Source organism: Sturnira hondurensis, unplaced genomic scaffold (genome assembly GCF_014824575.4).
Source record: "Sturnira hondurensis isolate 20B ecotype Veracruz unplaced genomic scaffold, ASM1482457v3 Scaffold0008196, whole genome shotgun sequence".
In the NCBI taxonomy this organism is placed as follows: domain Eukaryota; kingdom Metazoa; phylum Chordata; class Mammalia; order Chiroptera; family Phyllostomidae; genus Sturnira; species Sturnira hondurensis.
The window spans coordinates 3,036,484-3,324,841 of NW_028080827.1; the positions used below are offsets into that span (position 1 = coordinate 3,036,484).

Consider the following 288,358-nt stretch of genomic DNA (forward strand, 5'->3'; position numbering starts at 1 on the left):
GCATCAGTTTTTTAAATGTTGGTTGGTAGGCACAGGCTGTTAAAGGAAGATCAGTGACTTCCTTAGCATGTGTTTGTGTTTCAGTAATTGAGGTTTGTCATTTGTCAGGGGAGAAAAAGATTTTCCCCATGACAGATTATTTCTCTTTGCTCCACTCCACCCACCGCTGCTAAAGCCACACAAGACTGGTTATTCACTTAGTTATAGTGGGTAGGCCACCAACATGGAAAATTCTAAACACATATCTCAGATCCTGGGGCCTGTGCCCTGGATGTTTGGATGTGTCATTTCTAAGAAACAGGCTCTGGTGGCAAGGGTTTGTTGCCAGTTTATCCTGGGACAGTGAGTCATCCAAGAGTCAGATTCTTGCTGTCCAGGGGGGAGACCATGCCCCCCAGGTGATCAGGGGTTCGTTATATTAGGGATGCTCAAGCCTTGGAGAGGCGGGTTCTGCATAGATAACGTGCATTTGCCTTGATGTCCACTGGTACTGGGTTTGTATCCTGGCTCCCGCTTACTAGCCAAGTAACCTTGAGCAAATTATTTAGCCTCTTTTTCTGAAGTTTTCTCACCTGTAAAATGCTGATAAACCACACCTAACTTATAGCATTATTGTAAGAATCAAATCAGATCATGTAAACCACTCAACTAGCCCAGGCATATGATAAGCACAATATAAATAGTAGTTATTCTCATTACATTAATAGCCTTGTCCCTTTATTCCAACTTTTTTGTCAAAATCCACAAATGAGGGACCACTCTGCTTTGTTAACCATATTTAGTTATGACTACACATTTGTGTTTGAGTTGAAGGTTGTGGCAAAGTTCTGTTTCTTTTAAATATTTCAGTTTTCTTTAGAGGTACCTGGTAGAAAGCCCATGTTTGTATTTACATACAAGCCCATTCAGATACCATGTTTTATCCCTTGACTTCCGACTTAAAGTAGAAAATATGAATACAATGCAATATTTGATGGGATACAAGTAATGACAGAAGAAATTACTTAACTGAGAAATTCTCTCTTCCTTGAGGAAAAAGGACGGTATGACATGGTGTATTGGGAGACACCGGGACAGCGCCTCTGCCTGTGGCAGAGAAGTGCAGAGTTCTCGGTCCTGAGATGCGCAGGGGGCTTTGGCTGCGAACTAAGACTTTTTCTGAGGGACAGGGGAAGGGAGGGAAGGAGTATTTATTGAACACTTACTAAGTGCCGGAATCAAGGAACGTCTCATCCTTTCCTCGTTTAATGTTCACAGAGTTATTCCTGTGATATTTGTTATCATCATCTCTATTTCACAAGTGTGGTACATGAGGCTGACTAATTTGTTCATGGATATATCACAAGTAAATAGCAGAACCGGGGTTTGAATGCAGGTGTGCTAGCTTTCCAGGGCACGCCCCCTAGAGGATAGGTCTCAGCTCACAGACCTGAGGCAAGCTGCAGAACTCATTATGCAAATCTGATAATTCCGGCACAAAGACAAAAGCTATCTTGATTCTTGATTCTATATGCCTTAGATGGAACAAAGAAGGCAGGAGACATATTTTTTTTTCCTCAGGATAAGTCTATAACTAGCTAGATCATGAAGGCTCTTCTTTGATGACAAGCTGACATGAATTCTAAACTCCATACAAAGAGAGCGTATCACAATACTTGGGGAAGTTTTTTTTTCAAAACAGTAGAGACTGAATTCTGTTTTTAAAAATCCTGATTTTTCCCACCCAGAGGACTCAAATGTACTATTGGGCAATGAACCGGAGATTCCTGGGAGGGGGAAATCTTCTTCAAGGCAGATCAAGGTCTGATCAGGCCTTGAAGCCATACAAGGTTCATCTGAAGGCAGCCCCAGGGGAGGACACCTGAGCTGCCATTGGTCCGAGGGCAACATTTGCCTCAGACCATCACGAGAGCATCGCCAGTGCTCCTCAGTAGTGACCAAAGCTTGACCTGAGGCTTTTCTGGTCAGGCCTTCAGCTCAGACCTCACCCCTATACACGGTCCACCTCGGTGCTGCTGGCCAGCCTTTGTCTTCCTGCAACCGGGAGGTGTGGTACAGCCCTCATTGTTGGAGGTCCTTAACCTTCTCACCAACTGCATGCTGAGTAGGAAGAAAAGAAGTCACTCACCAAAAAGGTGACAATGGATTCTAAATTAGGGGAAAGATTTAGAGGGGTTGGAGTGGGGCTGAGTGATTTGATGTTTTGCCAAAAAAAAATCTGCAGGCCGTCCAGAATGTGGATCACTTCCAACAGATTCTCAACCATCTTTGAAGCATTTGTGCCACACTTGTATTTGTGCTACATTCATCACTTCATCTGTGAAAGCCTCTGAATCATCCAAATAGTTTCTGTGAAGAAATGTTGAAGTTTAATGCAAAATCTGATGCAGATCCATTGCTCTACATGCTGTCGTTTTGAATGCAATGGCCACACAGTGCACATGCTCACTCAATGGCGTCTACCACCCCCACTGACTGGTACAGTGAAGCCGTCATTGTTTCCAAGGAGAGTCCACTCTCCTTGGCTGCCAGGTCACACTGATGATGTGCAAACCATTTTCATTATATTAATAATGGCTGGATTTTTTCCAGAGAGACCTCATATGGTTCCTTCATTCTTTCCGAAAAACTAAATTTTTTATTCGGTGATTCTCCTTTTAGGCAAATTATTGGAGTAGTTTTTTATCACTCCAGGTAAAGCTCCTCCATTCTTCCAGCAGAAATTTCTAGAAGCTTCAGTATGCTGGGCACTGTTCTTAGTGCCGCCCACTGACTGCTGAACAGACAGATGAGATTCTGTCCTCATGGAGCTTTCCAAGTGGTGAGCAAGACCAAGTATTGCAAATACTAGAGAAAGGAAGTACAAGGTGTTGTGATGTGGCAGAATAAAATGAGGAGTTAGGGGAAGGTTGTTGGAAGGAGTGTTCACAATGAATTGAAAAATATTTTTTACTGTTTTCCTAGTCTGCTCGTTAGTAAGTCGTTTAGCTAACAACATGAAGCTGTAACAAACACACTGTTTTTCATGGTAGTACTATATGTGCTGACATGCATATATGCATGTAGAGAGAGGGGGCAGGGGAAGAGGGCAAATAAACACGTTTATAAACTTTGGCCACATTATCTCAAGCTAATGAAATAAAAATGAATGTAAATTAATGAGAGAATATTTCAGCTGAAGCAGATAAAACCACTGAGACTTACTGTAATGATTGTGACATATAAAAGTGCGTACTGCTTGGTGACTTTAGGTACTTCACTGCTCAGCCTCTTTCCTTCTTCTGTATCTCTTTTAATTCCCTTTTATTAAGTGTTTCCTTTAAGAATGACCCTCAGACCCACCTCAGAATTCACTTGAGTGGTTGCTAAAAATGCGGTTTCTTGGCTTTTACCACATGCCTACAGAACCCAGATTATTTAAGGAAGGGACTGTCTGTGCTTTTAACAAGATCCCAAGACATTTCTCCTGCATACTAAAGTTTGAGAAACAATGCTTTAGAGTCATATCATTCTATTGTTGACTCATCAACGTGGGCATCACTGCCTCCATCAGCTGATAAAGATGCTGTTTGAGAACTGTGCACTGTCATTCTGACCAGCCTTATGCCTCCGGGTTGCCTACTTGGTAAAGTGACAGATTAAAAGAAAATAGAGCTATGCAGCAAATGCTTCACTGCCTCTATTTATAATTAGTAACTGATGGCTTGGTGACTGATCAAATATTTCTCCCTCTGTCTCCCACCCAGGGACTCATCTCTCACAAAACCTTCGTGATTTCTCATTACGCTTTCATTTTAGATTCTGCTTTTCCTATTTTATTCTTTTTTTCTACCTTTTGATATCACCTGGGACTGGCCATGTGGATTTTGCATGCAGCTATAGAAATGAGCGGTCTCTCTATCTGTGCTTGTCCACATATGGGCAGGTGTGTGTGTGATGTGTGCACGATGTAGGTGGCTACAGCCCATTGATAACCAATCCATTGTTTTTACCACAGCATGAGACATCCCAGGCAGTGTACTCTCTCATGAAAAGGATCATTAAGTTGGACAGAGACCCAGGGGATTGGCCCGCAATGGTGACAGTGACCAGAGTCACTGGTTGATGGGTGAGACTAGTATGATTGAGAGGCCAGGCACTAAAGTGAAAATCTCTGCTTTTATATTTTCCATGTTCTAAACCTGGCTGAGGAGACTGCCGGGGTTGTATACAGGTGAGTGAACTGTAATTCATGTTATTAATATCAGTCCCTATCACTATCTCTTAATTCAGCCAACATTTATCACATCCATACTATATACCAGAATCTACAGACCTACAATGATGAATAAGACATTGTTTATGTCTTTATGGATTATTGTTTGAGTGTAACCTGCACACACAAGCAAATAATTCTTTCTCAATACCTAATGTTATGGGGTCTCAGAGTTAGCCACAGCTTTTGGAAAGGACAGTGGAGACTTCTCACAGGAAATGACTTAAAGGCAGGCTTGGACGTGTGCGTTGTAAATTCCAGGTGGACAGGACAGGGAGAATTTCCAGTTACAGGATGTCGAATGTGGACACATGCAAGGGCATGTGTATGAAGATACATATGTGTATCAAGGATGCCACTTAAATATGGATGTGAGAGAATTGTGTGTCATGCTTGGACCTGTGGTCCCTCTTTCATGTCGCACAGCCTTGTTTCTGTTGCCCAATCTTAGTCCTCAGCTGTGGCAACAGCATTAGGATCAGAATAGTCCAAGTCATAACTTTAATTCTGATCGAATCCCAAATTTCATTGACAAATTCTACTTGCCTTTAATTTCATAATGCAATTATGTTTGAGGCCACAGTGAAAAAAGATCACCATAGGAAAATCTGGATGTCTCTTGGAACAGTCCAACTCTTGGCCTTATTATTTTTGTATTTTAATTTCCTCACACTAATACTCATGTGCATTGACCTTATCAATGATCATATATTTTTCTGTGCTTTAAAAGCACAGGCTAGAGAGAGGTAATTCCATTTGTGTGCCAAAGTATATGCAGAAGGATATTTGATGCAGCATGTGATACAGAAGAGGGATATTTGATGCAATATCATTTATAATAGTGAAATATTGGAAACTAGTTAAATTTAAACAATTTACTTACACAAATCTTGTACATTCATATGCTGGCTATGATGCAATCATTAAATCATATTTCCATCTTAAATATAGGGAAAATGTTTATTGTATATCTTGGAAAAATACAAAACTAAATATTTTTAATGTACCTAGCTTTTGTAAAAAAAAAATAATGCATGGACATATGTCTAAACATGTGTGTGTTGAGGCAGGATTATATGGGAAATGCAACAAAGCAGAATAACGGTATAGCTGCAGATGGTGTGATCACAGGTAATTATTATTACCTGCCCTCTCTTTACTTCTCTACATTGTCCTATTTCCTATATCTGAAATAGTATTTAAAAATAAAACACAAGGGGGTAAATAAAAACAGAAGATCTAGAGTAAACATTTCTGTCCTTTGCCGTTCTGAGGAGAGACCACGTGAGTAAACACACGAACAGCAATAACCCTCGTTTTAGTCACTTGCTGCAGTTCCAGTTCCCATAGGGCAGCAGCAGCAGCAGCCTGACCACGTACTGAGGACTGAGGCAGTTACAGCCTTGGAACTGGAGCTCAGTGAAACAGCCCTGCCTTTGCTCTAGAACTACAGCACAACTTTGGCAAGAAGCTCACCTCTCAATGTGATAGGGTTTCAGATGAGAAGTTCCCAACTTAACGTCTGTTTCTAATTAGCTTACTTATCTGAAGAATGAGTGTGAATGGCATCAGTGCACCTAACAAGACATCTTCAGTAGTTCTATTTTCCTTAGCTAACAACACTTACAGCATGTCTCAGTGCCAACAAACACTTCCCCTTTGTTTACATACTAACTGAGCTTTAATTGTTCTGTACATATTTATGTGACCTTGAGTGGAGGTCATGTGTACAAGATTGTAGGAACTCCTGGGTTCCTTCCCCAGCCGTGGCCATAGCAGCCCTGAGAGGGCACCACTGGAAAGGCAGGCCGCTGACATGCTGAGTCTGAGCAGTGAGTCCTGAAGGAAATGGGTCCTGGCCGTGACAGTTTATTTTTAAGTTCAAGGCTTTCACTGAATTGTCTGTTCTTGACATCGCTGCCCTGGTTAACCATAACCAGAAGGAACTTGGGAGTATGCTCCTGGGTGGCACAAAAAAGGAGAGAAGGCAGTTTTTCTTTTATCACTCAAGTTGTGTTTCTCCCCCTTTGGGATTCAACTCAAGATAATTTTCTGAGTCCACTTAGGTTTTAATCAAGAGCAGAGCTCTCTGGCTGGAACCTAGCTGTGGCTGTGGGGTCATTCATTCTTAAGGAGTGATGTGGGTGAGAAAGACATGCCTATACACAGCCTTGGGCTGCCAGGTTAGGTCCCAGAGATGCCCACAAGTTAATCATTCTTCCTGGATGAGAGACTGTGACAGCAGATTAAAGTCATATGTAGGATGGGTCCTGAATCACAAAACAGATTTGCATGCACAATATAATATCCTAAACATAGGCACCAATCAGCTATATACAGAGGTTACCAGCCATTTGCACTGTGTTGCCCCTCCAATGACTACTGCCCATCTACTTAGCTGTGTTACCAAAAGGAGCCAGTTAAAGTCTCATGTTCAAACAAATGTTTATTGTAACCTAAGATAATTAGGTGATAGTAAGATAGGAACTCTGTACATGGAAGCTGTCACTTTTGTGGTTATTGCTTATAATTTTTATTGGAAGGAATTCCTAAGGGGGTGGGAGACTGGGTTTGGTGACTCATTGTTTCTTATGCATCTAACAGTTTAAAATAAACTCTAGCCACATCTACAGGGCTTTCTCCCGTTACACTAAGCTATGGTTGCATAAGACTTAGTGTTTTTGTTTAGAATAGTCTACATTATTGTTAAGTGTGTATCATAATGCAAAATAGAGTAATTGATAAAAACCTGAAGAAAAAATGTTTTTAAAACTTTACAAAATAATTTATAAACCATAATAGACAGCTGAGGCATGCAAATGTATTTCCCTTTTAGTGACACATAGCCGTAGGCAAGACTTCACTGTTCACTTTTTAACAGCTTATCTAAGAATCCATATGGAGAGCCTCACTAATATTTGACCCAGAAGTACTACCTAAAATTTGATGGCAAGTCTCATAACATGTGATGAAAAATTAGGAGGTTAATTCGATGCACACAGCATTTATTCACTCAGTCAGCAGATTCATGGAATACCTTGTTTTTTCCAGACATTACTCTAGTTGCTGGAGGTCATCAAGAGACAAAACAGACAAAACCCCTGCTGTCATATAAGTTACATTCTAATTGGGTGGGAAAAGGCAGATAATAAACAAATCAGTTAATGTATAGTATTCTAGACATTGTGATGTGCTCTAAAGAAAAATGAAGCAGGATAAGTGGGGTTAGCATTGGGATGAAGGAGGGAGGTTACTCTTTTTTACAGGGTGGACTTTAATAAGGTGACATTTGAGCAAAAACCTAAATAAAATGAAGAAGCAAGCCATGTGGCTATCTGAGAGGAAGATACTTTTTGTACCTCAAGGTACGAAGGCCCTGAGTTGCCAAAGGCCTGCTGTTTTGAAGAAAATCAGGAACATAGGGACAGAGAAAATAATAGTAGGAGATGGAGTCACAGAGCTGGGTGGGAGCCAGCTGATGAGTGACAAGCCATTGTTGGAGACGGAATTGCCTGGAAATTAAAGAGGAGAGAATGTTGGAGAGGAGGACAGATGAGTGGAGTAAGTGATGCCTCAGAACCAGCATGGGCTGTGAAGTAGGCAAACAAAAAAATAGACAACCCCCCCAGAAAACCTACCAAAGTACTAATCTAAAAAAAAGAAGAAAAAGAAAAGGAAAGAAAATCTAGAGAAATTTACTCGGGAGACTGCAGGATGGAGTGACCAATCCACTGCAACCGTCCCCAGGGAGAACGCAGGCTCCCTCGACCCTCTCTGGTTGGTCATGGATGGCCATCCACTTGCCATTCCCCCTATAGGAAACAGTAAACTCCTGCTGTAAGGACAAGATACTATATATCCACGGTGATTTCTACTCAAAATCATGCTTTCTAGAAAAGACTAACTTCTTTTTTTAGGGGTCAGATCTGGAAACCGTCAGCTAAATCCCTAGAGTCGGTTTCAGTTGATGGACAGAAACACGGTGTGGACGAAAAGCTACAGAGTTAAATCGGTTGTTAAGGCCATAGCCCCAGGCGTGAGATAAACAGTCCTAAGCACAAGAGAAGTGGGCAGTAAGGAAACACTGATTCACGTAGAAGCTGAAACACCTCTGAGTCCTCATTTATGTTCCTGGTGTTATTATTACTGAGATAATAACCGACATCTCATCCTGCTACTGGAATGGGAGAAGCTATTGGGAGGGTCAACTCCAGCTTAAAGGGTCATTTCAAAACTGTCCTGAGGAAGAAGAGCTTTTAAACACATTTTAGGTCTTAAAGTCTTGGACCTTTCACTTATTAAAAAAAGTCATTATATATGAAATCATTATAGGAGATTCAGAGGCCTTTCAAGTCTGCCCATCAATAGGGAACTGAATTAAAAGTAGCAGTACACATATACAACGGAATATTTCTTGGCTCCCCAAAAGAACAAAATCTTACCTTTTGCAACAGCGTGGATGGACCTAGAGGGTATCATGTTAAGTAAAATAAGTTCATTAGAGGAAGACAAATATATGATTTCACTTATATATGGAATCTAAAGAAAATATAAGTGTACAAACAAAACAGAAACAGACTCATAGGTACAGAAACAGACTCATAGGTACAGAAAATAGGCTGATGGTTGTCGGAGTGGAGCGGAGTCAAGGAGCTGGGTGAAAAGGCAAAAGGACTGAGCAGGACAGTTCGATAGTCACAAATAGTCATGGAGATACAAGGTACAGCATAGAAAATATAGTCAATAACATTGTGATAACCATGTATGGTGCCAGGTGGGCTCTGAAACTATCATGGAAAACACTTTGTAAAGTATATGATTGTTGAACCCTTATTCTGTACACATGAAGCGAATACTAATAATATTAAATGTAAACTGTAATTAATAAAAGTTACTTTTTACAATTAAAAAAACTTAAATGTATAAAAGAAAATTTTATAAACAGGAAATTTCAGTTTTCCAAATCTTTCTAAACATTTGGCATGATCAGTCTTTCAGTTTTAATTATTCAAAAAGGTGTGTAGTGGTATTTCGCTATGATTTTAATTTGCATTTCCCTAATGACTAATGATGAGCTTCTTTTATGTGCCAGTTTCTGAACTTTTGTATCTTCTTTGATGAAGCATCTGTTTAAATCTATAGCCTAACTTCTTATTAAAATTTTTGTTTTATTTTAATTGAGTTTGATAGTTCTTTTAAGTTCTGGATATGTGACCTTTATCAGATACATGATTTATCTTGTCTTTTCATTCCTTAAGCAGTGTCTGCTGAAGAGTGGAAGTTTTTAATTTTGATAAAATTTACTTTATCAATTGTTTCTTTTAGCGATCATATTATTGGCTTCTTATCCAAGAAATCTTTGGCTAATCCAAGGAAACAAGGTTTTTTATTATGTTTTTTCTTGAAATATTTTATTTTTGGGTATTACATTTAAGTCTGTGACCCAAAATGAAGTTAATTTTTTTGTATATGGTCCAGTCTTAATTTTTTGTGTATAGTATCAGACATGGATCAAAGCTCTTCTTTTTCTTTCTTTCTTTTTTTTTTTTACAAATGGCTGTCCATTTGTTCCAGCATTATTTGTTGAAAACACCATACTTCCTCTGTGGAACTGCGTCTGATCCTGTGCTGAAAATCAAGTGTCCACATGCAAGAGGATCCAGTTCTACCCTCTCTGTTCTGTTCCAATGTCCTATTTGTCTACCTTCACTTCAATACCTTATTGAAGGTATTGAATACAATCTCACAATCTTTTTTAAAACAGATTTTATTTATTTATTTATTTATGTATTTATTTAGAGGGGAAGGAGAAAGGGAAAGAAATATCAATGTATGAGAGAAACATCGATTGGTTGCCTCTCACACGTGCCACACGGGATCATACTGCAAACTAGGCATGTACCTGATGGGTAATTGAACCTGCGACCTTTCGCTTTGTGGAAAGATGCTCAACCGACTGAGCCACGCTGGTCAGGGCAACTCTCACAATCTGGTAGTCTTAGACCTCCAACTTTATCTTTTTCAAATTCGTTTTAGTATTTTACGGTTACTTGCTTTTTCATAGAAATTCTGGGATCTGTTTTCAATTTCTATAAAAATGCCTGCTGTAAGTTGGTTTGGAATTGGGTTGTGTCTAAAGAATAGGATGGAAGGAATTGACATCCTAACAATATCATGCCTTCCAACCCATAAACACAGTGTATCAATTTATTTATTTAGGCCTTCCTTAATCTCCTTTAGCACTCTTATAGTTATCAGTGTACAGACCATGCACATCTTTTTATGGATTTATCCCTAAATACTTCATATTTTTGGTGCTATTCTAAATGGCTTTGGCATTTTACTTCAATTAACATATGTTCACTGCTAATATATAAAATATAATTGATTTTTGTATATTAATCTTATATCCCATAACCTGCTAAACTCACATCTTAGTTTAAGTAGTTGTTTTGTAGATTCCACTGGATTTTTTCATAGATATTCATGTTACCTGCAAACAGAAGAATTTTACTTCATTTTCTTACCTAGATGGCTTTTATCTTCCATAATCTGCTGCCTAAAATTTCCAGTACAATATTGCACTGGTAAGTACTTAATTGAATCCTCAAGAGGGACACTGCAGACCTCCAGAGTTCTGTCCAATTTTCTCTGAGAACTATAGCCACCTAGGTCTTTGCACACTTTCAGCTTTGTGGCCTCAACTCGGCGGTGGGGTGAGGTGGGGAGTGTGTCATGCCCCCCTTTCATTCCCCTTCCTTGTGCTGTGGCCTGGAAACTCTCCAAAAGACTAAATTTGGCCAATTATAGGCCCTGCTTCATTTTTCCCATCTCTCAGGAGTCACTTTTTTTCATTGCCTGACATATAGTGTTTGCAAACTGTATCACATATATTTTATTTTGTTCTTGGTTTTTTTTTGGGGGGGTTGTTATTTCAGGCAGGAGTAAATCCATTCTTTGTTATTTCATCTTAATTGGAAGTGGATGTCATTATATATTTTTTAATGTACACTACAATATAACTGAGTTATACTGTAACAGAGTGTTGATATAGTTCCCTTTTAAACTACTTTAAGTAGAAAACTAGTCTATTTATTTTGAAAAGCATTATGTAATAATGCAGGTGAAACTGATATGGCAAAAACCTAAAGGCAGTACTAAAAGCGCTGAAGTTACAGAGTCCCACAGAAGCAAGTAAGTTCACAATCGAGGTGGGTGAGGGCTTGGATGGAAAGAAAATCAAGAAGATGCAGTGACTCTAAGGAAGCAAAAAGTCTGGAGGCCTTAAGAGTAGTTTGGACCTACTTGGTGTAGGGGTAAGAGGGCTTTACCCAGCGAAAGTTACTTTAGTAGTCGCTGTACTAAAGAACACTAGAACTTTAGCTCCTGATGATAACTTTAGATCAGTACAAGGTTGATCTGTGTTCTGAATACTAAGCTGAAGCAAGTAATCACAATACATTTTAGGAACAATTTAATAAATATTTGTTAAAATTTCTTGGCTTAAGTGGATGACTTAAATATTTCTAGATTTTATTTATGCAAAAATATTAATAGTGTTTTGTGAAAACTATAGAAGAACAAGATGTTATTGTTCATTACTTTTCAGATGATTGGGGTAAAGTCATTTGGTGTTCTGGGGTAAACAAGGAACAATTTAATTGAATTTAAAAGCTCTGAGTTGGAGCACTCCAAAAGTGTTCTGGCACTTGCAATGATCTTTCCAATCTTTAGGTGGACAGAGGGTGGGAAAAGAACAAAACATGGACTTATCATTAGGGCACTTAGTTTCCCAGATGTCACAATGCATATAGCATGAGCCTAAAAAGCAGTGCCCTCTGAAGTCCCATAAGAATAGCTTTTAATTTGTTTAAATCCTTCTGGAACTACAAGTGCCTCATTCAGGGATGCTTTAACTTCTTCAAAGCTGTTTAATAATAGAAGTAAATACTTTTGTTATACCTTTACAGTTAAAAAAGTACTTCATTGCATCTTATCTGAACTTTAATACCCAGAAAAATTACCAAATTATAATTACATCATCTAGGAAAAGGTTCCGAGAGAACGTGACTGGTGTCCAATCGCGCAGTCACTAGGCGGCGACACTGGAGATGAGCACAGGCCTCTCTCCCCCATGCTAGGGCTATTTTCAATGTGCAGAAATAAGTCTGGGTCTCGTTTTTAATTCCAGTTTTGATTCTCTGCTAGGGTTAAATGAAAACTAACCTGAATCCACTGGCATTCCAACCAACTTGGGTTGCTTCCATAGCTCAGCTATTGTAAATAATGCTGCAATGACTGTAGGGGTGCATATTCTTTTGAATTAGTATTTTGAGTTTCTTCAGATATTTGCCAAGGAGTGGTATTACTGGGTCACAAGGCACTTCCATTTTTAATTTTTTGAGGAAACTCCATACTGTTGGAAAATAGATTTTGATACTTTCCTCAGGGGAATGTAAAATGGAACAACCACTTGAGAATACTGTTTGTCATTTTCTTAAAAAAGTTAAATACATAGCCATTCTACACCTAGATATTCACCAAAGAGAAAAGATAGGGTATGTTCATACAAAGGCTTGTACATGAATGCTCATAGCAGCTTCATTTGTAATAGCCCCAAACTAGAAATGACTCCAATATCTGTCACGTGAAGGGATAAACACACGCGGTATATCCATACAATGGAGTTCCACTCTGCAGTTGTAAAGAATGCACTATTGATATGTGCTGCAATCGGAGGAGGCACAAAATGAAGCTGAGATCGAGAAGCCACACTCCCTAAAAACTTATATTTTATTATTACATTTAACAACAATCCTAGGAAATACAAACTAATCTGTTGGAACAGGAAATGAATCAGTAGTTACTTATGGATGGGGGGTTGGAGGAAATAGGAATGACAAATAGGAATATAAAATTTTTGAGAATATGAGTATATATATATATTCTTATATTGATTTTAATGAGTTTCATGGGTGTGTATATACAAGGTCTGTCAAAAAAGTATCCAGCCATGTGATAGAAAAATTAGAGACATTTACTGAATAACATATAACATATAAAAAACACTGTACATAGGACAATGATGCCTCGGTTCCCTTCAAAGTAGGTACCTTGCAACCTCATAGTTCTCCCAGTCACCATCAGTTGCCTCGTTGTACTTTCCTGAATCTTATCGACAGTCTGAAATCTCTTCCCTTTCAAAGATGATTTTAGTTTTGGGAAAAGTCAGAAGTCACAGGGCACCAAACCTGGCCTTTAGTGGGGCTGAGTCACCTGGGTCATTTGATGTTTTGCAAAAAAACTCTGCACGAGACATGATACATGAGCAGGTGTGTTGTTGTGATGGAGCTGCCAATCACCAGCTGCCCAGAGCTGCAGCCATTTTCATCTATTCCATCTATTAACTGACAAAGAACATTGAGGCAGTACTCCTTATTGTTGGGCCTGGAGGGGTGTGCTCATGATGGACAACACCATCCCAATCAAAAAACATAGATAACATGGTCTTGATATTGCTATGAATTTGCTGCACCTTCTTTGGGTGTGGAGAACCAGCCAACCTCCACTGGGACAACTGGACCTATGTTCTTGGATCACAGAGATAGACCCACAATTCATCTCTGGTTATGACCTCCTTGAAATCTGGATCATTGGCATTGGTTTGAAGCAAGTCATTAGCAACTATAGCATGTTGTTCCTTTTGCTCCGGTAGCAGAAGCCATGGAATAAAATTTTCCATATCATGTTTCATGCCAAGATCCTGTGTCAAAAATCTCGAACACAGTAGTTTTTGGAATTCTTAGATCAGTTTCTAGTTCTCCCGCTGTCAGTTGCCAATCTTTGTTCATTGCAACCCATATACGTTCAACACTCTCAGGTGGTCTGCTTGTTGCAGGCCTTCCAGAGTGTGGATCACTTTCAACAGATTCTCAACCAGTTTTGAAGCATTTGTGCCATATTTTTTTTTGTGCTATACTCATTGCATTATTTCCAAAAGACTTCTGAATCATCTGCATGGTTCTCACAGAGGAATGTTCAAGCCTATGATAAAATCTGATGCAGACTTATTGCTCTACTTGCATAGTCATTTTAAATGCAACAGCCATACAATACACATGCTCACTCAATGGTGTCTACTGCCCCCACTGACTAGTACAGTGAAGTCGCCATTGTTCACACATGTGCATGCCAATCCATACTCCTTGGCTACCAGGTTACATCAATGTCACACAAACCATTCAGATTATATTCACAAATGTCTGGACTTTTTCTGGATAGACCTCATCTATGTGTGTATGTCTGAACTTATCAGTTTGTGTATTTTAAATATGGGCATATCATTATATGGATTATATCCCATACAGCTATTAACAGTATTAAATACATAACCATTATAAAATGTAGATTCACTTATCATTCAAAATCATCTTGTATATACTACCATGAGGGAGTATATATTGCTACCTACTTCAGAAGTTAAAGTTGTCAAAGGGAGGATAGAACAAAAAGTTCAGTAATTTTGATTTTGCTAACTGTACTGCATCAGTGAGTTCTAACTGGTAGGGATGTCTATCTCTCCTAACACGTGCAGTGGAAGGATTCTAGGACACTAAATTTTTGTGTTGCTTAGGGTTTTCCTTTCAAAGGCAAATGGAGTTTTGGAAGGAAGTGGAATAGCATTAAAAGACCAAGGTCTTTTGGCCTAACACCTCCTGGATCCTTGCCTCCATTTGTTCCGTGTGTCTAAGAAAGTCATTTTACGTCTCTGAGCCACATTTGGAAAACAAGAAGCTTAAATTTAATCCCTAAAAGTTCTTCCATAACTGTTATTTTGCCTCCGGGTTGGACCTACATTCAGAAAAGCTGGGGTGACTGGGAGTTCAGCTACCAGATGATAACACGAGGTAGTGACAAAGAGTTAAATAGCTTTAAGTAAAAACCAAATAAAGCCTATTTAAATTTAGAAACAAAATAATTATAGTGATATTCTGTGGTGACATAGTAAGATTTGCTAAGTCCTTTCTCTATTTTTATAAAAATAGTTTTGGAAGTGCAATCTTCTCATCTAGGAAGTGTGCCAGGATTCTGTCTTCAGTGAATTTTTGTATTTTTTTCTTACAACATTAAAAAAGAAGTTAATACTGTCAGAGTCCTACCTAACTCCAGCAGAACTGGTATGTGTATAACTGGTGACAACTTGCAGTCCTACCACAGCTCTGATGGTTCCATTGAAATATATTTCTTAAAGCCAATTTACCTTGCAATGTTAGGGACAGCTTTAGAGTGGTACAAATTAAATATGCCCCCCCCCCACACACACACACACAGAGCTGGTATTTCTTCCAAAAACTGGAGACCTATTTCTAGCCAGGGTTGAAATTTAAGTGGAGCAGGCTATTCTAACAGGAAGTAGTTTTCTGGGGTTTTTCCCCCTCCAAATAACAATTGAGAATATTGACCAAAAGTCCTGCTTGTTTCAGACTACAACACTTGTTTGGTGCCCTGCTGGGCAGCCGTAATCACAGCGCAGACACTAGGGAGCTGGAACTAACTAGAGATACTTAAAAATTTATAGGTAACAATACAAGTGTCCAAAGTAACAGTGCTTTGCCCTATGTGTTTTCTTCTATAAAGCCAGTGGGAAATCTGCTCTTTCTTCCAAAAGGGTGAGTGCTTGCCAAATCCGAAAAGCTAGATAGGAGGCATTAGTCTTCTCTATGCCATTTTAGTTCCTCCGTAATCTCTCTTCCCCTTCACCAAATCTGTCCCTGGAAAACCGTTGCTCACACATCCCCTGTATTTCTCTTTAAAAAAATGGACCTAATAAATCACTAATATTTTGTGTCAATAAACTTGGTGTTTTATTTCCAGAAATTCAGCTATGCCTCTATGGTAGAAATGAAGAGCCTGTGGCTCTATGGGGAAAATGCTTTGGGATGGGAGACCTGCTGAGGCTCTTGCATCTTGCCTGCATGCCTAGGTATTGTATTTCCTAGCTGTCTCTGTTCTTTGCTCTCCTTTTCTCCATTAAAATCTAGTTATTTTGGTGTAGTTCAGTAGTATTTCTAAGTAAAATAATTTTACACTTGGCACTTTAAAGAACATACTTAGCACATATATTTAGGTATGCAGCTGTTTATTTGCTCTTTCTTTCCTTCACTGAACAAAACACTTATTGCATACCCCTAGCTCTAGAGCCATACTGCCCAGATTTAAGGAGAGCCACCGTGGGTTCCTAGCAGTGAGACTTTGGAACAGTTACCTAACATCTCCTCTATTTCTCGGTTCCCTCATCTGTAAAATGGTGATATTGGTGCTCCGTCATAGAGCCAGTATGAGAGTTACTGACTTACTATATAAAAATCTCTTAGAACAGCACCACATACATGAGAACTATATATTCTCTATATGAGCAATTACTACTCCCACAGCTGTCTCTTCCTTTAAGGGCACTAACCCCATCATGAGGGCTCCACTTTCATGCCTAATCACCTCTCCAAGGCCTTACCTTCAAATTCCATTTCATGAGGGACTGGGATTTCAACATATGAAATTTGGGAGGGACACAAACATTGAGTCTATAACTTATGTAATCTCATTATACTTCAAAGCAATCTATGAAAAAAGGAAAGATTTATAGATAAACAGAACAGCATTTCTGAGGTTTTAATTAACATGCCCAAGATCATTCAGCTGGGAACTGCCTCGGCCAGTATTCAAAGCCAGGCCTGTGTTACTCAGCAGTACACACACTCACACGTTATTTTTCCTGCTTTCCCACCAGTAAATAATTCTATGGAAGGACTCAGGGAAAACCTTTTAGAGGATTTGATGTTTAAGCAGTACTAAGAAGGACAAATGAGAGTTACTCGGGAGAGAATTCAAGAAGAGGCATTTGCCATGAAGGAAACAATAGGATTACAAAAATTAGAAATTTCAGATGGCCGGCCTTGTTCTTAGCCAAGCAGGTACTGTACTTAACCTGCACCTCTGCTTTTCAAGGGTATAGCATAGATAGGATGGCTGCAGAAAAGGACCAGGGCACCTGCAAAATCTACCAAGCCCCATTCATCCCGGCAACCCCAGAACAGATCTTGGGTGAAGTACTTCCCTCCATTTGTCTCTCCATGGTATGAATGCAGAGTGGTTCAGTTTGTCGTCATTTATCTAAGCCTGCTTAGATTTCCTTCCTCATACAGAAGGAAATCACATTCCTTAGGAACAATACTGCTAGGCATATTGATAACGGCTTCCTTCTGAAAAGCAAAAGGCACTTTTTTTGTGGATTTGATTTGATTCCCTCATCAGTCGATGTCATTTGAGATTTTGCAGGTGCAGCCTAACATCTCCAAGAGCCTGAGGCATTTTTTGTTTGCTCACCCTTCATGACTCTAGAGGGCTTGTTGGTGCATCTGGTTAAACCCACAGAAGAGACATTAGCAGGACTAAGCCTCACTATCATATCAGTGTGCCAAGATGTTTTGAATGTAAAGATGGGGAAACATTACCCAGTGGTTCTTCTGCTCCAAAGGCCTTTGATTGTGTGAATACTATTTGCATAAAAACTGTTGTGTGGGGCTATAGTATAAATAAGGTTTTACAATGGATTTTAACTGCTTTTAAATGGGGACAGCAAACTATCAAAAAATGCAGGAAAGAAAGGGGAACTGAGGTCATTATAAAAAAATTGGATCTAAAGATAAGACCTGATATAAAAACAAATTTTGGTAACTGCCTGGAATAAATTGAAATTTGGTCTCATGCTAATGTTGTAGAATACATTCAAGAATAAAATACTAGCTTGATCTTGGTTATTACTCCTTAGAGATAAACTTCTCAGCCGTGGAAAATGAAGTAACCCTTGAAGGTTCATGCTTTCCTCTATAATGCACAACAATAGCACGACAACAAATTAATGAAGTAGGGTCTATTATTGGAGAATGATGTTATGTCACCTTCAGAGCAGTTCACTCATTTTAGAAGTCAGTGTAATAAAAGAGCATTTTATTTTTTCAGCATCCTTAAGGAAGTTTATATGTGTGTTTTCACAAAAATGTGTTTTACAATAAGGCAGTAATATCTCTGTCACAAATCAAGAATCTAAGTTAATTTATCTTCATAAGAGATCATATAATTTCATAGGATAAGTATCAAAAACAATGACTGGAGATTAGTGTTAGTTAACTTCTAATCAAGCAGTCATTTACTGTTGTAAAACCTGTGTCGGCTCCTAAACCAGAGCAGTCACTGTGGAAGAAACCAAGCCAATAACAGGGGCTTAAATACACCATTATTTAAGTTTGGTAGATTCTTAAATATGTGTTACATATATACATATATATATATATATATATATATATATATGTATATATGTATATCACTACTAAATAAATGCTGGAACATTGAATTTTAAACAGTAAATTTGAACATGGTGTCCAAATGTTGCTTATCTTTGGGATCAAGTTATTCCGTGAGCAGGGCCTCATTTTCACACGGCCTCAGACTTTCAAGTGACAGCAGCAAACACACTCCCTTCTGAGTCATTTCCTTGTCTTTCCCCAGCAGCTGCCTCCACAGACCTGGCCCTTCCACTTACCCATAAATTTTGGTTTGTTTTTCCACATCACTTTCACAGACAGTGGTAGAGGGAGAAGGGAAAGACAAAAATGCACATATTTTCAATGCAAAGCTTGTATTCATCTTTATTATTTATAATGGTAATGCTTCATTGGCCTTTTTATTAAAATACCTAAAAGGATGTGGACAAATAATATTTAAAATTAAGCACTGTAGATGTTTCGGTTATTGCTGTTGAGCTTAGGAGGGATGTTGTGGACCCAAACTGTGTGTATTTTAGTGAAAATATAAATTTTAAATAAACTTTTCAAGAAAATGAGTTACCTTATTTATCTTATATCTTATATAAACAAGACATTCTGTTTACAAGGTTTTCTGTTCTAAGGTGGAAGTAGCATCATATAACATCTATGACTTAAATTATTTTGGTTCTATGATAACATTCATCCTCAAAACTCCTGAGTGCTCTACGGTTTCTACAAAATCAAGATCTGATTACTATGTCGGATGCATATTAGCGTTCCGCCTTGACTTCTCCCCTCACGTACCCTGCCCCACTGTCAAGCTAAGCAACCTCTTACTCCCATGCATACCTGATGTTTCCTTGGTTCTGTCTCTCAGTATATCCGCTTCCTTCTAAATAAAATGTTCTTTCCACTCATTTCCATGTGTTTATGTCTTATCTTCCCTGAAATATGTAACTCTAAAGTCAAAATTCTTTGAAGAATTTTCTGACTTTTCTCTTCCTCCCTCTCCCTCTCTCATTTATAAAATCGCTCATATATTACATTTCATTTTGTGATGCTTTTTTCTACTTTACCTATAACAGCAATAATGACAAATACTATACATGTTCTATAATATAAAAAATTGTTATGTACATTATCTCATGTAACCCACAAAAGAACCCTGTAATGTACATGCTCTTATTATTCCTAATTCACCTAAGAAGAAACCCTCAGAGCACAGTAATTATCCAAGGTCAAGTGAGTGGCTTTAGATCTGGATTTCTAGCCGATACACCTTATCCTTAACCAATAGGCAAGACTGCGCATCAGAGCCAATACCTTCTTTCATTTGTCATGTATCCCTTTCCACTTCATTGTGTAATTACCTACAATGGAATTACTGTAGCTGTTTTTCCTTGAAGGCTAAATTTATATTTGCTTTTTCCTGGTATTTTAAATATGACTCAACTCAATGTTTCACAAAAAAGTAAGTAAGGGTGGTCCAAAACTGTTTGGTCAACAACTGAAAAATTTAGAACCTTTCATATGTTCTTTTATAGCTCTGACATGGAAGATTTCTTGAGAGAGGAAAGTACTATGTTTAACTGTCATCAAAATAAAATGGAAAATACAGCTTTGACCAAAAGAAATGGCCTGTTCCAAAAGAATAAAATTAAAATGGCATTTTAAAATCCATTATCCAGTCAATCTGAAAATAAATGAGGACAACCCCTGATTGTAGGAGTAAAATGGCTTTAACCTTATAGTCAGTGTATAATACATATAAATGGGGTAGCTAGAAATCTACTTCCTACTGAAACAAAATGTATTTCCACAGAAACAAAAAAGGTTATGCTTAACTAAAAAATCATATTAATAAAATAATAGCTAATATTAATGTTATTTAATAAATATAAGTGAATAATACCATTTATTCTAGTTATATTTGTATCCTGCAGATGGATAATTGGCTGATTTTTATCAAGTTGTTCATCCTTGAATTGAAAAGGTGTTGAAGATACCTTATCTGAAGACTGATAACCTTTTTGTCTTCAACAAGCTATCTTATCTTTGTTACTCAGTTTAACAAGCTCAAGAGAGTGTCAGCCTTAAATAAACACTGCTGTTTCCATCATCACGATCTGACATGGATGCAGAGAAGGAATGTCCTATCCGAAGGATGGAATATAGTTCAGGCGTATGAGGTGGCAGGTAGACCTGTGAGGATCTCACCTTCTGGGGTTGAAGAACCTTATCTCAATCATCCTAACTCCACCCCCAATGGTACATTGAATGCTGAGAGTTGCTTAGACCTTCTTCAGCCATCTCCTGTTCCTGCTGTAAAAAGAGAGGGATGAAGGCATAAGTGACTGACAGTTTTGTTGTTGTATTCTCCAGGGTCTAATTGCATAGTATATCCTGCAAAGTTTCTTGAACATTAAGTGTATCTCCAATATTAGATATATTGTGCTATAATATGGCGCAGTCATCCAGAAAAATGTATTCTGATTACTTATTGCCCACACATATACATAATTAGTGTCGTGTACACACAATTAGGCTAATGGAATTTTCATAAAATAGTTGTTGGATATAGTAAATGGTTTGGATAGTGAACATTACTATCTCTATCTAGCAGTCTTCCATACAAAAGTTTGTTTAGCTCTCTACAGAGATTGTGAGGGGTACTTATAGAGTCTTGATTTGCTGCTTTTATTTTCTATTGAAAGTTTATTCATTTTATATGTATTATATATATACATATGTATTTATACATATACATGCATACATGTGTGTGTGTATATATATACTTATGTATATATATATGTACATATATATATACACACACATCCTACTCTCAGTCAAATTCCATTAATAAAAAATCTTTATGATTAACCTTTTCAAGCTACTTCAAGGGCCTTACAAAAGATGCTGAGTTTTACAATGGCAAATTGCACTGATATTTCCTAAAGAGCTGTGTGTTTCTGTCTTTATATTGGAAGCCTTAGATTGTTTTACACCTGCATTCCATTTAGGAGTACCTTAACCATAATAAGCAAGTTCACGATTTCCCAGAGTCAACCAAATAAAAACTAAATTCTTTTTTCTGGTATAAATGGTAGATCATGATTTCTTCCACTTCTCCCTGTACCTTATACTTCTAAAAAGGAGACACATCCCCAGTGTCCTTCACCTTGGATCTTGGTGCCTTTCCACATGTTCTCATTAGCAATGTGTCACACTAAGGTCATACACTACCTTCTCCACAAAGAGTTCTTTGATTTTGTCTAGTGGAATTGGTCTCTCCAACCTGTAAATTTATACTTCCTTTATCCTGTTATTTTAAATTTCATTACAAATTTGATCTTCCCAGCTTGAGAATAAATTATTCGAGGTTGGTGAAGTGTTAATCTTGTCTTTCAGTTTACCACAGCTCCTAGCACGATGCCTAAGAAAGGTAGAAAGCAGAAATTTGTCAGGAAAGAACAAGCAAAATGTCCTTTTCCTAAGGACAATAATGTAGCCAATTCTGTGTCATTTGTGTAAAATATTGGGTAAGGTTGTCCAGACTATTGCATGCAGAATCTCTTTTTTTAAGTTGAGGTCATTAACATAGATACAAGGTATGTGCTGACAATTATGAAGGATATATCTTAAGATAAATCGTGGCAGAGATTTTCAAGACTTTGAAAAATATGTTTCATAAGAAACCAGAATTTAAAATATTATTTAGTTCTTTTTTTGTGGGATTCTTAAATCATCTTCACTGATAAACTCTCTCTCTCTCTCTTACTCTTAGTTTCTAAAGTAACTTTTGACATAATTCTGTGGTCTTTCGTATGCCGTAACTTTTCTTAATAAGCCTTTTTTGAGGCTACACCTTTTCATGATTTAAGAATACAAGCAGATATAAACAGGGTCACCCCCCCCACTGAAAGTTATAACATCTTTCAACAGAGAAGTGGATTGCTCATGATTCTAGTAATCCCAATTTTTACTTTTCCCAGTGTAGAAAGACTATAGAGCCACAGATATTCTTCGTTTAGATTTAATCATACCATCTCATTATAATGTTTTTAATGAAATATTTTCTGAGTGATTTGATCCAGGTGTATATGTTAAATGGGAAGGAAATGCAAAGAATAAGATGAATGTGAGAGTTCAGGGATGGGCATAGAACAATAATTGAGATTTTACCATGGTAGCAAAGTATTTGTCAATATCTCATCTTGTGGTTTCTCTATCTTAGGAAAAGAAAAAATACTACCATGCTTCACTGAACGCTTATCTTGTTTCTTGCAATAACTGAAGATAGCCTGAATCTTTTTTATGGTTCTCTATTTTATTTTGAGCAACACACAGGAGAATGTGTGCTGTTCAAAGTGAATGTCATCAATAAAACCAGCAAACTCTAATCCTAGTTGGGTATCATACATTTTTTCCCTCCCTATTACTTACAACTTCTTGAACAAATGTAGCCATATCCTTTGCCAGAAAGAGGTTGACCGAAATCCTCAAGCATCTCTGATTACAAGAGGAATTTTCACTGGAACAAATAAGGGTAATGCTTTTACAAATTCTGTATGGCAAGAGTAAAATTTGGAAAATGCACATTCAAATACTATGCCCAAACTGTATCTACATGATACTTAAGTCACTGATTTTTGTGTATAAGTAGTAGAAATAAAGCATAAAGAAATAGTAATTGGATGTTATGAGAGCTGGAACAACTCTGTAAAGAAGAGCACATCTAAGTCTCTCATTTTGAAGATGAAAAGGCTGAAGTCCCAATGGTTTAACTGATTTAACTCAATATTATTTAGCCATGAAGTGACAAAGCAAGGGCTTCTGACTCCTGGCCCAGTGCTCCCTCCATCATACCATTAGATTCATAAAAGGAAGAAGTAGCTTCAGTAATTGGATTCCCTGGTGTTCATTCAGCCTTTTCCTGAATGAACTTAGAGGCTTTAAACTCCACCATGTCTTCCACCAAGATGCCCTATTCCATCACTGGGCAGGCTTGACTATCATGAACTTTCATCCAGTATTCTTTTTTTAAAAGATTTTATTTATTTATCTTTAGAGGTTAAGGGAAGGAGAGAGGGAGAGAAATATCAATGTATGGTTGCCTCGCATGCATCTTCTGCTGGGAACTGGCTTGCAACCCAGGCATGTGCCCTGACTGGGAATCGAACCGCGATCCTTTAGTTCCCAGGCTCGTGCTCAATCCACTGAGCTACACCAGCCAGAGCCCAATACTCTTAACATTCTCAAAAGCTAGCTTCCTGTGTCTTCCACTCACTGCACCTGGTTTTTCGTCTTGGGGCCACATGCATCAGACCTGTTCCCTCTTTCCAGCTGCAGTACTTCAGCCATTCAAAGACAGCTGAGGTTTTCTCATTCCCACATCCCAAGCCTTCCTATAATTTTCTTTTACAAGATAAGCATTCTCAGGTCCTTTAGCCCTTCACATAAAGAATTTTTTTTAAATTAAGGTTTTGTGGTTTTTTTGTCATTTTGTTTTGTTTTTTGCTTTGCTATCAGTTATTTGACTGGTTCCTTCATGATCTTTCAAGGTTGAAATTTAAGATTAGGAGTCTACTGTTACTTGGCAAAGGAAAAACAACATGAGATTTACCATGGAACCAGACTAAGTTCTTTCCGTGCAACGTTTCCGTCAGTGTGTCGCTTTCCAGTAAGAGGGGGTTAGGGTGAATTAGCGGGATGGTGCCAGTGTTGATACAGGCACACAGTCATGGTCAGAAGTGGCTGCTTGCCATTCTGCATAGAGGACACTTTTGTGGTCGGCAAAAGGCTTGCAGTCCACACTGTGTCTCACTTGCTGCAGCATAAGTACAGAGAGAAAAAAAGTGACAGAGTGTGTTTGTTTAACAGCTTTAAGCTGCCTAAAATGAGTGTGTCCAGCCCTAATGGACAAAATCATTTCATAATTTCTGAAACTGTTCCAATGAATTCATCTTTTTTTTCCAAAACATTTTAAACCAACTTAAGAGGAGATTTAAGGAGCCAGGGAGGTCTACTTGAATTCATGTGATTAAAGATGGCAAAGGTTTAGGGTTTCTCATCTGGGGCATCGGACTGTGAGCTTGTGTACCACAGTTCCACGTTTTCAGACCTTACACCCCGGAGAGGTGTAACTTGTGCTCAGGTTAGAGGAGGGAGAGGAAGAGCTTGATGGGGCTGTGAGAGGAAGTGGGAGCAGAAGGGAAGGAGGGTGTCACTGCACAATGCAAACAGCAGGCTGCAAGAATGATTGCAAAAACCGAATACAGGTAAGACAACCATGATACTTAAGTGTTAAAACAAAAATTATATTAAAAAGAAAATAGTGGATGCTGACAATTTTCTCTCCTCAAAAAATGTCCCATTGTAGCTGTTGTTTTTCCATTTGTTTCTAAATAAAAGTGAAAAGCTTTATGTTTTGTTTGCAACTGATGTTGCCTAAGAAAAATATTCAGGCATAAAAGAGTAGAGGTGGAAAATTACTCAGATTAAATAACCGCCAGAGTAAAGGCTGCATGCACAAGTATGTGTGTGAAGAGAATGTTTCAAAAGTGCATTTACTATGGACTGTATTCTTTTTGGAGACAGGTATCTGCTGTAGCCCCTTAGTTTTGCTCTGTTCTATAAACCACTTTTCCATATGCTTTTCCTCTCAGGACTGTCCTTAGTCAGTTAAATAGCTTCTAAGTCAGCTCTGAAAAGGAAAAATAAACCCAATACACTTGACTGCCTAGTTCAAGAACTACTCTGAAAGGTAACAGCAGCAGCTTCCTTGTGATTTACATTGCAGATCACCATGGATCAGACATTTGCTCTAGGAGGGCATGTAAATTAGAAGGCCATGTTTTCCCAATGCAAAAATTATAGTTACAGAAACAATTTTAGGGGCAACATTTTGCTGCTTTAAATTGCTCTTCTAAGATACTATGTACAGTGTTTCTGGTTAAACAAGACATTCTGCTCTGGATAGGACCTTGGAGGAAGAAAAGCCTTAGAATTTCAAATATCCAAATGGGGACAGTCTAACCCAGAGGGAAATTCTGAAAAAAATGGTGAGAATTGGCTACCTCTTTCATCCTTGGGTATTTGAGTATTCCTATTGCATTGAACCATCCTTTTTCCATCTCTCTCTCTCTCCCTTTTCTCCTCTATTCATCCTTTTAATGTTCATTTGAAAGAGGCAAGGAGAGAAGGATAAAAAGTTGGAATACTATGCAGCTGAAAGAAAGAAAGAAAAAGAAAGAAGGAAGGAAGGAAGAAAAGAAAGAGAGAAAGAAAGAAAGAAAGAAAGAAAGAAAGAAAGAAAGAAAGAAAGAAAGAAAGAAAGAAAGAAAGAAAGAAAGAGAAAGAAAGTCCTACCCTTCATGACAGCATGGATAGAACTGGAGAGCATTATGTTAAGTGAAATAAGTCAGGTGATGAGGGACAAATACCATATGATCTCACCTACAAGTGAAACCTAGTCAACAAAACAAACAAGCCAGCAAAGTAGAACCAGAAAAATGGAAATAAAGAACAAACTGACAGTGACCAGAGGGGAGTGGGGAGGGGGATAAGGCAGGAAAGAAGAGGAAGGGTCTATTCAAGGAACATGTATACAGGACCCATGGACATGGACAACAGGGTGGATGTTGACTGTAGGATCAGGAGGTCAGGGTGGGGTGGGTGGGGCAGGGGAGAGCAACAGGGAAAACATTGGGACAACTGTAATTGAACAACAATGATTTTTTTAAAGAAAAAAACCTAAATCCATAAAATAGAAGAAAAATTGATTCCAACAATTGTCATTAAGCACCTACTCAGTTTCTACCCAGTTCCAGAGAAATTAGACAAAATAGTCCCAAAAGAACAGAAGATCTCCACAGTCTAGAAGACTCTCAGTTCTCTGCTCGTTTGTAATGATACTTCAACCCATTTTACTTCATTGTATGTATGAAAGACGTTAAGGTTAAACCTCAGTTGTTTATGGTTATGTAGGAGAACAGAGACATTGACTGTATCAAATGGGCAGATAATCTTCAAATCCCCTCTACCTGAATGAACAGATTTTCATTTTTACATAAAGTGGGGGCCATGCTTGACATTTTGGTAACCTCTCCTCTCCAAAAAAAAAAAAAAAAGCTTGAAATGCCTAGTGAGCCACCCAATAGCAGACCCAAGGAACCTAACGAATGCTTAAACCTGTACATGACTCTCTGTTGCATCTACATAGTAACATCAGACACTAACCCTCCAGAGCTATTAGCAGCGTCATCAGTTGATCCAATTCAGAAGGTGGTTTTGGTGGGAAATCCTCTCCATAAATGTATCTTCCTTAATAAGAAGGTGTACCGTAACAACATTTTCTAATATATTGCAAACAGTAAATATATTTAAACTCAGTTTAGACAAAGTCCATATTTCTACAGACTTTGGGGATTTTTAGAGAACCATTTTCCCAGAGTCTCACCCTTTATTCTATGGCAAGTCTCTAAGTTATCCCTATAGGCAAATGATGCTGTTCTCCAAACTCTGTCTGCCTGTCCAAAGGTTGTATGACCGCTGCATGTGAAAGAGAGCCACCCATGTCTTAGGATGAAATGGTTGTAGTGACCTTGGGTGGTTAGTAGTTACTTTCCTGCAGAGAACGATCACTGTAACCCCTGGAAGACCAGCTGTGGATGCTGTCATAATCACCATTTATTTCTGGACCTTTCTTAAATTCACAATCTGCCCTTTTCTGCACAACAAATTTTGTTTCCCCTTCCCCTTCAGTTTGGTTATATAGAAATAGTGTTAAAGTACTAATAAAGTGGCAGAATCGAGATTTACCCATTTGCAGTAATTGCTTCCCAGTGATGATCCCCATATAAACAGGGGAGCTCACAATGGCCTCTCGCAGAGAAGTGAAAATAATGGACTGGGATAATAAAGAATACACTTCCTATTCCCTTACCCTTGGAAAGCTTTCTGAGTCATCTTTTTATGTTCCACTTTTCTGGTTTCTGAAATGGTAGGAGACCACTCGGCTGTAATTTATTTCCTAGGGCAGAAGTGGTAACGTGTGAATGGGGTTCTTTCAACACCCATGAGGGCAGAGGTCTGGAATTCATCAGTCTCGGAGAAAAAACACTATGGACACCATGAGGCAGGGCCCAACAGGGCATCATGGCACCAGACGTTTTATGCATAAGAACAGTAAAGTATTTTGTGAGAATATTTTCATGTTTTCAATATAAATGTACAGGGAGGGTGTCCATCTTTGGGGAGTACAGTCTTAACTCTGACCTGTAGTCCTCCCAGAGGTCAGAGAGAAGAAAATAATTTTCACTCATCTTAAAGAACAGCTTTTAGTTTTGACCATACTTGGTCTGCCATGATATCTTATATGTAATTTATCATGTCATCTCTTTGGGTCCTAGCCAGACACATGTCTCCTCACCTTTCTGGACCAAAAATAACTTCAGGGTAGGAACCATATACCCAATGACATGTAGCACAGTGGTAGGCATGTGTATACATGGCACCTGTTGATATTTATTGAGTAATCGTGCTCCTTGGCCTCTCTGTACCTCTGTTTCCTCATCTATAGTAGTGATTTCATAAGGGCTGTGGTGAAGATTAAATGAGCTAATGCATGTACACCTCTTAAAGCAGTTCCTGGTACACAGTGGGAAACTGGTAGTCACAGGGAATATGGAGAGTGGGAGAGAGAGAAGAGGGGGAGGGATTCCCATTTCTTCTGCTCTCCAAGAATGAAGCACAGTGAGTATCAAGAGTTAGGCTTCGGAGAGAAGATGCTATGTAATTGCAAGATGTATTGATTATATATTTTAATTACTGAAAGTTATTTTTAAAATTCAAATAATTAGATTATACCCACTAAAAAAATTTTGCAGCGATTAGTTCCTACTTGACAGAATGAAAATATAAAAGAGAAAACAAAAAAATGATGATCATTTTTTAGTTAGCTTATAACAGCTTTTCATTCAGAGATTCTTCTATAACATATGCTTCAGTCTTGTAACAAATTTACCAGGAGCACTGTGAAACAACATGGTTTGGAGGGGACCAAACAGCTGGAGAAGGAGGAAACAAAAGCTCTAAAGCAAACTGTAATGTGGTTAGCCTCAAAGACAGTGCGAAGCTGGATTGCATTCACATCCACAGGCAATGCACGGTGTGATTTGGATCTAAAGGAAATTTCAGAAATCCTCTGTGTTTGACATGGTCCTTCAGGCTAAGAGGTTGGTTTTTTTCTCTTCCTAGCCTTCTAAACAAAGATATAACTTTTGTATAATAATGGAACACAGCTAGCCATATCAGACAAGTGCATTCTGCTCATCAGTGAAGGGATTCTACAACTTAATGAATCCTTAAGTCCACTAATGATGTCTGGATGTTACTGAAGCTATTACCCTAGTTTGCTACCCTAGTTTGTGTCTTCATATCACAGTGCCAGCATTCTTCAGTTCCTCCTGGTACACGCTGAGCTTGCTTAACAGATAAGCATAGGTCTATGTGAAGAATTTACATTTACAGAACCTTTAAGACTTGTGCAATCCAATATGTTAGCCATCAGCCATGATGCGGCCATTTAAAATTGGCCGACGTTAAAAATCAGTTTCTCCATCATATTAGTCACATTTCAGGTGCTCAGTAGCCACATGGGTCTAGTGGCTACCATACTGGACAGCAGAAGTTTTAAACACATCCATTATTATACAAAGCTCTGTTGGATGGTACGGCATTAGACTATAGGCGTATGGCAAGAAAATTTAGCAATTGCTAATAGAAAGCTAGTGTGTCTATTTTTAGGAAAGCCCAAACTGTGAGAGTGCAGACTTACAAAAAGAATAATTCAGGAGGAGTTTATACTCCTCACATGACAGTTCAGAATAGGTTCTATTCAACCACCTCCACTGATTTATAAGTGTTATAGATCTTTCATTATACTTTGAGAGCAGTCAAAAAATAAAATAAATTTGTAATTATTAATCCCTTTCTCTTTTCCACCTAGCTCGCCAACCTGCCTCCCCTCTGGGTATCATTAGTTTGCTCTATCTACAAGTTTGTTTCGTTTTGTTTACTCATTTATTTATTTTTTAGATTTCCAATGTAAATGAAATCATATGGTATTTGTTTTTCTCTTTCTGACTTATTTTACCCTCTAGGTTCATCCATGTTGTCACAAATATTCTCTTTTATGAAGAGAAGTTTTGTTGTCACATTTCATTTCAATGGTACAGCATTAGACTATAGGTGTAAGGCAAGAAAATTGCTATTAGCAATTGCTAATTTTCATCTCATTTCATTCTCTTTTATGACCATGTGATATGGCCATGTAATATATGGCCATATGGCCATTGTATATATGCACTGCCTCTTCTTTATCTAATTGTCTATCAGTTGACACATAGGTTGCTTCCATATATTTGTTATTGTAAATAATGTTGCAATGAACATAGGGACACATATATCTGTTCAAATTAGTGTTTTGGATTTCTTCAGATAAATACCCAGAATTAAAATTGCTGGATCATATGGTAGTTGTATTTTTAAATTTTTGGAGCATCCTGCATACTGCCTTCCATAGTGGATGCACCAGTTTGCAATCCTACCAAAAGTACAAATTGATGGTTAAAAAATAGTTATAGGGATGTATAGTACAGCATAGGGAGTGTAACCAATAATATTATAATGACTATGTATGGTGCAGGATGGGTACTAGACTTACGGGGGGAAATCATAAGTTATATAAATCTCTAATCACTATGATACACACCTGAAACTAATATAATACTGATTAGCAACTGTAATTGAATTTTTAAAAAAATTTAAGGTAGATAAAATAACTATAGAATACAGTAATCTAAAATGTAAGGCTATAATAAAGCCCAAAGTTGTAGGAAACCATGCAACTGGAAAATTTTATCAGAGTGGTGAGCTGGATATTTGAAATATGTATTCATACATGTAAGGTCTGTTCAGAAAAATGTCCAGCCATGGTTAATATAACGAGAATAGTTTGTATGACATCAATGTAACCTGGCAGCTAGGGAGAGTGGACTGGAATGCACATGCATGAACAATGATGAGTTCACTGTACTGTCAGTGGAGGTACTAGATGCTGGTGAGTGAGCATGTGCACCGTGTGGCCATCACATTCAAAATGACTGAGAGAGTAGAGCAATGAATCTGCACCAGATTTTGCGTTAAGCTTGAACATTCCTTCATGGAAACTATTCAGATGATCAGAAGGCCACAGCTATGGGCAACTGGTGACTGGCAGCTTCCTTGCAAGAATGTGCCCACTCATGCATCATGTCTCCTGCAGAGTTTTTGGCAAAACATCAAATTGCCCAGGTGACTCAGCAGCCTTTCAACCCAGATTTGACACCCTATGACTTCTGGCTTTTCCCCAAACTAAAATTACCTTTGAAAAGGAAAAGACTTCAGACCACCAATGAGATTCAGGAAAATATGACAGGGCAGCTGATGGCTATTGGGAGAACTGTGTGAGGTCCCAAGGTGCCTACTTTGAAGGGAACTGAGGTTCGTTGTCCTATGTACAATGTTTCTTGTATCTTATATCTTCAATAAATGTCTCTATTTCTCATATTACATGGCTGGAGATCTTCTGGACAGATCTCATATATTTATATTTGAAACCAGCCAACCTAACTTTCCCTCTTGGCAACTTGTGACCCCCTTGGGCAAAAACAGGAAAAACTTAACCCACGAGATTGTCCTGAGGATTCTTTGTAGAAGCATATGTGTAATATAGGTGCTTGGTAACTATGAGGCCCTTTCCCAATTCCTCTCTTCTTCCTCACCTTTTATTCTGAAGTCTGAAGTCTGACACTTCCATAGTAGCTGCTTTGTTTCAGGATCTACTTGTGCTGGAGGGATGACCTCTCTTTCTCTCTGTGACATCCCCCTGACCAGTCACTTCTGCATGTCCCCTCAGAAAGGAACACCAGCAGTAGGAACCTCGTGTCCCATGGCAAACCACGGATGGAGAAATCTGAGGTAACATTTCAATATTCCTTGAGTCATATCAAAATGGGTAAAACAGCATTAAAGTAGAAATCAGGAAGTCTCACTGCTCACAGTGATTTCTGCCAATCCTGTACCTCATGGTATTCCTTTTATATAATGGGAAGATTGGGCTAGAGAGCCTTTCATTTCCCCTTTCCATTCAAACTTCAGTAAGAATCGCTTACTGCCTGTCTACCAGACTGGCCACTCTCTGAAGGCAGGAGGAACTCAGGCTGCCCTGCTCCCTAGCGTGACTCCCAAAATGCAGCACAGGGCCAGCCATTCAGCAGCTGCCCAGTGCGTATCTGCGGGATGAATGAATGAGGGGAGGAAACCTGCCTCCCTTGTACGTGCTTTTCCGCTGGACCCAGTGCCTCTATCACTCCCTTCACTCCACCCAACCTCTGGCTTCCACTGTTCCCAGTATCACCGCTACTGTACCTTTTCTTCTTAGAAAGTCCCAGAAGCTCTGTTGCATTACACCATTATCTCTGAGTTTTCACAAAGCTGGGGCTGGAAAACAAACTGTAGTCTATAATTATCCTTGTAACCCTCTCCAGAAGACTTCCAATTTCATTGAATTACCAAGATTTAAAGACATTAAAACAAAAATGAGCTTGTTAGAGTAAATTAGGTGTCATAAATATGTTCCCCCTTTATTAGAAAGCATTAATTTATGTGGTCCTTCTAAATTACTGAAATCTGAGTGCCCTGCCTTAATTGGCAAGGAGAAATGTCACAAGCAGCTGCTAGGAAAGCCAGGGAGTGAGTGTGTGGAGAGGAAGGAAAAAGGAAGGGGAAAGGGGGACAGAGCTGGCTGTAGGATCAACTGGAAATGATCACGAGGAGACAGACACACACCTGACTTGGTGAAGCTTTATTAAAATAATAAGATGAACATAAAATAATAATAAGTCAGAGAGAAAAGTGGATAAATAGAATGCTGGGTGCACTTATAGTGTACTTATAAATAAGGAACCTCTTTTTTCTTTTTTTTTTAAGGGTAGAAGTTCAATGGCAAGAAATACTGAAATTAAATGTTTTCAAGTTTATGATAATTTATGTACACACATGCATAGGTGTACATACACACAAAGTCATTTCCAGGAGCACAAAGACATGTGATTGTTAGGATGACTTGAAACAAAAATTAAATGAGAATATCTGTGGGGTTGAAGTAGTTTTTGTGACTTTGTGTAGATAGCTAATTGAAATTAAATCAGCATCAAATTTACATAGTTTTAATATGAGTAGAGGAGATGCTGGTAAGAAAGAAAAAGCAGTCACAGATTTTCCAGGGACCTTTTCTACAAGATTTTAATGTCAATCTAGGTAAGCATAACTCCTCTTTTATCCATTCATTCCTTTCATTCAGCTATGTATCTTTCTTCATATCACAAAAAGATTTCTACACTTCCCAGAAGAACTTGCTTTAAAAATTAAGGTTTTTTTTAAAATTCTTGTTCAAGTACAGTTTTCTGTCTTATATTCCCAGCCCTGCCCCCACCACAGTGCTCCCCACCTCCCTCCCATTTCCGCCCCCCACCTTAGTTATTGTCCATGTGTCCTTTATACTTATTCATGTGAGTCCATCCCCTTTTCCCCTGTGATTCTCTCCCCTCTCCCCCCTGGACCCTGTCAGCCTGTTCCATATTTCAGGTCTTTGGTCATATTTTGCTTGCTTGTTTGTTTTGTTGTTTAGATTCCTGTTAACGGTGATATCATATGGTATTTGTCTTTCACCACCTGGCTTATTTCACTCAGCATAATGCTTTCCAGTTCCATCCATGATGTTGCAAAGGGTAGGAGCTCCTTCTTCCTTTCTGCAGCATAGAATTCTATTGTGTAAATGTACGATAGCTTTTTGATCCAGTCATTTACCGATGGACATCTAGGTTGCTTCCAACTCTTGGCTATGGTAAATTGTGCTGCTATGAACATCGGGGTGCATAGGTTCTTTTGGATTGGTGTTTTAGGGTTCTTAGGATATACTCCTAACAGTGGAATTGCTGGGTCAAAAGGCACATTCATTTTTAGTTTTCTTAGAAAATTCCATACTGTTTTCCATAGTGGTTGTACCAGTCTGCAATCCCACCAACAATGAACTAGGGTCCCCTTTTCCCTCTTTATTCTATAGCCAGAATGGGAATTCTTGTTTTCCTGGGATGAACATCTTTATCAATAACCTTGACCTAACAGAACCATTCCAGTTCTTCCCCCTCACCAGTACGACTTTGATCTCTGGGCTCTCAGTGTCCCAATCTCACAGTCAGTGACGCCTGCTGTCCTACTCTGCACAGGGCACTTGTGTGGGTTTACCAGCCCCCAAACAATCTGCTTTAGACTCAGAGCTTCTTGGAGATCATAATAATCACTGGGGAGAAAGCAGACTGGCCCTCACTGGAGCCTTCTAACCACCAGTGTGGCGAGGAGAGCAGTGGCCTCAACCAACCATAATGAAGCCACCCAGGGGCTGGTCAGAGGAAGGGCAGCAAAACGGCAGCTGCAGGCCTCTGAGTTGCTGCTGTCAACACACAATCATTTTTCCCTCTTCAGGGAGGAGCCCCTGTTATGGGAGGGCTGGCCAAAAGACAGAGCTGAGTTTGTTGAATTAGGGCCAGTGGGAACTTCTAGAGGTGATGACCTCATGCTGCTCATTTGCTCTTGGGGAAAAATGAAGGTTCTTTCTGACCAATAACCAAATCCTTCAGAGCCTACTGAAGCTGTCTGACTTCTTCAGGAAACTGTGTGAACACTGCTCCCCTCCCATATCTGGATCAAATTCTATTAGAAAGGAGAGGTCTCCAGATAACAACAATAGTAATAGTGGCTAACACGTGGCATTTCTGTATTACATGCCAGGAAACATGTGAACTTTATGTGTGTTAAGTCAGTTTATCCTTACAAAAACCTATGAGACTGATGCTATTATTGTTCTGTTATGAAAATGAAGGTCACAGAGCTAGTAAGTGGCAGAGTCTGAAATCTGAACTTAAGCAGCTGGTTTCAGAGTCTGAACTACTAGCCACTATATTAAGGACACTTCCTCCAAATTAAACATTCATGAAACACCTATTATGGACCTAGCAGAAAGTAGGCCATATGGGGGGTGTCCATGAGTCTGAGTTCACTTTCTGAAGTGGGATAGGGTGGGGGAATGCACTCCCCAGTTCAGGACTGGATAAATAACTTGTGGAGTTGCCTTTTCAAAAATTATGAAGAATTTTCTGATGGTGACATTAAGCCACACTGCCTTGAACCAAGCACAGGATCCTTCTGAACAATGGTGCATGGAGCTGGACCTACCTCCATCACCCAGAAAAACAGAATGAGACCTGTAGTTCAAATCAAGTTGCAGAACATTTGTTAAAAGAAAGTGTAAGGAAAGTGTTGACAAGGGGTTGATTTAGTCGTTGGGAAGGCATCAAAGGAAAGCTGTGAGGAAGACAGCATGCAACCGAGTGGAGGGTGTGCCTGTGGACTCTAGGAAGGAAGGTCACAAAATTGAGACATTACTTCCCAGGCAGGAGCCAGGGTCAACAGAGCGAGCAAGATGGCTCAGCTACACTTGTTCTGAAATAAAAATTTCTTAAGGAGTCCTGGCCGAGTAGGAGTGGAACTCTTGTCATACTTTTGGAGCTACAGGTCAAAAGTAGTCGTGGGCAGCAGGAGCCAGTGGTATTATATTATCACGGCATGAAATAACCACAGCCCACACAACTGTTTGTCTCATAATCAGTCACTGGAAAGATGCAAGACACCAGAGAAGAAAAGTTCTAAAGGATATTTTTAGTTCAAATAAACTAGCTCCAGGGGCTTGCTCAGGGTCAACATGCAAGATGCTGGGGAAGGAGCAGCTTAGTTGCCATTATTTATAGCCCTGCACTGCAAAGGTGGACTTTTATACAGGAGCTGATATTTCTTTTCTACGTAACCAACATAAAATACATTCTGGACCCCTGCAGTATGTTGTTTAATGTGGAGAGTAGAACAGGCAGCAGGTCAACTCTCCACTGTAGGGCCTCCCCCCATTGTTTCCCTCCCAAAGTTTTCTCTGCCTTAAGCCTCACACCTACTTCTGTCCCCTCCATCCCTCACTCCCCGCTCTTGTTCTCCACCTAGGACAAAAATGATTCTGCCCATCACTTAAGAGTCTTGCTTGGTCTGTGTGTTCTGGGCTGCATCTCAGTAGAATCCGGGCACATCTGGCTACACAGCAGGAACGCCACACTACAAAGTGCAAAAATAAAACCTCAAAAGATCAAAAGAAAAGCGTCCTAGGCAAGAAATTACCCTGATCTTTATCTCCACAGAATCCATCAAGTACAAGCATCTGAGAGATTCTGGCAAGCAGCAAGATAACAAAAGGGAAGCAGGGAGGAAATTAAAAGCAGCCTCTAATCATTAGCCCTTGGGCTGGCCTGGAAGGGCCTTAAAAGGCTCAGGGAAGGTATCCCACAGATAGATCCTTCATTAGGAATGGACTTGAGCGAAATGGACAACCTGCTGATCATCAGGCCTTACGATGACAGCCAGGCGAAGCAAAGTTAAAGCAGGAAAGCTGCTTTTATTTATACGTTACACATCGTTCCATTGTTTTCTCTCCTGCTTAGGCTATGCACTGGTGCCTCACCTTTGGGTTTCACGTTTCGCTGGAAGTGTGGCTAATCTTCACCTTTCTGCCTACACCTGGGCCTAGGAACTCCTGCAGGTGAAAACCCCCGCTGAAGCCTAAAGAACTCCACCAGGGCAATATAACAGCTGTGAATAGCTCTTCTTTTAATAATAGCAACATGTTTCTAACATCAGCATCAAATCTCTCCTTTATGATAAAGCTAGTCGGCCCAGGCTTAAGCAAACGCAGTGTATGAGAAACAGAATCCACTGAGATTTTTCTGCGGTGTATTTTGTTCAGGAGGTGTTCACATTATGATCCGCGTCAATTATGAGCTGACCACACTCTTTCTAGTATCAGTGTTTTCTTCAAGCTGGGGTATAACTGGTCATAAATGACAAAGAAGGTTTGGACTGAAGGTCAGAATCCTGTCACTCCGATCTGTTACTTATATAGACGCTACGTGCTGCAACTCTTAGTCAGTCTGTACCATATGCATTCGCATTTTCACATACCTTATTGTTGGTGCCAGGCTGTGTGTTGTTTACATTTGTTCTGATTACATTTGTAATCTTTGTGGATGGTGCCCCCTGGAGTTGTGTGGTTTAAAATCTGCGTGGTCATATGCGACAGCTCTGGGCATGTCTGTTCTCCTACAGGGACAAAGGCAGTAATCTATTCAATAACACAAGTAAGAAAACAGAGGTGACAGGGCCATTTCTGCCTACCAAAAAGAACGTTGACAAAGGCAAATATGTAAAGACAGAAAAATTGCACTGAATACCCTACCACTCTATTTGTGGTTTAGAGGGCTGTTGGGAAACAGAGAAGAGAGTTATTAACTCTGCTTGAAGGAATCAAGGGAGACTTTGCAGAGGAGATGACATTAGACCTTGGTCTTGAGGGATAAGTAGGTATTACATAAAGTGAATGCAGAATTTCAGGCAGAGGAATCCCTGTGTAAGAAAGACATAAGGTAGTAAAGAGGATAGCTTGTAAAGGCAAGTGTTAGAAACCAGTGGAGCAGTGGGCACAGGCATGAAGGGGCGTAATGAAAAATCCAGATAGAAGGTGGGGTAGGGCCAGATCACAAAGGACCCTTGTTCAACTGTTTGGATTCCTAGGATAAATCTCATTAAGAAATAGATTTAATACTGACTGCTTGGCCAGTTAAGCTCCAGGCAGAAAAATGGCAGCCAGTAAGGCTCTGCCTGTCTTCCCGTGGAGGCGGTAAAGCAATAACAGCACGGGCTCTGGACTGGAAACGTATGTCATCCTTCATAATTATTTGACCTCTGTACCTTTCAGTTTCATTAGCTCTTTTTAAGTGTAATATATTTTATTGATTATGCTATTATAGTTGTCCCATTTTTCCCCCCTTTATTCCCCTCCACCCTATACCTGCCCTCCCACCATCATTTCTCCACCTTAGTTCATGTTTATGGGTCATAAATACAAGCTCTTTGGCTTCTCCATTTTCCATATTATTCTTAACCTCCCCCTGTCTATTTTGCACCTACCATTCATGCTTCTTATTGCCTGTATCTTTTTCCCCATTCTCTGCCCCTCCCCCACCTGATCCGATGCAGAGTTCAAAACACTGGTAATCAGGATGCGATGTGATCTCCATTTTTGTGATTCTGTTCCTAATCTAGTTGTTTGCTTAGTTTCTTTTTATTTTGTTTTTTTTTTTTTTAGGTTCAGTTGTTGACAGTTGTGAGTTTGCTGTCATTTTACTGTTTGTATTTTTTATCTTCTTTTTTTTAGATAAGTCCCTTGAACCTTTTGTATAATAAGGGCTTGGCGATGATGAAATCCTCTAACTGACCTTATCTGAGAAGCACTTTATCTGCCCTTCTATTCTAAATGAAAGCTTTGCTGGATAGAGCAATCTTGGATGTAGGTCCTTGCCTTTCATGACTTTGAAGACTTCTTTCCAGCCCCTTCTTGCCTGCAAGGTTTCTTTTGAGAAACCAGCTGATAGTCTAATGGGAACTCCTTGGTAGGAAACTCTCTTCTTTTTTCTTGCTGCTTTTAAGATTCTCTCCTTATCTTTAATCCTGGCTAATGTAATTATGATGTGCCTTAGTGTATGCTTCCTTAGTTCTAATTTTTGGGAGACTCTCTGAGTTTCCTGGACTTCCTAGAAGTCTATTTCCTTTGCCAGTTTAGGGAAGTTTTCCTTCATTATTTGTTCAAATATGTTTTCAATTTCTTGCTCTTTCTCTTTTCCTTCTGGCATCCCTATGATTTGGATGGTGGAATGTTTAAAGTTGTCCCAGAGATTCCTAAGCCTATCCTCATTATTTTGAATTCTTATTTCTTCATTCTGTTCTGGTTGAATGTTTATTTCTTCCTTCTGCTCCAAACCGTTGATTTGAGTCCTGTTTCCTTCCTATCACTGTTGGTTCCCTGTGTATTTTTCTTTATTTCATTCTTCATAGCCTTCACTTTTTCCTCTATTTTGTGACCATATTCAATAATTTCTGTGAGCATCCTGATTACCAGTGTTTTGAACTCTGCATCTGATAGGTTGGCTATCTCTTCATCACTTAGTTGTATTTTTTTCTGGATCTGTGATCTGTTCTTCCATTTGGGCTATTTTTTGTTTGTTTTGGTGTGACTGTGATGTAGCAAGGGGTGGAGCCTCAGGCATTCACTTGGGCGGGGCAACCCACTTGGCTGCGGTTGTGGAGCCATATGTCGGGGAGGGGTCTGAGAGGGAACCATGCTGCTCGCTCAGCTCTCCACCAGCTGTCAGTCACTTCCTCCGCTACCCACCAGCAAGCTGGACCCTTCTGGTGCTGATTCCCAGGTGGGCGAACCCTGTGGGTCTCTCCGAAGAACTTTCCTGTTCTTTGGGATGGGAGTTTCTCCTGCTGCTTCAACCCCTACAGGTTTTTTCAGTCAGAGGTTTTGAGGCTTTATTTCCCCACGCTAGAACCCTGGGTTGCACAGTCTATCTCATTCCCCATTTGTCCCTCCTGGCTTGTCCGCATGCAGATGTAGGACTGCCTGCTCTGCCCGTCTGGAGTCCTCTGCACCCCAGCTCCCAGTCTCCACCCCTCCTGCCGGTCTGGATGCGTGCTTCTTCTTTAACTCCTTGGTTGTCAGACTGCCACACAGTTTGATTTTCTGGCAGTTCTGGTGGTTATTTTTTCTCTTTAAATTTGTCATTGTCCTTCTTTTGGTTGTGCAAACAGGCAAAGTGTATCTATCTATACCATCTTGGAGGCTGGAAGTCCCGGTTTCATTAGCTCTTAAAGGAGCTTCACAGTAAATAGTACCTGTCTCTTAGAGTTGGTGTATTACATGAGATAGTCTATGACGTAATTCATTTGCTGCAGTGTCTGGTATTTTGTAATTGCACAATAGCCATCTGCTGATCTTATACTGCTGCTGCTTCTCTTTCTGCCTTCGTTCTCCTTCCTCCTTTTCTTACAATTATCATTATCACCATAACTGTCATCATAATCATCACAACTCCACAGAGCCCACAGTCCAGATTTTCTTCTTAATCCTATTTTGACTAGATTATAAATAAGGAGTCTAGTTTGGGTGGACAGGAAACCTCATCTGAATACCTACTTAGCACTGGCAGTGCTGAAAACAGATGAAAAACTAGATAAATCCCAAGTAGTTTGCCTTCGCACATCAAATAACACTTTTTTACGAAGCTCTGCTGCCTTCTGCCTTCTGGCATACTCAAGTATGGGGCATAGGAACTGTTTACTGTTCATTGCTTTACCGTAATTTTCTTTTATTACAAACCATAGCCAAAGTCAGTTTAAGCTATTTCAAAAGGAATTTCTGGGAAGGAGCACTGTTAATCTGGGATGTTGCTGCTAGTCTCCCCTTCACCTTGAGAGCAAGAGAGAGATTAATATAATTGACTTCTTTCCAAAGTACAACTATAACTCTTGTATTTAAACTGACGACACAGGCATCTCCCTTTAACATTTTCATGGAATAATGTTGGACCAAGCCCTTCTGCTTTTCTGATGACAAGCCTGGGCTCATACTCAAAAAACTCCCAGTTCAGCTTTGACAAGGTGAAGACACTTCTGAGAGTCCAAGGACCCCCTGTAGCTAACTGCTCCCTTTTACTTTTCATAAAAACATTTGGTATGTGACTAGAACGTAATGTTTGGGCCCATTATAAAATGGGAGAAGGACAAGGCTCTTACTGGGCTTTCAGATCTCTCTCCAAAAGTGCACTCAACATTTTATCTTTCTATTTAGATCCCAGTGTCCATAATCCTGAACCATTGCAAGAGTCACCTTTAATATCTGACAAGCCTATTGGCTTGTGCCAGGCTCCCCGGCTCTGACAGGCTCCAACGGTTAGTTGGCCACCCAGTGACTCAGGGAGGCAGCCAGTAGAAGGAGACAGAGAAGAAGATCAGCTGGTGATAAGAAATCCTCGAGTCTCAGCCATGGAATCATTCCAGAAGTCTCATTAAGGCAAACAAATAAAAATAAATAGGTTTGCCTGACTTTTTTTCAGCTTCCCTCCCATACCCACTGCACGCTCCTGGACTACCGTTTTGGGTATTCTCCCTTTTAACAGCCTTTATTGAACTACATACCAGACACCTAGAGAGGAGTTCTATAAGTGCAGCCCTGATCCTTGCATTAAATGCCAGACTCTTTCATTTCTATTTTTACAGACATATAACTGGAAGCTGGGAGTTTATACCAGAGCAATAGAGCAATAATTGGAGTCTAGATTAACCCAAACGAAACTCTGTACCCTTTGCTACATTTCAGCATTTAATTTTTTTTTTAAATTGCCCCTGGAGAGCGATGCAATCTCCCTTCAAGCTGTTTTTTAGTCAGTTCAGATTTTCAGAGATCACACTGAACAAATCAAATGATCTGTGGGCTTTTGACAGGAAAGCTACATTACAACTTTAATCTACAAGTAACTTGGGGGTTGTGCAATATGAATGAGTGTCGTAAACCGTGTGGAGGCAAAACAAATGGATGGTGTCAGAAATCAAGGTAGTGGTTTTTTCTGACAGTAGGAAATGAAAGGGACCCAAGGAGCATCCAGGGTTAATCAAAAATTAACTTTCAAAACCAAGTGAAGGTTAATCAAATCATATACTTAAGAAATGTGCACTTTTGGTGTTTGTATGTTCTAATCCAACAAGAAACAGTTTTAAAAGATGCATCAGGTTTAGAGCTCAAAGGATTTTGAAGCAACTTTTTTGAATTATCTGACACCTTTACAACGTGTTAAAATGTTCAGACAAAAAAAGGCAATAATAGTTTATAAAAGAAAAATATCTTAGAAAAAATTGCCCTCATATCTTTCCATTACTGCTGATGCTTCACCTACCCTGTTGGCCTTAGTGTGAAAATCTGACTCTCAATCTGCCATAGTTTTAGGTCCTCCCACTGAAATGCAAAAGTAACAATTCTCTTTTTTCTCCTACCATAGAATGCCAATTATGATGAAAGTGGTTCGATTTTAACCTTACTGATCATTATAGTAAGCATGGGTGTATTTTATCACACACATAAAAGGTTAGTACATTAGAATTGTGTTGGATTACATGTCCCTGCTAAAGTATACATTATTACTATAAGAACAAAAGTAGTTCTTACCCTTAAGGAAAATTTTCAAATAGTGAGACACTGTGACTCTGAATAGAGAACCTACAAACAAGGCAGTAAGCATTTACATCCTTTCTGGAGGCACTGCTATAATAAGTATGAAAATAGCCTGCATTAATTGGATGCTTATGATGTACCAAACACTGTTTCAGGCATATTGCATTGGATTGGCTCATATATCAACCCTGTGAAAGATGCCTCTTATTAACTTCAGTTTACAGATGAGGACACTAAGGCACACATATATTATGTAACTCAGCTAAGTGTCTGCAGCCAGTGAGAGACACAGACAAGATGTAAGTTTACTTAGTCTGGCTTCTGTCTTCTGGTAAAGGGAAAGTGGGCCATTCTCAAGGCTTCACTCCCTCACTCTCCAATACCTAGAAAAAGTCTGTTGGTATGTTAGAATATTTTAAATGGAATAATTGTAAGGGCTGGGAAACCTTGAAGTAAGAAAAGCGGGGAGACAATCTCACAAATTTAAGAGCAGTGACAGTTATATGAAGAAAGTATTGAGTTCATTTGATGGAGAGGATAGAATGCGGGATTATGCAAGAAGCAGGAAAAGTCCTTTGTGAAGGACTCTGGCACAGAAGGTTGGACTTGGGATGCAACTTACCATCAATTTGTGCCCACTGGGGAGGATCTGTTCATGGGTTCCAGTGCCAAATTAAACAATAGATAGCCAAATATTGCAGTCCACTCAAGGCACCCCTGGTCAGTGTGGGCCTTCATTTTCTTTTTCCTTTAGAGCCACGTTTTGTGAAAAGTCAGTATACATATGTTTCCTTAAATCAAGGTCTTAGCCTAGGAAGACATTCTGGACACTTTTTATTCTCCATTGTAATATGCATTCAACACAAAAATGCCCCCAAAGTCCAGCTTTCTGCCAGGTGGTGATGACACTGAGCTCCTCCTATCTCCATATCTTGCACATGGGCCAAAAACTCTTTTCAATGAAATAAATGAACTATTATGTGATAGATGAATTAAGCAAACAAATGAATCAAGGCAATGCATTTGGTAACCATCACACTTGAGAAATGTAACATGTGTTGGCTGTTCTCCACCCAAATGCCGAACCACTGTCATCATAATCGGCATTCTGTAGGACACAGGTGGCAAACGCAAGGCCCGCAGGCTGAATCCGGCCCTCCACCTTGTCCGATCTGGCCCGGCACCTTGTTTCTACCTGGCGGCAGTGCCGAGCTACTTGCCCCTAATTAAGGAGTAGTTACGTGTATACAGTCCTAAAGTTACATTCGGCCCTTTGAAGGCAACCATGGGCTTGATGTGGTGCTCGGTGAAAATGAGTTTGACACCCCTGCTATAGAAGGAAAAAAAGAGAATTGCTACCCTCCATTAGAATCCCACTCATCAGCGTTGGTTGAAAATCACCTGGGGCTCTGTCCGTGACCGTGGGTGAGATTGGGCACCCCCAGAGTCACCGGGGGCCTCAGCTCACTGCCCACTTGGTATAGGGAGGTGAAACCCAGGTCCCGACATGTGTCACCAAAAAAGGGGGACCCTGGCTGGTGTAGCTCAGTGGATTGAATGCAGGCCTGTGAACCAGAGGATCGCAGTTCGATTCTCAGTCAGGGCACAGCCCAGTTCCCAGAATGGGATGTACGAGAGGCAACCACACATGATATTTCTCTCCTTCTCTTCTTCCCTTCCCCTCTAAAGATAAATAAATAAAATCTTTAAAAAAAAAGAATTCCACTCAAATCAATAAAATCACATACTTCTTTTTAAAAAACCTTTTAAAAAGTGATGCAAATATTAGCAAGTTCAGGAAGAGTAGGAGGAAGACACTCTTCATACACAGGACCCTTAGATCCTGCTCCCTGCTCCTGCTGTGCAAGCGACCCGTTGAGCCTGTGTGCTGCTGTTGTTTTCAGGTGAACTAATCACCATGTAATTGGTGAACCAGTTAAAAGAATTATGAACATTCGAAACATTTGGAGGATAATGCTCGAGCCTCTACCACTTCAAGCTCCTATTTGTTGCTTCTTGCTCTATTTTGTGTTTGATGATCAGCAACATCGATGATATATATTGACTACTCAATTGCTTGTCAGGCATTGTATGGAGTGCTTACAAATATATTCTCAATAATGATAACAGTCCTATGAGGTAGGCAATAATACTTTCCTCCACTTATAGATGAGGAAATAGAAGCTTAGCAAGATCCAGTAATGTACTCAAGGCTGTACAAGTGTTAAGCGTTGGAGTCAATATTCAAGCCCACACCTTCCTGATCTCCAAACTGGCAACCACAGAATTATACCATATCTGCCTGAGGCAATCCCATGTTTTTTTTAATCCTCACCCAAGGTTTTTTTTATTGATTTGAGAGAGAGAAGAAGAGAGAGAGAGAGACATCCATCAGTTGCCTCCCACATGCACTCTGACCGGGAATTGAACCCACAACCTAGGTATGCGCCCTGACTGGGAATCAAACCTACAACCTTTTGGTGTGGGGGATGATGCTCCAGCCAACTGAGCAGTCTGGCCAGCGAGGCAATCTTATATCTTTTGTTCCCATCTCCAGTTCTCAGGTCTTCACATATTTGTGATAGTTAAAGCTTTGGCTTCAGCAGTTTGAACTTTAGAACTCTTGCTCTGTTACCACCCAGCCTTGGCTTTGTAACCATACACTACCTGACCAAACCCAGGCCTGGCACCCTAAGTTCTCTGGTGGCCACTACTTCCAGGACTCCCTTGCTCTTCAGGCAAGGTGGAGACCAGATATACCAGGTCTAGGATATGCCCTGTACCAAGAAATTCTAAAATTTCTGGAAATTCTAAAATGTTGGTACTGATGGATGGAATAACATAGAAATTGCTTCTTTCTCTTTATTTGCAAAGGTAGAGCTGGACTTGAAGAAATACATGGAAAGCAAAAACCGACTTCATATTTAGTTAGCCTCAAAACACACATGATCTGAGAGTTCCCTATTTAGCTCACCTCCCTGCTTTTGCTGCAAATGTTTGCTGATGCTACAGCTTACAAAGTACAAATCTGCAGGGGCCTCTGAGCCCCTTTGGTACACTCTTTCCTGTGATTAGGTAAATGTCAGTGGAAAATCACCATGTATTTAGTGTTTTAATAAAAACACAATATTGTTTATTTTGTGGCTTCAGGTTCCAAAAGGGAAAGAAACAGTCCCATTAAACTTCACCCCTAAAATTCCAGCAACTTCCTCCAGGATACTTATAAATGTTATTCTCCTGCCACCCGAGCTATGTTTTTACTAGAACATCATCCTCTGCTAATTCTGGTCGATAATCACAGGACTGGCCAGGGTCATTTTCAGGCTCGAGGAAAGAAATAGAATCCAGATTGTGTGTCACCAGAAACATAACTTTAATTCCTAACTTCCAACTCCTTGATGACAAGGTCACCAAATGCCAAACTTAGATCACGGAACAGTAATTCTGCCAAGAATACACAGGCATGAAATCCATCTCAGCTTCTATTTTCCTGCCGAGCCCTCAGAAGGCCTAATCAACACCTCCAACCTCCGTGTCAAGCACTGGCTTTGCGCACTGCCCTGTCGAGGCTAGTGACAAGAATCAAGGGGTGACTAACCCAGCTGTGCTTGACTTCCCAGTGCCCATCAGATCCAAGTGTCATTGCAGGTGCTAGTGATATAGCTGTCCACTTGTGTTTGTCACATGGACAGTAGGATTTTCTTGGGCCAGGAAGGTTCCTCTCTCAACTCCTTCTCACCTGTTTTCTAGTGCTTGTGTGTTTTAAAAGAAGCATGGACAAAATTATAGGTACCTTAAAATGTAAATATAGCCTATACTTGAAACAACACAATGATATACATTAATTCTCATATGATGTGAATTGACTGTGATGAGCATCTGTCCCGAGAATTCCTTTTTTAAGAGGGAAGAGAGAACTCAATGGCTTTAAACACTAGAGACCTGGTGTGAGAAGAAAGGGTTCTCACAGAAGATCAGAGACGCGGGGGGGTGGCGGGGGGCGGTGGAAAGGGCTCTCCTCCCTCATTTCTCTGACAGCCCTGCTCACACGCAGATGGAAACACGTTCGGTATAGCCGTTAAGAACGTTGTAAGGTCTCTACATGTATAATAAGTAAGTTGGGTTTCTCCCAACCATGAGACTAATATTACTATTTAATTTATCACTTAGTTATTGAACTATAATCATTCATGATGCCTCCTGTTAAGTTCCAGGATCTATTACATATAGTTGTGTGTTTGAATTTTTTAAGTGTTTACCAAAACCTGTGCTTTCTTTACTACAAAGGTGCCCCCGGCTTTTGAACAGAAGATTTAACTTTTGTTAAATAGTTAAACCCAACTTTTACTTGGATAAAGGTATATACTTGATGTCTCCCACTTTTTGTTATCCTTAACATGACCATGAGCAGGGGCATGGCATGGGTTCTTTCAGCAGAAAATAACTTGTCCACGTAATGGCTGAAGACTGGATCACACAGATATGAAGATGAGTGGCAGAAACAAATTTCATTTTGTGTGTGTGCTAGAGCAAAGAATGCTGAATACTAGCAAATCAAAAGGAAAACACTCATTGTAGCTACAAATATTCACTTGCTTCAAGGGTTACGGACATATAACTTATTCCCTAGATTATCCGGAATAGAGGGGAAGGGTAGTAATGCAAGGAACTGGAACATCCATGTGTAAGGAAAGAAATAGGATCAGAATTAGGGAAGTGGCTCATGGAAAAATCCCACGGAAGGACCAGGGATGGAGAGGGTAAGAAGTCCTCTAATCTCTGCTTACCCTTCCTGAGGCCTGCGAGAGAGAAGTGAACTGAGCCCCAAATGGTGGCAGAGCTCATTCTGGGGGTGAGGGCTGAGTCTTCTCCCTTCTTTTGGAGGAGTTTTTAGTCAGCAAGAATGGTAATGGGTCTGTCTTCGGTGTGCCAACTAAATACAAGCTGGCGAGACCCCTGTTAACCCTGCTGGACTCACACTCTCTTCTCTCCTTATGGGCTTCCCAAGGCAGAGCTGTCCTTTTCTCTGTCTGCGAGGCCCCTCCAAAGGTCAGCCATCAGTAGGTGTTAAAGCTTGATTTGGCTTTAACAGCAAAAGGTTAAGGCATGCATTATCAAATACAAGAATTTTCTATGTGATTGGTGAGACCTTTTATGCCTGTCCTAGGTCCAGGGTTATTGTGCAGAAATGAGCAGGCAGAGCAGCGGAGGTAAAACACAAATGTCTCCATCGTTGTGCCTGATGCTTTGTGCATCCTGCCTTCTCAGCACTCCAGTGCACCTGGGTATGGTACCTGAAGCTGAGTGGGAAAGGTGGGTAAAGACGGCCACAATGTCCTCCTTCCTCCTGGGCAGATTCGAGGCCAGTTTCTGCAGCTCTGTTGTATACCTGTCACAGAAGCCCGAGGGGGTAGTTTTCAGCAGCTGCTTGCTGTACTCTCCTGTTCCCCATAGGGCACTTCACAACTTTTCACCTCTGAGCTTATACACTATGTGTAGCCTCTGCCACTCTGCTTAGTATTTCTTAACTATATCTTGTCTGTATTGCTTCCTGTGAGATGTCTGAAAAAGCTAACTAACCACACTAGGAGGCTAACATTCGAGAAACCAGAATTCCCCAGGTGACACAGATGCTGTTAAAGGCAGAAACTACCTGGACCCAAAAATATGGGCCGGGAGGATGCTGGGAGCAGTGTGAGTATAAATCAGAGGGCCTAGCAAATTAAGAAATAACTCTGCTGCAGAACAGTTCTAAAGTCTTGAGTACAAAGTTTTTAGCTGCCCCTTTTTCAACCCTAGAACCTCACTCTAACTTTCCCCTTTCCTCCCCTTTCCCCTTTGCTTCTCTTCCTTCCCTCACTCTCCTCCTGCCCTTCCATCTCTCTATTTTCTCAAACTCTCCTTCTCTTCTTGCATATACCCCATCTGTTTTTATTTTCTTCAAAGAAAAGTGCTTTTTAAATTTTTTTTTGTTCCACATGACCACTGAATTATAATACTGGTGTGTATCTCAGTCACTTTAACTGGCTGATGAACAGGGAACATAACTTCATACAAGGCCAGGGAAGATTTTTTAGAAAAGGCAAATTCAGTTTCCCAACACTTCAGTAGAGAATTGGTCTATTGACCCAGTTATGATTCCAATTCTTAAAAGACAAAGAAAAGGATGTGGATTAACAGACTTACAGAAGTCTGTTAAAAACTAAATGAGCAGGGGTACATAGTAAATATAATTTATATAAGTATTCCACTTATAAAATGGGTGGACTAGGACTTGCAATTCTTTAAAAATACTTTAAGGGACAATAGACATTATGTATACATCTATGCTCTATTGTATTATGAGGAAAAATGAGTATGAATGAAATGCTAGTGTTTTGTACGTAGAAAAAAAGAAAAATTGAGTGCATGTCTAGAATGAGTTTGAATCCACCCATATTGCCTGTTCCCAGCCTTCAGTTCTGTGCCGTTTATATTAGTAATTGCAGGAGGTAACCCACGTAAAGAAGGCAAATTATTTAAAATGAAGCTAGCACCGTGTCCTCAAGGAGTGCACATCATTCAAATGAACTTAAAAGTTCTGCGAATCTTTTTCAGAAGCAAACATTTCTTAATCAGTTCTTCTCAGGGACAGAATTCCCGGGAAACAAGGGAAGGGATGAGCGCCACCCTGGCTGGTGGGCACTGGCCTTGCCGGCGTTCTTCCGCCTGGACGGTGGACCTCCACCTGCCCTTTCTCTGACAAGTCTGTCCTCTAAGTGGCGCTCGTTTTAACTCCATCTCTTCCTCACAACCTGCATTTGGCTATAACTAATTCAGCTGCTGCTTGGTGCTGAGCACAGCAAGAAATCCACATCAGCACCCCCTGCACAAACTGCCTCCTACTTTTACAAAAACAAATGCCAAACTGGTTTCACAATGGAGATGTTGAACACAAAAGTTGGCCGCGTCGTAATGTCCACCCGGTGGTTATGTGGATGGTTGTTTATAACTTGTGTTCAGCTTTCTAGCCAAGCGCTAGTGCCGCCTGAAATTGCTACTGTGAGAAAACCAAAATGCTATTTTGTGAGCCCAGACTGTTCATCTGAGTTTTGGAAAACTGCTCTTCTTTCTGCAGAGCTTGCTACAGGAAGATAAACAACTCTACCCAGACAATGGGCATCAGGGGCACAGTGGCTCTTTATTCCGTTACATGTTACTGTGGGGGCGGCAGGTATGTGTGTTCTAACACGGCTGCCTTGTTGTGGGGCACAGTATGTTAAACGTCAGCAGGCTTCACAGATCCCCGAGTTGACCTTCTGTGCATTTGTTGCTGAGAAATTGATCAGTCCCTTATTTTCCCATGATCACATCTGAAGTATAATTGGGTTATTAGCTATTGTTCTTATGTTTTAATGATAATTTTAACAACCCGTTTGGCTTAAAATAGTCAGCAATTCATGCCCGATAGCTGGTGATCAGTGTTCCTATTTCCTCCCATAATTATTTGTCAGACAACATCTTGACTTCTTAAGAAGCTATATATGGGGAATAATTGAATGCCTGAAGATATGCTAGGCTTGTGTCTCAGGACGGAATACAAGTTTAAATAATTTATTGGACCTGGCTAGAATTATTATATTTCAAATGAACAAATTAATAACAAAATCTGTGCAGGATGTTAGTAATAATCTAATCTTCCCATTTAGCCTGAATTTTGAATCAAACATATAATTTATTCAGTGATAATAAATTTGTGTCCTAATAATGTGAAATGATGTCAGGGATTGGCTGTCTCCTCTGACACCATCAGGAAACAGGTACAGTGGCCTCACAAGGAAACTCAGTGATTCCTATCAATGAGATAATATGGAAATAGTAACGTGTCTATCACTGCCACTGAGTTCCCCGTGGGCTACAGGGATGAGAAATAAAGGGTAGTTCTTGGGGAAAGAAAAATAAAAGCTGTTTTGTGGAGACTTAAGGATCAGAGCCTGTAAGTCCTTGCAGAGAAGTAGCAAAGGGTTTGTATAAATCAGGGCCTCGTGGTGTGAAGATCATTCCTTAATAGGCCAGAGGATCAGAAGTGGTCAAGAGATGTTCTACCACCCGAACTAGAATGGAGTGGATCCCAAAGTCAGGCAAGGCGGGGTGGCTGAGTCCGAAGCAGGAAAGTGCCTGGGAATCAAACTGTGAAAGTTATCTGGAGTCTAAGAAGTAAGTACAACCTTACAGGTGACCTCTAACCCCTTCCTTAAGAGTGTGAGAAGATGAAGGCGTTCATGCTGCTGAGGGGAGTAAAGTAGGTCACAAAGCTACTGCTTCTCAGTGTCTTCTGTCACCATGGTGTTGTCCTTACAGCCTGATGTTCGAGAATCCTGCCTGCTCGCTGAGATTCCTACATGTTTATAACGTGATGTTTAGATGAAAGTTTATACGTTATCTTCTGGGTAGTTTCAGTTAAATGTACTAACTGGAAATGCCCTTAAAGGGAGACATGCTTAAAAACATGTACTTCGGCCTTGAAAACATTTTAAAGCGTCTGTATAGGGTGATAATAGAAGCACAGTTCTCTCCTTTCTAGAAGCAGCATACCCGCAGCAAGGTGGCGGCCAGGAAAACTGGGCTTAAAATAAACACCGTTTTCCCTCCCATTTATTTATTTGTTTCTTTGTTTATTTATTTATCTTTTTACCTTTCTTTTGCAATCCTCACCTGAGGATATGTTTATTTTATATTGTTCTGTTTCAAATTTGTTTAAGTTATATTTTATTGAGTATGCTATTACAGTTGTCCCAATATTTCTCCCTTTGCTCCCCTCCCCACCCGGCACCCCCTAACCATTGTTCTCGTCCATGGCTCATGCGTATAGGTTCTTTGGCTACTCCATTTCCTCTGCTGTACTTTACATCCCCACGGCTATTCTGCAACTACCAGTTTGTACTTTTAATCCCCTCACCTCTTCCCCAGTTTCCCCACATCCCCCTGCCATGGGGAAACCATCACAACCCTCTCTGTATCCATCACCCTGTTTTTGCTCTTCTTGTTTGCTTAGTTTGTTTTTAGAGTCAATTGTTGATAGATACGCCTCCCTTTTTAAAATCAGACCCATGTTCTTAAAGATCAATCTTCCCGAGCAAATGTTTGGCCAACTCTTTGGCGTATTATCATTCGTATTATCAATTTGCACATCTTTTAAAATGTAAGTGAATCCAGTCTTTCCTGCCAATTTAAGATTTTTTATGATAATCTAAAAATTCCCTGAATAGTCTATGTGCCTCAAATGGGGTGTTCACTTCTAAGATGGCTTTCTCACTGCCTATTTGTTTCAGTTAAGACAATGCATTGGATAAAGCTGGCCGAGAAATGTTATTTTCCAATAGATGCTGCCATCTACTCCATTAATGTACGATCGCTTGGGAAGGAGATTCTACAAAATGAGCACTGACTTGACTTAATCAATTCTATAATCTGTGAAATGGGGTTAGTAGAAATGACAGAGAGGTCTAATCCTATCATACTCTGTTCTGACATCACAAAACTTAATGAGCTACAGACTGGACCAATTCCAGAATATCTATATTCTGTATATAAACAGAACTTTGTGAGAGCCACATTGACTGGAACAGTCAATATAAGCACCTTGTAACCATTGTGTGAGGGGGGCTGTCAGAAGACACACACTAGACTTTCTAATGGATTTCTTTCCCTCCTGCAACGAGAGACTTCGTTTCCAAACAGACAGAAAGGGTGGGATTATGTGGGAGATTATTCCTGCTCTATAACTGCTGTTGCCTGGAATACGATTTGCAGTTCAGCTATGGACATTTGAATTTATAAAGCCTTCACCGACACAGTTAATTGTAATTAAGAGCTTTTGTATTACATCGCTAATAAATTATCCAATTTTTAAACATTTTTCTGACCAAACTTCCAAGGCTTTTAGAATACAATAATATGCTTGGAGGGGCTGCTTAGGCCTTTTTTAAAAATGAGGTTTGCAAGGGAAAAAATGCCTCTGTATATGAAAGTATTTATTTAACCCATTCAATCAAATGTCTAAAATAATAGGTCAGTTAAGATATATTGAGTAACCTCCTTCTATAGAAAGTACTTCATAGATGATAAAGGAAATTTCAAAACAGAGAAGAAGCAGTCTTTACCTTGGAGAAATGTACATCTGTTTAGGGGAGCCAGCCTAACAGGTAAGAAAAGCATTTCATACTTGGCAGTAAAAAACAAAGAAGCAGTTGATGTGGGATAGAGTGAGCCCAGATGTGACAGAGATATAAAATAAAGGCGATTAAAAGATAGGTGAAATTAATCAGATAACCCTTTGTGGAAGAGGTGAATTTTGAATAGGATTTTGATAAAAGATTAGTGGAGAGACATTTTAAGTGAGACAAATAGCTTTCACAACTAGAAACATGAAAAGTCTTGAAGATAGGACAAGATTTTTCTTAGTTTGAATAAATACCACACTTGGAAATATAGTCAAGTCCTTTCGCTTGGCATATTTTGGTTGGCTAATCAAAAAAGAACATTAAAGAAGGGAATCATAAAATATGTAACTTACACACCTCAACCATTTTAACATAATGCCTCTGACTGTACACTCACTTTTTTAACAGAGCGACCGCGTGTTTTCTTGGAGCTGAATTCCGTTGATTCTTCTTTCTAGTGACTCTCTTACACCAACCACACTCACGTGTCCATGTTGCTCTCAGTTTTCAGATTCAATTTCTCAGAAGCAAGATTGGGACTCCAAGACGTTGGCTAACTGACATGAGCACAGCCTCCTGCCTGGGTTTTCATCCCCCTGAAATTGTTTGTAATGATCCCATCTACACAAAAATTGAAAGCTGACTTCCTGAGCATACCTTCGAAAAATCCTTTCCAAAACATCAGTGTAATTTCCCTAATAACAACAATTCTCTGTCTTTTCATATTCATATTTAATTAGCTAATTTATTTGTATTCAATTATATCAATGTTGTAATAAGAATAAGTATATTAGTGGGTTTAGAGACATACCTGAGTGACTACTGGAAGCAGTCAACTCACTATATGGGAGTGGAAATAATGGGCTAACTAATGATAACTTCTAAATGAGAGAATGCAGTGTGTACTCGTTATGTAGAGCTTAGAGGTGGAGGATTTGTTAAGTCAGTTAAGTAAAGAGAAGTTAACAGAGAGACATCCTACTGAAATAACTGTTGTAATACAAATTCCGCAGGCAGGTTCAGAGAGGAGCCTAGATCTAGGAGTCAATCCAAAGTCATTCTAGAACTTGCACTCCAGAAAGCTAGAGGTCATCATACTTCACCTAGAACTCCAGTCCCCAGTAATGGTAAATGAAATGCTAAAGAAAGTTAAAACAACTACAACCAAAGGACAAGTGACACATCTCTGTGGCCCAGAAACATAATAGAAGTGCTGAATTGTGAATTAAGCTAAGCCCAAGCGACCAGCCTGCTGGGCACAGGGCCAGACATTCTTCCAGCAGAGTTTACACACTGAGCATCTGGTTCAATGTTGCTGCAACAGGGAACTTGGGCTGTGTCTACACCGCAAACATCGCAGTGAATTATGGGGGATTTACAATCTTCAGAATATATCATTTTGGGGCAAATCCATGGCTTCCACCAAAAACCCGAGTACTCAAAGAAGTGGTATCCTATTCCTCAGCTTAGCTCATTACTGAAAACAGCCAAAAGGTACAATTTCCATTTTTGAGCAAGAGCTCGTCCACAAGTCACCCTGACTAAGGGCCTGGGTCTGTGGGATCATTGTTACCCAAATCTGTCCCTGGAGGGACTCCTATGAGAGAATTCCTGAAACCAACCCACTTCATGCCCCAGACTCAGGGACACAGAAATCACAGCTGTGGCCTTGAGGCTGCTCCAATCAAAGCTGTTGGGAAGGTGATTCTGCTCAAATAGGGTTGACCTGGGGGCTTTCTGGAAAGTTTCAAAGTGGTCTATCAAAGAGGGTGTTGTGGAGTTCATTGTAAACGAAAATGTTAGCAGAGGAAAGACAAAACAATAGTTGTGACTACACTTAAAAGATGAAATGGGCAATTATATGCAAATGAAAAGTAATGTGATATTAATATAAAATTAGGAGGAAATGAGTTGTAAACCTCAACATTTTATAATAAACTTGTAGCCATCACAAACAAAACCCCTGATGGGTAACTAATGAATCAGCGGGCTGGTGCCTCTTACGCATGGTTGTGGATAGCCTCTGTCCTACCTGGGCCTTCTCAGTTCAGTTGTTCACTGAAGAGGCGTGGAGTGTTTGCTCTGAGGCACAGCTTGTGCTTGGGTTTAGAGGAGGCAAAGGTAAATTAGACCCTGAGAATGAAATGTCCTGAGAATATTTTGTATTTCATTTTTCTTTGGTAACAAAATAGTTGATGAAATAAAGAGGAGAGGAGTTAGCAAATTGGTTTAAATAAAATATTAAAGAGACACAGGAATACTATTATCGTGTAAACTCTCTTACAAATAAACAGTTACAGGATGAATCAGGCCTTTTAAGAGGGGATCACTGAGGCATTTTTGTGCTAATGGAGATTTCTTTAAAAGTGCAAACCAAGTCAACAAGCATTTACAGAGCTGTTAGGAGACTCCAAGTGCTGTGTAAGTGCCCAGGTGTAACACAGACAAGGATAAGCCATGGTTTCTGCCTTCAGAGAGCCCATGGTCTGCTGGATGGAACAAGACAAAAGCATGAGATCAGGACAGCTCTCTGACTGTACTTAAAACTCTTGCTTGCTAATCTTGTAGCACTATTTGGTGAAGACAGGTGACATTTGCATGGTTCTCAATTGTGTGCATATAGTTTATTGTTTTATTGTATTTTTCCATTACCATTTATTCCCCTTATACCCTCTTCCACTTCCGCCCACCCCGGCAACCACCCAGCACACTGTTCTCAATGTCAGTGAGTGAATCCTTTTTCTTTTTTGCTTGATCCCCTCACCCCGCTCTAGGAGGTATCATGGTTACAAGTTTTCTCTCTCAAAATGATCCCAGGACTGCCCTCTCTGCCTGTTCTGAGGAAGACAGAATTTTTTCTCAGCTCCGTGGAGTCCTCTGCTCAAGTGGTCTTGGCTGATGCCCTATTTCCAAGGACATGGCGTATCACAGCTTCCCAAGGACAAAGAGGCAAGATCCTAGTCTCTTCCTGTAAGCCTCAGAGAAGAGTTGTGGGCAAAGGCTTCTAGCAGAGTTTCCGATTCATCCTGGTGACTCACGAGCTCAGATGGCACACATGGAAAGAATGGGAGGATGTCAGACGACAGTGCCTCCCGTGCAGAGGCAAACGGGCATCAGAGCTATGATTGGTCTCTGGCTCCTCCTACCCCCTGGCTACCAGTTGATTTTTAAAACCTCCAGCACTGATGCTTTTCCAGGGGCATAATCTTCCTCTCTGAGATCAAGCTTTCTTTATTTTCACACCTGGCACTGGCAGAGACTCGGAGCTCACAACACTAATGATAATTCGAGTGCTTCCCTTGTGTCAGAAAATGAGCCAAGGGCGTTCTTTACTTGCTTTGCCTCACAAGAACCCTATGAGTTTAACATTATAGTTATAGCCATCTCATGAGCTCATAAAAACTGAGGCACACAGAGGTTCACCACTCTTCGAGTTTACAGATCTAGGGATAAGTGTGGTACTTGAACTCCGCTCCGACTCTAGAGGCACGACTCCTAACCGCCAGGCTACACTGAACGATCTCCAGCATACTAAGAAATTTCAGCACGCGTTCCATTTTTCATAGCTTCTCACCTTTCTTCTCAGAAGCATCGCTATGTATCTCATGACCCAAGTTCAGTCTTCCACTCCCGAGAAGCACATACACAGACATATACACACTGGCACACATGGAGGATACTCCCACGGTCTCATTTGGAACAGGCTGAGTCATTTCTTATGCCCAATTTCACTTTTGGCTGGGCCTTTAAATGCTTTTGAAATGTTAAGACTTCAAGTAGCAGGATTTGTTTCCCCACAAATCAGAAAAAGCAACTAACTGCCAGCTTCCACACCCCCACCCCCACCACCCCCACCACCCGTGACAGCAGTTGTATCAAAAGAATAGAAAGGCCAAAACATTGTGCACGTGTTTAGCAGTATGTAAAGGGTGTTTTTTTTTAATTTTATTTATTTATCTTTAGAGGGGAAGGGAAGGAGAGAGGGAGAGAAATATCAGTGTATGGTTGCCTCTGTCGGGGACACACAATGTATCATGTGCCCCCTGCCAGGAATTGGCTTGCAACCCAGGCATGTGCCCTGACTGGGAATCGAACTGAGATCCTCTGGTTCGCAGGCCCGAGCTCAATCCACTGAGCTACACCAGCCAAGGCGTAAAGGGTGTTTTTAAACAGATTTGAAAAAAAGGGGCAAATTCAAGATATTTGCTGCCTTTCTAGTGTTCATTTACTAAATGTTCTCTGGTTTTGAGCTGGGGAGCTTGGTTCTTTCTCACTTCACCTCTCCTTACCCTGAAACATCTCTGTCAGCTTCCCACTCTTCCATTTGTTGGAAGTTCTTGTTTTCCTTTGAAATGACGTCTCAGCAAGCTGACCTCTGCAGATTTCATCAGCCGCACTTGCTTGCACATGCTGTGACGCATTTTCACTAATTTGTGCAATGAGCAGTCAGCAGAGGCCACAGAGAAGGTGTTGACTACAAAGGGCTAATCAGCTACCAGCTGTGGCAAAGAGGATGTCTGTGTGAGACCCTCCCCCGGCCTACCAAACCCATGCCTGGGAGCTCCTCCCCCTGGGTCTCCTCCCACTGAGTTTCCTCCTCCTTGGCTTGGTCTTGAATTAAGTGGTGTAACAGCAAACATCGCTAGCCCAGAGTCAGCCTCACACTGTCAAAAACATGCACAAGAGTGTACTGTTATGTTCCCACTTATCTACTTCAAAATTAACATTTGATTACTGAAGGTTTTTTTTAAGCAAAAAAAAGTATATATATACATATGTTTCCTCTAGTCCTGGCAGATCATTTGTTGTTTTTCTCACCCCTCCTGCTTCTCTTGGGTGTATTTGCGAACTGAGTGGAGGCTTATTTCTGGCTGAGATACTTCATGGCTTAGTTTCTCATCAAGATGATAAATCAGACTGGGTGCCTGAGTAATTACACTCATGGACATGGACTGTAATTTTTTACTGCAGAATTCATGAAGCAGTGTTCCGACTCATTATATACAACAGTTTTCATAACTCATGCAAATATTGCATCCAACTTTTGGATGGATACAGGGGTATTTTTAGGAATTTTCATCAATACTTAATAATGCAATTTGCAACACAAACAGAACATTGCAATAAAGAATTCAAGAGTGAATGAGTGCCATTAAGTCAAGTAAGGGGCTCCATAGACCTGGTTTCCATTTACAATACCTAGTCTCAAGGCGCATGAATATACATTTTGACGTAGTCACAGTAGACATTATGCTGTTCCTTTCTGCTATAAAGGCAACAAACGTGGTCTTTGCTCTGGGAACTGGCAGTACTGAACTCCATTTTAATTTTCATAACCAAATTGCTATGTGAATTTGTAAAAATTAATTTCTTTTTAACAGAGGAAAGCACCACCTGGCCTCTACTTTCTCTGAGATTCTTTTTTATAGCCTGCTATGGCTTTGTCAGAGAAGTGTATTTGTGTTTCTCTGCCTCTCGACTCACAGCATACAGACCGAGAGGCTCCTGCTTGCTGTTCATACTTTCCCTCTCCCCCACAGGAAAAGATTTACGTATGTTAGAACTACAGCAATATGGGGGGGGGGGGAGCAGAGAGAGAGAGAGAGAGAGAACTGTACAATTAAGGTGGAAGATAGGGAGCATCCTGAACCCCAAAGCAAAGGACATGTGCTACAACAGGGCATACAGGTTAGCCATCTGCTTCCTAGGAGCTAAGGTAAATAGGAAGAGCTGGGTAACACTCGTTATACTAGCAAAGGCTTTGGGCAGGGACTGAATGATAATTTGAGAATGGGATTTAGTCTACATGCTCAAAATCAGACTGAGATCTACTACTAACTAGTTTTGAAGCATTGAGAAAGTCATTTAATTTCTCCAGGCTTCAATTTTCTTCTCTATAAAGCAGAATTGATAACATATACCTCACAGGGTTGATAAGAATGAAATAGATATGTTACATATGTAAAGCCTATAGTACAATGTCTGGCATAGAGTGATATAATGTATCAAATAAGTTCTGATGCCATTATGTTCACTTGGCTCAGCATCTGGTGGAGGAGATAAAATATCTGCGTAGATAACCATAATGTATGTATCCTAAAAGAGGAAAAGCTAGGAGGCAACAGGAAAAGCTTCCAGCCGTGAATAGGGGCTTGGGGGAATCAGTTATTGCTCCACAGGAAGAGTTTGAAGAGTAGAATTAAGAGAAAGCTAAGCAACAAGAAATATTATAAATCATGTTTGTCTGCATCCTTCAAAAGCATTGGCCAATATGAGATTAAACATAGAAAGATTTTATTAAGGGAAATACCTATGAGTGGAAATGAAGAGACAGTGGGAAGGCTGGGTGAAATGTCAGACCTTGACCCAAGACTGGCCCCAGAGAGGTCTTTCCCTTCCTTCCCTCTCTCCTTTGTGCACTCTAAGGGAAGCTCAGCAGGGCATCCAGCAGTCCTGCAGCCAAAGCTGGTGGTGAGAGGAATCTGTCTCCTAGGCTGGGAGCTACCATAGAAGCCCTGCCTCCTCCGTCATTGACTGGCACTAGCTGGTAGGGAGCCTGACCACTGGGCAGCACGGCCTGGAGCTGGGTGTCAGGAGCAGCAGCTGAGGACCTTGGTCACTTACAGTCCCAGTAGTTGGAGGTCTGTTGGGTGTGTTCTTGTGACCACTCAGCAGCAATGGCTCAGAGGCCAGAGGTCCTAGGTTGTTTGATCTAGAATTAAACACCCTTCAGGGCAGCCAAGCTTGGGTATAGAAGCAGGAGCAGACCCCAGTAAGTCCGCAAGTCTGCCATTCAATAGTTCTGGAGCACTGGGCAAGAAATTCAACGTCCTGAAACCCGTTTCCTCATCTGCACTCTGTAGAATGACAGTAAGACCCTCACAGGGTTGTTGTGAAGAGTCGGGTAATTTGTTATAAAGCACTTAAAATGGTTCCTGTCCTAACTTCTACTTAGAACAGTAGTGAGCAGTCAATACATGTCATTATTATTATTTAAACTTTTGTAGTACTGTTTTAAACATTGTTATTATTCTGCGGTTGCGCTAGGCATCTCTGGGAACAACACAGAAAAGAAGGTTGGGAAGGGAAAACTCTTTCAGGTACCATTTTCTGATCAAGTTTATTAAATACACCACATTATAAAAGTGGAAGTGCTAGGGAATGTTAAAAACAAACAAACAATAAAGATGTATCAGGGAAATTTATCCTGCTGATTTTATAGATGTGCTTTTTTGTATTGATTTTGTTAAGGCATGCCTGGGTCTGCTACTTACTCTTTATATCTACCTTTGTTTCAAAAGGATTTAAGGAAGCTCATATAAGATATATAAAACCAACACTGGTATAAATTAAAAGTAGAAGTAAAGGAGAAAAGAAGAAAAGGTGGAAGCATCATAGGGACCAGGAATGAGGATAAAGATCTGGACACAAGTGCACCAAACGTCCAGACTTCTCCGGTAGAACCTAACTAGGTCCGAAGTCTCTCCAATAAAAATCTTCCTGTTGCTTAGGAGAAACACACCATTATTTGGTATCAAACCCATCCAGTAAAAATGGACTGTTTCCTTAGAATAAACGCTAGGATTATTTGATGCAACAGTGGGAAGCAGTTTCTTCTACAAGTCCAGCTAAGGCAGCTGCGGGGAAGTGTTGCAGTGTGACCCCACCCCACAGAGGGACTTCCACACAATTGTTTGTGTGGGTTCTTAGAGGCTCCTTATGTGGCATCTCTGCCTCCAATTCCTTACCTGTAAAGCGGGAGTCATATTACTACCTCCTTCGCAGAACTGTTGTGAGGAGGAGATCAGTCACTGTACATAAAGTGTCCAGAAAAACGCCTGGCACACTGGAAACACTTTATAAAGGTTTTCTATTGCAATTGCTATTACTAAGAACCCCGAGGAGGCTGTGACATTTCACCAAAGCAGAAGGTATTGCTCTTTCGTGAATGTGCACTTCTTCCATGCTCTACCCTTCACGTCCTACTTATGGGAAGGAATGGGACCTCTGGAGAAAAAAGAAGATGTCGCCAAAATTCTTCAACCCAGTTATTCCATTTCTAAGAATCTACCTGTCCATCCCCCACCCAATCTAAAATTTAGGAAAATGAACTTAGAGGTTAACTATTGAGTTTGGGATAAAAGGATAAAACTGGAAACAAACCAACATCCCACATAAAGTAACGATTAAATAACTTAAACTATGCTAACTGACTGTGCAGTCGTATTATCACTGTGAAACAAATAGCAGCATTAAAACTCTCTACCCATCTGGGAACCTGGGAGTCACCTTTAGTTCTTCACTTCCTTTCTCTCTGCAGATGACTCATTAGCAAGTATTACTGGTTCTGCCTCCAAGACTTATTCCAAATATATCTACTTTCCTTTTCTCCACTGCCACTGTGATCTCCAAATGGACTCTTCCAACTACGCCTCCTTTCTGGCCTTTTACAGCAGCCACAGTGAGCTCCAGTTAAACATAATTCATATCATATCACTCCCTCCTTAAAGTTCAAATATTTTCCCATGAGCTCTGTAAGATGATCCTTATATACGCTTATGTTGTAGACGGCTCTGTCTGGTTCTAGGAATTGTATCTTGACCCCTCGTGGCTAAGGGTGAGGGACAACCTCTGGAATGTGAGCCATGGGAGACAAAGCTTGTCCCTAGTAGCAAACACTGCCTCAGTTTCCTCCCCCTGCCCCCAAAGCTTGGTCATAAGTCAATGACAGTGGGGGGCAACCTAAGCCAGACTCGATCACTTGGGAGGCCTTCCTGGAAGGACTCAGGGGGGCTGCAACAAAGAGCAATGGACTCTTGCCCGCCCCCGCACTTTGACGTAGCCTGAGTCCCCATGTTCTCTGGGAGAAGCGCTTCCTGGCTCTAATTCCCTTAAGCCTGAATACCTGTTGGGAGAGGTGCAGCTCCTTGCCTTGCTAGAGCGTGTCCTGGGAAAAAATCTGGCACCACAAAGACTTGCTGATAAACCTGTGAAATCTGCTCTGCTAAGAATGCCTTCATTCATATGTTAAGAGTTCGAGCAAGAAACCCTAAAACTCTGTTCCTGACAGATTCTGACTCATAGTAAGCCCTCAGATTTCTTCGAAATATTATCTACTCTTTGATACTTGCCGCCCTGTATTCCTGTGTATTAGAGCCCAATAAAAGGCCCTGGAGGAGGGGGCTTGGGGCCTTTTTCTCCTCGGAGAAATTGGCCACTGCTCACTTCTCCTCCCCAAGCAGATCACATCATGTCTCAGTCATATTTACTCTCATCCGTGGCAGTCAGGGGAACTTGTGAGGGAAGTCACCCCCACACTCTTATCTATCAGCTATTTCCATAACAATGGTACTGTAAAACTCGGTGGCCTAAAACAGTGAATATTACTTAACCTTATTCAAGCATCTACAGGTCAGTCGGAGGTTGGCTGACCCAGGTAGCGCTCAGCTGGCCTTGACTCTGAACTGCATGTTGGATCCATGTCTGCCACAGGTATCTGTCACTGTACCAGTGGGCTATTCAAGACATGTTCTTTCAACACAGTGACAGCAGTGTACCTGAGCCAGCCCAATGATGCAAACAGATTTTAAGCCTCATTTCACATCATATATGTGAATGTCCCCTTGACTAGAGAAACAATATGCGAAGGCAAGGTTAAGGCAAAGCAAAATACAATCAGCCACAATGCTTTCAAGCAAGTCACATGGCCAAGCCCAACAACAGTGAAACAGGCCAGCATGCTTACCCACAGCAGAGTGTAGCAGGAAGGAAGTGAGTGACTGCGTAAGAGTCACCTACCACGTATACCATTGTAACCTTACCTCAGTTACTCACCTGGGACTAGCTTCACTGGTTTTCTCTTTCCCCATTTCTTCAAACAAGACAAGCTCTTTCCTGCTTCAAGACATTTTCAAATGTAATTCCCTCAAGCATTAAGTCTTCACAGGGCTATTCTTTCTAATTTTAGCTTAAATATCTATTCCTCAGAAAGGTCTTTCTTGGAGATGAAAGTAGGAGGTAACCTGTGATTCTCTCAAGTATCCTTCTCCCTTCATAGCATTTACATCAGTTTATCTTTCTTTTTTACCAGCTTTGAAATCTGTCTTTTCTACTAGACTGATTTTTCCTCCATTGCCTGCATTTTCTCAAGTGTTAGCTTTCCTTTGTAATCAATAACCAAGAGGTAGAAAATGGGAATAGGATTCAGAAGCAGAGAGTTGGACTCCCAAGGACGCCCATGAGGCTGAAAGGTGCACATGTAACCCAAGTCTGAGGGCTGTCGGCGGTCGCCTGAGCTTTCTGTCCTGAACGAGGCCCTTGCCTCTTCAGTTTACTGAACTCTGACAAATTAACCCCTTTTGCTTTGCTTCCTCTTATGAGTGTATTTCTTCTTAAGTTGTGAGATATTCCAAGTCCTCAACTAGACAGGAGATCCTGCTTCTCCTCATAAATGCTTCTCACAAATAAGCTGTCAGTAATCCCACTCAGCCAACTGGCTCTCCTCTGCCCTCTGACCTGCTTTGCACTCACGTACAAACTGGATACTGGCAGGGCCACAGCCACACCACTATGTCTGCTGTCTACCACTACAGGAGTTTTTCCAATGGTGGAAAACATTCTAGGTATTAGATTAGGTGGCCTAAAGTTCATATCAAAGACATCATCCTGCTCTAAATAAGTAGAGTACCAATAATAATGAGTCATCCAGTCTCCTCACCAGACATTGTGTGGTAGTTGTTAAGAATCAGTCCATCAGACAATGGCTCCTACTACTTTGTGAAAAACAATGTCAAGCAGACTGGGGAGAGGCGACTCTGGGCTAACTGGAGTGCTTCAGTTTCCAGCTGGCTGAATTGTGTATAAACTCACACGGACTGGAATAACCTATCAACACTAAATTGAAGTGTACATTTCACAAAGAGGCCCAAGATGAAATTTGGGGACAGAAACAGCAATTGATTTCTTTTCTTTATAAAAGGAGTGAAGCTAGCTATTGTATGATTTCTACACATACGCATTTTTGCTGAATAGTTCTTGTGGGAGTGCCCACTGAAGTATGCAAGGCTCATTATCATAAAGGCTGTTTGTTTGTTTTTTAAGAAAGAAAGACAACTCTGATAGCTGGCACATTTTTAGGAAATGTGGAGTTTGGGGCCACCAGCGGTTCATACTCACACTCGCTCCTACTCTTGTGGCCCCAATACCCCTCCTCTCTTCCGCAGATGTCGTTGCCGCCAGTGATGCATTCTAAAAGTACTACCATGTGCTTTCTGGGCCCGCACTCAACTTTCAATGCTTACCTCCTATAAGTCCTCAACCAATTTTAAAAATACTTAGTAAAACTACGGCCACTAAAAGTGTTTTATTGCTCTTTCATTTAAGGTCCCAACCAAGCCCTTTTCCACAATTAAAGTTCCTCATCTGAATTACAGGGAACAGAAAATGACTTGAGTGACAGTTTTCTCAGTTTTTCTGAGAATGATGCATAATTAGTACCATTCTAGTTGCATGAGAAATTAATTTATTACAAACAAGGGTGCCAGATCAGTGGCCTCTGCCCAAAGTTGTCCACTTTCTAATCTCTGTGACCTGTTACTGTACGGAGTAAAAGGGACTCTGCAGGTATGAGTGCTAAAGATCTTGAGGTAGGGAGATTATCCTAGATTACCTGGGTGAGCCAACAACCAAAGGGGTCCCTATAAATAAAAAGGCAGCAGGAGGATCAGGATAAGAGACAGTTGTGAAGCTGCTATGCTGATGGCCTTGGAGATGGTGGAAGGGAACAGGAACCAAGGAAGGCAGGCAGCCAGTTTGGTGGAAAAGACAAGGAGGTGGATTTCACCCTAGAGCCTCCAAAAGGACCACAGCTCTGCTGAACCCCTGGTTTTAGTCCAGGGAGGCCCATGTCAAAGTTCTACCTTCCAGAACTGTGAGAGAATCCATTTGTATTGTTTTAAGGTACTAATTTTGTGATAATTTGTTACAACAAAAACAAGAAACTAATACAAGTGCTTTAGGGCATTAGAGCTTAATTCTCTCCAGGAAACCCAGTTAAGATAGGGGGCCACCAGGGTAAGGAAAGGTTTATAATGAAAATAAGGGGCATTGCGTGTTCCCATTGCCATTCCTATGGCCACTGAGTATGTCTCTGGAGAGAAACTTCTTCCTGGAAGGTCTGTATTTTAATGCTATTTGATCATTCCATGTGGTACATTGAGAAGACTACTTTTATGAATTGATTGTAAGAAATCTTTGACTGATCTCTACAAATGTCTTCACAAGTCCCTAAGAATTTTCAGTAGAAAAAAACATCTTTCTCAAGAAAATGAGAAAACATATGTAGGCAGGGAAGAATTCTGGTATTTCATAAGTATTCATAGTTGACCCAGAATACACATTATTCTAACGCCACCATATCCTAGACTTGAAGCACATGCGTTGATGTCCAACACGTGAAATGGAAATATGCTGCTGTATCTACAAAGTGTTTTCTCGGACTCAGCTAAACAGTCAGGCCCATAGGATTACTGTAGGAGATATTCAACATCATATTCACTTAGAAGGACTTGGATGGGAAACCTAGCATCCCATCCAGGTGGCCCTGATGTTTCTCCTCTTCTCAGTGAAGCACGGGCCAGCTGCAGGAGACAGGGTGTTACTGGGCAGGAGCTCCACAGCCTTCTGCCACCAACAGCCAATATCTCTTGTAATAACAACAGTATAGGAATAATTTCCAGGGTCCCCAGATGGGACATGTCAGTGACAAACTCAGCACATTCAGGGAAGCCCACTTTTTGCCTCTTATCATTAATTTTATAGTTCATATATGCACCTTCCAATCCAGGTGTAATTTATCAATCATGGGCCACATCTTTCGGTAAACGACATCGGTTAGCAACATAGCTGACATGGTATCCTTAACTGATCAACCAAGCTTGCAAGTTAAAGGAATGCCAAATATTCATGCAGAATGGAAAAGGCTTTGTTAACTTTTGACCCATGGATTTGTTGGAAATGGTCCATTTCCCTGTGTAACACTGCATTATCATCACCATTACTGTTATTATTCATAGCTGCTATTTTTGAAGATGACATTTCTGAAAGCCTTTACTTTACATGCATTGGCTTGTTCAGTCACCATGTGAGCCCTATAAGGAAAGTATAATTAATGTTATCTTTTCATAAGAATGCTGATATTCAGAGAGGTTGAGAAAATTTCTTAATCAGCTTGCCATACCTGCATCCATCTTGTTGCCAAATCCAAGTCATGGCCCTTGTCCCAGACACCTGTGTGTGCATCCAGGAGAACTAGCACCTTTCCTGGTTTACTAGAGACCCATATGGCCACTGCATTAGCTAAGGAGGACATTCGCTGTGCAGCAAATGTGCCCATGAAACAAAGGATGAATGTGTGCATGCTTAGTTTCTCAAACTCAAGTATAGTATCTCAATGGTTGAAAAAAATGAAAGAAAAAAAAAAGAAAGAAAGGAGCTGAGGACGCATGGACCCTTCAGTGGTTTGCAATGGTCTTTTCTCGGTTTTATTCAACACTTGGTACAAGAGTGCAACTATCACACAGGCAGATCCTGAAGAGTGCTGGGTTTGTACCAAAGGGGGTGGAGAATTCGTTGGGGAGAACAGCTTTTAGCTTTGCATGTAAAGGGAAGCTTCAGTGTGGAGGTAGTGAGGGTCAGCGGCATTCACTTATCACTCCCCTCACGAAAGCGGCTGCCTTTAGCTCTTGCTGACATCAGTCGGGGATACAAAAATCCCTCCATACCATTTCAGCTGATCCCTTTCACAGCAGGATCACTACTGTTTCTCCTCACTTTTGAAATCCGTCAGTCTTTCCTAGCAGTTTGGTGGAGTTATAAATGATGTGTCTGTCTAAATCAACAAGTGGTAAATCTCTCTTAGTTATAATTTGATTTAAATTAGCTTACCTTGGGAAGCAGATCTCTGTGCATGCAAATTACCATAAACAGCAGCCTTCTTTGATGATTTACATAATTAAATGAGAGAATATTAAGACATTACTGTGAAGTGGCAACCTATGATGCCTTTTTCTTTTAAGTGAAGGAAAGTGTAATCATTTACCTCTTTCGTGTTGCCTTTGTATACCAGAGCAAACCTCATGAAGATTGCCATAGAGGGTACAGAGGGGATGAATTGTGGTGGAATGAGACTTGACTTGAGGTGGTGAACACAATACAATATACAGATGATGTATTATAGAATTGGGCACCCGAAATCTGTATAATTTTATTAATCAATTTCACACCAATACATTCAATAAAAAAGATAAAGAAATAAATGAAGGTGAAGTCTATAATACCTTGACATTTTTGCATCGGATTTTTCCTTGGAGCCTTTAAAACATAAAGAATGTGGAAAATAAAGGTACGTTAGAAATTCTGAGCCAGCAGACAGAAAGTTGTCTGAATTTTGCTCTTTCCATTCTAGCATTTTTTTTATATATAGACATTTACATTGCCCCTAATTTTTAATAGTTTTTAAGAAGAAATTGTAAGTTATCTCTGAATAAATGTAAAAGCCTCCCTTTACTTTCTTTTGTTTGTACTTTAGAAAAATGCTTCTCGGGATTTGAGCCCAATATGACTCTTCCTTCAGAAAGTAAACAAAAAAAGACTTTTGTGGATTTACAGATACACCTTCCTGAGAGGCCATACCCCAAATATATAACTTTCCTTGACATTTTTAAAAACTTAAAAAGGATGAAATTCCCAAATACACAAAGGTAAAGCATTCTAGTGTATCTGATTTATAAAATCACATACCTAATAGGTATTTTGAAATGTAGGAAACTAAGAAAGACAAAGTGCTCCCATTAGTTGTGCTTTGGAAAATGTATTATACGACATTGTTCCACTAAGCACTGTGAGAGAGAAGAGCTTTTCTTCAAAGAGTACTCTTGGGATTTCAAAAACGTTTCTTCTTTGGGAAGTGAGAGTTTTAAAATGTCATTGGAAAGGTGTGAAATTTAAGATGCAAAATCTTCATTGGCAATGACAATGGAGAAATCAAATGGAGTAGTCAAATCCTATGAAGCGAGCCTTGCTTTTCAAACCAGAAAGCTGTGAACAGAGGCACACTGTGCCTCTTTTTTATGTTTTAGTCTTTCCATGGTTGTCAGAAAGACATTTTGTTAATTGGCACATGGTATAAGAAAAAAGCGTTCTTTCGAAGGAATCAAAAACCATTTGGAAATCATCACCTGCTTTCCTGGAGAAGGCACGCAGGCTAGAAAAGCCCTGTCCAGAAGACAGTGCTATTATGTGTGGAAATGCCTGGGTGCAACTGCAGCCTCCAAATCCACTGTGGCTCAAGCTACCCCTGAGGTCACAGAACACCTAGGACAGAGTGCCAACGTGGGAGAAGGGCCACACTTGCTGAATCAAATTTGTGTGATGGTCGTACACAGGGGTGCCGACTCAATTTACAGGCCCCAGTACAAAATGAAAATCTGGGTCTCTTGTTCAAAAAGCAGGGAAGAATATACCATCAACAGTACTAAAATACCAGTGTTTTCTTTTCATTTTTGTATCTTCCCAAACACATGCATCATTACCTCATTGGACCTATCATACAAAACACAAGTTTAAAGACAAAATCATTAAGAATTTCAAGGGAGTCACAGGGAGTGTGGGCTCTTCTGGGTCTGTTTCTACATCCTGTCCATTTCTCCGTCACATCAGCTTTATTTTCTGATGGCCTTGAATAACTAATAGAGGTTGATAAAGGACTGAGGAGGAAATGGGAGAGATGGCCAGTTCTGATTCAGACACATTTATTTGGGCAGAACTCTTAGACTTCCGTGTAGGCAATCAATGGACCTACCTAGGCCTAGTTGGGTGCATGGGTCTCCTAGTCATAGTAGAAGCAAGGTCATCTCTAGATATCTGGAGAGTTCATCTCACATGTCTAGATATCATTTGGAGATTAGTCTACCTAATCTGTTGAGATTATTCAGAGCTATACACCAAATGAAATCACACAGATGCAGAGAGAAGAGAGAGTATAAAAGAGAAAAGACAGTTTGTTCTCCCCCTTAGGTTGCAAACTTCAGGGGTGAATCATGCGTTTTGATTTGTTTTTGCAATTCAAGCAATGAGCAAAGAGCCTTACACATAATAGGTGTTAGGTAAATGCTCAGAGAATGAATAAAGAGGTAAACAACAAATTACTCAAAGGTATTATTATTTTTCTCCTAGACTTTTCCCTCCTGTAATTTAGAGAGGACTAGTTTTATAGGAGAAATTATACATTGATATATTATATGCTTGCTTATTAGATAGAGGTGATTTTATTGTTTTATTTCTGTAAATAATCAACCTGTTTTCCATGTCTTCCACGTTACTAATTAAGAATATTTAGTATGGAATAACTCACTCAGGTGTAACTCCAGCATCCTCATTCTTCACCACTGTCTTCAAAGCCGCTGTAACATAACTGTGATATCACACACGCCTCATCTGCAGGAGGATCATAAGCAATTTCCAGTGGCTCTTCGCTTTACTGTTGAGATTATGTTTCTTTGAAAAAATTGCCACCCCTTTTTTTCAGTTCCTTTGCACAGTGAAAAAAAAGTAAAAACAGAACAGCAGTATTTTTCAAAAAGTGCTTTATGAACAAATATGCTTATAAAACCTGATTTCTCAAATTATTAGACAAATTATCAGGTCGTTGGCATTCACTCCATCACCCAGCCCTAGCAAAATCCGTAGCAGATTGTTTCTGCCTTATAAAAAGTCTTAATTCCAGCCATGGCATTTGTAACTTGGCTAATTACAAAGTACAATTAAAGGATGATTAAGAACTTTTCTCTTCTTAGCCAGAACTCAGGAAGTGTTCTCTTTGTTCTTACCTATTTAATCATCTTTGCAGTCATTTCCAATCTAGCTTTGCTCCTTTTGACATATCCCAAAATAGCCTTTTTAATTCTGGCCGGAGATGTTCTTTCTTCTTATCTGATCTGGCACTGCCTCTTGCTTTATTGGCTGCTATCAAATAAGATACCCTTTCAAACTGTTTAAAGTCATGGATGCCTCACTTCTGATGCTATAAATCCCTGAACTCCAGCTTGTCCAGAGTAGTTCTGAGGGTCCTAGAGTTTGCATCTATGCCAATAGAGTGGAGAGGTCTTTTGTTACTGTTGTTTTTATAATATCCTGAAATGCTAATGGAAAACATTCCAGTTTCTACTTCCCATGCCCCTGAGGCTTCAGCTGAGAGTTTTAAAGGAATGAAGATACATGGTTTGGCACGGAAGAGGGACGACATCATAGTGTTAGACCCATGGAAGGGCAAGCGTGAAGACCCAGAAGTGAGAACAGGAAGTGGTACTGCATGGTGCTGTGGCCATTGCTACAGAGGTCCTGGGGTGGAGCCCTCATCAGCCTCTCAGGAGCCAGCCAGGTCTTTGCCTTTGAAATTCAGATAAACCACAGTGACTGCTAGGGCCCTCACTGTAGGATTAGGAGCACTGGCTCAGGAGCCACACTGACTGGCTAAACTTACCAAGAGTATAACCTTGGCCAAGAGTCTTAACCTCTTTGTGCCTTAAAAATGGCCATTGGAGTACATCACTGAGAGACGGGGGGAGTGTGTTTCAGCCGACAGTTTTGGGCCACTAGGTCTCACCAAGCACTTTTCACAGTGATTCTCCACATATGAATAGTTTGTAAATTCAGAGGCCCTTAAATATATAAATCATTATACATTTTCTCAGTTAGAAAACCAAAAAAACCTCTTTGCAGTTTTATTATTTTCAATGATCTACATTTTAGTGATGAAAAAAAAACAACAGAGAATAAAAGGTGAAGTGGTTTGCTCAAGGTCACATAGCTGGTCATTCTAGGCCACAAACACGACATGAGATTTCTGGTCCAGTGAGATTCCTATGACCACCCAGCTCCCAACAATCTGCTTTTAATCAAGTGCCAAAGCAGCATGCAACTTCTTGATTCTGCTACCAGACACCATCCTGCTGAATCTGAAAAACTTTTACCAGACTCAGGGCTTAGAAACTGTATATTAGCCTCCTGACCACCTTCTTTTCCCAAACCCTGGCCTCCTAGACTTTAACTTCTCTGGCTTCCTGGCTGATGTCCTAAATCTGCTTCTTGATTTTACCAAATTTGTAGGACCAACAAAAGGGGATTTGCTTTGTTCACTCATGGTGACATTTCTCAGGCATTCTTGTGTCCTCTGTGCTGTCGGTAGACCGTGCCCACCTCTCAGGGTGAGTCCAGCTCCTGGTCTGTTGACGTTTCAGTCAGTGGTTAGAAGTAAACTTGGAGCAGTTCTGTGCATGGTTTTCCTCTGCAACGGCGAGCTCATTTGTCTTTTTGTTTTATTTTGATAGGGTTCTATTTCCTAGGAATACAAAATATAAATACATTTTGGAGAAAAAAGATTTGTTTTGCTGGTTTGAGAATGTGTGCTTCCAAAGTATCACTTGCCATTCTCAGCAGGGGAGCACAAGCCTCCTCGACCAGTGTTGGCACCCAGGCCAGGGTCTCCTGCTAAGGAAAGCATGGGGATGGGAGCTAGGCCCCTGGGGAGAGGCTGTGCTCTGGAGGAGTGCAGCAGACTGAAGGATGATTATATTACCTCACTCCTTAAAGTGGAAGTACATGAGGACAAACGTCAGACTGAAGGACAGAATATCGGAAGAAAGGATATTGGAAGAACGGATCTGAGAGATGAGGCCTTTAGTGAGGCCAATGGAAACATCAATGTGTTGGGCTCACCTGGGCTCAGATCTGAGCAAACACAGAGACATATTGGAAAATGTTGTGGAAATTGAGTCAGAGAAGGTTTTAAATAATAATTGGAGTTTAGATCATGGGCTGGAATGTCTTCGTTCCAAAGAATTTCATCTGTGATACCCAACTCTTCATTCTTAAGGTGTTTAAGAGCATTCAAGAGAGTGGTAGGAAAGGTTTTCCAGGACTCTGAGCATCCCGTATTGGAAGATGATGCTTTAATCAAAAGAACAAAACAGTGTAGCAGCAAAAGCTCCTTCTCAATAAACACCTTCAGTGTGCCATACGCAAGGGCAAAACCCTCTCTGTACAGTCTCTTATCTTGTATTTCTTGCCAACCTTCAAGGCACTCCCTAGCCCCGTTTTCATAACAAGCAGATTTTTATGAGAGGTTGTTACAGGTCCAGCATTGTTGAGGGTACTCTGGAATTATGGTCGAGTCTTGATTATCCAAGGAGATTTTGAACCTACCTTTCCAAAGATACACAATATATCAAGCAGTTGCCCTTTTCCGTCCAGATGACCCGCTGTGGAATATTTCTAGAGCAAACATACTGCCTTATTGGTCTTTATGTTGTGAGAATGTTGTTTTGAAAATCTGTACTTAAATAAAATTATTTTGAAGTCATGCTGTAGTGGGAAATAATTCAATACCGAATTGGGAAGATTTTTGTCTGACAATTTCTAACAAAGGCAGAACAGCCTGGCAGTTAAGGATGTAGATTCAAGAGCCAAAGATCTGGGTTTGAATCCCATGTTGTGACTTATTAGTAGTTTGACCAATTATTTAACTTCTTTGTGCCTTTGTTTCCTGATCTGTGAAAGGGAGATAGTAATGGTAGCCTACCTTGAAGGGTTGTTGAAAGAAATAAGTGAATTAGTTTATTTAAACACTTGGAGTCATGCCTGACGTGTAGGAAATACTCTAAATATTAGCTATTATTATTGTTGTCATTGACAAAGATAATTTTCATGTGTCTTATTTCACTACCCAACAAAATAATTTTATCCTTCTAGTCAAATCCTTTCATAATTTCACATTTCATATAGAATTAATTATCATCATTTTTATTTTTGCTTGTTTAACTAATGCCATGCACTATGACAACCACACGGTTTCATTCACCCCACACAACAATCACCGGAGGTTGGTGGTGTAATTACCGCCATTTTACAAATGAGAAAACTGAAATTTAAGCAGATTTTTTAAAGTTGCCAAGAATAATAAAGCTAGCAATGACAAATTAGAGTATAAACCCATTCTTTCCTATCACTTTAATGCTCTTCGTCACTGTGTTGCAATTTGTAACCTTCCTTCCTCCCACCACCTGTTCACCAACGTCCTTTAGTCATCGGGACACCTGCTTTACCAGCCTGTCCTCACCGGACTCCCCAAAAAGCTTACACTGCACCCCCGGAATACCGAGTGCCTTGCAAATTCTAAGCGACGCCTTGCTGCTGCACATGGTGTTCTCACCCACCCCGGTGCCCTTTCTATATAAATTAGGACAGTAGCTACTCGTTCTCCAGGAACGATGTTGCCACCTCTTCTTTGAGGTTTTCTCTGATTTTTTAATACAAGATTGACCTGTTTGGTCTGCCTGCCCTCACATCACCACTGCACAATGTCCATTTTTTTTTCCTTTTTAAAAACACGTGTTTTCCCCACCCGACCATGAGCCTTTCAAAAATGGGTAGCCTTTACTTTTATTCTTCACTTCCTCCACAACCCAGAAGTGGGTGTTTTACGAAGTAAGCAAGTCATAAAATCGTGAACTGAATGAATTGATGAACCAGACATTTAGGTTGTGTAGAACTTTCTGTAAAGGTGAAACTGTTCAATACTTTTTCGGTGTGGCAGCCACTGGTCACATGGGACTGTTGACATCGAGAACTGTGGCTGAGGCAACTGCCGGACTTTCATTTTAATCCTATTTAGTTTTAAGTAATCTAAATTTAAACAAGTGCGTGTGGCTAGTGGCCAATGGAGAGCACAGTTTTCGAGGTAAAGCTGGGACAGGATTTTACTGAAGTTTCTCCTTGAGTGATCCTTATCCACATTCCTCAGTTATATACTGTATCTTATATTGGTCAAAGGGAGGAAGTTACATATGTTGGAGAACAGAGATTTTAAGATGCTGCAATGATACAGCAATACTGTTCTCTTAACAGACACAAGTCCCTCTGTTAGAGGGTAATGGCTCGTCAGAGGAGAAAGTTAGGCTCTTGGAGCCACCCCGGTCGCTACAACAGCAATTTTTGTGACAGGATTAGCAGCCTTCTCCACAGTCTTTGAGTTCATGGGAGATATTTGGGGCCTGAGTAAAATGTCAGTGTTAGATGCTCTCAGGTTCTTTACAGAGCTAAGTGGGGAAAGACATCAGCCTTTCTTTATCTGCTTTCATGGGGCCCTGCTGGTATTATGCTCCTATATCTGTTTCCTGTTTGTCTTACTATACTGTCATTATTTGTCCACGTTCAGTTTTCTCCCCACTCTGGGTGACGTCATGGAGAGCCAGACTCTTTTTCCTATGCATCTTTATTCCCCCAGGACTTAGCACTTGATGTAAGGAAGAAGGTCAGTAAATGTTTGGTGAATGTCTGAATGAACATTGAATCCAGGAATGAGCCAACACTCCTGGGACTCCAAGAGAGCTAGCACATCCATCACAGGAAAATGAATAAACTAGAGAGACATTAGCATACAGCAGTGTCACCCACTAGAAAGGAGGCATGTGGGAACAGAGTCCTGTACTATTTGCAGGACAATTGCAAAAGGAAAGCAAGTACGCCTTCTAGGCCAGTCCAGGCAGCTCAACTGAGTGCAGTTTCAGTGGAGTTGGCAGTACCGTCTTGCAGTCCACCTGAGGGAATTTGGCTTTAGTGAGTAGGAAGCAACAAGGTGTTTTAACAAACAAAAAAATTTTCATAATCTCTGTGTTAGCTGGAGAGCTTGCCCAGCCCTGCTGTGTTCCAAAATGAACTTGACCAGTAGACATGCAGCAACTCTCTTTTATGCCCAGTCTTTGTCTGAGGAGGCCCTGGGGGGGGGGGGGGGAAGCAATGAGAAAACCCCAGTCATGCCTAATGCATGTGCACACACGCACACATCCAAGGAAGTGGCAGGAGCAAGTTCAATGCTTAAACAGAGCATGGACAGGGATTCATCTCTATTCAGTTTAATTCAGTTCAATAAAAATTTAGCACTGCCCTGGCTGGCGTAGCTTAGTGGATTGAGCTCGGGCCTGCGAACCAGATGATCTCGGTTCGATTCCCAGTCAGGGCACATGCCTGGGTTGCAGGCCGGTTCCTTGCAGGCTAACTACCAGCATGGGAGGCACAAAAGGCAACCATACATTGATGTTTCTCTCCCTCTCTCCTTCCCCTCTAAAAATAAATAAATAAATAAAATCTTTAAAAAAAATTTAGCACCTATCTACTTTATGGGGAGACACATGGATAATTAGGACAGTTTCTTCCTTTAAAGAATTTGTAATCTAGTACAGCAGTGAGAATTGTGAGTTAATAACTTGTAACAGTGTGATGAATGCAACAACAGAGGTCAGCTCGGTCCAGTGGTGGCACAAAGGAGGGGGCAGTGAGCTCTCCTTTCTTTCTGTCATGAACAATGCGTGCAAATTCTTTATCTGCATGTGTTGGGGAGGGACCGAGACAAGGAAGAGAAAAGGAGGGCCTTCCCATTGGAAGCAAGAGCACAGGCAAAGACAGACTTGTGTGGCAGAGACTGTAAGGGATGTTGGGGAGATGTGCCTGGTTCTGTCAGTGGGAGACGACCGAGGCGTTCATTTCCTCAGAAGATTCCTCTGCCTTTCTGGAGTTTGAGAGATGATTCTTGTTGTTATATATATAGGTCAGCTTGACAAGGGGGAAACCTCTAAATATGAAGGCTAGCTAAGAATCTATTATAGCAATTTTAAGGTGAAAGGTTTAGGGTCCCAGTTAGAATTATGGCTGTGAAAATACAGAACAAGAATTTCCAAGGTATATGCCAGAGAAGTGATTCTCAACCTCCTTTCTCTCTGGTAACTGCTGAGAAATAAAACATACTTCCATCAGTGATAGTGATAGTGTAGCAATTGTTTCTAGAAAAGAATGTGGAAATTTGGAAAATCACTCCAGATGATTCTGGTCTACAATCCACATTCTAATCATCCCAGAAGGGGCTATTCCTATTCTAAAGAAGAACAGAACTTTGTGAGGGCCAAAAAGTGGGAGAGAGTGAGGCTGAAGATGTAAACAAATAGATGTTATCATTTATTGAGGCCCCACAATGAGCCATGTTCTTGGCAGCCATGATTTAATCTGATCTTCATACAAAGTTTTGTAGGGTAGGGATCAGCACCCTCATTTTATCTAGTAGGGGCTTGAAATCCAGGTAGATTCTGAACCATACTCTAGCTTTCATTATTACTGGAGGCCATGCCTGGATTTGAGCCAAGGATCATTTGACTGAAAAACCAGAGATCTTCATAGCCCACAATACTCTTCTCTCTGGGACCTTCAGTGCTTTGGTCTGAGAAAAACCCTAACATCATAATAGAAGGGTGTCATTTATAATAAAGAAGAAATCGCCAAAAGGAACAGGTTTGGGGACAAAAATGTCTAGGCAGTACGTTGATCTTCTACCTGCTACAAGGCAGAAGATCCCTCTTCTGCCTTTTTCCCTCCAATATCACCACTAGAGTGTATCTAAGAATGATAAAAGATCGCATGCTAATTTTCTCCAAGTATATGGGAGGGAAATGAGGGAGCCATTCAGTCGTGTTTTTCCCTAAGCAATACATATATATTAGGCTAATATGTGTCAGGCACTTTGCTAAGTATGAAGGATAAAAAAGGTATATTTATAGGCATTGCTCCTGCCCTCCAGAAATATAGTTTTGTGCAGGTTAAAACATGTAAAATATAATTCTAGTGAAGGGCACTAAGTGTTCAAGTAGAGATGTAAGCTTATGTGCATGGCCCCCTTTTCCTCCAAAACCACATATTATTTGTGTGTGAAAAATAGAATTTATTTTTTAATACAAGTACACTTTGCATACAGTGAAATGAACAGATCTGGAATGTACAGTTTGATGAATTTTGAAGTGCTCACACCTGTGTGATTCACACCCTTGTCAAGACAGAAATCATTTTCACTACCCGGGCAGCTCCCGGCTGTCCCTTTCCTATCTATTACCGTGCCTCCCCTTCCCCATCCCAGCCCGCCACTTTTCTGATTTCTACTAGGAAAGCAGAATTAAAAAAATAAATAAAACAACTCCCACTGCTCACTGACCACCACTGCTCAACCTTTCAGCAGCTGGCGATGCCTCTGATTGTCCCTTTTGTTACACACCGTGCCTTGGGTTGAGTTTTTAAAAGGGATTTTAAAAATCAGTTACAGTTGAAATTCAATATTATATTAGTTCCATGTGTACAGCATAGTGGTCGGACATTTATGTAACTTGTACAGCGATCTCCCCAGCAAGTCTGGCACCATACATACCATAGTTATTACAGTATATGACTTTGACACAGTTACAATAAATGACTGTGATTTTGAGGCATGGCACTCCCATTACTCTCTCACCTGACTGACTGCTGCTTCTCTGTCTCCTTTGGTCTGTGCTCATCTTCACAATCTCTAATTGCAAAGGGTCAACACTTGGCCTCTCTCCTATTCCTTACCTGCACACTCTTTCCAGTGGTCCATACTTTTTTTAATTTGAACAGATAATTGACCGTGAGGAGTAACCTTTAAAAAAAAACTAGGTTTTCCTCAAGAAACTTCGTACTGGGGGAAAGTGGGCACTGTACCACAAAGAGAGCAAACCTGTTTGGAGCTGCACAAGAATCTTGTCCTGGGTTCGAAGTGACAAATTTAGCTGATGCTTATAACTGAGTTGCAGAAACAGGAAGAGGTAGAAGCAGATAGAGTGTCTTCCTTACCGTCATAAACCCAGAGAGTTTATGACCAAAGGGAATGACCAGCACCTTTCTCGAGTATGAGAAAGCCTTTACCTCATAAGTCATGTGGCAGTTGTTTCTTAGAGAATGAGTAGGAGATTTGCCCAGTGGAAAAGTGAGAAAGGTATTCCAGGAGGAGGGAATAGCAGGGCAAAGGCACAGTGAACTAAAGGTGTTTTAGAAGAAGCAAGAAGTTCCAAGTGGCAGAAGGTGAAAAGGCTGAAAGGGTTATAAAGGGCTTTGTTTTCTCTCCTAAGGAGTAGGAATGTCATCCCCGAGTGAGGTGTGGGTGGTGGTGTTGGCGAGAGGGGTTTGTAAGGAATTAGAGGGACATGGCATGAGCTCGGTGTTTCAGAAAAAAATAACTGAACACCAATGGGAAACATCCAACTGAAGGAGGATGATACCAGGAGAATAGAATCAGACCCTACAGTACCATCTCAGGCAGAGCCTGAGTCCATCCTAACTCTCCCCTTCCCCAAGCCACCCCCTAACACACCCACCCTCAGACATCATGTGTGGATGGAGGAACAGTTCTTCCCCACACTTGCTATCCTAAAGAATTCAAGGTTGAGTTCTGCACACCTGCCTATAAAATGAATAAAAAATCAGGGCCTTGCCCTGGCTGGTGTAGCTCAGTGGATTGAGCAGGGGCCTGCAAAGCAGACGATCATGGTTCAATTCCCAGTCAGGGCACATGCCTGGGTTGCAGGCCAGTTCCCAGTGGGGGACACATGAGAGGCAACCATACATTGATATTTCTCTCCCTCTCTTCTGTCCTTCCCCTCTAAAGATAAATAAATGAAAATTAAAAAAAATAAAAGTTTCTTTGTGTTTAAAAAAAATCAGGGCCTTCCCCATAGTGATAAAATTAGTCCTTGACATCTAAAAGTTTCTTGCTTCCTTTGATTTGCTTCGTATGTTGCTGGAGGGCTCTTCTTTTGACTTGCATAATTCCTCCATCAGGCTGGGGGCCTCATATAATCTCTGCAGCACCGCCAATTTTTCATTGCCACCTTCAGCTCTTCCACATCTTTCTCTCAACCGCTCTTTAGAACAGATGTCATCTGGAGGGGTTCTGCACCTTGCATAAATGAGTTATGAATCCTCATGATTTCAAGTGGTTACCCAGCCCCTTCCAAGCAGAACCAGGCATCTGGCAACTCCAGTGTGTGAAAAGGACATTATGCACATGCATGCCGAGACACACGCCCTTCTGTGTACGCCAAGTGCGTGCCCCATCTTCACTCACACGGGCACCATATGCAAGGGGACCTGAAATCTGCTCTCTGAAAGGAAAGGGTCTTCAACCTCTTCTCTTTACAATTCTTCGACTTTCTTTTAGTGAACCCATGGGAGGAACAAGGAACTGTTTGCCTGGATGTTCACAGTATGTGCTACACACAGCTTTACACATATGTAGTCAGGTAACCACCAGTAGCTTCAGGAAAAGGCGAGAAAAGCAACAAAGGGTTTCCAAAGTGGGAAACACATCTGGTAGTTAGATTACCCTGACCTAGGGCATTTTGCCTGAACAATGGTTATGAGAGTAATAGTAAAGAATTTTGACCAGAAATGTCTAATAACTTGAATTTTCCTATATTTCAAAGTGTGACACAGAGGTCACAGAATGTCAGAGAAAGGAAAGGCATGGCAGCCTAGGGGGTCTGGAAGCTAAGGCCATGAGGACACCTCTGGAAATTCTATTACTTTATTTAGGTTCAAGGTCAGATTTTGAGACTCTGGGCTTCGACTTTTAATAAATCTGGATTTGAATCCTACTTCTGGTACTATCTTGTTGTATAACTTTATGCTAGTCATTTTGCCCTTCTTAGTAACCTAGTCTCCACATTTGTTCAAATATGGTAATATCTGCTTCATGGAATGGTTATAAGGATTAAGTGAGCAAACATATAACCTTTGCAATGGTGTGTAACACATAGCAAGCCCTCCTTTATTGTTTTTACATTGTTAAACATCATCTCAGGTACTTCACTGAGTTTCATTTTCCTTATTTCTAAAATTGGGCTAATAATAGCTGTTCTGTTCACTTTTTATAGTTTTTGTGGATATGAAATAAGTGCATGGAAAGATACTTTGTGAAGTGAAAAAATGCAAATAGTCAGAAAGTGTGGTTATTGTCATTATTTGGAGACACTCAAGTTGTCATAGTTACAAGAACACTTGGAAAAGTCTGTTGAGAGTAGGTACAGACTGTTACTGGTCTGCGAAGGAAAAGCAGATGCATTCACCCATCAAACCCAATTCCTGTCCTCCTTTTGATATGAAAAGCTTCAAGTTGCCTCCTATGTGTATATAAGGTACATAGTATTTGGAAATAGACAAGGAGGTTCTCTCTTCTAACAGTGATATAGACAAGGTGGGTACCTGAAATTTTTTTCATTACAACTACCAGGAGAGATTGGTTGATTCTTGTATGTGCCTTGACCAGTGATCAAACTGTAACCTTGGTGTACTGGTATGATGCCCCAACCAACAGCTACCTGGCCAGGGCTGGAAAAATACATATTAATAACCAAAGTTTTTTATTTCCCCTCCTCTCCCCTCCCTCTCCCCTCCTCCCCTCCCCTAACTACTGAGTTATTCTTACTCATGGAGCTTAAAGATTTAACATGATCTCCAAAGCCCATCTGATTGATAACGAGCCAGAAGCTCAGATGCTTGCAGACTCTGCCAGTCTTCACTACTTTCTTTCCCTCAGAGCTGGTATTCTCAGATCCATCCCACCCTCTCTGCCCCTTGGGAGGGGAGGGGTGATGGCTCTCAGAAGTAGGCAGTAAGCCCATGACCAAGTTATCAGGGACCTCCTGTTTATCACTGGGGTTGTCCGAGTTCCCTTTCTCAGTGAATTTCAACACTTTTCTCATCCCTGTGACCCCATATGAAAGTGGAGAGGGTGAGGGGATAAGAGCTGCCATTGGCATTATCTGGCTTCCTCAGACAGGGCTGCGTTTGAACTCTGCGCTTACCAGCTATGCATGGAGCCATCTGACCTGGTTTAAATTATTTGCCCCTCTGAGACTTGTTTACTGTCTATGTAAATGGGGATAATAATCTATCTGCTGAGCACAATTTTTCTGAAAATTAGATGAAATCACGTACTTAAAATATCTTAAAGAACATGGCATAGAGCAAATGCTAAAAAAAATGTACTTTCCTGTTCTTTCCCTTTGATTTGTAAAAATTCACTAACAATTACTGTGCAACTTTATCCTTCTGAACTGCTCTTTCCTTCTCTAAAAAGTAAAGTTAAACGCAGTGATTTTTAATTCCTATTGGTCTAGAATTCCTATGTTTCAGGTTCAATAAATGGAATAAGTAGGTTGCTCTGTATATTGTGAGGTAGGTGGGACAAAGTCATACACAGAGATTGAGAAGTGGGGACTTGATCCAGATGTTATTGGATAAGCAGGACTTTGATAAGAAAACCAGGTTTTGATAAAATGAGGAAAGACACACTGTGTATAAGGCTTTATTAGGTTTCATGGAAGTTGTTTGGATAAACTGATTCACACTAAGACAATAGGGATTCTTGCGTGTGCTATGTTTGCAGATTGGAAAGACAGCAACTCAGAGGAAGCCCAATCTCCTCTCTTGGGGAGGCAGTCGCCCAGTGCAGAGCGCTCTCAGTGCACACAGGCAGGAACGCAGCAGACTTTCCAGGAGGCCATAGTTCCCCACTGGACAGCAGTCTGCACAAGAGCAAGGACTCAGCCCATTGTTGCCAGGCGTACTTGCTGAATGTTGAACTTCAGATGAGTAAATGAATATCACTCATGCACCTGAAATATTAATGTCTGAGTGTGGAGTAGGATCCAGGAAAAGAGAACCTAGTAATCTCTTTATAAAAGCAATTGTCTTGGAACACTTTCCCAAGATATCCCAGTGCACTTTTGCAAATGCTGATTATTTTTTAAGCCTGTAGACAGCTTTTCCTTGCCTGTCATGCAGCTGTGAGTGTGGGAGCACAATTCTCTAGGGACCTGAGCATATGTTCTCTCCCTGAGAAAATCTGGGAGAGATCCCCAAAGGACACATTGTATCCCTCTCCCAGCCAAAAAAGGAAAATTTTGTCTGAAAAACTCCCTCAATCAATGAGTAAGTCTGTAGGCTGAGAATAGAGCTTTATAAACATTTTGTGCGTTAGAATGTAGAGTGGATTAATGTATGAGTCATAAATCCTTTGTTCAATTTTTGATTTCTCTTTGTAAGTACAGTATCATAAAATCTCTGGGGTTCATTTTCTCCCCCATAAACAAGGAGACCTGGCCAATGGACATGGCAAGATACCTTCTAGCCAGATGCTCCCAGTTTATCAGTATATCTGAGGACTTTGGAGCTGGAAGAATATTTAGATGTTAAAATGAAACATTTTATGTGATAGAAATGTGTGCCCTCGAATTACAAAGGTCTTTTGGCTTAATAACTTCATTTGTATAGAAAGCATCTCAATACAACTGGAACAAGTTTGGGTTTATATCTGTTCTTCCAAATAAATCGTTTTACCTGTTTTGTTGATGGTAGTTTTTGATTTTTTGAAAGCAAGTTCTCCATTTAAAGATCACAGCTGTTGTTCCTCTAACTTCTGCTAAATTCAGTGATTGACTTATGTCAGCTGTAAGCCATGCAACAAAGGTTGGAGCTGGCTAAAACAGAAAATGTCTTCTCATTAACTGAATCTGGAGGTGGCCACCACTAGCTAGTTCTTGACCTCAGTCTTTGGGCTGGGTATATTCGGATGTTCTGCTCTCCTTGAAAATGCATAGTCCTGGAACCCATCCTAGACCTATTAGTTTAGAATCTTTAGAAAGCAGAGCCAAAGAATCTGTTTTTTAAATATATATATATATATAAATTCTCTAAGTACTCCTTATGTACACTCACATTTGGGAATTGCTTTCCTCAACATGTGCCCAAATATTTTCAGCCTTTAATAATATTAACCTAATAATAATTCAGTTCTAAATGACTCTTTGGACTATGAAATGTTAAGGCAATGCATAATTCAGAAAACACGTTTCAAAAGTATAACAGTACTATGCTAAAGGTTTCAGTCTTCCATTTTTCAACTATAATATTTTTTCCTCAATTGAAATGCAAGGAATCGAGGGGCTAGGTGAGGGTAGTATGTGGTAGGCATAGAGGCTCCTTCTCTGAGGCCTTTGTTTTGAGGAATATCCTTAGTAAATATTCTCATTTTCATATTTACAACTGCATATATTCTTGCCATCGAAGAATTGTCCTCATAGTTTTGTTTTTTAAGTATAAAAATAGCGACTGTATTATTCTAAAAAGTACGTTAGCCACTGGTGAATATAAAACTTGTATCAGCCTTCCAGCACCAAAGAAGCCAACACACACACTCGTATACTTGTAGAACAAAAACCCACATAAGAATTAGTAAGTCCGACATTTCAAACGTCTGAAATAAATAAGTAAATGAGCAAGTGAATGGCTGCTGTTGGATACCAACCTACTTGTGAAAGACCTGGAACCCAGAGTGCGTCTGAACAACGCCAATGCCGAGTCGGCTGAGTGCTGCAGGTCTGGGTTGAGCCCAATCAACTGTCTATTCCTGATCCAAGGGCTCTCTGGCTGTTTTCCAAGCAGCTTCAGGGAGCTCTTGGGGATAACCATTTAGCAGCTTCTCGCTTTCCTGTCTTCAGGTTTTGAAGTCTCAAGTTTCTCATTAGGCTCACATCCTTTGTGTGCCTGTATTGATGCTTCTGGGTTCAGACCCCTCTATTCCAGTAGCAAGATCAGTCCATTCCAGCCTCAAGCTTCACTTGGGTAGGAATATAAGGTGTTCTTGGGGTCCTGTGCTCACTCTGACGTGGCACTCAGTCAAAGCCCAGGAGCCTGGACTGTCTGATGCTTGGCCCATAGGATGCCTACAGATTTTTCAGTCATGTGAGCACGTGCTTCATTAAGACGGGATTTGTTCCTTTATTCTACAGAGACTATGTTCCTATTGCAGTTTATTAAAGCTGCCCATGCAGTGCACCATTATTCTTCCAGCTTATATTCATGAATGGCCTGTTCTCAATAGGACATTCAGGTGGAGATCAATAATCAGTCTCTTAGTTAGGGCTAGGGGAAAAAATCTATTGATGCCCTGCATTCAGCTGTTTTTAAGAGGTCTTATCATTAAAGCAGGAGCAGGCATTCATAAGCCAAGCTTGCTGGCAGTGCTGGACACACAGGATTAAAATAACCATCCATCAGGCTCTGTCTCATAAATGTTTTCCTTTGACTTTTGGCAGGATCTCCAACCTGAACATATGCCAGTTGACATGGGAACACTGAGGCCAGCCACTTAAGGATTTTCACATTTGCTTGCAGTGGTAAGATTTAAAGATATGACAATGAAGGACATTAAATATTACTGGGTTCTGACTTTTTCCAGTAGATAGGCAACTGAAGCTGCGTAGGTGTAACATTTTTTGATCCACACAGGCCTCTATTCATTTACCACATGAAACCATAGTAAACACAAGAGAAGTCTATAATCCATAAACAATTGAATTTAGTATTGTTGAGATTGCTAAAAATAGAGAAACTAAGTAATATCAAGATTTCTATATTTCTTCACTGTTGTATCAAATAGGGCAAATGGTTTCCATTTGAATAATTAAAGTTTTTCTATTCAGAAAAGGCATGACTATTAGAACACGAATGAGCACAAAGTTTAAGATTAATAGGAGAAGCAATTCTGTTTCCAATATTTTAAGGGACAGCCAGAGATTGGGTTTCTAAAAATAACCAAATCTTCCATCCATTAAGAAATTGCATAAAAATGAAGACTACCAGCTCTGTACAGTGTGGCGGTGCACTGGACACTTGTCACCATCGGAGGCAAAACCTTATGATGCTCCTTAAAAAGAGTCATAATGATGAACATGTTAGTAGATGGACAGCATGTTCCTGGAAGACTGTTTTGAAAAGGAAAGTTTTCTACTTCGTGTGTGTATTTCATTTAGAGTGGGGCAAAAGTTGAATTGCAGTTGTGAGTACCAAAAACACAGAATTTATCCTTGTATTACTATTTATTGATTATTGTATTATTTTCCATATGAACAACTGTAAACCAACTTTTGCCCCACCCTGTATACACGTATGTTCATACCTATTACATTTTAGACCAAGGCATATCATTGAATAAAGTAGTAATTAGCATTCTGTTTTCATGGAAGAGAATGGAGTCTCTGGACACATTTCCAATGCAAAGTAGAAAATGCTCCAGGGGATGGTTAACTGCAGACAAACCAGGGCACTGAGGCTTTAGGTACTTCTTTTTGCACCCTGAATTATTGAACTTAATAGGTTACATTCAGTAATAATACCTATTCCATTTCCAAATTCAAGCTGAACCAGATCTTCATAGGGTCAAACTGTACCAAGCACATTCAATTCTCTAAGGCCTATGATTTTAGTACATTTTGTACATATGCTTGCATGTACCCTGGTAGCAGATTCACGGTACATGGAATAAAATGTGACTTTTAGCCAACATAGTTTTCCATTTTTGTATACCAGGCATGGCTTTATACCTACGAATTTTCAAAGGATATATTTCGGCAATTCAGCATTCATTTTTAGTCTTCTAAGTGTATTCCTCCCAAATTGCCCAGATGCTCAATTCAGTTATATTATGGAGGCAACTTTTAGTTTAACAGCTTGTAGTCACATCATCTATTTATGAAACAATGGAAGAATGATTGTGCAATAGCCCGGAAGACGCATTACTTAAACTGACACCTGGAACCGACAGTACAACTTCACACTTTCATACATATAAAAGTAAATGAATGAACCATTATGTTTTCTTTTATCTGAATAGCACATTCCTCTTAAAAATAAATTACTTTGCACTTCAGTTTTATTTCATAATTTAGATGTGCTTTCTAGGAACTACCACTAAATCCTAGTTCCCACACAGAAGCCATGGCTTTTCATGTATGCATGAAACTCAAGATAACATCCTAATTAGAGAGTCCTTAAATTTCAGATATCAGAAGGACCACAGTTACACTGAAAAGGGCTTTTTAAAATCCACAAGGCTGAGCAATTCGAGGAGAAAATAAAGTAAGAGGAACATATGCATAATTGGTCTTAGTGAAACCACAAACCTCTATGGAAGTAGTCGATCTAATAAGTCACTTCTGGACCACAGAAGTCACAGTTTCATCTGAGCAGTGGATGTTAAATTAGGCTTTTTGTTATCAAGAGTAAAACCCTCCCAAAGAAATGCAATAGGTGATGCTAAACTGACTTGTGTCATTTGAGATCTGAAAAGGTTTTCCCGAAACTGGCCTTGACGCTCCAAATCTCTAGAGAATCAGTCAACACTGAATCCTCTGTCACTTCTGCCATATGAGAATATTCTGTTGACCAGCTAAGCTTCTTTGAGAAAAACTACATTGGTGCACAGTGGCATAACAGAAATAAGCACAAATGATTTAGGAGTCAACAGACCTAAATCCTAATCCCAACACCATAGTTGTTTAGTTAGAGAAGTTTGGAGAGAAGTTTTTGTTTGTTTTACTTCTGAGGTTTTAAACAGTCAGGTAACAGATTAATGGTTGGGTCTTGATTTTCAATCTGTAACATGAGGTTAATATCCACTGTACTCCTCTATATACTTATCTAAAGATAAAGTAATATATGGGAAAACTTTGAGGACCTCAAAAATCACTATGCAGAATTTACTACTACTAGAAATTTGATTTCTTATTAATAGCACTTGTCTCATTTGAAAGTTATGTCAGAAAAGCATCTTCATAGATGTTCATAGATGTCTATGAATTGAAAAAAAAAAGCTTAAAGTGCTCTGGGTTGTAATGTACTTGGTTTTTCTCACTGAATTATGGTAACATCAAAAGTTAATTGTTGTAGCTGCCTCTGACTTACTCTGACTTGTATTTGGACCTGTCTCTGGTGTTTACACTTCATGGATCCCAAATTCCAGTGTCCTAGAATTACCCCAGAAGGAGAGCATGGCAGAGAATGGAAGTAATGTTTGCAATACAATCCTTGTCAACAAGATGGGAGAGAAAGCGTCTCTTGGGTTGATCCTTGAGGTGAATCATCCTTTCTCAGACCTCCCTCCCTCTAAGACTTTTCAGACAGGCTTTTTACTAAACCAGATTCTCTGCTTATCTTTTTTTCCAACCCCTCCAGTCTCCTTTCTCCTCTCCTTCACACCTCAGACAGTCCTTTACTTGTTTACAATCCAATTTTTTTTTAGCTATTGACCCACAGCCCTCTGCTTCCATAAATCCTGCTTTAAGTGTTTGATCTCTAAGACAAATACATCCCCATAGCCCTGAGTTTACTCTCTGACTCTGTTTCATTACAAATGTTGTAGGCAATCAATATGAATTTGGAGGAGGGTAGGTTGTCTTGGTTCAAAAAAACAAAATTTGCTTGAGCACATTGTAGTCCTCCTCTCTATAAAGAACGGTGGATCACATGTCCTGTAAGAATAAAGCGCCATAATTGTTGGAAAATATTACCTAGATAATAAATAGGAAATTTCAACATGTTATAGAAAATCCTCCAGAGCTCCTAGTTCATGTACTAATGTTAGAAGCAATCAAGGACTATGAATAATGGATGAAGTTAAACATAGTGGTCCAAATTTTTATTCAGAGTGTTACAGAAGAACATTAACATAATGGCTATGGGTCAGAGAAATTGGCTGGCATGAAATACCACCCCAAAGTATCATCATTTGAGTTTTTGAAGGGATAAAATCTGAATGCCATCCAGAGTTCACCTCTGTGGAGATGCTTACCTATGTGCACTACCATTCTCTTCCTCAGTGCCAACATCCTGCACTATGTGGAAGCATCATTTGTGCCTTTTCTGACTAATAAAATCTGCCCTCACATCTATCGACTTATTCTCCCAAGGGAACAAAAGTAACTAACGGTCTCCTCAAGCCTGAGTATGGTACCTTTTGTCCTCTAGTTAGAACTTAGCTGAAACCTTCTTTAGGTCACAACATTCTGAGCTTTGACTGGGAGAGTAAACAAAAACAAACAAAAAATCAATGTGAGAATAGGTTAAACATAAAAAACATTATCCTAAAATACTCCATCCAGGTTCCCATGTGTTTATAACTGACCTATTAGCCTTAAAAATGGTAATTTTTACTCATCATAGCAGACCATACTACTAACAACTCAATGAGCCAATTTTTTTCTTGGGCTCAGGCTGATCTGGATATTTCTATTATGTCCAGTGTTCCCAGTTCAAAAAGTGATGTCTCTTTTAATCATTAGTGTCTGCTTCTCTGAAAGTCAAAATTGTGGTGTGATATAATCAGCAAAGAGGGTTCTTTAGGACTCTCCCCAGTAGTAGGATCCTGAAATGATGGAAACTGATAGAAACTGACGTAGGATATCTAAACTCTCAGCTACTTTCAACAACATCTCACTGGAGCTCCAGAAAACTATATGTATTTTGTATTCCAATCACCCACTATCACTTTGCAGCTGATCAAAATAACCCATAGCTAATAATAGGAACCAGAGAGCCACCATAGCAGCAATGGTCCCAAAATCAGAAATTTTTAGTATGATAAAGTCAAAAGTGAATTTTTAGGTTTTCAACTTTTGTGTTACTTTCAAGTTTTGCACCTAACAAAATGTCATTAGAACACTGTGACTTATGGAAAATTGGGATAGACTGAGAACCTCTGATAAAAGGTGATCTTTTTATTGCTAAGGATTTTACTGAATTGAGGGAGGATGGGAGAATTAGAATTTAATAATATGTTCTCTGGTGTCTTATCAACCATCTGCAAAAATTCCTAATTAATTAGGTAAATATATTTATAAAAATACATTGTAGCCCTGGTTAGTGTGGCTCAATGCATTGAATACCAGCTTGACAACCAACAGGTCATGGGTTACATTCCTGGCTGGGGCACATGATTGGGTTGCAGGCCAGGTCCCCAGCTGGGGGCATGTGAGAGGCAACCAATCAATGTATCTCTCACACACTGATGTTTCTGACACTCTCTTTCTTCTTCCCTTCCCAACCCTCTAAATCCTGTCTCTAAAAAAGTAAATAAAATCTTAAAAAAAATACATTGTAAGGGCACGAGTATCCTAGAAAATATTTAAAAGCTTAAACATATAAATTTTGTTTGGGAGTTTACAGGGCAAGGAGAGATGAGATACATAAGTTTGTGAGCACACTATGATTTCATCCTAATATAAGGCAAGAAGACATGCTCTGATAGCCTGTCCCCTTGGTCATATATGTCAGCTTTTAGACTTTACCTGCTTATATGGTGTGTGCTTTTGGGCAGATGACTGCCTGAGAGAGTAGGAAGTAAACATCATCAAAAATGAAACTTTTACAGGTACCTGAAAAAGCAAGATCAACCAAATATCTTTTTTTCAAGGAGTGACAATTATTTCTAAGATTAAATATGTTTACTTTAGAATTGTTCAAGGGTTTGTTTCAATTCTTGATGTTTCTGTGTTGCTCGATGAGCTGTATTGTTCTATTGTCATGACACCACCATGAAAATGATTGTATGAGGTCTGTCTGGAGAAAGCTTAACTGTCATTAATACAATGAGAACAGTTTCTGCAACACAGATGTAACCTGGAAGCCAAGGAGAGTGGGCTGGCATGTGCATGTGAGAACAATGATGACTTCACTGTACTAGTCAGTGGGGGCGGTAGATGCACTTGAGTGAGCATGTGAACTGTGTGGCCCTTGCATTCAAAATGACTGGTGAGTAGAGCAACAAATCTGTATCAAATATTATATTCAACTTGAACATTCCTCCCAAGATGCTATTCAGATGATTCAGAATGATGCAGCTATGGGCAACTAATGATTGGCAGCTTTGCCATGACAACACACTTGTTCATGCATCACATCTTATGCAAAATATTTTGGTGAAACACTAAATCACCCAGGTATCTCAGGCCCCCTACAACCAAGATTTGGCACCCTGTGACTTCTGGCTTTTCCCAAACCTAAAATCACCTTTGAAAGGGGATTCCAGACAGTCATTGAGACTCAGGAAAATACAATGGTCAGCTGACAGTGATTGGAAGAACTGTGTCAGGTCCCAAGATGCCTACTTTGAAGGAGACTGAAGCATCATTGTCCTGTGTACGATGTTTCTTGTATCTTCTTTAATAAATGGATGGATACTTTCTGGACAGACCTTGTATATTACAATCCCTCTGAAATCTTGATTTCATAAATAGGAGATCTCATAGTAAAAATAGACATCTCTAAATATTTTTTCATGTGAAAAATATAATTTTCTATTATTTCCTTAGTCATTCATAGGCCCATTTAATTGATTATCCATTCAATAAATTGTTCAGTTATTGAACAAATATTTATTTATCACCTACTAGGCATTGTTAATTATTATCTCTTCAATTATTTTGTTTACTGGGAATACTGAAGTAAATCTAACAGATACAAATTCTTGCCTTCATGGATCACCTTCTAGTGGAGGAGATGGGTAATAAGTAAGACAAAAATCTAAAATGTAAAATGCTTATGCCCCAACCTGGTGGTTAAGCTGGTGGGAGTATCCTCCCATACACTAAAAGGCTGCAGGTTTGATTCCCAGTCAAGGTACATACCAAGGGCACAGGTTCAATCCCCAGTTGGAGCACTGAGACATATTCTCATGTAAGGATAAAAATGAATAAGTAAAAATAAAACAAAATGTATAGTGTTTATACACTTTATACACCCATGTGCATTTTATGTGTATAGATGAGTGCTAAATAGGAAAAGAGATTGCGAAATTTCACAGAGTTGGGAGGTTGAATGTTTTATATTGGCCTAGTAAGTAAGGCTTTTCTATGTTGAGAACATTTGAAAAAAGACTTGCAGGAAATGAGGCAGCAAGCCATGCAGATACACCTGGAGGAAGAGTTTCCTAGGCTGTGAGAGCAGTAGGAGAGGTGGTGGGACATGAATCAGAGAAGTAGTGTGGAGCCAGATCACACAGAGCTCTGATGCCATAGGAAGCTTGGCTTCCACCCAGTGAGACGGGAAGCCCTTGAAGGTTTTGACTAGAAGAGTGGCAGGATTGGTGTCACATATTTTTACAGGGATCATTCTGAGTGCCATGTTGAGAGTGGACTCTGGGAGGTGTGAAGGGAAGGCGTAAGAGAAGAGACCACTTAGGAACATGCTGCAATAATTGTGGTAAGATGGAGAGGATAAAGTCTTCTGCCTGTACGGAGAGGTTGACCTTGACTATGAGCATGGAGAATTTATCCATAGTAACAGGAGAGGTATGGATAGTTGGGCATATATGACAGTGAAAGCATGTGGAAGTTCTCTTTTGATTCCCTGTGAATATCAGTTATATCAGGCTACATAAGTATAGGTATTGAGTGGCTGTTTGATTGAATTTAATGAGGGTTATGGTTTCACAAGAAAAGTTCACCAAAGTGAAACAGGAGCTAGGATATTATTATAACAACTCTCTATGAAACTTAAGGTAGAAAGGGAGCAAGAGAAGATATCATAGAGAGATACCTCAGGACACAGAGAGAGTGCATTTTAGATCTTGGTGGGGTTGTAGAATTGCAAGATTTGGGGTTAGGAGGAGTGAACAGGAAAGATAAGAAGTCATAATCAAAGAAAAAATATGGAATTGAGATTCCGCAGGGGCTGCAGTCGTTGGTAACAAGTGCATCAGGAAACAGATTATGGAAGTGAGTGTCTCAGGAATAATGGCTGATGAAATCTGGAAGAGAGGAAGGCCAGGAACTGAGAGGCCTAGATACTGGGAGGATCATCCCATTGGATATGGAAATGACCAGAAATTAAATAGGAGTAGTGTTAGAGTGGTTGTGAGCTAGGTGCCAAAATCTCCGATTAATGGAGGAGCAATGAACTGGAGAATAATGGAAGAAGTGCCCACAGGGGTGGAAGGTAGTGTTGCCTAATGATGTGGAAGTAAAAGATGGAATTTTATAGAGGAAGAAGGGAGAGAGGATTGGATTCCCTAATAAGGAGCAAAAAAGACATCTACCATACTGCGGGTCCCTGGTAATACCGATCAATGAGAGGAAAGCTGCCTCTTGAAGGGCTTCTGTAGAATCTTCATTAGAGAGATTCGTGGAGAATCTCCGTGGAGAACCAGGTTCCAAGTAATGCAAAAAGTGAAAAGGAAGTTTCCAAAGGAAGTTAAAAATGAGCAGACTTACTGGTGATTGACCCAAGGTCCCAGAGGGTTCATAGAGATGGTTTCAGTGGGTATGTGGCCAGGGTAGGAACAAGTAGTGAACAAAGTCCTATGGGAATAAGGAAGAACAAGAGGTGAGAGTGGCATGCAGAGACCTGGTGATAGCTGTCCAGCTGGTCCTACAGACGGTGGTGCTGAGGCTATGGGTGTTGAGGACAAGGAGAAGGTTGAGTGCAAGATTCAAGAACATGAAGCATTCTGAGGTTCCCACTGTTTTGATGAGGAGACAGTTATCCTTTTGTAGAGTGGTATGACTCAGAACACGCAGATCCAAACATTGGTTGTCAACAAGGTTGTCTGATACTGAGAGGGCTGGCTCACTCTGAACTCAACATTTCAGAACCTGATGGTTCATCTTCAATTGGGAGATCTCCCTGCCTCTTAAATTCCTGTATCAGCAGCTTGTACCCATTAGATACAGAGATACAGACTCAACTGTCAAACTCATTGCACTTTCATGGCCTTTTTCTGTGATCTTTGTTCTAAGACTTTCCCACCAACCCACTTGTAAGCGCTTCCTCCTTTCCCCGTTTTTCTCTCCCAGCCTATTCCATTTCTTGATGCAGTGGGTAAAGGAATATGTGTCCACAATACAACGTCCTATAGTTTTCAGAATTACTGTATTTTCATATTCCATGCATTCACTGAAGTACAGGGTCCCTCACAGTTTTGCTTCTCTTGCATGTCATGCATTCTGAACTGAGTGAAGGTACATGCTTTGCACATTCTAGGGACCCTCTCCTTTGTCCTGAACTTCTATCTTTGCACGACTGACTTGAAAACTACAGCTGTATCATAAATTACTTTTAACTTTTCATCTTTCCTTTGAAAATACTTCTAAAACCAACATTGTTCTGGAGGGGACAGTAATATCACACGGTTTTGGGAGGCACTATAGATGGTCAGTCTCTCTATGGGAGTAAAATGCAAGTTTTAATTAAACCAAAATCCTCGGGCCCCTATACCTGTAAAAAGTAAAGCTGTTTTCTGTTTTTGACCTTACGAATAGCTATTTAGTTCTCTAAAGAAATAAAACACATCACATAACCATTTCAATAGAATGGGATAGCAATTAGAGACACAGATCAATGGTAGCATTGGGGTTATTGGAAATTACAAAATTAATAATTTCTCTGTTTTTCCTACAATGTAGAAATAATCACAAGGATTTTAGAGTGTAATATTTTTGTACGTTTTTACAGGAAGCAAACGCTATGAGTCAGTGAGAACACATGATTTAAATGAATGAACTTTTCTTAACAGTTAAAATTATTCGTTATTCATTCTCACCTATACCACTGGTTATTTCTGTATCCCCACTCCAACGTAAGATTCAATCTTTTTGTTATATTCCTCAATCGCCCTTAATGCTTTCTACCGCCTGCACTTTCTGAGGCAGTGTGATAGAGAGAAGGGCATATAGTACATGGCATCAAAGGGCTGGTATTTAAATTCTGGCTTTGCTACTTACCAGCTGCACAATGTTGAGGAAATTATATAAGCACTGTGATCCTCTGTTCTTATCACAGAGTTTCAGTGTACACTGCTCTAAGATATTTGAAAGCGCTTAGCATACAACTTATAAATAGTAGGTCCTTAATAAATATGCATTGACAGTGCTTTGTTTATCATCTGTACCTTGGCTTCAGCCTCAGGTGCTTGGTTAGCTTTCCTGTTTTATGTTTCTCTGGCCCTCTCAGTTGTTCAGTCCTTTGTCTGCTTAAGCATTTTTGCCTTTGCACTCCACTTGACCTGTAAGTGTGTGCCCTTTAGGTTAGCTTTGTGTCTGGGAAAGGGATGTGTTAGGAGTCTCTCTTTGAGATAAGAGGAATCTAAAGGAGAGGTGTTAATGACATACAGGACAAAAGCAAGTATTTATGGGGAAGAAGGGAAAAATGCCATCATGGGAATCTGAATGTTGGCTGATGATATAAAATTTTTATAAACCAAACTTCTAGCAAGGCCTATAGTATATAGAACTACCAAAGGGTGAAAATTTACCAAAGAGCATGACTATCTTTTCTAGAAGCTGTCAGTCCATCAACTTAATAAAATAAAGTTTTATTATTTTATGTAATTATAGATATGTTTTATGATGTATATTTTGTTTCCTTAACATGTCTTCTTCAGCACACAGGCATGAAAGACTAAGAAAAATGTTCTAGAATGTTAAAGACCTGGGAAGATAGAAATTGATCCATGGGTACAGGAACTCAGTACCACAATGTTAAAGGGCATCAGTATTTTGATTCCTTTTTTTTTAGAGAGTGAAAAACAAAAAGCAGGTGATTTGAAATTAAAACTTTCCTGCTTGGACTTTTTTTGTGGTTGCAAACCTAGAAATCAGCTTCCTTAAGTGATGAACTAATGTACAATGAAACTCTAAACAGAAGAGATGGTTGAAACAGATATGTTTCCAAGCTCGGTTTCTTGATTGATACTGTCTTTTCAAAACAACTGGGTATTCCAAGTAATTGAAATAGCCAGGAGAAAAAGAGAATATATTCAGCCTGACTGTGTCTCTTTGGTCATCTTTTCACACTCCATTAGAGTCTTTATAGAACTTTTGTATTCAGAGTTTATTGTATTTTTCCACTGTTAGGAAAAACTTCAATGAGGACATGATGAATGTCCATATTGAATTGGATACCCCATCCCTTTTCAACTAAGTTCATTTAAATTTAATTTTGTAATTTTACTTCAGTAAACCATCTGACTCCAGGTGTTGGATGCACTTGTTCTTATTTCTTTTCCCACATAATTGTACCTCTAAAAGATTTATAGCCACAGGAGACATTTGGGAACCTTTTAGAACATTTTGGCATATGTTTCATGGATGACTGGTAACATGAGCAATTAACATCCCAAAATGTTGTTCTGTTCCCCAGAATATATTTAACAGGATGAGTTACTTTTATTAGCTTGAACTTTAAACAAATAATCATCTTAAAAGAAACATTATCATCAAAATAGCTCAGTTGAAACTGAAGACCATTCCCCAAAGGAAATTGGTAAGAGTGAGAATAAAAGACCCCTGAGTCAAAAGAGCCTTTAACAAAGACATATAAATGAAAGGTGAATATTTGGCTTTTTGCTCAAATAAGAGCCGTAGCAGAGTTCCTGTTCCTTCTGAGGGACCCTGAGTCACTGTAATGTGTGTGTCTCACTGCATGTATAACAGAATGTTGGGCCATACGTCTTAAGCTTGGGTAACATTGAAATCTGGCTTTCATTTAAATCTCACTCATAAAAGGGAACCACCCAAGCAGGTCCTACTTTGCAGGATGCCAAGGTTGGAGGTTCTCATTAGAGTGTTTGTATATTTAAGAAACATATAGCTACCTTGGGGCCTAGAATTCAGACGCACTCCACTGATAAACTATCTTTACCATCACCTCCTCTCAGGCTTTCTTAAAACAACAAAAAAAGATTACTCATAATTAGGTTTTTCTTGTTTCAAGAGTTATTTGAATGCTTACAATTGTTTTGAATATGACTTCTTGCTTTCTTAGTCAAAGCACATCTAATAACATACTTGATAGCTCACCAGGGACCTTTTCTAATGAAATTCCTAGTCTTCATCAGAATAACATATAGTACTACAACTAATCCCTTGGATGACACACTAAAGAAACATAGCAACTACAAATCCATGAGATAAAGGAATCAATTTTTTTCCTCCAGTGAGAAATTATATTTCATGTTTTTGACACACTATGGTGTGTCTTGATATACAAGAAATCGTCACCAACACAGTAACAAATTAGGTGGTAAATTAGGTGATGAATTTTCCTCCAGACTTAAGGGATCCAGCAAGTAAGCGCTAACTCTATTCTTTCACAGTCTCACCTTTCCAGGACAGGTATTTGCGTGTGCTCTCAGTATGGGAGTTGTGTAAAAATGAGTGGTCTTTGATGTTGCTATTTCTATGTGCTTTTGTTCTTTTGAGTACTGAATAAGCCTAAAATTACTTAAAAATTACACCAACCACTAGAACTGGGCAAAAGTTATTTGTAATTAAAAGACAAGGTACTCACAGTGTCTACAGGTTTCTATTATAACGAAAAGAGCTCATAGAATGATCTTGTGATTTACAGAATTTTTCACCTTTACTAAATTTTAAGTAGGAAATTATGAAGACCTAGATGGGGAAACAACATCTGAAGTAGCAAATGGCACTTGGAATGCAGAATATTATTAAATTAGGATATTAGTCAATGTATTTATTCAGAGAATAACTATATTAAGAAAGTACACTAAAAACACCCCATATAGAAGAGTGTTTAGTGACTATTTGCCAATACCTTTAATTCTTTTTGGGAATTAGAAATAGATGTCTGCCACGGAAATATAAACAGAAGAATTTAGAATGTAGATGGATCTTGAAAACAGAGAACGCACTTTAAGTGCTAGAGAAAAGAGAAATTAGTTTTAAAAACATGCATTGTGTTTTCAATTGTTCCTATAAATCAGTCATGATGAAACAGATCAAATTTTAATGAAATAAAATTTTTATCTCCCATAATTCCTGGTTAAATTAGAACCTATCAGTTTATAATTACATGGAAAGATACATTCAGAGTAAATGTCTAAGACAGTATCTCTTTCCTCTCTTCTATTTAAATTTATTTATTCTTGCATGCATTCACTGATCATATACTGAATACTACTTGGGGCAAGGCAAATAGTGGGGACTGAGAAACTGGAAGTGAAAATCAGATATGGAGTTACCGACAAAGAGCTTTCATTTGAATAGGAGAGAGGAGCTATAGTCATATAAGGGATGAATAAACCTTACAGAAGAGGTCAAGATGAAATGTTCCTCCTATGCAACCCAAGATGGTGGAGGAATAAGCGGAGGCTACACTAACCTCCTCCCAGGACCAATCTGGAATTGCAACTAAATTGTAGAGAAATCATCCTAAATAACTAACTGAACACTAGCTGAAGGAAAGCCTTATAGCCAAGTATAGAAGAAAGTGGAGAAGAAAGAAACCACTTCGCTACTATGTACCTGGTAGGGAGAGCAGAGGAGGCATGAGATGACTGGCTGGGTGGCAGCTGAAGTTCCAAAGGATATTTTGGTGGCCAGGGGTTCCCCCTGAGTAGTTTAGGGTATAAACCCCAAGCTGGCCCCCACACCGACAGCACCAGAGCTAGGAAAGAAACCCAGATAACACCCGGCTATGAAAAATAACAGGGTTTTTGTCTGCCAAAAAGAGATGCCTAGAGATGCAAAGAGACTCTTAAAGGGCCAATGCACAAAATTCCATTTGTAGCCACTACCCTGGGTTCTGACAGAAAGAGATCAGAATGGACTAGAGATTTGTGAAGAGAGTCTGGGACTGGTGGCTTTGGGGAGAAAACGGAAGGAACAGCCACCAATATCCCTGTGCTAGTCATTTTCTATACTGCAGAGGCCATCTTTCTCAGGAAGAGCACTCCTCTCCAAGTGGCATCACTCTGAGGGGAAGCAATAACCCGTCCACAGGAATTACTTTTCATCACCCAGTGGAGCTTAAGCTGGTCTGCTGTCTACAACTTGAACCTATATCATTGATTATATGTAACAACTAAGGCAGGTCTTTGGAAGCTCTGACTTTAGCTGACCCTCTCCCAGTCCCAGTCCTCCTAAAAGTCAAACTTCATATGTAACCCATATCTTTCTGCACACAAACAGGCCCGGCAGAGGGAACCACATGCTGTGGATCACTGATAGCTCCAAACAGGTTGCCCAGGGCCAGTCACAAGCTGCATGTGACAAAGGTCTACACCAGAGTCTTTGCAGATCTACCTAATACATAGAAACAATACAAAGAAGCAGCCAAAATAGGAAGACAAAGAAACAGACCCCAAATGAAAGAACAAGAGAATTCTCCAGAAGGAGAACTAGATGAAATGGAGGCAAGCAATTCATCAGATAGAGAGTTTAGAGTAATGATTATAAAGATACTCAACAGCATGAAAAAAGACAAAGAAACCATAATAAAGAACCAGTCAGAAAAAAAAGAATGCAATGTCTGAAATAAATAATACACTGGAAGGAGTAAACAGTGGGTTAGATGAAGCAGAGAACCAAATCAATGATTTAGTTGATTTTTTTCTACAAGGTAGAAGAAAACACCCAAGCAGAACAATAAAAATAAAAAAATAGATTTAAAAAAATGAGAAGAGCTTAAGAAACATTCTGGACAACATGAAACATGACAACATCTGCATCACAGGACTACCAGAAGGAAAAGAGTGCAAGAACCTATTTGAGGAATTAATGACTGAAAACTTCCCTAATCTTGTGAAAGGAAAAGGAAAAAGAACAAAAGTCCAGGAAGCCCAGAGAGTCCCACACAAGTTAGACACAAAGAGGCCTACAACAAGACCCATCATAATTAAGATGCCAAAGTTTAAAGACAAGGGGAGAATCCTAAAAGCTTCAAAAGAAAAGCAGGTAGTTACATACAAGGGAGCACCAATTAGATTGTCATCTGATTTCTCAATAGAAATATTTCAGCCCTGGCTGGTGTAGCTCAGTGGATTGAGCACAGGCCTGTGAACCAGAGGATCGCGGTTTGATTCCCAGTCTGGGCACATGCCTGGGTTGCAGGCTGGTTCCCTGCAGGCCAACTCCCAGCAGGGGACCCACAAAAGGCAACCATACATTAATGTTTCTCTCCTTCTCCTTCCCCTCTAAAGATAAATAAAATCTTAAAAAAAAAAAGAAAGAAATATTTCAGACCAGAGGGAGTGGTGTGAAATATTCAAAGTGATGAAAAGCAAGGACAACCAAGGCTACTTTACACAGCAGACTACCATTTAAAATTAAAGGAGAGCTAAGGAGCTTCCCAGACTAGAAAAAGCTAAAACAAACAAACAAACAAAAAACATTAACACCAAACCAGTACTGCAACAAATGTTAAAGGGCTTGCTTTAAGAAAAAGTAGAAGAGAAAGAAAAACTGGAAAGTAGTCTAACAATAAAATAGCACTAAATATTTTTTATCTATAATCACTTTAAATGTAAATGACTTAAGTGCTCCAACCAAAAGGCATAGGGTAGCTAAAATGAATAAGAAAACAGGATCCATAAACATGCTGCCTCCAAGAGTCCCACTTCAAATCCTAACAAAGAAGAACTAAATTGGATGAATCATGCTACCTAATATCAAACTATACTGTAAGCCCACAGTAATTAAAACAGCATGGTACTGGCATTAAAACAGACACATAGGTCAATGGAACACAACAGAGAGCCCAGAAATAAAACCACACCTTTATAGTCAATAAATATTTGACAGAGGAAGCAAGCACATACAATGGGCTAAAATGGTTTATTCAATAAATGGTGTTGGCAAAATTGGACAGATATGTGCAGAAAAATGAAACTAGATCACATTCTTATACGACACAAAAGAATAAATTCAAGATGAATTAAACACTTAAATGTTAGATCAAAAGCCATAAAAACCCTAGAAGAAAACATGGGCAGCAAAATCTCAGACATTGGTCATAATAATTTTTTATCAGATATATCTCTCCAAGCAAGGAAAATGAAAGAAAAATACACAAATTGGACTGTATCAAACTGAATAGTTTTTGCACAGCATAGAAAAACATCAAGAAAATAAAAAGACAACCCACAGAATGGGAGAATATATTTGTCGATATATCTGAAAGGGGTTAATATTCATAATTTATAAAGAACTTACAAAACTCAACATCGAAAAAAAAAACACAACAAACAATCCAATTAAAAGATGGGCAAAGAACCTGAATAGACACTTTTCCAAAGAGAAAATACAGAAGGTTAATAGACATATGAAAATATGCTCAATGTCACTAATCATAAATGCAAATTAAAACCACAATGAAATATTATCTCACACCTGTCAGAATGGCTATCATCAATAAATCAACAAACAAGTGCAGGTGAGGATGTGGAGAAAGGAGAACACTTTGGCACTGTTGGTGGGAATGCAGATTGGTGCAGCCACTGTGGAATTACAGTAGGGCGATGCCTCAAAAATTTAAAAATGGATCTGTGTTTTGACCCAGCAGTCCCACCCCTAAGACTATTTCCAAAGGAACCCAAAATGCTAATTCAAAAGAACATAAGCACCCCTATGTTTATTGCAGCATAGTTTACAATCACCAAGATATTGAAGCAGCCCAAGTGTCCATCAGTAGATGAGTGGATAAAACAACTATGGGACATTTACATAGTGGATACTACTCAGCCATAAAAAAAGAACGGTTTACCCTTGTGACAGTATGGATGGACCTGGAGAACATTAGGCTAAGTGAAATAGACCAGTCAGAGAAAGACAAATACCATATGATTTCACTCATATGTGCAATCTAATGAACTGAACTAACAAGCAAAATAGAGACAGGCTCATGGAGAGGCTGACAGCTGAAGTGCCGAGGGGAGGTTATGGGGTGGTGGGACTGAGCAAAAAGGAAAAAGGACTCATGGACATGGACAACAATATTGTGATTGCTGCGGGGAGGGTAGTGTAATGGGACTAAATGGTAATGGAACAAAAATACAAGAAGGCAGGAAGCCAGGAAAGAAGGAGGGGAGGAAGGAAGGGAGGAAGGGAGGGAGGGAGGGAGGGAGGGAGGGAGGGAGGAAATCATGTGTTTGTCCTTCTTCAATTTTTACTTAGACCAGTTTGTAAGTGAAAAGATTACTGTAAGCTAACTTTTTAGACTCAGCCTCTCATTTTTAAAAAACTGTTGCGTATGAGAGATGCACTGCAATAACATTGATTGATGCTAAACCTTCTCATACTTTGGAAATTAGTACTGAAGCTACATGATGTAGGTAGAATTAATGGAAATACGGTGCATGAATTCCATCTTTAACCTTGAAGTTGGCCTAGGAGGCTTATGTCTAATGCATGCCTCCCTTAAAATGAACACTAATTCTTTATACTGTGGTTTAAGTCCTTTTACTCTTTGGCATAGTTCTGGTGTGGTTTGATATCCCTCGCCATCTCCTTGAATGCAACCAGGAGTCACTTCACTGGACTTAAATAGTAAAGGGACCTTTTGCTTCCACTTCCAAGTTTTCACTGAATCCAAGGACACTTTGGGGGCTTCTCTTCAGTGTATAATCCAAAGTCTCCCTTCTAATTTCCCAGCCCAGTGAACATCTGTTCTAATTACTTTTAATCATTCTCTGCTGGAGATTTTTGTGTGATATTGGCTACAGGCAGGTGTTCCATAATAATCGGGGGAAATAACCTATTAGAGACTCCTTATTTGGGCTATTATATGCTAATAACTGCTACTTTGTCTGCTTGTCTCATACCTTGAAAGCCTTTGTGCAATTTGTTTCTGGGTCTCCAGACTGCAGAATAAGCACACTGATTTCGTGTTACCTAGGACCTAAGATAGCTTAGTGCAAGGCTTTTGTTTTGCTTTTTAAACATTTTATTTAATTTTAGAGAGGGAGAGGGAGGGAGAACGATGCAGAGAGAAACATCAATATGTGGTTACCTCTCACATGTCCCCTCCTGGGGACCTGGCCTGCAACCCAGACATGTGCCCTGACTGGGAATCCTTTCCTAATCTAGGGCACATGTCCCTTTGGTTCACAGGCTAGCACTCAATACACTAAGCCACACCAGCCAGGGCAATGCAAGGGTTTTAACTGTTATATTTTCTGTTTTATTTTGTATTTATGTCTAATGAATGTACCCCAATTTATACACAAACCTGCAGAGGGAAACACAATGGACTCAGTCTTGATAGTCAGTACCCTGCATAGAAGTATTTGGATTAATTGAACCAACTCTATTCTGATACTCTCACGTGGGACACATGAGAATGTGGTCTTTATATTCAGAAAGATAGAGCCGTAGGACCATTGCTGGTAAAATTTTTCCTCCTAAGGATTTCTAGTTAAAAGGCATGGAAATACAGAAGGAAATATTTGAAGATAGATTTTGGTCTTTTTATTAACATTTTCTTTAACATATAAAAGTACATCCCTGATGTGTACTTCCTACAGGGTATAGAAATTCAAATTCTTTCATTCACATACATATATAATACCAAATATCTTTTTCCAAGTAGAGCCCAAATCTTGCAAGGACTAGTTTCAAATTTGTTTTGTAATATCCTAAGGGCTGCTGTGATTCTTATTCTTGTTACCATTGTGGTAACAAACTATATAAATTACACAGTTTTTCTCTGGCAGATGCAAGTCATAAATCTGAAGGGAATATTTTCTGTTAAAAAGACATAACGCTCATTTTACTGATAGGGTTTAAATGGTAGAAATCACATGCTTCTTTATGTGGGTTAAGCTATTGTAAAAAGAAATTAGTAAGTCAGGTACCAAATGCAATTTCAAATGCCAGTGGGGTATAATAAGACATATTTGCATTTCCTTTTGTGGTCTTATTGAAGTGAGATCCATTTTCGGGGATAGCATCATTTTCTTTAATTTACAGACACGACAGTACAGGTATCTACGACGTGAGATACGGCAGTAGGGAGAAAAGAGGCATCGATGGAGACCAGTGGTGCCCAGAGTGAGCGTCCGGAGACACAAGTCTCAGGAGATGCTCAATATAATGATCCCTCTGTCCCATAAGTTTGAGAAACACTGCACACACCTGCTGCGTGCTGTATGCTGCATGTTCTAGTGAGTCTGGGAGATGCTGCACACTCAGTAAAGCCGCCATGCACGACAGCGCACGGTGGTGGGTCCAATGCTCTGAGGAACATGGCAGCTTAACGTTTTTAACCTAACAGTCCCCAAACTTACTGGACTCCTTTCCCTTCTGTCCCATTTGATAACTTGCCCTGGAATTATGATTCTGTGGAAAACACTTTGAAAAACATTTGTCTCAGTGATATTATCCTTTATGCATCATAAATGAATTTATTTTAAAAATAGAAGAAATATACAATTGAGAAAAGATGCTGGATGTGACATTAGAAAACCTATATTAGATTCCTGCCTGCTCTTTGCTAAATAATATGACCTTGGGGATATCAGTTAAGCTTGCTGTGAAATGGGGATAGTGCCGTAATCTCTAACTTACAGGGGACAATTGGATATGGATTCTAAAAGAGGTAGTGCTCTCATTGATGGCATTATTACCGTTCCCACCACCATCATCATCACCATCATCATCATTAACTCTAAGAGCTGTGTCTCAGAGCAATAAAGGGATTTGTCGTTATCCCACCGGAGTCCTATCTAATTTCCTAAACTTTCTAACACTCTCTGAAGAGATGTAGATTTTTTCAGCAGAGTATTTTTATTGAATTTATTGGAGTGACATTGGTTAATAAGACCATACAGGTTTTAAGTGTACAACTCAATAAAACATCACCTGCATACTGGGTCATGCACTCATCACCCCAAATCAAATATCTTTCTGTCATCATTTATCTCCCATTTGCTGACTCTCAGCTTCCCCCATCCCCCTTTCCTCCGGCTGTCTATCATCCTATCACCATACTGTTGCTCATGTCTATGTGTCTATATGATATATATATATATATATATATATATATATATATATATATTTGCTTAATCCCTTCAGCTTTATTCACCCAGCCTCCCAACCCCCTTCCCTCTGACAGCTGGCAGCCTGCTCTATGTTTCTATACTGCTGTTTCTATTTGGTTACATTGTTTTGTTGATTAGACTCCACATGTAAGTGAGATCGTATGGTATTTGTCTTCCTCTGACTAGCTTATTTCACTTAACATAATAATCTCCATGTCCATTCATGCTGTCACAAAAGGCAAAAGAACACTACTCACAAACTGGGCATTGACCAAAAGCACTTGGCTCTCCTGGAAACCACTGCCTGGGAAGGAATACAACAGGACAGATAGTACTCTACTGAATTAATTTTGTCCTATTGTGTGGTCAAGTCCACTGTGCTCTGTCTTGTCAAAGTTCATCAATAAAGAAAATGGTTCACAGGTGTTTTGAAGAGGATTTTTAAAAAGTTTCTATTTTTGTCCATGGGGGTTTTAACGCTCTGAGATCTTTGTGACCAAACTGGTTAACCTTCCCGGTGCTTAGAAAATTACAGTCTGGGGACTTGGTGATAACCGAGTGGATGGACATCCATGGAAAGTTTCTCTTTTTTGCACCTTTAAATGATGTAACACAGCCAAAGCATCTTGTATGTCAACTTGGAGCCCATCGCTCTCAGGGACCCATTCAGCTGTATCTGAAAGTGAGAGATTGCTACGGTGAGCTAATGTGATTTCCGACCTGATTTAGCAACCATTCCCGTGAGTGCCCCAAGGTGCCAGACTTTTATCAGAGTGAGAAAAACTAATAACAGCGCCGTGTGCCAGCTACTCTTTGATTTCAGCATGAAATCCTTATTCCTCCCTCTCTCCCACTTTACCCCATTTTCCAAGAAATCTCCTCCTTGGTAGGCCAAACAGTTCCCCCTGCTATAGAGAGAAGTCCTCTTTGCCAGCACAGGAACCTACAGCAAAGGAGGAGGGGACCCCCACTTTTGGGGGAGCTTCGTTGTGCTTACACAATTACCACAAACTATCGCTTCCTTGGGATGTGTTTACTTGTTGTCTGTGATCATTCTGGAAGCATTTTCTTCCTTTGGCTTCTCATCAGGTTAAGGGCTCATCTGAGAAAAGCAAGTTAATTGTGACTCCTTCAGTATAAAATATGTATGGTTTTAATGAGGGCAGATGGAAGGGCAGAAAGATGGAGCCAGAGACCCAGTGAGCTGGGTTTCCCATGTGGCCGGTCAAGTTGTTCGGTGTCTGTGCCTGGAAATCCTAAGGAAGAGCAGAGAGGCTGGAAGAAAACATGTAAAATGCTGGAAAAGAAAGAACGTACATTTTCTCTCAAAGTTCTAATTAGCTCCCCATCTCTGTTCCTATCCCAACTCTCACAGGCCTAAGACTAGGTCTCAAAGACCGGACTGACATGGATAAGATGTGAAGATTGCTACATACTTTCTCAGATATACATACAAGTTCTAGTTGTGTGTTGTCTATAAAACTGCAAAATTTTTAAGATAGAAAGAAAAGCATAGAAAAGTAGTGAATGATATCTCTTGGAGGGTTACCAAGAATCACCAAGTGCTGCCACCCCACCCCCCCTTCACCATCCCCTGACATTTCAGCAGTGTAGCCTCTTGGACGCGGTGGGGTCGGGGTACTGAGTTGCAGGAGCAAGCGGTCTTGCCTGGGAAGCCACAGTCACTGAGTCCTCATGTGAAGCAAATCAATGCTCTGGATCCTGAAGCAGCCAATGCTCTGGATCACAGACAGCAGTTATTTCTATAACTATTACAGAGTCAACGATCTCTAAATAGATTAGACTCTGTTTGGGGCTCAAAATATGATTTTCCCAGTCTTAGTTGAACCAAATTTCAACTTTTTTTTTTGAAGAATGTAGATGAAACTTGTAGGATAGTTTCTCTTACCTTTTTTTGGACCTTCAAATGAATAACACAGTGAAAGCATCCTGTATGTTGGCTTGGAGCCCATAGCACTGTATTTGAAATGAGAAGCCCCTATGATGTGAATACCTGGCAATAGCAACTTGCTGGTCTGAAAAGGTACCCAGGCCTATGGGGTTAAGGCATCATTTGTTCCACTACCTCATTCTAGGCTTCTCTTTTGATGATGGATGGCTGTTTATATGTGAGGCATTTTGTAATGTGAGTCTTCAGCCTCCTCTTCGAATTTTTTTTTATTTCTGAGGATTTTATCATATAGTTAGGTATTACTACTTCATTCTATTAAATTGAATGTAATAAAATAAATAATAAGCTAAAATTTTATTTGGAAAGATACCCTTCAAGTTAGTTAATTCAAAGCACAATCTGAGCTAACGCCAGTTGAAACACCATCTGCCTCCCCTTGTAATACTGCTTAGAGCCTAAAGGTTTCCAAATCCAAATCTCTGCCCCTTGCTGTATCCTCATTATGAACACAATGCTCTCTCTACGCCTCTTTCTGCTGCTCAACAAACTTACATCTTCCCACACTGGTGAGAGTGGTACCAGATTGCCTGCTAACCACACCTTTCTGGTTGCATGGATTGAGCTGTGGGCTGGACATAAGGCTGGCTGGCATCACTGTCACTGTGGACAGTCGGGACAGTTTTGTCATTGCCCCTTAAGGTCCAGCATGTGGCTGTGTGAATCAGCTTGCCCCAATTCCAAGGCCACCCACAAAACTTTCCTATGTGATCTGTTTTCTTTTCCTTTCTTTTGTTTTTTCTCTCTCCCTGTCTCTCTTTCTTTCTTTTTTTTAATTGTTGTTCAAATACAGTTGTCTCCATATCCCCCACACTACTCCCCCTACCCCTCTCATCCCCACCTCCCACCCTCAATCCTACCCCCTTTGGCTTTGTCTGTGTATCCTTTATACATGTTCCTTGATGACCCTTCCCCTGTTGCCCTCTGTTGATTCACGTGCACAAAAGAAATGGGCAGTTTAGACTTCAGATACAGTACAGTTGAAGAATGCCCCTGACATCAAGACATGTCTGGTGTAACTAAAAGATGCATCAGCATTTCTGTTGAAACAAAGATAATAATTATAAATATGCTTATAATTTATTTCATAAATCTTCTGTGCATGCACAAGGTATGGCACTCATTGGGATGATCTTGAAATGTCTTAAAAGTATAAATAAACATATAATTTAAATAAAAATAAATTAAATTAAATAAAAAAGAAATGTTAAAAGTATCGATGGCCTAATGTACTGTTTTAACTGTGTACTCTAGCCTCTGACATTGGATGACACATGGCTCAACTGGGGTGATGCTCCAGTGACTTGGCCAGTGCATGAGACTACTGGGCCTTAAAGATGTTCATGAAACATTGGGTTGCAGTGTTTGACAGAAAAAAAATCAGATAAAACAAAGCAAAAAACGCATGAAATGCAGTAATCACACAGCTATCTATGCTACTTTTATTAACATATAAATCCTAGTGTACTGAGAAAAAAATCATTACTTATTTTAGCTGGAAAAATTGACTGGATAATGAAAAGCCATGGAAGTCTCTGTTGTTTCATCATTTCAGTAAATTCTACAATCCCAACAAGTCCAGCTAAAAATGGAAATAGGAAAGCCAAGTATGAAACAATGACATCACTCTAGGTACGAAATGAAACATTGTTCATTTCGTAGGCCCAAGGCCTCAATGAAGATGGTGGTCTTGTTCATAGAAAGTGAGAAGTGTTGTGCGATAAAATTGGGCAGACCAATTAGGGATGGGGGCTGAAGGAGGAGGAGAGAACAAGATAAGTATATTCTCAAGTCTTGTGATGAGTATTGAAAAGATTGACAGAAGAGGTAAGTTTAGAGGAAGCAGTTTGGAGGAAGAGGGGTTTAACCCTTTTGAAATGAGCACATTCTGGATTGTCCAGACCAAAATATCCAACAGACTGACAGTGATGTGGACCTGGACCAGAGGGAGGAGGGTTCTGAATCCAAGTGTATCTGTTTTCCTCCTTTCATCTCCCATCCCTCTGTCTCTCTTTTTGATACGTGTCACCCTGACAATTTTTGGCTGTTTTCCTCTTTGTGATTTCCCCCATGGGTGGGGGTATATAAATGTAACTTCTCCCCCCTCAGTCTTCAGAATGGCTGATTAAGGGCAGACAATAGACTAGACTGAGGCCATTTCACGAGTCGGATGTGCGTTTGATCCAACTGTGTGTCTCACAAAGCACATGGTATACAGAATGTTTTCTACAGATGGATGACGTGGGGCACCACATAGCATAGTTCCCTCTGAAACATGTCTGAGGGCCATTGACTTACCTGGAATCAATCCAAGGTCAAGACCTACTGCACAAGAGGAATATGTGTGTTTGTATCAGTGTGCTCTTTCTTTATAAGAAATATGCCAGATGAGAAGAAAAGGGGTCCTTCCTCTGACCTTTACAAGGGACTGAACACAGCTGGTCATCAGCATCAACACACACATACACAGATCACAGTTCTTTGACAGCTTTATTTTGATCTCAAAGGAAGATAATAAATGTTAAAAAGAAGTCCCTGGACTGCAAGGTAGTAGAGAATGGCCAGATTTTAAATTTAACCATGTTGGAAACTACATTCACACTTTAGTCCCTTTTTATGTTACTTTGCTTTATTCTTCACAGATTTTATGGGTAGGAGTAGGGGGTGGGGAAGCTGGGCTTTTCTTGGAAGGTCAGACTTGAAAAGACCATTTTCCCAATTGAAGAAAGAACGACTCTGAACAACAGTGTGAAATTTCTGCGAGATAGCTACAGTCAAAGCAGCCTTGTTTGTGAGACATTGGTCCCTTTCTTTGATCCCCTGTTTCTTCAAACTATTAGCAACATAAAGTATCTTCTCTCTTTCCTCTGTATCCATCTCTCATGAAAACAATTGGCTTTCTGGAATGGTAGAAATTCTGTTTTACCTTGTGTGCTGAAGTATGTACTCCCAAAGGCCCTGCTGACCAACAAGGAGCTGCATGGGCGAGTCTGAGAGTGAGTGGTTCCCCCAGGCCAAGTGGGATGGGCTTCCTTCTGAGCACTTCAGCTGGGGGGGGGGGGGGGCTGAGGCCGCCAGGCCCTCAGAAGGCTCTGGCTCCATTTGGCCTACTCAGACCTGGCTCTTGAGAGAGGCAAGATTCACACTGGGCTCTCTCTGGGTAAAAGCACTGTTGACTGGAATAATTTGATTCTTTCATCTGACTTTTACTGAGAATTTAGGAGGTTTTCTAAAAATACTTTTCCACTGACTTCTGTATGTTTTAAAGAAGAGTCATCATACTCTGGGTGATTAAAACCCTATTCCCAAGTCGTATTATTGTGTTTTGTTTTCTTAAAAGTGAACAAGAAGATAATATAGAAAAGAAAAGGGTTCACCAAATATTTCTTGTATTTTCCAGTATCCCTGCCATTCAGTGTGATTAGCTCTGGCCTGTGGGCCTGGGGAGTGGCGGGAGTCCCCCTCAGGCTGAGGCAGTAAGAAACCCAAGCTCAGTGAACTGGCCTCTCACCCCCTGAGGAGGCTGAGAGTCTCAGCACGTTCATCTCTGAGTAATTCTAGAGAGCAGAGCCCCTGCATATTAGATACACAGGGTAAATAGAAATCAGGCTTCTTGTGTTAAAGCGCTGAGATTTGGGCGTTGTGTGTTACCACATCATTGTTAATCTGGCCTGACTAATACACATAATATTTGCTATGCTTTAATAGATTCTACATTATTAATATGTTTTAAATATTTATTTAGAGTGGAAATTTATTCTTTTGAATCCTGCAGTGTAAAGGAAAAATGCCATGGAAAAATGATTGCATGGACCCCGCATTAAAAATGAATCTTTGGATTGTCTGGTTTTCACTGACAAAGAGAGGGTTCCCTTTCTTACCCTAAAAAAAATAAGTTTCCAGTGTTCCCTTCAGCCAAACACCTAGTTACCAATTGCTTTCTTATGGCCATTCCACACTGTGCCATGCGCCCATTAAGATTATTGTAGGAACAGCCAGCCTTCTTAGTGGCTTGGAAAGCCCACCTCAAGCTTGGGGGCGAGGGTCATGTCTTTCTATGTACTTTACCCCCACCACCAATACAACCCCTAGCCCATAATAAGCAAGCAATAATAATTGTTTACTGTTGAATGAATCAATGCATTAACAATGATGCATCAGATACAAGCATGTTGGAAAAGTTTTATATACTCAGTTCCAGTCTAATGGAAAATAAATTGTATAAATTTCCTTCAGCACATTTGGTACACAATATTAATCCTATTTCTCCACCCAAGTCATTCCCCACCCTCAACAGTCTGAATTAGCGAAGGAACTAAGTCGTGTCTAATTAGTCTGAGAGTAAAAGGAAGCGATCTCTCGCCTCCCTCAAACACCAAACTCTTTGCGTGGCTGTTGATCACTTTCATTTCCTCTGACCAAAAGCGAACCCCCTTCAAGAGACTTTATAGCACTGATTTGTCTGAATCACAGGCCAATTCAGATGATTCGGCTCATGTACTATAATTAATTGAAGTTTTTATTTTGTGGAGATGAAACAAAATAAAGACCTTGGGACTAGTTTTTCGTCTAAAAAAAATAGACAACATTTTTATTCTATTCTTTGTTTTTTTTTAAAGATTTTATTTATTTATCTTAGAGGGGAAGGGAAGGAGAGAGAGAAATATCAATGTATGGTTGCCTCTCGTGCGTCCCCTGCCAGGAACCGGGAACTGGCCTGCAACCCAGGCATGTGCCCTGACTGGGAATCGAACCGAGATCCTGTGGTTCACAGGCCCGTGCTCAACCACTGAGCTACACCAACCAGGGCTCTATTCTTTGTTTTGAAAGCACCCAAAATAAGCTTCTACAAATTTCTTTAATTCATGAGCCAACTATAGAATTATTTCTCACTCTGTGCCCTTGCTGTGACTTGAACTTACAGCAAAAGTTGGGATGGGTGAAGCAGGCATGTCAAACTCATTTTCACCTGGGGCCACATCAGCCTCACAGTTGCCTTCAAAGGGCTAAATGGAATTGTAGGCCTGTATAAATGTAACTACTCCTTAAGAGGTAAGTGAGAGCTTGGTGCTGCTGCCGTGTAGAAACAAGGTGTCAGGCCACATAAAACAAGGGGAGGGCCAGATTCAGCCTGTAGGCCTGTGTTTGCCAGCTGTGAGTTAGGGGTGTCTTTCAAAAATAGTCTCATTCCTGGACTTCTAATATATAACTGCTAACAAGTTTGGATATGTAAATGACGTGTTGACTTTACATGTTCTGCAGGGGTGTCCAATCTTTTGGCATCTCTGGGCCACACTCTCAAAAAGGAAGAGTTTTCTTGGACCACACATCAAATACATTGCAACATGTAATCACAAAAAAAATCTCATCATGTTTTAAGTAAATTTACAATTTTGTGTTGGGCTGCATCATAGCCATCTGAGCAACATGTCCCAGAGGCTGCAGGTTGGAGTGCATTTCTTTATTTTTACCCCCAAATGTATTCAACTTGGAGCCTTCCCTATGTCAATCACACAAACTAAAACATATTGGAATTATCCTGGACTCTGCTCTTCTCTCACATCTCACAGATAATCTTTCAGAAAATCGAATCGACTCCTTATTCAAAACGTATTTATAGTCCTACGAATTCTCATCTCTTCCACTGTTACCATTCTGGTACGAGTAAGCTGCCCTCACCTCTTGACTGTGGTAGCCTCCTAAATGTTTTCTCTGCTTCTTCTCTTGATCCCCTAGAACCTACCTGAACAAAGCAGCCAGAGGGATCTTTTAAAATATAGGTTACATTTATCACTTCTCTGCTCAAAATTCCATAATAGACTTTCATCTCATACACAGAAAAAGCCAAGCTTCTGATAACAGCCTATTATGCCCTATGAAAATTGACTATTACTTGTCTCCTCTTCTCTCTAAAAATTCCCCATACCTGTTCAGTGTGCTCCTGCCACACGGGTCTCCTTGCCATTCCTGAAACCCTCCTGACATGCTCCTCACCCAGGACCTTTGCACTTGCTATTCTTCTGCCGAGTGTGTTTTTCTCCATGGATAGCTAAGTCTCTCACCCCCACCACATCTGCTCAAACCTCTTCTTCATATGACCCGTTCCCATTATTTGCCCTTGTCCTCCTCACCCTGGTATCTGTACTTCTACTTGTCCCTTAATTTTCACTTTCAATTCATTTATTGTTTATTGTCCCGCTCCAGAGTGTAAACTTCATGTGGGAGAAGGTTTTTGCTAAGTGGCTCACTAGTGCGTCCCATGCTTAGAACAGTCTTGGTGACAGAGTAGATGTTCGTCAGTATTTAGTGAATGAATGCATGTGAGACTGTGGTCTCTCCTAGCAGTCAATACACAAGAGGAGTATTGGGGTGACATTTCAGGAATAGCCGAGGAGAAAGAATGAAATCACTTGAAACTCTTAATTTAAAAAGAGAAACCAAAGAGTTATCTGAGAACCAGAGCTTTTGTGAATTTTTAATTTCTGATTTCTATGCCATGACAGAAGGGAATCGCCTTGTATTCTTTGCATGTTATAATTAAAGAATCATGCCAATTAATTCAAGTATATACTTTGGAAATTATTTCATTAGCAATGTTTTATTCTTGTAAGCAAATAATAGCTATGTACCAAGAACTAAGTAGTTTGTGTACATATTTAATAATGTTTGTGAGTCAGCTCACTTCTATTTAAAAAACCCATATAAACTGAATACTTACGGTCTCTGTATACAGATCAGGTCTCTGGAAGTCTTTAATTACATGCTGCTTAAGATTCTGTGCTTCTGTTTCTATAGTTACTGGAAACAACTGACACAATTTGGCCTGAACTGTGCCAACACTATAATTTCTAATGTACTTTCTTCTCTGAATGTGTGCACCCTTCTTCACAGAGAGAATTTATCATGTGCCCTAAGTGATGATAGGATCTACACAAGACCCTCTTGGCCATGGTGTATCTTTTCATCACAGGCCTTTCCTTGTGGGATTTCTCATTCACTTTGCAAAGGCAGAACTGAAAGTAGTGCTGATGCTGTTCTCATGGCTGAATACTTTACACCTAATTTCCGCCCTGTGGGTTTAGAGGCCAAGTTAAGAAGACAATAAAAACTGGATAAAAAGGAGCCATGAGGTCTCAAAAAAGCTGGACTCACCTAAATCTTTAAAAATCCCTCACCAATATACTACTAAAATTTTTCCAGATCATGACTTCCAAGAGGAATTTGAATACAAAGAGGATGGTAGTTTCATTTGAAAAAATATTCCAGACAGTGAGGAAAAAAAGAGAAAAATTCAATGCAGCCAAGATAGTCTCAAGTGACAGGAAATGTCAAGCTCCAACTTTTATGGAGCACACACTTTGTGATGAGTCTGGAGTTACATAAAAGTATGCTGCTCATATATAAGTTGAACTTGGGAGAAGAAAAGGAGGTATAGAAATCAGGGGTTGGCAAATGTGCTAGGACGGTTGTGAGTGTGTAAGGGATTGGATGAAGACTGGTTTGTGAAAGAGAGGAAGGAACATCTGTAAGGCCTATGAGGGAGAAGGAAACATAGTGACTTGGCAGAATGAAGAAATGAAAGAGAGTAGGGACACAGGGAGGAAAGACATTATCTTGATCAGCAGTAAAGCCAAACAAAATGACATGAAAGGGAGTGTTTGCCATAAACTGTGATCCCATAGAAACTTTGTAACGAACTTGGTTGTGGTTATATTTCACTCATTACTGGCAAGAAATCTGTGTGACACCAAGCTACAGTCAGTAAGAAATATTGGGCTGAGGATCGCACCCGGAGAGTCAGATGCGGACGTGTTGGGTGGGATTGCGGAGATTGTTGGCTGGAAAGGAACAGAGCACCGAGGAGAAAGCACAAGACCCCATGCGAGCTTTGGAGCAGGACCACCATTCGTATGTGAGGGAAATGAGAGGACCACTTACTAACCATGACTGTGGCGGGCATCAAACTAGGAAGGAGAGCTAGTGTTCAATGTTCCTGGAAATAAAGCCCAGGAGATGATACTGAATGACATCTAAAGGAGAGTAAGCCAAGCTTAAGAACAGAAGACAGACAAATGAGGCAGGTCATTGGTGACCCCCGAGGACAATTTCTTGATCAAAAAGGAATGCAGCCGGGTTGTTTCAGAAAGACATTAGTGGTGAGAACACAGAAGCAATTTAGAACACATGTGACCAGATATGCTAGCCTATGAAAAGGAGAATGGAAAAAGGAAGTAAGAATTGTGACAATTTTCCATAGAATCTTCCGAAGAGCCTGTTACTAGGACTCACATTTATAGCAGTAATTCTTTTCTCAATCTTTAGAAGACCAAACATTATAACCAAGCTCATTTTTTTATCATCAACTGGTTCGTTCTCCCTTTGTTTTTGAAACACCACCATCCCACCCACACTCTGCAGACACCCTTCCCTGGCAGCCCCATGGGTGTGCTCATAAACAGTGTCCTCTTGGCCTTTGGGCCCTGGCTTTACATAATACCCTTCTGTATCCATTTGCGAGTCTCTTTTGTCTTTCTTGAGTATGAACAACCTGGGTCATCTGAGGAGATCACATATCTTTCAACAAATGTCTCTATTTCCTGGGCAATCATTTCTAACTCCCCAAATGTTATTATTACTAATATTTTTATGAATGTTCACTCTGTAATTGACATTTAATGGGAAAATAATCATTGATAAAGTGCAAGACAAGTTAAACAGAGGAGGGAAATACAGAACAAATAATACTGGAAAGAAATGAAAATGGACAAAATTCAGAAGTAAAAAGAAATCTGTAATGCCAGTGGGGAGGGTGGAAATGAGGTGTTGTGAGAAATTACCAACATGCAGATAAAATGGAGCATTCTTGCTACAACAAGCAAGATAAAGATATGTTTATTACTGCAAAGGAATGTAGGCACAATGTCATTTGTATAAGAGCCTGATACATCATTTGTCTTTTAAATGTTTATGGGCAGGAGTTTCAAAATGTGGAACTGTCTTTTCAACCATAGATGCTGCATAATTTTTTGGGCAACAGCAGATCTCAGTTGACTGAAAAAAAGAATCAAACTGTCCTTAGAAGGTTCTATATACTCAGATGTTTCATGAAATCATAGCCAATGCACTGTATTTTTTAATAAGGTTGATTTGAATATGTTCCAAACCAGGATATATCACAACTATTTGTTAATAAACTTTCAATCCAAGGAGGGAAGCAAACGTTTGTAGCCTAGGGCTGACTTCCATATGGTTCCTTCAGTTGGGAGGCAGGGAGTGTGGGAAGGAGAGTGCCACCTCTCGGCGTGGAACCTGCCACCCCAGACTCCTCCGTTTACTGCTGATGCTAGTATAACTGGACAAGGTAATTAGCCAAAAGCTTTTAACTTGGGAATGATTACCGCTTTCCAGAAAGTTTATCGTACCTTCTGTATGGTATACAATTTCTATGTAAAGGTAGCTAACATTCATCCTAATTTCATTCAGTATATTATAATAAGAGTAAATAGATCGGAGAGAGAGTCCAAATGTCTAGAAAACTTTGTATTCACAATACATTGACAAGATCTTCACTAAAGTTTTGTTAAAACCCATTAATAATGTTTATATAAGACACATCCGATTCAGAGGTTCGCCAGTGGTTCCAAGGTCTGTGACCTCCCTACCGGGCAGCCTTTGAGACACTCAGAACTCCAAGACTCCCCCTTCACCACCTCCTCCTCTGCGGGGTATGGGTTATTACCACGCTTTCAAAGGACACACTCACTGCCGCAGTGAATCTTACCCCACAAGGCCGATCAGGAAGAAACCCTGTCGGTAGTTGGGGGTCCTGCTGCCCGCCACCCGCCAGGCACACGATTTGTGTCACTTGGTCTCTCTGTGCCTCTTTCTTTACTCCTCACTCACATGAGAAAAACACCTTCCCAAGTACCTGTATTATAAAGAAACATCTGCAAAAGTTCTACCAAAAGTTTAAGATTTTAAACATTACAAGTTGACATTGTTTTGGTTCCAGGCTGCCTTCCAGGGTGGAAGTCGCCACACAAGTCGACTTGATCGTTACTGGCCAAATTAGAAATGCCAGGGCTGCAGGTACGTTTGCCTTGGTCTTCAGCTGCCCTGTGACAGAGTCACCTTTTCCATGTGTTGATTCTCTGTATAGAAAAAGCTTTCATATGAAATAGGGAAATCCTGCTGCCACACAGGAAACCCTAACACTGACCAATCTCTAGGAGTTCCAAACAGACTGGAGCTATTTTTTTTCAAATCTTTTTAAAATATATTTTATTGATTATGCCATTACAGTTGTCCCATTTCCCCCTTCATTCCCCTCCACCCTGTACACCCCCTTCCCTCACATCCCCCCTTTAGTTAATGTCCATGTGTCACAAGTTCTTTAGATTCTGTATTTCCTATACTATTCTTGCCCTCCCCCCTGTCTATTTTCTACCTACTGTCTATGCTACTTATTTTCTGTACCTTCTCCCCCCTTCTCCTCCTCCCACTCCCCTGTTGATAACCCTCCATGTGATCTCCATTTCTGTGGCTCTGCTTCTCAGATAAGGTCAAGTTTAAGGAGTTCATCATCACCAAGCCCTTTTTATATGAAATGTTAAAGGGACTTATCTAAGAAGAAAAAGATAAAAAAGATGAACAGTAAAAGGTCAGCAAACTCACAGTCATTAACAACCACACCTAAAACAAAAGCAAATTAAGCAGACAGCTCGATCGGGAGTGGAGCTATTCTTTATTGTCTCTTCCCTCTAAGCCTGAGATGTGTGTACTGTTTAGCATTCTTCAGAACCAAAACAGGTGAGCTAATCCTACTAGAAACCAGGGGTAGTTTCAGTTTATTACAAATGAGTACACTGACTAGAAAATTGACTTTTGCCAGTGCTGGTAGAAACTGCTTTCCATGGCAGCAATTGAAATGATTGCCAGTTACATGGGATGCAGTGATAGATGTGTCACCTTGCAGCAGATGGCATTTCTAAAGATGGCCACAGCAGCTCCTCTAATCCCAACACTCCTCCCAGGCAGAGGTGGGCTCTGTGCCCTTCTCCTTGCAGCGAGGCAAGCTGTTATGACTGGGGGCCATAGAGTTAACATGACTTGTGAGGTGAGGTTGTAAAGGTGATGCAGCTCTCACTTTGCTCAGTGGAAATGACCCTGTGAAAGCCTTTGGATACCATTTAAACAGTCTGCACTAGAGCCCCCCTGCTGTGAGGAAGCCCAAACTAGCCCATGTGGAGTGACCGCGTGGAGAGGTCCTGAGGCTAAATTGATGGGAGACGCCCCGTCAACTCCTACTACTCAAGCACCAGCTGTCCCAGCTTCACCCACTATCCAACTGCAGCCGCACAAGAGACCCCGGCCAGACACAGCAGCTAAGCTCTCCCGAAATCCCTGACTCTTGAAAACTATGGGAAATAATACAATTATTATTGCTTTAAACCGCTCAGTTTGGGGGCAACTTTTATATAGTAAAAAAATAAGTATAATACACTGAAAAAGTATTATCAGCAGCCCTTAAAGAAACCTTTTCAAGAGAGTTTTCCATCAAGATATTATCACCAAACTTTCACAACTTCAGCACTCCTCAGTTTTTTCGAAGGTGAAAGGTACACTCACACATGAAGTGTATTAAGTAATTAATGAATCCTGACAACCTACTATAGAAACGTGTCTTCTCAGGACATCTAAAAACACTCCCTTTTACTAATAGCCTGCTGTTCCTAGACCAATGTGAGTGCGAAGAGAGGAAATACGGGTGAGAAACTAGTGGATGATCTAGAAAACAACCACAGTGTCGGTGAGATGTGGTCAGAATCCCAAGCACAGGCTCGCTTACTTTCGAGAGTCAGCCGCACTCTTGTCCTGGGTGTGAGCTGCATCTGGCTGAGATGTGACTGAGGATACCCCTGCCTGTCTCATCAACCACTGCATCTGGACCTTTCCCCTGTGCCTACTTACTATGTGCAGAACACTATAAGGAGCAATTCACAGAAGTCTAACAAAGTCTCATGGAAATTCATAATCAACACACACAGAGTTACTAACAACACAAAGTACATTGTGACCCCAGGTAAGTGGTATTGACAGTTACACCGTTAGAGTCAGAAAGGAGAATGTCCGTATTAGCCAGAGTGAAAAAGGATGGCTTGTCAATGGAGAGGGGATGTATAAGCCTTCAACGAACTGCTAGTGAGTGAGGAACAGCTGAGAGGGCTGGGTCAGCTCGAGTCCTTTAACTAGACTAAGATAACCCCCACGGTGCCAGGATAAGCTTTTAAGGATGGGAATATAAGACAGAAAACTGTACATGAACAAGAATTGAATTTAAAAAAAGGATGGAAGCTACTTCTTCACCCTCAGTCCTTTGAGTCAATATAAGAGGTGCTTGTCAAAACACATACAATGGAGCAAATGGTCAGTTGCATCCAGAATGATACGAATTAGTTTATTTGTCGTGAAAAGTACAAAATTACTGCCTAGTCAGACAAAATTTTTGTTTGTATATCATGTTGTTACAATAGTTACATTTTATGTTATTGACATGATATTGTCATTATGTTGTGATAGTGTCATTAAACATTGTGGAAAACTGGGGGAAAAAACAAGTAGAACTCCTTCATTGTCCCACCGCAGTTATGTATCAACTTTTTCCATTTTAACATGTCCCGTGTCCCTTCCTGCTCAGGACTTCACCATGCCTGCTTCTGCTTCACGTATCGCTGATTGTGCTGTATACCAGTTGGCATTTCACGCTGGCTGACTTCACCTAACACTTAGTTGCTTACTACTAATGTCCTCAGTACTAACCTAGCAGCTGTCTACTACTCCTTCTTTCTACCTGTTACTATCGCTGAACCTTTTCTCTTTCATATGATGTTCATATTGTTTGCAGTTTCGTAAAAGGGTTACATTTCACTTTTTAATTTTTACTCTTTTGCTTCAATTTTTCAACTTAACAAAACGGCCGACATTTTAGAAGTCAAGGCATGTCCTTCTCCCCCTCAGCGTATGTTCCTGCACCCCATTCGAGCGCCAGAGAGGTGACACATAGCTCCAGTTTCAAGCGGTGATATTCGAAGGGAGAGACGGCTTGCCTCTGACCCAAGTTACATCGAGCACGTTCAGAGTCTTGGGGAACGGCAGTTAATCATAAAAGCACTTTAAATTCACAAAGAATGCACAGTGATCACCTCCTTCGACACTCCCAATAAAGGAAAATGGAATCCTGTGCAATAGCAAACAAATGGTTGTGCACCACTATTTTCTTTCCTACATGTAAATTTCCCCCACTCCTAATCCTTCCTGTGCTCTTCACACTCCCCACCTGCCCCCAGTGATCGGCCCTGCTGGTCTGCTTCTCACTCACAGCCTGCCTCCCACCCCTGCTAGGCAGAACAGGGAGACACTGATCACTTCCAGTGGCAGGGGGGTGACATTTCCTGACCCCTGTCAGGGTGACCTGGGAGAAAGAACCATACTGGCCTGCACCCTTGGGGTGTTTATGGGGTGTTCTGTTCTTTGCAGTCCCCGGGGTGAAGATGAGAATATTTATGTTATTGCCACACAGTCTTGTGTTCTGTAATTGCATGGCTAATTGGTATGCACATGTTATATAGAGAAAACGTGCATAAACTTCTGATCTCCAGTTATCAAATTCAGTGTTTAGACTTGTTAAGATAGGAACTACCAGTGCATGTATGTGTTTACAACAGTAGTGGTCACTCATTGCCATAACCCACTGACAGGCCCAGTCTGATATAGTGCAGGTGTTTAGTTACTCTCAGTAACTCGGTGGTGAACTCTGCAAATGGTTTATTTTTTGTTGCAATATTATCTTTATATTAAGCCCACCTTCCTTAGCTTGAAATCAGATAGGCTTGTTTCAGAAAAAGGGAGAAGGCAATGAAGTTACGGCTAATGTTCTGGAAATTAAACCTCATATCAACTACCGTAGTTATAACAATGTTTCACGTGGGAATATCACATGTCGTGTGTTGTCGTGAATTTGAGAACTCCTGTTTTGGAATATTCAGCAAAGCGATAATGATTTCAACAGGCCCAATCCATTCTAAAACACATTTCCCTTCTCAGAAACCTTCAGCAATGACCACTTGCCTGCTGGTGAAGTCCAGAAGTCTCAGAGTGGCACGCACGACCTCCCCTGACTTTTTCTTGCCTACCCACCCAGCCTCTTTCTCCAGCCGCATCCCCACACATCCCCATGCTGAAACTGCTCTGAACCATACACAGGTCCGCCTTTATGCCATGCTGTTTGGCAGGTTGTCCCCTCCAGTGAAGTATCTCATACCCTTTAACAGGCTGGCACGGCCTCTCATCCTGCAAGGCCCTCTCGGCTCTGTCAGCACTTCCTCTCTGAAGCCTCCCATCAGGCATAATGGATCTCTTTGCCCATTTGCCCCTACTGAACATGACATACATCTGCTGTCACACTTCTTTATTATTATGAATTTGAACATCTATTGCCCTAAATTACTGCAAGCTTCTCGTAAGCAGAAACTGTGCCTTATTTGCTTTGTGCCTCTGGTACTGTTTGCGGTTCAGAGAAGCCTTTAATGAATGGTTGACAAGTTAATGACCTGGCAATTTAGCTGGATCTTAAACCCAATGTCTGCTTAGGTAGAAGGACCCCCACACCCACCCCTTCCAAGCTACATGGAATATTTCTGAATATTTCCTTCTCCCAAAGAATGTGCTCACTGTTGTCTTCTCAGGGTGAGGGTAAACCTGTGAGGCACTCAGAGAGAAATCATGAAATTCGTCCACTTGCCATGCGCTTCTGGGGGCCACGGAAGCTACATGTGCTGATAGACAGACTGACGTTAGCTTCACACAGGCTGCCTTGTCCCGATGCAGACCTCTGCATGGACCTGGCCACCTCCTCTCACCCTGCACTGCTTTCTACATATCCCTGGCCTGGACATCATTCCCAGTGCACATGGGTCCTGGGCCATGGTCTTTGTTCATGTCTGTGTGACAACTAAATAGAGAAGAGCTGGCTAGTTTCCAAAAAATAATCACATTGTGATCTGGACTCCGCTGATGGACTGGGCTGCAAGTGGAGGCTGAGCTGGGAGGCTGCTGTGGTCTGTGGCATGGACCCCGGGATGTGGGGCAGGCCTCGTTCCTGATACCTGAACCATTAGCCCTGGGAGACACTCTTTAAGCAGACAGCCCTCAAGGGAGTAATTCCCAATCAATCACTTGTTTCTCAACCTGGCACATTATTGGGACTCAGTAACATCCATCAAATAAAAGAAAAGGTGACTCTGTTTAGCACAATGTTTTCTTGGCAACATGGCCTCATCGTTGTGACAAAAAAGAAATGAGGACCATGGGATTTCCAGAGGTGGAGAAAGGTTGTAGAAAGATGTGAACAGGACTGAAGGAGGAGCCCTGCTTTATCATTTTGCTCTGTTCACAAGAGGATGCTCCCTCTAAAAGCACCTGTTTTGCCTACAGAAGACACCGAAGTCAATGCCTTCCTCCAATGAGATGATTGGAGGGGTCCCCTTGGTTCTGCCAGTGCCTCAAGCAGGGGGTGTGGCCAATTCTCCTCCCCTTCCCACTCTGACCAACTTCTCCAGGGGTCATGGTGCTTTGTCCATCCAGAATTTGATTCCAGCCAGCGAACAGATGAAAACTCACCCTCTGCCCCTTTCCTGGCTTCCCTTGTGGTCAGAGAGGATGACTGAATGGGCTGCTATGGCCACAGGCTTTGACTCCCTTCTGTGCATGTTTTGAAGAGATTTTAATGAAGCAATAAAGGTCCTAGACCTGCTTCCCTATCTGGACTGACTTCTCCAAAACCAGCAACCTGGTGATTTATTGAAGTGGGGAGAAAAATGTCATCATGTACACTCATGTTTTATTTAAAAATAAAACATAAATTAAGCTGTACTATTCAACATAAATAGCTTACAAGTTCATGAATATACATATACCAGAGATACATTTACAAAAATATTTCACTAGTGGAGCACTAAATCAAAAATGTTACCGTCCATCACTCTAGACGACAGTCAGCTGCACGGGCCTAGAACCAGCAGGACCAGACTGGCGAAGGGGCTGCAGGGCCCAATGCAGGCACTCGCTGCACGCGGCTGCCTGCGTTCAACAGAGGTGCCATCTCTCTCCCAGAGTTGTGTGAAGCCTTCCTCAGAGATTGCCTTGAACCTGGATGACCCAGTTCATGTGGATTATGTTTGCCTACTTATGGGCTGACATGTGAGCAATTGTATTATTGCATTATTTATAAGAAAAAAAAAGAATCCTCAGCTCCTCACTAAACACCTTGTCTTTATGAAGAATGGGGCTTTGCGTCCTATGTGGAACTTGAGATTCCCCATGCTTCAACGACAGTGTCTTGTTACCATCTCTTATCAGACATCCTGGTCTATGAAGAAAATACCATGAATTTTTAAAGAGAGCGAAGACTTATAATGCAATAGAATACAATCCTTCCAAAGGAGTTGCTATAAAGCTCTTTATTCCTTGTAAGAAAATCCCTAAATACATATTTATAATATGTATTAGAAGTCTCTAAATGCGTATTTAGTTGAAAAGTTATATGTTTAGCTGTCTCAGTGTACTTACTTTAAAATGTTATAAAGAATTAGGGAAACTCCCAGAGACACATCACAGTCTCCACAGCTATAAAGCCAAAGTGTTGGGAAGTGGCTGACCTCTCATGCATGGGGGACTGTTTGGCACCATTTTAACTGTGCTTTTAAAATAAGATTAGAAATGAAGCAAATAGAACAAATTCAGTGTCCATTTTACAGGCAAAGAAACTCCCAAGTCAGGCTTACCTTAAACTCACATTTAATAAATCAAATAGTCCCAGCTAAAATAAACCAAAATATCTAATGTATTCATTCCCTGTCCCCCGTTCTGTGCCCAGATAATGTAACAGTATTTCCCTCTTTTCATGCATTCATTCAAGACATACTTAACTGGGGGTATGTTGTTCCTTGGCCTGGCTCTCACCCACCCACCCAGTATGCTGGTCACAGGCACCAGGGGTTCGTCAGTGTCACTTTGTTAGTGTGTTTAGTCAGCAGGCCCCTAAATCGAAGCACTGTTTTGCAGTGCGCCCCTGTGAACGGGGGTGTCAGTGAGGGAATGGCTTAACGGAGGAGGGCCTGCCCCAGAACCTGGCTCCTGCTGGCCACTGATATTCTAGAAAACTTCTTAGTTTTAGGGGCTTTTCAAAAATCTGCATGTTTTGTATGTGTATACTGGATATTTTATACTGTGACCTCAAGTGTGCAGAATGTTTATTTAAATTATAAAAGAGAAAGGGTAATATCACTTAAGAAGTGGGGGTATGGAATCCTAGAATACTGAGCTGAAAGGCATTATCCAATCTAATCCACCCTCATGAAAGATGAACATATTGCTGAAGAAGTCTGTTACTTTCTAAGCCTTATACCCACAGCTATTGGGGGAAAACAGGATGAAGAGGGACCCTGGTCTTGTGATCTCTCCGCACTTTACTGCATCTCTTTTTGACAAGCCGAACACAACTCCTTAACCACACAAATCTTCCTTCAGAATGTTATTTTTTGTATAAAGTGGTGAGAAGTCTTCACCTCAAACACAACGAAAGATCTGATGTTATAAAACAAACAAACAAAAAAAGCTTTTCAGAGAAAGTGCTAATGTAGGACTTACAAATGGTGATACAGTAGCTTTCCTGATTTCTTCAGCACAGTGTGAGATCCTTCTCCCTGGTGTGCCCAGAGCAGGGGACTGAAAAACACTAGGTATGGGAAGGCTTGACCCTGAATACCAACAACATCCCTTGGACACGAAGAATGGGCTCGGGGGGCCTGGTGGACCACCTGAAATTGAATGCAATATTGTGCATTGAGGGGCGTGTCGCTAGGTAGAGGGCCAGAAGTTTCTGAAAGAGGTCTGTGTCCCGCAGGAGTTGAACTACTGGAGTCGAATCTTGACTATCATTCATGGGCATCTAGAATGGTAGCTGAAGCTACCAGTGTAACGCAGGTTGCAGCTTCTCCATGCAGCAGGGCTCCATAAGCATCATTTCCATCCTGCAAATGTAAGACATGGTGAGACTGTGGTTGTAATGAGATAGGGAGTGAGAAACCAGAAAGTGACTGCTGGGAAGGGACAGGGTGAGGGAGCAGGTGGCTGTCCCTCCCCCACAAACCCAACTCACTGTTCTTCCTTGCCTGGAAATTTTATTGAGATGTATAACCCGGAATTACAACAATTAGGAAATTCATCTGATGCAAGTCCTCCTTTTTTTTCTTACTATTTCCCTTAGTCTCTCCACTCTCCAAGTTTTTAAAAACCTGCTAGACCAGTGGTTGTATAAGGCCATGGGTGGGAGGAGGGATAGACTGCAGAAAGTGGAGAGAACTTTGGGAGTGATGGAAATGCTCTTGGACTTGACTGTGGTAGTTCTTGAACAGCACACTGAAATAAGTACATTTTATTGTATACAAATTACGTCCCAATGTAGTTGACTTAAGAAAAGATAACAAAGATTGAAGAGTTTGTTTTTCATCCCAGTTCCAAGCTGACCACTTCTTTTTGTGAAGGCCGCTGGTACTTAGAATCGGCACTCTTGCTGAGGGTATCTGTGTACCTTCTGTGACTTCCCCATTTCCTGGCCTGCTCCCCCACTGGCCTGTCAGTTTAAGTCCTGGCCTGCAACTTGCTCTTCTCACTCGTCTCTGAGCTCTCCACAGAAGCAACTACTACATTAAAGAAGTAACCATCAGTGGTAGTAACGATGGGGCAAACGAAAACAGGAGCACTTCAGTGTTGCTAAATCACGTAGAAAACTGTCTCCAGGGCTTTGGCAGGAATTGAGGAAGGGTGTGTTTCCTGATTAACCAGAGAGTAGACTCTAAGTCAGATGGCCTGTGTTCGAGTCCCAGGTTTGACACTTCATCTATGCGATTTGGGCAAATCACTTCCATTTTATATCTTTAAATGGAGATAAAGAAATATTTGTCTTACCTACCTTCTTAGGAGACACTTATTGAGAGACCTCCACAAATCATAATACTCTATGTAATTGTTTTCATACGGTATGATTATCTTACAGTAAAAGTATTTCTTTTATTTAAAAAAGTTGACATTATAACAAAAAGAAATCTCCACTATTGTACTTTAAAAGGAAAAAAGTTTTAATGTTTTTAAAATATTTCTTAAAACTCCTGAAATACTTTTATTACACGATCATGTGATCAAGCATGGAAAAGTATTTTAAGCTACAAGTAGCAAATTCTCTTTGGTCTATTTCTTTATTCTGGCACATTTTAGAGACCTTTACTTTGTGTTATTGCCATTAGTAGAAGTTTTAATTCAGCCTGCTCAAGAATAGGTATTTTAATTTCTGTTCAGTAATTTATTGCATTTATCAACACCAAATAATGTATATTAAATGGCAATAGGAGCATTTTATATTCTCAAATGAGTATATTTACAGTTGAAATCACCCTCGTGGGTGTTTTTACTTTATTTTAGCTGTTATTTTTATGATCTCATTGTTTTCTACATTCATCTTCACCCTCTCATTTGTAATTTACTTAAAAAGAAAAAGTTCCAGCGTCATTATCATTTCTTGTTTCAAACCTGAAGTGATTCTGAAAAGAAACCTGTGCTTTTTCAACTTTTCTCAGAATCTAAAACAGAGTCAAATGTTTGCCAAGTTAGAAAGTAAAATATTAGGAGAAAAATTTAATTTCCAAGTTCCCAAAAGGTCATGTTAAGGCAAATGAGGAAGATAAATTTAATTAATTTCTTTTAAATAAAAAAGACTTAAGTGCCCTTTAGAAAAAAACACCATTTCGACAAATGTGTTCTAAACAGAGGTGACTATTTCTATTGCTTTAGGAACAGATATAAAGAAAGTAAATCAACAGTACTAAGCTCCACCTAATAATCCGCAGTGAGCCAGTAGAGGTTATGACAACAGAGGCCTGATGGGTACAAATCAGCTATTAAAATGTCTGAGTTCATTATGTGCACAAAAGCTCTGTATCCTGCTGAGAGACCAGAGCTGGAAATGGTACTAAGGGTCTGTCTGTATTTCACGTTCAGAGAAGAGTCCAGTTTTAAGTAGTAACAGCACGTCTACCAGTTTCCAGTTTCATTACATGAACTAAAACAAATAGTCCCATTCCACAAAGAGGCAGAATCAAATGTCACTGGTTTGATCTATTTCAAAACATCTTGCTTTATCGCAAGAACTACTTCTGACAACCTTCAAAAAGATGGCATAGGCAGGGGATCAAGAGCCTATGCAAGTCCCATCCTGTGGCCAGAACTTCTGACGTGCCGTACACAAGCTTGGAAGCTATTGCAGATGAAGCAGAAAGGTGGAGTGATCCCCAACAAACAACCGTGGGAAGTAGGAGCCCTTGTCAGATGAGGCTCAGAGAGCCATGCTCTTTACAAAGCTCATTCCCTACTGATGATCGCTTTGGCCAGGAGTGTCTGACATCCCAGTCGTTGTGGCAACCACTGCTTCATAGGACTAAGGAACAAATGAGCACGCTGCTCCTGAACTAGTGCTCTCAGTGCTGCAACACCTGGGGTAAAATCACTGGAGAATATATAGTTTAAAACACTGCAGATTTGTCATGCACTCAGTGGGCATCTACAGATAGCCTGATGGTTTTACAGGTCTGTCCAGGAAGTATCCAGCCATGTGATATGAAAAATAGAGACATTTGCTGAAGAAGATACAAGGTGCAAGAAACATTGTACATAGGACAACGATGCCTCAGTCCCCTTTAAAGTAGGCACCTTGGGACCTCATACAATTCTCCCAATTGCCATCAGTTGCCTGTTGTATTTTCCTGAATCTCATCAATGGTCCAAAATCTCATCCTGTTCAAAGGTAATTTTAGTTTGGGGAAAAGCCCAAAGTTCCAGGGCACCAAATCTGGGATGTAGGGGGGCTGAGTCAGCTGGGTGATTGGATGTTTCACTAAAAAACTCTGCATAAGACATGATGCATGAGGAGATATGTTGTCATAATGAAGCTGCCAATCACCAGTTGCCCATAGCTGAGGCCTTCTGTATCATCAAAAGCATTTCTACAGAGGAATGTTCAAGCTTAACACAAAATTTGATGCAGATTCTTTGCTGTACTCACTCAGTCATTTTGAATGTGACAGCCACACAGTACATACGCTCACCCAATGGCATCTGCTGCCTCCACTGACTAGTACAGTGAAGGCATCATTTTCACTCATGTGTGCCCCAGTTCACTGTCTGTGGCTGCCAGGTTACATCAATGTTGTGTAAACCATTCTTATTTTGTTAACAGTGGTTGAACTTTTTATAGACTGACCTGGAGTACTAAGATCTGTGCTAGTAAGATTTAAATGTGAATCAAAGTCTGTGAATTCCTTCCTTCTTAGACTTTTAGGATACACTTTAAGAATTTATAATCTACAGGGACATGAACTAAGGAGAGGGATGCTGGAAGGAGGAAGGTTGCATGACAGAGGGGGAGAAAAGGGAGAAAAAAATGGGATGACCATAATAGCATAATCAATTAAATGTGCTAAAAAAAGAACTTGTGGTCTACTTTTTGTAACCAAGTTATTACCCATTAGTGATCTTACAGTAATGTGAGTTTTTTTCCTGAATGTGGCTTAATTTTAAAGGTAATTTTGCAAACCTGTCATATTTTCTGGCCACAAATGTGTATTGAATACCTTTTGCTAAGCAGATCTCTGGGACATAGACCACTGTCCATGAAGACTACCCAGAAAGAATGCAATGAGCTATTTTGAGATGGAGCTTTGAGGATGTCTTCACACAGAGAGTTCACCAATCCTGTATACACACACACACACACACACACAGAGGTTTATTCTATTATTCACACACAGACCATGCTGAGGATTATAAATATGATTTTATTCACCTCAACCATCTCATATGCCACCCTTTATTTATATTTGTGATTGCTGAAGGTTTCTTTTTACTGTAGAGTGACCCTTTTTAAAATGCAGCTGCTGTCTGAACAAATCACACCTGAATTTCACTCCTACTTTAGCAGGACGATATGGTGACTAAATGGTTTTGACCCCAAGCTCTGGAGTCAGAATGGCTGGGTTTGAATCTTGACACTGAACATATTTCCTGGATCTTCTGAGTATCAGTGGTCCAATCTGTGAAATGGGAATGATGATAATAATGTGGGGTTGTGTAAGGACTGATGGAGATGATAGAGCTAAAAAACAGCTTACAGCCTGGCACATATAGAAAGCACTCAGTCAACGTCAGTTGTTTTTACTGTTGTCACCATCACCACCATTATTCATTGCCTATAAACACCACAGCTGGAAGGAGGATGACGGAGGGTGGGGGAGCACTTTCCCTGCTTACCCCCTACACCCTTCTCTACCCGAGGATGAGAAAAGGTTTGACTCAATGGTTAAAGTTTAAAAATTTGCAGCATTATCTGGGTTCAATATTTTCTTACATTATTCTTTTTACTTTAATATATTTATTTATTTTTATTTTCCTTTGTATTTTTTCCATTACCATTTATCCCCCCATAAAATCCTCCACTTCAGTCCATACCCCTTCTCCCCATAATTGTCCATGAGTTCTTCCTCTTTTTTTTCTTTTTTGCTTGATGCCTCCGCCCCTCCAACCCTGCTCCCCGGAACTGTCAGCCTTCTCTGTATCTATGAGTCTGTCCCTCTTTTGCTTGTTAGTTCAGTTTGTTTACTAGATTGTACATATGAGTGAAATTATATGGTATTTGGCTTTCTCTGAATGGCTTATCTCATTTAGCATAATGTTCTCAGGTCCATGCATTCTGCTGCGAAGGTTAAATTTCCTTATTTTTTATGGCCAAGTAGTATTCCATTGTGTAAATGTAAACGATTCTTAAAAAACAAACTACCATGTTTTGTCATGTATAATGTACAACCATGTTTTCGATCCAAACTTTCAGGAAAATATATTTCATTTTCATTTTTTAATTCAATTTTTATTTTTTATATTTAGATACTTTGGTGGTATTATAAAGGAACTTCAGTGTTTATTTGCAAACATATTATGGTTAAACAAATATTACGTAACAAATAACTATAAAGCACAAGAACAGATACAAGGTATTTTAGGTACTGTCCATGTATAATGTGCATCTTTATTTTGCCCTCAAAAATTTGGGGCAAAAAGGTCACATCATAACACAGCAGAATATGGCACATTCATTTATTGTTTTGATACATTTGCAGGGAGCATCCACTATGTACTACTCCTTTGCTAGGTGATGGTGGTAGAGTGAGGAGTGACATAGGCAGGGTTCTCTGTTCTCTACGTTCCCTGTCACTGGTCCACCCTTAAGCACCTGCTGCTGGGACCATGAAAAGTAAATCCTTCCAAGAGTCAATCATTCAGTGTAGGGTTCTAAAGATCCAGGCCAGACCGGAGAGTGGTCTGTCCTATTTACACCACCCCTCCCCATTCCCCTACACCATCACCTCCACTATGACAAGGACAAAGAGGTTGCTCCGGAATCATGAGTAACTGGTAAGAATTATGAAGATGAGGAAGAGAAGAATGGCAGTTGAAAGTAGATTTACCATGAAGAGACTTTACCATTTAAGTTTCAAGAATCATTACTTGCCCAGGCGGCTTGAAGGTCCTGAAAGAAACTGTACTAATAGGTTTATATAGTCATAAGTTTTCATAAAATAGGCAAAAGAAAATATTTTACTGATTTTTAAATGCAGACAACTATACTTGAACAACAATAAAATAATTTTAAAAAATAAAAAATTTTAAATGGGAATGTCATATTGGATAAGCTTCAGCTCACTCAACACCACTGCCAAAAGTGGTTGGTCCCCACCTCAGTGACAACGATGATGATGTTCAATAGCCAATATTAGTGTGGTTATTGTGGGCCTATTGGGTGCCATGCACAATGATAAGAGCTTTATCTGTAATCTTATTTAATCCTCTTGTTATCTAGGGCCTCACTAAAAATAAAGATATAAAACTAACAACAAGCATGAGAAACCAAGATTTTTGAGACAGCAAATCCTGTGAACTATGACTTAATTCCCCAAAATGAAACAATTGGGATGTTTCCTTATAACAGTATTTTTTATCATAGGATCTATAGATCTGCATGATGTCCATGGACAATACAGGGTTGCATGAACTGGAACAAGAAAAACATCTATTTTCATTTCCACTAACTTCTAACTGAAATTTTAACATTCCTTCAATTATGAATGCAGGATCCAAATCTCAGTAGGATTAGCAGTTTTTGTGATTTTATCATCAATAGAAATTATAAATGTTTTCACAACATTTACAGTTGTGACAGATATCTGAAAATATTATTTATGCTAAACATTGCTCCAGAGTTGGTAATTATTAAACCTGCTGTTAGAATTTTAAATGTTTTAATGAAGAAGCACATCCATTATAGCAATGCCGTTGTTTAAAAATATCTTAATAAATGTGTTTTAGGGTAGCTGGCTTACTGTGTCATCCCATGATTTGACCTCATTAAGGTTATATGACCTTAATAAGAATATTCTGAGAAGAATAGATAGATTTCACAAGAACACCAATAGAGAAAATGGCACAAAATGAAAATATTTCAGAACCTTCACACTTCTGCTCTTAATGCTGATGGACCAGTGACTACAATTATGCACCCAACTGTTTAAAAAAAATTGGGCAAACATAAAACAATAGTTTTAAGATATTGGACAACAAGCAATGTAAGACAATAATATTCATGGAGAGCAAAAAAATGAGGCAACTCCTATGATTGTCTCAGCTCACTGCCTCGAGAGTTTTCAGGATGGAGAACTTCAAACAGATCCCAGTAATTTCCCCCAAATGTAAAGATGGTATTGAGAATTCAAGGAAGCAAAAGAGGCTAGAACTTGCAAGGCAGGGTACTGGAGGGAAGAGAGCTTCACAGAGAGAGTGTGTTTGAGATCCCCGAAGTGTTCTCCTTAAGGCTTCTGCTGTGTTCTGCTCAGACCATGAATGTGATGAAATCACTGTATCTGGAGAAAGACTCTAACAGATCAGGTGAAACAGTCCCAAGAGATTGCACAGACCTTGTAATAATTTATGTTACTGTCAGCTACAGTGGAAGCACCTGGTAATACACCAGGCACTGGGTAGAGTATTCAGAATTGTATTGCCTTGGTAATGGTGAAAAATTAGCCCTAAACTAAAGACTGCTCTGATTTCCCAAAACAAAGTTTAGGTGCAAGCCTGGAAAAGCTTACCAAATAATTTATTTGAGTCTCAAGGAAAAATCCAAACATATTTAAAAGAATATAAAAAATATCCAGCATCCAAAACTATAAGTTTCATATGTTAAGCATCCAATAAAACTTTATTCATACTTGCAAAGAGTCAGGTAAAATATTATTATTAGGAGTAAAGATAAACCAATACAAAAAGACTCAGAAATGAAGCAGATGAAAGGAGTAGGATATAAGAATATTAAAACAACCCTGGCCGGTGTAGCTCAGTGGATTGAGCGCGGGCCTGCGAGCCACACGATTGCGGTTTGATTCCCAGTCAGGGCACATGCCTGGGCTGCAGGCCAGTTCCCAGCAGGGGACACACCAGAGGCAATGATACATTGATATTTCTCTCCCTCTCTCCTTCCCTTCCCCTCTACAGATAAATAAATAAAATCTTTTTAAAAGAATATTAAAATAATAATTATGTATATGTAATATGGAAATATATATATATTTTCACATGCTCCAAACATAAAAGAAACATAAGCATGTTAAGGAAATACATGAGAAATATTTAGAAAATTACAAATAAAACATAGAGATGAAAATAACTGTCTGACATTAAAAATACATAGGATATGATTAGCAGAATTTTGGATAGTACAGAAGAAAAGGTGGGTGAATTTGAAGACATGGCCATGGAAAATAACTACGAATACAAACACATGAAATAAAGGCTGCAAATAGAATGAATAAGTAAAATAGAGAATTAGCGAGGCATATGAAAATTTTAAGCAGCTAATGTATTTGTTATTACAGTTCTCAAAAGTGAGAGGGAGGGATATGGGGAAAACAGTTGAGGAAAATTTAATAAATTTGATTAAAAACATAAACTCAGAGATCCCTAAAATTTAGTAATCCCAAGCGCAAAAGTATAAAGAAAACTACACCAACACATATATCATAATTAAATTGCCAAAATCAGTAACAAAGAGAAAATCCTAAAAGTAGCCAAAGGGAAAAACAACACAGCCCACTCAGAGGAAGAAGTTAAGAATGACTATAGACTTCTCGTCGGAAGCAATGCAAGCCAACAGACAGAGGAGCAACATCGTTAAGGCACTGAAAGAGCAGGATTGTCAACCTAGACCTGTAGCCAGCAGTAGTTCTCAAAATAAAATAAAATAAAATAAAGACTTTTTCAGCTAGGCAAAAGCTGAATTCTAAATCTACACACACACACACAAATGAAGAGCACTGGAAATGATAATGTATAATTAGCCACATTATTAAAATACTTTTTATTAGTTTAAAAATTGCTTTCAAATATAATTGATCATTTGAAGTAGAAATAATACTGACATATGGAGGGGTTTTAGCATATGTAAAGCATTCAAATTCATGACAAGAATAGCAAAGAATGGAGAGGAGTGGTGTCTATCGTTGTAATGGCTTTATCCGCTACATGAAGTTACATAATATTACTTGAAGTTAGATGATAATACTTTAAATATGCATATACTATAAATAGAAAGCAATCACTATAAAAAGGTATGGCTAATATGCCAAAAAATATAAAGTATAATAATTTTAAAATATATCCAATTAATTAAAAGGGAAACAGGAAAAATAATAATGTCTTAGTCTTCTCAGGATGCCATTACAGAATACCATAGACAGAGAGGCTTAAACAACAGAAATTTATTTCTTACTGTCTGAGGCTGGAAATTTTAAGATCAAGGTGCTGGCCAATTCATTTCCTGCTGAGCTTTCTTCCTAGCCTGAGGATGGCCACATTCTTGCTGTGTTTTCGCATGTCTCTTCCTTGGCATGAACATATGGAGAAAGGCAGGAGATTTCTCTCTTCGTCTTCATATAGGACTCCATCATGACAGCCTCAGCCTCATAACTTAATGTAACTCTAGTTACTTTTTAAAGCCGCATGTCAAAAAGCCATCCATCCCATTGTAGATCCAGGCTTCAATACATGAATCTGAGCGGAGAACACATTCAGCCTTTAACAAAGGGAGAAAGGGGAATAAAGAGGAGACGGGATGCACACAAAACAAAGAACAGCTGGTTTAAATATAATGATATCAGTAATTATAGTAAATGTATATAGTTTAAACACCAAATTAAAAATGAAAGATTGTCAGACTGAGTTAAAAAGCAGAATCTAGGGCATACTGCTTATAAGAAACTAACTTAAAATACGACATAAACTGGTTAAAAGTAAAATAAATTTAAAAAACTATGCCATAACACCAATGAAAAGAAATCCAAGCAGCTATGTTGATAGTAGAAAGAAAATATGACCAGGGAATAAAAATATATCATTTTATAATGACAAAGAGGTCAATTCATCAAGAGAAAGTAGTCCTAAATGCAGGGTGTGGCAAAGGTAGGTTTACAGAGGTTTGTATGAAACATTATACATTAATTAATAAATAATAATGCAAGAATAAACTCTGTGCTTCATATACTCACAACTGTAAACTTACTTTTGTCACACCCTGCTTCTCTGCACTTAGCGACAGCGTTTCCAAATGTAACCGGTGTAAATAGGAGAACTATACAAAGCCACAATCATAGCTGCAGATTCCACCATAGAAAATATGCATTAAATAAGGATATAAAAATGTAATGTTATCAACCAATTTGACCTACTTGGCATTTATGGAAAATTCTACCCAGTCATAGAAGGATACCTGTTGTTTTCGAGTGCTCATTGAATATTTACCAAGATAGACAATATTTTGATCATAAAACAAGCCTCTTTAATTCAAGGCAGGATTGCTCCCTAACCACGATGGGATCAAGTTGGAACTCAATAACAGAAAGATATCTGGCAAATCTCCAAATATTTGAAAACTAAATAACATATTTTTAATTGCAGTAACTTATGTGTCAAAGAAGAAATCGAAAGGAAATTCAGGGTGCGTTTTGAATGGAATGAAAAGAAAAACGACAAAAATGTGTAAGACACTGCTATCCCAGTGATTAAGCAAGAATAGTCTCCATTAATGGCCTAAGTTTCTACCTAAGGAAACTAGGAGGGACTAAAGCAATTTAAGCCAAAGTAAGGCAAGGAAAGGAAATAATAAGGATATGAGCCAAAAATAACTTAAAAATAAAAATATAATGAAGAGTATCAATTAAAATATGACAGGCGGACCCTAAGGTGATTCCACCCCAGTGATTCCTACCATCTTGTGTTCAAGCCTTTGTGTAATCTGCCCCCTTGAGTGTGGGTGGTGTCTGTGCCTTGTTTCTAACCAATCAAATATGGTCAAAGAGGTGGGACGTCTCTCCTGTTACTAGACTATGTCCCATGGCAAAGATGATGGAACACAACCCCCATCATACTGTTACATTACTCTCTATCAGAGAGTCTCTTGAGCCAGAGACTCTTATCTTGGGCTGGATGGAATAAGTGGCTATGTTGGAGAAACCCATGTGGCAAGGACACGAAGACAGCCCCTGGGAATTTCTGATAGCATTCAGCCAAAAGCCAGGCCCCTCAGTTAAACAGCTTCAAGGAAATGAATTCTACCAACAACCTGAATAAACTTGAAATCAGATTCTTTCCAGTTGAGCCTCCCAAAGCCTGGCAACTCCCTGATTGCAGCCTTGTGATGTATTTTGCAGACTGAGTCAGTAGGACTTGCAGATGGATTGGCTGTGGATGTAATTGAAGGAGGGTCTGAGAGGGGCGAGAATCGAGAAGGATCTAGCTTGATCTGACACTGATTTACTAAACTAGGAAACACCACGGATTAACAGATGGGATAATGAGCGTGGGAATCAAGAATTCTGTATTGACTGTACTAAGTCCGAAACCTGCAGTATCTGCAAAGGGAAAATATTTACATTTTAAAACTTGTAAAAATAACCCTGCTAAATAAATGAGAGATTTTATTTTCTTCCTTTTTTCCCCCCTTAAGCCTTCCACTTAAACCAATACTAGATCATAGTAACAATTTCTGGTGAAAACTCTATTAAATTTTATTAAAGAGGATTTCATCTCTGTGGCAATACTGGTGATAACTAGCTGAGGGAAAATGTGGAGTAGTGAAGAATGTACCGTATTTGATCCTTCTACTTCAATTTCCTAAATAACACATGAATTTATGAGATAAAATCCATACCTAGAAATCAATTCCACTAACTCTTCTATTGACCTTTTAAGCTCTCCAGATCCCTATTCAAATCCACAAGTCAGAGAGCTTTAAAATCTCACACTGAGACTAAGAAAAATGTCTATTTTCTAGGTTTTGTTAAGACATAGTTAGTCAGTTAGGTGAAGTGAAAGTTTTCTAATTAGCCAAAGCTATGTCTTTCTCATTTGCAACTAAATGATACTCAACTAAGAGGAGGAATTCTCCTCCTGCAAATTCTCAGAAATTATTTAGAAATTATTTAGAATCTAATTTCTGTACCCAGGGAGCCTAGTAGAAAGGAGTCAGGCTCATTACTGCTTATCAGAAATTACTTTTCGTCTCAAGTCCTTTTTCACCCTGAAAGGCCAATTTTGATAACAAGTGAAGATTTGAGTCAACGAGAGGGGAAATCATTGCAAGCAGTGATCAATGAAGCCCAGTGAGCCAGACTTGTTCAGAGTTGCCGAGAAACATCCTTGCCAATGACCAAAACTTACAAAATAATACGGACCCTACTCTAAATGTGCTTTGAAAGCACTGAAGGAAAATCGTGTATCTGCTGTGATTAAAAGGACATCATAATTTTCTATGCTTCGGGACAGAGTATAAGGAGGAACAAAAACACTGAAAGCAGGTCATCTATTGGTGTTATATGATTGTGGGCTTCTCCCCTTCATTTTCCAACCTTTTTGTAGATAATATCATGGTGGGAGGGGAGTGGGAAACATTGAAATGTATCCCCAAAATTCCCAAATTTTTATTTAATCTGCAATAGGATCTCCAAACTGCACAAACAACAAATCTCAATTTGGGTAAATGTATTTATAGTAAATGTTGCAAATAACTATCTAAAATGTTTGGTACCAATAATTATCTTAATATAGTGAAGGAGATACAAGGATCTAGAAACTGATTCAACCAAATTTGCCTTGATCTTATGAAATTACTATTGACATTTTAAAAAAAATTTTGTCCCCCTGGGGACTTTTTTTTTCATTGCTTTCAGAGAGAGAGGACGAAAAAGAAAGAAACATCAGTTCATGAGAGAAGCATTGGTCAGTTGCTTCCTGCATGCCCAGTGCACACTGGGCATTGCATGAGCCTGGCAGGAATCGAACCCACAACCCAGGCATGCGCCCTGATTGAGAACCAAACCTGAAACCTTTTAGCCAAAAGATGATGTTCCAACCCACTGAGTCACACCTGCCAGGGCACAAAATTACTATTAATATTTGTCCTAAGCAGGCATACTGAGTCCTTCCCATGACCCACAATTCTCCATAAGGTGTAAGTCCTGCCTACTTCCCCTGCTTCTTTCCATCCGCTCCTCCTCTCTCACCTACTGGCCTCCCTGCTCCTTCTTGAACAAACTTATTTCCATCCTCAGGCCTTTCTACTGGCTCTACTCTCTGCCTGAACCATTCTCCCCTGGTCTTTATTCGATTCATCGACACCTTCACTCCATTCTTAGTTTGAATAGGATCCTCTCAGAGAGGCCTTTGGTGACCACACCCTGTAAAACTACTGCAACCCATTTCCACCACTCACGACAGTCACTCTCCATCTCAGCACACCACCACTGTCTCAAAATAGTGGACACCTCACCATCTGAATGACCCTTACTCACTGGACTATTGCTAATTATTGTCTGTCTCCCCTAACACAACATGCATGCACACACATAAATGTGAACTCCCTGAGCCCACAGCGCCTGTACCTCCCCACCCTGCACCATCACATCTGCAGTGCCTGAAACACCACTTAGTGTAAAGCAGGCCTCTATAATATTTTTGGGCAAGTGGTTAAATTGAATGTGATAGAACAAGGATCTGAGATTTGTCTGTCAAATTTGATAAGTCCACGATGTATTAAAGATGGCATCATTAGTAATAGTAATATTATTATTATATTATAACCCCTTTAAGTAAATTCTTATTAATAGAGTGAGGTATACAAAATGTTAGAAAGAGGCTTCTTCTTGGAAATTTAATTGCTTTCTGTCCTTGAACGAGTCATTCTATTTGGAATGGAAAATCTGGTCCTTGTATGCTAATTTAAGGATGAGCTAAGGTCATCCTTCATCACAGAAAACTAACCCCAAAGATTCTAACTTCCATGGGCAGAACCCATTTGTAAAGTATGTGAGGAATGTATGGGTTTCTGTTTGCATACTCACACTGGTACTGTGTTAGAAGACAAAGGCTGCAGACGTGCCTTGATTCAAGTCAGTACACGCCAGATTTGATCCTGCCGTGTGAGCAAGACCGTCCTGAGCAGTCCCAGTGTATACTGAGAGGCACCATTTGGTGATTCTAGATATTGACTTTTTTCTCCTTTTTGGCCACTTATATCCAACCAGTATGGTCCATGTCAAATCCTGGCACTGCCATCGAGTTTTTCCAGCCCACTTCTGTGTGGTATGTTCTCTCCATTTCGCTGACATCCTGTAGCAATCATTCATAATTAAATGTGTTTTGTGCCATTTTGTTGTCTTAAACTCTGACTTGGGGCTTTTTTTGTTTTGATTCTTTAAGGGTATTTAAAACTTCGGATATTGTGTCTCATCTCCCTATCTAGAGTTTTAAGGCAGAGATGACACCTTAGACCTCTTTTGTTCCTCACGGTCCCCGGCACTGTGCCTTACATGGCAGGAGAACAATACGGGGATGTTGCTTGACCAGCAAATCTAGAGGGCGAATGCTGCACCACCACCACCACCCCGCCTTGCCCCATTACAGCCCCTTTCTCAGGTGGGAAATGTAAAGGTGTTTGTGCGAAAATGGAACTTCTTCCAACAGTGGCTATGAGTATTAGTCAGGAGCTACGCTGTGGCTACCCTAGATATAAACATGTCTCTCACTTCTTTGCCATCAGAGATTAAATCTGTGGCTGTAATAAACTAGAATGAAGACTACCTAATTCTTTGGGCCCTCAGACAAAATGAAAACCGCATTAGCTGTGGTGGCGTGCTGTTATTTTTCTCCTGTTTCTGTGAGCCATAGCAAATTGTTATTACTCTGTTTACAATGAATAGATAAAAGGACTTCTCCTTTTCATTATTAAGGTTAGGCAAGAATGCAGGTAATTTTATCTCTTGTAAAGACGACTTAATTTACCTTCAATGGAGAGGGGGAAAGGTAAAAGTCAATCTAAATCCTGTTCTTCGAGAACTTGGCCCTGTATATTGCTGGTCTGGCTTGTAATTCATGAAATCCCTTAACAAAACAGATGGCATTGAAAGAGGCCTGTGGACAGAAAGGAAATGCCTGACCACAAACAAATGTAGCTGTCAGGCCAGTTCAATAATAAATTTGGATGTGAGAAGGATTTTCTTTTTTAAGAAAAGGATCTTCAGTAAGTAAATAAGAATAACTCAGATTTCAGAGGGGATAGTCACAGTCCACCACAGCAATAACAGGGACAACCGGGATCTAAATCTATTGGCTTTTCATTTTAGTATGAGACTTTCAATTTGCAAAACAGGGTTACACAGTGTACTCGGCATGGGGCTTTAATTTTCCCCTCAAAATACTGCTCAAGCTGTTCTTCAGAGGTCCCACTATGTTCTACCTGGTGCTTCACAATTATCCAATTACACGCATCCTTTCCCTCACAATTCAAAGCCTTCTACTCTGTAAACTCTTTCCTCATCATCTCTGCCCGTAACAAGTTGCCTCAATTCAGTTCCTATAGCCCTTACTGCATATACATCTCACTTAAATCTTAACAAATCCAGTAGTTTTTAGTATATTTCCAAATAGAAAGTGGTGTTAATCAGAGCAAATGAGAAATATCTTTCAAAGTCCAAGGGCTGTGTGGCCACAGTGTATGTCGATGCATCCCAGAGCCATCTCAGAGGGGTTCAAAGAGACAGATTTTAAAGTCAAACAAACGTAGAACTGAAATCTGTCTTCTCATCCTCCCAGTGAATCGTGTGACTGTGCTAGTTTCCTATGACTGCTGAAACAAATGATCACAGACTGAGTGGCTTCAAACAGAAACACGTGTTCTCACGATTTGGCAGGTGGAAGTCTGAAATCAAGAGGCCAGCACAGCCCCACTCCTCTGAGGGCTTCCGGGAGAATCTGTCTCCAGCCTCTTTTTGCTTCCGGCTGCTCCAGGCTTGTGGCCGCACCAGCCCAGTCTTTACCTCTGTGGTCACATTTCCTCCTTCTCTTCTGAGCATCTTTTCCTCTGTGTGTCTGTCCCAAACCCTTTTGCGTCTCTCTTACCAGGATACATTGATTACAAGGTAGGGCCCACCTGCATCATGCAGAATAAACTCCTCCTCTCAGAATTTTTAACTTAATCACACCTTTTGCCCTATATGATAATATTCCCAAGTTGCAGGAGTTAGGACATGAGTATATATTTTAGGGGCCACCACTCAATCTATGTGGTGCTGCTAACAAGAGATTTCAATTTTTTTGAAATTGAAAAAAAAATTTTTTCTTACTGTAGCTCCTCATCAGTAAGATGAGGACAATGACCTCTCATTGTCATGGCTGTTAAATACCCATATATTTAATGTGTAAAACAGGTTTGGCATGGTCATATAAATGTTAAAAATATGTCCCCGGGTGGACCACTGCTTTTATAATAAATTCAGCCCCAACAGCATCCTGGCCTTAAAGGTGTCTCGGACGTACCCATTGAGATAGTCATTCAAGTATCATATGCCGTCAGCCAGGCCTCCTACCCCATTCTGCTTTATATGCCTTTGGTGATACCTGTTTCTCTACTTGCCAAGCCGCTGCTACCAGCGTCCAGGTCCATGGGAAGGGCCAAGCTTCTTGATACCCCAGGATCTGCCAGCAGTGGCTATTTGCTACTTCACAGTGAGATCTGGCCTTCACTGTTCTGAGGTCATCGGCTTAAGGAGCAGCTGGAATGCTGCCGCCGTAGGGTGTGCCCTGCCACCGCTGTGACGTGGCTGCTCTACTCAAGCTCTAAGGTGCCTATGCTGTTCTTTGTAGTCATCCACAAGCACCGGCCTCCTGGCCCTTTACCAAAATAGGATGACCCTCCTCTCTCCCTCTCATCCTCCTATTTAACTTAAATGCCTATTTAACTGATGAGCACCATGTATTTGAGTCCATGCACAATTTGGTCAAAATGCAAATCAAGGTTACAATTCTGTAGAGCACCCTAGCCGTTGATAAATGAGGTACTTCCATGGAACACGTGCGTTTGTCCAAAGTAGAACTCTCTTATGAAGTTTCTTAGTTCCTTGAGCAAGGAGATAAATCCACAATTTTGTGAAACATGTATAAATTCCAGTGATTCCTAGAACTGAGACTCAAGGAATGGAGTATTCCATTCTTCTCTTTCTCCTACACTTTCTCTCCCTCCCCGTCTTCCCACCCCCACAACCCACAAATGTCTAGTAAATGCACCTTACAGAGCATCTACAATATGGTAGGTGCTCTATGAATACAACACCTCCTTCTGTCTGGACTCACAATGCTTTACATACATTAAGTGGTCAGTAAATATGCTTTTACTAGTAAATATATGGATCTTTATTACATAAGAAAGATGGACACATCCCTCATAAAATGCCATCACTTAAACTTGGCTTCTAATTTCACCCCTGACCATGGTTAATTATCTGGTTATTAATAAAAAGCCCCTAACATCAACCTTTGTACATTCATATGTGTGTAAGTAATTGTCCACCTGCCAGTTAAATCCTTGTTTCCTACAGAGCTGCTTTGCCACATTGCCAGTTGCGCTACAAACTCTTGTATAACCTGTGAAGGGAAAAGGTCCCTGACTCTATGTTGTAAACTGGGGAAGCATCTTGCCAATTCTATAATGATATTTACCTACTGGTTTTCCCCAGGGGAAAACATGTTTTTTGACATACATTTTTAATTACCTTTAGATGACAAAATATTTATATTTGCACAGGAAAAAAATAAAGATAAGAACTTTGATCCCTGTTTTACAGATGAGAAACCTAAACATCTAGAAAATCCTAACTTGCTCACATCAGCATAAAGGCCGTGTGCCCTCCCTGAATCAGAGTTGCGATGGTTTCGGAAGCAGCATGCCAAGTTTCAAGCACTTACTGTAATTTATGTTTTCCTGGACCAATAATCATATCTTACTCCTGAAATCATTCTGGATTGACACACTCAAGGTCTGCTTGGGGCCAAGGGAATTAAAGTAACTATGAAGTGAGCATATTGGTATTTATGCTAATGCTCGCTAGAAAAAAAAAACCTGCAGAAGGTGGATGGACCTTAAAGCCTTACACCCAGTGTTCTCATCAGACATTTGGAAGCTGGGGAAAAAGAAGGTGGGGAAATTTGTGGGGGAAAAAAGACAGCTTCAGAATGTTAGGCAACTGGTAGATTTGGAAGTAGAGGAAGGAATGGGAGAATAAAAAAGGCTATTTAAGTGGGAGAAAACTTGTAAGAGTTGACCTAGTTTTATGGGAAATTGGAGTGGAATGTTTTCTCTACCTCCATCACATCCCCTTTACATAGTATGTCATTTTGCTTGGGGCCTTGTCCCCCCTATTGATCTTGACAGGCTGCTAAGAAAAAAACTGATACAATTCTTTAACAACATGGGTTTCCATGGGGCCTAACCCGGTGGCACTGGTGCCATTCAGGAGATGTGCCTGGGAGAGCAGCAAGTAGAAAGAAGACAGATTTGAGTCCCTTCCCTACTAGCTATGTGATCTGGGAATGGGTTGTTTGCTTCTCTGGGCAACAGTGATCTCGACAGGGTTGGTATGAGGCTCAGATGAGACGGCTTATGTGACAGTGCTGGGCTGGTACTCATTCTAGGTAAATGACAGGCTTGTGCCACCGTTTGTCACTTACTGTGCTGGACCTGATGCTTTCTTGTTGGAAATGGAGTATAATCAAGGAAATCAGTAACCTCGGTCTCCTTTCTAATTTAAATTGCATGTGGTATCATAGATGCATATGTACATACGTATGCCCATATATATGTATATATGAATGTATGTAGTAGAGCAAAAGTAGGTTTACACGTGTACATACATGAAATGCAGAGTTTATTCTTATATTTATTGATTGTTTCCTGTATTATTTTTGGAGTATTTCCATACAAAAAACTGCAAACCTACTTTTGCCCACTCCTGTATATATATTTTTTTTCGTAATGACATTTCTCCATTGTTGAAAAATTAGGTGGCCCCTACCGTGATTTCCATTATTGGCGTTTTCTCGTGAGAGCAGATTTGGCTTGAGTCATCAGCATTAGTAGAAATGGAGATTGCTTCAATCATTGTGACTGAACAGGGAATAAAATGGTCTGGAGACAGTGGCTTAAACCCCCAGTACTACTTCAGCCAGGAAACTGGCGGTGAGAAGCAAAAACCATCAGCTGCACGGCCTTGGTTTAAGTGAATAATCTGTGGTATCTGAGAAGGGAGGCAAGTCAGCAACAACCACTGTCAGCCAAGATGATAACCCCAGGAGAGGTTGCACTAGATGGGAAGCGAGCTGGGTTTGGGCAACAAGTCCAGAGCAAAGATGGAGCTTAGGAAGAGCAGCTGATCCAAAACTCCCCTTAAGACCACTTACTGATCACAGCCCCTTATTTTGTATTATTCACAGTTGATAGACTGCAGGCATTAAAGCAACCCTTTTCCTTGTTTATCTTCTAAAGCAATGATCCCAATGATCCCAATGATCCCAATGATCCCTTTCTTGATCCCAAGAAAGAACAGATAGGTGACCAATATCTAATATCCAGGATTTGAACGGCACACGTGAAATCATCCCACCACTGGTAGACCCTGGGTCCGGAGGAAGGAGTCCTACCGCTGGGCTCCATCCATTCATCTCCACTAACACACTGAATCTGTTCAGCAGGATTCCCACGACAGACCCCTTCTGCTCCACCCGATCCAGGACCCCTGGGAATTTTCTCAGTACACAAGTATCCCTAGCTTTCCCTTTCCGTCAACCCATAAAGCCTTAAGATCTCTGCGTACAGAAAGTCTGTCGTTGGCCAATTGCTTACCAGTATAACTTCTTACTTGGTTTAGGTAAATAGCCCATCTTTCCTGAACCCAGTGGGGTACCAAATTGGGGGCAGCGGAACCTGTCTGCCTGTCAGAGAGTGTTTATCCCTATCACAGCTGAGAACTGTCAGTGTGTGCTGGTGATAGAAGGCAGAGAGCTGCCGCAACTTTGGAGGCAACTCTCTAAAACTACCTCAAATTTTACTCAGGTGTGTTATTTTTGTTTTTAAATTCTCTACAGCAGCTTCCTCTTGTTGTCTGAACCTCAGGCAGAGCCCCCGCCTTGGAGTACCATTGTCTGAACCAGAGACTTCGAACTATTGCTTTAAGGTTTTTTTTTGTTTCTCTTAAAGGGAATAGGGTGTGGGAACATCAAAAAGGTCTTTAGTGTTTTGCTTTCATTCTTTTTGAGGAATTTTCGTAAGTCAAGACATTAAAATGTACTCAGTTAATACATTGCAAGAATTTGGGAGTACTGTTAGACCAAGCTCTATGCTAGGTACCAGAGATGAGGTTCACATAACAACACTCGACTGCCTTGATGTAGTTCCCAAACTCCCATGTATGCCTATCTCTCTTATCTATATAAATAGAATTACACAAATATAGTCACCTAATTATTACCTTCATGATTCTTCCTATATGGGCATATCAAAAGTGCTACTATTAAGATTTTCTTTAAATTGGCACATTCCTAAATTTAAAACCATTTTAAAGAGGAAGAGTTTGTCTCTAAGTAGGTAAATGGAAATTCCTAGAGCTCATGTTAAATATAAAATATGTAAATATAAATACAGTGGAAACAAACATGATTAATAAATTATAGATGAATCTTGGGTTCTTCCAACACCTCAGTTAGTTAAAAGAGATATCCACAAAGATTAGAGACACACTTTAACCAATATGAGACTTCTTCTTTAAATTTATGAAAATTATGGAGAAGGAAATATATTATGTGCCTTATTTCAACTAACACAGTCTTGCTACCTGCAATAACTACAATGGGTGCTTTCTAAGACCCTTTATGAGACCATTGCCTCTTTATTGGTTTTGTGTGGAAAAGTCATTTTTGTTGAAGGCCTGGAATGCTTAGATAAATAGAGACTGTGAGTCTAATTCCTATTTATTTCCTCTTTCTTTAGTAACTTTAGGCAGTTTCCCTGCGTGTGTAGTTATTCTAATGTTTTTTTGGTTCATTTTCTTTTCATTTTACTGAAGAATGCAGAGTCCTGGGTTTCTTGGCCGCAGATTGACAGCCTGGGATCCTAAAGAAGACCAAGACTCCTAACGGTAAGGCATCTGTCTTTTGCAAAAGTGTCCCTTCCTCATGGAATGACACTGCCATTTGATTGAAGTTTGAACTTGTAGAAGACAAGAGACACCCACATTTTATCATTGGGAAGCAAGGCCAAGTGACTGATGGGGAGCCACTTAGGACTGCTAGGCCGCGAAACCAGGTGTCTTGGTATTGCATGGTCCACTCTTCAAGGGGCCAGTGTGCCAATGGAGTAGATACTCGGGTGGCTTCTAACATCCCGTGTGTTTTGAATATCCCCTATTTTACAGGGAAATCAGAAAATGTTAAAGATGGATGGCATTCTCAAAAACTGCCACGTTTCAGCCCAGAAGGTGACAGGTTTTGCCCAAGGTCACTTAGTTAACTAGTGACAGTATTAGGATTAAAAGTTCACTGGTCCGAATTATCAACAGCCTATCCTTTCTAAAACATGAGAGCAGGGGAAATTTGTTATTTCCTTCCAAACAGAAAAGATATTAAATAGCCTGAAATTTAGTCATTCTAATTTCCCTTAATTAATGTATTGGCCTATAAGGTAAAATTTGGACCACAGGAAGTTCATCATCTTATATCTGGTTGCCTAGTAAGTTAACTCAGTAATCAATCAGTGTGCCACAAAATTTGTCAGAAATTTTACCCTTACATGATACCTCAGCAGTCGTATATTTCTTTCTCAGTTCTTATTTTTCCCTAAGTCTGAAGTCTCAAATAGGAGGACAAATGGTGCATTGTTTTGTGTTCCAACTTTTGTTATCTTCAAGGAAAATCTTTTATGAAAACTCAATGTATGAAGCAGATGAAAGAAGGTATAAGGGGGACAAATGGTAATGGAAAAAATACAATAAACATAGATAAAAAACAAGTAAACTTGGAAGAGATACAATAAGGATGCTAGAACCTTGCCTGCTCCCACCCATGCTATCCCTACCCATCCAAAACGACCCCAGGGCTACGCTGGAGGAATGTGAGTGCCTTGAAAGGGTAGAACCCTGCGTGGCCAAGGACACCTGAAGTCAAATCTTGCCTCCATCTTTTACAGTCTGTGTGTCACTGATCTTGTTAATTAATCTCTCCTCAGCTTCAGCTTCCTAAAAATATGAATAACATCAACATAATAAAACTGTGTTGATGATTAAATGAAACACATATATGCAAAGGAGTGCTGGGTAGAGACCGAATCTTAAAATGTTTATTTCTGGAAAATGTTGCTTTGATCATTGAAACTAGATTCTCCAGACTAAGTTGGAAGTTTGATTCACTTTTAGGGTTAAATGTGCTTTTGCTCTGTCGAGAGCTACTTGCCTTGTTGCTGACAGTTATGTAAACATAGAGTAAACACAGATCCATTTTTCCAGAGGAAGAGCTTCAGAGTACATTTTGCCTTGTCTAGGAGCTAGAATTAGAAACTGTAAGGAAATGAAGTTAGACAATACTATCCCTATAAGTATCACGGCAACTTCCTAGAAAAAAAGCGGATTCAGACGGTACCGGAAAGGGAGTCAGCCTGATGGGGGGAACCCTAATACTGCTGATGACCTTGGGAATGAGGACAGGCTGCACAGAGGAGCCAGACAGCCCTCCCTGGAAAGCTATGGTGGCCCCTCACTCTGCAGTCCTTGCTATGAACTGGGCCTCTCCTCTCATCGGCTGCAGGAGTAGCTTTGGTGCCAGTCCCCAAATGGCCCAGGAAAGGATCTGTGACTTGTCGGGCCCAGCAGACCCTTGATAAGACCAGAGAAACAGAGTCAGCACGACTTGAGAGAGGTCTGTGGCTGGGTCTGGGAGGCCAAGAGGCAGTGAGGCCAATCTTGGAACAGATCTGCATTACAGGTTGAATTCAGTAATCATGCCCGATTCCCCTGGTGTGCATTAATACAATCTAAAAGAATGAGTGTCTCTAGCTGCTTTCTCACTGGGTCCTCAGGAAGTCTGTATGGGAAACAGAGATCTAGTACTCATGTTTATACCTCTCCACAAAGCATTAACTTAAGTTCTTCATTCATCAGAGAATTGAGGTTAATACTCAAAATGAAAGCTACTCATAAAATGAAACCAATGAAGTGAGGCTCTGAACGGATTTCAGAAACATGTCTTCCACCCTGACTGGGTTCTCCTGGCAGGAAAAGTTTTTTTCTGATTATCAGCAACATTGGAAAACCATGACTACACTGCTAGAAACTCACCACTTTCTTTTCTTTGACCCATAAATTCTTTCTTTTCCCCTTGGTCTCCTAAGACTTCTATTAGTGACCATTTTGTGACGGTAGCTTTGTAATCTCCCAGTTCTGGCTCTGGGGTTGGGGAAAAAGCGTATTGGCGAGCTCACAGGGGTCTGGAAAGGCCAGTCCTTTCCCAGCTGGCCAGGAGAGCCGGAAGCCTGAGAAGGCTGTCCACAGGCTGTCTGGCGAGGGCAGAGGAAGAGAAGGAGGTGGACGAGGCTTCATTTCTAGCTGGCCGGCCTCAGAAGGTGGCCTCCTTTCCCTTTGGCTCATAAAGCAGAATAGAAGGCCAAGAATCCTGGCTTCATTCCTGTCAGCTTGTCCCCTTGTTTGTAGGCTTGTGGAGTGAACCAAGTCCGGAAGGAGCCTGAGGGCTACTTGAGAAAAGCTTATAGCTGAGCCTCGAGGGATACAGACCTTCCCTGTCACCAGTGGGATCAGAATCTTTTAGCCAGAAGCCTGTCTCCTTTGAGTTTAGAGAAGTGGATCGAGGAGTAAATGGCCTTGCAGTAGTTGTGGAATATTTGTTCAATACATTGTTTTTTCTACTTTCCCATGAAATTATCATAAACATAAACTACAAATGGTTTTATTTCTAAGCATCCCAAACCTTATTGCACGCATGAAGGAGTACATGGCATTAGGTATTATATTTGTAAGTATATTCTTTTTCACCAAATGTTGCATGACTCCAAAGAGTCATCCTGAAATATGATTCTTCTCAAAGAGAATTGTCTGACCTCACTTAAATGCTTATTTATACAACATCACTCTAATAGATGCTGGCTTTATTAAAACCACTCACAATCTATACAACACACTATACATAAGAAGGCAGTAAGTCTTAATCATTTTTGTTTCTCCCAGTGCTTAACAGAGTATTTCTTTACAGTTTTATTGAAATATAACTGAGACAAAACTGCACATTTGGTGAGTTTGGACCTATGCCTGTCTCGTAATACCATCACCACCACCAAAGCAATTAACATATCTATCAACTCCAAATTTTCCTTGTGTTCCTTTGTTTTGTTTTTGCTTTTGTTCGTGGTAATAACACTTAACATGAGATTTACCCTCTTAAATTTTTAAGTGCACAGTATTGTACTGTTAACAGCGGGCATTATGTTGGGTAGCAGATCTCTAGAACTCATTCATCTTGTGTAACCGAAACCTTATACCCATGAACAACCCTGCCTCTCCCTCCTCCAATCCGCCAGCAGGCACCATTCCGTTTTCTCCTTCTGTAAGTTTGGCTAATTCAGATATCTCATGTGCAGAATTGTCTAGTATTTGTCTTTCTCTGATTGGCTTATTTCACCCAGGATAATGTCTTCGCGGTTCATTCATGTTGTTGGGAATAGGATTTCCTTTTTTTTAGGGCTGAATGGTATTCCCTAAATATCCCATTGGCTTTTTACATTCCCCTATGAGTGGACATTTGGCTGTTTACATATCTTGACTATTATAAATAATGCTGCAATGAATATAGATGAGAATATATCTTTTTGAGATCCTTATTTCAATTCTTTTGGATACATACCCAGACACGAGATTGTTGGATTATGATATGGTAGTTTTATTTTATTTTATTTTTATTTCTTGAGGGGACTCCATACTGGTTTTCACAGCAGCTCCACCATCCCCACCAACCGCACATAGGGTTTCAATTTCTCTAAAGCCTCACCAACACCTACCTTTTTTTTTTTTTCAGAAAAATCATTCTAACAGGTGGAAGGTGGTATCTCATCATGGTTTTGATTTGCATTTATTCAACCATTAGTAATGTTGAGTACTTTTCATGTACCTGTTTGTTATTTATGTCTTATTTGGAGAGATGTCTATTTAAGTCCTTTGCTCATTTTTTAAATTGGGCTATTGGGATTATTTTGCTATTGAGTTCAAGAGTTCTTTATGAAGTTTAAAAATCAATCCTTTGTCAGATATATAGTCTGCAATTATTTTATTCTATTCTATAGTTTGCCTTTTTATTTACTCTGTTGATTCTTCTCCTAGATAAAAGCTTATTAGTTTGATGTAGTTCCACTTGTCTATTTTTTCTTTTGTTTTTTTTTTAACTTTTGGTGTCATATCCAAAAAATAATTGCCAAGTTATGAAGTTTTCTCCCATGTTTTATTATAGTGGGAGTTTTAGAGTTTCAGATCATGCATTTAAATCTTTAATCTATTTTGAGTTGACTTTTATGTATGGTATAAGATAGGGTTCTGATTTTATCCTTTCGTATATGAATATCAGTGTTCCAAACATAATTTGTTGAAGAAACCATCTTTTCCCCATTATGTATTTTTGGCATCCTTCTTGACAGTCAATTAACTACGTGCATGAGGTTTTATTTCTGAGCTCTACATTTTGTTCCATTGGTCTTTATGTTTATAATTATGCCAGTAACAAACTGTTTAATTACTGTAGCTTTGTAATATATTTTAAAATCATGATATGTGATACCTCCAACTTTGTTCTTTCTTCAAGATTACTTTTGCTATTTTGGAATTTTTGTGAATTTTAGGATTGTTTTTCCATGTCTGTAAAAATGGCATTGGTAGTTTAATTGAATAGCATTTAATATGTATATTGCTCTGGGGAGTATAGACATATTAATAATATTTTAATAGCATATTAAGGCAAAGATGGTAAAGCTCGGCAAATATTCACTTTGTCCCCCTAAATTTCTGGGCCTCTTTGCAATTAAGCAGGTCAGTGTGACCAATTCTGGACAATGACATGTGAGTTGGAGTGATGAATGTGTCACTATCTGACTGAGGGAGTCAAAGCCCATATGCAGTTTTTTTCTGATTTTATGGTGTGACTTCATGACATGATTTTATGACAGCCAAGGAGGCATGTGTTTTAGATGGCATAACTACAAATTGACGGAAACTCTACCAGCTTGCATTTCTGAGTGACTATGTGGAGCAGATTTCTTACACTGGACATAAAGTATAAGCAAGAAATAGCTCTGTTATTTAAGTCATTATGGGAGGTGGTGTGGAGTGTGGCTAGAATGAAGAGAATTGTTGGGGGAGGCTTGTATCACAAGGGAGGCAATACTTAGCTTAAATATAAAGGAGAAACATGGTCATGTCCAAGCAGAGGAGATAGGTAGAGCATTCCAAGCAAAGGCATGAAAATAGGAAAGCATTCTGTGCTTACGATGTTGATGCTTCGCTCACTCATTCATTCATTTGTTCAGCTCTATTCTTGACACTGTGGATTAGTTGAACATTGAGTTCATGGGAGGATTAATAGAGAAATGAACTGCAAAAGTTAATAGGATCAAGTTGGGGGTTCTCCGTTTATGTTTCATTTAAGAAGAACTTTAAGTGACCTTTATAATCTTAAAATATAAGCTTTAATGTAATGAAGGGAGATGGACTTTATTGTACTCATTTTATGTATGTGGAGGTCTGAGAATCTGATATATATTATTTTCAGGTTCAATTAATTAAACACAAATCAATAATGGAGCTTAGATGGAATTATGTGCTATTTCTTTCACCGCCTTTGCCCAATCTATAATCTCTCCCATGCTCTTGTGACCTCTAAAAACAAACAAACAACAAAAAACCCCAAAATCTCTGAAGTCATTTTATTTTTTTTTAAGATTTTTATTTATTTATTTATTTGTCTTAAGAGGGGAATGAGAGGGAGAGAAACATCAATGTATGGTTGCCTTTCGTGCATCCCCTGCTGGGAGTTGGCCTGCAGGGAACCAGCCTGCAACCCAGGCATGTGCCCTGACTAAAAATCGAACCGCGATCCTCTGATTCACAGGCCGGTGCTCAATCCACTGAGCTACACCAGCCAGGGCCTGAAGTCATTTTAGAAGCAAACACTGAGAATGGGGGATAAGGAGGTGCAGGTATAGACTAGAGCTATCATACCACAAGCATGCTTTCTGATTTAATTGGGAGGTTGTTTTATATCTTGACCATGGAGGGACTCATCCCATGCACTCCAGCCTCAGTGATGCCTGCTCCTTCTCAGATGTTTCTCCTGACTGATCCATTCACTTCCTTAGCACACCCTTACTTCCCTCCTTTACTGAAAGACCCTGGGCAAATTATATCTGGAAGTACAAATTTATTTTTCATCCAAAAATATGTTGGCATTTGAAGAAGGAGGAGACAGTAGTACTTAGTAGTTATATAAAAAAGATCATATTATATGATAAAATTAAATTTTAAATATCATGTTAGATTTTCATAGTGTGGGAACAATGTGGATGAATCAGAAAACTATATTTATAATGTGGGATATATTTTATTTTTCTTAGAATATCAATTTATTTAACCAAAATTTGTTGACTAGATTTACAAACTAGGTATTTGCAGAATTTTAGGAAAATCATCCTTTCCTTGGAATTAATTACAGGATCTGGGATTTTATTCCCCCAAAAAGATTCCTGTTTTCAAATATCACATAAACTCCTAGAAGAAGTGGCATGTATCAGTGAATTATGTTATGAGTCCCATCCTAATAATCTGGGTAGAGCATGCAATGAGGAAAACCTGGGTGCTAATGATGCCACCTTTTGGGGCTTACCTGCATAAGGCAACACATTTAAGTTGCCTTCCCATAGCCACCGATAGCCCATAACCTCAACCCTAGCCAGCCTTCTCTCAAATTTTGTCATTAGTCTACAGCAGGGAAAGATCCTGAATGACCTTGCATAACCTATTTCACCATAAGAAAAAACTCAAATCACACATTCCAGTAATTAGGGATTAACATCACCACTTTGTATTTAGGGAAGAGCATATTGCTATCATTACAAATAAATTTACTCCATTTAATGTTTTAATAAGCAAGCAAATTATTCTGGAAATATTTAAATGGCCACAGAATTCAACATTATTTACCAATAATTTTTTTCAAAAACAGTTTTTAGTGCAGTGATAAAGCAAGGTGCATCGAATTAACCATTCTTTACACAACTAATTTTCTCAAGCTTGCAGTTGACTGCACTGGTAAAGCTGACCAAAAGGCACCATGAGGTAACCTGTTTTTGTACCAGATATTGTGATGTAAACTGTGGTAGAGAGAATATTGGCTCAGCCTCCTCATAGTTCATCTCTTTCTATGTAGATACCCAATCAGATGCTCATAAAAACTGAAATTATGACCTTCATTTCCTGTGGCTTGAAGTCAGAGCAAAAGTGTTCCATCAATAAAATCTTCAATGGTTTTTCGATCTTCATAATATCACCCAGCAATTCTCTCCTTGAGTTGAGATAATAGCAGCAATTAGGCAGCTTTTATTTCTCAACCCCTTTTAACTTTGCTGTCTTATAAATGAGCACGCTGCATATATATGTAACTGCTACAAAGAGATTGCTGACCGGTGTCAGAAGCAGGAAAAAAAAAATTAGTCCATTCATGAATTATCTTTTATTTTTCACTTTAGTCCCAAAGGTTAAGTGTAAATGTGCTTTAGTTGCCTCACTTTCTACTCTGACCACATGTGAAAGCTTTGATGGAGTTCTGCAGAGAGTAAGAAAAGTAAGATTTGTGAAAATCAAACACACTTGCATTTATTAATGGTCACTAATGGCATGTAATTAAAGTAATTACAGGAAGGCAAACAGACAATTAACTTGTTGGAAGTGTCAAAGAAGGGCAATAACAGAGTTTAAAGTTCCTGTTTGTCTGGTTCATCTTTACGTTGTACGAATATCATGAAGAAGGAGTGATGCTATCTAGGAGGTCATGCTAATATGAGATCTTTGTGCAGCAACCAGTTAATCTGTAAGAGAAAAGCGAAGGCCAAGGGCAGCAGGCTCAGATGGTGTGGGATGGAAAGAAGGGAGCTAGAATCGTAAACATGAAATTGGTGGCTTCATCAGAGCTACAGCAGATGACAAAGGATGATGAACATGTAGGTTTTTCTTTTCGATTATTCTTTGTGCTCCAAGTACAAACCATATTCTGTAGCCCTAATTGGCCTTGGTCAAAAGTCACTTTATGCATATATTAATTTTATGTGGCTAAATGGGCTAGTGGTTCTTGGGGGACAAAACTTCCATTGTAAGAGTCCCGCACGTGTTCTCCCATGCTCAGTACAGAGTCAGGCATCATTTAATGAGTAGGAGTCTCCTGAATTGCCCATCCAGCATCCTGTCCCCAACCAATTTCTGTATGCTGAGTTCAGTGAGGGGCAGACATATGCTGAGTACTAAGAACCCTATCTCAGTTATTAGGATCGACTTTTTATGAATCCTATGCACAGCCACTGACACACACTAATAAATCGATATGCATCAATTATCCTATATACACCACACACTTTATTCCAATCTCATCAGAACAACTCTCTGAGGTTGTCATACAAGAGGCAGGGGGATCTGATATCTAGTGTCTATGTAAAATAAGCTAAAGTTTTGGAGTATAAACTTGGAAACCAACCTTCGTAGTGAATAAATTGGGTATTCTTTTAATATCTTGCTTTACTTGGTGAACTCCTACTTAAATATGAAGAGACACTCTGAATATCACCTTTTACAGAAAGTCCTTCTTAAACCTCCAAGTCTGGATTAAGTGCACCTTTGTGTTTTATCACTGTCTTTTGTTCATACTATTATTATCTTGAGTCTGTGTCATCATCATGGAATTATCTAATTATAGGACTTTCTTCACTACTAGAGTCCCCCAAGGAATTACCTAGTATTACCTAGTATTACCTAGTATTACCTAGTATTACCTATTACCTGAGCCTTGGTGTGTAGCTGCCATGCTGCAGGTGCTCAGTATATTCTGAAAGACTCTAAGAGTTCAAACCCATGAAGATTTTTGACGAGGCCAGTGACAGTAGACGAGGGCAGTTCAGATAAGATTACAGCCCTTTTTGAGGTGAGCAGCTGCAAAATGCTTCTACTTTTTCAGGTTCTAAAATTATGTTCAGCCTGGGCTTTGTCACTTTGAACTCCACAACCACTCCCATCTGCAGCCACAAAGTAGCTTTGTACTTAAGTGCACGAAGAGGTTAAGCACCTTTGGCAGATTCTGAAAGAGTCTGGATGGATTCTATAAAATGGGAAATGTTTGAAATAAACTTTTTTAGTCACCTGAGCCCCACTTATGTGCAGTGGGACATTTGCCAGGGTTCTTCTCAAACTGGTCTTGACTGTTTTCAGAAATTTGAGATTGGTGGACACAAGCCTGTTAAACTCATGACCACTGCAGTTTCCAGACACGGGGCCCTGAATTTGGGTCATGGCCAACCCTCATCACCTCCAGCTTGCCGATCCACTGAGCTCTGTTACTGCAGTGCTCTCTGAACAGGAGGGGAAAGGGGTATGACTGTCATTGTGGACTATTTCCATCTACCAAACCGAGACCACAGTGCTAGGGAGGAACACAGGTGCAGTCTATGTATAGTGCAGCACTGCGGGTTTAAGATACAGCTTTACATGTACAAACCATGTCAAAAAAATAAGGCTGAATGCAGAAGTTCTCAGGAAGGGTAGGTTTGTAGCATGAGAGGTTTGGTTAACTATAGAAAGCTTCAGGGAAGAAGTCATTTCTCTGAATCATGAGGGAAATATCTGGGAAGGAGAGGGAGGGCAAGCAACCATTTTAGGTGCAAGATGGAACATGGTATAAGGAGACTTGGACAGTGTCAAGCAAGACATGCAAGGAAAACAGATAGACCCTTTGGCTAGAGAAAGGATTTGAGGTAGTGGAATCATAAATAGTTGTTCACTGTCTGAGAATGGGGGGGCTTAGGAGTGATCGGTCTAGAATTTAGGTGAAAGATATGATAACAACAGTGACCCATTATAAATTATTGAATGAGGGGAAAGAAGCATGATAAAATATTTTTGATAAGTGTTTTAAAACTTTTATATTAAACATTCTAAATAGGAAAGAACTAACACCTGAACACTATGAAGGAATTTGCTGCTTTGAATGGGTTGATGATGGCTCAGGCCAGGGATGACATGCCATCATGACCGGCTCCCTGGCAGGTGTCTCTGTTCACTGCAGGGTGCTTTTGGGAAGGCCCAGAATCTTCCCCAAAAAACTCCCCAGGAACCCTCTGCCAAACAGTTTGGGTTGGCCAGCTAGGTAACGCCTCTTCCTCTTTTAGACTGTGGTGTATCATGAGGAAATAATAACAGGGACATTATATAGAAGTCTTACGTAAGATATACTGATAGGATGATATGGATCAGAGGATTAGGAAAATGAGGACTAGAAAATGACTGAACATGTAGAAACCTAAGGGACTACAAAGAGTTCCAAGAGTGTAATATGGGAGGAAATCTTGTTTTGATAAGAAAATAAATTATTTATAATTACATTAGGCTTAGGCCCATGTGAGTAGAATTAACTAGAAAGAAATGTTAGGGAGATGGTGAGATAAAATATTGAGGTTCATAACTTTATCCATTCAATACTTTTAGTAAATGTATTTGGATCAATTACTTTGCACTGCGTAATTCTGAGGGTGCTTGGGACACACTAGTGAACACAAATTCCAACAAGGAGAGGAGACAGACCACCAACAGCAGATACAATAAATGATAACATAGTTGGTTAGAAAACAAGCATAGTGAAAGAAGGAAACATGTAGAACAGCATAAGAATCATCAAGAATTTGGGTGGCATGAAGGATATTAAGAGTCATTCATGTTCAGACCTTTGCCACTTGTCCTGACATCAGAACACCTGCTAGGTCAACTTCATACAAAGTAAGAAGGATGAACAGTCTATTTTCTTACCTCTGAACATAGAGACTTGCTGGCCGTAGAAACTTTATGCTACAGAGAAGTGTGCTAGGGCTTTTTAGGAGACCAGAGATTGATCATCTTGACTCTCACACGATCTTTATGCCTTCCAGCAAAGGAAGGAAATGTCCAGGTAACCTCCAGTGGTAGAATAGGATAGAGCGCATGGCCTGTTGGATTTTCCACGTTGCTTTCATAGATAAATCTATGTTCCGAAGGATGGGGAGGACAGGTTGTCTAATTTTGCCCACTCAGAACACCAGAGCCTTTACTGGAATAGTCAAGTATAGGCTATCCCAATTTCAATCAATTACAATACCTGGAGGAGATTTTACATCAGGATTTCGTGAGTACTATGAAAGCATCTATTGAGGTATGAAACCTACTAGTCTCCGGAATGGGAACCTAATGGCTTTTATTATTCATTTACCCTGAGACTACCCTCACTATTGAATGACCATGAATAGCACTCAGTGGTGTCCATCTTCATGCCCTTCTTAGTGGGCATTTGTTAAAAATCTCTCAACTCTCACGGCAGAGGAATAATATTTGAGCTGGCTCGCTCTCAATTTTCTCCTCTTTTGTCAGCCCTGTTTCTTGGATCCTCGTTGGTAACGGCAAATGTCCTGCCTTGTTTCTTTCAGACTGGGATGTGAGTTTCTGGCTTCTGGCTCCCTGTTAAGAATTCTTGGGCTTCTTATCTGCAGAAGCTTAGAGTTCACTTCACACTGAACCTTTGCAGAGATTTCTGTTGAGCTCACCCAGAGGCTGGCTGCCTGTTTCACACGCTAGCCTCATAAACGGCTTCGGCCTATTTGCTTGGCCCTGCACCTCTTCTCACACAGGAGGGTTTTCTCCTCTCTCCATTCCCTTTGGCACAATCAGCAGTTTCTCTGCGTTTTGTAGCCTTCTAAGCACACTCTGGCAGCAGGAAGGCAGTTTCCGTCTCTTTTTGGCAGTAAGAGTAATCTTTTGCCTGGCACCAAGCGGAAAACCTTCCCCATCGTGAAGTGCTTTGACACTGTCTCAGCAGTAGCAGTGTAGAGGTGCCTCCTGTGTGACATCATTAAATATCCCCGTCCCGTCAACAGCCCTTCCTGTGTGCCACTATTGAAATTCCTTCCTCACCAGGAATGATGCAGACGTACGCCTGTGGTATTTGAGGGACATTTCCTGTGTAAATTTATTACAACCTTTGCACCGACAGCAGTAGTGTGGTGACCCTGGGTTTTGATTAACTATTTTGTTGCAGTGGCCACGTAGCAACTCAGGATGCTTAATACTCATTGCATTTCCAAGATTGTTGGAGTTCCTCACAGCACATCAAATACTGTTACTAGTTCGTTGATGGTGCTAATATTTCATTTCCTTGTCAGAATCACTCAAATCATGAGTAAGCAGCATGAAAAGGTGGAATCTAATCAGGTATAAGGTTCCTCTGAGTTTATGCTAGCATTCGAAAGGAAGCAAAACCTTATGACATATATGTATGTATGTATATATGTGTGTATATATATATATATATATAATCTTGAATATATATATATAATTTTTGAATATATATATATAATATAATTTTTGAATCTGAATATATATATATATAAGAATATATATATATATAATTTTTGAATCTGTTAATGCTTTAACCATAAGTAATAAAAAAATACAGTCCAAACTCTATCACTGTCAAGAGTAGTTGGTTCAAAAAGCAGTTTCGGATTGTACAGTGTGGGGGGGATGGGAGAAGAGAATGCCACGTGACTTCCTGTGAGATAAACCCTGGCTCTGATTGGTCTGAAAGTTGTTTATTGCGCCTTCCCCATTTAGTCTTCAAAGGCTACATAAGGATGGGCACAGCATGTCACACTGGAAAATATGTTTAAGAATACTGCAGTAATTTATGAATAGTTATGAATATTCACCTTAGATTTAAACTAGAATTAGTGTGGATATGTCTTCAATGCTAGAGAAGATGTAGATTCACTTTGTTCTCAGATGATATAAATTCCATATCTGTGTCACCATGACTAAACGGAATCTGATGAACTATCTGGTCAAAATCTGAGTCACTCTGACTGACACAGCAGGCATAAAAGATCAATATTTCTAGGTACATGTTAAAGTAATGGACTTCATATGAATGAACGAAGTCTGCAACACTTCTGGGGGTCACACCTATGTTTCTCAAGGTATCTAGCATGGTCTGCTCTTAGAGATGTGGTTAATACCTTGGAGGAAGGAATAAACACAAAATGACCACAAACAGATACAGACACAACCTCCACACCTGAAAGAAAAAGAGAGAGAGAGAGAGAAAGAAAGAGAGAGAAAGAAAAAAAGTGAAGGTCACTAGGAACAGGTACATTAAAACATTTTGCAGACAGAGAGAAATACTCCAGTTTAATTACAATTAAATCTATACCAAAGAGAGTTATACAATATTAACCCAAAGAGCATTTTGTCAGGCTTAATTATGTTATATATCTAGCTTTTTAGAATGGTGTCATTAAGTTGAATTAGCTTAACTACTGGACAGAACAAGTGACACAGGAAGAGAAACAAACCAGAAAACCAGAGTAAGCTGGTCTGTAAATCTTTCGTGAGAGGGCAGATGGGCATACCACTGAGCCCCGTGCACCACCAGTCAGTGCATGCCATACCACACGTGCCCACAAAGGTGGCGCTGCTCTCTACAGTGCGCCCCGCTTCACCAGTTCTTTCCTCAGCCACAGTCAGCATGAGCGAAGACAACACTGTTCTCCAAGAGTCAGGAGGCATCGGTGTAAGGACCAGCCACAGTGTTTGTTTCAGGTCTGGACTGTATTACCATCATGAAAAGACAAGATTGTTAAAACAAACAAAAACCAAAAGCAAAAGCAAAACCAAACAAACAAAAAACCTTGCTTTGTAGTGACCTGAAATAGGCCGGCAAGGCCAGATAGGAAAGAACAGTTGGGAGGAATACAAACCAGAGTCTGCCGAAGTCCACAGTCATGGCTGCTGAGAAAATGGGATCGATACTTAGTTACCAGGCATAAGAACCCATTTTTAGTTAAAGCCTGAAAAAAGTATACAAGGCAGAGTTGCAAACAATATCAGACTATGAAATGGACAGCTGCAGTCAATGTTCCCACTAATATTTTCCATCCCTGTCTAAGTGAATTTGTAATGTGCAACTTAAATCAAGAAAATAAACAGATGTCCACTACAGGCAGGAAAAGAATGCAAGAACTTAACACAGATTGTATGAAGACTGCACTTTTGATGTTTTTCTGCTGGTGAGAGGGCATTGCAGAAAAAGACCACCTATTTGTAAAGTTGTCTTCTATTGAAGATGAAGATGTTGACATGGTCCCCAAACCTACGATGTTTTGAGCTCTCTCAGGTGGATCTGCATCAACTCTGAAATGCCCTCTAACTCATTTCCACTATGAGCACAGTGCAAGGTTGCCAGACAGCTGGACGCGCATTGCAGTGATGCAAACGGGCCGACCAGAGAACCACATCTGTTACCTTGGCCTCATGTGCACCCTGCCGAAACCAGCCTCTCCACTTAGCCAAAGACATCAGAGTACAATTACATTGTAATGGGTTCTTAACATTAGACAACGCTCTATAACCGAGTTTGTACATTTTATAGGGAGAAGAATTTGGACTAGAAATTTAATTGATGGCACTGATGCTAAATCTATATGAGTGTTTTGCATGGCTTAAAACATCCTTTATAATTTGTCCCCTACATGCTTCTCACCTTTATTAGCCCCACCATTTCCTCGCTCATCCACAGCACCTTCTAGTCCTGCAAGCTCCATTCGTGGTAAGCACCCTAGACAGGAGTACCATTTCCACCATATTTTTACTGTACCCTTTCTATGGTCAGATACACCAATACCACTGCACTACAGTTGCTTACATCATTCAGTATGGTACCATCCTGTACAGTTTGCAGCCTAGGAGCAATAGGTCACACCATACAGGGTAGGTGTGTAGTAGGCCGTGCCATCTAGGTTTGTGTGAGTGCATTCTACGGTGTCCACCCAATGGCAAACTCACTTCACAATGTACTTCTCAGAACATATTCCCTTTGAAAAGTGGTGCAGGACTGTGTTATAAAATATGTTAGCTTGTATATTCTTATAATATTACTAATGTGATTAGATTTAGCTCTCCCCTTCATCTGGATTTCAGTGATGGGCTAGAAGCAGGAGTCTATCATCGGCCTCACTCAGCCCCCACCACCATAGCCCCAGCCTCCTGCCTCAGTTCCATTCACTGAAGAGAGAGCTGACCTGTTCATTGCTGGTTTGAGGGGCCACCTCTACCAGATGCGAAATCTCCCATATGTACACATCTGTTTCTGGCCTTTTTATTCTCTTCTGTTGGTCTGTTGGTCCATTTCTGCATCAGTATACTCTTTTTACTTCTTTTTGCCTCTGCTATTACTATCGTTTTTTACACAAGCAATAGATAGTATTTTCCTTGCACATGGTTCAAAGAGTACAGAAATATCCAAAGAAAACCTGAAAAACCCTTTCTTTCCCCCATTTTCCCCCTGCCCTTCTCCCAACCGTCATAAGTTGGTAGGTAGTATTCTACTTTCCTCAAGAGCTTCTGGGTGTACATGAAGCTGTATAGCCGTATCTGGTTTGCTTCTTCTTAATACAAATGGGACCATGCTATAGATATGATTTCAACTTGCTTTTGTGATGTAACACTTTTGGAGATCTTTTCATAGTGGGGCATACGGTCAGACCTTATTTTTTAAACAATTGTATAGATATGTTCCATTTTTATATCCATAGACACACACACACACACACATATACTATATTTATCTACCCTTCTTTTTCTGAACACACTGTTTTAATTAGTGCACTTTTTTAGTATTTAAATATGTAGGACAATAGTAAGGCAATTTTTATTTGCATATCAAGGAAGGAAGCCTGAGACCTGGGCAGCAGACAGAGTCAGTGAGGGAAAGAGGAGGGAGGCAGGACACCCACGGCGAAGGCACCAGGGTGCGAAGACCCCAAGCATGGACAAGCGTGGTCTGGGAGAAATTCTACAAGAAGGCCTTTGTGGCTAAAACCTAGTAAGTGAAACAAGAAAGGGAATGAGTTAGACCGGGTTCAGATCCTTGGAGTCCTGCGTGCGTATCTAAAAGAATTCATATTTTACTCTAAAGCAGTAGATTGAAAAATTTTAAGCTTGTAAGTGACATTCTACGGTGGGCTGAGTTGTAGCCCACAAAAGATATGTCCAAGTCCTAAGCCCTGGCAGCTGTGAAGGTGTCCACAGACATACTTAAGAATCTCCAGATGGTATCATCCTGAATTACTCAGATGGGCCCTCAGTCCAATGACAGGTGTCCCAACAAAAAGAGAAGAGCACAGAAGAGAAGCCTGGTGAAGAAGGTAGCAGAGCTTGCAGCTCTGCTGCCAAAGCCACCGCCCCCTGGAGCCGCCAGGGCTGGAAGAGACGAGAGAGGGTTCGCCCCTGAGGTGTTGGAGGGAGCACCACCCTGCTGACACCTGGAGTTCAGACTTACGGTCTCCAGAAGTGGGAGAATAACCTCTGGTATTTCAAGCCACAAAATTTGTGGCACTTTTTATGGCAGCCCTAGGAAACTGATAGGTTTGCTTCCTTTCTCCTTTTATTCCTTTGCTCAGATATTCAACAAATGTCTATTAAAAAGCTTTGCTGTATATTAAAACTGTTCAAAGTCCTGGGGGTACAGCTGTGAATAAGGCACACATAGAAAGCTCCTGCCTTTCGAAACGACGTTCCTCTCCCACACAGCACCTCTCAGTGTGGGGCCCGGGGCGGCGCAGCCTTGAAGGCCTCTGTCTTCACTCTTACCAATTGCCGCATCTGGTGTGATTTTACTTGCAGTTCTCACTATAGATTCTTGTGAGTGGGCCTTGGTGCATGCTGATAAATTTATTCCCTACAGTTGTTAATAGTAGCTCATTTATTTCATCCACTTGTATGATGCTTTCCTCATTGTCCTAAGGAAGATTTTCCTGCCTTTATGACAGAAGAGGTCACACTCGGTGATCATCATTTCCTTGTTTGTCTTTCTCACTAGACAATGAGCTCCTGTTTTCATTTGTCCCTAGGGCCTGGCACAACCCATGCTCTTAATGAGTGTCCAATATTTATTAGTCTATTATTTTTACGCATAAAAGAAATGGTTGATAAGTTGAATTTCATTAAATTAAAAGCTTTTATGTTCTAAAGGACTTTAAAATAAACAGTTGACAAAGGATTGGTATTCAGATTGTACAAAATATTCCACTAAGCAAAAAAGGAAAACACAAACACACTATAAGAGTAGATTTTCAAAAAACTCAATTGCTATTTTAGAGAAGACTAAACAGATTTGGTCAATAAACATATAGTAGATATGATCATTTGACTCATAATAGGAAATGCAAATTTTTAATATCATTTTATACCCTTTCAGCTGAAACAAATTTTGAGAAATCTGAAAAAACCTAATACTGGAGAAAATATGGTTGGGGAGATGTTTTTAAAATTGCTAGCAGAAATGTACACTGAAGTAACCACTTGGGAAATATTTAGCATTATCTCATAAAGTTGTATATTCACATACTCTATGACCTAGCAATTACACACACATACACACATACAAGGAGAAACATTTGTACCATCAGAAGACATACACAATAATTTCTCAGCAGTAAAATAACAAAATGTCCTTAAACTTCCCACCACCACCCTTTCCCAAATAACCCTATAACTAGAACAACCAAGATGTCTTTTGATAAAGGACTCTCACAAGAGATCGAATGAATAGCTTGCTATGTATTCTCACAATGGCTTATTACATGGCAATGATGACATGTAAACTAGAATTATAGACAACACACATGACTCTTATAACATGATGTGGAATTAAAAAAACAAGTCCCTGAAAACTTCATGGAGTGAGACACCCTTATCACAAAGCTCAAAAATAGACAAACCTAAGATATTATTTATGCACAAATACATGTGATTTTAAAATGATATTCTTTAAAAAGTATGAAAATGATAAACACAAAACCAAGATATTGTTTACTCCCTGAGGGAACAAGGAATGATGAGGTATTCATTAACAGATGTAAGTGAATGGCAATGGCGGATGGCTGGTGAGGTAGTTATGAACTTTGTAAAATGGTGGGTCCTGATCACAGGCATTAGGCTTCAGAGTTTTCGATCATCGTGAAATGCAAATAGTGAAAGTTCAAGGGCATAACTTTCCAATGTATATGATTGCAGTGAAGGTGGGTCATCTTAATACAAGAAAACACACGAGTAACTTTGGCCACAGAAGCGTAAGAAGATCCTCATTGGAAATGTCCAATTTGAAAACTGTTACAAATTTGATTAAAAAGTCAAGTAAATCTGAATTTGACTGAAATTAAAATAGAGGAACAGTGGAAGAAGACGTTTTTCATAAGGTCCCACAGAGCCACAACATTGAAATATAGAATTATCTCTACAATTTCTGACCCCCAAAAAGAGTAAAAATAAAACTGCAATTAATACTTAAAAAGTTCTGCCCACTTCCAGCCCTCAATGGGGCGGGTCCACATTGCATTTCTGATACAGGTGTGGGGGGGCTCATCCCAGATCTCTGAACACTTGATCCTTGTCTAGGGCCTTAATGTGTGTGCTTATTACTCAGCCCTGGCTGTATTTTTATACCTTTCTAAGAAATATTTAAAGATGTTTTGAAAAACCGCTTGACTACTTGAATGTGGCATTGTTTCCTCAAAGCATTTTTAAAACTCTGGAAATACTTTAAGTGCATTTTTTTACACTTTATTTTATTTTGAAAATACACTCAGATAACGATATTTAGAGTAGCGTGTTCTGTGTCCACACATATTTTTGCAGGTAGCTTGCAATGCCTGGGCACTAGCGGTTTTACAGTGAAAACACTGATGTGACTCTAACTGGTGTCCCTTGAGTAGAAGAGCATAATATTACAAAGTTTACAATAAATGTTTAAAAAGAAAGAGTCAACATTTTGCATACAGTTTTGATGGTTGTCTTATCCCTAACTTTGGTTCAGATCATTGCCAAGTAAGAATGTTTTGTAGAGTCCTCAGAGCATTAAATTCCACTATATCCATTACCTAGAGAACAAGGAAAGAAACTGAGAACCGACTCCTGCATCTCACCTTAAAGGCTGAGCTTGAAAAAAAACACACTTGGATTTTAAATCAAAAGGGATTGGCTGCAGGACAGGAATTGAGTTATAGAAATCGACCTCTACGATCGGACTCCAAACATCCTCTGAAGCCCGATTCCCCACAAGGGGCTCCCATCCCTCACGCTGGACATCCTGTCTATAACCTGGGGTGGTAGACCTGTCAGCAGAAGACACAGGTGAACGACAGCCTGTCTCAGAGGCCGGTATTTACACAGGGAACACAATGCTTCCTGACAACGTGTCTCTGCCAGAGACACACGCTGTGTGAGGTTTCGTTAGCAGCCCCACAGTCTTTCCATCCTGTGGTCTTTTTATTGGCAAGGCAAAGTGTCGTCAGGATCAAATGCAGAGGTTTCTCTTTCGAATTGGAAAATTATACTAACACAACATCTTAGCTAGAAAATCACATATCTCAGACACTGGACATTGAAGACAGATTAGTCATACCCCTCCATTCCCAGAAAACCCTCATAGGAAATCAGCCTATAAGCTGAACAATTGTTTACAGAAAAGGCCTACATAGGTATGTGAGTTCATAACTATACTAGCTAACAGTCCTGAGTGTTTTCTATTTTCCTGAGACACTATTACCTGTTTCATGCATGTTATTTCATTTATTTCTCATTCTATCCCTGGGAAATAGAACACATCATCATCCTATTTAAGGGTGAGGAAACTAAAGCTCAGAAATTGAAACTCAGAGAAACCAAGTAAGTGACCTAAGACTGACTAGGATTTGATCGCAGGCCAGCTGCATCCAACCTTCATACTGGTAATTATTCCACTATCCTGCCTATCCTAGGCTTTCTGTTTGAAAATACATTGGAGTCTTTTGTATAATTCATGGTCAACCTGTTGGAAATGAAGGGTAGTTTGTAAAACTTCAACATCAATAAAATCTGCAATGGAAAATTCAAGTCTCGAACTTATGCAACATGAAGGCTTCCATAAGACAAAGAAAGTCAGCCAGAATGGTATTTCATATGTTTCTGTAACAGAGTCTTCAAAGTCAGTTCCATTCCCAAAAGCAAAGAAGCTGCTCACTTCAAAGTGTCTGGAGTACCCAAGGACTTGTTGGTTCAGGCCGATCTACAGTCAACAGCCTGCTCTACCCGTTACTACAGCGGCCTGACAATCATCTTGGCACCACCTTCTCTGCAATTCGCAAATGCCTGTCAAACTGTAAATAGTAGGAACTGCTATGAACAGCAGTGGTGCAGTTTCAATGGCCATAGCTCTCTACATTCTAGAAATGTAATCTTGCACTCTACCTTAAAATTGGATATAGCACATGAACTCCTTCAACCATGCAGAAAGTGAAAATGTGTATTATAGAGATCACCGCTGTCTGTAAGACAGCTGATGAAGAGTCACAAAAGAAGTTTTAAATGCCCCGAAGAAATTCCTAAGCAGCATTAAAATCACACATGAGGAACATGTCAAAGTCTTTGTGTACTGAAAATCAGCCTTCAAAAGTCTTTGTGTTAAGTTTTAAAGCATCTTGAACATAATTTTTCATGTGTAATTTCAAGAGCTTTCAATATATATGACCAGTGAATAGTTACTATAACTTCTTTTACATGATATACAGCTGTTGAAGGATTTGGCAATATCTTCTATTATAATTTAAAATACTTGGATTCTTTTCCCTTATTTTTACTCTTATCCCAAAGGTGCAATAAAAAAAATCTGGAGAATATATATACATGCACACACACACACTAATGCTGAATCATTTTGCACATGATAGCCAGCCATTGTTTTGATTGCTAGCATTTATATTTGCATTTAATTGTAAACACAGTTGTTGGAAGAGTAATGAAGTTCCTTTTGGAAGGACATTTGGCTTCAGGGTTTTGTAACAATGTTTGAGTATTCCCACACTTTGATTACCACACCAGTATCTCAGGGGAAGAAAATACAATGGATAGTCAATAAAAATACTGAATTTTTAAAAGGTCAGCTACATAAGGGACTGAGTTTCTGATGCTTTACCTTTTTATTTTAAAAATCTGCTTTAAATGGAAAATAGAAAAATTGGAAGCCATTCTTATGGCCATGATTGATTAAAAATTTTTACAGATAATAATCATTCTTGCAACAGTCCATTCAGAGAAAGAGTAGTGTTCCTCACTATAAATTGTTTTGTAAAAGTAAGAAAAGTAAAAGAAAGAAAAACTATGATTTTCTGTTTACTGATGAGTTCTATCTTCCCTTAAAGCCTACATTATACCTCGGTTATAGATTGAGACTTAGGGAGTTCAGCAGACTTTGCACTGATGCCTAAGAACTCACTTTGCTAACAGGAAATAGAGATGAAGGGGTTAGCAATTGCATTTCTAAGATTGATTTTAATCCTCTCCCCTGCTAACTTTATTACTATTTATGTTAGAACTCTTGTTAACAGGTCTTGTTCACGAACCTGTAAGTCATAAATAGCCTGACATAGAGTTTGAAAAAAGTGTAAAATGAAGAGACAGAAGGTTCTAAAATTCTTTTTAACTTTTGTTTTCTACCAACCACAATTTTAGCCTAGGGTAGTGTATTATTCTCTTCACGATTTCTTTTTATTTATTTTTAGAGAGAGAGGAAAGGAGGGAGAAAGAGAGGGAGAGACACATTGATCTGTTGCCTCTTGTACACGCCCCTTCCAGGGATGGAACCTGCAAGCCAGGCCCGGGCCCTGGCCGGAAGTCCGCCAGTGACCTTTCAGGTTGTGGGATGATGCCCAACAAGCTGAGCCTCACTAATCAGGGCTTTATGAATCTTTTAAAAATAAAATGGTTATTAAGTTACTAATAAATTATTAAGTTATTAAGTTAATGAGTAATTAAGTTATTAATTCTGAGTCATTTTTAAAAAATAAGGTACAGAAAGAATGAAACATATTTTTAAACTTGAAAAGTCAACTTTAGTATTATAAGTAACCAATTCTCATACATTTCTGAAGGACTTCAAAGGTGCCCTTTGTTGATCATAAAAGTATTATTCTGCTTTGTGTAGTTTAAAGATCTACCTAACACTCTTAAAAGGTTAATCAAATTTAATGAGAGTGTTAAACCAATCAATATTTTTTATAGAAACATTTTTCACTTGGTCTCCTGAAAGAAATTCCCCAAAGGAGATGGAAACAATGTTCACTAGAAAATGGAGTGTAATGAAAACACTAGAGACTCACCTCCATTTATTCATTAAACTCATTTTTTTAGATTTCTGATTACCGATGCTAATGTATCCTAATGGAACACTAGAGCCACGTTATTACACTTTCAGATCCAATGTTTTCTCCAGCTGGTCAAAGGCTGAGCAGTACACTGATTTTCCACAATTCCCAGGGTGGCGCCTGGCCCACGGTTCGTTGTTTCCGATGGCGCTGGTGCCAGCGCGTCGGGAGCCGTCCTTCCACCCATTCCCTCGATGGAGGCAAATGTATTTTTTGAAATGTCTGCTCTTTGTGTGTTCATAACATCTCCATTATTTCTTGGAAGATTCACCAGTGCTTTCCCCAAATTTTCAGTGACTTTAGAACTTGGCTCTTAGTCACCCTCTTTAATAGGAGCTCACCCTTCACCCCCAATTTAGTATCTACTCCTCTGCTTTCAGCTTCGAAATTTGTCTTCACTCGACCTCAGATACCAGTGGTTCAGTCAATACTTTGTATCTGATAATATTTGAAATGGTCCTAATTCACTTCATATCAGAAGTTCCTACACTTCACCTAAATCTGGGGTTTGGCCTCAGTGTATTTTCTGTTACTCCAATTCTCTTTTTCCCAGCTTGTGACCTTTTCACTCTACTTTCTTCTTAGCCTCCATTCCCTTTCAGAAAATTTAACGTCATAGTCAGAATGATTCAGGATATCTTACATACTTGACTTTCCACCTTCCAATTTTGTTGGTTTCCAATCCTTTTCGGATGCTTTGACTTCTGGGCCACTGAAAACAGCGGAGCAAGCCTCTTGCTTTCTCCCCTGGCTTGAGCTGTCATGTCTGCGTTGCCATCCCTTTATTCACCACTAGTTGGCGTCAGCCAAACTCCCAGCAATGATTTTAAACACCCTCCTTTGTCTCAGAGTCCCAGTCTCAGTTCTTTCTCCACACTTTCAATAGATAAGCTCATTTCTGCCACAATTTCCTTAATTATCTGTCTTATACTTCACAAGTTACCACTCGTTTGTCATCTCTTTCTTTCTCTGTCTGTGGAGCAGAAGGGGAAACATGGGGAAAAAGTTTCTTTTCCAACTTTTCACTTCCCAAGCTGATGCTTTATTTCTTCCGTCCTTCCCTTAAGTGTCAAATAGAATCCATACCTTTGGCTCCCCTTCAGTCATCTTTTTTATAGTGATAATTTGCTTTGACCTCACAACCTTGGCACTGTTGTTTAATTTCTTCCTGAAATTACTACTCTCCCATCATTGTTGTTTTCTGGTTCTCTTCTTTCACTGCCTTTTCTCCCAGAAAAAAAGACACTTTTCCCTCAGCAAATTAATCATTTTCTTGGTGGCAAATATATACTTAATAGGTGACTCTTAAGGATATTTGTATAGCTTAATTTTCTTGCACTAACTCCAAATCTCCATTCCCAATGCTTCTCAACCAGTTCTACATAAGAACCTTTAGCACCTCAACCAACACGTGTGAAACCAAACCTACTTTCCACTATACCTACTGTCTCTGAATTCTGTTTGCAATAGTACCTGACTCTCAGTCAACCACTACTGGAGCTTTGGGATTGCTCTAAACTTCCTTCTCTCTTTTTCATGCTTCCCTCTTAGGTCTCAAGTCAATTTCCAACAGGTTCTACTTCTCCAGGTCAACTCTGTCCTTCTGATGCCAACGCCACATCAGTATGTCAGGGCTTCCCGTGGGAACCCCTGTGCACTAAGTCTCCTCCCTGATTCTCTATCTCTTTCCGTACCCCGCTGTCAGTTCATTTTCTTAAAGCTGGATTCCAGCACCACTGAAACCCCCATTTACTCCTCAATGCCCACCAAACAAAGTCCATATTCCAAACGTGGCAATCATTGTCTTCATACATTGGTCCATCCTTTCTTAGCAACCTTACTTCCCCTACAATATAGCTTTTAGATCCTGTGTTTCTACAGCAATAGAATAAATGGTTTCACCATAACCTAGAATTCTATCATGAGGTTTATCATTCCAGATTCCCAAGGCTTAGCAATGGAGAGGCACAGATATATACCCTATGCACCCCAGAGAAGGGAATACCTCCTGGCGATGATGAGAACCAAGAGCTATGTCCCAGCTTGAAGTAAAACTGAAAAATACGTAAATTTGATTTTGACACCTCTCATCCCCTTTTCTATACCTCTTGCCAATCTTGATAACTGTCTCAAATTATCAAATTCTCATCTCAAGGCTTGTAAGTAGAAATCTTTGACTGGAAAAGGAAGGTTTTGTCTGGGACCTTATTTTAGAATGAGGAATCCCAGGAGTCTGAATCCCTCTGGGTGTAGATGCCTAGAATTATTTCAGAGATAATAATACTGTCAGACAAGGACAAAAAGTGTTTTCCTGCCTCTATGTTACTATAAATTATGAAAATAGACATTTTCAACAAATTTGGAAGATATGGTTATCAAGGACAAACTCATGTGGTTGTATGACTATTAAGGACGAACTCAAAATATATGTTATAGGCTCTGTGAAAGATTTATTTGGGGAGGGACCTGTCACACATCTCAAAGAAATTGATGTTATCCTCCAAAAGAGTTGCCTCATGTACAAGCCGCCCTCATCGCTGCAGACAAAGAGAGTCATAATGTAGACAGCGAAGACAGTAGCCTCAAATATGAGCTGGAAATTTAAAGTTACGGGGTACATATTCCGGGCAGATTTGTAGTCCCTTTGCCTTTTACATTGTCATCTATTTGCACCATGCACTGTAGCTTGTAACAGCAGACTTTATTTCTTGAATAATGGTCAGTGATTCTCTCAAATGCTTCAGTGGCGACCAGCTATGAATTATAATATAAATTGTTGTTGTGCACTTGCTGTGCATGTTGCTCGTCACATTCTATGCATCGTTTTAGCTTAGGCCCTAAAATGATTCCACAAGATTATTATATAGTCTGTTACTATTTCCAAATGAGGGGATTGAAGGTCATGTTTGCCTTAGTCCATTCATGCTGCTATAACAACAAAACCACATATTGGGTGGCTAATAAATAATATCTAATGATTCTCACAGTTCTGGAAACTGGAAATCCAAGATCAAGATGCCTGCCTGGTCAAGCTCTGGGGGAGGTCCTCCTCCTGCTTATAGCCAGCACCTTCTGGCTGCATCCTCACATAGAAGGATTCAGGGATGTCTCTGCAGCCTCATTTATGAAAACACTAATCTCATTCACGAATGCTCCACCTCATGCTTTAAGCACCTCCCAAAGACCCCACATACTAACCGTCATGTCGGGCATTAAGATTTCAACATTTGAGCGTGTGGGGGAGAGAGGGGAGAGGAACACAAACATTCAGACCATAGCAGTGAGAAAGATGGATCTGCTAACTTTGCACAGGTGGTAAATTGTGGGACTGGGGCCAAGACCAAGGCTTAGGACCAAAGACCTCCTCTCTTCTCTAAGGTTCTCATCTATTCCCAGAAATGGTCTTTTCCACCCCAGCTTCTGTGCCTTCTTCAGACTCACTCACTCAAGGCTGCCCCTTGGTCCCTCTTCCAGACGCCATATTTTCCACTGCTTACCTTCAAAGCCAGATAAGACCAGCTACAGATAAATTACTTATATCATTTTTATCAAACATCAATTATTTATTAACATTAACTCATCAAATTATAATTCATAACAAACATTTGAATAGGATTATTAATGTCATTGTGATATTTTATATTTAAATATCTAGCTTCATAAAATATGACTAGAAAGATTATGCTTTTGGAACGGAGTCAAGATAATTTAACACCTTCAGCTAGATGACCTAAAGTCACGTATTAATTCTTACGATTATATCCCTGATGGAACTTGGGGTTCAGCTGTATCTGTAAGTCGCCTGTAGTTTCTTGGATGAGAACAAAAGGCTGTTTAAATAAAAGATAGAGCTATGTCTGTAAGGCTTGCAATTGCAGCTTTAAAGCTTTTGCAGGTAAATCATGTGTTTATAGCCTGTTATTTTTCCTGCATAGAGCAGCAGGCTCCCAGATGGTGGTATGAATCATTGTCCCTATGGCTCAAGCTTCCTTTCCTCCAGGGAATGAAGACAGCACCCACCTTCCCACCCACAGAAGTTCTTGATATCACTACAGCTACCTGAAGGATAGCACCTTATGGTCTGGCCCTTAACCCCGTCAATGGTAAACCCAAACCCTCCTCCCTAGCCAACATTTCTTTGGGTGCTGCAGTGCTCCCAGCCTCTCTGGTTTCTTGAGAAGTCGTTTTCATAAGCCGTCCGATGGGACACTGGTAGAATGACCCCTCTGATGGAAAGAGCAAGGACTGGTTAGAAGTCACTCTGCCCTGAGATAGCTCTGTAATCAATGGGCACTTGGTAATTGGGGCACAGAACCTAATTACACTCACGTGTTGCACTTTCGTTCTGCCCATAACTAGTCAACAAATGCCACCAAATGTGATTGGGAAACTAAATTACAAGTGGGAAAAATATAGATATTAACATCTGCTAACAGTTTCTAAATTGCATGTTTCTAGGCCCAATAATTTTGCCTATCACATATATTTATATAACTTAAAATAATTAAGGCCATGCTGTAATTAATGCATATGAATTTATTACATGCTTTGTGAAATAATCATATTGAAATCATTTTACTTAAATTTAGTAAAAGAGATATCATTCTAATTCCCATCTTGGCTGCTTTGAATACCCTACTAGCCAGGATTACATTAGTTTAGCAGTTATTAGAATCGCTTGGCCGATCTTAATAAATGCTGTTGCCCCAGGTCCACCCATAAAGGCTCTGATGGACACAGTGGGCTCTGGGGCCCAGGTGTGGGCACACTAGCCAGCTCGTCTCCTGCTTTTCTCCTGAATCTATTCCAAAGGTTTCCGTTTGCCAGTCTTCATATCTTCACTTAATAGAGTTAGTTAGTTAAAATGTACACTCAGAAGGTAAAGTTGCTTACATCTACATATAGATGTTCTGCAGAGGTGAGACAGTCTTAAACGAACACTAAACTTAATGTTGACTTTATTTTGAAATGTTGACTTAGCACCTGCCTTGGTTGCTCCAGCTGTGAAACAGGTACGGTCTTTGGTATAAATAATTCTAATTGACTCACGGTGTAGAATTGCTGCCAAGCAGTAGAGGGAAGTATTGGTCTGGGTATTTCTAGAAAAGGCAGGACAAAGAATTAAAGTAACGAACTCCTTGGCACCTGGACAAACGGGGAATCCCAACAACAACAACAAAAAATGTTTCTCCTCATTAGTTCAGACGAGTTCTTCAGTTCTTTAATTTGCAATCTAGCTGTCGGAGTTTCAGGCTTAGAATTAACATGGAGCCTCTGCAGTGCTAGGAAACATAGCCCTGGTAGAGTTATTTTCAGAGGTGGAATTTTCTCTTCCCATCAAGTTTCTTGTGAGTTTCTCACTTCCTCTCCTTGTCTTGTGAATTATTTCATTCTCTGCTGCTATGGCAAAGAAAATGAAATAAATTCTACATGGAAGAATCCATGAGAACTGACCAGGGCTTTTTCATATAGCAAAAACTTGCAAAGGACTTTGGAGAAAGAATCCTAGGGAGTACCAATAAGAGATTTTCCCTATTATCTTGCAAATAGACATCATTCTGTTTTCTTACTTAACAAGTTCAAATCTATGTTTGAAACATACAGTCTGGTTTAGAAACGAGGCCTGTGTCTGTACTTGATTAATACCTAAGATCAAGCTCCTCTCTTCCTCTTGGAGTTAGGATGGAGACGCAAGTCAGCGGAGGATGTCTGGCAATTGTTAGCAGCACTAACAAATGAGCTGGTCATCTAGGGCCAAGGAGCCGGATATGAGTTCTTTAATAACCATTATGCAATGCGGTAGGAGAAATTAAATTACATCCCTTAAATTAATTGACAAAGCAATTAGCAAGCTGTTCATAAAGCCCAAACTAGCCAAACATTATAAATTGTGGCACCATCTGCTGGCCGGAGGAGTTTTTTTGTTTTGGTTTTGGTTTTTGCTTTTTCTCTAAGCTTCATTTACATCATTCCTTCTCCAACGGCGCTCAGGCATCTGGCCTGTGCACCTTGCTGTCCCTGTATTGCCTTCTTGGGTCATCAGTTATCTTGATTCAGAAATCAGAAGAAAATTTTGACTTTAGCTACCTGAACTCAGAGTGGAAAAGCAAATAAACAAGCAAATAAACAAAAACCGCATATTCATGTTTCCACAATATTTAGTATCCACACTAACGACAATTTCACTATTTGCCCAGAGACAGATGAAATCAGGAGCCTAGCAAATCTGTGCCATGCATGGATTTCAGAATGTCTGTAAAAAGACATCACGCATCATATTCAGCTCTGTTCCCAAAATACATTTTTTGACAGAAGACACATTAGATCGTTGCACTGCACGGTGATGGGACCACTCTCTCTACAAGGGTTTGATTAAATGCCTTTGACCCATGTCATTGACCGCAAAAAGGAGAGAGAGAACATAAATAAATTCTGCGATTTAAAATTATACTACAGAAAGGGAACGTCTGTAGGAGTCCAGCACAGTCAGCTGCCGGTCTGTGCCCCTTTGTCTTATCCTGATGCCAAATGAAAGGGCTTCCTGGGATAAGGCCATGTGGAAAGAAAGAGGCGACCTTCCCACCTCTGGCCTGAGGAGTGAATGGAAGAAAGTTGATGCAGGGCAAAAACTCTAAAGGGCAGTAATTGGTAAAATCTGTGACCTAAACCATGAGAATATGATAAGGACATGCCACATTATGTTTGAAAGATGATTCCCTTTTACCCAGATGAATAGACTATATCTTTTGTAGCACATTTCAGGTTCATTCAGACCATAAAAATGTTCATTGATTCATGAAACGTTTCCTGATAGTACCACTGTGTTGTAATGCCATTCCTGCTTTCCAACCTGAGTCTTAGGACCCAGAGTACCAGGTTCAAGGCACTATGTGTGCATTGATTTGGAGGAGTATTTTCATCAAACCGTATTCTCACTGTGATTTCCCTATTGAAAATTGGGCCAAAGAAGAATGTAAATGATGGATATACTGTGATCTCTTTTACCTCCCACCCAATCTCATTTTTGTTTAGTCTAGCCCCATTTTGTATTTTTGTTTTGACACCTTATACAAAATATCATTAAAATTAGTCATTATCTTTCTGGTTGTATTGATATATCTTTGAAGCCAGTGCATTTTTTTTTTGCCCTGAAGGAGGTCCATTTTATTAATTATACACTATCTTATACTCGCTTTGCTCGAGTAATAAAACGCAAAAATCTGCGTCAGCCAGGTTTTTGGAATTCAGATTGTATGTTGGTTCTCTTAGGGAAACTTGACCTCTAGTGATGATAACTTGTGATGAATTCTGAGATAAACTTCTAGTATCTCTCTGCTGATGTATCTACTATTTAAGAAAAAAATGGTCTTGATGTATTGATTTTCCTTGAAGTGATATATGCCCGAGTCACCCTTCATCATATTGAATCTTCATTTCAAAGGCAAACTCTTCTCTTACCAGACAGAAAACCAAAGTGAGTGGGACCCCAGCAGATCCCTGCAGATCTGTCGCTCACAGAACGTGTGAGGTCGTCAGTGTGGTGCAGTCGGAGGGGATAAATTTTGGAGTATTCCGATTGATCTGTCACTCATCGGCCAGAACACCATGGGCAAACTGAAGTTCCCAAGGCTTTAAAAATGGGGATTATAAAATAATAGCACTTGCCAGCTTTCCGTGAAGATAAAACAGATCATCTCTGCCTGGTGCCTCCACTTGCTAAATGCTTTATGAATATAGTAAATGTTTAACAAATGAATGTCAACATGCAAGGCTTGCTTCATGGAGAGCTAGCTGTTCATGTTTGGGGGACCCTGGCCAAGTAAGGACACCAAAAACTATCCTAAGAATGTAGATCATCGCAGATCTCTTTCAGCCTCAGGCTAAGCTCTGATACATGAGTATCCTTTGTATTGGAGGCTGATGACAATGGCCACATACAGGAAGTCTGGGCCTCTCCTGTTCCTAGTGTTCACTTTACAGACATATCCATGCTGTCTTTTTACAGGCGTCCACAGAATAGAATGAGACAAATAGTCTCCCTTCAGAGAAACAGTCCTGAGCAGGAGGCCTCTGGAGCTGACACCTGACCATGGTGTTTGATACTATTGATCCAGTGGATTTATACCGGGCTTTGCCATTCACGGGGCACTGTTACACTAGCTTCTCCATTGCTCCTTATGACACCATGTAAGTTTGGTAGGACAGGCATGTAGAGATGGACAAAGACAGACCCACAGATGTCAAGCAGCTTGCTCACAGTCACAGGGCTGGTAAAGGAAGGAGCCAAGATGAGAACCCAGGTCTCCTTTCAGTATTTTGGTTTCTTTGGCACATGTCAGTGTTATGATCACCAAGGAGAAAGAAGATTATGCATATGAGTGTCTATTCAGTGGTAGATGTCATTCAAAGCATATTTCATTTCACTTTAATAGGAAACTGGGGACATTATATACATTACAAGAGTAAGCTCTAACAAGTTTAAGTAACTTGCGAAGAGGAGGAGCCAATAATTTCAAACACATTTTCTGTCTGATTTTATTTCTTTCATATATTCTATCACTCGTTAGCTCACATCTGTGTATTTTGAGAAGCACCTGTAGGGGTCCCATGGTAAGGGCACCCAGGGTTTGGGAGATCCTGAAAAAAATTCCTGCGTGAGCCAGGCAGACTCCTAGGAAATTGAGAGGGGAGAATCTGGCCCTGTGAGGGAGGGGCTTCCAGTGGTCCTCTCACTCCTCTGCACCATGGCCACAGTGAGGCAATGGTAGCCCCGATTCTGTCCTTGAGTGCATTGTGGCCGAGTGACTCTAGCTCTAACTCCTAGTGTCAGGTCAGAGGAGCATGGGCGTCACTGCAGGACGCGGATGAGAAACTTGCGTGGTGCTGCCTGCACTCTGCTTTCTCTGACAGGCTCATGTAGACTTCAGGTCCCTCTCATCCTCCTTAGAAAGTCTGGGCCTGAGGCATAGGTTCACTTTATTTCCTCATATCTCCTGCTAACTGCCTGTGGAAGAGAGGGTCTTCAGGGAACCTAAAATAAAGAAGGAAGTGCGGAAATTACCGGGGGAGGGGGAAATGTAAGAAATTGAAAGTGTTCAGCTTTGAGTCATTTCTGAGCATCTTTATCATTTTTAACACAGAGACATGCACACTTACACACATGAGCACATGTTCCCTCTACGGATGAGCTATGATGCCTCTGTATGGTTTTGCTTCTTCTAAAGAAAAATTGAAATCTCCCTGCTAATGATCCCAACTTGAGGGAAGCTCCACAACTGAAGACTGCCACTGGGCAGCAAAAGTGCACTTAGTTAGTTACAGACCAGACATTTGAGTTTAGTAGTCCCTTGAATTACCCCAATAGCCTTCACTTCTTGTGTAGTTTATCATGTACGTGAGCATGATAGAAATGCAAAAGTTTGGTTCATCTAATTCAGAATGTGAGGTGGGTGAGCAATGACATAATGCATTTAGAAGTTCAGTGATGCCCCTCAAAGGTTAACATACCAGATTAATTTTTTCCAATATACTTTGTGATTTTTGTATGTCCAGAAAGGCAGTTTTCTACCTTTGAAGTAATACAAATAGTATGTAAGACTATTGAGTTTTTGCTGAAAAAAATTCCCAAGTTATTAGAGCTTTAAAAGCCTCTTATAAAGACCTCCAAAGACAAGCCTTGTCCCCAGCACCACCACCCCACCCACACCCACACACAAAATAATTGCAGATAATTTCTGGTTAATTTGAGAATCTAATCCAACCATGTTAATAACACAGATGAGGAGCAGGAGCCCAGTAGGCTCTTTCCAATGCAGCGATTTATTTATCAAGCACTATCTTCAGCTCCAGACAAAATTCTACTGAGTTCTGATTACTGGCAGGAATTCAGCTACCCACTCTACAGGTGTTATGACATCCTCAAACAATAGCACAGGTAGTCTTTTTGTTCCTTTACAAATGAGGAGAATGAGACTTAAATCAAGTTACTCAACCGAAGTCACCAAATGAGTAAGTAACAGAATTGTGTCTCAAACTGCATTAACCTCCATGTTCTACTGTTTCGCACCCACAGAAAAAGACATATCTAACTTTTACTAGAGACTAACCTTGCACCATGCAGCATACTATGTCACTTGGTCACAGGGTCTCAAAAGTTGAACGTGAGAAGCCAGTTCAGATATTCAGACTTGCCCAGCACACCCAGGCTGGCAATAAGTCTGGTCAGGCCTGAGAGAACAGGCCAGGGGATTTGGCCATTTGGCTCATACTCTTTGGGAAGGAAGATAAGCCTGTGGGTGTGGTGATGTTGGGTGTTGAGGTGATGTGATTTGCTAGTTTATCCAAGTATTGGCAGCCACAGTAGGGATAGGGATAGTATGAACATGAACTTCACTGTTTCGTGGGAGAAAACATCAATAACTTTGCTCGTGTCCGTATGTGTTGGTACACACACACACTCACACATCACACCCCTATGTGTGACAGCTCAAGACCTAGAAAGCTTCATGCCTGCTCTGAATAAGACATCTTCCATATCTTCCCACCCTTAGAGACAAGCCAAACATCATTCAGGATAATTTAACGTCTTAGTGATACAGGCAAAAGGCTGAAAGGCTCCAATTCTTATATTTACTGTGACCTTTATCCAAAAGGCCATTTTTCTTTATATCTGAGGGGAAGTATGTGTTATAGGAAGGACACCTCCAGTCACCTCCCAGTCAGGAAGCCTGAATGTCTCCAGAGAACCTAGTAAGAACTCCAAAGCCGTTTCCATAGCAAACCCATTAGCCTTTGGCACCTGGACACACACCCCTCTGCTCCTCCTGTGGGCATCCAGCAGCCTCCAGAGACGGTGCATTACCGACAGTATCAGCCAGGTTTGCCCCATGGCCAAAGATAAAATGGGGACTGTCCCTGTCCATTTCCATTGCATCTGCACCTGCTTAATGGACTCATGGGCCTCTCCTCCCACCTCCTGAATTCTTCCCTGGAGTCTCTGGGCAGGCCAGCTGGCCAGGGCTCAGTGGAGGCTGGCTGGCTGCTCTGTCCACACCACCCACACTCCCTGAGTGATACTGAGTTGTCCACATTGTGTCACAGCCCAGGCAACCCCTGTCTCCTTCTACAGAGAAGAGTTCAGTATTAAGCACAGTGTTCATTCCATCCCATGATGAGGGTAGAGAATTATGGTTAATTCTCTGATAGAAAAGTCGAGGATTCAGAGAGCCAGTAAATTAGACCTGATTGCCCTCTGAGATGGAAAACAACAGAGAATTGCAGGCACCAGACAGATAAACACAAAGATAACAGCTTTATTTTTGATGAAGCTAGTTGCAGAATATAATGTGGCTTTGATGGGCCACCAAATGAGTTCCTTACTCTGCCCTCTAAACTGAACACACTTCATTTTGCTTCATCCACCACTAGTGCAGACACATGCAGGGAACGCTGTGAGCATGCGTGTGCTTGGACAGGCAGCTGGGACTGAAAGAGGGAGGGGCTGACCAGGCATGGTCTGATCCATTCTCCAGTTTCACCAGTCACATCCCAGAAGAGTCGGTGCAAGGGTCTCCCCCACTGTTTTTCTCTTCACAGAAGGGAGGGCACATTCCCTTTCCTCTATGGGAAAAAAGAGGAATGGAGAGTGAGGGCTTGATCCTCTCAGGAGAATTTGCTTTATTTCTGTCACCTGAGCCTGGAAAGACATAATCAACCAGGCAGACGCACAGATGGAGTGCAGAATTATAGTGGCTCAGAATGGCTGTCTGCAGGAGAAGTGAGCAGAGGCCTGGAGAAAGAAAGGAAATCAGGCCTTGCAGGAGTTAGAGTACAGTTGTGGGAGGTCTAAGATGAAGGAAAACGAAAGGACCATAAATGTGCCCTTCTTTCCGGGCTCCGCTGGTTGGCCCCGGGCTGGTTGTTTGCACGCCAGCAGGTCACCATCATCTTCATTCTCTACTGTTAAATGAGAATGAGAGTGGAAGTCCTCACCACGTCCAATGATGTCTGGGGCCACTGATGAGGCAGCAAAAGTGAGGACACTTAGCAATGTTTACAGCATGTGTTCTTCAGATACATTCTGAAAAATTACTGGCCTAAATCTTCTGCAGACATCCCTGTCACACATGAAAGATCTACACCTCCACCCTGGGACAGTTGGGGAAGCGTGAACCTGGGCTGTATATCAGCTGGTCGCAGGGTGTCAATGTTAAACTTCCTAAGTGTGGTAATTGTGTTGGTGGTTATCTAGGTGATGTCCTTGTTCTTAGGAGACAGACATGAAAATAATTAAAAGAAAAGAATCTAGATGTCTAACTAATTCTCAAATGGTTTAATGGCAAAAATAAACATGGTACCCAAATGACATACACACTCCCACACATAGAAGGAAAAACAAAAGAAAAATAAAGTAAATGTGGCAAGATGCTTACAAATGGTGACTTGGGATGAAGGTTAGACACCTGCTCATCATTCTGTACTTTATCCTTGCAGCTCTCCTGCTGATTGGAAGTTAAAAAAAAACACAGCTCTGGCTGGTGTAGCTCAGTGGATTGAGCACAGGCCTGCGAACCAGAGTATCGTGGTTTGATTCCCAGTCAGGGCACATGCCTGGGTTGCAGGCTAGTTCCCAGCAGGGGACACACGAGAGGCAACCATACATTGATATTTCTCTCCTTCTCCCCTTCCCTTCCCCTCTAAAGATAAATAAATAAAATCTAAAAAAAAAAAACAGGTTGTGGTGATCAGGGAGGAAGCTGAGGGGCCAGCCAGGAGGAGGGGCTGACATGTAGGTGTCATTGGCGGCTCAAGTCTCAAGGTGGGGAGAAGTGGGAGGAACCTTGATCTGTTGGGGACGGTCCTGGTGGCAGAGAAAAAGAGCCAGGATAGGGAAGCAGTAGGATTTTAGTGGGGAGCTGGAAGGCGTGAGAAACAAATCTTGTCCTCCTCTCATTGTTCCCCCGAACCAGGCCTCTCTGGAAGTGTAACCATTCTGTGTACACTGGGCTCTGAGTGAGGGGCTTTCCCTGTGTCAGAATCTACATATTTTATTCCCTGTGCTTCAGAATTTCTTAGCTTCCAGGCCATCAGATCCCAGAGAGGCTCCTCCAGGTTTGTTTTGTCTTTCTCTAAATCCATCAGTAACATGCCTTCATGTTAGATTTTAGAATCGTTTTGTGACTGTGGTAGCACCAGAGAAACCTTTGCTAAATTTAGCCGTGTTGCAAATTAGGAACAGAAAACATGTTAAGCTTCAGGCTTAAATACAGAACTTGGCGGGATGACAAAATATGGAATCAAGTCGTCATTTCAGACTGGGGGAAATCTGTGGCTGAATTACCGTGGTGGATAACCTTGCAGATTCTCATTTTCATCTCACGGGCCTTCTTAACTATGCAGGCACACACACACACACACACACACACACACAGATCATCGTTTACTATCCAAAAATCCCCTTGTCTCCACTTCTAAATAAAAGGCAGTGAAGTCCAGGGATAGAGAGGGTTAGAAAAAGAATGTCCACGTTGAGTTTATACTGCAAGCTATTATTGTGTGGTGGGCCGTACATGACGCCTGACACGGCATACCCACCGAGGAGAGGCATTGACCATATTCTTAGTCACATTACTGCAAGAGTTCCATTACTCCTGTTGCCGTATTTATATCGCTTTAGATCCAGACAGCGACTGCGGCAACAATAGCTACCCTCACCCTCTAATCCCAGCGTAAAGAAGGTCTTTTAAGTCAGGCTTTAGGCATCTGCACAGCTGTATCTAATGCTGCAGCGCTGCTAGTATTTAAGGGAAAAAAGGAGCAGTGCCTGAGATATTTGTGACTCTAGGGTCTCTATCATTTAACCAAAATAACTCAAAAAGGGTGTTGTTCCCATCTCACGGAGTCCTGTGCCGTTCCCCAGGGCATGCGGGGGCGGGGCGGGGGGGAGCCCTTGGAGCTGTCAGCCTCCACCCTGTCTGCTCCCTCCCTCCAGCCCCACCATGCTTGACATGACAACGGGAAAACCAAATAGGGAAATAAAATGCAAAGGAGATGAAAAGGGAGAAGGGCACAAAGAATAAAGAGCAGAAAGAGGAGCTGCGGTTGCTGCCATCACCTGGTATTCTATTCTTCCTCCTTCACCCCAGCAACTAGCTCTTCTGGGCTCTCGAGTGGGACGCTCCTTATATTTCTCGGCTGAGGCCAGATGCTGCCGGGGCTTGATCCCGGGCTTCTATCCCTGTGGAATTGCCACTCCAGCCGGGATTCTAAGTGCCAGAGCCAGAGGGAGAAAAAGGCAGTGGGCTGAAACCAGGCCTTCCCTTCAACGTTGTTCCGAAACATGCCTACAGAGGAGTATTTATCATAAAGGAAAAAAAAAACAGTAATGGCCCAGAAGTGTCTGTTTGTTCAACTCCAAGTTGAATGATACCAAAGATTAAATCTTGGTTTCCAATTGTTTCATGCCAAGGCTGTTATATTTAAGGTCCAAATGTGTGTACCATATGTCATACTGTAGCTTGACAATTACCTCAACAGGCAGTGTCAGACAGATGGTAAACATTACTACCAGGCATACGTACATTTAGAATTAGACATTTAAATAAATTCAGGCCTGTCTTAAGCTTATTAGAAGGATTTGGGTCTGTAAAGCCATTTCAGGCATCTGCATATGCTGAAGTGTCTTTTGCATCCCGAACAGATTCGGTTTGATTTGAGCACCTTCTGCTTGCAGACGGCAAGTGACATACACTCTCTTTGAGCCATGTACTTGCAGTTAGGCCAATAATTAGGCAGAATTTAAAGACATTTAAACGTCTATTCTTAGTATTACCACCACACATTCCTGCCCAGAGAATCACCAACCTCTCAGAAGCCACAAAAGTTCAGAGAAGAGATTAGAAAGGTACCAAAGTACCTGCCTCAGGACCAAATCAGAATCTTTCTGTTTTCTAAACCTCAGGCTACAGCAAGCTTTTAACATGAATCTCACAAACTGCAAATAAAGGTTAGCGTTCCATGGGAGCACTGGAAGAAGGCTTCAGATGAATGTGTCTTGAGATATTTCCCCCCATAACTTTATAAAAGCCCTCTTTACACGCTCTTCTTCCAACAGGTTTTGAATCCTACTTGGCATTGCAAAGGGGTACAGTACGCTTTTGTGATAGGAAACTAAAGAGGCTGCGGATGAGGCCCCTGAGTTCTATGGAGTTGCAGGTAGAGCCAAAGCCACTACAGGACGGTGGCCCCATGGAGCGGTTCGATCTCTGGAGGCCCTGTGTGTGGTCCATGCGTGTAACTCACTGTGAGAGTAATTTCCCTGCTTAGAACTGCTAGTCTGCTCTGCTCTTTAAAGGGGGTTTCAATAGATGCGCGTTATCAGTGCTCGACAAACCAGAGATGTTTAATACTTTGGAGAGGAAGGGAGGAGAGAAGAAAGAAGGGGAGAAGGAACGAGAGGCAAATCAGAACTATTTTTCAAATGCATTCATGACCTTAGGATCCCTGCCTAACTAGGGGTGTGAGCCTCGTGTAGTGGTTAAACACACCAAGGCTGATTCTTGGCCTTTCCGAATGCAAATCCTGGCTCTACTCTCACTATGTGACCTTGTCACATTTTTTGGCTTCTCTGTGACTTGGCTTTCTCGTTTGGGAAATGTAAATAGGTACCTCCTTTATGAAGATTAAATAACAAAATGTATGTATTGTGTTTAGAATGGTGTCCAGCACTATGTGTCAACCATTATTTTTATTTGAGAGACACAGCTCAAATCCATTTTCCCCCCAAACAGAACCTGTTTAGAAGGTTCAGTACAATTTGCCTTCTCTAGCTCTACTCGGTAGATCAATTTTTCATTCTGGACAGCTTCCAGCTTGAGTTAAGAACTATCTCTTCCTACTCATTTGCTGAGGGCTTCCACATCCATTCCTCTGGCACAGGGACTAAATCCTAACTGCAGAGCTACAGTGTCGTGTGGGTGTGTGAAGAGGTGTGTCCTAAATTCTGATGTACCTTTGTGTTTCTGTGTGAGTCAGTGATAATAAAAACAGAATCTGCACACCCTGGGCAATGGCTAAATTGAGACCTTTGTCCCACTTACTCAGATGATCTCCAGAAACATATGGAGTGGCTTTTGGAAAACACATGTCTCTGTTCTATTTTGGTTCCCCTTTAATAAAGACAGATTGGTTTAGTGGCTCAATTATCAAGCCCTTTCGTCCAGTCCTCCATTGCCTCCTGTTGTCAGCCTCTTGGAGTCTCTGTACAACACTCCTGTACCCTCTGTTGCCCAAAAAGCAATCCAGGTTCCCTGGCAGGAGAATACTGAAGACCTCCAAAGTGAAGCCCTGAATTCTGGTGGTCTCATCTCCCCACGCAGCTATTTGTCACCCCTAAATATTCTGGGTGCTTCCATATCTCTCCCCCTTTACTCATACTGTTTATTTGGCAATGTTGCCCCCTACTCCTTTAAAGAAGGTAAAAATGGCTACTGAGATGCTTTCCATTATTTTGCGCTTATGTGTCCTTTAGCTCAATAGTTCTCAAAGTACGGCCCCTGAAGCAGGACTAGTTCATCACCTAGGGACTAATGAGAAATGGAGATGCTCAGAGCCTTTTCAAACTGAAAAAGAAACTCTCGGAGTGGGACCCAGCAAGACACACCCTCCAAGAGATTCCAGTTCATCCTAAACTTGGAGAAGCATACCTTTGCCCATCATTTGAAATGAATTGCTCTCCTCTTTGCAAAACATTGTTCTTTTTTCCCCTATGACCTTCATGTTTTCATGGTTATTTACAATATTTATCTCTTCTCTTTTCCCTGGTAAATGCTTAAGACAGATATTCTCAAATCCACTGGTGTATCTCCCAACCTGGCCCATAGTAGTCTCTCCAAAGTCTATGAACTTAATTCTATTCAAAATGTGTCAGTTGGCCATTACACAGGCGCAAGCCTCCAGTCACCGACCCTTGAAGAGATAAGAAGAGCAATGCATCACGGGATATTGGCCTGAAGGAACTTACGATTGAATTTGGATGTCAAGACATGCATATACGAGATGATTAGAAAAGGAACATATATAATGGTCAGAGTGCGGAGGTGGACCACAGGTGCAGGCACTAAGTGCCAGAGGGTATCGGGAGAAAGAGACACCTGTGGACTGGCTGCATGGGGGCTGTTTCCTGGAGAAATGGGGCGTGGGCTAAGCCTGAAGGGCAGAGGGTGTCAGTGGGCCCAGGAGGATAAGGACGCATTTCCTTGAATGGCATCAGGGAGACTCTTCTACAAGCCTCACACCTCTTCAGACACCACTCTCCACACGGCACTTGGATCTTCAAGGGCCGAATAAGATCCACGAATACTTTATTTTATGACTTAGATTAATGGGATATTAACACCTGGCTAGGATTAACCAAGTACTTTATCATCTAATTTATGAGAGAAAAAGCAGGGTGTATAATAAGTATTCATAATACCACCTTCCAAGTGAATGCCAACATGCACTGCTTCCAGTTGCCTCCGGGTTTAAATGGTGCTCGTGAAACCACCTCTGCAATTACATGTGGCTGTTGTTGGAGGGCTCAGTTTGCAATTAAGCATTTATCTTCCTTGAGACTGCCTTGGGGAGAATTGTGGAAGAGGCAGAGTAGATTTGATGCATTCCTCCACCCTTGTTGGGGATCCCATTAGCCACAGCTGAGTCTGTGCCCTTGTGCTGTCCAGAGATCACTGTTGTGATCCAGAACTCCGTGCTGAGAAAACTTCAACTTCCACATTGAGAACGTGCAGTTTTAGTGGAGGAGAATACCTTAGCAGCCGTCTAGCCTAAGTCTCTCGTGTTCACAATGGAAAGGGCGAATGCTCAGAGATGCAGCAGGTCTGCACAGCTGGCTAGTAATTGAACCTCTACTGAATCCCACATCTTCTGTCTCTCAGATTGATTTTCACTCCCCACAAAAATATTAGGTTGCCCCTCTACCTCGACATTATTGTCTCCCTTCCTCCCCCTTCCACCCCCACACCTGGCCTATAACATAGTCCTTCAGAAACTTACATCTGAGCCATTAAGTCAATAATCTCTGTTTTTGTTAACATGGCTACCTAATAGAGTTCCAAGATAAAAGAAAAGTGGGGGTGGGGGGAGGGTTAAAAGGGGAAATGAGGGAGTTGAGTAAGGCTCCAATTCAATTCATTCTGAAACCTGACTTTAATGCTGAAGATGTGATCTCCTCGGAAAATGGGAGGGGGAGATCATTGTAAACCAGAATGCCTTTGGCGAAGCTTGGGCCACACAGACACTGCAGCATTTAAAACTAAGCCACTTGTCCTGGAAAGCAGCCGGCCTCGGTCATGTAAACTTTTATTCTTATCATGTGTTACATTATTAACTTTATCAAATGTTTGAGATTAGGTGTATTGTCCCACTGTTTTCTTTTGTTATGAGGCTATAATTAAAGTTCATTGGGCTTTGAGTCAGCATTCCCAAACTGAATGCTCACGACACGTTAAATACTGATGCACAGGCTGATATAACCACTGACTGTAAGCATATCCCTTAGTTATATCCCCAGGTTATCAGGCTGTGCTCAGCATCGGGATCGCTGCACAGCCTGACCCCAGGAAGTGTCGTTTATATTGTGGCACGTTGTACCTTTCCGACGTTGCAAATGGTGCCCTCTGTAATTGGCCAGAATGCAATCTGCACAGTAGTAAGCAGTGGCTCAGGTTAATATTTTTTATTCCCCTTGCATGTTTCACATGGGAAAGCAAGTGTCATCCATGCAGCACGCATAATATCCACACAGTTAAACCACCAGCAACAGGTGGATCCAGCAATGAGTGTGGAGGGTCAGATGACGCCCATCAGGTGGTCCTGACAGGTGGGCAGAGCACGGGAATGGGGGGTCATGAAGCAGACAGACGTTCAAACAGGCAATGCCAGGAGACACTGTCAGTTCCAGGGTTCACAGGAAGGCCTTTCATCACTCAGGTAGAGGGCCTGGGGGGAAATGCAGGAAATAGTCCTGGAAGGCTGAGGGTACTGGGAAGGTTACCACATTGGGGATGTCAACGGAAAAGAGCAAGTCAAAGACTGTGCTGCTGGAAATGGGATACAGGTGGGAAGCTGATCTCCAGAACAAGGCAGAAGCTCCTTTACAGAACTGGATCATGTGGTCTAACAGAACAGGCAACTGTGCTGATTTGATCCTCAGTCACCTAAACGTGAAGAACTCTTTAAATCCTTGTGATTAAAGTTAGAATTGGACCTAAAGCCCCAGGAGGAGTATAGTCTATATATAGGAAGGGGGGATATGTCCCCTGCAGTGGGCAGTCGTGGGCTGTAGGAGCAGGAGCCAAAGTAGGCCTTGACGGATTTCTTCTCCTCTGTCACTTCCCAGGGATGCATAAAATGCTGTCATTATTCCCAGGAGGTAAGACATTGTCAAATGTCAGTAGCTCCAGGAAAGGTATAGATAAATTCATGGATGAGAGATCAAAATGGAATATTAAGAAAAACCAAGAAGTTTTAAGGCACACACTTAATTTAACCTTTGGGTGTCATTCCCTTCATATCAGGGAATGACAATCCTTACCTCCGTAACACCCCCAAAACTGTGCCATAGTTTGAGATGGAACACAAGGCAGAATGGACCAAGGTTTATACGTGATAGCATCGATGTTACTAATAGTCCACTTCTATGCATACATCAAAATGTATAATTTCACATACGTGCCCTGGCTCATTTACCCAGCAATCTTATAATACTATTCTCTATTACACCATAAGTTTCTTTCTTTTTTTTCACATTTCAGTATCTTTAAGTAAATGTGTATTTTATTTTATTTATTTTTTTAAAATATATTTTATTGATTATACCATTACAGTTGTTCTATTCCCCCCTTCATTCCCCTCCACCCGCACACTCCCTCCCCCACCATTCTCCCCCCTTAGTTTATAACCACGTGTCTCGAGTTCTTTAGATTCTATATTTCCCCCACTATCCTCCCCCCCCCATCTATTTTCTACCTACTGTCTATGCTATTTTCTGTGCCTTCTCCCCCCTTCTCCTCCTCCCACCCCCCTGTTTCTAACCCTCCATGTGTTCTTCATTTCTATGGTTCCACTCCTGATCTAGCTGTCCTCTTGGTTTGCTTTTGTTTTAGGTGTGGTTGTTAATAACTGTGTGTTTGCTGTCCTTTCACTGTTAATATTGTTCATCATCACTTTCTTATATAAGTCCCTTTAGCATTTCATATAATAAGGGCTTGGTGATGATGAACTCCTTGAACTTGACCTTATCTGAGAAGCACTTTATCTGTCCTTCCATTCTAAATGAAAGTTTTGCTGGATAAAGCAATCTTGGCTGTAGGTCTTTGGATTTCATGACTTGGAATACTTCTTTCCAGCCCCTTCTTGCCTGTAAGGTCTCTTTTGAGAAATCCGCTGACAGTCTGATGGGTACTCCTTTGTAGGTGACTGTCCCCTTATCCCTTGCTGCTTCTAGGATTCTCTCCTTCATTTTAGTCTTGGCTAATGTAATTATGATGTGCCTTGGTGTGTTCCTTCTTGGGTCCAACTTCTTTGGCACTCTCTGAGCTTCCTGGATTTCCTGGAAGTCTATTTCCTTTGCCAGACTGGGGAAGTTCTCCTTTATTATTTGTTCAAATAAGTTTTCCACTCGTGGCTGTTTCTTTCCCCCTTCTGGTACCCCTATAATCCGGATGTTGGAACGTTTAAAGATGTCCTGGAGGTTCCTAAGCCTCTCCTCATTTTTTTGAATTCTCATTGCTTCGTTCCTTTCTGGCGGGATGTCTTGTTCTTCCTTCTGGTCCATTCCATTGATTTGAGTCCCAGTTTCCTTTCCATCACTATTGGTTTCCTGGACATCTCCCTTCATTTCAATTAGTTTAGCCTTCATGTGTTCCTCTAATTTGTGACTATAATCAACCAGTTCTGTGAGCATCCTGATAAACAGTGTCCTGAACTGTGCTTCTGAGAGGCTGGCAATTTCTCGGTCGCTTAGAGTTATCGGCTCTGGGACTTTGAGTTCTTGTTGCACCATCTTTTGGGCTGTTCGTGCCTGTTCCGTAGCAGGATCGGAGCCCTAGGTGTTCACCAGAGCAGGGCAACTAAGTCGCTGGGTTGTGACGCTGTATGTGGGGGCGGGATCAACGAGGAACAATGGCGTCCATCTGCCGTCTCCTGCTGCAGCCTCCACAGGTGCGGCAGCTGCCACCGTGACTGGGTCGACGAGTTTCGTCCCACTGTACGCGAGTGTGCCACCACCGTCAGCCCTCACCCCCTGGGGCCTGCATGGTCTGTCTCACTGTGCTCGAATGTGCGACCGAGGTCAGTCTGCCCCACACCCTGACTGGGTCCGGGCTACCTGCGCGCGTAGGTCTGGGGCCCTGTCCTGCCCAACCCTGCTCCAATGCTGGCTCCACCCCTCTTACCGTCCCCGTTGAAAGGTTAGTGGTTGTCGGACTTCCATATAATTCAGTTTTCTGTTTTGTGGCTGTGTCTTTGTTCTCCAAACCTTTGTTGTATTCAAACTTGGTTGTGGGAGAAGGCACAGTGTTTCCACCTATGCCTCCATCTTGGCGGAAGTCTCCATAAGTTTCTTAAGGAGAGTAGCTAGTGATATTCAGTCCTGAATAAGCAGAGGGCACACAGCTTTGCCCTTCCTGATCTTGGGAATTGCAGCAGGCCTCAGGCATGGGTACAACGGAGCCAAATAGGTATTCCAGGAAAATAGATGAGCCTCAAGTTCCATTAGCAAGGTGGCAGGCAGAGAAAATAAGGGAAGAAAATAAATCTACAACAGAAGGTTGACCAGATGGAATTAGCAGGTTGGAGAAGTGGATCCAAGATAGATTCCCAAGGGCAATAGGAGGGATGTGTGTGTATGTGCGTGTGTGTAGTTGGTTTATTCTTGAAGCATCTCAAACCAAGCTCTGCTGTGAAGGGTACTGTAGCATTCAGAGAGGTAAGATCCATAGGTAATGTACTCTGTAGCTTCTATATTGTTTAGGCCAGTTCTTATACATTGTGTTGCTCATTCTTTGCTGCTAAATGAATAAATAAGTGTCCCTGTTACTATCTCAAATGGATGCTTGTTCTTCACCTGTTTCAAAACACTGAGTAGAAATCCCAAATTGCTAAGCATTTAAATGATAATTCATGCAGATAGATGCAACTTTATCATGGAAGCTGAGCTTGTGGGTGGTAAGAAAATAAACCACTTCACCCATCCTCTCTGTATTTGCCCATAAGTCTTTGGTAAAGACACAGTGGCCTTGTGACTTGCATGGCAGAGATGTCATATGAGAGGAGACTCCAAGTGCTGCTTGGGGTGAAACCTGAGAGAGAATTCTTTTCCTAGCCTTGGTCTCTGCTGTCTCCTGGGTGCAGGAGATCGCTGATGGAACTCCAGGGGATGAGTGCTACAGGGCTGGGACTGGTCTGGTATTTCTATCTATACCCACTCTCTGGGTGATCTCATCCAGTTGGATGGCTTTGTATGTCTTCCGTCAACCACTCACATTCATCTCCAGTCCAGCACTCTGTTCCAAGCTCCAGATGCAGCCTACTAAACATCACCATATGCATTATGTCCAAACCCAATTGCTAACCTACCTCCAAAAGCGTATTCTACTTGCAGCATTCCCCGTTTCAAGTTGACGGTCAGTCACTCCATTTCCCAAATGCTCAGATCAAACTCTTCAGCATTATTTCAGTTCCTATCTCACACACAACTTCTAATCCATCAGGAAATCATCATAGCTCTTCCTTTAAAACATGTCCAGAATCTAACAGCTCCCACTGACACCTCTTCGATCCAAGTCATCAGTACTGTTTGCCTATATACTACAGTAGCTTCCTAATTGGTCTCCCTTCTCCTCTCCCTTTTCCCCACTACAGTCTGTTTGCCGCAGTCTCAACCCTTTCAATAGGTTTTCCACTTAACTCTGAGTAAAAGTCATTTACAATGGTCAAAAATTCTGCTACTTGAACTATTGCCCATTAAGTCGCAGCATCAGAGGCAACGAGGAACTGGTTAGAGAACAAGAATCTCGAATCCTACCTCACCCCAGGAGACACGACTACTCATTTTTGAAAGATCCCATGTGATTTATATATAGTTGAAAGTTCAAGAAGCACTGATTGACAAGACATGGTGGGAACCATTATTGTTTGACTTTGCCTCCTACACACACACACACACTCGAGCCCCCCACTCACTCCACTGCAGTCACACTAGAAAGGCCCACACTAGCCTCTTAGATGTTTCCAAACATGGTGTGCATGCCCTTGGCCTATCGCTTTCTCACTTGATGTTGCCTCTGTCTGAAAGGACCTCGTCCAGACATCGCTATCACCAACTTTCCCTCGTGCCCTTCAAGCCTTTGCTGCAACACCCTCTTTCAACAACCTATCCAAACTACTCTAAAATTGTTAACTGGCCCCCCTGAAATTTTCAATTCCTCTTATCTGGCTCTGCCTTTTTTTGTCTTAGCCCTTATCACCAACTAACATATTCTATGATTTATTCATTATGTCTGTTTTTATAATCTGCCTTTCCACTGCCCCCAGCTATGAATGTCAACCCCACAAGGAAACCTCACTGATATATCTCAAGTGCCTAAAATCATCCTGACACATAGTAGGCTCTCAGTAAATACCTGTCAGAAAAATAAAGAAATGTAGTAGAGACAGTCTGCTGCTTGCTAATTTGGGGATGGACATAACTACAGCAACAAGGCAGAGAAATCCCTCCCCAGTAGGGGTTTATTGTCTCTAGAGAGAGTACAAAGGTCTGAAAGTACAAAGAAGGAGCTAGAACCCCTCTGGAGGCAGCCTCTGCAAAGGTGGAGCTTACAGAGAGAGTTTTCATTTCCTCTTGGAGTATCTCTGAGGAGTTGGGACAAAGTTAGCATCTCCTTAGAACATGATCTGCAACAGGCTATTGGGAGCATGTGTCTTCAGTTAGTGAAAGGCACGGGCCATGCACAAAACAACTTCTCAATGAGACTGTCTTAGGTCATTTTGATATATTTTAACTCTGTGAGCTAGACTTAGAGCAGAACAAACTAACAGTGCAATTACCTTTGGAAAAAAAAAACACCCTTTTCACTATGCAGTCATTCTTTCAACCCTTCTTCACAGCCAAAGCTATAATTTCAGTGGATTGGAAAGGGAGAGAGAGTTACTTTTGGAAACCAGAAAACCACACCTCAAATTGTGGGCAACAGGTTGGCTTCAGGATGGAGCCTCAGACATGTAAGCTATCAGTTTCTACTTGCACAGCCACCCCCATTGAGCCACGGGAAATGGAAGATTTTTGTATGGAAGCAACACCATTGTTTATCTGCAGGCCCCGATTCAGGAGTGCCAGATTTGCTTCATAATGTTGCTCGTTGCATTAGTATCCAGTTGCCTTGATGTAAACTTAACTCATTACCGTGCTGAACCACCTAGTCCTTCAGTTCAGTTCCACAACATGAGGTCTCTCAACTAACTGAAATGAAATTACAAAAGGATCTTCTGTAATGAAATGGCGTGCCTTGTCTGTTTCTCTCAGACGATCACAGCAGCCACAGGCACAGCAAAGTGACAGAGTCTGCTGACTTTTCAGTGCTATCAATGTTCCAGTTTTGAATTTAACCATTACTGTCAAAATGAGTTGATTTAACAGAAGCCTAATTCACTATTTCATCAATTCATTGTACTTTCTTGGGAACTAGAAAGAGACCTAGAATACTCACTCCTCAGAGCACCTCCCCACAGTTCTCCTGGGGACATTCAGCCAGGGGACAGGAGAGCCCCACCTGACTGCTAGGAAGACTGTGAATTAGTATGCACCGCAGAAGCATACCCTCAGCTGCCGCTCTATCATGCTAACAAGTGAGGTGCCTCACTTCTTAAAAGAAATTAGTTAGAAGACGACATCATTAAAGTGATAAGCATTGATGAGTCGTAAGTTTTGCTCATGCAAAATAATCACGAAGCGCTAAAATATTCTCCTCGCAGCTGATCCAGAGTTTGTGTCTTTAATATGGCCAGGAGACCACAGTCAGAGTAGCTGTTTTGAATAATGCATTTTCTTTAATTTGGTTTTTTAATAAGAAATAAGAAACTATTTAAAAACTAATCTTTAAGTACCCAAGAAGAATTAAGGCGTGTTGAGGGGTGAGCATGACTGAGTAGTTTCCTTGGGGACAGAGCAGTGCTTTCTGGAAAAACGCCGTTTCCGAGAGCCAGTGCAGCTAATTCTGTAGCTTCCAGCTTCACTTCAAGGAAAAGTGATACCTTGGTCGGTCAAGTTTTCAGGTTCTTGGCTTTATAATGAATGAGGAATGAACTATCATCTATTATCCTTAGATATTCAAGGGAAAGACACTTTCGTAGGAGGCTGTTGTGTGGCTGACCTTGATTCCCTGGCTGCCGGATTTTTCAATTGTGATCAGATGGGCAGACCAGGCGTTTCAAAGTGGGTGCATTGAAAACTAGATCACAGACTCTCAGATTGGAAGGCAGATGTCTTCCAGGTCAGACAGTCCCACTCTGAAATCTACCCACTTGAAGGACTCTAGCAGGATGGCTGAGCAAGTTTTTTTTTTTTTAAATACAAAAAACCTATTTGTTCTCTTTCGTGCATTACACACCTATACTGTGGTACAGGGAATGTGGTGAATTCTATTTTGAGCTTTCCTTGTTCTTTTTTAGAGGTACCTCAGAAGGCTGAGAGTGGGAACAAAAAATAGCCTTAAAAACATAAGGTAGAGAGTTCTATTTTTGTTGTTGTTGCTCTTGTTGACTCTTCTCCTAACCTTGGAATGCCCTTGATACACAATGCTAAGGCTCATTGAGCTGCACCCAAAGTCTCTGGATCCTCACCTCAAACCTTCCTTAACCTCCATGACTGACCTCTGCCCTTAACAACTAACAAAACTGCTTTTACAGCATTAGCAGACTGGGGGAGCTGTCTTTTCTCAATCTTCTGGAAATGTGTTGAAATCATCTCTTTCTTAGGCTTCCTGGTTTTCTCTTCCTTTTAATTCACCTGGCCCATTTATTTTCCAAGCCAGGCCATTTCAACTTATTTCAAGAAGCACATTGCCTTGAGTGAAAGGACTTTGGCTTACTTCAGCTCTCCATGGCCAGCACTGTGACCTGAGCCTCACGGGGACTCATTAAGTGTTGACAGTGACAGTGAGATAGGCATAATGACAGATGCCGTGGATCTGGCTATTTACCGACTTTTTAAAATCATAATATGAAGATATGTTTATTGATTTTAGAGAGAGAGGAAGGAAAGAAGAGAGAGAAAAAACACTGATGGGAGGGAGAAACATCCATCGTTTTCCTCCCGTATATGCCCTGACTGGGAATTGAACCTACAACTCAGCTATGTGCCCTGGCCAGGGATCAAACCCACAACCTTTTGGTGTATAGGATGACATCCTAACCAACTGAGCCACCAGGCCAGGGATGTTATCTTCCTTTTAAAACTGGAAATGTATGTGCATTTGTGGGAATGGAGGGTGGTACACGACAGGAGGTGGAGCTCAGGTGGGGTGTGGGACAGGAGGAGGAACTCAGACCAGCTTCTCCCAGGGCTGGTTTCTCCCAGGCACCAGACCAGTACCAGTCCATAGCCCAGGGGTTGGGGACCCCTGATTTAGAGCACAGAATAGAAATTTAATTTTTAATAATAAGCAAGAAAACTCAGAGGGATACAAGGGAGAGAACAAAGTAGCGGAGATATGCAAGCTAGAGAAACCAGGAGAAGCCTCTGTCTTACTTATTTTCTAAAGGGGTAATGACTAAGCATGAGAAGCTTTTTGGCTTATTCTTTTTAGGCAAAAGGAACCCAGGAACAAGAACTCAATGATAATCAGGGAGTGATAAGTCATTGTTTATACAGATGACAATCAGAGGGTTAAGAGGAAATCCAGTAATCACTAGTTTGTAGAACCCAGGTTTTATGCAGTAAAACATATCAGGACAACAAAAATGACTTTCCAAATATACGACCAGACGGGCCTTAATCAGTGATAAATGGTTGTCCAAAGTACCATTTATAAAAATCAGGTGCACCGACTTGTCTGGAGATCTACAATGGGATAGAGCTTCTGGCCTGAGACTGGGCCAAACCCCTCCCTGCCTTTCACTTTAGCTACTGTTTGGTTATAAGGGGCAACAGACAATTTATAAGGCTCTAGTTCAATGTGATGGCTCACTTGGCCACTGCCGTTTCTATCATATTAGTGCCTGCCCTCTTCTTTCCTCGTGGGGAAGTGGCAAGGATGATTGATGCAAGGCCTATGGAATTCTCTGAGCTTCTTTGGAGAAATACAAAATGTTTTCATTGTTATCATCATCACAAAATGCTAGAAAATGTTTTCACACTGTGCCTCATGCTAGGACAGATCCTGTTTGCAGCATTGGACTCTCAGCCTGTGTTAATCCCTCCTCATGCTGCTGACCTCCAAGTGCTTCCCTAAAAGAGCTTAAGGAAAAGGAAGGCGAGTTTCCTCACTGAGATATTCAGGACAATAATGAACAGAATCCCCACATCCTCTTGTGCCTGCTCACATGCCATTCACTGTTTCCACGAGACCTGCGCAGTTCTCACCAGGCAAGTGAATGGGGAAACCAGTGGATGATCAAAAATCAATTTTAGTTTGGTTTTAAAATGTAGTTTAAAATTTATGTCAGCAAATAATGTCCTGGGAATTTATTTCACATGTAACAAACTCTAATAGTAAAAAATGTCATGGGGAAATGGAGACCCAAAGAAGCTGAGGCCACCCACCCTAGGGGAGGGGCAGAGTGAGGAGTAGGAACCAGGTCTCCTGGGACACAAACTAGTGTTCATTTCTTTTTCATCACCTCATACTTTCACAACGTGAGAAAACACAAGGTGGGCGTGAGATGCTTTAACGCCTGTTTACTCACATCTTGGACAAAACCTACATATAGTGTGATTTCAGCTACTAGTGGGCTGGCTAATTCTAAAAATTTTACTTCCGATTCCACCTGTCAGAATACAGTGAGGAAAATACACAGGAGAAGACACTGCTGTGTGCACCGGCCTTTGGGAAACTCTGGAAACCATTTCAGAGAAGTACCCTATGGACACCTGCTCTCTCAGTCGCCAATGGCAGGGCCTTGAAGGGGTGGTGTGAAACAGGGGAGTTGAGGTTGAAGTGTTCAAAGTCAAATAATGGGAGATTATGTTGGAGACTCTAACATCAAGTACTAGACACATTTTTTTTCCCAAAAACAAAGGGGAATGGCAGGTGCCAGAAGGAAGCCAGAGTCTTGCTTGTGGTGTCTCCTTATTGGCTGTGTTTGAGGCAAAAGAGAATCCCTAAGGACTGGATAGAACTCACTCTTGGACTTTTCTTCTTGAGGTTCAGTAACCCTGCTTCGAGCAGGGTGAGTGGAGTTGGAATTGGGATTGGGGTAGTGGAAAGTTGCCTTTATTTTTTATCATACCAGAGCAGAACCACCTCTTCCAGTGGGTTTTGACTCAGCTGTGCCCCACTAACAGGAGCAGCTCTGTGCTCTTCACAAGGCCACCTTGAGGGTATGTGGGTCAATATGGGGTCATCCAGTTTTACAGCAATGCACAAAGCGTGGCTGGGCACAGGCTGCAGTCTTCTTCGAGGGCACTTAGAAGGAGCAGAGACTTCATGAGTGAGGCCCTGGGGGGTGGGGCAGTTGTAGAGCGAGCACCCTGGGTTCTAAGGAAGCTTCAGGCTTCCACAGAGCCTCTTAGAAGAGACTTTTTTTCACTACCTGCTACTGGTCAAGGCCCAGGACAGTTGCCTCTTTGGAGGTTTCTGCCCCTTCCTCAAAGTCCTGAGCAATCTCCACTGAAATGTGAACTCCTCAAGGACCTGCCTGCCTGTATCTGCCTCTGCCCCCACTGTGTCTGTGCCTAAGCTGGCATGCAGCGAGCATTCAACAACTGTTAGTTGAATAAATAGATGCTCCCTCCCCAATCATTGCATGATAAGAGTTTAGAAAAAGTTTTCTTCTCTTTGAATGTACTCCACATTACAATCCCCTTAAAACAGTGAGCAGTAATACATTATTTTGATTTTATTTTTAGAATTAGAAACTGGATATACCAAAACATTCATGATCAAGAGTACCTTTTAGGGGGACTACATCCCTTTACCTACTGGTAATCTGACTAGATGTGTCCAAGGAAGCTCCAAACCACAGGTGGACAGCACAGTCCTGTGGGCCTGGGGTCGACTAGATACAGGTCCCATGAAACTGGTGTGAAACTAGGGGAAGCCATGCACTTGGAGTTTCCAGGGAGTCTCAGAATGTCTCATGCTTTTCAAGAACAATGCAAAACATTTGTAATTATATTTCAAAGTCCTGTTTTGTTACATTTTTTAAGTACAGAAATCCATGCAGGAAATATTTTCATAGATGAACTACAGGATATTCTCAGAAATCAGGCATCGTGCATTGGCCCCTGGTACCATTATTTTTACAGTCATGAGTTTTATGTCTTGTCTATTGTCTGACTTCCCCTGTTAGTCTATAGGCTGTGTCTGGTCAGGGATCACGCCTCTCTTGCTCACACTTTGTCTCCGGAGCCAGCACAGAGCCTCAAACCATGATTGTTACATGACGAATAAATAGACAGTTAGGTAGGTCAGTACCCTGTCAGGAGTGCTGAATGATATTTCCTTAGGAGAAGAAGCAAAAGGGGTTTGTTTAAGGTGCGCATGGGGGCTCCAGTGAGTGGTGACAGGGGGAGGGGTTTGGTGGCCGAGATAAAGCCTTCGGTTTTACCCGTTGTTCACTACAGGCAGAATTAGGCAAGGAAGTCACATCCATCGGGGGCCCAACAGGAAACAGGTGACAACTCCCAAATCAGGTAACTGGCAAAATAATTGTAATAGCAAAATCAGTCCAACACATTTAAAAAACAAACGGACCTTTACTAAGGGGTGCACAGGTACAGAGACACCTATAAGAGATGGTAAGGCCATCCATGCCTAGCAGTGAGAGGTGTTTTCTCAGTATTCTTACATCTCTATGGACAAGGGATCGAGGGTCATGGAGCCACAGAGTTGGAGGAAAAAGCTGTCAAAGGGACCGTGGCCTTCCAATAGTGGGACAAAGCCACTTACAAAGGCGACAGTGCGGATTTTGGAGGGTGAGGGGGGAGTAGGTGGGGAACAGATGTTAAGTATCCCTTTTGTCTCCTAATGGTGTCTTTCATTGGCTGGATCCAACTGAAAGCTGGAGGGTGCGGGTGCCTGGCAGGCCAGAGTGTCGGCCTCCCAGGGTGCAGAACAGTGGGCAGAGGAGTAGCAGCTAGATCCTGAAGGTCAAATGCAATACCCACATAGCGGGCTAGGCCCCAAACCACAGGTTTGCTGGAGAAAGCTTGTAAATATCTTTCTGTCTTAAAGAGAAACAACCGAAATAAATAGCAACAACAAAGTAAAACCCCATGCTTTGGAGGGTTGGGTTTTTTCTTTCAATAATCTTTTAGTAAACAGGAATTGAGCATCTGCTCTGTACCAGGTGTGTGGGGGCTGCCAGGATAGAAGAGTAAACAGATAAAATACAGGGCCTGCCTTCAGGGGGCTCCCATTCTAGTGCATGGAACTGTGCTTTTCAAAGGGTACAGGTGAAGGGGTTGCTGAGAAAGTGCCTGGAGAGGACCTCCGGCAGTTGGCAGTCGTGGGCTTCTTCAGTGAGTATCTCCCGATGGAGACCACGTTGGAGCTTCGACTAGAGGGCGGGAGTCAGGGCAGGGCCAGGGGGGAAGGAGGGCTGGTTGGGAAGGAACACAGGGTCCCAACCAGAGGAAGCGGCAGGGGCAAAGTCCGGAAGTAACAGAACAGGACCGTTTAGTGGAACTCTTGAAGTGACGCCTCAACTTAAACAAGACGGCTTGGTGATTCTCCACGTTGGTTAGTTACTCCATAAGCCTGCTCTCATTTGCTCTCAGAAGATGGGTAAAGAACAGTTGGTGTCTCCAGCAGGCCTTCAGCGAGGCCTGATTTCTGTGAGCATTCTTTTGTGGATCCACCAGAACACCCTCAGATGCCCCTTCAGCCATGACTGTCATCTCCTCTACGTGTGAAAGCAGCCCAAATTTCTGCCTATTATTTTCAGATTGCTTCCTCTGCAGGAAATTGTGTCAATTCATTTGGATAGTTGTGGTTTCACTGTACTCCCCGAGCCATTACATCATGATGTGGTAACTCAGAACTCCCGGGGCACATTATCAGAGCCGACTATTTCTGGAAGCCAGGAGATAACAAACAAAGCAGCTTCATTTGGCCTATAAGCATGTTAAACACCCTCAGCAGAGGACAGTGGAATACAAATATGCCTTCCTCCTGACTTTTATCAAGGAGAGGAGAGAGACGTGGGATGGGTATAAATTATGTGCCCTGCTTCAGCACAGGATCTATCATAAAATCTATTGCCGCCGATACAAACTGACTTCCCTGTATAATTTAGTGACAGTTTTGTGCATTATGTCTCCTCGCTGACAAGATTGCTGCATGATGAAATGTTGTCTTTCTAAGTACGGATAGGCCTGCCTAAGGATTTCAGCCATTTTATTCCATCCTGAATTAACATGCTCAGCCTAATCCTCATCTCCCGGGGAGACTGCAAATTGGGAGGGAGAGTGAGCAGCAGGCTTTTCGTGCAGGTGGCTGGGGCCTGTGTTTCCACTTGCCTGCATACCATTCCCCTCGTGAGGCTGCTGATTGGAACTTACTCGGAGATTACCTGGGTAATAATTTGAGCCTTATCACAGAAAAAGACACAACAAATTAATGAAGTTTCTGCCGATAAAAGAAATATAAAGAGCTTACTTTCCTAAAGATGCCTGATACCACGGATAAATTATAGACAAATAGAAAGCTTGCTATAGTTTAAGCCTAATTATAAATGACTTAATACCAAGTCGGACCCAAAAGATTCAGGGGTGTGATCATTCTGAAACCTAATTAGTTAGTGGGAGACAGTACTACAGTATCAAGATTTTCATTAGTGCGAGGAAGTCTCTTCTCTACTCATCTTTTGCATTATCCTGTGTCAAATAAGGAAGTGTGTCTTCCTGAGTGGATGAATTGGGCTCAGGTACTGAAATACATTGCTCAAAAATTGCATTATTGGGCTCGCCCAAGGCAGCAAATGTTTGGGCCTCGGCTGAGGCCAGGGATCACAGAATGGGTTTTCATTTCAGGCTGTTATAACAGAATACCATAGACTGGGTGGATTAATAACAAACATTTCGTTCTCAGTTGTGAAAACTGAAAGTCTGAGATCAGGGCGCCAGCAGGGCCAGGTTCTTGGTGAAGGCTCACTTCTAGGTTTGCACAGAGCTCTCTTTTTGCGGTGTCCTCCCAAGGGGGAGAGAGAGCTAGTCTCATTCTTTACTCATAAGACTGCAAATCTCATTATGGAGTCTCCACCCTCATGACTTCATCGAAACCTCCCAAAGCCCCACCTCCTAATACCACTCCACTGGGGTGGCTGGCTGCCTGCGGCTTTGGGGGAGTGTACACGTGCAGTTGGTAACAGCAGGTGTTCATGTCCACCAGGAACCAGGCAGAGCATGAGCACTCTAATGAGATGACGAGGGATTGGCTCATGACCATGTTCATGGACCAAATGTAGCGTATCATGACGGGCTAAGCATCTCTCCAGGCTGTTCTGTTCCTGGCATGGGGGCTGGCTGGGTAGGCAGTGGGCTCCCTTTCTGCTTTGGCTCCTCTATCTTCACAGTCACAGAGCATCTTTTCCTCTGCCCACTTCACTGTCTTCCCTCGTCCTCCTTCTATGTGCTTTGTCCCCCAGCCAGATTCTCATTCTCTGTCCTTCTCTACTTCTATCCTAAATGATCTTGATCAATGAAAATAGATGATTTGAAGAGAGAGAGAAGATGAAAAATGATGGCCTCTAGGGTAGCCAAAATAAGAGATTTATAATTGTCTGAGGTGACCTCAGATCAGCATGGGCCTTTTATATAAACACAGCTCCAGCCCTCACAGTTTTGTCAACAGCTACATTGTCAGTGAGACACCTTAGGAGGTGAAGCCAGGGCAACCTCTGGGCTACACTGTTGATTACGTGAAGAAAGCCTTCAGGGCTTCCTCTCGGACTCTTCAAATTCTCCTGCCACCTGAGTTAGCAGCCCTTTTATTTCTTCTCTTTATCGATCTCTTCATACTCTCCCCTTTCTCTTATTCAGATCTTGCTTCTTAGGGTGGATCTTAAAAATTCATGCACAACGAGGAATCAGAAGTTTAAAATAAATATTACCATTTCAACAGGGAGCCTCGCCTCCAACATAACTGCTCTCTACTACTCACCTGCTAGAAAAGGTTAACAACGGACCCCTGAATTGGCTGGAGCCTGACTCAAAATGCTCTCAGACATCTAGCCCTCTTGTACAATCCTGTAGTTCCCTTTGTACAATTTTAGATTCCAACAAGGGTGGTAGAGGCAGGAGCCTTACAGGGGTCTCTGAAATCACTGAGGTACCTTCCCATATCACTAATTCATGTGGTCATTTAAAATAGTCATTAAGAAAGACAACAAAACAGAAAAACAGTCCAGGGAGGTAGAAGAGGGGAGAGAGTAGACCACCTACTCTAGAAGCTTTCTGCATCCATGGGGGGTGGATCTTCTCAAATATGACAGCCACCTCTGTGTAGGATTTATGGAAGCTGTGTAGTGAGAAAGGGCAGTTGTGATTTCAAACTACCGTTGTCTGGGCTCTTCACCAGTGTCAGTCGTTGGCATCTTCTTATCTACAATATCTGTATCTTCATTTCTTATTTCCACTCTTGTTACCTCGTTCCCTGCTCTCACCTGGTACCCCGTTTCTACAGGACTTTGCTCTCAACCAGCTATCACATAGGTTTCCTGTTCTCAAAACTTCTAAGGGCCATGCCCATCTTTCTCAGAAATGTTTGCCTTTTATTAGGAAACTTCAAAAGGAATTTGAAAGGATATTACTCTCAATCATGTTCTGTAATTTCAGAGAAAAAATTTTCTTTTTCTTGATTTTATTTTTTAAAACATTTTTATTTATTTTTTATTGTATTTTTCCATTTTTTTATTGATGAGCAAGGAAGGCAGAGAAAAAGAGAGGGAGAGGGAGCGGGGGCGGGGGGAGAGAAACATTGATTTGTTGTTCCACTTATTTATGCCTTTGTTGGTTGAATCTTGCATGTGCCCTGGTTGGTTTTCAAACCTGCAACCTTGGCATACTGGGACGACAGTATAACCAACTGAGCTGCTCAGGTAGGGCCAATGACAAACATTTTGACAAACATCCAGAGCAACATTTCTAAAAACGTTGCATGTAAGCAAATGTCTATTTATAAAAGGCTGGCTTTGAGGTAAGTTGTGACTTGAGAAGCACTACTGGGAACCTCAATTTTATTAATAATTCTTCCCAATAACCAGCCTTATCGAGATCAAACTGCCCAGCCAATCCTTTGGAGACATGGCCAATATTCAGCAGAGTATTGAATGTGTTGGACATTTTTATTTTGAATCTGTCATCTGTCGATCATGCCAGTGGGTAACCTGCTATCCTGGCCTAATAGAATTATTCCTTTTTGTTTGGGGTTGGGTTTTGGTGGTGGTGGTGGTGATTGGCACCAAAATGGAACTAGCAATTCTTAATTGCACTGTCCTTCATTTACTCGGTGTCTCAGGACTTTGCCCAACAACTGGCTCCTGACAGGAATTACCCCAAAGAGAGAAAGGTTTGCCAAACACATTCAAGTCCCATCAGCTTGAGTGGAACCTGAACCATGACAACTGTGATTTTTCTCATAAAAGGGCAGAAATGAGACAAAATAATTTCCTTCAAAAAATAACATTCATTTTCTACCTCACAGTGACACACTAAGTATGTGCATTTGCTAAAAGAAAATTTTGAAAAGAAAAAATGTTTTGTTTATATTATACAAATGCTTTCATAATGTATGAGTATTGGTTGATACATAGTTTGGCAAAAGGGTGTTTTAACCAAAAATTTTGCAAAAATGTTAAAAAGAATCTTGTGACACTACATGCAGATTGTTTTGGAGTTTGTTTGAGATCTAGTTCCAAAGAAGAACAAGAGAACCGACCTCTCAAAGATTTTCTGCGGAAGAGCTGGTGACGGTGTCCTTGCACATGTGTGTTTTTGTGTTTGGGTTTCTTTTCCTAGAAAAATAAAGTGTTTGCGTTCATGTCACAAGACGAGGAAGGCAACGTTGTATGCCTATCTTGTAATCCTCACAACCTTCCTTTATTTCCCCACTACGTCTGTTTCCTTTAGGGCATTCTGAACAGTGGGAGAAAAGGAGGAAAGTAAATTCATATTCTTAGATGCTTCCTGAAAAAAAAAACTGGAAAATGCATGTGAATTTTTTTCATGAAAATTTCTGTAAAATAATCCACTGTTGAAATTGCTAACAGCTGTCTTTTCACACTCTATAACCCACAGCAGGTAGGAAAATCCCCTGCAGATTTCAAGATATTGCATGTCAATGTAGTAAAGCACAATTCTTTATTATTATTTTTTAAGACCAGGTTTCCAGTATTACTTCAACTGGAAAGTTCCTGTACTGTATGTGTAACTGTTTCCTAGCTGACAAAAGGTGGTATCATTTCATTGCCAACCAGACTCTGAATGGATCAGCACTCATCTCCTCATGCTTGACTGCACCCAGAACCAAGCCAAAGAAAGTATAAGGTAGCTGGTTGATGTAATCCTGAGTCTCTGTTTTAAACTTTAATGTGGACACTATGTTCATTTTCAACTGAGCAAAGGCAATGCTTCTTTAGCTCACCCCACACTTATGCACTATGTGAATAATCAGAAACATAACAAATTATTGTGTATTTTTTAAAGATTTTATTTATTTATTTTTAGAGAGGAAGGGAAGGAGAGAAATATCAATGTATGGTTGCCTCTCATGAGTCCCCCGCTGGGAACTGGCCTGCAACCCAGGCATGTGCCCTGTCTGGGAATCGAACCTTGATTGTGTGATTTGCAGGCCCACGCTCAATCCACTGAGTTACACCAGCCAGGGCTTATTGTGTATTTTTAGTGTTTTTTTTTTCTACTTAGGGAATAATCAAGGAGAGAATTCCTAACAGGAAAGCTCCCCCATATCTAGGTTCCTCTCATCACTCCATGCTTCAAGGTTAGATTTTTTTGACTCCTGTCTTAAGGCAGCTAGGAGTATGGTCCTGAAACTCTAGTGAAAGGAGGTCAGTTGGAGTAGCAACGAAAAATAGACAAGGTTGTCTCTGGAATGATTTAACTTGTGTCTTACCTCCCAGTTGACCAGCAGTTAGAAGACTTTAGATTTTAATCCTTAGCTGTAATTGTGAAATGAAGATATATTTTGCTCTCTAGGACATCGCCCTTAAATGCATGGTCCAAGAAGTTCTACCCCCATGTCACAGAATGAAGGAAGGGAAAGGCTCCTCCCTTAAGTTTGAAGCACAGAAGTTTGAGATATCACTTCCTCTCATGCCCCACTGCTCAGAACTAGGCAACATCTAACGCTAGGGAGACTTGGAAATGTAGTTTTCATCCTTGGCGACCCTCTGCCCAGCTGGTAATTCTATTAATATGCAAGAAGAAGAAAGTAGATGTTGGTAACAAGACGTGGGCCAGGAGGGGAGGCTCAGAAGTCGGAAGGGAGCAGAAGGGAAGCATCTGTACAGGTGTCATCTACTCTCCTAAGGCTGACCTGTTTGCCTTCAGATGACAGGTTCCTGGGCTTCTGGATCTTTCTCTCTTTTTGCCCTAAGCCGTTGTGACATTGAAAAAGTCAGCTTACATTGAAGTATATTTTTTAGTTTTCTGAATTTATTTTCTAAATCTTTAATTAGTGATGTCTTTGGTAGCCCTGTTTGGAAAAAAGTGTTTTGTTCCACGAATGAGAATCATTGGTACAAGCATCTTGGAGACAGTAGGGTTTAGGGAAGAATATCACATTTGTCTTTCAAGAATATATCTTTTCCTTAATCTTTAGGTTATTTCTTGTGAGTGGTGCTTGCTCCATCAATTTGCTGCAAGTTTGGAAGTCCATGTTCCAGAAAGATATTTTAAGTTCCTCGTATTTTTCTTTATTCTTTGGGGGATAGTCTCAGTCTGAAAGATGCCATCCACCACAAGTCATCACTCCATCCTGAGCTCACCCAGCTCCATAAGGAGGAGGAGACAGTCTCCATGGCCTTGGTCGGCTGTCAGGATGGAAACAGGTCACCTTTCTCTCTCTCTCCAACACATCTTCTTTTCTTTATTTTTTAACAATTTTACTTATTTAGTTTTTAGAGAGAGGGGAAGGGAAGAAGGAACAGAAAGAGAGAAACATCAATGTGCAGGAGATACATCAATTAGTTGCTTCTCCCAGGCCCACAAACAGGAAACCAGGCATGTGCCCTGACCAGGAATCGAACCAGCAACCTTTCGGTTCCCAGGCCAGTGCTCAATCCACTGGGCCACATCAGCCAGGGTCAGATCACATGTCCTGATTTTGTCACATGCGTTTGGACCAAGAAGATGCTTTTTTTTTTAGTGATCTCAGGCTCTGAATCACAGAATAGAGCAGCAAGAGCTGCCTCCTGTGACAGACACACGCCGCAGTAGCGGCGGAAAGGCAGTTCCAGGTCAACAGACTATCCTCTGGGAAAGGTGGGCGTCGATTTTTAAAACTTTCCCCATGTTTCTTCCTGATGCAACAAACTTCTTCAAACAGAACATCTAACTTCTAAGTACAAATGCATGGACATGTTTGATTCTGAATACCAAATGCCCTGATTTAAAATGACAACATTAGGCTCTTCGTAATTAGTCAATGATCTCCCAAACTGAAAGATTTATACAAACGTCAGTTGTCATGCAGAATGCACACCTAATCTCAAATCCTTATATCCTCTATGTTTAAAATTGTTCCTTTAAAAGTATCCTTTATGATTATTTCTTTGGCAGAATTAGTTTCTTAGTTTATGTAATTAAGATCACAAGACATTTACAGAGATCTCAGACAGACTTTGAATACACTGTGTACACTAAAGTGCATTTCTAAAGGCAACAAGGCAGAACTGATATTTTTAAGATCCAGTTTCCCACAATACAAATGTCAACTAAGTCATCTGCCTGCATAGGAGATAGAGAGAGGAAGTTGTGTGGCTCAGTTGTGACGACAGCAGAGTTTGAAGACAGGCGAACTGGAGCTCAGTCCCGCCTCTGCTACTGCTCAGCGGATGATTCTGGGGGACATTATAAAACTGCTGGTTCTCTGCTGGTACCTTACCTATGAGATGGGGTTCATCATGATGCCTATTCCACACAGTGTTGACAGAGTTAAATGAAAAAATTTCAAACTAGGAACTTAGCACACTAAATGGCCAAAATCAACATTCTATAATTGTACATTACTATTGATATAATTATCCTACTTTATGTATTTACATGTAACAAGTTTACTCAAAACATTAAAAATAGGCAAAAATGAATCATGACAGTTCATCTAATTTGCCTTTATGCAACTAAACAGAATCTAAGTGAAAATAAAAATAGGTCAAAGAGGTGTACTGTTCTTCTGTCTGGGAAAAGTTTCCTACCAAATTAGACTCTGGTGAGGAAAATTATATAGTATGAATTTGCTATAAATGCACATATAACAAATATCTACTTTATAATTGCGTACGCATTAAGATTACGATTAGAAGTGCAGGGTAAAGTAGGCAAGTGCAGAGGAAACAGGAAATCCTCATTGTAATCATATTTCTGTCCCTTTGCTCCCATATGTATAGACAAATTATGCTTGGGCTTTCTTTACACAACCACACACCCCAGACTGGGTAACACGGTTTTGAACAAAATTATTGGGTATTGGAAAGATGCCGCACATTTGGCAGATGCTTTTTTTAACTATCACTTTATATCATTGCGTATACTGTCAGGCAACAATGACGTGTGTGTACATATGAACTTATATTACAATTATTTCCTTTTTGCCTAATGAATATGACAGTTTAGCCAGTGCTTCCTCTGTGGTTGTTTGTTAGAACAGGGGTTGGGAGGAGCTGAGGGGGATACTGCTAGTTTCTACTCAGATTTATTCCTTTTCAGACATCAGGACTAAATGAGATATTGTGAATCAGAGGAAAGGCAAGCTCTGGCTGGTTACTACCTGCCTCCCCTTCCTTCTGCTAACTTCACCCTTGCCTTCAATATTTATCCACTTTGCAAATGAGCTACTTGTTGGAGATCACACTGCTGTGTACTGTTGTGTGGGAGGGGCAGGGGTACTGGTTCTAAAACACCCAGTAGAGAACACAATGTTCTCTGCGGTAGAACGGTACCCATGCTCTCCTCTCCACCCTATACACCCCAGCTCCACCCCCAGCACTTGCCCCTGCCGCTTCTCCCTTGGTATCCAAAGAGCTTGGCCATAGCATGACCCTAGAAGACTTTCTCAGGCATCAGTAGGAAATGAAATCATAATCCAGGAAGGTTTGGGTAATATGCATTCTAATACATTTTAATTCTCTGAAAATTCATCTATCCTAGTTCGGTCTTTCTTTGTCAAGGATATTTTAGTTTTAAAGAAACTTCATCTCCCATAAAAAAATTAATGAATAAAGCCATTAATTAAAAAGCTACAGTAAAATCCATAAAATCCCACTCAGTGAAGTACTTCCTTCCCAGTCCATCTGTCTATTCTTCTCCCTCTTCCTCTGGGCTTGCCCTGTTATGTACCGCTACTGCCCACGGCCCCTCTCCCCTCACGGCCCACGGGCTGTTCTTCAGAGCTCTTGGTTCTCGTTCCCTGTGGCACTGGCTGCTGTGATACTCTGATACACTGATTCTGTCCCCAAGACTTTATCAAATGTCAAAGCCGTACTCTGCCTTGTCATTCTGCATCTTCTTATTCAAATTCTTAAGAAGGAATAATTAATTGTTGGCCAGTCAGTAAGTGCATTAATTCTTTGGGGTGGTCTCTTTTCACTCCTGATCCAATCAGCAGTGTCTGAGAGAGACCCCGCGGCTCTATGTCCTGCTGTTTTCTATGGCAGAGCAGATAGGAAGAGTTGAATATGCCTTACAGACAGACTGGATATCTTGATTTCACTAAAATCTTTTATTAAGCTGAACATTGCAAATCTGAATACTGCTGGATAACAGAAAATTCACAATGGATACATTTCAGTGTCCTCATTGCCCGTTGAGGAAAATGGTATTGAGATGGTAACTTTAAATGAGATACAGAAACATAGAGATATGCATTTGATACTAAATCATCATACATAAAATCAATTCAAAGTTACACAGTTCTTGGAGGCACAGGTGGTCAGAGTGCCTGTTGGCCGAAGGGGAGAAGGGCAGAGAGGAGCATGTGGGAACGCCAAAATACTGAGATGTGTCCACCTGTACGATGGCACTTGCAGCACTGTGTCTAAGGCAACAACCACTGATCCACTAAAGCTGAATGCCTTCAAACAGACTCGTAATTTTCATTGAAAAAAATAGAGTAGTTCCTAGCATTCATGTATTTACCGTAAGTATATATGAATGTGTTGACTATTATAAGCAAACAGCCATGCAAATAAGGCGTTTGGGCCAAATAATGTCCTGGTGTTGGAGAAGCAATGTAATGCTTCTGAATATTTCTGATTGTTGAAGAATTTTCTTATGTAAAGAGGTAGTATTTCACCCAGGGTGCATTTTTGCCCTATCTCATTTCCCCTTACCTACTCATGCACAAAAACTCCTCCTATAATACCATTTCTACCATAATATTTCATCTCCCGTATCTCTCCTTGCCACACTGAAAAAATGCATTTGTCATTTGCATATTATAGATCTACTACTTCATTATATATATGTATATATATATATATACACTAACCTATGCACAGAGTAAATTGGAATGTAGCTATTTGTAGTGTTAAACTCAGGAAAACTAGAAATACTAAGGAGTAAAACAGCTATGGAGAAAAAAAATCATTCAACACCAGATAATTCAGGATCAGGCAGTAAATAAGAGTATTACCCCATTCCCCAGAGAAGAACTAGGGAGCAGTCAGAGGAGAAGTAACCTGCCCCAGGTCACTGGCTGGAAGGAGGCAGAAACAGGATATGAACAGAGTCAGTCTGTTTCAGTGTCTATGGTGTTTAGCACTATGCTATACGGCCCCTAAGCCTTGCCCTAAGCTGGGCCAGAGGATTTAGTTGTTTTGTAATTCTGGAAAACTTTTTTATTAGGATTCAACAAATACATTTTAAGCTCCTACAATGGGTGAGTCCTAGGTGCCTTTGGGAGTAAACAAACAAACAAACAAACAAAAAACAGGCCACTACACTAAAGAGAGTTAAAACAACTATAAAAACCACTAAAATACTAAGTACACTACAACATAAATATTAAAAAGAAGACACTGGCCCTGGCTGGTGTAGCTCAGTGGATTGAGCGCAGGCCTGCGGACCAAACAACCACAGTTTGATTCCCAGTGAGGGCACATGCCTGGGTTCCAGGCCAGTTCCTGGCAAGGGACGCATGAGAGGCAACCACACATTGATATTTCTCTCCCTCTCTCCTCCTCTTCCCCTCTAAAAATAAATAAATAAATATTTTTTTTAAAAAAGAAGACATCAATGAGTGGTATAGGAGCTCCCAGAAGAGAGAAACTCATTTCCCATTTGTAGGGGTCAAGGGACGTAAGTAGGGAGGGAGAGGGTGTGAGGAAAAGCTTCACAAAGGGGGCATTCCAAAGGTAAACTGATTCACATAGCTTCACTGAGGTAAGGGAAAACTGTTGGAAAAATGTGGGTAGATCCTGGAAACTGCGGGTGGTTTGCCAGCCTGTTTTGGCTTCAGGAGTATTGGGACCGTGGGGCAGAAAAAGCGAATTAGTTTCAGGTTGGGAGGACACTTGAATGCCTTGCTAGAGTGTTTGGATTTCATGTGGTTGGGAACTACAAAAATTTTTCACCTAGACTTCAGTAAACTTCGTCAATTATTTCAAATGGTGTGGCTACTTTAAACACTAATGTCTGGGATGGATAAAGCTGTTCATCTGTGTTCAATTCAATGGAACAATCACTTCTCTAGAACCTCCTAGGAGCATGGTTTTGTGATGAGTTAGGGAACATAGAAATAAATAAGATATTATCCCTGACTCAGGAGCTCCATATAGATAATATGTTATGAAAATTAGCAAAGTGTTGTTGAAGGCCAAGAGGAAACGGGGAGATCAGCTCAGACAGGAGCTCGGTGAAAAGCTTGTGGGGGGTTAACATGTGAGGAGTTTGTTTCCTCTCTTTTAGCTAATGCAGGTTTGGTCACAGTTTTCAGACTATACCTCTGGCTCCAGACTCAGATCAAACGACTTTCCATCACTGAGGGACAATTTGGAAGAATTACCCAGTGTACACACATCGGCACTGAATGTGCGCATGTTGGCTCATACTGTATGTATCTCCCACATCTAGTGCAGTGATGGATCAATAAATATTTACCAAAAGAGACCAGTGTGAAGAGCCTGGGAGTTGTCACAATGGGGTTGGGGGTTGGGGTTGCCGTATGTCTCACCTTCCATTCTAATTCCCATAGAACCCAGGAGAAGCCTATGAGGCAAGTTGAGGGCTACAAGAACCTCAGGTATTTTACAGCCGTCTGAGTTAAAAATTCACACTAAATCATAGTAGTAAACCTAGATTATACCAACTTCGGAAAAGAAAACCAACAGCCTAGTAAAGATACCATGTAACGTCAATTATCTATACCAGAATCAACTGGTCTGTTGATTAGTTCGGGGGATAGCACAACAGCTATTGATACTTATCATAAAATATAAGAGAATGTGGTTATTTAAAACAGCAATGAATAGGCTTCTTAAGCCAGGCAAACTTTATTATTCTAATAAAGGAGTCCCTTTTGTTGAGCTTCATAACAAACAACCTTCTCAGGATTTTCTATTTGTCGTGGAGTCTACTAAAATTATGACTTGGTGTTAGCATACCAGCCTGGCAAAACATAGTTTAGAAAACTCAGTTGTTCAAAGAGAAAGAAAGCACAGACACGCCTTCAACAGCCATGTAGAGAAGGTAAACCAGAGGAAGAAAGAAATAATTTTCCTGGTATCAAGAAGATCAGAGCTCATGGGATAACATTAAGAAAAGGGACATTAAGCTAAGAATCCTGTAAAACTCTCTTCTTACTGAAACGCTGGAGCTATGACTTAAGCTTCAGGGAAATTGATAGCCACGCCTTTCCTGGACAAGGTGCATGAAAGCATTTTGCAAGAAATATCCTGCTCTGTTTAATTTTATGATCCAGCCAGAAAATTTAGAACATAAAAATTTTATTTCAGTCCTTCCTATATTGTGATATGCTTGTCATCACCTGGTACTGCCGTTGAAATTTCTACTAACATCTGCTTACAACTATGTTGCTAGCTACCACATTCCCTGGTGACAATTAAAACATTGTAAATTTATTCTCAGAAGAAGTGGGCTTACATAATCAAAAGATTAACAACCTTATAATAATGTAATTTTCCATGCCTCTGAGAAAAAGGCCATTCACCATATAACCCTGGACTCAATTATATACCAAAGAAATAAATACATAAACAGAAACACAGGAAAAGACCTCTCTTGATTATGCATGCTTAGTACTGTTGAAAACACAGGCCCAGTTGTACAGAAATGTAGCCAAAAGATGGTGGACAGAAACCTTGGGTCCAGGTCCGATCCAGGAGACAGGATCTGAGCCCTTCTCTGTCATATTTGAGTTGCATTTCAATGGGCACATCATTGATCCTGCTGTTACTTTTTTACTCATCTCTAAAGGGGACTGGTACCAGCATCTCTAGTCTCATAAAATGTTTAAGGACATACTTTGGAGAGTCTGAAGGACTCAACTCATGTAACAGATGAGTAGGAACATGTTCCAAAGAGCTTTTGTGTTTAGCTCTGTAGCACTCTTTTAAAAAATTTTTGCACTTACATTTAAATATGGATGTGTCTGGTGCCCTGGGAATTCACAACACTTCAACCCATGTAATGAAGCCACGTTGTAAACACTTAATTAATTTAGAGTAGGTGCTAATTTTTAATAAGAACTTTAAAACGTGGTTTATTGGGAATAAACCATAAACCAGAAAATTCACCCACATATAAATGAGATTTGCCTGTAGCTTAGGAAGATCCACTTTAAACAGGATCTGGATAAAATGCCTGGGATCATTATTTTCAGGTTGCCACAGTGTGCTACCTCAAAATATAGAAAGTATTTCTAACTTTATAAAGCATTTTTTGCTATCAACAGAGAACTTAGTAACTTATTTCACCTGCTTGTATTAAAAAACAATCATGCATTTATTCATTCTTTCATTCATTAAATCTGACAATTTGTTCAGTAAATGGTAAATGAGAGCATGGAGCTGCTGGGGCTGGAGACCCCGCAGGCTGCACTCAGCCAGCCTGCACCACTTCAGTCGGACGGGTATTTGTGGGTGGCACCCTAATTGGACAACAGGTCAATGCCTGTGTAGCACTTTGGAATACAAGAATGCAAAGACAAGGCTCTAGTCACAGGGAGAGTTCCATCTCATTGAAAAGCAATATAATCAATCCTATAATGAAGTAATTCACATTATCCTCAGGAAGAGCTGACAAAGAACACGTAGGGCTGCCCTGGGAAACCTAAAGGAAACTTCCAGAGAAAGGAGACAGTGAATGGGAAGGGTAAATGAAGCATCCCAGACAGAAATGGAGAGCATATTCCAGACAGAGGGAAATGCTTTGACAAAGACAAAGAAGTAGACCCAATGTGGGGTGTAGCAAGAACAAGTAACTCATAAGTGATGGAGGAGAAAACTGGAGGAATAGTATGCAGGAGATAAGACTAAACATGAAGTAAAAATCATGTGTAAATTATCAGGTTTAGGACAAAGGTAAAAGGGAACCATGGAAGACTCTTAATGGCATGATCAAATTTGTGTTGAGCACTGTGCAAAGACGCTGTGTGTGAGAAGAGATCTACATCCTTCTGTCAGAGAGCTTCTGAAGTTCAGACATGACAAAACATTCACGTGCAACATAGTAAACTGCACATAAAAAAGCACTCAAGTATATAGCTCAGAGGGTGTCGTTAGGTGGGCTGGTGATGGGCTGAAAGGTTTTCAGAAAGATACCTTAGCTCCACTACACTACAAAACCAGCAAGGTAATTTTTATCCCATAATTTCTAAAAGTCTTCATCTGAAGACCATGTGACCATAAAAAAATTATCCAAAGAATTTGAGATGAAAGAATCCTTGTAGTAAATATGAAACTTTCATGACTAGAATTATCCAGATTCTCTGTTAGTCTGAGCCTCCAAAAACTTGCTTGATCTCCACTTGGCTTCGTGTGGACTCAGCCAAAACTGATGTTTCTCACAGCGATTTCTACGGGGCTCAGTAAAATGGTGCCAGAGAAATGGGAGAGAAAAGGTAAAGGAGAAGAGAGAGAGAGCAACAGACAGATAGATACAGAGACAGAGAGACACGGAGAGAGAATGAATGAATCCTCTTTGCAATTCTGGCTTTTCTTCAGAGATGCCCTTTGCAAAATAGCATTTAAAAACAGAACCCTATATCTACAGCTGATCTGGGGAAGTAGCCCAGCTGTGCTTTTCATATATGCACCTAACTTATTTCAAGGGTGTTTTTGTTTTATTTTTACAGCTGCAAAGTGTTAGCAATCCAAAAGGAGCTGCCAAGAGTACAATCAGATGAATTAGCTTAGAGCTGGTTTTCATGGTATATTCAAAGCTGTTCTAAATAAGTTCCCTGTGTGGTTGCTGAATACCCTGAGTGATCAGAGCTGTTTCCCAAACAGAGTCGGGATGGTTATTTCCCCATTTGCAGCTGCTTATTTGATTTTTAAAAAGACCCTTCGAAACATTTTCACATTCCCTTAAAAAACTGCTATATATGCCTATATATGGAGTGAGGTTGCTGTTATAACAAGAAAGGATGAAGACATTTACAGTCAGCGGAATTCTCATGAAGACCAATCACAAACTGAACTGCAGGTGCACCTCAGCTTATGGATATGTTATAAAAATTAATCAGTCATAAATTCCTGCAGTATTGTGTTCTATTTCCCTCTGGCTTCCACTATAATGTTCAAGAAATAGTCCTCTCCAAAGCGAAATAACCCAGTGGTCTAATAAGAATATTTTTTGTCAAGGACCAGATTAGTCTAAAAGCTAACCCTGTGACATCTGGAACATAATAAACCTTGGAGAACTTCCACGGCTTCCTGCGCTTGGCAATAAGTCACTACCCTTAGGATCTCCTTTCTGCTATAGCTTCACTTGTATTAAAGCAGACAGACCATAGAAATGCCTCTTATGCCTGACTCTACACGTGCAGTTCTTGGACTCTAGCCCTCGTGAGGCTGCTTGTTTTGCCTGGTGATTTACAGTGATTGGTCAAGCCTGTGTTCAACTCACTGGTAATGGTACCACTGACTATGTGACCAATTTAGGCTTAAAATTTTACCAAGCTAGAGGTTTTGGCATCCTCCTTTTATTTCTTACCCATTCTAAAACTTAGAATACTATTTTGCTTAAAGCAGCACTATTATTTTTTTTTCTAAGATATTTTTTAGTCAATGTCTTCTGCTAGTTACAGTCAATACTACATGAAGTAGATCCCTAGATGTCACAAAAGCACTAGTGTGACATTGGGGAAAACATGGCCAGTAAGTCAGATGTTCTTCTTAGCAATGATTCTATGCGTCTGTTCAGATTAGCAATGTAGCTTAGAAGAGAAGCCTTAACTCAGGTGTTTTACCCAGACAGGTGTTCCCACAATGCCCTGACATCTATTGTGCTCATTAGACTATGAGTACTAAGGGCAGGGACAATGCATCTAGCACTCTCTTGCAGCCCTGTATTACCAATGCTTTAGCAGTGTCTGACCCATTATAGATGTTCAATAAAAGTGATGTTAGAATAAAGTAACAACTTCATGAACAAGGATGAATCATCATGCTACAGAGGCATCCTGGAATGGGAATTAAAGGGCCTACATTGTCATCTAAACTTTCTTGTCACCTTGGGCAAATTATTAAGTCAAATCTGGTTTTGCCACTAAAAGGTTTGACCTAAGTGATTTCTAGTGGTTTCTTCTAGCTCTGGAATTCTATGACTGTTAGACTGTTGTTTCGGTTCTGTGGTTCTATTGTAGGATATCAACCTACTACAATTGATTCTGGGTACCTTTACAGTGCCAAATTAAGGAAAGGGAGCATAATCAAACTAATAAGAATAAAGCTAAAATGATGCATCTCAGAGATTAAAAAATAAGGAATTTGCCAGACCCGAATAAGAAGTAAATCACCCGGATAAAGATACAACTGTTGGTTGATAGACTAGTCTTAGAGTATTCAAAACTCTACCATTGATCCAAAGTTTCCCTGTTCATTTCTAATATAGTAGATAAAATAGAATTTTGTTAATTTCAATCATTGGAATCAGCCCAACTAAAGAATGTAAACTGAAACTCATAGGTTCAGAGAACACACTGATGGTTTCTAGACAGAAGGAGAGTAGAGGGCTGGAAAAAAGGTGAAGGGATTAAGAAGTACAGGCTCATAGTCACAAAATGGTCATGGAGATGTAAAGTACAGCACAGGGAATACAGTAAAAAATGTAATAACTTAGTGCGGTGTCAGGTGGGCACTAGACTTATCAGGGACATCACTGCATAAATTACATAAATGTCTAACCACCATGTTGTACACCAGAATCTAATATACTATTAAATGTCAACTGTAATGAAAATTTTAGAAAAAGAAAAAAAAATAATGTAGGCCCAAGGTTAGATATTTTAAATTCAATTAGAACATATTAGTGCCTACAAATTGGATGTAACAAAGTATTTCATACAAAAACCTATTTTTGTGAAATTCATTTTATTAACCTTACCTGTGATAAATCAGTCAATAATATGCAGCATTCAGCAAACCTCTGGAGCACCCAATCCCAAAACACCCCTCTGAAGGGTGCTCTGAGTTTTGATGACACTATCATCCTATACATGTTTGACTTAACAGTTCGAAGACCCTGTTAGAACACAAACGAGCGCCCTGTTTCATTTACCAACAAATAGCTGCTGAATATTGATTATGGGCTCAGAACTATTTCTCAGGCATTGTACTGGGAACCTAGAACTCAAAAGTGAGTTCAAAATTACTATGGTTTGTTCTCTTATGAAGCTTATATTCTAAAATATTGAAGTATTAGTACATCAGGCCACCACAGCCCATTACCCCCAAGGTCAAATAATTCAAAATGAACTAAAAGGAAAATAGAGACAGACTCATAGAGAGCTGGGTGACAGCTATGAGGGTTTAGGGCGTGGAGGGATTGAGCAAAAAAGGAAAAAGGACTCCTGGACACAGACTACAGTTTGGTGATTGTGGGGGCAAAGGGGGCCCCAAGGGGATGAGTGGCAATGAAAAAATACAATAAACGTAATACAGTGGATAAATAAAAATTAGTGTTTGCCTCCAAGAATTTCTGGGAGAATGAAACTCAGAGGGTGGTTGAACTGTGATGCAGAAAGGAAGCAAGAAAACTTCTAGAATGTGAAGGAGTCTGGAGATACAGACCAGGGCAGGGTGCCCCCATGCGTGGCTCTGGGCACACAGACAACAGCTCAAGGGGAGCCAGGAGGGTCAAACAGAGGGACAAGCATATGGGCGGGAGACTTGCATTTACTGTGGATGGTCTTCAATTCAGCTTAAGCCTGAAGAAAGTATTTTTTTTAAGAACTCAGATCAGCAATCTATCAAGTGTCACGAATGATGCTCCCAAACAATAAGTGGAGAGATACTTTTTAAGGATATCTCTATGGAAAAAAGTAAGCCTGAAGAACAGCAGGTTGACATTAAAATTGTAGATTTACCTAAAGCTGCCATATTGGGAAATTACAGTACACAGAGTAGTTTCTCTGAAAGATGGCATGGGGTTGGGGAAGGAGAAATAGACCTTTGCTTGTACAATTGGGTCAGTAAAAAACAAATCCATCACTCAGAGCTTGCCAGGAAAATGTAGACAAATACCAAAGAGTTGAGTTTTTATTTCCAAAATAAATAATGCTTTAAGTTTCTGAAGTGACCCAGGGTAACACTCAATCTACTTTGATTGAAAATTGATTAACACTTTGGGGGGAAATGTGTAACCAATTGAATTGCAAATTAAGGTAAATTAAAATAGGCTGCTAAGTTATCCATCACTGGGTGAATACAGTAGACAGTTAACAATTTGCACTCTATCCACCAATACCTACTCTAGATTGGATGATCAATAACCAAGGTTGTTGGTGGTCTGTCCTGAAAGACAATCCTTGGACCATAATACATAGTCAGATTTGAGTCTGCCTCATGCAACATCAGCCTTACCACAGCACAGTAGCAAGACATCATACTGTCTTGATATTAACAGATATTAGCTCAGAATGTCAATACCTATTCCCAATTTGTCAGTTTCTGAATTGAATTACATAGTCCCTTTCTACTTTGCATGTCCATGAATAGATTACTCTCAGTCTAGCTTCTAAGATTTAAGTAAACATGATCAATTTTTAATAAATACTTATATTTTTTTGAGAGAGCCGGGTGATGAAAAACTACCTTCTGCCATTCAGATGACAGAATGAGTGGAAGGAGCCATGGAGTGAACATCTGAGGACATCTTCTTTTGTTTCAATTCAGATGTTGTCTTCTGCCCCTTACAACACCAACCCATTCTAGTACTTCTTCCTCATTTTCTTCTTCCCCTCCCAGTGTGGTAGCTGTGCCAGGCCATGTGAAAGGGTCCTTTCAGATGGAAGCAGAAAGCAGGAATTTGCACAAAACTTAATGTGGAAAAGTGTAGGGACAAGGGGATAGGTACTGCCTGAAGCTCGTAGCCCCAGCACATTCATACATACACACACTTACTGCAGTTGAGAAGGTGTTGGCAGTGGGGGAGGTTGGAACTGACCCTACTGGGAGGGATAGGAGAGTTTCCTAAGTTGTTATTAACAGACATAAGGAATTTTCATTAAAGAAAACTTAAAACTCCAAAAATTTCACCTCATGGAAGTGAAAAGGACTGGAAAAAAGTGCAACTGATCATACTGAAAAGACAAGGAGTTCAGAGTATTACCAGAACTAAATGGTAAAAAAAAAAAAAAAAAGTATCAAACAGATCCCATTTTATGGTTTGGGAAACTGAGGCTCAGTAAATTATTTGACTTTCCCAGGGTATAGAACTAGAAAGTAGTGTGGAATTAGGATTCTAATTTAAATTTGTATGACTCCAAAGTTCAGCTTCTTTTTACTATACTACCTTGCCTTTTTAACTAATGAAATCTAATGAACTGATAAACCTATATTAGATAAATGTAAGTATCTACCTATAAGTATCTTACACCTCTAAGTTTTTCCAAATAAGATTCTCTCTCAGGACAGCCACCTTCCAGCCAAGATGGAGGCATAGGTGGAAACACTGCACCTCCTTACACAACCAAGTTTAAAGACAACAAAGATTTAGTAACAAAAATACAACGCAAAACAGACAGAAAATTGAACTGTACGGAAGTCTGACAACAACAAACCATTCATCCAGACTGGTAAGAGGGGTAGAGTCAGCGGCTGGCAGAGAGGGGTTGCAGCAGGAAAAAGCAGCCAGACCAACCCAGACACACAGGCAGCAGTTGGCAGATCCCAGGTGTGGGGTGGCAATAGGCAGACCCAGTGAGGGCATAAGGCAGCTGACTGACCGTGGTCACACATCCACACTCTGATACACCAGGCAAAGGAGTGAGCAATGAGATAGACTGTGCAAACCAGGGCCCCAGTGATGGGAAATAAAGTCTAAAAGCACCAATTGGAAAAATTTTTAGGGGTTGAGGTGCCAGGAGAGGTCCCCAGGCTCACAAAAAGTTAATTGGAGAGACCCACAGGGTCCTGTAGGGTGCAAAAACCCTCCCACCTGGGAACCAGAACCAGAAGGGCCCAATTTGCTTGTGGGAAGCAGCAGAGGGGACAGAAATACGAGAGAGAGCAGAAAAAAAGCCATTGCCCCTCTCTGACCTTGCCCCCACATACAGCATCACAACCCAGCAACCTGGGTTGCCTCACCTTGGTGAACACCTAAGGCTCCGCACCTCATATGTAACAGGCAAAAACAGACAAAAACATTATGGCTTAAGAAGAAGAAAAGCTCAAATCCCCAGAGCCAATACTTCTAAGCAAGCAAGAGATAGCCAACCTATCAGATGCACAGTTCAAAATACTGGTGATCAGGATGCTCACAGAACTGGTTGATTTTAGTCACAAATTAGATGAAAAAATGAAGGCTAAACTAAGTGAAATGAAGCAAAATGCACAGGGAACCAATAGTGATGGGAAGGAAACTGGGACTAAAATCAGTGGAGTGGACCAGAAGAAAGAAAAAAAATGAACAAACAGAAAAGAATGGAGAAACAAGAATTCAAAAAAAAAATTAGAAGCTTAGGAACCTCCAGGACATCTTTAAATATCCCAACATCCAAATTGTAGGGGTACCAGAAGGGGAAGAGGAATAGCAACAAGTGGAAAACTTATTTGAACAAATAATGAAGGAGAACTTCCCCAATCTGGCAAAGGTAATACACTTCCAGGAAATCCAGGAAGCTCAGAGAGTCCCAAAGAAGTTGGACCCAAGAAGGAACACATCAAGGCACATCATAATTACATTAGCCAAGATTAAAATGAAGGAGAGGATCCTAGGAGCAGCAAGAAATAAGGGGACATTTACCTACAAAGGAGTTCCCATCAGACTGTCAGCTGATTTCTCAAAAGAGACCTTACAGGCAAGAACGGGCTGGAAAGAACTATTCCAAGTCATGAAATCTAAAGACCTACATTCAAGATTGCTCTATCCGGCAAAGCTTTCATTTAGAATGGAAGGACAGATAAAGTGCTTCTCAGATAAGGTCAAGTTCAAGGAATTCATCATCACCAAGCCCTTATTATATGAAATGTTAAAGGGACTTATATAAGAAAAAGAAGATGAAAAATATTAACAGGGAAAGGACAGCAAACTCACAGTTATTAACAACCACACCTAAAACAAAAGCAAACCAAGAGGACAGCTAGATCAGGAGTGGAACCATAGAAATGGAGATCACATGGAGAGTTAGCAACAGGGGAGTGGGAGGAGGAATAGGGGAGAAGGTACAGAAAATAGCATAGACAGTAGGTAGAAAATAGACAGGGGGAGGGCAAGAGTAGTGTGGGAAATGTAGAATCTAAAGAATTTGTGACACATGGACATGAACTAAAGGGGGGAATGGGGCGAGGGGGTGTGCAGGGTGGAGGGGAATGAAGGGGGGAAGCGAGACAACCGTAAGGGCATAATCAATAAAATATATATTTAAAAAAAAGATTCTCAGGGCAGAACACAGTTTCAAATTACAGTCAAACTTTGGCTTAAAGTGTCCAGTGTTGGTGATCTAGAAATTAAAGCATGGAAACCAGAGGAACCACCCTCCCATTCCCTGCCAGCTCTTTACATTAAGGCATGAGACCAGCACACTATGACCATGAAGGAAACAACTCACTGTGGTGGGGCATTTATTTCAGTGAACATGACTGATCATACTAGACAATTTACACACAGATTTCCCTTGAGATAAACCATATTCAGCTCCCAGCCAGATGACCAGGGGGCATCTGTGTCCCTAAAACACAGTTTTATCCTCTGTTCAAAGCTAATTGATGTCCAGCCTGTAACCTTAGCCCCATCACTCCACGTTCCAACCCAGTTCTGTCTAGTATTTGTGCATCAGGAGCCAGACATTCTAGCTGACAGAAATAGGCTGTTCTCAGCTTAGATGTGCTAGGGAGTCAGTGGTGGGATCGTTGCTCATACACACGCCAATACCTCTGACTGTAGGTGCACTTGTGAAATGGCATTTTTGCCTGTAAATTAAATCATACATATGTAACTACTTCTTGGGAAAATTATTGTTATTTCTAAGGGATCTTGATGTGAGTGGCCAGGGAATTAAGACAGCCTTAAAATACAAGGACAAAGTGAAGAAAATGCACCTCGTTCACCAAAATCAACCATTGAATAAATCTTCACCACACAAACCCCTGAAATGCTTCCAGCAACATGAGCAACAACACCATTACCACTAATCACAAGAAAATTGTGGTAGGGCTAAGTTCATAATCACTGCTTAATTTTATGTGGCCCAAAGCTTGAGAAAGACTTCACCAAATGCCTTGTTTTCCAACTTTACTGCAATTTTTCTGAAATATCCTGACTGGAATTTTTTGCTTTTGTTCTTGTTTTAAACATCAAATAGTCCTGTCTTCACCCCTTTTCATGCTATATTGACTTTTGACTATTTTTTTTAACTTTCAACATTTGGTAAGTCCCAATAAAATGGAAGAAAATGTGTTCATCCATCTTTGTTCTTCTTTAATATAGATTTGTTTCAATCATGCCGTAATCTGCACTTGAAAATAGCAAGCTCATAGAATCTTAGTTTTAAGCTCAAAAAATGTGCAGACAGCAAGCCTAAAGCTTCGAAAACCAATCACATTGACCCAAGGCCCTCTAAACCCCTGTAAAAATGAGTGTCTAAAACATTAACATCCATCTCCTACCCACACAAAAGCAGTAAAAATGACTTCATGTCAGCTCACTGGGACTCTCATTCACCTTAACCAAATAAAGGAGAAAAGGACTCCACTTTCTCACCTACACTTGTGCTAATTAGTTCAGGAACACAGGAGATTCTGGAATTCCCCACCTCCAAGGTCAAAACTTGTTTTCCCCCCAAACTATGTAACTGCTGACACATTCTTCCCCCTGATTCAATTTTATCCTGTGCCCTTTTATTTGCCATGCGCTCTTGGAGGAAAACGACGCGCTTAAGATAAAAGTATGCTCTGCCTACCCCAGTTGATGGGGACTGGTACCGAAATGCAGATCTTTTTGAGCTTCCCCAATTTAGTCATCGGGATCCCCGGGACGGGCCAAGTGGTAAGAGGATCAAATGGTGGGAGACACAGAAGTGAGTCCGCTGAGTTTCCCAAGCCAAGATCACTTCCCAAGCCGGCCGGCTGCGGTAGGCAGTGTGGGAAGGCAGCTGCTGCTCAGCTGAGGGACTGCTGGTTGCTGCATGTTTTCATTATCTTAAAGTCCTCACACCTGCCAGGAACACCTCCTTTTTGAACAAGCTCAGCTCTTTCTTGGCTCTCTCCCTTCTGGAAGCAAACACAGAAATGCGGAAGTAGACAAAGTGTAGGCGAGGGAATCTGCAAAAACAAGGAAAGAGCCAGAGCCCTTTCAATGCCGCTTTCACGGAGCTCTCTCAGGTCATCCCGCTGGCCATTTGGACATTCCTCAAAGCAGCATGAATGCTCTTAGGACAGCATACTGTGTCCCCAGAAAATGTGTGACAGATTGAGAGAGGCCCCTTCAGTATGATGATCCAGATAGGTAGGCGTGCATGTCACTTATATGTCACGCATACAACACATACATGGATGCATGCATATGTCCAGATTGTGCATATTTACACATGCATGCATATGCATGTGAATCCAAAATAACATAAATTTATTGTAAACATTTAGAAAAATACAGGGAAGTATGATCCCATAACATTACAATGAACTTTCCTGGGAGAACTTTTTGTCTATTACTGTCATTGTAGTGTCATTATTATCAACAGCACCAACCACGGAGCATCAAGCATGACATCCGTGCTTTCCGGTCATCTCATGAGTTATAAGGACATGCTGCTGAAGATGATTACACTTTGATCTGAATCCACTTACCCAATTCTCAGGGCTAAAAACACACATCGTCAGTGAGCGATGAGTATCACGGGGTATTCCCCAGCCCCGGTGAGCCAAACACGCACTTTTCTTCCCACAACAACTGGCAAAGGAAACACGCAGGAGGGCCTGCGGTGAGCCCTTGAAGTGGGGGGCGGGGCCTATCAGGCTTCCCTGCTAGAGGAAACCCAGGAAACTTCATGCCAGCTGGGTGCACCAAGAGGAGCTTCCCAGCCTTCTGGCAGCAAGGTCTTGGTAGCCTCGAGGTAGCCTCTTTCCCCAGCAGGGTCTGTTCGTTCTCTGTAAAACTCCTGTGAGGGCATGGGGCCGCTCTGGTGTGTCTGTCGTGACGCCAGGTTCTCTGTGACTACGGTGCTGTCCCATGCTGGGGAGCTGGTTTGGGGGCAGGAGGAGTCATTTAACTCCACTTTACTGGAAACGGAAGAAATGGTGATTTTGTTAAAAATGTAGAATATCAACAGATGTTTTACTGTGAGTTTTATACACAAGGAAATAAATTCATTTGTATGCTACCAAATAGTATAACCATAACCACAGTCAGGTTCAGAGTTATTGGCACAGAGATGATAAACTACAGATATTTATAATACTAATTTATATAATCTTGCCTTCTCCCCATCCTAGATATTTTTTAATATTTTATTTATTTATTTTAGAGAGAGGAGAAGGAAGGGAGAAAGAGAGGGAGAGAAACATTGATGTGCCAGAGAAACATGGACCAGTTGCCTCTCGCATATTCCCAATAGGACCCTGGCCTGTAACCCAGGCATGTACCCTGACCTGGATCAAACCAGCGCACTTCGGGTTCGTAGGCCAGGGAGATATTTTAACTTTAAGAAAATGAGATGTATGAAAAGTGGGCCCTTCTTCACTCCAGACCTGGGCAAGTGTCATTCACCCTTGAGAGTCTCTTTTTACTCAAGTGCCAATCAGTACTTGCCTAAAGTTGCACAGCAGATAGTGATGAAGGTCATTGAAATCTGGATTTCCCACTTGGTGTTCTCTTCTTTCAGCCTAAAGGTGCTCTGTGCACAATCTAAGTTTTCATTAAAAAGAGAGAAGAAACCTCACTGGGGATGCAAAACCCCACACTTTAAGATACAGAATAAGGTAGTGGTTGGAAGTAGGTAAGAGTGTGGCTTCCACAACAGAGTTAAACTTAGACCCCAGCCCTACAGTTTAACTGGCGTGAAGTCTCAGCAGCCCACTGGGTGCCTCTAAAACCCTGTTTCCTCATTTGTAAATAAGATTGTTGGGAAGATTAAACATGATAATATATGTAATGTGTTTAGCATTCAACCTAGTTTATAGCAAAGGCTTAGTAAATATTAGTTGTTAATAGTTATGGAGCTGCTTTAATATAACATTTATTAATAACAGTCTAGGGACCCCAATCCACTGAAATCTCCAAGTCCATCATGCTAGTAAGTAGTATTGGATTTCCTTTCTATCTTTTCTCTCTACCTGAACTAAAGGTATTTTCTTTTAAATTACATATTTAATGATATTTGTTGAGCACTTACTATATACTACAACTAGATAATGTATTGAGAAATGTTTTAGAATTCTGTATTTACAGCACCTCTCTCACTAGAGCTTCAAACTACTCCCTGAAGTTATCACTATCACGGGCATCTTACACCTAAAAAAGTAAAATAAAATAGAGAATAGAGGTGTTACTACCCATGTGCTGGCCTGAGAGAATGGAGAACATGTTGTTATGCTTCATAACCTTTCAAGGGATTTTACTTTCATTATATCGTGGGAATCTAATGCTGAAAGACAGTGAGCAAAAATGAATTTTCAAGATAGAGTTTGCTTTCCTTCCCAGTTTGAAGTTTCGATCCAGGGGAAGAATGGCCAGTCATCTTTCCTGAATCTGTGTTTGAATATTGGTGGTGTGAAGCAAGACAAAACTCAAACAGTCCTCTAACACCACAGGGGAGGTGGGAGAGAAGAGTTACTGTGGAAGGGGACAAAAGAAAATCACTCCCAGGTGTCATGCCTTCCCTCACTTCTCTCTGTTAAATGACAAATAGCTCAATGCCATTTTCTCCTGCTTTCAGTTATTCTTTCACATAGATCTCTGTAGAAACACCTTTTATATAGGGCACAAAAATTGTTCCGTAATGTGAGAACCCACCTACAGCAAAACAATGCAGAAGTGTTCTCATGAGAACCCCATTGGCCAAATTCATCTGCACTGAAGGGCAGGTCTACTACTGCTTAGTGGAAGCCTCTTTGCTCCCCCCACCCATCCATGTAGGCTGCAGCGGACAAGTGAGAATCACATTCATCAAATGTACATACAGAGCAGTTTCGTTTTCAAGCTCAAGTAACCCTCAAGTCTCATCTGCAAGAATTATTTTGGAGGAACTTGGTGCCTGTATTACTATCTCAGTCACTCTTTTGTGGCTGGGAAACTGATGCCCTATTAACACCAAGGAGCTGACACTTGTGATTGCTGTCCCAAGCAAAGATTTTCCAAAATGAGGGCAAAATTTTATGTGGAAGAAAATGCAAAAGTAAATATGGCATTGCCATTTTCAAAGTGCACATTTGCTATAAAGAGGACATATATTCTTGATGATATTAAAATAAAAATCAGACTAGAACCACCATCTGTGAAAGGTTAAAGCTGCGATTTTTATGAAAACCAGAACAACCCAAGACATCAAGATGCTTTGCTCCTTGCACTTTGGTTATGTGGGCGTTTTCACCTTTCGATTGCAAGGACTCAAACTCATTCCTGCCTTGGGCCCCTGAGTGACTCATGTGAAATGAGTTGCTGGCTGTGGTCCAGTGTCCGGATTAGATGGCCCCAACTCCTGGTCTGTGTTGGTGCGAGCTCAGAGAGGCCATCCAGTGCTCGGCCAGCCAGGAGCCCACTTATTCCCAGTGCTCTCCTGCGGTCCGGGGCCTGCTCCGTGCACAGCTCCACAGGAAGTCCTTCGTGTGTTTGGTTAGAGGTGGTCGGTAGGGCTGTGAGAAGGATGGACTGGATATGCACACGCTCTCACTGTGGTTTTCGGAGGCAGTTCGACCACGTCAAGAGGCCAGGTGGACCAACAGTAATACACCAAGGCCACTGCCCTGTACTGAATAAATGAGCATACAACCTCCTTAGGAGCTAGAGTTTAGTACTGAGAGAAAGAGGGAAAGAAGAGGAGAGGATGAAGTGAGAAAGTGTGGGGACTGAACTCTACAGGTGACATTTCATTTTCCTTTGCATCTTAGTGCTTTTAATACATAAGGGCAAATATTTCACTGATTTCCCAACTCTCCACCCCGCTCCAGGTCTGATGTCTGGAGCTGTGTGTGTGCCTGGGTTTGCACTTGGATTTGAAAGCTGTTATAGTAGCACCCATTGAAACTACAGGAACTAAAGGGCTTCGACCAAGGCCAAAGATTCAGATATATAGTAAGTGCTTTAGAATTATAGATAATATATTGAAACCGTATGAATAAATATGTTGTTATGAATTTGAAATATACAAAAAGTATAGATATACATTGTGAGAAGGCATGTAAATGGATAAAACACTTTGCAAAGAGATTTGACTTTAGGTATCAAAAGCTATCAAAATAAAAAGTACATATGTTTTAACCTGGTAATCTCATTTGTGGGGCTCTAGCCTAAGAAAACGGAGTAGAAGGAAAAAGCCATAAGCACAGAAATGTTCATGTACAGTAGTGGAACATTGGAAACCATCTAAGTACCCCCATGCAGAAGAACAGTATAAGAAATTCTGGTTCAGTCATCCAAAAACACATGGGCAGCCTGCTAAAATGATGATTGTGAGGACTACATCACAACACTAAAATGCATGATATCGAATACTGAGGAAAACCACAAAATTGTGTATACACTATATTTGCAATTGGTAATGAGCAACAATAAAATTGTTATGTTAAAGGAATGGTGATAGGTGATTTTTTATGGCTTATAGCTTCTGGTGTACTTTTTAACAATAATAGAATGCAGAATGAGTTTATGCTTATTATCAAAAAATGTCAAACAAAGAAATCACAGGGCAAGGCATGAAGAAGCACAAATGTGTGTACAAACACATACACGTGTGCAAGCATGCACACATGCACATGTTTCAGGTTTCTCAAGAGGCAATGGCATTTGTAAATCTTAAATTCCAAACTAGGGTTGTTTGAAAATACAGACTTTGAGCATGAGAACGATGACAGAGAGACATTTCATGAGCACTAAATTCAAGCAAAATTACAAGGTGATAAGCTCGATTTTATTTCACAGTGGCAACCTGTTTCAATTTTATGCCCTCAGTCACAGAACTAATCTTTCCAAAGTTGCAGTTGAAATTACTTAAAAATTTGTCACACTTCAAATGACAGTTTAGGAGCTCTAAAGAACATAAATATTTTTACTGTATCACGTAATTGCCTCTAACTACTAGTTAATTTAACTATAGGGCTGTAAAATTGTTTTCTAAAGCAATGATGTCCCTGTGGGGTTGCATGAAACACCTTTTGCCCACGCCCATCACCCCTTTCCTTTTAGCTGGCACATTACAGCCTTGCTAATGGCTCTCATTTCCTGCCTGAAAGAGACATTTTAAAGCTACTGATGTATTGTAGCATTGAATATCAGACTGGAAAGAGAGAACACCAGGGAGGGGAAAAGACTTTAAATCATGATTAGGAATGAAGTTGAAGTCGTGTGCAGGGTGCAAACCCAGGCTTCATTCAGCTGGGTGTGAGGACAAAGCATGTTTTTTCTATATTACTCCTATCTCGCAGAGGTCATTTGAGTGTTGATTGATAAGAAGGCAAAAGAATGGCAAAAATGTTTGTAGACATCTAAATTGTATCTGAGGGGTTTTCCCAAATGCTGTTCTAAACAGAATGTTAAGCCCTGACCAGTGTGGCTCAGTTGGCTGGGCATTGCCTCTCAAAGAAAAAGGTCACCAATTCGATCCCCGTCAGGGCACGTGCAAGAGGCAACTGACTGATGTTTCTCTTGCACATCGATGTTTATCTCCCTCTCTTTCTTCCTCCCTTCCCCTCTCTCTAAAAATAAATAAATAAAATATTTTATAAATTAAAAATGGGTTAAACATAAAGAGGTATATATTATTAGAGACTTAACTTAGCCAAGGTCACAGAGCTACTGGGTGATGGAGGCAGGGTTTAAACGCAGATATTCCAACTCAAGATCCCGTATTTATCATCGTTATTCTCTCCAGCTTTCCTACTTAGTGAGGAGAGAAGAGTCACTAAACTACAGATATTTAGCCTGGAGAAGAACAGGGACAACGCGAGGATGCAAGTTCCAGGAGGAAAGGAGGGTGGTCAGTCCGTGCAGTGCTGTGGGCCAAAGTTGGCCCTTTAGAAAGAGAGATGTTCTCTTGGAGGAAAGTGCGGCAGCAATGGGAGGAAACAAACGGTGCTGCCTGCTGCATCGGCCTAGGCTTCTTCGTGGCCCTACTTAGATGGGGCGTACATGTTGCTTTCAGCATCCAATTTTCTCTTAATGCCCAAGAAAGCAGCTTTATATTTTTACTCTTTTGTTATCTTGCTGGTCATTTTTAGCAAGACATGTGGCTGCCAAGACAAACCCGAAGTGACACACAGATAATGAATGGTGCATGGCACGAAGGGTGTACAGGCTCTGGGGTCCTCTCTTGTAAGCTGCAGCTGTGGGTGACATCTTTGATAGTCTCAGGTGAAGATTTTGTTTGGGTTGTGTAGTTTCTGTGTATTTTCTCTAAAAAAATCCTCCATGGGGGAATGCTAAAGCGAGAAGATCTGTGTTCTCAGGGGGATTACAGTGATCTTAGGATAAAACTATGCTGAGCAGGGCTCAATCCAGGATAAATGATTCATAATTATATGTGAAGACAAGATTTGAGCTGCATATTATTTTTGCTCTGATTGAAAATGACTTTGCATCTTCACAAGGAGGCGATGTGTTCTGGACAAGAGCTGTGGCTTCAGAGCAGGCTCATTTTAGGGACTAAATTCCTAATGTATGTACAGAGAATGGACACATCAACCTTTTACTTTGAACAAGAGAGGTAGGCTGGAGCCACTTTCCAAGGAGTACATTGAACAGGTTTGAATGCACAGGACACTGGTTTGGGTTCTCTGAGAGGCAGGTAGGTTTCATCTGAAGGACACAGATTTACCCCTTTCAAGGTGCCCTAATGTCCCTTGCCCCTGACCACCTCCGTGACAGCCTGTCCTACCCAGCAGTAATGTTTTACCTTCTCATAACCACTCTCCATTGTTAAACTCTCCGCTCCCAAGCCCTAAGAAAACCTGTTCTTTCCAGGCAAACTGATAAATTAATTCAATCTAATATGTTAATGTCATATACCATCTTAAGACATCACCCCTCACATGCAATACATTTGAGTTTAAATAACTTCCATTGTTTTAACGTGAAAAAGTAAAGTGAACAATAAGAAGTAAGTAATTAGCCCTGAGACCCTTTAGCTAATGGAGGATAGGGACGAGATCAGAGATATTTAAGTCTGGGGGTCCTAAAAGTTGATTGATCATCCACCACCCAGGAAGCTTGCTAAGAGGGTTTTGGAGCTCTTCCCCAGAGTTTCTGATTCAGAAAGTCCAAGGAGCTGGAGTATTTGCATGTCTAACAAGTCCCCAAAGTTGTTACTCAAGGATCACACTTTGAATGTCACTAAAATAGACCTTCCTGTACCTTTGTTCATTGTCAAATCACATGATGTAATAGGGGGTGACTGACACTTTGGGTCAAATTCTGTTAAGGAGAGCTTTGGTGGTGGCCAGTATAAATTAGAAATGATCCACAGGATGATGTCTGTCAGGTTGATGGGCCCACAGATGACAGGAAGACTTCTTGTGGAGGAGCTGGTAGGATGCGCTGGGCTACTCAGCATCGAATACTGAGATGACCCTCATCAGCGCTTCCCTCCATTGATGCAGTTGGTTCGGGATTGATTGTACTTTGTGGTAGCAAAGCCAGAATTCCGGCAGAAATAGAAGCGCTACATTTATGCTTCCTGATGGTGTTGGCACACACCTTACATGTTTTATTTTTAATTGCTATTCACTATTATACTTTTAAAAATTACTCATTGCACAAACAACACCAAAACAGGTTCGATCAGAATTAAATGGAAGAAAAATATCATTCCACAATCCTACCACAGCAACAGATTATGGTTTCCACTTTTGTACTTCCTCTTCCGATAATTTTTCATATGCACTCAATTTACTCATAGCATGGATAAGAGTTTATTCACTGCTCTTTCCACTTAACATAACCATGTGTAATGACTAAACAAAGAATATCATATAAAATAGACCAAGAAATGTTTTTGTGGGAAGACTTCCACATCAAAAATGGGAAATGTGTATGTATTGCTTACTTGTTATGTGTGAGGCGTGATGCCTGGCATTGCGCTTATAACAACAGAAAAAAGGTTTCTTGGCTATGCCCTGGTGGCTCCACTGAGGTATTTTAGACGCAGAACTAAATGAGAAAAAGCATGCAAAGTACCTCTTCTCAGATTGTTTTTCCCCACTGTGGGTCCCTTTTCTGCAAAAGGAGAGCCCTTGGTGACTATGACATGGCGAGGATCATTTTTTTGCCCTGAGATTAGGAGAACTGGGAGGGATCTTTTGGGGGTGCCCAAAGTCAAAGTCAGAGATGAAAATATGAAACCAAGGTGTCAGTGCAAAGGCGACCTGGTGTTTAAAGCCTGTGTTTACACCTTAATGACTATGTGACCCTGGGCATGCCAGTTCATCTCTTTAAGCCTTGCATACACAATCTCCAAAACAGAAGTAACAGTGCCTAACTTAAAAGACTTGCCATGATTCAATGACACAGCGTGAGGTATCTGGCACACAGTGTTGACGTTCTCAGTAAGTGAAAGCAGTTATCTCTAGTTAGAGTCTTATGCAATAGGAAGTGTCAGGGTGGGTACTGGGGGGAGGGCCTAGAAAAAATTCTGCAGGAGCTTATCATAAGATATAAATGTGGGTTGTTTTAAAAGGGCAGGAGGGAAGTGTCTGTCTATGGGGGAGCCTGTCATACTCTCTTAGCCCTTTTTCCCAGTGTACCTTTACCCTATTAAAACAAAAGGACAGATTTGACAGTTGTCTACCTAATTTACTTTGAACAACCTGCAATTATCATTTTACTCTTTCTTTAATTTGGGGTTAACATCCTTTTAAAGATCAGCAACTTTCCAAACAAAATATTCTGCTGTTAAGTCTGAACCAGACATGTAGATAAGTTTTTGCTTGAAGTTGATGTTTTAGATGCTGCCTTCAGTAAGTACAGCTAGAATATGGGCCTGCATGAGCTTGCTAATGCTCAGCCACCCGCCAAGTGCAGTGAAATCAGCCTGAATTCCAATCTCTATAATAGATGAACCAAGGACTTACTATTGCCCTCATCAAGCAGAACTGATGTTGTCATTAAAGTTTAGTAGCTGTATACTTCACGGAGACTAGGGTCTATTTGCTCTCTGTTTTGGTTAGGGAAATCACATCAGGTTTACATTTTCTTGTTAGTTTTGAATTTACTTCCTTGTTAAAGGCCAGTCAATACATTGGGGTCTATTAACATCTTTCCATCAAAGGAAAAGCCTTGGTAGTTAGACCTGCTCACTCTGCTATTAGAGTGGGCCTGTTAATTTGTTACCCTACAGTGAGTGCAAGGTCAGCTGTACTGTTGATGGTGAAACACTCTGAATATAAATTCATTGACATGAAGAGAAGCACTCAATGAAACTGGGAATTCTGATGAAGCCGATGGTTGTTGGAACATGTGCAAAGCAGCTGTTTTACTCCGCATCTCTGAGGGAAGACTGGGCAAGAGCATTGGAGGCAGTCTCATCAGCCAGCCAGAGACCTCTGCTACTAAGTCACTGGATCAAGTCATTTCACCTCACTAGACTTCAGTGATTCCATCTGAAAAGGAACAACTGTTCTAGTTCATCTACGAGGGTTATTTCCCCCCGGCGTTGACTTCCTCTGACTTTACAGGACACGCTCTCCATATTCAACCAAAGTATTCTACAAACTGATTGTAATTTATAAGTCCAAGATTAAGCTTCACTCATTCAATTATTCACTTATTCATTTAGTATATAAGTACCAAGTCAATTTGATAGCAAGACATTCTACCAGAGAGGTTATAGAAATAAGTCCTTGCCTGAAGCTGGTGTTCATGGCTAACAGAAAAAGACACACATGAAGCCACGATGCAGGACAAAGGGAGAAATACTGTAGGCAAAATACAGGACACACTTTAAGGTCAAGAAGGAGGGAATCAGGAAGGCCTTCATGAAGGAAGTATTTCCTCTAGACTTTGAAAAGCAGTGTGATTAAGCACACTGGGATGTGCATGATGTGGAGAAAAGTGTAAACCATCTTTTCGTGATTCCTACCTTTCTAAAGGTCTAGGACAAGATCATCAATCAGGCAACCATTCACTTGATTAGATTCCATTCAACCTACTAAACCTGAATTGTGCACAAGATATAGCAAAGATTTCAGTAAAATCGATGAGATGCAAAATAATAATAGCTTTGCTTCTGCCTTCAATAAATGTGGTCTCCTTGGGGAGATAAGAAAGAATGATGCATAAAAAGAATAGTTAGGAAAAGAACATATGATAGGATCTGTGTAATTTCCAAAAATAATGGCAAAAATGAAGCCAAAGCATTCAAAGAAGAGGAAAATTGGAGTGAGTTGGAGTAATTAGCAGTGACTTTATAAAGAAGGAAGTTCCTGAGAGGAACCTTGGAGAAGCAACTAGTTTGAAAAGAAGGAGGTAATACATCCCAGGGAGTGCTAATAGATGAGGAAACTCTCGGGTGCTTGAATAAGCTTGTTATTTTCTGGAGACAGAGATTGAAAATGAAGGTCTTATCCATTTTATTTGGCTCAGTCATCTCCAGAATTGGTCTAGTCTATCTCCCAAGCTGCTAGGACAAAAGGCGCCTGAAATCAGCAAAGAGTCAGTACACAATGCTGAGGGAATCAAAGATAAGGCTGTCAAAGAAACAAACAAGCAAACAACCTCCTGAAATAAGAGATTCCCTTCAAGCATGACAGAATGGGAAAGTAAACAAACCCTCTTCTGAGAACCCAATTATAAGACTGGGCAGAAAGAACAGAGACAACCATTTTGTGCCACTGAAATAAACTAAAGGCATACCATAAATTAAAAAGCATTTATTCTTGAAAAATACTGGGCTTAAGCTAAAAACAGTATTAAGTCTCTGGTATTCTCGTCAATGGCTTCTCCCACTTCTCTCTCAAATCTATTAGCTATGAAAACCAGCAACCTTGCTACCCATGCAGGAGAATGCTCACTTGTATTGGATCATTGATAGTTAATGTAGTCAGTTCAGGAGCAAACTAGTAGGAAAATCCAGAGGCTCCAATACCTTGAGGTTGCTGTCCTATTTAGAGCGACCAAAGGACTGGACTGTCAAAAAGGCTAGAGATTTAGCTGAAAGTTTTGGGTGTGAAATAGTCTGGGGGACTATTTGGGGGGACTGATGAGCATTCCACATATCCTGAATGAACTGGACACTGTGCAGATGTACAGGAAAGACTGGAACAGACTAAAGCCATCCAAATGCCTGGTCGATGGAGCATGCACACATTCTTGCAGGAAATAGAAGAGACCCTGGAAGACAGCAAAAGTCAGAACAAATGTGAGAGTGGCCTAAAATTTGAAAGCATTCCTTAGCCTACACTCAAATCCATTATTAGACAGTGGAAAGCCTTAGTGGCCTGGGTGTTTGAGCAGAACTTCTGGTCAATCTTTGCTTAAACATTGTATGCAGACAACTGGGAAGTTGGCTTAAACATAAAAACAAAACAAATGAAAACAGAGTAGGGACATCGGTAGGTGTAACTTGCAAGGAGATGGAGTTCACAGATTGAACCCATGCAAATTACTAAATAAACGAATGAGTAAAATAACAATAGAAACATCCCTCAAGGGAGAAAATAAGTCATACTTCAGATTTACCACAACCTATTATCCAAAAAGTACTCAAAAGTTTTCAAATTACATAAAGACACAAGGAAGTACGATCAATATTCAGTGAGTGGGGGAACCACAGTCCATATAAACGGTCCCTGATTATCACCAGGTTTGGAATTTAACAAGGACTTCAAAACAGATTTTATTAATAAGCTCAATGGACTGTAGAAATCTGTGTTTAAACAACAAAAGAAAAGCATGATGATGATGACTCAGGGAATCTCATTAAAAAGATAGAAATTATAAAAGGGGACTAAAGTGATTTCTAGAGTTGAAAATTGTATCTGAAATAAAGACATTTGACTAGAGGCCTCAAAAGCAGATTTAAGATGGAAGAAGGGAAATAAAAGTGTGACCCTGGAGATACATCAATAGGGATTACCCAGCCCGAAGAACAGAGGAAAAAGACTGGAGAACGATGAACAAGGCCTCAGAGACCAGTGGAACAACCTAAAGCAGACATCACACATGCGATCGGTGTTCTAGAAGAAAAGAGAGAGTGAAAGGAGTAAATAGTGTCTTCCAAAAAGTTGATGGAGTTCTACCTCTCAGGGCCTTTGAACGTGACCTCTTTTTGTAACTAGGGAATTCGAACACAATCAGGTGAAGATGAAGTCATTAGTTAAGATGTGCCCCAATGCAGTGTGGCTGCTATTCCTACAAAGGGGGAAATTGGGACGTAGAGAAAGACATGCACAGAAGGAAGACAACGTGGTGGCTCGGCCAGGCAGGCACGACGAGGCTGCCAGAAGCTGGGAGAGAGGCGTGGGGCCGGTTCCCCCTCACATCCCTGCAGAGGAACCAGCCCTGACAGCTCCTCGATTTCAGACTTCTATCCTCCAGAGCTGGGAGACAAAACATTTCTGTTGTTTCAGCCACTCCACTTGTAGCATGATGTGTAGCCCGGGAAACTAATACAGAGCAGGAAAAAGTGTATTTGAAATAATGGTTTAAATTTCTCCAAATCCAGTTTTTAAAAAGCACGAATACAGGTCTAAGGAGCTCAATTAATCTCATTTAAAAAAAAAAACAAAACAAGGAGAGCCACACATAGACATATTACAGGCTAACTGTTCATCGTCTAAGGAAAAGGGAAAACTTTGAAAGCAGAGAGAGAAAACTGATTCTTTACAAATGGGGGAATGATGAACAGATGCTAAAAGACAATTTAATCACCAAAAACGACTGAGTCCAGAAAGCAGTGGAATGATGCCTTCAACTGAAAGGGGGGAAAAAGACATCTGGTCAACTACATATTTTGTTTCCAGAAAAGCCACTCTTTGAAAATGAAGATGAAATAAACATTTCTAAATAAACAAAGACTAAAAATGTATTTGTGCTTAAAGACATGGCTTATAATAAACACTAAAGGAAGTTACATAAACTGAAAGGAAATGACACCAAAGACCAATAAAAATTCAAATAACTGAAGATCATAGGAAATGTTAAATGTGGGAAAATATAAAAGTATTTTATGTATGTGTTTTTTTAGTATTCCTTAATTTCTTTAAAATAGGCAAGGTTATAAAGGCAACAATTAAAATGCTGTTGCTGATTTTACATGTTGATATGCTATACACGACACAAGAGCACAAAACAGGGAAGATACATTGGAGCAAAGTTTCTATATTTTACCAGAACTAAGTCAGTATTCTTCTAGAGCACATCATGCTAAGTTATGATACATGTTGCAATCTTAGTGGGGCAACTACTAAAGAAATAGCTGTAAGTATATTTATCAACAGAGCAATTAAAATAGTACAATGAAATACATTTAGTTAACATTGGGGAGAATAGAGGAACAAAAAAGAAATGGCCAAATAGAAAACAAATATCAAAATGACAAAGGTAAATAAAGTAACATTATTTTTAAGGGCTTTATCTATTTATTTTTAAAGAAAAGGGAAGGGAGGGAGAAAGAGAAAGAAAAACATCAATGTGTGGTTGCCTCTTGTGTGCCCCGTACTGGGACATAGCCCGAAACCCAGGCATGTGTCCTGACTGGGAATTGAACTGACAACCCTTTGGTTCACACGCCCGCACTCAATCCACTGAGCCACACCAGCCAGGGAGAAAAATCTTATTATTAATTATAATAATTCTGAATAGACTAAGCATCTTACTCAAAAGGCAGAGATGATGAGAGTTGATTTTTAAAAAGGAAGTACATGCTATTTACAGGAACATGCTTTAGATTCAAAGACAAATAAATTGAAAGTAAAAGGAGAAAAAAAACACACCAGACAAATAGTAACTATAATAGAGATGTGACCATTTTAAGAGCAGATAAAATAAACTCTAAGATAAGACATATTGCTAGAGAGAAAGAGGGACATCCATAGATGCAAAATTCTTTAACAAAATTCAATGATTTCTGCAAAATATAAAAAAGTTTTAAGTTGATGACCAAGTTAAATTTATCCTAGGAAAGTATGCTTAGTTAACATCAAAAAATTTGAATACTACATCATATTAGCGGACTAAAGGGTAAAAACTGCCTGATAATTTCAGTAGACACGGGAAAGGCATTGACAGAATTTGGCACTCATTGATGATAAAACTCTAAACCAACACAAAATAGAAGAGAACTTACTCTATGTGATAAAGGACAAAATTCCATGGCTAACATTACGTTTAATGCTAACAGACTGGATGCTTTCTTCCTAAAGGCAGAATGTTCATTCATGCTGCTTCTATTCAACATTGTATTAGATGCCCTAATTGAAAAATAACAGGAATAAAAGGTTCTAGAATGAATAAACAAGTTTGACAAGATCACAGGATACAAAATCAATCTATAAAAATTAATTTTATCTACATGCCAGCAAAGATAAAACTGAAAAAAAAATTTAAAATGTTATTTACAATAACATAAAAATAGTAAAATAATTTTTTAAATTTAACAGGGAATACAGATTTATGTAGTAAAAACTACATGAAAGTGCTGAGAAATTTAAAGAAGATATAAATAAATGAAGAAATATTTTATTTCTATGAATTTGATGACTCAGTATCTTTTTGCTACAATTGTTCCCAAATTGACTGATGGAGGTTCGACAAACTCCTCTTCAGTTTTAAATAATATGCAAGACTGGCTCACAGAACTCAGAGAAATACTTGACTTACTTTTACTGAGTTTATTATAAAACATATGATAAGTGATACAGAGGATTAGGGTTAAATTACGTGGGAAGGAATGTGGAGCTTCCACGCCCCCATCCAGGCTCCCTGCTGCCCCCGCATCTCCACATGTTCACTGACTTGAAAGCTCTCCCAGCCCCACACTTTTGGGATTTTATGAAGTTCATCACATAAACATGTTTGATCATTAGCTCCATTTTCAACTTTTCTCCCTTCTCAAGAAAATAGGCGGTGGGCCTAAAAATGCCAAGCTTATCATCGTGGCTAGATCTTTCCAGTGGCATTTTCCATCCAGAATCTCCCCTTCCCCCCACCTGCACCCCGACCCCAGAGTCTCCTCATTAGAACAACAACAACAACAAAAATACCCCTATCACCCAGGAAATTACAAAGATTTCAGAAGTGCTCATGTCAGGAACCGGGGTCAGAGAACTATATATATTTTCCATTATTTCACAATTCTCTACTTTATGTTGCATTGTCTTTGCATGCCTTTTCTCTTCTTGAGAACAGGAAATAAGCTTTCCACATTTTTGTGTTCCTAGTGTTATACTGGCATATGGAAGATGCTTAACCAGTATCTGTGGAATTAATAAAAGTACCACACTTGCATAGGTATTTACCACTATAAACCTCCATCCACACAATGAGCACCTTCCCCAACAATGACTCTGGCAGTGGGTAAGGGGCTGCCCTCATCCTCTCCTTCACCCTCCTTGACAATGACAAGAGTGGCGGCTAGGAGCCTTTCCTTTTCCATGAGTATAAATGCATGATCAGCATCTCCCGACCTACGTCATGCCTCCTTTGAGAGGTTCTGACCACCATCTTGGTCATGAGCTCAAAGAAGCCAGACCCTACCTCTGATGGCATCTCCAACCATCTCCCTTCTGCTCCTTGGTCACCCCTGGCACTCATTCATTCACAGGCCCTCACTGTGTACCACACACATAATGCTGTTCACAGTCTCCTGGAATATGTTAAAAGTCGCACACAAGTGTCAGCCTGCCCCTGGGAGCTTGCCCTCCATTTCCTGGGAGAAGACACCCCTCCCAGGAGGCAGAAATGAGAAGAGAGGGTGGTTTTGGTTTCCAGTCCCAATTCTGGCATGGAACCATGGGAACACAGGCAGTTACTTAAACTCTAAGCCTCTATTTCTTTATGTGTGATATGATAACACAGGATATTAATGCAGATCCCATTCCCTTATCAGCAATTTCCAATTCCCAGAAAGCTCTCAAAACAGAGCTTTTAAAAAAATATATATATATATATGTATACATATAACTCATTTGATGTCAAAACCTGACCTGATCTGAACTTGGTTGGCTGAAAAACCTTACTTAAACTGATAAGAGGCTATTTATAGTCTCTATTTAATTCTACTTAATGAGAACATTCATATTTTGGCTGAAGAAATACAAATGTGTTTGATTACAGGATGCTCTCCCAGATGTTGTTGGGAATTTTGTGTAATTTATGATATATGTACTGTGTTGCCTTTTCTAAAATCTGAACAATCATGAATCTGGGAGACATCTAACCACAAGTGTTTTAGATAAAGCTTTGGCATCCTGCCCCTACTTCTTAGGGTTTGGGTTTTTTTTTATTGGAGGGAGAAATTAAGTGAGACAACAAATGTGTAATGTATTATTTATATGTTGTTCCCTTCCTTTCCTTTTTCCTATCTTCATCGTTGTAAAATTCCAGAAAAGTACAATTGGAAATGAAAAATATATTTAACTCAGTGCAAAACAGGAAATCAGCAAAATTTTTTTTCATCATCTCTTCACTTTCCATTAGACACTCTCTCCCACTTTTGATGTTTCTCTCTTGGCTGTCAACCCTGTCACTACATATATGTTTTCTTTCCTTAGTTTTCAACTTAGTTATAAAAGTTTAAATATTTTTCCCTGGCTGGTGTGGCTCAGTGGATTGAGTGCCGGACTGGGATCCATGATTTAATTCCCAGTCAGGGCACGTGCCTGGGTGTCAGGCCAGGCCCCCAGTAGGGGACGCTTGAGAGGCAATCACACCTTGATATTTCTCTCCCTCTCTTTCTCCCTCCTTTCCCCTCTCTAAAAAAAATAAATAAAATATTTGAAACACTTTTAAAAAATATCTCAAAATCCCAAAGAAATATTCTTATAGTGAATAAAAAAGACAGCTTATTATAACTGGACTTCAGGCCTTTACAGTCACTTCCTTGGCCCACGACCTCGGGTTGATTACGTAGACTCACAGAGTCTCGATGACCTCATCACCACGACTGAGACAACATCTGACACCTGACAAAGGCTGATGGCTGAATGAAGTGATCTCTTGAGGGCACTTCTAGCAGTAAAGTCTGTGAGTTTCTGGGTCCACAAGAAACAGAAAGCATTTCCAAAGTCTTTGGATTACAGTGCTTGGGCTTCCATCTGCTCTGCTAACCTCAGGATGGGTCTTCTTCAGGGCACGCTGAATAAGCGAGGGATCCCTTCTTGCCAACAGTAATGAATGGACGGGTATGAAGCAGATAATGGGGAAGAGGAGGGAAGGCTGAGTGTGGGCACTTGAATTAAGTGTGCTTTGGACCAATCCGTAGGTTATTGAATAGCAAAGTGTACGTGAATCAAGGATTCAGAGCCCAAGACAAGCTCCCGCATCTGCCGGGACAGGAAGAAGTTCTAGAAAGCTTCTTAGGAAGGCCATTCTGTTCTAACACTATGTGGGGACCTTTTTGAAATCAGAAAGAAGTACCTGGCTCAACTCTGGGCCGTACCACTTAAAACTGTGACTGTGAGTAAGTCATTTAACCCCCCAAACCTGAGTTCCCACATCTGATTGTGTCCAGTGAAGGCTGAGTTTAGTCCTGGCAAAAATCTGAGTTATAAAGAAAAATACAAGATGTTTTTTGTTCATTTGAGGAGAAAACAAGATGGTATAGCAGAGAAAGGAAAAGGAATAGCCCTCACCTGTGCTCTTTTGAACAAGGTGTGAAACAGGTTAGCTTCCCTTCACACTCTAGGACGAGGTCATTATTGGAAGCTGAAACTTGCTGTTCAGAATTATCCAGCCACCAGTATTTACAGTGGCTGTGGAGTGTCATGGAAGAACTTCCTGAGAAAAAGACAACCAAAGTGAGAAATCTACAAAAATGTAAACCGGTGATATGGTACCTGGAGGGGGAAACTCACATGGCAAATAATTATACACACACTTTATTAGTTAAATAAATTTTTTGTGGTGGATATTTTGGCAAAGATTTGAACATTTGTGACCGAGAGCAATATTTCCCTGGGTTTCCTTTCTCTTTTCTCTCTCTCTCTCTCTCTCCCTTTTTTTGTGTGTGCAAGGCCTCTCTTCTTTCTTTCCTTTTTCTTTCCTTTTTTAAAAAAATTATTTATTTACTTTTTAGAGAGAGGGGAAAGGAGGGAGAAAGAGAGAGAGAGAAACATCAATGTGTGGTTGCCTCTCATGTGCACCCCTTACTGGGAACCTGGCCTACAACCCAGGCAGGTGCCCTGACTGGGAATTGAACCAGCGACCCTTTTTGGCTTGCAGGCTGGCACTCAATTCACTGAGCCACACCAGCCAGGGCCCTCCTTTATTTTAACATCAAAAAATATCAGAACCTCTTGCTGACCTACTCATCTCCCCTCAATTGTGGCAGCAGTCACTTGTTGAGTCTTTATGTGAAGAAAATGCAGAGACCTGTGCACTCATAGAGCCCTTAGGCCGGTGGTGCTGCCTGCCCTGCCCACATGCAGGTGGTTCGTGGAGCCATTATTCACTGGGATCAGGCTTTTGATGTCATCTTCAAGTGCAGTGATGCATACGGTTGGGGGAGGGGTATATTGACTGGGTTGAAAGCAATAATTCAGGCTTCAAATTAATTTGTGAGCCATCACCAGATCACACTGCATATAATGAACTCTACAATGATACATATTTTTAAACCCTATAATTACCTTGTAAATAATACAACTGTGTAGATTTTTTTGTAAAAATAGAATTTGTTTGTTTTTCCTTTGCTTTGTTTAAAGGTAAATGTTTAAATACAACACAATTTTTGAAATCTCACTGTGGCTCTTGTCTACTTTTTAATATATCTTACACTAAAAGAGTAAGTTCCCACTTGACCCCTGAGACTCCCCAGGGCTCTCTGTATCATGAAGGACTAGACTTCGAATTTGATCATCGCCTCCCTTCTCAGCCTCCGCCGCTGCTCAGCCTCAGCACCTCACCCCTAGTCCTGGCCTCATCTGGTCAGGGAAGTCCTCCCCGAAGCTCCCACCCCGGCACCAAAGTTGTGCTCCATTCATTTCTGAGTCCAAGAGGCTGTCCCTTGGTGCAAGACAAATTGGGGTACTTTGTAGCTCTTCCCAGGCTGTGTCGTCCCAAATGATTAAGTTGTGGCCAAAAGACACAGCAAGGTCCAGCCTAATTCTCAGCCGGTGGGGAGAGGCCAGCGGAGTTGCAGTGATGAAGTGGCCTGATGCTGTGAGAAAGGTTCAAAATGCTGCAGCTCCTCCGAAAAGAGTCGCCAAGGTGCAGACGCTTTTGTGCTCTGCCAAACATACATCTGTGGATGGGGAGTTTTTGCCTCCACGAACAGATTCAAAAGCTGCCGTAAATTTTAGCCCGTATACAATCCAAAATAGCACGGAACAACAAATGCCATCTGAATTCCCTCCCACCCTCTCCCCACCCTTGCCTGTCTACGAGATACGTGTCAATCTTTATCTCGCACGTTTCACCATGACTTTTTCTAATTGGCAGGGTCATAAGTTACTCCTCAGCCCACTTATCTGAAATATATTCGAGGCCAATTTTAAGAGCATTGTTATACTCATTCTGTAACAGGAAGAGAAAAAAAATCCCAGAGCCCAATTTGGATGAAAGCACTTGAAAATAAAACAAAGGATATTTTCAGAGGCTAATGTTCCTGGAATTTATACAAGTGGCTGCCACGGCCACTGGTCTGAGAGGGCCAATTGCAGCTGCTTTTGCTGTCTAATTAGGGAATTCCTGAGTTCAGAACACTGCATCAGGTCAAAGGGTAGGCCTTTGCATTCTGATAAATGAATCGGACTAACCATTTATAATTACAGAGTGATTTAGAAACATCCCGGCACCATCTCGATGATTTTTCATCTGGGTTTAAGAAAGCTAAATATCTGATGCTGAGAACTATTTTGCGTCTGGGATGGTTTCCTGAGAAAACATTGCAGAAAATATTCTGTTATAGAGTTTTACTTAACAGCTATGTTTTAAGCATATTTAGAGTTCCATAGACATTGGATAATGCTCACAAGAACCACAATATTAAAGTTTTATAAGGTCAGTTTTTGGTAAGGAACGGGAAATGCCCAAATGTTGGTTAAGTTATGAGAACATGGGCTCCGAACATTGGACATTCCAGGTTATATGAGTGCGAATGGGTACGTGTGCACAGGCACAGCCTTGAGTTCATCCTTTCCGGGAACTAACAAAAAGATGGTGTGTTGTTCTAGCAAAAAGTCCTTGAACAGAACAAAACCTGTTATTTTCTGGTTGGGGCAGAATTTCCCATCCGGTAATTAGTACAAAATATTATAGAAATAGAAGCCCAATTACACATTGTGGTATGTTTGAAACAGCATCACTCTGGACTCTAGGTGAAGTTGAAATCTCCAGCCTGAGAAGCACCTGTTTGGTGCCGAGGACATGGGTGTTGCCCGACACACAGGCCACGCAGCTGATACAATGGTCTCCGATCAGGCGGCACCTACAGGGAGCAACCAGGTCCAAACATTTCTTACAGTGAATCTGTAATGGTGGCTGCTTTCCTCTGACCAAATATACATCAAATGAGACACATAGGTCATTTTTAATTTTTAACAGACTTCTGAAATCCCAACTATCTTTAGAAATAAATTATTTGTGTGCTACTCTCTCTGTCACTTTTTGAACTGACTAGTGTGGTACAACATGCACACAGAAAAGTACACACATGTTTTATCATTATTACTTAGACTGCTGGCGTTTTGCTATAGAAGATTTTATGTTAGATGGTGACTTCTGTATTGGGCACAGAGGCTGCACAGGCCCTGGCGCTTCTTTCCTGGCTCCCCACAGACACCATCTCCCCAAAGGACGCCTACCACCCTCTCTCTCTCCTGCTTTCCCAGACAACCAGGATCAATTTTCAGAAACAGGCACTTCTCCAGTGACACGTAAAGAATCGAATCCCATGCATTCGTGCGCACAGATGCACGGGCACACCAGCACACATAGCTGTTCTGTCCAGGACGAGACAAACGCGAGAACTGAATATTGCTCTTCCAGGAAGTCATAAGATATTTGGAGTGCTGTGCTCATTATTTTTAATAAGAAAACATTTTTCAAGTAAATAAATCATTCATTTGTTCAACGAATGGTTCCTCAGCCTTGGTCAGACGTGGCAGCAGAGGGAGAGGGAGACCTGGCGTGACAGGCGGCACACTCTGTCCTTGCGGACGTGCATTCCACAGCTAAGTCCGACCGGGGCATCTGAAAAAGAATATTAAGTATTAATATTTAAACATTTTTGACACTGCAAAAAACAAAGCCTTGTTTGTGAAATCAAATTAATCACTGAATTATTCAATGTTTTACATGCCCAACTACTTGATAAGCATTGTGCAGGATAAAAAGAAACCAAAAAGTGTATAATATGTAGCAGGCCTTCACTTCAGGAAGAAACAGCACAGAACGGTGGGGACAAATGTGAATTTTTGAGTGAAGTCAAAGAAACAAAGGACCATTAAAATGTTGTAATGTAACACCAATCAACAGCTGAACTGTACAACACACTTAATTAAAAAGGAAATATCACCAATTAATAAGAAAAGTTTTCAAACAACTGCCATGTGATAGTTTTCATTCTACAAGACAAAGTTAGGAAAATAAAACATTAAAAATACACTTTATAAAACAAGCAAGGTTTAGTTACAAAATGCATGCTAAAGAAATTATTTGGAACCCTCCAGTACCGAGAAATTATTTTAACGTGACAAACTTTTGTTGAATTAAATTCTAGTCTTATAATTGCTAAAAGTGAGTCCCATCAATCTGTTGAGCCCCTGTCATTTCTCCTGAGATACCAGGTGAAAATGACCCATCCTGTGCGGTCCCTCCACCACGCCCTGGTCCGGGTCCTCTTCTGGAGTCTCACAGAGACACTGAGGTTTGCCATTGCTACCCTTCCTTCCCGCCCTCTCCCATCACTAACGTGGCACTGAATCTTCCTGAAATGCCACTGTGAAAACACCTCACCATCACCTGGACTTTTTACAGCTGACGAACCTTGCCTGAGCTCAGCCCCGTTTTAAACTTCCTCAGGAATCAGTCCTACCTACCCAGCTATAAAACCTCAGTCTTTTAACGTTGACATCTAAGTGACATCCAAATCACTACCTGTTTCCTCCTCCATCCCTTGGACTCACTGTACCCTTCATCACCGATGCCATCTGGACTCCACTGTGTCCCCATTGCCAACCCATCCAGTCTTCTGTGACAAAGCCAGTCTGCATGGGGCTGTCCTTCTCGTGGACTTTCATTTCCCGCAGAACACACTGTCCTGAGCCTAGTGTCATTTCAGAGCACTTAGATTTCCAGACCCAGCACTCAAGGTCTCAGGCTCCAGGGTCAAGGAAACTGGCTTTAAATTTTGTTTCCACCAATGACTTGTTGGACTCTGAAAAAGTCACTGGACCTTTGTTTTGATAAAGACAGGCGGGCTGCTGTGAATTGGTGAGATGTCGCCCATGAGGCCAGTAGTGTGGCTCCTGGCATGCGTTAGGACTGTGTGGTTGGTGATTATCTTTATCATTAAGCCAAAAGCCTGGTGGATGTGGCAGACTGCGAGAGAAGCACACGATTATGAAGGAAGATCTCGGTTCTTTGCATGGAGAATGTTCTCCCCCCTCGGGGTTCTGGTTTCCTTCTGTTTCCACCCAATACTAAGAATGATCAGTATGCAGTGAGTGGTATTTGTTTAGTCTTATTTGGATCTGAATCCACTGCTCTGCCCTGAAAATGACTAGTCAGTTTTAGTTTTGGCTAAGCCCTGGTTCAAATGATAAAACCCAGAGAATTTTTATCTTCTTCACAAGCCAGCATAACATTAAAAATATGATGCCAGAATGTGCGTGCAAGGAGAAGGCTTTCCAATGGTGTTTGCTGAGCTGTACCTGTGAAGTGAAACCAGATCTGGTGATCAGAGCACTGAGCTGATGGAAACAAGGGCACTGGGGACACAATGGTCATTTCATTCATCGAAATGAATCAATTGTGTCAATTATGTAGGGATCTAGCCCAATCTACCTCCTCATTCTTTTAAGGGCACTGAGAGAAGATCAGAGCATGCTTTCTGTTTATCTTTCTTTCTCCCAACGTGTAGCTGTTGGTAGCTTGGAAAGCTGCTGGGCAGGGTGCGGGTGGAAATACGGTCATTCAGAGAAGCAAGATAGTCTTAACTGAAATCCTGAAGCAAGCATCAGGAACTCAGGCTAGAAAGCACAGGTAGGCGCAGGTGGACGGAAGCCGGCTGGTGCAAGATTGGAGTGTCTCAGCAGTGAGAGCTTTGAGGTAGCCTCCAGGGATCTTGTAAAGAAATCAATGAACATTGTGTTATCTCACCCTTGTAGATGGAGCAGTGGCAAAGGGACACGCATATTTAAAAATTAACAGAAAAGAACATATCATAAGAGTTTGATACATATTATTTAAATAAATACCTAATATCTTTTCTACCTCCCAGCTTTTCCCGTTCTGGCTGGATAAGGTGCCGTGATAGAGAAAATTTTGGATTTTTCTACATGAAACATTTTCATCACAATTTTTTACATATCAAACTGGTTCACCATGATATCATTCCTTTAAACTGCAATTTTTTACAGTGTTACTAATTGACCATGATTTATTTGTTTTAAAAACCTTTTAGGAACAAATTTATTATCTGTACTTATTTTTAATTTTAACTGAAACTCCCCTTCTGTAATATTTAGAATCTAATTGGGAATTTACTTTCTTAAATGCAGACTCGTAGAGATATATGCACACAATGAAAATAATGGAAAAGCAAAATGACTTGTTAGGACAATGGTCCAAGTGTCCCTGGACTCAGCACATTTTCCCATTACAGGTAATGGAGGCCAAGGGACAAATACCCACAAATAGGGGCTAATGCAGGCCCAGCACCAAGGCACGCCCCCCAGGGGTAGCATCAGATGCAAACTAGAGAGATGTCAGTGATGAGTGTGGAGGAGAACCTGAGCATGCTGACATCCTCACATGGCTCCAAACAAGGACCGACCCAGGTGGGCCTTGCCCGGCACTGGACGCAGAGGCAACTTGACCAGCCGCCCCTGCGGTGTTCATGCTGCTGGCAAATCGAGGGTTGGATTAGAGGACTGTGAAGGCCTCTTCCAGTGCTGTGATTCTAAGGCTTCTTCTATTCAAATGCTCACCCCATGGGCCTGGGCTAGGCACTGGCAGAATACTCTCAGGCAGGGTTTTCCCTGGCGTGGTATAAGGACTAACCCTCTCTAATTCTTCCTGTGTCCAAACTGTGTCCAAACTGTGTCGCCCAAGCCCTTTCTGCAATGCTTATTAATTCAGGACCAAACAGGCTCCATGTGGTTTTCAGCTCTGAGCAGTGAGGTGTTCCCTTTTGTTTCTGAGCTCTCATTGTCTGGGATTGTATTTTATGCGCATGTATGTTTGTGTGCTCAGAAAAATCCCTCTCAGTATTTACTCACACGTGGACTGCTGCTTTTACCCACAGAAGAAACCTGCTGTCAGCAAAAGCATTAGTTGTGTTTCTGTTTATGCTTCTATTCCCGGAGCTAGGATTTTTTTGTTTGAGTAAGAATCTGTGTCTTAATTCTAAACATTAGTAAGTGAAAAATGTTTGCATTTCACAAATATACATCCTGTTTCACAACCTTTATAGGAAAATGTCAGGCTCATGAAATATAATATTTATTTGCATAATTCACTCCTTTCCCCCTGATATTTTCACTTCAATAGCAAGAATGAAAAAAGTTATACAAGTGTATAGGTTCACCCTAACAATCATCATTAATCTCTGCTTTCTTCATCCCTGTTTACTTTTTAAAACTGAGTTAAAGTGTATCTGGACTTTCTCAACTTATTCTACAGCAATGCTTCACATTTCTAAAAAAAAAATCATTTTCAACAAAAGATGGCAGGAAAGGCACATGGCTGCATGAGTGTTTCTGAGAAAAAGAATAATCACTTGCAAATGATAGAAAGCTGGTATCTATGGTGCTCGGGATATTGTGTAAGCTGGGGCACAAGCACCGCTCATTCACTGGAAGGGGCAGTGGGTTACCAGAGAGTTATTTTCCTTCCTCCTGGCATCCACGGCGCCCCCGAGAAACGTCTTACACCTCAGCTTCCAGAGAGGGTGGGGGCAGGCAGGGAGGCGTGTGAGAGGAAACTGGACAGTGATTGAAGAATGATAGCTAAAATTAGTTCTTGCGGCCCCTCCCTGACCATTAGCAGGCAGTCTGCTTCTCCAGCTGGCTTCCTTTGAAGTCAAAAAGTTAACCTTTTCTCGGCCTTGTCAAGGACCAAGCATGTTCTACTCTTGCCTGTCAGTGTGGCTGGAGTTTTAAAATGTGAGAAGAAAGATAAGTATACAAATTGTCGTATTGATTTTTCTTTTCAAAATGGGAATAAGGAAGAAAATGCAATTGCCAAATATATAACTGTAGTATTTTTATGTTTAATACATCAATAATAGCTAATTTTCGAGGCTTTTCTAGATGGTCGCAGGGCTTTGAGCACCTGGCATGCATTACGGTATTTTTTTTTTCCTCAAAATAACCCTCTGAGATAGGCATTATTATTCCTAATTTACAGTGAAGGAAGTGAGCTGCAGAGGTAACTTAACCCAATGTCTCCATTTGTTCAGGCTGCTCTAACAAAATACCACACACAGGGTAGCTTATAAACAATAGAAATATATTTCCCATAGTTCTGGAGTCTGGACGTTTGCGATCAGGTGCTACCACAGTGGTGTGAGGGCCCTCTGTTGAGTGGCAGACTTTTCAGTGTCCTCACCGGGCAGAAGGAACAGGAATCTTTCAGGGCTCTCTTTTATCCAAATGCTTATCCCATTCATGAAGGCTCCACCCTCAAGACCTACTCACCTCCCAAAGGTCCCACACACTAAAATCATCACCTGTGGGGGTTAAGATTTGAACATACACATTGGGGGTGAGGGGACACAAACATTCAGACCATAGCACCATGGTTTCCTAACTAGGAAATGGTGAGTTTGGGGTCCCCTGACTCCAGGTCCTTTGCCCTTAACCACTGACGATCTGTCTCAATTAAGGAAATAAAGCTTATTCATAAAAATGGGTATAGAAACTTAATTTACAGATACTCCTTAACAATGGGGTTATGGCCAGTAAACACACGCAAATTGTTATCATTAAGTTGAAAATGCATTTAATAAACCTAACCTACTAAATAGCATAGCTTAGCCTGGCCTTCCTTAAATGTGTTCAGAACATTTTACGTTGACCTACAGTGGGGCAGTTATTTTGAATTTTATCTCAAGAAGCAATTGCCTTCCTCTTCTCGCCAAAAGCAAGAAACACAACATAGGTGGGCATTTTATAGTCATGATTGGAGAAGAAAACAAAAGTACAATATCCAAAAATGGCAGGCACACAGCCCACTGTAGGGGATGGGTCATTTACCCTGGACGGCATGGCTGACAGGGGCCACGGCAGCTGACAATGCCCCGCAACACCAGAGAGGATCACACCGCATGTCGCTAACATGGGGACAGGTCAAACTTCAGAATTTGAAGTATTGCTTCTACTACTGAATGCGTATCACTTTTGCACCATTATAAAGTAAAAAAATCCTAAGTCAAATCACTGAAAGTTGGGGACCATCCGCACATTTTGTGCAGTAAGTGTTCAGGACGAGTCTGTCGAATGAAGTCTGCCCTTGTTCTGACCATGAGGCAGATCACAGTTCAGCCTCTGGCCCTTCTTTGTCCTGCTGTCTTCAGACTGTATGTGTGTGTGTTCACTAAAATCGAAACCATCTGAATTGGATTGATCGTGGATGATCTATGTATAAAAGAAAACTTAACTCCCATGGAATACTCGACAGGTCTCTATCTAGTGGGATTAAGAATACTTCTCAAAGTACAATCGAAAAAGAACACAAACTAGTCAGTGAAAAGCAGCGAATTTTATACTGTCTAGGATCCTCGGGTTTAGAGGCTGTCCTGCTGGTCAGGGCATGTTGTGAGTCTCGGGGAGATGCTCTCTCAGTGTGGAGAGCACCGGAAGCACCTCGGGGACTCGCCGAAGACACAGACCCCATGACTCCACCTCCCGAGGTAGGACTCTCTGGGTCTGGGTTCAGGCTCCAGACATCTGCATCTTAACGAGCAGCCACCTTTGAGAAACATGAATCGGGTCCACTGAGGAAATGCCCTGCACTAACCGGGACTGTTTCTGTTTCCTCTCCCAAGACAGGAAGGTAGCTTCCTGCACTTTGCTTCAGAAAACCATATGTCCCACTTTGCTTGTATTAAATAAAATCTTCACTGCATTCATTTTGCTTGGCAAGTGGCATGTGACTACAGTACATAGTAATTACATGTTCCTGAAGACTACTTGGTAATTTGCACTTAATAAGACCAAAAATAATTACCCTGTACTCCAATCTAGAAAACATAAATAATCGTAAATATATGGTACTCACCATGTAATTACTTTGCCACTCCACTCAAGTCTCCATAAGATTGAGCAGTTACTGAGGAAGTAAAGAATCACAACAAAATAGTCCCCGTTTTGCCTGATAAACCAGAGCCATTCAACCACATTTGGATTTTCTGGCACATTTCCTTAGGTTCCAAATTTAAATCAAAGAAAATTTAGAAGATAGAGCATTCCTTAGATCTTCTGGGGCTTTCCAATTTGACCTTTTACTTAGCGGTGCTAGACAATTTCCCTGAAATTTAAATAATTTCAAACTCTTTAGGAATATGACATAACCCACCTGTCTGGGATGACCTTTCAAAGCCACTTTTAATTTTGTGCTCTGACTTAGTAGAAAAGTGGTTAAATTCTAGATCTCAGACATCCTTCCATGGAGAGTAGCGACAGAAGCTAGAGTTTCCCGGCAAATTGGCCTGCGTACAGCTAGACTTCGGCCTTCTTCCATTCACCATGGACTAGAGGCCAGGTGCCATTCCACCCAGCGCAGGGTTCTGTGTAGTGCTTGGGGTCCCACCTCCAACCATAGTCCTGCACTGACTCTGCAAAACAATCTGTGATTGGAATCAAATATTTGCAATTTGTAGAAGGAGGCTTAGATATCTGCATGACCACAAAGGCTGAAGGAGGTGGACACAATCATTTGTAGTAGTTTTTGATGATTATTTTTATGTTTGTCTTCAAAGATTACATGCCCCCAGCACAGCAGTCTAGAAATCCCTCTCATCCTGCGACGACTGCTTTCACCAAACCCACCCGCCACACCAGTGAGAGGCGCCGTAACCCTTGGAAAGGTCTAACTGGTATCTGGGGAGAGAAGAAAGCTGTAGGAAGTTCTACTCATTCATGCATTCAACAAATATTGATGGAAGGCCTACTGTGGGCCAGACTCTTCAGACGTTGGTAATAGAGCAATAAATAGAAAAGATCCCTGATGTCATTGAGCTTAAATTCCAGTACCTGAAGCAAATGCTACCAGATCTCCAGTAATATTTGTTTTGAAAATGTGAGTTGATTCCAAAGCAACTGATATCTTAGGGAACAATTTGAGCACAATGAGAATTTCGTGTTTTCTTATGCATGATGCCATTTATGAGAAACAAGAGACGGCAGAAAACTTCCCCCAGCTAAACTGTGCCATATGGGAACATGCAAACTGAGTGTGTGTACACACCTCAGATGCCCACCGGCCACCTTAAGTCTCTGCGTGGGGTTTGAGCACGTCTGGAACTGTAGCTGTTTGTCTGATTTCACATAACGTTCCTTCCACCCCTTCACAATAGCTCATAGGCTGCAACCCCCTCTGCCATTTTTAGGGTTTCCGTAGTGTTTTCACTGATGAACTTTTTGAATGTTGGGTCCACCACCCCATTTTTTCTGAAAGCCTTGAGGTTTGTGTTGCACAGTATCACACACATTTTGAGTTTTAGGATCTCATGGTGTGTTATAACAGAACTGTTTGTGAATAAGCAAACTACCAAATAAACAAGATCGTCTCATGCATAAGTGCTTTCAAAAAATGAAACCAGGGAATGTGATTGGGAGTGTCTGGGTGGAACAAGGAGGCACTCCCTTAGATCCAGTGGCCGCGGAAACCTTCTGAGAAGTCACATTCGAACCCATTCCACTCACAGAGGTCCATCTGAAGTCTGAAGAATGTATCGTGTATAAGGTCACATTATCAGATAGAATCTAGGTCTCACGCCTTTTTGCAACAGACTAGGCATCCATATGCAACAATCCCTAGATGACACCTTCATTTGAAACTGGAAAAGAAGACATTGATTGAGGAATTTTTCCAGATTGTCCAAAACAGATTCTGGATCCATTTATTGCCTCCTCAAGCATGATGATTTAGGGAAGAAGTCCAGTTTAACCAGCCGATGTCCCGTGTCCCAGTCCCGTTTCATCCCACCGGTGAAAGGAAACTAGACAAGGCCAATGTCAACTGAGCCACCGTAGACATTCACAAGGTTTGTAAGGCAGCCAGTCTTGCCAAGAGCAACTGCCAGAGTGGAGATCTACCTCCCCCGCAGTGGAGCCTTTGGAAAATCTAATGACGCACCCCAGGGGGTGTGGGCGTTGCTCTCTCTGGTCTCCCTCTAACGTGAAGCCACACAGAAGGCATGAGAGCCTCTGACAGTGGGTTGAAAGGCCCAGCAATGAGTCCTTGAAAGAATGTGTAGGATTTTCTTTTTTTAGATGGATTGACACTTGTTTTTCATCAAAGCCAGTCAGAAGACAAAAAAAAATGGATTTGACCTGACAATAGGCTAAATGCCACAGAATAAATGCCTTGGCCAAAAGCAGCCTGTTTGGGGTTTGCTCTACACTAAGCGGAAGAGGCAGCTGCCTCTAGGTTGTGGTGTTAAGTTTGCTCAGGGTCGCTTGAAGGTTGGAGCAGATGGCCCTGTGTACATGGAACTCTCCCCACTGCTCGCTCCGCCTCTGTCCTGAAGTCCTGCCTTAGTCTCCACTTCTCTTTGCAAGCCTCCTTTCCTCTGAAAGGCTAGGGAGGTGGGTGAGTGGGGACATGCTAAGCAGATCTGTGATTCTCAGGATAAGTGTTTCTTCCCAATCTGGCCCCCCACCCTCAGCCTATCAACTTCTTGAGGGAAGGGCAAGATCCATATGTTATTTCTACTCTCCGCTTCTACACTAGTTCTCTGCCACCCACTCCACATCGGCACAAGCAAGAGTCCTTTGTGTAGTTGTTTGTTCCTTCTCCGAAGCTACCATTCACCAAAAAATATTCCCACAGGGTGCCAGGAAACAGGGCGAGGTCCCATTTATTAATCCAATCATCACATATTTACTAAGTGTCCACTGGGTGCTAAGCACTATCCTAGGTGCTAGGAGTTCACCTTCGAACAAGACACAGATAGTCCTGCTCCTCCAGACCTCCTCCAGAATGTATGTCCCCCTTGACATTACGTCCCAAGGGTGGCTCTAGATCACCTCCTCAGGGGCTGTTGTAATGCTTGTTAAAAAAGTCAGATTCCAGCACTCACCCCAGACCTCCTGAAGAAACAGAATTTTCAGGGATGGAGCTTTGGGGTCTGTGCTGCTTTAAGCTTCCCAGGGGATTTGTTTTATAAACTAAAGTTTAAAAACTGCTGCTCCATGGAATGAAGGACTGTAGCTGAAGAGGCTCTTTCTCCCCCATTACAGTCTGCTTTGGGAGCTAGGGCACATCTTCTCCTGCTGGTGAGACCCTCCAAGGATGTTTTTTTTCTGGAGACTCCTTGCCTCCCAGGTACATGGAACTGGAACTTGTTTGGGTCTTGGATTTGAGGAAACCTCTCACTCCAGAAAGCTCTCACCCTAACAATAGGCCTCTAGGAGCCCACATTTTGCAAGGCTACTTTATGCCCAGGCCTGATCATCTTTCAAAATCAGAGAGTCCTAGACACACCCTGGTCACAGACCAGTTAGGTTCTGGTCACTGTTTCTGGTGATAGCCAGCAGAGGATGAGTCCTGTGGAAATGGACATTTTTATCCCAGGACTTGTCACCAAGATGGCTTGCCAGTTTTCTGGGAAAGGTGAAGCCAGGCGGCTGTGGCAACCTTAGGGCTCAAGGTGTCCAGATGGGAAGGGAAGGCAGGGAAAGAGGAGGCAGAGGTGCCAGGAGGGGAGAGAGGTGTCTGGGAAAGCTGAGGTCTCCTTCACGGCTTTGCCTGAAGCTCTATCTGCTTCAGCTGCCTTCTCTTTAGGACACACCATGAGCAGATGTGGTGTCCCCTGACCTTCCTCCACGGCACATCTCTGCAACCCTGCCGCAGCTCTGATCTCCTGCCTGGCGTGGGGGGATCTAAGGGTGTGGTCCACACTCATCACTACCACATACCCTTGCCCCAGGCTCCTTCCTCTAGTGTGTGAACTCTTCAAGGGCAGGAGCCCTGGCAGGGTTCCCTCGGGGTTCACTCGGGGTTCATTTCAGCCAGCCCCACACTGCCCAACAGCTCTTACAGGTGGAAAGTCCTGAGTAAATATTTGTCAGCTCAAACTGAACGGAAATGTACAGAGGTCTGAGCCCAACTCAGTTAACACTGTTTTTTTTTTTAAAGATTTTATTTATTTATTTATTTTTAGAGGGGAAGGAGAGAGGGAGAGAAACATCAATGTATGGTTGCCTTTTGTGCATCCCCTGCTGGTAGTTAGCCTGGAAGGAACCGGCCTGCAACCCAGGCATGTGCCCTGACTGGGAATTGAACCGCGATTGTTTGGTTCGCAGGCCCGTGCTCAATCCACAGAGCTACGCCAGCCAGGGCTAACACTGTTTTTTGAATGACCAAGATAGTGATGAAAAAACCTGCAAGAGATGACTGAGGATAAGGCTCTTCATCGTTGCAGTCTTTTGTTGTACGCTGCTACAAATCTTTGTTAAAAGTGGGCTGTGTGTACAATTAATAAATGAGTGGATAAGACTCTTTGGCCCCTCTCCTACCCCCAGGGAAAAGCAGCCTCCTGGGGATAGAAGGTGAAAATTATCTTTTTCTTTATTTGTTCATTCAACAAACAGGTTTGGAAAGCCAGACCGCACCACGCTTCTTGTAGACGACAACCTTGCTCTGGGGCTGCTAGACAGGTGGCTTCTGGGTCTCTTTCAAAGTCGTGATTCCTAGTTCTGCTCGGAAATGTTGGCCACCCTGCTGAAGCCCCGCAGGCATCAGAGACTCGGTGGGCACACACGGGCAGCGCGTCTCTCTCATGCCCCGTCTGTCGGAATGCACTGGCACCTGGTGAAATTGCTTTAACGCTTTGTTTGGCATCTGTTTATGTCAAGTCAGATCTTCTCCTGACACCCAAATGAAACCTGATGTGACCTCACACGCTGTAGTAGACATGTCACCTTGCAGCAAACTTCGGACAAAGGTCTTCCTTGATTTTTAAATGCATCGAAATGGGAATTATTTATGATCAGGTTTGCCTTTCCTAAGCATTTTGCTGCTGGTGGTAGCTAAATTATACCACCTGATTAAAATAGGCAATCAATGTGTGCCCGTCGGAGGTGTCTTAACTTGTGATATATACTTTTGGTAAATATCACAACATTATTTAAATCTGTAAATCGGATTTGTCAGGGCTGATTCATTTAAATGGCTCACACACCCCAAATTCTCTCTGACAGCCCCAGTGTGGGAGCCTGTCCTCATCCTGAAAAGTTAAGATTGCCCAGGGCTTGTTGCTAGTTTAATAGAGGCAATAACACTATGTCGCAAGAAATAAGAGAAAGACAGACCACCTTCCCTCTAACAGGTTTCTGCAAGTGTAGGACGCCTCTGCCATGCAGCATCTTCCCACGGAAATCAGGAGCATACTGACTGAGGGAGGGGAGAGATCGCACGTATATTATTTGTACCAATGACACTATTGATAATAACAAAATGTATGTGTACTTACTATGGGCTATGCACTGTCCTAATTTTTGAAAATTAATTATCCTGTTCAATGCCTACAACAACCTTGTAAAGTGGGAACTGTTTTCTATGCATAGAATGTCAAGTTGGGAAAAGTTTAGAAAATTTGCTCAGGACCTCTCTGGCTCTGGCCTGCAGCCCTAAGGACCAGGCCCACAACCTCCCTCCGGGGAGTTCCAATGGCTCGCTGATCAAGCGAAGGAGCCGTGGGGCCAGAGTGGGGAGGGGCATCCCTGCAGGGGGGCATCCCCACCCAGGCAAGGCCCCTGCGACTCTCCCAAATCCTGCCATACCCACTTCAGTCCCCCTGTTGGTTTGTTTTCCAGCCTTTTAAAACAAGCAGCCCTTCCTACAGTTTAAAAGAGAATGAATATCTTAAACATCCATGGATTTTAAAAATGACAAAAGGAGCCTTTAACATGAGTTAATTGTATGCTATTTGTCAGGGCCTTTTCAGACGAGTGTGTGATACATCCTTCACTGGGTGCGCAGACCATGCTCGGTGGGCTACACGCTCAAGGGCTTCTTGCAAGGAATGATATAGGGGCCCGTTATAAGATGAGAACTAGTGTTTTCTACTTTAGAAAATGCAGCAAAAATGCCAGGAACAATCTTAGGAAATACACTGGTGTAGCCTTGGTTAGCAAGGCAGTGAGCTCACTGGGCCTCAACTTACTCATTTTTCTGAATGAATAGTATTTCATCTACCTCCCAGATTGGCTGGGAAGACTAAACGTGGTCACTGCTCTGAAAGCACTTTGTTCCTTAAAGTATCAGATAAACACTAGGTGGTCCTATTATTCAGATGATCTGATCTCCAATCACTGTATACCTCTGCAGAGGTTAACCATTTTCAAACACACATTTTTTCTTTTCTTTCTTTCTTTCTTTCTTTCTTTCTTTCTTTCTTTCTTTCTGTCTGTCTTTCTCTTTCTCCTTCCTTCCTTCCTTCCTTCCTTCCTTCCTTCCTTCCTTCTTTATTTTTAATCCTCACCCTAGAACATGCTTATCAATTTTTAGAGAGAGGAGAAGGGAGGAAAGAGTGGAGAGAGAAACATCGATCTGTTGCCTCTTGTTCGCACCAGGACAAGGGACCGAACCTGCAGCCTTGACATATGCCCTGACCAGGAATCGAACCTGTGACCTTTAGGTGTACAAGACAATGCTCCAAACAACTGAGTCACATCAGCCAGAACTAAACAAACACCATTTTAAACTGTAGTTCTATGAGCATGGCCTCCTTCATGCCCTAGCAGCTAGTGCATAGTAATAGTGCTTTGCTGAATTAAGCAAATTTTCTTCAACAAAATATCCTATGGAACAGATGCATTCACAAGCCCCCCAACCCTGCAGCCATCAATTTGTAAAGAAAGCCGTTTTGTGCTAGAACTGTCTTTAACTGCAGGTGAGAGTTTCAAATGAAATTTGACAGTTTTTGTTTGTTTGTTTTCACAAAACCCACCTGTGTCTGTATTCCCTCCCTTCTCCCCAAAGTGTTTCTCCCAGTGAGTCAGAAAGACTGCGGAGGGTGGGCTGGAGGCAGAAGTCTGGGGGCGGGGTCTGGGTATGTGGGCCAGGAAGGGAAGAGCAGATGTGATCGGGACACAGGACCCACAGACCCGGAGAAGGGCTTTGGCCTTTCGGGATAGGCGACCTCAGGAGGAAGCCCTCCCCACAGTGGGAGGGGCCTCGGTGGGAAAGGAGCGGGACGGAAGAACACAGGCCGGTTGAGAGGGAGAAGGACCCTGGGAGATGAGGCCCTCTCCACCCTTCCTCCTCCCATCAGCTACCTGGCTCTGTCCTGAGTGTTCGAAGCAGACTCGTCACCTTGTCGTCACTCCTTCCATCTGCACTGTTTCATCCACCAACCACGAGAACAAATGTCGGAGACTTTCAGGGTTCCAGAGATGTTACTTTATTGGCCAAGTTTAACCTGTACAGGGGTGAACTCTCAAAGTGTCCAGCGACACAGTGCCCGTGAAGGGCTGCAAACGAGAGTCACACCTAGCACTTACAGCCAAGTCCTTATATAGGGGCAAGCAAGCAAGCATTGCACAGAAGCAGATGTGGCGGTTAGCTATTGGCTTACAGAGCCCGTGAGCGGGAACAGGGTGGGGTCTGATTCAACTGAAAGGAAAATTTTGAAACTAAACAGATGGCAATCAACTTACAGGATGTTTGCTAGGGACGCAGGCTCCTTGGGCTGAGACTATTTTTCTTGTTCCCAACATGCACATTGGTGTCCCACGCATCCTCTTCCCGTCTCACGTCCCTGCAGACTTGAGGGACCACAGAGACCCTCAAGGCATCACTCTAGACCTCTCTGAAAACCACCACTTACCGGAACAGTAAGGAAACCCAAAGGTATATTCTTCAAACACGGTCAGTCTTTTATAGACAGTCTCACCCTCTGTTTAAGTACAGCTACAGCACCTGGGGGGCATGAAAACCGACTCTGCCTTCCATGCTCTGGAGCTTGGCTAGCAAACTTTTTATGTAAAGGTCAGACAGTCAACATTTTAAATGTTCGGGTCATATATGGTCTCTGGCCACTAATCTCTGTCATTGAAAGCGGCCGTAGATGATATGAGTGTGTCTGTGTTGTAATTAAACTTTGTTTATAAAAATAGGTAACACCTCAGAGTCTGCATACCACTGCTCTGGGGAAATGATGACTCTAAAAACCAGGTGCCAATGGCATCTTGGTAAACTACAGAGTGCCCGGATCTCCTGCCCCTCTGCATTCGCATGGGGAGTGAGCTCGCTCGTTCGGGGAACTGAGTTGAGCAGGCGTGGTAGGGTTACTTAGTAGGTGTTCTCTCTGAAAAGAGTGGCTAGAGGTTGCAGGTGTGCATCGACCTCCAAAAAAGGCACGGGAAGAAGACAACTGGATCCCTAACTAGTGGCAAAGTCCCCTCTCCCACCATGGAAAGACCAAGCCAAAGGGGCCACTTCCCCTCACTCCTGTCCCCCACCCCCAACACACACCCCCAGTCTCTCCAGTGAAAGTCGGTCTGCTTCCAGCATCCCCCAAAGGACTTTGGCCCCCACCCCAACCAAGCATCCCCTCTCCTCTCCAAGAGTTTCTTCCACGCCACCCCCCTCTCCGGGGTACCTGGAGCCTGAGAATCTCCTCCCAGGTGCAGGTCGGGCTCACCTTTCCTGGGAACATTTCCTCTTCAGAGAGGAGCAAGGAACTCACATGAAACTCCAGCAAGGCCAACTGTCTGGAGGGTAGAAGTTTAGCCTGTTCTCTTTTCTACCGCAAATCTTCAGAGAACATTTTGCTCCTTCCGTTAACTTAGGGGAGTTGACTCCTTAGTACCGGCCTTTCCACCTCCCTCTCTTGAAGCCGCACTCCTCAGGCTTGGCACAAACTGTCATTGCTCTGGGAGAAGTTTCCGGTCGGCACAGGAACCGCTTGTGAGGAACCGCTCGTGTCTGAAAACACAAATTACACACTCGAGATGGCAGACAGCCTCCCCTGAAGGCATTTGGAGGTGCGGTGTGAAGACCAACATCTGGATGTTGTGGGAAAGCCTGCACCTCTGATGCGGCTCTGTCTGTGAAGCCAAGTCAGGTCCCTGGAAGGACTTAGAGAGTAGGAGTAGCGGCTGAGAAGGCAGTTACAATTAAACATGAGCAGTATTTCCTGGAGAACTGAGTTTTATCGTCTCCTGGTAATAAGCAGAAAGCCAGAGAAGGGAGTTGTTAGTCATGAACTCGACGTAAGGGTTCTCAGTAGAGAGCAGCTTGGAAATATCTGGAGACATTTTTGGCTGTCACAACCCCAAGCAGAAGGGATACTATGGCATCTTGTGGGAAGGGACAAGACTGCCATCTGTCCTACTTCCTACAATGCACAGGGCAGGCACCCTCAACAGGGAGTTGTCTGGCCCCAATTGTCCATAGGGCCAACACTGAGAAAGTCTGAATTAATGTTGTCTCTTGTTCTGAACTGCGTTGCACTCATGTGTGGATAGTCTGGGTTAGTCCCATGAGGGTCCGCTCCGGTCAGGGTGTGAGGGTGGCTGGACAGTAAAGGGCACCATGTGCACCTGGATTGGGGCAGCAGCTGAGGGTCAGTGTCTGGGAAATCCTTCTATGGCTCCTGCTCCTGACCTGAGCTCTGTGTTCCTCTCTAATTTCTTCTCCCTCTCTTTAGAGCCTGCCTTTATCAAGAACACTACCCCTGCGGGCCTGCGAACCAGAGGATCGCGGTTCGATTCCCAGTCAGGGCACATGCCTGGGTTGCAGGCCAACTCCCAGCAGGGGATGCACGAAAGGCAACCATACATTGATGTTTCTCTCCCTCTCCTTCCCCTCTAAAGATAAATAAATAAATAAAATCTTTAAAAAAAAAAGAACACTACCCCTTGCCCCTCTGACTCCAATATTCATGGTTGAAGGCGCCCAAGAAAAGGTCTTGCTTTCTTTTTGTGGCAACTGCAGATGAAGGAGCATGACTCCCCCAGCTGCCCAAGAAAAGGTCTTGCTTTCTTTTTGTGGCAACTGCAGATGAAGGAGCATGACTCCCCCAGCTGCTCTGCATGGAGCAGGAGATGAGGAGGGAAGGGGAGGTTGGCTCCGACCCTGACAGAGCCTCCTGATCCTGCCGACTCAGCGGGGGGTCTTCCCTGGGCTCTGCGGAGCAGCACCGGGTCCCCTCCTCAGCTAGGGGTTCCTCCGCTGTGTGTTCACTCCCTCTTGCAGTCCAATCCCATCTGCTTTCCATCTTTAAGAAGTGCTGTGACTTTCTGTTCTGCTAATGCCACCCTTCTTTGTTCTCCAGGGGGCTGACAAATCTATCCTCTTTTTTAATAAGTTTTTTAAATTTAATTGTTGTTCAAGTACAGTTTTCTATCTTTGACTCCCATCCCAGCCCACCCCCCCCAGTGCTCCCCACCTCCCTCCCATTTCCACCCCCTTAGTTGTTGTCCACGTGTCCTTTATACTAGTTCCTGTAAATCCTTCCCCTTTTCCCCCTGAAATTCCCTCCCCTCTCCCCTCTGGTTACTGTCCCCCTGTTCTGTATTTCAGTGTCTTTGGTTATATTTTGCTTGCTTGTTTGTTTTGTTGTCTAGTTTCCTGTTGAAGGTGCAATCTATTCTCTTTTTTTAGTATATTTTATTGATTATAGTATTACAGTTGTCTCATTTTTTCTCCCCATTATCCTCCTCTGCCCTGCAACCCTCTCCCATCAGCATTCCCACCCCCCTCCTTAGTTCATGTCCATGGGTCATACATATCAGTTCTTTGGCTTCTCCATTTTCTATACTATTCTTAACTCCCCTTGTCTATTTTGTACCTACAAATTATGCTTCTTACTCCCTGCTGATAACCCATGTGATATCCATTTCTGTGTTCCTGTTCTAGTTGTTAGTTTGTCATTTCACTGTTCATAGTTTTGATCTTCTTCTTTTTCTTATTAAGTCCCTTTAACATTTCATATAATAAGGGCTTGGTGATGATGAATTCCTTTAAGTTGACCTTATCTGGGAAGCATTTTATCTGCCCTTCCATTCTAAAGGAAAGCTTCGCTGGATAGAGCAATCTTGGATATAAGTCCTTGCCCTTCATATCTTTGAATACTTCTTTCCAGCCCCTTCTTGCTTGTAAGGTTTCTTTTGAGAAATCAGCTGATAGCCTTATGGGAACTCCTTTGTAGGTAACTGTCTCCTTTCCTCTTGCTGCTTTTAAGATTCTCTCCTTATCTTTAATCTTGAGTAGTGTAATTATTATATGTCTTGTTATATTCCTCCTTGGATCCAATTTCTTTGGGACTCTCTGAACTTCCGGCATTTCCTAGAAATCTAGTTTCTTCACCAGATTGAGAAAGTTCTCCTTCATTATTTTTTCAAATGAGCTTTCAATTTCCTACTCTTCCTCTTCTCCTTCTGGCACCCCAATGATTAAAGTTGTTCCAGAGTTTCCTGAGCCTCTCCTCATTTTTTTGAATTCTTGTTTCTTCATTCATTTCCATTTGAATGTTTATTTCTTCCCTCTGCTCCAAATCACTTATTTGAGTCCCAGTTTCCCCCTTTTCACTGCTGGTCCCCTGTACATTTTCCTTTATTTCACTTTTCATAGCCTTCACCTTTTCCTCTATTTTGCAAACATACTCAACCATTTTTCTATGATCATCCTGATTACCATTGTTTTGAACTCTACCTCTGATAGCTTGGTTATCTCTTCATCTCTTAGTTGTATTTTTTTTTCTGGAGCTTTGATCTGTTCTTTCATTTGGGCCATATTTCTTTGTCTCAGCACGCCTGTTACATTGCAAGAGGAAGATCATTAGGCATTCTCCAGGACAGAGCAACCCAAGTCTCTGCACTGTGGCACTGTACATGGGGGAGGCCCCAAGAGGGAACAATGCTGCTTGCTGCGCTCTTGCCCACTTTCAGTCACTTCCCTGACTACCCACAAGCAAATTGGGCCCTTCTGGTGCTGATTCCCAGGTGGTTGGTTTTGTGCATGTTTTAGGACCCTGTGGGTTTCTCCAATGATCTCTCCTGTGAGTCCTGGAGTTTCTCCCCACTGCTACAACCCTCACAGGTTTTTACAGACAGGGGTTTTGAGGCTTTAGCTTCCCATGCTGGAACCCTGGGTTGTATTGTCTGCCTTGCTCCCTAGTTGCTCCTCCCAGCTTATCCACATACAAATGTGAGACCACCCAGTCCACCAGCTGCTGCCTTGCCTGGCCCAGTCTGTCACTTTGTCATGCATCCTCTCCCCTCCAGCTGCCCGTCTCCACCCCTCCTCCTACCTCTCTGGATGAATGTTTCTTCATTAACTTTTGGTTGTGAGACTTCCACACAATTCAATTCTTCTGGCAATTCTGGTTGTTTCTGGTTTTTAAATTGGTTGTTGTCCTTCATTTGCTTGTGCAAGGAAGCAAAGTGCATCTACCTAATCCTCCATCTTGGCCAAAGTCCAGCAACAAACTCCTGATGATTCTATTCTTACGCACAGATCCCTTTGGTCATTTTGATGAACTTCAGAGGGGCAGAGAGGTGGATATATAAGCTATGTCACCCATCTGGAACAGCACCTCTGTCTGTTGGATCTAACACCAAGGAGGTCACTGGTGACCTTATCAAAAGATTGTGTTGGCAGAAACCAGACTACAGTAAGTAGATTAGGGTAAAGAAAGGCATTTCGGTTGTCTTTCGCCATGAGACAAACCACCCTAAAATTTAGTGGCTTAAAATTACCATTTATTATTATCTCTCACAGTTTTGTGAGTTGACTGGGTTCAACTGGGCTGGGTAGATTGGGTTTTGTGGCAGGCTGGATTGTGTCTCTCGAAAATAATATCTCAGAATTTAACCTTATTTAGAAATAGGGTCTTTATAGAAACAATTAGTTAGAATGAAATCACCCTGAAGGTGAGTGGGCTGTTAATAAGAAGATGAGAGAAAGACACGGGGAGAACATCATGTGAAAACAGGCAGAGATCAAAGCGACACAGTTGCCACCCGAGGAATGCCAAGGGCTGAGAGCCATTACCAGAAGCTAGCAAGAGGCAAGGAAAGATTCTGCCCTATGGGTGTCAAAGGTGCACAGCCCTGCCAACACCTTAATTTCAGAGTTCTAGCCCCCAGAACTGTGAGAGAATACATTTCTGCAGTTTAAAACTCCCTGGCTTGTTGTGGTGCTTTGTTACAGCATCCCCCAGAAACCAACACAAGATGTCTCACTCGGTGGCAGGCAGACCTTGACTGTGGCTGTAATCAACCGCAGGCGGTGTTGGGTTGAATGTCTAAGAGGGCTTCTTCCCTCACACAGCATGTGCCTCACCTTGGGTGACAGGAACCACAAGGGGCTGGCTAGGGGTCATTTTTCCTCTCCACACCACCTCTCCACGTAGCCAGTTTGGATTTTCTAATAGTAATCTCAGGACTTTTTCCATGCTGACAAGCTTCCCGGAGAGTGAGTGGTCCAGGAGACCCAGGTAGAAAGTGCAAGACCTTTTCTGACCTAACTTCAAAAGTTAGACAATGTCATTTTGCTGCATTTTTTTTTCAGTCAAAAAGTGTGTCACTGGTCCAGTCTAGCTTCGAAGAGAGGGGACTAAACAAGGACATGCACACCAGGGTCATTGTAGGGTCACTTTTGTGGACTGGCTAACACAGAAGATAACAAGAGTTAGAAGCAATATTTTTTAAAAGTTTGATTTCCAAGAAGTAAGTAGAAAGGTTGAAGGAAAGTTGACATGTATTTTTTGACTTCAGATACTGATGGGAAAGAAGTATTAAACATTGAAAGTGTAGGGGAGAAGAGCTATGAGAGGGCAGGATCCAGAATTTAGAGGCTTTAGCTTCCCTGTATGAGAAATACCACTTTCACCGTATCAGGAGAGAAGCAGGTGAAGACAGGTAAAGACAACAAATGTGTGAATGAAGAATGGTACATAGATGCGGGCACAGAAGTTTCAGGATGTTGAGAGAATTCCCACGCACTGGCTGCTGGTATCTCTGGGTTCAAAAGGCGGGATTATCTGCTGACACTGATAAGAAACATGGAAGACTTGGCAAGAGTAACATTGTGAGGGAGCCACAGTAGAGATCAGGAGAGAGAGCTAATGACAGTAAATATACACCAAAAGACTGCAGCACCTATCAGCGTGGAATGATAAACTTTGGGGGAGAGGAGTGAAACCCCGAAGGAAGCAGTAGCTGTCTGCTCTCAGTAGTATGCTTGGTGACATTTTCTGAGTTTTCCAGGCCTACCATAAGTCTCTTCAGAAATAGATGTTATTTCTGAAATCAAGGTGATGGGAGTCGTGAAGATAGGATCCCTGTTTCACAAGTACATTCCATTAAAAATCAGTATCTGTGTATTCTTTGGTAGGCACAAGAGAAGAGGTAATGGAAAAGAAAAATGTGAAAGCATTCGAACATCTCATCCAAGCACACTTAGAGAATGTCTTCCCCTGTTCTTGTGAATGAACTCTCCCCATTCTTCTTCATTGCGCTCGCCTGTCCTTGGAGTGGGAAAACAGGACCTAACATAGAAATTCCTTTGTCACTCAGACAGCACCGATTAATTGTCTCCTTACCGAAATGTTGTCATGGTTGGGCCATTTTGCTCTGCCTGACTTCCTGGATGTGGGTGAGAGGCAGATCCATTTCCTCTGTGTTAATACCAGCTGTAGGTGTGGCCATTTCTGTTGATAGCGGAGCGAGTTTCTGTGCTTAGTCATTTAACTGTATGGTAATTGCAAGCTAGAGTGTTTACAACAAACCTCTTGCTTAGGAGGCAGAGACTGTGTCCAATTACATCCTAGGAGAATTACATAAATAAAAATTTGCATCTAGAAGGACCCTTCATGAAAGTTATGAAAAGATGTTATGGAATGTTGTATTCACATTGTATATTAGTTCTGTAATTGACAAACAAATTGTAAGCATAGCCCATAATACTCAACATCCAACAGTCATTCATCTCAACTGCATATATGCTTATGATTTGGTTCATTATGAAAAGTAACAATATTGGCAATTGCACTCTTTTCCTTCTCAGATTAGTAACAAAGTACGATGTTGAACATAACCTCCCAGAATGGATTCACTGATGGAATAAGAAAGCTAGGTCTTGGCACAGCACAGATCACGAAAAGATTGGCTTGCCCCGAGGCCTCTTCCCGAGAGCCACAACAGTACCACTCATCTCCGCTAAGTGTCCTTGATTCGCATTTGGTCTGAAATTTTAGGAAGGTTCATTCCTCTCTGTCTCACAATTAGTCAAGTAAAGATCTATACCCTCAATTCAAATAGGGAATTACATGAGAAATTCTGAAAATGAGCATTTTAATTTAAACTCTTGGGTTTGGACAATTGCCTGGAAAGACTTTCATTATTTAAATAACCAGAAGAAAAGTTACAAGCATCAAGGCATTCTTCCTTTTTGCAAAAAATTGAAAGAAAAGATTTCAGGGGTGAAGCGGCACCACAGTCAACTGTGCCTGAGGGAATTTAAACTCGTCAGTGCAGAGACGGCATAATTCACTATCTCCTGCTCAGCAAGAGGGGCAGGTGCCATTAGACTTGGAAGGAGAATATTTGTTTCTCTGTGGAGCTGAAACTGCTATCTCAGGACTCATTTTGCCCAATTATCCTAGGTACAAACACATTCCTTGCGTTGAGCCTAGAAATTTTACTTCTTTTGCCCTGACCCCCATGTTTTTTCCTCTTTTTTGCCTTCTTCTTTTACTTTTCAAAGGCCAATATTTATTCTGAAAATACTCTCCCATTTCCAAACTTAGCCAACCCAACACAATACTAACAACTGAAATACTTCCATGCACGTTTCTCAGGGACAACCACAGTTACATTAGAAGTAGTTGTTCATTGCAATCATTCTATCCTTGAGAGAGCTTACAGGAAATGTTCCTTTACTCTTGATTTAAGCCAGCTGTTACTGGGTGCCCACTAGACGTCAGCACAGGTAGAGGCTCTACATTTCAGCACATATACTTCCTGGCACAAAGTCGACATCCAACGTTTACCGAATAGATAGATACCACCGCCTGCTTCCATGAAGCTCCCCAACTAATCAGAGAGTCACCCTAGAACACAGAAAAGTATAATACGCTTTGATGAGTGTCCTAGTATAGATAGGAATATCCGTAATGGACCATGAGAAAGCCAGTAATAGAGCATGAGTTAGTTGACAAAGGCCCCGCAGAGGTGGTATGTAGATTAGATTTGAATAGATGTTTATTAGATGGGAAAAACAGATTTGAAGAAGTGTGTGGGGGGAATGATGGTGACAGGAGTCTGAACACGGGCATTCTAAGCAAGAGGAAGAGTGTGCAAAGGCGTGGAGGCTAACATACCATGGTAGGTTCTGGAAACAGTGTTTACACACTGTTACAGCTGGGATCCAGAAGATGTCCAGGTAAAGGACTGAGGGGTAACTGAGAAAAAGGTGGTTGCAAGGTATTGAAAGACTCCGTGACCTTTACTGCTCTTTGGCCTTTGCCACCAGGGAATCAGGTGATGGTCTAATAAGAGATAAAAATACATTTAAAAAAAAGATAACTCTGATAGTTATGTGGGATGAATGAGGTTGGAATCAGTGGACAGGACACCTAGGTGCAGTCTGGATGAAGTTGATGGGGTCCTGAACCAGGCCTGTGGCTGAAGAACTCAGGGGAGAAGCCGGCTTTGGAAAGTGTTGGTAGCAGGTCACTTGGGATTGTGTGTACCAGGGAAACATCCCAGGGTTAGTGAGTGAGACATCAAGAGAGAAGGAGCCTGGATTCCTGAATGACTTCTTAGAGCAGAGTCCCCATCCCACCCCTGGACCACGACCTCTGGACCAGGGGTTCCAAAAGTTTAGCCTTAGACTCACCCTCAGGGCTTGGGGAACCTGGATCGGATTCAGTAGGTGTGGGGAAAGTCTCAAAAATTTGCACTAATAACAAGTTTTCAGGTGATGCTAATTCTGCTCCCCAGGGGTGGGCTTCAAGAATTATCATTTGACTCTATGTAAATAATTACATAGATGAGAGAAAAATGAAAGTTATCTTATTTGAACCACTGTTATTCTGTTCTCCTTACGCACAGCTAAACCTACAAGATGCTCAGGAGGGGAGAAGACCTGGAGGTCAGACATTGCATGGCTTGCTCTGATGGGATGGGAGGACACTGTCTCCCTCCCACAAAGGCCCAGCCTTCCCCCCAGGGCTCTGTTCAGGCCTCATAGCTGCCGCCTGCAATGTTAGGCTCCTTCCAATCCACTTAAACAACATTTCTTGAGTGTTAAGTCAGAGAGTCCTTCAAAGTTGCCATTGGGGAGTGGGGAAATGATGGGCCTGTTAACTGGAACTGGAATGTTAGGACATGGAGCTCATTTAAAGGAGTCATAGCACACTTTCTGAGCGTGTGCTATGCAGAACACTAGTTTTACAGAATGTTCACAGGTGCTATGTACAAAAATTGTTTCCTGGGCTAAATAACTTCCTTCAATGATAGATGAAGTAAAGTTAACATTTTGCCTCATTTTAAGAGAACTCTGAATCTATAATATTATCCACCAAGAATCTCGGAAAGGGGGCTATACTGCCCAGGCCCCACCACACACTCCTTTGCTCTAAAATCCCTTATTTAGAGGCCTCCAGGAGGTTCTTTGCAGACTGTGCAGCAGTGACTCCCAGGGGTGCTTCCTAGACTGGTGCCAGGCCATGCAAAGTTACAAATCTACAGCAGCAATTTTCAACCTTTTTCATCTCGTGGTACACATAAATTAATCGCGAAAATTCTGCAGCACACCAAAGAATATATTTTTTGCCAATTTGACAAAAAATTGGCATAATTGTGATTCATTCACACCAGATACCTACCTTTAAGTTGGCTGTTGTCATTTTTTATTTGACAATCTAAGGGAAAAGAGGTCAGTGCCCCTGACTAGTCAGGCACTGCAGGTTTTAAAAATTTTTGTGACACACAGTTCGAAAATCACCAATCTACAACAATATGGGAAATGTATGAATAATGTAGTATTTTACTAAGTTTTTTCAACTTAAGGATGGTCTTTATTTTGAAATTATGTGCTTTCTGTGTTTTTAGTGCTAAGATTTTTCTTCTCAGTGAAATGATGGTGATGGGAGAGATGATCATTTCTCCAATGTTTTTTAAAATGCTTTAAATTAAAACTTGCCATCTTTATACCAGTCCTTTCATTTTAGCTTAATTGTGTCATTCTTTTAGACACTTGGATATCATCTCCTTCAATCCCAACATGAATAGATTAAGGGAGTGAAGAAAATGGCAATAATATGTTTATCATCACTCATACAAGTATGTGCCATGGAGTCCTTGAGAGCAGGATGGAAATAGCCATTCCCCACCCAACAACTCCATGGCCCGTGTTTAGGCACTTCGATGCCTTTCATAACAGGAAGTTGGGAAGTTTGCGCTACCACAAGAAAAGCATGAAGTGTCTCATGAATTGGTGGGAAATTAAGACCACCCGGAAAGATGTCCATTTCAGTATTTTGGTTCAAGGCAAATGCAAGACAGTACGAGATTAACTCTGATGAATAGTATTTATTTACATCACTTGTTTTGTGGATATTTCCACCTGAACTCCGAAGGGATGAAACTTAAACAGAAGTCTGGGAATTATTCAAGATCATAGATCAAACTTTCTATTTATGTTTCAGATCATCCCCATTTCTAAAATAATCATCCCCATTTCTCAAGTTAGTTTCTCTGCATGAGAGCTTCTTCACTTAAAAAAATCAGACTAAATTTTTTCTAAAATTCTTCTAGCTATAAATTTCAAGGATTCTATACTTACATGGAGTTAAATAGTAAATGAGAGGCCTGATTAGAGCCTATATTACCAAAATTTTCTCCCTTCTTAAGTGATTTACACCTTATCAAAGTGAAATAATGCTTAAGCCTAATCATGTATCTGTTAGGAAATCATAAAGGAGAAGGAAAGACATTTGCAAGTAAAGAACAAGTTGCAGTATACATTACTATTTTTTTCAAACTTAAATATTTATTGAGTACATACTCTTAGATAAGTTATCAACTTAATAAACCGTCCACCCAAGGCTTGGCCCTGGCACTCCATAGCCCAAGATTACTTTTCATGTAATGACCACATAATCATAGTCACCTGGAAGCTTACTAAAGATCCGAATTCCCCCTCATTGGTGTGGCTCAGTGGGTTGGGCATCAGGGCACAAAGAGAAATGTCACCGGTTCAATTCCTGGTCAGGGCACATGCCTGACTTGCCAATTTGGTCCCTGGTCAGGGTATGTAGGAGAGAGAGGCAACCCATCAATGTTTCTCTCTCACATCGATATTTCTCTCCCTCTTTCTCCTTCCCTTCCCCTCTCTCTAAAAATAAATAGATATAATCTTTTTTAAAAAGTAAAGGAAGCGGACATTCCCAGGTACCAACTTTTTAGAGATTCAGAATTAGTAGAACTGGACTGGAGCCCAGGAATCTGCAGTTCGAATAAGCTCCCCAAGGGGTTCATATGCACACTTAAATTTAGAAATCACATCCCCTAAAATACAAAGCATTGTGCTGGGGGCATGGTACTTGCAAATGTCCTGGCAATAAATAGTAGAAGGGGTCAGAGGTGAGATCAAAGAGGATTAATGTTACCAGGGTTCAGATAATTCCTCACTCCATTCCAGCCAGTGGCAAAGAATGAGCTTGCTCTCTCTTTCCCTGCTTGTCTTTTCTGAAAGGTCAACAAAATTTTCCATTTAGAGAACCCTCTTCCTGAAAGTCATTTCAAGGTCAGTGTGGGCGTGGAGATGGAGGGACGCAACAGAGGTTGTGGATATATTGGAGAAATACTCTCCTTACTTTGTTTTCTCAAAAAAGCATATGGAATTCATGGAAATTAAGGTGATAGTTTACCAGGTGAACTTAAATGTCATGATGTAAGTACATTTCCAGCTAGGATAAAGAGCCAGTGCACACATCATAATTCAAAGCAACTTAAAACACATCCATTAGATTTAAAATAAACACCAGATTTTTTCATCCTCATTCAAGGATACGTTTACTCATTTTAGAGGGAAGTGGGGAGAGAGAGAGAAACATCTCTGTGGGAGAGAAACATGGATCAGTTGCCTCCCGTAGACTCCCTGATAGGGGATGGAAGCCACAACTTTTGATGTATAAGACGACTCTCCAACAAACTGAGCCACCCAGCCAGGGCTAAGTACAAAAATTTTTCATTGCCTTCAGACCTTGCTTTTTCTATTTTCTTCCATTTGTGAAGTTTACTATATTGCTGAACGTTGATTTTCTTTTTCTTTTTTAAATCCAGGCCACTATTGTGTACCAAGTGCTGTTTCTGCCCTAAAGCTAAGAATGTTCTAGGAAAACTAATCAATCAATTTTTGCTCATTAAGAAAGAGCCCTCAAATAAAAAGAATCCTAACCTTTTGATGAATTTGGTAGCTATTTGCTAAATACATTTTTTCCCCATGGCGAAACACAGAGAAAAGAAGCCATCTTACAGCTCAAAGAGAGGAAAGCGTCCAGGCCCCAGGGAATTGTGTGACATTTGGGGAAATTTTTTTAAATCTTTGAGTATCGATGGACTATGCCATCCCTTGGTGATAGCAGTAGTACTTTTAATTAAGTTTTTCTAGCAGAAGTTAGAGGATACACATATTTAAAATATAAAACAACTGCTTCTGCAAACCAAACTGGGATCAAGACACGGTACTCAGCTTAACTGAGCAGCTAACTCAGCAAGAGCTTTTGCACAATGCTGTTCAAAATACATTCCTTCAATTTTCAGACTCTTGGGTTTATAGAATTGATCATATACCTCGTTTATTGGGTAGGATGTGAGTTTCTAACTTGTTATTTCCAGGTTTGGGGGTTCTACGACTGAACCTGTGGGTGATGTGTGCTCTTCCAACCCGACTGCTAAATTAGAGCAGTTCGTGAAGAAAAACAAGATACACTATTGCATTTCATAAAACTGGGAGTCTCAGCACGAAGAAAATGTTCTCTCATCTGTAGACAGAGATTAAAAAAAGATATAACCAAGATCTTCAAGTTGTTGAAAGTTCAAAACAGTTGTTTCACAACTACGTTCAACCTGCTGCAGTTTTTTTACCCCAGTTTATCTCCCTCCACTGAACGTATTCGTAACTAGACAGTGGACTTAAATAGAGAAATCAGATTCAGGTTAAAATCCAACTTGCCCTGAATCGTTTTATTACTTCAAGCGAGAGAGATATCAAATGGGAAAATGACAATTGTGGCGACAAAGGTCAGAATGGGATATTAATCCATTTCTCTTTTCTTTTTTCAGGTTTTTGACCACACAAACCAACCTTCTCCAAGGTAAACTACATTATACTCTTCTCTAACTTGCTGGAAAAATCCAGCGTAACTGTTTTGGCTTTGAATACATGATTGCTGTGTGGTGTCTCAAAGCCATATGTGGGACATTTGAATGGCATCTAGAATGAGGCGTTCCTTGGCAGTGCTAGTGATGAGGGCACACTAAGAACATGGCTTGATGGCTTGGGTAAGCACTGGACTGGACCCATGAGAGAGAGAAAAAGAGATTGAGACTCTTTCTTGCCTGATTAGTCCTTTTATGAGACGGCAGACTCTTCATCTCTGATGTTCACAGACAGGAGGTTTCTTTGTGAGCAGCTGGGGCAGGGTTTGCACCTCTACCAAAGCCTACACTGCAAGAATGAAAGAGCAGAGAGCCTCTCAGCACGGGCCCAGCTCTTTAGCTCCAGTGAGCCTTCCTGTCCACATCCGGTGGGACAGCATTAGCCAAGTTGCCTAACTTTCCAGGAGTATCTGTCAAAACCAGCTATTGAGGATGCGTTAATCTCATTAAAGACACAATAGGAACCCTTTTTTATTTCATTAGAAAATCAGGATGCATTTGATGTGCACCATCTGGTTTGTGAATAACGGAATAAGGTTTTCAAAGGGGCACATTTCCAAGTCTATGTTTCATACGCTTAAGCAGGAAAAACCCATAAGCAGCTCTATTTTTAATGGGAGGAATGCGAAAGCTAATGAGATTGGGGTGGGATTTCAGTATGTGCCACTTCTCGACTGCATGTGTTTGCAGTACATTTGGCAGACTCATCCTGTCCAGAGGCTGGGCTTGCAGTGGAAGAAAATCAAAGTTCTCCATGTGTTAATTGGAAAATAGAAAGAGGTATCATCGTAGTAAAGCAGGTGGCTCCTTAGGTATTAATTATGGCTCTATCTGTGATAAAGACTAGTATTTTAACATTGTCCCCTGTTATTTATCGTGATACTTTTAGAAACTGCAAGTTCTCAAACCATAGGAAAAATCAAGCTAAACTTTACTATGTATTGTATGCTTTGTAAAAATGTCTTTTAGATGCAGTCACTTCTATAATAATAATCACTTATTACAAATAATAAGTAGTTAACTGAATAATGAGAAAATACAGATTTACTATTGGTAGTTCATGTGAGTCCTTAAAATATTTTTCCTTATTTATAATAATCACTTATTATAAATAATAAGTAGCTAACTGAATAGTGAGAAAATACAGATTTACTATTGGTAGTTCATGTGAGTCCTTAAAAATATTTTTACTTAAATTAAAATATAGCTTTGGAATGTAGCCATCTCACTATATGGTATAGCTCTGTACAGAAAGAAATGTCTTTGGATTGACTGCTTTAAGGGAATAATTCCTTCAGGTTCCTACATAATTCTAAAAATCCTTTACAGTAACAAACACGCTTGGTGAGGCACTACGGTGCTCTCCTTAACCTCTCAGTAACTGGAGGCATCTTCTGTATGTATTTCACAAGCCCAGCTCAGGCTGATGAAGGAAGCTTAATTATACTACAGGCAGGCTCATCTAAGGTAATTACAATTGTCGCCATCCATCCAATTAAAGGGGATAACCAGCTCCACTGTGTCGGTGCCGCAAAGCTTTCGGACTAAGTCCAGGCTTTGGGATAGCAGTGTGGTTGAGGATTTTGAGAATTTTCATTTTCCAAAATATAGTTGCTTATTAAGATAGATAACAATGTTGGAGGGTGTTGTGGGGAGGGATTGAATGTTGGTAGGGGTTTTTTATTCTTATCCATTTAGCGATAAATTTCTTATTTCTAAGCACAGAAATCAATGTCCATTCTCAACACCAAAGCTTCGGGCCACACAAGCTCTTTATGGAAAGGTTAACATAGTTAGCATCACAACGTCATAATGGCCCACTGTACTCTCCTGGCATCTCACCCAGTTTGGCTCCCCGCCCCATGACTCCTGCAGAGACCTCCCATTGTGTTCCACTTAAAAATACAACACACCACCTGCTGTCTTTGCGCCCTGTACAGGAAGTCGTTCAGCAGCACCTCCCTTGCACTGGTTTCTGTGGGGTCAGTGTGGCTGGCAATACGAATTATCACAAGTCCATACCAAAATGTATGGCTTGGACACAGGACCCGGAGAACAAGAAATAAGAATGATGCCACTCACTGTGACTAAGATTTCCAAAAGACCCAAGAGAGATTGCATATGACTACACTGGATGACATACTATGTGAAGATACTGGTGTTTCCTTTATGGTCATTCACATACGAAGACAGAGAGCAGATAAACTTAGGGAGTCAGAAGGGAGTATTTGCTCTCTAGCATCAGCGGTCCCCTTAGTCACTGCTCAGCGTTCTCTCAGTATTCCACACCCCGGCTTTTCCATTCTGTACCTGGGCTCTTCTACGTGCCTTGACCTCAGCCACCCCACCCCCTTGGCCATTTGTGGATGTGTGCTCTCTTTGTCCAAGTAGACACATCCAGTCCTGCTTTAGAACCTACCTCTTCCAGGGAAAGAGTTCACAGAAGTGGAGGAGGGGGCAGAGAAAGGACAAGGCTGGAGGGCTGGGCTGTTTTATATTCCACTGCTAATCAGCTCCGTGATACTCAACAAATCAACAGAGCTTGCCGAGGCCCCGTTTGCTCATCTGTAAAATGAAGTCATTAACCTCTGTCCTGCCAACCTCGTTTTAACAAGTATCTCAAGCAAAATTATAAATGTGGAAAAGTCCTTCATGATATATAAAATTGCAATATGAGGGATTATATATACATATATTTATTATTGTTAAGCCCATCTACTGTGGTCATCTTCTCCTGTAGAGTCCCCAGCCCTTGCACTATAAAGGGTCCTTCACGATTGTGCTTTGTTCCCTGCTGAGTGTTCAAGACACCTGAAGGAGGCATCATGTTGCTTACTTCTTTCCTGTTTGTTCTAACATGTAATTCGTTCCCTGACTTCCTGAGATAGGACGACTTGTTAAAACGTTGCATGGTGCTTGCTCTCTCTTTAGTTTTTCTCCAACCCTTGTAAGCCTGTGGCCCAGCTTGGGCCTGAAGAAAACATGCTGCAGTCTCCGACAAGAAGCATATGAAGGACTAGGGTGGGACCTGCAGGCTAGAAGGGTGGCAGGACCCGGAACTGCCATGCTCTCTCCGGGGCACCTCCCTTCAATAACGTCATTGTTCTCACCAAGGTGGAAGCTGCTCAAAACCCGTCGTCTAGGGGGTTTTATGGAAGTTTCATTTAGTGGGCACGGTTGATTAAATCACTGGCTGTTGGTGACTGCTTATCACCAGCCCCCTCCCCTTTTTGAATTGGAGGGTTCAGGGGTGGTGCTGAAAGTTCTAAGCTTCTAATGTGTCTCCTTCTTTCCGGTGATCAGCCCCCAACCTGAACCCATCTAGGGGTTGCCACAAGTCACCTCATTATATCAAAATGTGCTCCTACCATCCTCATCAGGAGATTAGGAGCTGTGGTCCAGAAACCAGGGGCAAAAGCAAAATGCTTTTTATGACCTAACCTCAGAAGGGGCCTAGGGAGGAGATGCGGGACTCCTACTGGGTTCTGCTCAACATTTCTCCAGCCACTTTGTTTTTCTGTTTCTTCTTTGTCCATTTCTTACTTTTTTTCAGGGCTCTTTGTACTGTTTTTGACATAACTGAGGTCATAATTTGGCCTCAGAGAGTGCAGTATGTTCTCTACTCTCAAGATTATTATTCAGAAGTTTTCCAGTTTATATGTAACCACAGATTGTGTTCCCTTTGCAGTCAAGATAATATTATACAATGATGTATTTGAACACCAAGTGGGCGTAGACTTGGACTCTCTGCTATTTCTTTAAAGGGATATCATGGACATTCATTTACTTAGATGATTTAAAAGGTGTAAACTCTTTAATCCATAGATCATTGATTCATACACATCTCTCCCATATGCTCTATTACTATTCATCTGATGTGTAGAAAGCGCAAAAGGCTATGAAAACGTTTAACATAGGCAAGGTCAGTGTACAGATTCTATTTGTCAAGATAGGCTAGATGATACTGCAGTAATAAGCTTTATCAAAATATCAGAGGTTTCTCACATAAAATTTCTTATTCGGGCAAATCAGCAGAGCCCAGGAGTTTCTCCAGGACAGCCCATTGCTTCTTGTAACTCCCGCCAGGCACTGTACACTAATCTGTTCTGCCTAATGGTCTTGTCTTTCTTGCTGCCTTATCTGGCCCAGTCATTATCTCCTGATGGTTGCATTGAAAATATACAGACTGTCCCTGCCCGTAGCCTTCAAGAGAGTAAGGATGATTTCTTCTATGTTTGAAGAGGGGTCCTAAAGAAGTGTTGCTTAAATCCCACTCAGGCAGCTACTGTAGGTGCTCTCCAATTTTGCTGCTAGCCCTCCCTTCCCCCAGGACCTGGGCATGTTTCTAAGCCACTGGGTCAGAGACCGGTTCGAGTCAGGGGCACGATGCCATAAGCAGACTCCCTGCTCTTCATGTGAACAAGAGCACCTCAACTGAGTCTCTCCTCCCCTGCATTGGGCTCTTCTCAGGGAAATACTTGATGCCACGGCCCCCACCACCATACCCTTGCTAGACTTCTGTTTCCTTACCATATAAATTCAACATGCATTCCAACAGTGGGTTCACCTTTAACCACATCCCCACCCCTGAGAAAAGGTGGGGTTTTTTTGGAATGAACTTTTCTCACGTGTTTTACTACACGTGTGATGAGATTTGCAGACATGTCTGAACCGTAGCAGTGAAGAATAACAGGCCAAGGCTCAAGCTACAGTCTCACCACAATGTACGTTTATAGTTTCTTACTCTTTTTGAGAAATAGTTTTCCATAATCTGCTTCCTTTCTAGATATATTATCTTAGTCACTCATGGTATAATAATTTATTCTTAGTACTATTTTTCTTCCAAACTCTTAATAGCAATACCCTGTGCTGAAATGTTAAAGAAGACATTTTCTCAGCACATCCTTACTTTTATACTGTTGAGGAATATAGTTAATAAATGATAAAAATGCCCAATATGATTGATACCAGTGTAGAAAGCAGATTGAAAGAAGGCGGGACCAGCAAAGAAAACAGATACTCGTATAACTCACTTCAAAGTGAATTAAGTTATTTAAGGAATGACTTCATGTTATGGGACAGTTAAAAAGATTTTAAAACAGCTAGATGTGTTCAGAACATATGTCTTTCATGTGGCAAATGGCACACAGATGACTGAAGTTCTGTCTTTCCAAATGTGCCCAGCACCTGAGTGAAAGCACATGAAACATCATCATAATGGAAGCCACGGCAAGGCACCTGTGTCAAGGTAGCATATGAATGATTAGTCTACCCACCCTGACCTTCACACACAAACACACACACACACAGGAGTCTAGGACTTTGCCTCTGAATTAAAAGATAACATGGGCTTTGTGCTTTTCTATGTTTCTGCTGTAAGATACCTTGCCTTTTTTCTAATCCCACATACCTAACAATAAAGAAACGGTTTGACAATGACAATGACATCTATTTTATGAGCATAGAATCGTGTGTGTTAAGATGTCTTTTAAATAAGTTTTTAAGGATATAGAAAAATATTCAAGCTCAAAATATTAAATAAAAACAATAGAAAAACCTTATATACTGTATGTATACTGAATATGTGCGTGGGTTTATATGTATGAAATATACAACAGGCTTATCATTAAGCTGATGTGATCAGGGAATTTATTTTTTCTGTAGGATCTGTAATGCACATATATTAATTAGATAAAGGAAAATGGGATACCATATAGGAAAGTAAATCTCAGAACAATGTTTATAGATATTTAAGACCCATAGGATCATTGCAAATGTCATAATCTTGGAGCACTAGAAAAAGCCTTAAATAGTTTATGAGGAAGGAAAGCTCATCCCATAAAAACCACTAAGGTGACTAAGGTGAAAAATCAATAGTGAAAAGCTGTTTTCAGAGGAAGCTACATTTTTGAATAAGCTGAGTTAAAGGAGCCACATTTCAAGGGAGCCAGAGCAGGGGAGCACGGGTAAGAGCTGCTTAACAGTGGCCTGAAGAAAAGGAGGCAAGAGTGAGACGTAAGATAAAAACAGAGTGTGAGGGAACAGAGGAAATTAGTGGGAACAGGTAGGAGGGACGGGAGTTTCTGCCCCTGGCATGGTGCCGGGTTTGGGTAATCCTGTCCGTGGATGTAGGAGCAGCTGGCTGCGTTGGGGCAGATTGTGAGGCATTGGAAAGGTATGTTCTTGAGAGAACAGTCATACTGAGTGTACATTTTATACCAAAACACTACCCTTATGCTGTGCCCAGGGCTGTACCATTGTCGCTCTCCGTGTTTGGATTTATAATAGACTCTATGAACAAAGTGCAGGCCAACGTGAATTGAATCATGGTGATCAAATCTCAGGGCTCATGGTGACTAAGACAGAACTTCCTACTGAGAAAATAAGCATTTTTGAAAACAAAATACATATGCAGCGCAATCATCAGTCCCTTGCCTAAACAGAACCAATTCCATGCATTTCTTCCTTCAAGGAAAAGTTAACACAATACATTTTCACATTGAAAAAATCGGTGTGGTATCAAAAGCTCTTGTTCAAAATAATTCCAGGGAGGCTAAGCTTGTGGGCCCTTTGCATTCCTTCCCGTGCATATTACTTCTTTCCTCTAATTTCCTGGCTCTGTGCTGTCCCTCCTCACTGTCTCCAGCAGCCCCCAAGCACTTCTCCCTCGCCCTCTGCATTGTGTCCAGGTTTGCAAACTCCTGATTAGCATGTGCCAGAGAGCAGGGGCCCAAGGCTCTTTCATGTGTGTCAAGGGCACAGGCTTTATCACTCAGACTCCTGTAAAGACTGTTTTGACAAATCAAAGGTCTTTTTCCCTCTTACTTTTTTACTTCTAAAAATTTTATTCTGGATAATTGAGCTTGACAAATAAGTGGGTTTTTGTAAGTGAAGTGATATCAGACCTTTGTTCTCTTGTCAACTTGCTACAAATCTGGAACTTTTCTAGCTTCTTTTCTAGATCTTGAATTATTAAAAACCTGCACAATAATAACATAAATTTTACAGTGCAAAACACATTTTATAGCCTATGTAAATGTAACATAAATAAGCGGTTTCATGGCAGTGAATTTTAAGCTTCATGGAGCTTAAAACTACAGATTATTTCTTTTTCCATTATTTTTTGGAGAAAGAATGCTACTGACTATTCCAAAATCTAAGGCATTTTTAAAATGCACATCTACATAACACAGAGATAAACAACTGGCTACAAACAGCACTGAGACATACCTACTCCAGTTCCCCTCCCCACAGGCAAACATTTGCCAAATAAACAGATTTCATCTCAACTCACTTTGTTTTACCCCTTTAATTGTTGCCCAGGGGGGCGAGGGGGGGTCTTTAAACTTTATATGTTCAGTTACTAGGAAACATCTTAAGTCTCTCCTGTCTTTCTAGCCTAGCACTCTTGTAATTAACATGTCATTCATTCCTCCTCAGATACGTATTATATGTATCAAGCTCCTTCAAGTGTCAGGCACCCTTCCAGATGTGGGGATGAAGTGGTTAACAAGATATATAAGGTCTTCTCTCTCAGGGGCTTCCAGTTCTGTTGGAGGAAGATGGTAAAAGATGCATTTGTAACACGGACATCCTAGGAAGTGCTCAGCGTGGGGTTAGACACTAAGATGAGTACACTTGGCCTTTGCCATGGTGGTGTTTACAGCGTAAGTTGTAAATAAAGATGTTTGTAAATGCAATTTATCTGAGCCATTAAGAGTCTGCTCTCAAGTTTATTTAAAATGAATGTTATTATTTGGGGGAATATTTGAACTTAGTACAACTCAGTGCCATCTGTATTAAGTGGCAGTTAGTTCAGCTTTCCCATTCCGGTTTAATGCTCCAAAGTGTGAGCTGGTTCAAGAGTGGAGGCCTGAAAGGCCCCTTTACAGAAACCCAAACAGAATGCAACAAAACAAAAAACAGACTGAATGAAGAAAAAACATACACCAAGAACGCTGTCTCATAACATGGTTACAAAATGTGTTCCGAAGGCACTGCCCCCGCACATTTCCTGTTGATGAAAAAGCAGGTCATCTCAGTTTGCAGGCCCCGCCCCCTCCCAGCGTGCAGACCATGGTTCAGAAGGTTCTGCCCCCTCCACGGTGTGTCACACCAAGTGCCAAATCCCTTTTCTGAGTCAACAACCCTGATTTAATTTCTTCATAGGTCAAATCCCCCCCGCTTCATCCTCCAGATCTCCTCTAAGAACAGAGATCCCTGTCTGAAGTTCCTGGGATCCTGAATGAGCCTGGAGAGCTAAACTGATAAACCCCGTGGTGCCTATTGCTCTGCCTCCCACACATCTGCCTGTGTCGCCCTCCTGATCTTTCTAAGGATCCACTGCCCACCACGGTGCAAGCGCCTTTCGAGTCTGCACCTTTCGAGTCTGCCCGCCGGCCCCCAGTCTGTGTGGGTAAGGATCTGGCACAGCGCAGGCTGAACAGGAGTTGGAATACAGCCTTGTGTTTGAATTCACACTCTGCCATTTGGGATGTGTGACCTTAACAATTTACTTCATCTTTGGAGCCTCCGTCTTCTCATAAGTAAATAGGATTAATAATGGTACATATTTTATAGTTGAGCTAATGAATAAATGAGATGATAAATTTTTTAAGAAAAACATGTCATGTAGGTTGTCTAAAGATAGCATGCACTTAAACTCATTTGAGAGAATTCCTCTTAGTTTGATACACATTTAAATCCATGCTCTGTAGTGTTCCTGCATAAGCTAGATATACATTAGATTTACTTCTTTTGACATTGTTTGCCAGCACCTGACCATTGTTTTTATTCCTATTTGCTTAATATAGTCAAGAGATACTTTTTTCAACACCTTGGAATATGTCAACTACAACCTATTAAGAATAAACCCCAAGCCCTGGCTGATATGGCTCAGTGGACTGAGCACCAGCCTGTAAACCAAAGGGTCGCTGGTTCAATTCCCAGTCAAGGCACATGCCTGGGTTGCAGGACAGGTCCCCAGAGAGAAACACACTGATGTTTCTCTCCCTCTCTTTCTCCCCACCCCTCTCTCTAATAACAAGTAAAATCTGTAAAAAAAAAAAAATAGAATAAACCTGAAATGGTTGGAATTCAGGATGAATCCCAGGGGCGTCCTAGGCAAGTTTCCTTCAGCCCAGCACATGCTGACTTTCATGACTCTGCCACACGACAGCTTCTTCACAGTTTTCTCTTTTTGTGCCTGTAAAAATTAAGACTCCATTTATGAACCTGCTTTTTAAAACTTTCTGAAAGCGTCTGCTCATGTGTTTATTTTACAAAAAAAATGAGGAACCTTTAGAGTTTCTTTTTCACCTATTCCAAAAAATATCCTTACGAAAGAGAACAAATAAGGAAGACCCAAGGGGCATGAATTCTATTATATTTGAATAGTTGCTTCCAGGATCTTTTATTACCACATCAATCCAAATGATGATAATAAAAGGAAAAGAAACTGTGCTGCACATAAGAGGGAAATTCTATTTTATTTAACACTCATGCAAGGACTGCACAGAAATGTTCTCCTTGTGAGGGCATTTGTATTAATAAAGTACAAATATGAAAACCACCTCAGGTGGATCATTAAAAATCTGAAGTGGACATGAGCTTTGTATTTTCAATCAAAATATATACAATATCAGGCGTAGCCAATTGCTAAAAAGTGCATTTTTCTTCTTGAATGTCTGGTAAGCTCCTAACACATGCCAAGGCCCAACTCAGATATTCATACATTACCTCCTCCCTGAAGCCTTCCTACCCATTAGCTACATCCACGAGGGGCACCTGTAGGTACACAGTCCAGTATGATTATGCCGTGTTTGAATTAGTCTTTTACTGATCTCTTATTCTCTTTCTGTTGTGATCTCCTCAAACACCTCTATCCTAACTTTAAAAAAAAAATCTCTATTTCTAGTGCCCTGCTTGGCTGTGGCACAATGTAGGTGCTTAAAAAAAAAGAATGGGCGGATTGTTGATGGCATGTCATTGCTTTGTAGAGAGCTGAGCCTCAACACAACACTACAGATGAGCCTGGAGGGGGTGTTTAATTGTGTAGATGTTTATGCAGGTGAATAATGCGTGCCAGGGAGGTTTGGGTTAGGGTATAGATGTATTCTTTGTGTGCCGGAACTCCTGGTGTCCATATGCACGAGTAGATGCTGAAAATAACAAACTGTACACCTAGGGACAACTGTACACTTGTCTTTTTTAACCCCCAGCTCCCTTTCCCCTTTATGGAATTCAAACTTTAGCCTTCCCATCTTCTCTCAACAGTTCTATGACTTTTAGACAGCCCCGCCCATATGTTGAGGGGTATTTTAGATTCCCTCAGCTGCTTCAACTCAACTGTTAAGGAACAGCTGGTTTGGGCACACGTGCTTTTTTACACCTGAATTTCTAGTCACATATTAGCCCAAGGCCAAGACTTGTAGCAGCAAACTTAGCTCCCAGGCACGAACGTTAGCAGGCGGGAGCCTCCTATGAGCTCAACAGTGAGTCACCCGCCAAAGTCGCCTGTTCCACCTTGATCGCATTGTTAGTTGAGTTCAGGATTGCTCTTAGAAGCTGGAGCTTATTATTACTGCTTCTCCAAGGTCTCCTTCAAGGTTACTTAGAGTCTGTAGGAGAGAATAAATTCATCTTTCAGACTCCAGGCTGTTGCTTGAAGGCTTGTAGGGAACTGGCTGAGAAAACCACAGTTAGTCGTTGATTATAGGATAATGAAAACTAAAGGGTCACAGGGGTGTCCAACCTTCCGGCATCTCTGGGCCTTGCTGGAAGAAGAAGAGTTGTTTTGGGCCACACATTAAATACACAAACAGTCACAAAAACTGATGAGCAGAAAAAAGATTTTAAGTAAATGTATGATTTTGTGTTGGGCTGCATTCACAGCCACCCTGGACCACATGCAGCCCTTGGGTGACAGGTTGGACACCCTTGGCTAAGAAGACCGTTAAAAGTAGTTGTTGATGGGACAGAATTTTGCCACGAATTGGGTGATGAAATTCACCCTCTTTGTTGTCTCTTTAGGAGGGTTCAGTAAAAATGTGTCTTATTTTGAATGTGATACTGTAACAGAGATAGGCTTTAAGGAAAGAAGAAAATGGACAAGTTTATATGTTTAGTTTGGTTTGGTCTCTGTATTTCTTCCACTATAAAATATAAAGAAATAGTATTACAAAACAGTCTCTCTGTCTTTGAGGTGCATATATCACAGTATCTAAACAATACCCTGCAGATGTGAATTAGTTGGTTTAGATCCAAGATCTGTTAGCCTGGGGTAAACTACATTGGGCAAGATTCAGTTTTTCACCTGTAAAATGGGATGGTACCTAACTCTTAGGGCTAAATGGGGATTGGCTGAGTTAATCTATGTGAGCACTTTCAACAGTACCTGACACAAAGTGCGAGCTAGATACTGCACAGCCTTAGGTACTTTTAATATTTCTCTCTCTCTCTCATTTCAGTTTATTTGCTCCAACTGAGATTTCACTAGGCATCCATTTGGTATGGTCCTGATAAGATGTCTTTTCTAATTCCTGTCTGTTCTTCCTTAATTGAGTTGATTCTCAAGGTTAATGCATCTTCATCGATTTATCCCCATGAAAGTAGAAGACAGTTCAGAAAAATATTCAAACTGGGAGAAACAATTTTGGCCCCAAAGTAGCTCACTGGGTGACCTAACCTCTCTGAGCTTTTTTGCCCTCTCCATCTGTAAGATGGGAATAACACTATTAATTCTCTTTCAGTGCTTAGACGGCTAACAAAAAGGAGCACAGCAATTTGTTGATGTAAAGAGTCAATAGGTGCTTAGTAACTGAAATGAGACGGTCCCGAAAGACAGGCCCATTTGTGTGAAGAGCAAGCCCATCAAGGGAGAGGTGCCCAGATCCCAACGTGTCAAGCAGACCTCTGACCCAGTTTCTGAAAGAACAGCCAGGTGAGACAGAGGAGGCTGGACAAGCCAACCGACTGGCGGGTGCTATGGTAACACTTTCAGAAGAGACTCGCCCATTGCTATATCTACACAAACCCCTGAAAAAGAAAACATTCAATCAATGACTTGCATTGTCCACTTGACTCTGATCAATGTGGCTGATCTTGTCAGCGAATTAATTGGGTCTCTTTTCTGTGATGTAGGCATAAGGAGTTGGGGTGCTTTTCCTATAGTAGAAATGGTAGAGTTAATCTCCCCTCTGTAATTAGCTTCACATTTGACCTCTGCCATCTCTCTGTGTTGGAAAGTGTGGAAAGAGTAAGATAACTGAATGAGAATAATCTCAAAAGTAAGTGCGTGGTGCAGCCGGTGGGGATGACTACTGTGAAACGGTACCTTCCTGGGGAACAGTGGGCAAGTATGCTGAATGCAAATATCAGTTTCCTCATCTAAAAAATGAAGCAATAATAACTTTTTAAGGGCTAGTTTGAAAATTGGAAGTGACCATGTGTGTGAGCATGCCTTATAGATGATATAGTCTGATAGCATAGAAATAACTCTCTCTGTCCATCTGGGTCACTTCCTGGATGTGGGATAAGGTGACACGTCTGAATTCGGACCCAGGGGCCAGAAGAGCTGTGAGCCGGTGCCCCTCTGGGTACAGGTGGCTGAGGTAGAACTCAGTGCATAACATGCCACTGGACTCAGCCACAGGCACTTCTGCAGGCCGGGTGGTTTCCAAGGCATGAAACTCTGGCAGAAACAGCCAAACCACTAAAGGAAGACTCATATGAGTCACCATTTGGGCTAAACAGACACTACTTCCCTGTCTCTAGGGCCTTCCCTCCTGGCTATCCCCATGCCTCCCCTTCGGAGGGGATTAAGCCATGAACTCAATGAGCATGGTGGGTGGGTGAAGGAAGAAAGCATTGCATCCATCTTCAAACCTTTAGCTAAAGGCCTACTCTGGGGGGTAGGACACTCTGGGAGAGTGTCAACGGGAGAGGTGTGGCATCAGGTACGAAGTTACACTTGGTCAGGGGTCTGCAGGACCGGAGCCCATTTTGGAGGAAGCGTCCCTCGGACGTGGACAAAATAAGTGCCAGTCAGCGAGCTCCAACCAGGCTAATTCTGTTTTCTGTATAGAGGTGCCCCTGGTAGGTGGCCCATAGACCAGCAGGCTCAGCATGACCTGTGAACTTGTTAAGAAGCTAGAAGTCAGGCCCCCAGACCTTATGAATCAGCATTTCTGGGGGTGAGGATCAGAGGCTGTCCCAGTGATTTGGATGCCCACTATGTCTGAGAAACTCTGGCTTAACAGACTGCTTTTTAGTCTGAATTTGGATCATTAAAATGCTTTTTTAAAAAAATAGTAATGAAGTGATGAGGAAAGTAAATGGAGTTATTGTCTTTGTTTATTATAACACATTTACTTGGAAAAATATAAGATTAGCAACATTATATCATTTTTGTTGTCCAGGGAAATGCAAAAGTCAAGGATGCAGATTTCTTTTGAGAACCTTCCAAACTCAGATTTTATTATTTTAACTTATTCCGTCTCCCCATTCATGTTACACCTGGTGATCAATATAAGATGTGAGTGGGGGAACAATATGTCCTAGAAAATGGGTTGCAGTGAAGCCAGGGGGGTAAAATATGGCACCCAAACCTGAACTCAGCACTTGAGACGTGGTTGCAGCAGGTCATCGCCCAGGGAGACTCTCATCTCTGTGGCCTGTTCACCAAGCATCAGCCAATTCAATCTAAGGCTGCACCAACTTCCCAAAGGGCAATCTCACAGGGTTTATGGCGAATGCGTGCCCACCCTGGGCATGTGCAGTTGGTGTTTCTAAACTCTCTAAATGGGCATCTCCTTCTGCAAAGGTCCTAACCGTGTTGTATGGATGTGCTGGGAAAGGTGCACCCCAGAGGGGAGGAGGCGGGGGAATGCCCGGGCTGGGGAGTGAGAACATCTTCAGCACAACAGCACTCTTCCCACTTTGTTCTCAACACCAAGGCCATGGAGACCCCTAATTTCAGGGCACAGGGGAAGGAGTAGCTAATATTTAAAGTTTCAAAATTAAGATAAACATGCAGCCTCTGGTTGCGTATTGATCCAGTCCTGGGTTATTTTTAAAAACCAAATCAGCCAGCTGTGCCGACACTCAGCGTATTCATCATGCTGTCAGCGCCATAATCTAGTGGGCACTAAAGGTAATAAATTAGAGGGTGCTGGTTGTAGCCGCGTGGCTGCGCCTGCCTTTTTAAAAAATTATCTTCTATTTTGCAAATATTATTCTATCATGGGCTCATTTTTCACCTTGCTACTGGAGGCAGTTTGAGGAATATATGTTGGCTACCCACCTGTTCAATGTGGCAAGGGGAAGCTGGGGCAGACTAAGGTCTAACCTGACCCCAGGCTGGATGACTAATGATAATTCCTGGAAAGAGATCCCTGAGTGTCCTGCTGCATGCGGTCCTGTGTCCCAGCTTCTGTCAGCGTGGAATCCCAAATGTGTATAACAGGAGGGACCTCATGGAAAGGGAGGGAGGACTCTGAGCAACACACGAGGTCTTACGGAAAGACGCCCAGGTGATACACACAACAGGCACACACAGCCTCCCATAGATGTGATCCTGTACCTTCTCTAGCTCACAATCAATGGTGAGAAAATATCCTGGAAGGAATCGGACCTGTTCCAGTCTAGATGGCAGCATTTTCTCAAACCTCCCCTGAGTGAACACATGCACACGTGTCCTCGGGCACCCATGTGACAACAGCAGGTGAGAGCGCCACCCACAGAAACCTGCAGTGCCCACGGGCACCACAGATACTTGTCTCTAACTTTTTGCCGAATAGAACAAAAGGATTGCCTGATGTCATAAACCACAATCAGGGTGAGAAATAGAAATGTGGGAATTATGAGCTTTACACGTCCAAACTCTTCTCCCAGGACAGAATCTTTATTTTAGCTGAATTAGCTAAATACTTAAGCCCAGTGAGTCAACAGTAATGACTCACTTTAGGTCTTTCTTTTCAAGGAAGACTAAACCCGAGCAGAGAGAACAGCTGTGCTGAGAGAGCCAGCCTGGGGCTGTGGGCAGTATCTGGGAGCCCCAGGGTGTCTGAGTTCACAGCCACAATTTATCTCACTTTTACACCCTGCTGTCGGATGCTCCTGGGCCTCGGAGAACCGTCCTACTCCTTCGGCCCCACCTCCTCCTCACAGAGCAAACAATCAGAAAACTCTGACTCGATTTGGCTCTCAGCCCCACGTTTTCCCTCTTGGTGGCTCGAAAGCCCTGGCTTGACCTTTCTTTGCTTCAGTGTTCTCACCTGTCCCTTGGACACAATTTATTTCTCCTTCTTCACAACATTGGTACAAAAGTAGCACACATGAAAGCTCTTTGCAGGCTGAAGAGTTTATGAAAACTGAGAAATTATTAGTCTTCGAGCATGGCACTTTAACCCCACCCCCAGTTTCCAGAGACTGTAAGATCTGGGAGCCTCAGCCTCCTCTATAGGTGGGGTAGCAAGCAGCTCGGAGGGTTGATTCAGCGGGACCAAAACCTCACCCTGGAAGCATCAGGGTAAACTGCCAGTGGCTGAGGTTATAAATGACTTCCTGACCAAAACCTTTTGTGGTAGCTTGAAACCAGTGAGCCTCCCGAATCTATGCAGGTCAAACCAGCCATTGAAACTATGGGAGAGATTGCTGACTCAGCTACCCTCATTCACAGGAATTAAGGGTAACCAAAGTTCAACTTCCCCATCTCCAAAGGAGGTTAAAATGCTGTGTGCTTTCCAAGAGGCTTCCTCTAGTGTTGCTTCTGTCCTGACTATGAAAGAGAAGTGTACTGGAGCCAGGGAATTCAGCCTATCCCAGCAATCAGCGCCGAAACCACTGGAGAATCAGCCCAAGCCCAGAGAGCTGGGTTTGTCTTTAGTACCATCGGCCTTTTACTGCCTCTCTCCAAGTTCCCATCCTCTCATTCCAGCAGATCCTGCAGAGCTAACCCTGAAATATGCATGTGAGTGTGAGTTGTTACCAAGGAAGTGTTCCTGGAGAAACCTGCAAGGGAGGGGGGAAGATGAGCATGGACAGAGAAGTCCAGCAAGTGTGCAAGTGCAGGCAAAGTCCCAGCCCGAGGCCATGGGGCGCTCTGGAGCACAACACACGTTAGGGTTTGTTCCACCGAAGGCTGCGAGGCAGGGCTTTCCCAGACCTGCCCTGGTCGTCATAGGTAAGGCCCCCTGGGGGGGGAGTGAATGCTCCGATATCTCCGTCACTCTGCGGGGCCAGATGCAGGGCCTTCAGGAGCCATGAGATGGCCCTCGGGACAGAGTTGCAAGCCTGGTTCTTTGAAGGACAAGAACACGGAGGCTGTGGGGAGGGTGCATGGGAACAGTAGAATGGATCCAAGAGGGTCTGAACAGAGCTCGGATGAAGTCCGCCACCCACTACAGTGACAACTTTTTTGTACCAGAGCTACCCTCCTCTGCCCTCCTCTCCTTCCGACACTCTCTTTTCAAGTCAAAGAGAGAGAGACAGAGAGAGTTATGTCCAATCACATTTCCATGTGCTTGAATATCTTTCAGCTTCACATATAGAGCTTTGTTCAAGTTCCACATCATAGCACATGAGCCCCTCCCTGACCCAGCCGGGCCAGCCTCTCAAGACTCATCTGTTGCCCTGCCCAGTGTCAGCCCTCTGTGTTCGCTGGGTCTTCTGTTATCTGTAGCTAAAATAATTATTATAATAACCACAACACAATACTTAGCATTTATTGAGTACTCATTTCTGCAAGGCAGTCGTTTATGCACTTACATTAATTTAATCCTCACAATAACCCCATTATCTAGGTAAAATTATCACCCTCATTTCAAAGACAAGACAACCAAAGTGAAGTCGGGTTTTGAGACAGCCAATACATCCTACCTGATAAGTCAGCCATTGAACCATCATTCTGAGGCGTCTCCTAGGCTGCATCACCAAGCAAATAGTCAGCAACACATAGAGAACGAAGGCCTCTCTGATACAAAATGTACCCAAAACACAAGCAGTCCTTTGTGAAGAGCATGTAGTCCAGCTCAGTCTGATTTTCTCCTGTAACAGAGCAGTAGCTGTGATTGACAAGGGAGACGGTACAGACATGATGTATCTTCTTCGCATACTCAGTAAAATATTTTCAAGGGCTTGTATCAGGTGGTGAACGGGAAACAAGAAACAGCCATGTCCTGTTTCAGAGAACCTACAGCCCAGAAGGGGAGGTAAGACACTCGTACAGATGGCTGTGATCTGGCTCTGCTTCAGACCGGGCCCTCTCCCCAACGCATTCATCACACTGAAGGGAGAATAAGTTTTAATCTTCCACAAAACAATGGGAGTGTATGAATTCTACTTGGAGAGTCCTTTAGTATCTTCCCAGTGACCTCAAAGTTTACCCTTCCTCTGGCTGACTGGGGCGCCCCCTGAACCCGACCTGCTGTCTCTGACCAGTGGCCCTAGTCCCCTATGTCATCCAGAACTGCTTTCAGTACCTAGAAGAGAGCTAAGCTGCCATCCTCACCTTCAGACTTTTGTACCTATTCTCTTGCATGTTCTCTTGGTCATTTTTTTAACCTGCCTCAGCATAGATGCCACATGTTCTTGGAAGACTTCCTTGATCTCCTAAGACTATTAGGGACCATACAGGCACCTTCCCATAGCCTCAGGCATTTACCCACATCACTGCACTTTTCCCACTGCTTTGTACGTTTCTTTTAGCCTAAGGTCAGGTAGAACGTGTTATTAAATGCACTGACCTGGGAAGCTCTCTCAAATTCCTTCTGGTAGGGAATATATCTTTTTTTATCACCTCTATAAAGAGCTTACAAATATATTTATCATATTTGTACATAATATTAAATTAGATGGGGTTGCCAGAATTCTAGATATGGGAGAAAAAATAGAATGTGCTCTTAAAAGATTCCCAAACAACTTCATCAATAAAGCTGACATGTAAGAGGCAAACATCAGGTCATCCTCCAAAGAACACAAGTCCAGTAACAAGTATGTAGCAGAGCGAAGCATAAACATAGCAGAGAAACACTCAGGACGCATAACTAACCATGAGATAAATGTGAGTTGGCAATGAAGGGCCACTACAGGCAGAAAATGCAGGACAAATTCATATTTCCCAGATGCATTAAATGAGGCCTGATGTATTTGACAGGGAAGGGATTTTTGCCTCCACTGTGGCTTCAGCAGAGGGAAGCAGCCACTTTTAGTCACCAAATCATAAACAAATGCAACGTATTTTGAAGGGGTATTGAAGAAAATGAGGTTATTTAGTGTAGACTGGAAAAGGGAATTACTGTTTCTGAGAATCAGAAATGCTGCTACATCATATTTTTAAGCTACTCCAATTAACAACATGCTACACTAATGAACATTGTGTCATTTAATTTGTAGAAAGCCTTTTAGTTTAAATATTATTGTCACCACTTCAGATATGTATCTATATCTGATATAGATCTATATATCTAAATATATAGTCTAACTAATATATATAGTCTGTCCAGAAGGTACCCAGCCACATGATATGAAAAATAGAGACATTTACTGAAGAAGACACAAGGTACAAGAAACACGTACATAGGACAACGACGCCTCAGTCCTTTTCAAAGTGGGCACCTTGGGACCTCACACAGTTCTCCCAGTTGCCATCGGCTGCTGCATCATGGCTTCCTAAATCTCACTGATTGTCAGAAATATCTTCCTTTTCAAAGATGATTTTAGTTTTTGGAAAAGCCAGAAGTCATAGGGCAGCAAATCTGGGCTGTAAGGGACTGAGTCACCTGGGGGATCTGATGTTTCACCAAAAAACTCTGCAGGAAACCTGATGCACGGGTGGGCATAGTGTCATGATGAAGCTGCCAATCACCAGTTGCCCATAGCTGCAGCCTTCTGAATCATCCAAATAGTTTCCTTAGAGGAATGTTGAAGCTTAATGCAAAATTTGATGCAGATCCATTGCTCTACTCACTCAGTCATTTTGAATGTGATGGCCACACAGTGCACATGCTCACTCAATAGTACCTACCACCCGCACTGACTACTACCGTGAATTCGTCATTATTCACACATGCACATTCTAGTCTACTCTCCTGGGCTGCCAGGTTACATTGATGCTGTGCAAACAGTTTTTGTTATATTAACAATGGTTGGTGGGGATGGACTGTGGGAGTGGGGAGTGGGCTGGATGGAGGAGGGCAAAGGGCAAAAAATTGGAGAAAACTGTAACAGAATAAACAAAAATAAAAAATTAATTTTTAAAGAAAATGGTTGGATGTTTTCCAGACAGACTATATGTATATGTATATACATACGCATTCAGGGAAGACCAATGGGCTTAAAATTGTAGTTGACAAATCATTTTTCTCCCAAAGACTCCTTTGGGGAAATATCTTGCTCAGGGGGAAGAAAAACAACTCTGAGC

General features: G+C 41.2%; 1 non-coding gene across 1 annotated transcript; it reads left to right on the forward strand.

Moving 5' to 3' along the window:
• The first annotated feature begins 43,227 nt into the window (after nucleotides 1-43,227).
• On the forward strand, nucleotides 43,228-43,353 carry LOC118992669 (small nucleolar RNA ACA64). Its single transcript, XR_005067687.1, has one exon. It is a non-coding gene; the product is annotated as a small nucleolar RNA ACA64 (small nucleolar RNA).
• The last annotated feature ends 245,005 nt before the right edge of the window (nucleotides 43,354-288,358 follow it).